The sequence below is a fragment of the Rhinopithecus roxellana genome, chromosome 3 (genome assembly GCF_007565055.1).
Source record: "Rhinopithecus roxellana isolate Shanxi Qingling chromosome 3, ASM756505v1, whole genome shotgun sequence".
Classification (NCBI taxonomy): Eukaryota; Metazoa; Chordata; class Mammalia; order Primates; family Cercopithecidae; genus Rhinopithecus; species Rhinopithecus roxellana.
Window position 1 is genome coordinate 128,856,246 of NC_044551.1, and position 288,358 is coordinate 129,144,603.

At 39.1% G+C, this 288,358-nt stretch overlaps 2 protein-coding genes and 1 long non-coding RNA gene across 16 annotated transcripts; 1 reads left to right on the plus strand and 2 right to left on the minus strand.

Annotated features, from left to right (window-relative positions):
• Positions 1–8,133: 8,133 nt before the first annotated feature.
• Positions 8,134–60,697, plus strand: ERAP1 (endoplasmic reticulum aminopeptidase 1). Of its 4 annotated transcripts, none has more exons than XM_010353760.2 (19): positions 8,134–8,500; positions 12,932–13,472; positions 15,900–16,038; positions 21,942–22,076; positions 24,095–24,215; positions 25,331–25,485; positions 25,838–25,951; positions 27,470–27,601; positions 29,005–29,136; positions 29,281–29,352; positions 30,967–31,121; positions 33,075–33,154; positions 33,654–33,837; positions 35,562–35,718; positions 36,392–36,576; positions 37,470–37,631; positions 38,115–38,255; positions 38,806–38,887; positions 60,456–60,697. In XM_010353760.2, the coding sequence occupies exons 2-19, from the start codon at positions 12,949–12,951 to the stop codon at positions 60,486–60,488; spliced, it is 2,703 nt and encodes a 900-aa protein (XP_010352062.1). In that variant the 5' UTR covers positions 8,134–8,500; positions 12,932–12,948; the 3' UTR covers positions 60,489–60,697. The 4 variants fall into 4 exon arrangements, with proteins under 4 accessions (XP_010352062.1, XP_010352060.1, XP_030783128.1 ...); XM_010353758.2 differs by lacking the exon at positions 60,456–60,697 and adding an exon at positions 42,735–44,771; XM_030927268.1 differs by lacking the exon at positions 60,456–60,697 and adding an exon at positions 42,280–42,699.
• On the minus strand, positions 44,574–156,542 carry CAST (calpastatin). Of its 11 annotated transcripts, XM_030927270.1 has the most exons (33): positions 156,393–156,542; positions 156,065–156,210; positions 143,055–143,117; positions 121,973–122,044; positions 95,556–95,615; positions 91,091–91,156; positions 90,423–90,464; positions 88,687–88,743; positions 88,176–88,289; positions 87,036–87,116; positions 83,036–83,104; positions 81,320–81,418; positions 79,144–79,224; positions 78,490–78,528; positions 77,885–77,977; positions 77,664–77,750; positions 76,480–76,581; positions 72,948–73,031; positions 71,980–72,027; positions 70,599–70,694; positions 68,550–68,645; positions 65,084–65,185; positions 64,506–64,589; positions 61,789–61,839; positions 61,629–61,700; positions 56,894–56,992; positions 53,924–54,028; positions 53,118–53,210; positions 51,791–51,835; positions 51,297–51,389; positions 48,711–48,782; positions 47,538–47,596; positions 46,001–46,607 (listed from the first exon to the last, which is right to left on the minus strand). In XM_030927270.1, exons 2-32 carry the CDS (start codon positions 156,137–156,139, stop codon positions 47,546–47,548), a joined length of 2,391 nt encoding a protein of 796 aa, XP_030783130.1. In that variant the 5' UTR covers positions 156,140–156,210; positions 156,393–156,542; the 3' UTR covers positions 46,001–46,607; positions 47,538–47,545. The 11 variants fall into 11 exon arrangements, with proteins under 11 accessions (XP_030783134.1, XP_030783133.1, XP_010352055.1 ...); XM_030927274.1 differs by lacking the exon at positions 91,091–91,156 and having other exon boundaries at positions 44,574–46,607; positions 156,393–156,541; XM_030927271.1 differs by having other exon boundaries at positions 53,924–54,025; positions 156,065–156,401.
• A 60,371-nt stretch (positions 156,543–216,913) lies between these two features.
• Positions 216,914–226,975, minus strand: LOC115896392. The gene is made up of 4 exons (XR_004056248.1): positions 226,934–226,975; positions 219,663–219,707; positions 217,939–218,061; positions 216,914–216,989 (listed from the first exon to the last, which is right to left on the minus strand). It is a non-coding gene; the product is annotated as an uncharacterized LOC115896392 (long non-coding RNA).
• Positions 226,976–288,358: the final 61,383 nt, after the last annotated feature.

Consider the following 288,358-nt stretch of genomic DNA (forward strand, 5'->3'; position numbering starts at 1 on the left):
AAATTCTCAATAAAAAACTGGCAAACCGGATTCAGCAGCACATCAAAAAGCTTATCCAACATGATCAAGTGGGCTTCATCCCTGGGATGCAAGGCTGGTTCAACATTCGCAAATCAATAAACGTAATCCAGCATATAAACAGAACCAAAGACAAGAACCACATGATTGTCTCAATAGATGCAGAAAAGGCTTTTGACAATATTCAACAGCCCTTCATGCTAAAAACGCTCAATAAATTCGGTATTGGTGGAACGTACCTCAAAATAATAAGAGCTATTTATGACAAACCCACAGCTAATATCATACTGAATGGGCAAAAACTGGAAAAATTCCCTTTGAAAACTGGCACAAGACAGGGATGCCCTCTCTCACCACTCCTATTCAACATAGTGTTGGAAGTTCTGGCTAGGGCAATCAGGCAAGAGAAAGAAATCAAGGGTATCCAGTTAGGAAAAGAAGAAGTCAAATTGTCCCTGTTTGCAGATGACATGATTGTATATTTAGAAAACCCCATCGTCTCAGCCCAAAATCTCCTTAAGCTGATAAGGAACTTCAGCAAAGTCTCAGGATACAAAATTAATGTGCAAAAATCACAAGCATTCTTATACACCAGTAACAGACAAGCAGAGAGCCAAATCAGGAATGAACTTCCATTCACAATTGCTTCAAAGAGAATAAAATACCTAGGAATCCAGCTTACAAGGGATGTAAAGGACCTCTTCAAGGAGAACTACAAACCACTGCTCAGTGAAATCAAAGAGGACACAAACAAATGGAAGAACATACCATGCTCATGGATAGGAAGAATCAATATCGTGAAAATGGCCATACTCCCCAAGGTTATTTATAGATTCAATGCCATCCCCATCAAGCTACCAATGAGTTTCTTCACAGAATTGGAAAAAACTGCTTTAAAGTTCATATGGAACCAAAAAAGAGCCCGCATTGCCAAGACAATCCTAAGTCAAAAGGACAAAGCTGGAGGTGTCACGCTACCTGACTTCAAACTATACTACAAGGCTACAGTAACCAAAACAGCATGGTACTGGTACCAAAACAGAGCTATAGACCAATGGAACAGAACAGAGTCCTCAGAAATAATACCGCACATCTACAGCCATCTGATCTTTGACAAACCTGAGAGAAACAAGAAATGGGGAAAGGATTCCCTATTTAATAAATGGTGCTGGGAAAATTGGCTAGCCATAAGTAGAAAGCTGAAACTGGATCCTTTCCTTACCCCTTATACGAAGATTAATTCAAGATGGATTAGAGACTTAAATGTTAGACCTAATACCATAAAAACCCTAGAAGAAAATCTAGGTAGTACCATTCAGGACATAGGCATGGGCAAGGACTTCATGTCTAAAACACCAAAAGCAATGGCAGCAAAAGCAAAAATTGACAAATGGGATCTAATTAAACTAAAGAGCTTTTGCACAGCAAAAGAAACTACCATCAGAGTGAACAGGCAACCTACAGAATGGGAGAAAATTTTTGCAACCTACTCATCTGACAAAGGGCTAATATCCAGAATCTACAAAGAACTCAAACAAATATACGAGAAAAAAACAAACAACCCCATCAAAAAGTGGGCAAAGGATATGAACAGACATTTCTCAAAAGAAGATATTCATACAGCCAACAGACACATGAAAAAATGCTCATCATCACTCGCCATCAGAGAAATGCAAATCAAAACCACAATGAGATACCATCTCACACCAGTTAGAATGGCAATCATTAAGAAGTCAGGAAACAACAGGTGTTGGAGAGGATGTGGAGAAATAGGAACACTTTTACACTGTTGGTGGGATTGTAAACTAGTTCAACCATTATGGAAAACAGTATGGCAATTCCTCAAGGATCTAGAACTAGATGTACCATATGACCCAGCCATCCCACTACTGGGTATATACCCAAAGGATTATAAATTAGTCTACTACAAAGACACATGTACACGTATGTTTATTGCGGCACTATTCACAATAGCAAAGACTTGGAATCAACCCAAATGTCCATCAGTGACAGACTGGATTAAGAAAATGTGGCACATATACACCATGGAATACTATGCAGCCATAAAAAAGGATGAGTTTGCATCCTTTGTAGGGACATGGATGCAGCTGGAAACCATCATTCTTAGCAAACTATCACAAGAACAGAAAACCAAACACCGCACGTTCTCACTCATAGGTGGGAACTGAACAATGAGATCACTTGGACTCGGGAAGGGGAACATCACGCACTGGGGCCTATCATGGGGAGGGGGGAGGGGGGAGGAGGGAGGGATTGCATTGGGGAGTTATACATGATATAAATGATGAATTGATGGGTGCTGACGAGTTGATGGGTGCAGCACACCAACATGGCATAAGTATACATATGTAACAAACCTGCACGTTATGCACATGTACCCTAGAACTTAAAGTATAAAAAAAAAAAAAAAAAAGGCTTTTCTGGATATTTCTATGAAGAAACTTCTACCTACATCTGAATGGGTAAGACAAAATAATAACGCAGTCACCTGAAATGGAGTATGTACGGGAGGCTGGGTATTTTATCTAGGTATTTTGCTGAGGTAAGCAGAAACAAATCAGGGTCTGTTAGTAAAGAAGAAAAGGTGAGAGGATTTTGGGTGGGCTACTAGGAGTGTCTGCCACCACAGTCATGTAGTTAAATGAGAGTCTCTGCTTGGAAAAACAAAACTTACAGAATAACCCTTGGAGCCAAACAAGTCCAGATGAGTGATCAAAACTTGTTTTTAGCATAGAGGTCTTTTTTTTTTTTTTTTTTTTTGAAATGGAGTCTTGCTCTGTAGCCAGGCTGGAGTGCAGTGGCACAATCTTGGTTCACTGCAACGTCTGCCTCCTGGGTTCAAGTGTTCCCCTGCTTCAGCCTCCCAAGCAGCTGGGACTACAGGCACGCACCACCACGCCAGGCTAATTTTCTGTATTTTAGTAGAGATGAGGTTTCACCATGTTGGCCAGGAAGGTCTCGATCTCCTGGACCTCATGATCTATCTGCCTTGGCCTCCCAAAGTGCTGGGATTACAGGTGTGAGCCACTGTTCCTGGGCTAGAGGTCTTTTTTATTAAGTTATTTCCCTAAACCTGCCTATAAGACTACTCTTAACATTTTACAAAGGCTTAGATTATCTTGCATTTTAAAATGTTTATGCCTAAACTGTTGCCCTTCTCTTCAATTTGATAACTAGTATTTCTTTATCTCAAAGGGCCTCTAAACACTTGATTTGTTCATCCTTTAGACAGCTTTGTAAATAAAACCAAGGGTTCCTCCTATGGTCCAGATAGCTTCTTAAGGACAGATAAAGTCAGCATTCCTAAGCACCACAGTAGCCAAGGGAGTGTTGTAGATTTATAGGGGTAAGATATTGTCTCTTTCTTCCACTTCCCACCACTTAGTTCAAATCCGTAATTTTAATTGAGATAAGGAGAACTGTCTCTTAGGAAGAGTTGGGAAAGGAAAAAAAGGAAAAGCTGTGGTGACCTGAAGACCACTTGAATCATTTCTTCCGTAATTACAATCTAATTTTCCAATAAATTAGCATTCCTAGAACCACAGACTTCACTTAAGCCAAACTCTGTCAATTTCACACTGCCATGTACGGATGAGCATAAATGAGTTTCTCTTTTCAGGCCCCAATTGTGTATACTTTACAGAACTTCATCGAGAAAGTTGTTCGTTTCTTTCCTTTTCTCCTTTGTATCATAGCTCATTTAATTTCAATATAATAAAATCCACTAACCGTCTAGAAACTAAGGTTTAAAAAAGTTATTTTTCCCATGTTTAATTATTGCAACAAATATTCATTATAGCTAAGGCAAGACAACTATTTAGTAGCATAACACCATGGTCCTTCAAAAAATAACAATAAACAAATCTGTCTATTTTTCATCCCAATATTTTTATCATTCCTTTAGGCATAAGCGAAGATCACGTTCACTCCTGGCTGGATAATTCATTCTTTCTTCATGAAATAGCTGTGGCAGAGGGAGCCATAAATAAAATAAAGCCTCCTAAACGAAGGTTTTCTTTAATGTGTTCAGATTGACACATCTAGTAAATTCTATCTAGTAAATTCTGATATTTCAAATGACTCACCATAACAGGTGTAGATCTGGATTTTTAAAAAATTGACATGATTTATCAACACATCTGTGGGTTTTCTTTGAAATAGTAGACTTTACTGACTGTGACACTTTGCATTTTAAAGAAATTTCATTGCTTTCTCTTGTGTTATAATTTTTATATAACTGAATCGTGATTCTCCAGTAAATGGACAAGAAACATAAACATATAATTCTCAAAAGAGAAAACACAAAGCAAAAACAACTAATTAATATATGTTCAGCGCATGTGTTCAGTGTCATTAGTGATGAAAGAAATACAAATTTAAGAAATATGTCATGGTGACTTACCTCCTTGTTGACACGAGCAAAGGAAAAAGCAACAGGAATAGAGAAGACTGGCTAGAGAGCAGTGAGATGGGCCCTGTCACCTACTGAGGAAGGACGGAGACGGTGGATTCCCTGGGTTCTGTAAGGCTACAAGAACTGGAAACATGCTCAGGTTACCTTAGGCAGCAGTATCTTGTGAAATAAATGTCTGAGGGAGGGAAAATTGAAAACATGTGATCAGTCCTCGTGGCACCTAGAATGTTCTTCGGGATCCACAGTTCTAGAAGTTCAAGGGCAGCTATGGTCATTCAATTTGCTTGAGTTGTTCCTACAGAATCTGGCACACATTTCTCCCTCCCATAGTCATCTGTCATATGGTAATACAGCACTCTCTCTGAAGACTGACTCCAACTGGCTAAATAAAAAAGGAAAGCATTGGTCCTCTTGAATGGAAAGTCTAAGGACAGGGTTTGCTCAGGACAGCTGGAGCTGAGGGCTTTAGCGGAGGTATTCTCTGTCTCCGTCAGCCCTGCTGTCCTTTGAACTGGCTTCACTTTAAATCAGGCTTTTTCCATGTGGCCCCTGGTAGGTCACTTCACATCTCTAATCCTGTTTCCTCATTCTAGAAAAATGAAGCTACTAGCCACCTGCATAAGTACAATGTGAGGATTCCATGAGATAGATAATATGTAAATGCTTTCAAGCTGCCACATTTCAGAGGACTTTATTATTTGATATGAGCTCAGTGGCATGCTTCGGAACAGTCTTTAACATGGCATCTATATCATCTTCCCTGCTTCTGATTAATAAGATGGTACTGCTGTTGTTAAGCAGGCCTGCCCTGCAACTTGGCACAGAAGGGGAAAAAAAGTCATCCTCTTTATCAAGAATATCAAGAATGAGGGGCATTATTATTCTTTTTTAAATTGGTATTTAAAAAAAATTAAGTTCTAAGGTCCTGGGAGCCTATGGAAGAGTCTCAAGGACCACAGTGTGTGTGGAGGGGCCGGGTAGCAGTGGGCAAGGCTGACTGGGTGGAGCTGCCCTGTTTAATAAGAGCAGGCCTGCTTTTGTCTGTTTTCTACACCATGATTCTGGATGAGATTTTACATCAAAAAGGAGAGTGGTAATATGATTAAAACAGGAGCACCTTTGGCAGCAAAACAGAAGAAATGAGCCAAATGCTGACATTAATTGACTAAAAGCTAATGAAAGTAGAACTGAATCAATCAATTACAGCAAAATTGAACATCACTTGACAATATCTAGAATTCAATATTTTTAAAGTAGATCAGTAATAGCTCAAAGTGGTATGTATTTCATTGGTCTAGGCCTGAGGAGGACCTCCCTCATTCCTCTGGCTCACCTCTGAGACTAAGGACACTGAGAAGCCTCTGCAATGGATGGGCTCAACTGGCCAACCAGCCCTCATACACTATATGGTACACAATATTATTAGTGTTTACCAACCCCTCCTTGTTCTGGCCAATGCAATGTGAGTAGAAGTAGTGTGTGTTTTCTCTTTGACTCTGAGGTTGCTGAAAAGATCAAATTATAAACACACACATGCACGCACAGCTAGCATTTAGCAGTATCTAACAGTTGGTAGGGAATCAATAAACCTAGGTAATCTTTCTCTCTGTTTCCTTCCTTCCAACCATTTTTAAGTTTGGTAATTTGCTGTTTTGATCTCACAGGTTCTAGAACTAGGACTCCTTAAAGTCCTTACTCCAAGGTCTGCCTCCTCTACATCCCTGCTAGGACTTTGAAACTATAAGTGAATGCTGCCAAATCCTCTGGCTTATCGTTCTTTGTAGTGCTCTTCAACTCTGAAGACACAATCATGGCCAGGGTGACAGGCTAAAGTCTGAGTCAGGGTGAGCTTTTGGGGAAACAGCGTGGAGCGGGTGGCGGTCTCAGCTCCCTTCTCGCCCACACTTTAACTGCTTTCTGCCCACATCCATTCAGGGCATTGTCCTGTTTGTCTCCTCAGCTGTCTTCTGTATTAACCTCCAGCCTGTTGGGTGCATTCACTTCTGCCAGCTGGACTTTCAATATGTATTTAAAAAGACACACAAACAAACATACAAAAAAAAAAAAAACTTTACTAGAAACAAAAGGAAAACCATCATATTCAAAAATATAAATACAAAAGCAAAGAAATGCATACATTTACTGGACAAAGAGGTCTCATCTTGAGTAAACTGGTAGCACTCAGAGATGTCTGGAGGTCTTGGAGGCTACACACTGTCCATTAATACCTCCTGTCAAATTCTGAACATGCAGAAATTACCAGATCTCAAAGTACTCATTTCTTGTTGAATTTTAGGGAAAAAACTTCCCTGGATCCCACCGTAGTTGAGTCTTGGAACAGGGTGTTAATCTTTATATTATAAAATGTGCTTGATTAGAGAGTATAGGCAGTACGAAACATTATATTTTTCAAACGGAAACATAATATCGGAAAAAAAAATAGAGAGAAATACTGTTCCAGTGACTTGGAATCCCAAGTTCTCAAAGGGAAGAAGGCCAATAAAGAAGTGGGAGGAGAAAGTCTGAGAACCGCATGAAAAGGGTCCTGTTCCCACTGGGACCATGGTCCACTCACCAAATTGTCAGAGACGTTTGAACCAGAGCAACTCCATCTTGAATAGGAGATGGGTAAAATAAGGCTGAGACCTACTGGGCTACACTCCTAGGAAGTTAGATATTCTAAGTCACAGAATGAGATAGAAGGTAGACACAAGGCACAGGTCATAAAGACCTTGCTGATAAAACAGGCTGCAATAAGGAAGCCGGCCAAAACCCACCAAAACCAGGATGGCAATGAGAGTGACCTCTGGTCCTCACTGCTACACTCTCACCAGCTCCATGACAGTTTACAAATGCCATTGCAACCCTCCATGGTCTAAAAAGGGGAGGCATGAATAATTCCCCCTGTTCAGCATACAATCAAGAAATAACTCTAAAAACGGACAACCAACCGCCCTTGGGGGTGCTCTGCCTATGAGTAGCCATTCTTTTATTCCTTTAGTTTCTTAATTACTTGCTTTCACTTTAATCCATGGACTCCCCTCAAATTCTTTATTGCTCAAAATCCAAGAATCCTCTCTTGGGGTCTGTATCGGGACCCCTTTTCAGTAATAAACTTGTAGCATTTGGTGTTTTAATGTTTGTGTTTTCTTGATTGTTACCTCATTTAGCCTCAACTGTTTAAAGATGGTCTTTTTGGCCACTTTATTCAGCTTTAATTGTTTTAAGGGGAGTGAAGAAATGGTCATTTACTTTGAAAAATCAGAGGGAACGTGTTGATGCGGGAAGCAGCTAATCCTTGGGGTACAGTGGCCCTTGGTAGTGCAGGAAAGTCCTGGGGGCCACCTATAACCCACCCTTCTCCTCTACAGCATCTCTCCCTGTAGTCATTCTCCACAGAAGCCCCAGAGAGTGCAGCACTTTGCCACAACAGAGTACTTCTGGGTTCCTGTTTCTTTCTGAGGCGGGCCAAGAACTCTCAGCCCATTGGCAGGGGCGAGATGACGGCCACCCAGCGAGTCCAATGGGCGTCAAGCGCGTCTAGACTTGGTGGACTTGTCAGCGCCTGCCTGGCCTAAATGCCCAACTTGAGCACCGGCCCTTTCCTGCATTCCCCTAACCCTGGCAACGCTGAACAATGGAAAAAAAAAAAAAAAGGCAAAAACAAAAAACATCTTAAAACACACACACACACACACACACACACACACACACACACACACACACACACGGATCCGCGTTCAGAAAGGCGTGCATTTCCCACGCCTGATACGCCGCATCGCAACCTCGCTGCTTTCCGGGCGTGCAGCGCTCATTTACCAATTCCCTTCCTGGGAGCTGCAGACTCCCTCGCTCGGCCCCACTCCGTTTTACCCTTTCCCCAGCTCCCGCCTTAGCCAGAGGCTTCCCCGCCTGCAGCTAGGGTTCGGGCCAAACCGCCTCTCCGAGCACGCCTGCCGCTCCCCGGGCTCCACTTTCACTTTCGGTCCCGGCGGCGGCGGCGGTGGTGGCGGCGGCGCAAGGGTGAGCGCGGCCACAGACCCCCAGGTACAACGCCCCCGAGCCGCGGGGAGGGGACTGCGGGCCGGGAGGAAAGCGCGGCACCGGTCCCTTCCCTGCGCCCGCCGGGAGGGCCTGAGGGCCTGGGGCACGGGTTGAGGGAGACGGGGGGCGGGAGGAGGGAGACGGGGTGCAAGACGCGACGCAAGACAGGGCGCAGGAAGGGCTGGGGAGTCGCTGGCTAGGCCCGAGCCCGCGGGGTACCTGGCGGGTCGGCGGCGGGTCCACCCCTGCCGGTCCCTGTCCCTGTCCCTCCGGGCGCGTGGCCGGCGCGCCTGCTCCGCGGGTCTCCCCGCTATTACGCAGGCGGGAGCCTGCCTCCGCGCTCCGCGTAGCGCCTGGATGCCTGCCAGTCCTCCAGGCCACCGATGCCTGCGCGAGGCCAAAAGGCGGGGTGGGGCGGGCGGCTGGCTCAGGCTTAGGAGGGCACCTGGCCATAGCTGCCAGAGAAACCCAGAGGCTTTGGGTTAAGGACTCTGGTGGGGTGGGAAGCGCGGGCCGTGTGTGTCCATAAGGTCACTTCCCTCTCTGCCTCTCCTGTTCTTCTGGTCGGCAATTCTCTCTCTCTCTTTGGCTCTGGCTCTGGCTGGGTTTTATTCAGATAAAGCACCTCTGTTGACGCAAATTAAAAGTTTTCTATCTGGGTGCGTCACTGGCCAGGTGGGCCTACAAAGTTAATTCCGTGAGGGGAAGGGGAAGAGCACACACTTCCTCACGCTTTTGGATTTGTGTAAGCTAGGTTCAGGAAGAAATTATCTGTTTCCTATTAAACACCCAGAGTATTCGCTTTGAACTCAGGACATGGTCAACAATTAACAAAACAAAACAAAACAAAAAAACTTGAAAATTGGGCACAGTTGTCTCTACCCTGAGGATTTGGAATTAGTATAAGTAGCACATTTTCAGGTGGTACCTGAATAGAAACATTCTAGTACTTTTTTTTTTTTTTTTCAAATTCAGCATTTTTATTATTTACCTACAGTGCTTGTTAATTTCATTGTTCAGGAAATTCTGGAAGAACCTCAATTACTTCTTGATGATCTATTTCATATAGTATAGTCCCCCAATAAAAGGAGGGGAGGCAGAGGTTGCAGTGAGTCAAGATCGCCCCACTGCACTCCAGCCTGGGACACAGAGCGAGACTCCGTCTCAAAAAAAAAAAAAAAAAAAAAAGGATCTTGGTGAAGCTAAAGAAGCAGGGAGTTTATACTTACTGCATTCCAACATTCCAACTTGTTGGATTGCCTTCCAACAAGTTGTGTGAACTTAGCAAAGTTACATGAATGTCTTTGCTTCAGTTACCCCACCTTGAATGAGAATAATAGGCTATTAGAGAGAGTAAGCATGTGTAAAGTGCCTGGCACTTTGGAGGAGCTTAGTAAATATTAGTTCTTTTTCCTCCTTGGCTTCTATTCCTTTAAGTGTTAGTGGAGTGTAACTTCAAAGAGAATTGTACTTCTCTTGGGAAGTGCTGCTTATATTGAGTAGACTACTGTTTTTGAGAGCTTTCTTTTTTTTTTAACTGCATCCCTTTCAGAAAATTGTTAGTAAAACCAGACCCTAGGAGACCAGCCAGAAACATGAAATGCCATGTTTCAAATTGGAACACTTACTATTGGAAGCAAAGCCAAACAAGAGCTAATTTTTCAGGGGAAGAGCCAAACACACGAACATGATCACAGAATCTTGGATGTAGTCTACTGTTTGGGATTAATAAAAGAATTTATCAGTGAAGCCCTTTATTCATTACATGGAGTTTTTACCAAGCCCCACTCATGCACTGCATCCTCCTTGAGACATAACTGTTTCTCTTTGGCCCCCTCATGGACCCAACCCTGCAAAGCCTCTGATACAAGGTTCCAGTACCAACCTCTTCCGCAGCCCATCAGCCTTTCTGTTAGCTCATAACCAGTTGGAATTTCTAGATCTCCTCTGGGGCGGTTGGAGAGGTCTCTGGGACTTCCAGAGTCCTTACATGCTTGAACCTGCCACCTTCACAGAGCCCTCTGGATCCCATCTTGGGGCAAGGGCAGTGCTCATTAAGCTGTTGCTGCCAGTAATTCCATATGGAAAGCAGAACACAAGTTCCATTTACTGTCTAGTTCCTCAACTTCAAGGGAAAAAAAAATGTTCTCCCTTTTCACACTTCCTGTCTCACCTGGGTGGTGCCTTTTGAACTGGGATTATGAGATTTCCAAGACTCTCTCTACTGTGTAGGTATCCTCTCTGGTTTAGCCTCCAGATTGCTCCAGAGGTGAGGAGAAGGGAATTCCCTTGAGCTGTGCATTTGGAAAGGGTGCAAGGAAGTGAGGGGTTAGCGGAGGCCCTCCCGTCATTGCCTTGAATGAGTATCCCATCACATAGAGTTGAAGGGGAAAAGCCAGGGTTTGGCAGGGATGAGCTTTTCAATCTTGGCTTCTCAGTAAAATCTCTGGACAGTTTTAAAAACAAAAAACAAAAAACAAAAAACAAAACCCAAAACAAGAAATCAAACAATCCATAAAACCATACCCTGATCCTATCACCATAGATTCTAGTTTAATTATTGTCAATAAGGACCCAGGCATTGAAAACTTTAAAAGCTTCCTAGGTTACATTAATATGCAGCCAGAGTTGAGAAACTTGACATCTCAGAGAGAGAGAATTCTGTGTACTGTAAACTCTCTAAGGGATCCACGTTGTAAGGTTGCTACTTTTCCCAACTGGAGCAAGAGGAGTTTGGGCCAATCACTTGCATTCACCTGGTATGGGCCCCTGTTGGCAAACACTCATTAGAAAGGTGTGTTTGTGTAAGAGAAATAAAAACTTATGTTTGATTCTTGGGGCATGGATTGCCAACTCCCTTAAAATTCACATTGCCTTTTTTTTTTAGACAGAGTCTTGCTCTGTTGCCAGGCTGGAGTGCAGTGGCGTGATCTCAGCTCACTGCAAGTCTGCCTCCTGGGTTCAAGTGATTCTCCTGCCTCAGCCTCCCAAGTAGCTGGGACTACAGGTGCACGCCACCACACCTAGCTAATTTTTGTATTTTTAGTAGAGATGGGATTTCACCATGTTGGCCAGGATGGTCTCGATCTCTTGACTTTGTGATCTGCCCACCTCGTCCTTCCAAAGTGTTGGGATTACAGGTGTGAGCCACCACGCCCAGCCTAATATTCACATTGCTTATATGTCTGATGGCCTTTAAAATTAAGTGCAATATAGGGTCTGCAGCGTGAATTCCACATGTTCTTGGCAGAATCTTGGAATTACTCCTCTCCCTGCCTTTCATATAACCATTCTCCATCAAGTCCTCTGGGAGTTCCCTTCTGTCCACACTGATTGCCTGAACTGCCTATATGTCCTCCCTTTGTGCCTTAGCTCCTGCCCTGGTTTGCTCTACCTGTGGTGCTGTTAATGCCCTCCTTCATTTCAAAATCTGACCTATGCTTTTACAGTCAAATGCTGCTTTTGTGTGAAGGCATCCCAAGGAGTCACTGCAGCCAGAGTCTCTCTCTCTCTTTGCAAATTTAATTCCATTCTTTCCAACACCTTTTATTATTATTTTAAAAATATTTCACACTTTCCACATTGTGTTTTATTATCTGTGCGTGTTTTCTGTCCTTCCATATTTTGAAATCCTTGAGGGTGGGGCCAGTGTCTTGTGTATTGTTTCGTCCCACTCAGGACTCAGCACACTGCTTGTGTGTTGCAGGCATTCAACATATACTTGGTGGATGATTGTAAGAGAGAATCTAGGTGATTGATAATGTTTGCCACAAACTACTGGGAAAATTAAACTCTTTAAGCTCTTCCTGGCTAAATAAATATGTAGTTAACTTTTGGCATGACAATTTGAGGAAGATACTGAAGTTATTAAAGGTTACTGCTACGTATACTCGCAGGGGCAGTGGAGACTTTGTTCTAGTGGTGGCTGCTGCAGTGTCAGCATTTGATTTCCAGGGCATTACAGTGGCTTTCTCCAATGTCCAGTGTCAGTGAGGAGTGGTAGCTTGATCAGATGTTCCTCTGATATGGTTCTGGTTTTGCTTGTTTCATGAACCTGGCTTCCCAAATGTCCTGCAACTCTGTGACCCATTTAGGGAGCCACTCGTGATCAACTAATGATTCCTTTTCTGCCTACATCAGCCAGAGCTTGTTCAGTTGCTTTCAACGAAGAACTCTGACAGGTTGAATTAATTTAAACTTTGAACATCAAATGATGCTTTCTAGTAGGTGTTAATGATTGTTGCTAACGATAAACATCTTTCTTATATGCAACCATAACATAGGGAAGGTCCTTTTGCTTTCAGGAAAAGAGCTAGTACTTTTGGAATTTTATGTCTATTTCTGTGAATGTTGAGTGGATACATTCTGAAATTATTCTATGTCAATAACAGTTTAATGACATATATTTTTGCTTTTGTACATTTGTGCCACTAGGTAGTTAGAGCAAGAAGATGGTGTTTCCGTCCCTCAAATGGTCCCTTCCAACCATGTCATTTCTACCTTCCTTACTGTTGGCTCTCTTAACTGTGTCCACTCCTTCATGGTGTCAGAGCAGTGAAGCATCTCCAAAAGGTAGTAATGGGATGCCATTTCCTTGGAATAAAATAAGACTTCCTGAGTATGTCATCCCAGTTCATTATGATCTCCTGATCCATGCAAACCTTACCACGCTGACCTTCTGGGGAACCACAGAAGTAGAAATAACAGCCAGTCAGCCCACCAGCACCATCATCCTGCATAGTCACCACCTGCAGATATCTAGGGCCACCCTCAGGAAAGGAGCTGGAGAGAGGCTATCGGAAGAACCGCTTCAGGTCCTGGAACACCCTCCTCAGGAGCAAATCGCGCTGCTGGCTCCTGAGCCCCTCCTTGTCGGGCTCCTGTACACAGTTGTCATTCACTATGCTGGCAATCTTTCGGAGACTTTCCACGGATTTTACAAAAGCACCTACAGAACCAAGGAAGGGGAACTGAGGTATTTTTTTTTTTCTCTTTTTCTTTTAAACTGCAAGTGCTGCCCACGCTAAATTCATTATTTCTGATTGATTATCTTTTAAAATTACCTTTGTTGTTGAACTTTTTCTTCAGTTTTGCTTTTGCATCTTCTTTATAGTGTTAAAAATGGCTTTTTCCCTTGCTTTTTGAATCTCATTTTAAAATTCTAACCAATTTTCTTTCCCCCAGCTCTATCAGAGTAAATATCTATTTGTTTATTTAGTTTGATTTCTGAGACATAATAAACATGGTTAATTTTCCTGACCTATGCATTAGTTTCCTAGGGCTGTTGTAACAAAGTACCACAGACTGGGTGGCTATAAACAACAAAATGTATTCTCTGTCAGGTCTGCAGGCTAGAAGTCTGAAATCAAGGTGTCAGCAGGCCCGTGCTCCCTCCAGACTCTGGTAGAATCCTTCCTTGTGTCTTCCTAGCATCCAGTGATGGCCGTGGATCCCTGGCACTCCATGCCTAGCACCTGCATCGTTCTAGTCTCTCCCTCTGTTAGTGACATGGCCATTCCGTTTCCCTATGTCCCAGTCTCCATCGTCTAATAATGAAACTGGTCATACCGGAGTGGGACCCAGCCTGGTGGCCTCTTCTTCACTCCATGATACCTGTAAAGACCCTATGTCCAAATAAGGTCTTGTGCACAGATACTGCAGGTTAGGACTTCAGCATATCCTATTAGCATCCTATTAGAGGAAATACTTTTAGCTCAGTTAAAAGTTTTTTATAGATCTCTACTCACCTTGCTTTGGTTCTGTTTTTAAGGAGGAGACTTATTTGAGGGAGATTTTATGCTAAGTTTTAAAATGGAATTTTATGTTAGTAGATTATACTAATTTATTTTTCAAATTCCATCTTATTCTATCAAGGTAAAAAAGTAAAATTTGTTTCACTCATAGCCCCCTGAACTAACTACTACTTCTATTTCAGTGGAATATTCTCCCAGACTTCTTTCTGGATATGCATATATGTTATTTTATATAAATGGAATTCTTATATTTTCTCTTTTATAAGGAAATTTTTTAACTTAGTATGTTGGGAAGATGTTTTATATAAATGACTATTACTAGGTATCATTTTAATGATTTTATTAAAATACATAGTTGTATGTTAATATCTTTAATCCCTTGGGAATGGAAATGAAATTATTTCCAGTTTTTCAGTATCAACAGTTACACTTCGATGAACATCTTTGTAAGTTATTTCTTTAGAATAATTGCCTAGAAGTAAAATTGGTAAGCCAAAGAACCTATAAATTTTTTATAAACCTTGTCATTTTTTCTTGCCTCTCACCAATACTGTATATTGGCAGTCTTTTTAGAGCAAAAAAGGCCCCCAAATGATATCTCTTTTTAATTTACATAACTTTGATTAAGGAAGTTGAGCAGCTTTTGATATGTTTGTTAATGATTTGTAGGTTCTTTTATGAATTGCCTGTTTATGATCTTTGACTTTGCCCGAGATTCCCTTGGTTGTTGGCGATTCTTTTTTATTTCATTTCCTTGGTTGTTGGGGATTCTTTTTTATTTTATTTTATTTTACCTTATTTTATTTTTTGAGGTGGAGTCTTGCTCTGTCACCCAGGCTGGAGTGCAATGGCGCAAACTTGGCTCACTGCAACCTCCGCCTCCTGGGTTCAAGCGATTCTCCTGCCTCAGCCTCATGAGTAGCTGCGATTACAGATGCGCACTACCATGCCTGGCTAATTTTTGTATTTTTAGTAGAGATGGGGTTTCACCATGTTGGCCAGGGTGGTCTCGAACTCCTGTCCTCGTGATCCGCCCACCTTGGCCTCTCAAAGTGCCGAGATTACAGGTGTGAGCCACCACTGGGTATTCTTTTACACATTTTTAGGATCTCACTATCTGTTAAGGCTATTAAGTCTTCATCACATACTTCTTACATGAATTTTCCCAGTTTTTTACTTTTTTTAAAACTTTCTTTTGGAGACAGGGTCTGGTTCTGTCGCCCAGGCTGGAGTGCAACAGCGCAATCTCAGGTCACTGAAACTTCTGCCTCATGGGCTCCAACCATCCTCTCACCTCTGCCTCCCGAGTAGCTGGGACTACAGGCATGCACCACCATGCCTGGCTAATTTTTGTAGTTTTGGTAGAGATGGGGTTTGTTGCCCAGGTTGGTCTCACACTCCTGGGCTCAAGTAATCCTCCCACCTCAGCCTCCCCAAAATGTGTTAGGACTACAGGCGTGGGCCACCATGACCATGCCCAGTCTAACTTGTCTTTTAACTTAGTTTATGATAGCTTTTGTGATGTAAAATATTTTTTAGTAGTAAAATCCATCAATCTTATAGTAACTTTAGGAATTATAAAGCCAACACCTGTTTTAGAGTTCCTGGTGCTTCATGCTCAATTTTAATTTCACTTGCCTTAATTTTAGGATACTTGCATCAACACAATTTGAACCCACTGCAGCTAGAATGGCCTTTCCATGTTTTGATGAACCTGCCTTCAAAGCAAGTTTCTCAATCAAAATTCGAAGAGAGCCAAGGCACCTAGCCATCTCCAATATGCCACTGGTGAGTATGCACTCCTGTGTATTTTCTACAGGAAAATCTACTGATTCTCTGTGACTTGCATTACCCCAGTGACAGTCAACATTGGGTCACCTGTTTTGTTTTATTGCCTGGCAGATCGTTACTAACTTTTCTTTTCTTTTTTTTTTTTTTTTTTTTTTTTTTTTTTTTTTGAGGCAGAGTCTCAGTCTGTCGCCGGGGCTGGAGTGCAATGGCCAGATCTCAGCTCACTGCAAGCTCCGCCTCCCGGGTTTACGCCATTCTCCTGCCTCAGCCTCCCGAGTAGCTGGGACTACAGGCGCCCGCCACTTCGCCCGGCTAGTTTTTGTATTTTTAGTAGAGACGGGGTTTCACCGTGTTAGCCAGGATGGTCTCGATCTCCTGACCTCGTGATCCGCCCATCTCGGCCTCCCAAAGTGCTGGGATTACAGGCTTGAGCCACCGCGCCCGGCCAACTTTTCTTTTCATTTACAACCTGTGCTTTTGTTTCAAGCCACAGTTATATGTAATCAAAGTAAAAATTGCCCCTAAAAATGCAAGATTTCAGTAACAGTACCATTCCAGGTTATACATGCTGATAGTAGGGAAGTGGTATAAGAAATTCAGGTGAGGTTTAAATAGTAGTGCCCTTCAAAAAGCACTTTCACCCTCATTTTCTCATATGATCCTTTAAAATGATTTTAAAGGTAATGCTTTGTCAGTAAGGCCGTATTTTTAGCATATAGTTATTTTCTATAATTTACATATACTATATAGTAATATTCACTATATAATTTGTAACTGAATGTACAAAATTGGGCGGACAGAAAAAGAGAATAAAAGTAATCTTTTCGGAATGTTATGGTGCTGAAGGTAAGTCATGATAGATAGCTTAGCTTCCCAAGAGAAACCATTATTCTCCAATCTCAATGCAGATGTGGACATCATTCCCTCTGATTTTTAAAAGTGGCTAGAAGATGATCTTGCCAAATGAATAAAACTGTTCAGTAAGTGCCATTGTCCTTTGATTCTGGTAGTTTAGAAAAGCATCAGCTGGGCCGTCCGTCATTCTGCAGCTGGTATATAACACCTCCTGGAAGCACATCCTTTGTTCAGAAAAACTCACTGGGGATGAGACTCAGGGTAGAGTAGGCTTTGCCTAGAGTCCTGAGGGATGAACAACTTTGTCCCTGTGCTGACTGGGGAAGCAGTGTCGTAGCATGGAGAGATACCAGGAGCCACAGACCGACCTCTAGTATGGTACTTCTCAACCTTAAAACTCTATACCTACCTGCCTTCATACCATAAGGATGCCTTCCTCAAACAAGATTCGGATCTCCCACCCCACACCAGAGGGCTATCCTCTGTGAAAACCACTCTTCTGCAAATTTTCCTACCAGCCAAGAACTTTTGTCCCCACTCCCACTCTTGTATATGAAAAGACAAGAAACAATTATGCTATATTTCTAATATAAATTTAAGATACAGGATGTGCTTTTTCAAAATATAGTCCTCTCCCCCAGTATTGTGGCATGACTCCCTGGTACAGAAGTGAGTTCTTTAATTGGTGAATCAAAGTTCTAGGAGAATAAAGGATCAGGGATGGGAAGGAGACAGGAGAGAGACTGAAGGACCAAACAGGATTAGTGGAGAAATTTGTAGGCTTTCAGAAGAAAGACCGGGAGCTTTGGAAGCTCCACGAAGATGCTACAGTCTAAATCCATGGATATCCAGGATCCACTTATTGAAGATAGGAAAACAACTTTTTTTTTGAGGATAGGAAAACCTCTAATGCAATGTTGTCCCTTTGGACAGAAACGTCTCTCACTAACAGAAATCTAGTATGAGCAGCCTGACCTCAGGCTGCAGATATTGAGCTCAGGGGAAAACAATGAGGTCTCAAAAGATCTTTTTGGAGACCAGAAAAACAAAATATATACCATTGGGACACTAAAGCTTTTGGGCATGGGGCAGAAATTAATCACATTTAAATTTGAATTAATTTAATCAGGTTATTTTCCTACTAATTAACACAACTCGAGAATGGACATTTTTGGCCAGGTGTGGTGGTTCATGACTGTAATCCAGCACTTTGGGAGGCTGAGGCAGGTGGATCACCTGAGGTCAGCCTGGCCAACATGGTAAAACCCTGTCTCTACTAAAAATACAAAATTAGTTGGGCTTGGTGGCACATGTCTGTAATCTTAGCTACTCGGGAAGCTGAGGCAGGAGAGTTGCTTGAACTCGGGAGGTGGAGGTTGCAGTGAACCGAGATAGCACCATTGCACTCCAGCCTGGGTGACAGAGTGAGATCCCATCTCAAAAAAAAAAAAAAAAAAAAAAGGAAATTTTTGTTGTGGGTAGGCAGAAGCAGAATGCATTTAAAAAGAAAAGATGATTTGGGATCCTTTATGAGTAATCCTAGGCTGGCTAACAGAGTTGGTTTGAATGACCAAATGGTGACCAGAAGTTGGTGGCTGATGGGTATTAAGAAGGATGAGGGCCAGGTAAGGTGGCTTGTGGTTGTAATCCTAACACTTTGGGAGGCAGAAGAAGAGGATTTCTTGAGGTCAGGAGTCCAAGACCAGCCGGGGCAGCATAGCAAGACCCTATCTCTCAAAACAAAACAAAAAAAAAGATGAGGGCAGAGCAACAGAAGTGAGTATAGGATTACAGGAAAAATGCCCGTGACCGTGGTTTCACTTGGCTAATTCTGGCTGGTTCTTTTTCCAAGGTCTCATCTCCGTGCTTTTTATTGCTAAGGTGTTAGACTTTTTTGTTTAGGGGCAGACCTCTAAGACTGTACCTCCATCAACCATACCCCACCTTTACTCTCTGATTGGACTTAAAAAGGTGATTCCAATGAAGCAAATCTAAGTTTGGAAGAAGCTTTGCAAGAGCATGCCCAGGAATAGGTTACTTTCAATTATACAGAAGAACAGAAGCTCTTTTAGGTACTACAGGGTTATATATTTTCCCCGTTGCGTATATGCGCAACAGCTCGACATTGCATTGCCAGATAATTCTCAAACGTGTATTTAAGGACAAATGAATCAGCCACATCTTCGAAAAACTCACAATCTCGGTTTTGCTTCATCTCATCCGGGTTATCAATCCACATATGCCAAATATTAGTCTGTTTGCAACCATCTGAATTATTTAAAAGAAACTGAGTATTGATAGTTGCACAACTTTATGATTACATTAAGAGCCACTGAATTGTTTTTATTTTTATTTTTTTATTATTTATTTATTTATTTATTTTTATTTTATTATTATTATACTTTAAGTTCTAGGGTACATGTGCATAATGTGCAGGTTTGTTATATATGTATACTTGTGCCATGTTGTGTGCTGCACCCATCAACTCATCAGCACCCATCAATTCATCATTTATATCAGGTATAACTCCCAATGCAATCCCTCCCCCCTCCCCTCTCCCCATGATAGGCCCCGGTGTGTGATGTTCCCCTTCCCGAGTCCAAGTGATCTCATTGTTCATTTCCCACCTATGAGTGAGAACATGCAGTGTTTGGTTTTCTGTTCTTGTGATAGTTTGCTAAGAATGATGGTTTCCAGCTGCATCCATGTCCCTACAAAGGACGCAAACTCATCCTTTTTTATGGCTGCATAGTATTCCATGGCGCATATGTGCCACATTTTCTTTTTTTTTTTTTTTTTTTTTTTGAGATGGAGTCTCACTCTGTCACCCAGGCTGGAGTGCTGTGGCCGGATCTCAGCTCACTGCAAGCTCCACCTCCCGGGTTCACGCCATTCTCCTGCCTCAGCCTCCCAGGTAGCTGGGACTACAGGCGCCGCCACCTCGCCCGGCTAGTTTTTTGTAGTTTTTAGTAGAGACGGGGTTTCACCGTGTTAGCCAGGATGGTCTCGATATCCTGACCTCGTGATCCGCCCATCTCGGCCTCCCAAAGTGCTGGGATTACAGGCTTGAGCCACCGCGCCCGGCCATGTGCCACATTTTCTTAATCCAGTCTGTCACAGATGGACATTTGGGTTGATTCCAAGTCTTTGCTATTGTGAATAGTGCCGCAGTAAACATACGTGTGCATGTGTCTTTATAGCAGCATGATTTATAATCCTTTGGGTATATAACCAGTAGTGGGATGGCTGGGTCATATGGTACCTCTAGTTCTAGATCCTTGAGGAATTGCCATACTGTTTTCCATAATGGTTGAACTAGTTTACAATCTCACCAACAGTGTAAAAGTGTTCCTATTTCTCCACATCCTCTCCAACACCTGTTGTTTCCTGACTTTTCAATGATTGCCATTCGAACTGGTGTGAGATGGTATCTCATTGTGGTTTTGATTTGCATTTCTCTGATGGCCAGTGATGATGAGCATTTTTTCATGTGTCTGTTGGCTGTATGAATGTCTTCTTTTCAGAAATGTCTGTTCATATCCTTTGCCCACTTTTTGATGGGGTTGTTTGTTTTTTTCTTGTAAATTTGTTTGAGTTCTTTGTAAGTTCTGGATATCAGCCCTTTGTCAGATGAGTAGTTTGCAAAAATCTTCTCCCATTCTGTGGGTTGCCTGTTCACTCTGATGGTAGTTTCTTTTGCTGTGCAGAAGCTCTTTAGTTTAATTAGATCCCATGTGTCAATTTTGGCTTTTGCTGCCGTTGCTTTTGGTGTTTTAGACATGAAGTCCTTGCCCGTGCCTATGTCCTGAATGGTACTACCTAGGTTTTCTTCTAGGGTTTTTATGGTTTTAGGTCTAACATTGAAGTCTCTAATCCATCTTAAATTAATTTTCGTATAAGGAGTAAGGAAAGGATCCAGTTTCAGCTTTCTACTTATGGCTAGCCAATTTTCCCAGCACCATTCATTAAATAGGGAATCCTTTCCCCATTTCTTGTTTCTCTCAGGTTTGTCAAAGATCAGATGGCTGTAGATGTGTGGTATTATTTCTGAGGACTCTGTTCTGTTCCATTGGTCTATATCTCTGTTTTGGTACCAGTACCATGCTGTTTTGGTTACTGTAGCCTTGTAGTATAGTTTGAAGTCAGGTAGCGTGATGCCTCCAGCTTTGTCCTTTTGACTTAAGATTGTCTTGGCAATGCAGGCTCTTTTTTGGTTCCGTATGAACTTTAAAGCAGTTTTTTCCAATTCTGTGAAGAAACTCATTGGTAGCTTGATGGGGATGGCATTGAATCTATAAATAACCTTGGGCAGTATGGCCATTTTCACGATATTGATTCTTCCTATCCATGAGCATGGTATGTTCTTCCATTTGTTTGTGTCCTCTTTGATTTCACTGAGCAGTGGTTTGTAGTTCTCCTTGAAGAGGTCCTTGACATCCCTTGTAAGTTGGATTCCTAGGTATTTTATTCTCTTTGAAGCAATTGGGAATGGAAGTTCATTCATGATTTGAGAGCCACTGAATTGTAAACTTTAAAATGGTAAGTTTTATGGTATATGAATTATATCTCAATAAAAAAAGAAATTGAGTAGAACTGTTTGACCTTAATATCTAAATTATAATTAGATATCGGGAAGATAACTTTTAAAGTAATTATAGAAGCGTCATTAGACAGGGTCTGCCTCTGTCACCCAGGCAGGAGTACAGTTGCTCAATCTTGGCTCATTGCAACCTCCACCTCCCAGGCTTAAGGCATCCTCCCACCTCAGCCTCCCCAGTAGCTGTGACCACAGGCACGCACCACTGGTAGGGCTAATTTTTGTTTTTTTTTTTGTTTTTTTTTTGTTTTTTTTTGTAGAGATAAGGTTTCATCATGTTGCTCAGGCTGGTGGCAAACTCCTGAGCTCAAGCAATCTGTCTACCTCGGACTCCACAAGTGCTGGGATTGATATAGTTTTAATATTATGTCTGATAATTAGGAAATTTCTCAAGTTCAGTGTATTGCATAATTGGATTACTTGATAATTTGAATTATTCTGATTTTAGGTGAAATCTGTGACTGTTGCTGAAGGACTCATAGAAGACCATTTTGATGTCACTGTGAAGATGAGTACCTATCTAGTGGCCTTCATTATTTCAGATTTTGAGTCTGTCAGCAAGATAACCAAGAGTGGAGTCAAGGTGAGTCTGTGATTGTAACATATGGTGACCAACTTGTTCTGGTTTGCCTGGAACTGGTTTTAAAACTGGAAGTCTGGCTGAGCACAGTGGTTTGTGCCTGTAAACCCAACATAAACCCAACACTTTGGGAGGCTGACATAGAAGAATCACTTGAGGCCAGGGGTTTGAGACCAGCCCGGACAACACAGTGAGAACCTGTCTCTGCAAAAAATAAAATAATTAGCCAGGCATGGTTCCTTGTGCCTGCTACTAGTCTTAGCTACTGGGGAGGCTGAGGTGGGAGGACCCCTTGAGCCCAGGAGTTTGAGGCTTCACTGAGATATGATTGTGCACTCCAGCCTGGGCAACAGAGCAAAACCGTGTCTCTAAACAAACAAAGACAAAACCAAATAACAAAATCCTGGAAGTCCTGCATCCTGGGAACCTCCTCAGTCTCAGGCAAACCGGGATGTTTGACCAGCCTGTTGTCATGGATGCTCATTTGTATAGTGAGGTTCTAATAACAACAACGTGGAGAGAGTGTGGCCTGGCCTGAGTCGTGATCCTGGCTTCACCGCAGCCACTTCACTGACTCTCTGACCTTGGCCTTATTCCCTCTGGAACTTAGTATTTACTTCTTTGGAAGGTATAACTTGGATTAGATCCTGCAATGGTCTATAAGGTTGTTTCTGGTTATGACTTTCTGCAGTTTGGAAGTAAATGTTACTATCTGGCAGGGGATTTCTGGCTATGGTAAGGAAGATAGAGCAACCTGCTTGGAATGGCCAGAGGTTTTGGGCCAGGTAACACTGGAATGCTGGAGAGAAAAATCTTGTTTCAAGGCACACTTGTTCCTCATTTGGGTACCATTGCATAGTGGTCAACCAATACAACTGTGTGCCATAGCTCGGAATGCAAACTGGTTTTTCTGAGGGGAGGAAGGGATGCTTTGTTTGAAGATACCTTATGTATTTGTGCTGGTTTTTACTGAGGCCTGGGTAGATGGGGATTCCCTGCTGAATTGCTTTGGGTTCCTCTAGTGCTGAGATTTCTTATTCTTGTGGAGGTATCTTTACTTACCTGGGGATTTGAAGATGACGCTTGAGACTCGGATGAAGGGAACATTTTTAATTCAGCAGTGAAACTAATCAGCAAAAACACCTGCCCCTTGTTTTGCCACTTATCTGAATCTCTTAGAAATGATTATTTTAATAATGTCTAATCTATACTAATATTTTTAATTCTTTCATTTCTGTAAACACATTAAGCATGCATATTATATATCTGTGTCTGGTAATTGTTTTATCTGAATTCTTTGTGTATTTGATTTTGTGGTTTGTTTTTTCTGCTGGCTCTTGCTTATGGTATCTTGTTTCCTTGCTTGTATTATGAATTATGTTTGTGAGCTTATGTTACCTGAGTCTAAAGTGGATTATTCCAGAGAGAAATTGTATTTGCTCTTGCAGAGTGTCTGGAAGTACTTACTGGTCCAGCGATCACTTTACTTGTAGTTTCCTTGACAAAGGGTAGTTATTTCTAGTTTACCTTTACATTAAGGGCCTGGCCTTTGGGTACTAGCTTTATGTAGGGGTTGTATGTCTTGTTAGACTTTCTACTTTGGGCAGGCCCTGGACTTGGTCTCTTAACTGCGGAGTCCTTCAATGCCATTAGAACCAAAGCTCAAGTCCAGCTGTGTTGGGCTACTGCCATCAGGGCTAAAGCTGGCTGCAGTGCTCTCCTGACATTAGAGGGTCCAGCTGTCATTTCACTTTTGCCTCTAAATCTTGCTTTCTCATTTGCCATCTTATAAACACATTTAAGAAGACTTTATATATGTTACCCAACATTTGCTGTTGTTTTCAGAAGGGGGATTAATCAGGAACAGTCTATATTAATGCAAGAAATGGAATTCCCAATTATTTTCCTTAATATTGACAACCATATCCCACAATATGAGGACATTAATGTCAGTCTTCTACACAATGTGGAGAGAAGCCACTTAAGATATTTGAATTCCTTTCTTGTGCCTTCCACTTTAGGTTTCTGTATATGCTGTGCCAGACAAGATAAATCAAGCAGATTATGCACTGGATGCTGCGGTGACTCTTCTAGATTTTTATGAGGATTATTTCAACATACCGTATCCCCTACCCAAACAAGGTAGAGATTTTGTACAGATACTACACATGACGTCATGACGTTTGATGAACACAGCCATAGATTTGTCATTATAATTGGCGCATCCCTGTGGTTACCTCAGCAGCCCCTCAAGCCACAAAAATCCCAGCAAGTGACAAACCTGCAGTTGATCTTTCTGAGCATCTTCTCACCTTTGATGTGTACAGTAACTTCTAGTGATAGTGAAGAAGGCAGATCTTCATAGAGTTCCTGAGGCACATGGCATGGGGACTCTTTTGCCTTCTGACTTTATTAGTGGGCAGACAGCACAGGGAAGAGGCTACGTTTTTCCTTACTGGCACCTGCTTGGCAGGAACACAGAGGATGCTCAACAAACTGTTTTGAATGAATAAATGTATATAGTATAAGACAATCTGCATTTTATTTCTTACACGAGCCCTTAAAACTATTGTATGTTTGATTTTTTAGGTATATGTGGGTCTTGGGCATTCAAAATAGAGTGGATTATTTTAATTGTTAAGTTTTTCAATTTCCAGTCTCCTCATCAGAAGGTTAGAAATGGAGTCAAGAGGCCTGAAGAGGCCGGGCACAGTGGCTTGTGTCTTGTAATCTCAGCACTTTGGCTCATGTCTTGTAATGTCAGCACTTTGGGAGGCCGGGCAGGTGGATTGCTTGAGCCCAGGAGTTTGAGACCAGCCTGGGCAACATGGCAAAACCCTGTTTCCACAAGAAATATAAAAATATTAGCTGAGTGTGGAGGTGCACTCCTGTAGTCCCAGCTACTTGGGAGGCTGAGTGGGAGGATCACCTGAGCTTGGGAGGTTGAGGCTGCAGTGAGGTGTAATTATGCCACTGCAAGTGCACTCCAGTATGAGTGACAGAGTGAGAGCCTGTTTCCAAAAAAAAAAAAAAAAAAAAAAGGCCTGGGATGCAAGTCTGACTTTGCCACATTTATAGCAAAGTGACACTGAGTCACTAAGCTTCTTTTTCTCCATTGTGAAAGATTCTTCCAGTCTAGAGCTCCATGATTATGCCCGGTTAACCGGTTGAAATACCTATCCGTTCTGAAGATTAGTGTGTTTGGGGGAATGTGTAGCTTTGAGACTGGTAATGTATTTTATTACTTCCTTCCCAAGATCTTGCTGCTATTCCCGACTTTCAATCTGGTGCTATGGAAAACTGGGGACTAACAACATATAGAGAATCTGCTCTATTGTTTGATGCGGAAAAGTCTCCTGCATCAAGTAAGCTTGGCATCACAATGATTGTGGCCCATGAACTGGCCCACCAGGTATAAGCTCACTCACACTTTTAAAAAAGTATGAACTACATTTATATTGCTTTTTTGGGACATATAAGGCTATTTATATATTATAATTTTTACTCTGTCTTTTTTTTTCATAGGAAAAACTGTTTCTCCAAAGCATTAGTTTTTATGTCTTATAATACATGTTGAAAGTCTTTTTATTTTTACCTTGATTAAATATTGGTCCTGAAAATATATGTTAACATTCATAAACTTATATTAGACATCTAAAATATACTTCTTTCTGAATGTCTTTGTTTATGGCTGCCAGTCTAGATAATAGGTATCCAGTCTCCATGGAAATGTGTGAATAAACTGAGTCATGTTGTGTTTTTAGTGGTTTGGGAACCTGGTCACTATGGAATGGTGGAGTGATCTTTGGCTAAATGAGGGATTTGCCAAATTTATGGAGTTTGTGTCTGTCAGTGTGACCCATCCTGAACTGAAAGTTGTAAGTAATTATTTATCCTTTACATTTTAGGTTAATTTGTTGTTTTGTTCAATATTGCTGGAAAATATTTACTAATCTTTGATTATAGAATTTATAAAAAGAATTCATTGATAACTTCCTTGACAGTTTAGATATGAATCGTGTTGCAGAAATGCTAGTGAACTTTCAAGATATATCACAAAGACTTATTTACAAACTCAGTTGTGAATCTATGATTGTTTGTGAATTGTCAAATTTTATCTTTCTTAATATCAAAGAAATAGAAATAATGGCAACCTAAATGTTCCATTTCATTTTCCTGACCTTCAGGTTGCTCATTGCAGAATTATTAGGTATAGATTGCTGATATCTCAATAGGACCCTACTTGCCAGATCAAATGAGTTATACTTAAGGTAATTGCACATTTGATTGTATAACAACCTAGGCTTCTGGGTCACAAATTTATTGCTTTGGAACTGCTATAGGGTTTATTTTTTAAATCACTATGTTTAACTTAAGAAAATCACATATAGCAAAATTAAACTTATTTTATGTAAAAATTTTTTTATCCTACTCCAATGATGCTTTTCATTTGTAAATATTTATTCCTATTTTCATCTGCCACATACATTATTTAAAATATACATTTGTGAATATTTATTACTGCCTATTTTCATCTGCCTGTGTACATAATTAGAAAGTACATATCAATATTGCATTATAATGGATCATAAATATTTTCTTACGTTTCTACATAATCTTTAGTAATAAAAATGATTATGGATACATATTATCCTATTGAGCTAATGTGCTCTAATAAAGCTGGTTAAAGTTCTCCATTTCTTTTCGTTACATGTGGTTTTTTTTTTTTTTTTTTTTTTTTTTGAGACGGAGTCTGGCTCTGTCGCCCCGGCTGGAGTGCGGTGGCCGGATCTCAGCGCAAGCTCCGCCTCCCGGGTTTACGCCATTCTCCTGCCTCCGCCTCCCAAGTAGCTGGGACTACAGGCGCCCGCCTAGTTTTTTGTATTCTTTAGTAGAGACGGGATTTCACCGTATTAGCCAGGATGGTCTCGATCTCCTGACCTTGTGATCCGCCCGTCTCGGCCTCCCAAAGTGCTGGGATTACAGGCTTGAGCCACCGCGCCCGGCCCGTTACATGTTTTTAAAGGTAAGTATCTTTGCTCTAAAACAGTACAGACAATGATTGGAAATGTTGAAATTACTATGCAGTTTAGTTTCTTGTTTTGTTACTGTTTGGCTATAGGCATCGTTTCGTTTTTAGATTAATACGAATTTTTCTTTATTCTAAAGTATTTAAGATGAACAAAATCTATAATGTTTACCTAAAATCATTGTTTCTTGGGTGGTTTTTAGAATATATTAATTCTATTTTGTTTCATAAATATTAGGAAATATGGAATAAGTTGCCCCCAAAATGTGAAGTATGGACTTCTTGCCTCAGATAAAACGTCCCACCTTTGACATTTTTTATCTAAATGTAAATCATAGGTGATGTTTTCTTTTTTCTGTCTCAATAGGAAGATTATTTCTTTGGCAAATGTTTTGATGCAATGGAGGTAGATGCTTTAAATTCCTCACACCCTGTGTCTACACCTGTGGAGAATCCTGCTCAGATCCGGGAGATGTTTGATGATGTTTCTTATGATAAGGTACAAGTAGATTGAGTAAAAGGATACAGTTTGGATACTAAAGTTATACATACTGGGGTGGAGAAGTTATAGGGAAGGTTGTGGGGTTAAACCCACATTGAATGCCTTCTCTCTTGACACGGCTGGCTGGAGTTAACTCTTTTAGGCCTAACTTGCAGTTTGCCTCATAACCCTAAAGACTATTTTATGGGAAATTCTTCATATATTCTTTCTTGGGTTGAAAATTCATGGCTTACAGAAACTCTGCTTTTATTTATCATTCAACAAATAGGTATTGATTGAGCATCAACTTTGTACTATACAAAAATTCCTGCCCTCGTGTAGCTTACTTTTCAAGGCCTTCAGCAATGGTTAATATTGTTGAGATGCAAATAATTGTCTTGCACAGTGTTTTTAGTAATAGAGTTGGGAATTGTTGCCAACAGTTTAATGATTGGGAGATTTTATGTAAAATCCAGATTTCTAGCTTCTCTTGGGGAAGAAAAAGGAGGATTTTGCCATGGTATTTCCTTTGCAGCATAAGCTGGAGCTAAGTTATTGTTCTCTCTTTGTAAGATCAAGGCTCTGCTTTTCCACTTCCCCTACCATTCCCAACTGTTCTGTTGTCTTCTCACCGAGGCTGAGAATGTGTTGCCAGTTACCATTGTGCTTGGCTGTTGTTTTACTGGTAGCAAATAGAAAAGTCTTTCTGCTTGCATGTTTCCATTGAAAGTCCAGGGGAAAAAGAATGTAAAAGAGCGTTCTTCTTATCATTGGACTATTTCCTTTATTTATATGCCCTGTCATATGCCACTGAAGGCATTTGAGTTTGTGACTTGGCATCCGTGGTAATGGGAGTAGAGGGGAAAAGAGCCCTTTACCCAAGAATACAGGGTGTCTGGGAAGACTCTTGTTCCCTTTCTCCAGCTCCATCAGCCCTCCATGCTCAAGGCTGCCTGGGCTCCCTGGACATACCCACTTTTCCTTCCCTGGCATCTACCTCTGCTTCCATCTCTAATGCTCCACCCCTTGTTGTACTGGCCTCTCCCTAGTCCTGCCCTGGAGTGGCAGTGGGAGAGCCAGGTAGTAGCTGAAGGTCCAATGTTTAATCTGTACCATTATCCACTCACATGTGAACAAAAGGAGTTGGCAGATGATGCCAATTTGCCCCATGAGGAGGTCTGGCTACTGATAGAAAATAAGGGCCCCAGTGGGCTCAGAGCATAAACAATCACATTAGACAAATCCCCTGCCTAAACAGGTCCAAGTTTAACCTGCTTATGCTGTTTCACAAATTGCCAGACATTAACAATGTTACTGCAGTTGCATTTTCAAAGAAATGTGTTTGATTGCAAAAGAATATGTGATTTCAGATGAGATTGCAACCAAACTATAGATAACAATTATTTCTATTATCTTTTCAGGGAGCTTGTATTCTGAATATGCTAAGGGAGTATCTTAGTGCTGATGCATTTAAAAGTGGTATTGTACAGTATCTCCAGAAGCATAGCTATAAAAATACAAAAAACGAGGACCTGTGGGATAGTATGGCAAGTGTGAGTATGTTTTTGAATATCTCTGCATTTGGGATTGACAGGCTTATCATTTTGTTTTGTTTCCCCAGAATCATCTTAATCCCTCTGAGGAGAATAATTGTTTTCTATAGAAATAAGAGTGATGTGTTTAGTTTTGGTTTTTAGATTTGCCCTACAGACGGTGTAAAAGGGATGGATGGCTTTTGCTCTGGAAGTCAACATTCATCTTCATTCTCAGTAAGTTTCTATATCTGTACATGTTCCCCCAAGCACATTCTTTTACTACATATTCTTTGAAAGATAGCTCTGTGCCAAACTTTCTGAGGTCCGTGATTATATCACCCTCTTTCCAGATAAGACTGCATTTAAACTATACCAGACTCATAATCTTTTTCAGTTTTTCTTAAAATGTGTCTATACAGGAGGGTTGCAGAGCTTTCCTTGGTAATGCTTCTCACTGATACTGATTTCTTCAGCTTCACTATGTAAAGCAGTGAATTTATGACATTTCTATAGCAGATTATGGCTGCATTGTAGCAGTCAAAATGATATGTCAGTCATTTCCAGAGTTCTGCATTTGTACAAAGATAGTGGCACTGAGCATTCTTGAACACTTGCCATGAATCAGGCACATGTTAAGCACTTATATGTATTATCTCCTTTACTCTTCATAATAAACCTGTGAGCCGGGTACTATTAGTATCCCTATTTTTAAAGTTGAGAACATGAAATACAAAGACATTTGGTTGGTAAATTGCAGAGCAGATATTTGAATTTAGATCTAACTCATGTTTTTAACTGCTAAGCTATAAAGTATTCATAACATCTAGTCACAAAACAGCCTGAGTCTCTGTTCATCTGGACTTGTGGGATGTTTTCAGAGGAAGCTGAGGGTGAGTCTGGGGATTCAACAGAATTTTGTCTTTCTTTTTTCTTTTAATATTTTTTACTTTCTTGGCTTTTTTTGTTCCTAGAGATTGCTTTGTTCAGTAGTTTCTAGATTTGTCCTGTGGCACATGTTATCTTTTTTAGTAATACTTTTTTTTTTTTTTTTGAGACAGAGTCTCAGTCTGTCGCCCAGGCTGGAGTGCAGTGGTGCGATCTCAGCTCACTATAGCCTCTGCCTCCCCGGTTCTAGCAATTCTCTTGCCTCAGCCTTCCAGGTAGCTGGGATTACAGGCATGCGCCACTATGCCTAGTTAATTTTTGTATTCTTAGTAGAGACTGGGTTTCGCCTTGTTCGCCAGACTGGTCTTGAACTCCTGACCTCCAGTGACCCACCCACCTCAGACTCCCAACGTGCTAGGATTACAGGCATGAGCCACCACACCCAGTCTTTACTACCTTTTAAATAATTTCTTAAAAGCTTTTTTAGTATCAAAAAACAGCTCCCTTTGAGTTCCCACTATTTGTTGAGTGTGGGTCATCTCTGTGTTCTTACTTTCGAAACACAGGCTCTTGACTGAACATTGTTTTCACCTTGCTTGTATGAAACCAGCATAGTTATGTAGGTATTGAAAACCTGGCACTTTCTCTCCCTTCTCCTCCTTCATTCATTCACATGCCTGCTTTGTGCCCAGTGTTATTGCCAGCCCCAAAGTGTGCCTGGCAGAACTAGGTATGCTACCTGTCCTTTAGACACGTATGTGTAGTGGAGGAAAATGACACGCAAACAGTTGGTGCTTTAATGGAGGTGTGATGGCTGGGAACATCACACTGAGAAAGGGATCAGAAAACACTCCAAAGAGGGGAGGTTGGCAACTGGTAGTGACTGAGCACAAGCTGGTGTTCTGTCTTTTCTTAGAATTGGGTTAAGTGGGTGATGTGTCTGCTTTTTTGTGTACACACCAGCATTGGCATCAGGAAGGACTGGATGTGAAAACCATGATGAACACTTGGACACTGCAGAAGGGTTTTCCCCTGATAACCATCACAGTGAGGGGGAGGAATGTACACATGAAGCAAGAGCACTACATGAAGGGCTCTGAAGGCGCCCCGGACACTGGGTAATGCTCATAGAGTAAAATTTGTTTTGTTGTCTAGGTAACATCTGCCTTGGAGGATGGAACCTTGTTTTTAAAATAATGCCCTTACCGCTATTGCTCAAATATTTCAACTGCATCTGTGTATCCTATGAAGGTGACTTATACTCCCTGCCCCCATCTTCCCAAAAGGATTAAGGAGGCTTTAAACCTTGGTTATTCTCAGTAAAGTTGATGATATAATTACTTTAACATTCTCATATTTTGTAATTTGATATGATGGTAATTTCTGGTTACTGGCTTGAAATCAGCTCCAACCTAAGCAACTGCTACTAGATTACAATAGCGCCTAGCATTTGGTTGGAGCTGAGGACAAAAATATTTAGGTGATTTCTGAGAATTATGAGAGACTCAGTTGTCTTCCGAGTTAGATTTGTTCGTCAGCTTAGTGCTATAGAAGAATATTATTAGAAACAAGATGCTGCAACTTGATTGACCCTGGATGGATACCATTAAAAAATTCTTTTATCTTGAAACAATTTCAGATATATGAAAAGTTACAAGAATAGCACAACAAATTCCTATATATCCTTTACCTAGATACATGTTAACTCTTTATTCCTTTACTTTCTTCACCTCTCTCTCTCTCTCCTTTCTCTCTCTCTCTCTGTGTGTGTGTATACACACACACACACACACACATATATATATGTTTGTGTGGATATATATGTGTGTGTGTGTGTGTATACCTCCCTCCCCTATCTTCCCAAAAGGATTAAGGAGGCTTTAAATCTTGATTAATCGATATCCATCTATCTACATAGACACCCATATACATATCTCTGTATGTATATACTTGGCATGTGTTTTTCTGAACTGTTTGACAGTAAGTTGGTGACATGATTCCCCTTCAAACCTAAGTGCTTCAGCATAGTATTTTCTAAAAAACAAGAACACTTATGGCCAGTCACGGTGGCTCACGCCTGTAATCCCAGCACTTTGGGAAGCCGAGGCAGGAGGATCATGTGAGGTCAGGAGTTCGAGACCAGCCTGGCCAACATGGTGAAATGCCATCTCTACTAAAAATACAAAAATTAGTCGGGCATGGTGGCGGGCGCCTGTAGGCCCAGCTACTCAGGAGGGTGAGGCAGGAGAATTGCTTGAACCCAGGAGGTGGAGGCTGCAGTGAGCCGAGATCCCACCACTGCACTCCAGCCTGGGCGACAGAGCAAAACTCCATCTCCAAACAAACAAACAAACAAAAACAAGAACATTCACTTATATAACCATAGCCACAGTACAATTATCCAAATTGGGAAATAAACTTGATACAATACTGTTATCTATAAATCCCATTCAACTTTTTCCAGTTGTCCTAAAAATATCTTTAGAGCAAAATAGAAAATAAATTCTGACTTAAGATTTAATATAGGATCACATATTTTATTTAGTTGTTGCATCCTTTTGGTCTCCATGTTTTTCTGAAATAGCTTTTTAGTCTTTTTTGGGCTTCTTGATATTGACATTTTTGAAGAGTACAGGTCAGTTATTTTATAGAATGTCTTTCAGTTTGGATTTTCTGCTGTTTCTCCATGATCAGATTCAGTTTATGTATCATTGACAGGAATCCCAAGGAGGTGATGTTGTGTCCTTCCTAGTATATGATTCAGGAGGCACATGACTCCTGAAGTTAGGCCTCTGAGATGCAATCAGCCAATCACTGTAAAAAGGCTTTCAAGGTTCACTTGAGTCCAAATTCTTAGCTCTGCTCAAGGAGTCCAAGAAAAAGAAATAGTGCCTGAGCTGACACTCCCTGCAAAGTTGGAAAACAGACTGGGGATGTTTTGAGAGCTTGGCTGTAGCAGTTTTGGTACTATCTTGTTCTAACTAACCAGTGCCTGGCACATGATAGGTGATTTAATAACTGCTTATTGAATTGAATCAACAAATGAACAATCCATCTCTCCTTTCTTTTAGGTACCTGTGGCATGTTCCATTGACGTTCATCACCAGCAAATCAGACATGGTCCATCGATTTTTGCTAAAAACAAAAATAGGTAATTTATTTTGGAAACAACCAGTTTAATTCAAGGAGGAATGTGAAAATGTGTAGGGTTAAAATGTTATTTCTTTTGTTGTTTATCTCGGTTAAAGCAAAAGGGATCAGACTGAAAATACTTTCTGGTTTCAAAGAAGAATGGCCAGTATCTTGCCAGATAGAGATTATAGTTGAATTATATAATGCTAAAAAGGAGGGATTACCAGTGAACATTCCCTATTACTTTTTTTAACATTACTGTTTTATATCGTATGTATGGCCAGATACGTAGTTGCATTCTTTTCATAGATCTATACATCTCACAAAATTGATGTCTAAAGCTAGTGTTAGCTTTTGTCTGTTGAGTTGCTGTTTTCTGGTTTCTGAAAGAAATAAGTGATGATTTCAGATTGTTCAGTATTAAACTCTTCTCTAATTTCCTTGCCCAGTCTCTGATCAGAAAAGCTTTCATCAGGCAAGGGAGCAAATGGAGCTTTGATTTATTTTATTTACTCTAGATGTGCTCATCCTCCCAGAAGAGGTGGAATGGATCAAATTTAATGTGGGCATGAATGGCTATTACATTGTGCATTACGAGGATGATGGATGGGACTCTTTGACTGGCCTTTTAAAAGGAACACACACAGCAGTCAGCAGTAATGATCGGGCGAGTCTCATTAACAATGCATTTCAGCTCGTCAGGTAATACACGCTGCACAAAGTCTCGGTTTATTTCTGAAAGCAGCTGTTATTGTTCAAATTCTTGATTTCTAAAGACAAAAATGATTGATAGATAACAAGAAGTTGAAAGGTGTTTTCCTCCAAGTTCTTCTAACAACCCAAGATTGCTTTTAGCCTTATAATTAACCTCCTGTCTGTGACTACTAAGGCACTTGAAGGAGGGAATCTGTATCTTAATCTTTCTCATTAACAGTTTAGATCATACTGAGGCAGAAGTGTACATAATCAGGAGATCAACATCCTGGCGAAACTCCTTGCCTTGTCCCTGTGGTGGCGTGGTGCCTTAGCTTCTTCTGGCTCTGCTATACCGGATCAGGTTTCTCCCATCACTGGGTCTTTAACAGCCTTGAAGGCTTTTTAGAAGACTAAGTGACACAGGCCCAAGTTGTTTGCATTACATTTCTTGGATTAAAGAAGGGATTTTTGTTTTCTTTCCTAAACCAGATACCTGAACTTTTCAGTATCTTTATGGAATATAGCTCATAAAATGTAGCCCAACCAAATGATCTCTGAGTGTGTGAGGACAGAATTAACACTACCCCCCTCCTTTTTTTTTAACCCCCATGACAACGGTTTTTAAGGAAATGCTCCCAAAGCCTAAAACTCAAACTTCTTCAACATGTAGGCAGATCTAAAGTCCCAAGAGGAAGCATGCAAGTGGGAAGGATTCTCTCTGTTTCTCCTCATACCTATATCCTTCTGGCCTAAATTTTGAGTGCCTTCTGGTTCTTCTCACCACCATATTGGGCCTCCTGAAGTGAGAAAAAGCAATGGGGGAGAAAGTTAAGGGTTGCTTACCTAGCTGTTTCTTTCTGCCTAAAAAAATTCCCCTCTGTAGAATATTTCTGCTTGAGCCGTAGAGGGCTTTTTCTTTTTTCTTTTTTTAACTTATAGAATATATACCCTACCACTGAGGTTTTTAACACTAACCCTCTGTAATGAAGGGTTTCTAATGATGTGCAGTGTCTTTTGAAATGGAGAAGAAAATGTGTTTCCTCCAGGGACTCATAGTTTTGACCAGATGATAGTCTGTTTGACCAGGCTTCCTAAAGGGTCTTTGATGGAAATCCCTTGCTTGCTTTAGAAGTTCAGCACACAATCCAGTGTTTCGCAGGGACAGACACTGATGTGCTTCCATTCTGACTTATCCACATGTTAGCCCTGGATGTTACTGTTTGAGAAACTTCCTCCCTAGTGTAAACATGCCAGATGTGTTACATGTGACAGAAAAGAGACTTATATAGTATTTATTTATTTATTTGGAAATGGAGTCTCACTCTGTCGCCCAGGCTGGAGTGTAGTGGTACCATCTCAGTTCACTGCCTCTGCCTCCCAGGTTCAAGCAATTCTTCTGCCTCAGCCTCCCAAGTACCAAGTACCTGAGATTACAGGCACATGCCACCATGCCTGACTGTTTTATGTATTTCTAGTAGAGACATGGTTTCACCATGTTGGCCAGGCTGGTCTCGAACTCCCAACCTTAGGTGATTCACCCGCCTTGGCCTCCTAAAGTGCTGGGATTATAGGCATGAGCCACCGTGCCTCGCCGTAGTTATCTATTTATAAGTAGTTATCTATTTATATCTGATTGCTTGTTTTGCTAGAAGACTAAAATATATTTTGAAGCAAAATGTTGACTTCCTGGATTTACTTTTAAACCACTAACCACAGTGTCTCTTGTTCAGCATTGGGAAGCTGTCCATTGAAAAGGCCTTGGATTTATCCCTGTACTTGAAACATGAAACTGAAATTATGCCCGTATTTCAAGGTTTGAATGAGCTGATTCCTATGTATAAGTTAATGGAGAAAAGAGATATGAATGAAGTGGAAACTCAATTCAAGGTAAAAGCCTGAAATAAAATAGTTATGTAATTATTATTTCTTTTGTGTTAAAAAGAATGTTAATCGTGTGTGTGTATGTTTGTGTATATCTTTATATACATATTAAGGTAAAGCAAATAAATATTAATTAGTATTTAGATGGATTAGCAAAAATTTTGGTTTTATTTGGCACTAAAAATAGGAATGGCATTCTTAGACTCTGCTTAATTTGCATGGATTTGTTTTTTCCTTCCTTTCACAAACCTTTTATTTCATTTTCCTTTCCTACTATGATGGCTGACATTCAGATTTTCTGGGACTCTTCATGGTACCTGAGGAAGAGGCACAAAATTGTTATTCTTGGCAAAATGTCATGAAGTCTTGTTGCATAATTTGCTCTCAAAATTTAGTCATATAAACTCTGAGTTTGTTTTAAAAGTGGCAATTCATCCTGACTTTAAGTAGATAGGATATCTTATAAAAGTTTGTTATGAAAATATGAAAGTCATTCATCATTCTTTATTGGTTTTGACCCTTTTATAATTAAATACAAACAGTACTGCATGATTTATACAGTAAAAGTTAGATTATGCTTTAAAAATTAGCCCCCATCATCTGAGACCATAATGGATTATATTAACATGAAATGACCTGTGACAATACTAGTCCCTGTTCCCCTGTGCAATGCCCTCAGGCCTTCCTCATCAGGCTACTAAGGGACCTCATTGATAAGCAGACGTGGACAGACGAAGGCTCGGTCTCAGAGCGAATGCTGCGGAGTCAGCTACTCCTCCTCGCCTGTGTGCGCAAGTATCAGCCGTGTGTACAGAGGGCAGAAGGCTATTTCAGGAAGTGGAAGGAATCCAATGGAAACTTGAGGTCAGTCCTTACTGAATAACCAATTTGTTGATGTGAAGGGTATCTTTTCTGTTTTCCATCACTGGTGCTAAACATTAGGGAAAACAAAAAGTATAAGTGTCTCCCCTGCTGCCCTGTTTTGGAAAATAAATTACTTTTTAAGATTTATCTATGTATCTCTCAACTTTAAGAAATGCTAGGAGGGAACTTCTGTGCATAAAAGTCAAATATCTGGGGAGTTAGGATGGTATTGGAATAATTCCCATTTTTGTATAGGCAATGCAAAATCGTTTCAAACTGTGACAGCCATGCCATAGAGAAACACAGGCATTGTATTTTATAGTAGCTTCTTTGGGCTTCTAAAGTCCCTGACAGGGATGCATAGTAATTGCTGATGCTGTCTAAGCAAGGTAGGATTTTACCATATCTGGAAATCCCTATTCAGCTACATTTCAGTCCTTTTACATTTGGAGCTTAAACCCCACCCAGGAAACATTTATGCCAACAATCTACATGCTTCAGCTTAAAGAAATCCAAACAGTGGTCCTACTGCAGTCCTGACTTGTGATCATGGTGTACATTTTGAATATAGTTTGAATTTCTTTCTTTTGGCTTGAAAGGTGATCCCCTATGGAGTCACCCAGCATCATTAAAGTATTTAAATATGTAGGTATTTATAAAAATGGCATTTCACATTACATTTTTGAGAGGGCTACTTAAAACCTAATTTTAGATAGTTTTCTCTTGCCTTTTTTTTTACAAGGTGTAACTGAAGGAAATCGGTAGTTTTTGTTTGTATTTCCAGTTATGCTTCTCTGATCATGGGGACAGTTTAGCAGTTCATAACGGTCACCATTATGCCTATAAACATACTTACTGCATCTCAGATTCTCATCGTGTGTTCCTTTCTATAGCCTGCCTATCGATGTGACCTTGGCAGTGTTTGCTGTGGGGGCCCAGAGCACAGAAGGCTGGGATTTTCTTTATAGTAAATATCAGTCTTCTTTGTCCAGTACTGAGAAAAAACAAATTGAATTTGCCCTCTGCACAACCCAAAATAAGGAAAAGCTTCAATGGTGAGTCAGTCATTCATTCATGTTCATGTGGCCAAGGAAAATTAGATTAGATTAGATCATTCTGGCATCTGTTTTTGTTTTCTTGGCCAGGAATTGTCTATTCTGCTGGGAACATACTGCAAGTCAGCATACATCTAATAAGAAAGGCAAATAATTAGGGAGAACCAGATGTCAGGAAAAATATTTAAAGGCATATACATTTGTGTATCTTTAAAAAGACAACATATTTAAAATATTTACTAGAGCTACTCTTCCTTAACTATTCTTTTGAGCAAATGAGAGGGTATATGAGAATACTATACAAATGTTAGTTTTTATTATATAGCTATAGTGGGTTTATCAGGATTCTGGTTACCCATTTATCTTTTTAACCTTTGTTACTGGCAGACTTTTTTTTTTCTTTTACAAGTAATTTTATTGCAGTGATTCATAACTGTTTCACCACCTATTCATTGCTAACATTTCTTTTCTTAATCCTTTCAGGCTACTAGATGAAAGCTTTAAGGGAGATAAAATAAAAACTCAGGAGTTTCCAGAAGTTCTTGTACTCATTGGCAGGAACCCAGTAGGATACCCACTGGCCTGGAAATTTCTGAGGAAAAACTGGAACAAACTTGTACAGAAGTAAGTGGTGCCAAAAATTGTGCTGTGACTGGATAAGTTCATAACCTTACTGTGTTTCAGCCTTGTTGTTTGTAGAAGAACAGTAACAGTCTAAAGGTACTTTTTTTATTAAAGATAGGCAGGCAGTAGAAGTACTTAAATATTTGTAGAAAATATAAAACTGGAATTCAGTGCTAATTTGTGAATATGTACAGGGGTGTTTTCCATTCCATCTGGCATAATCCCTTCCTGAGCCCATGGACTTATGAAGCCTTCCTCTTCAGAGTTCAGCCCAGGCCTTCCACGAGCACATTTGCTTGTTTGCATCTGTCATTGTCTAACTCTTATAGCACTTCCTGCCTCTGTCATGTTCTGTTGGATACTTAACTTTTTATTAAGCTGTTGGTGTGTATTATTCTTTAGAGCTAGATCTTAACACATTGGATAGACATCATATTTTATACTTTCACACCCATCAGTTTTTAGTTAAAAGGTATTATATATAGGAGGCCCTTAAACTATATGTTAAATGAATATTTCACAACCTATTTTTGAATATTTCCCTCTCTAGGTTTGAACTTGGCTCACGTTCCATAGCCCACATGGTAATGGGTACAACAAATCAATTCTCCACAAGAACATGGCTTGAAGAGGTAATATATATATATATATCTTTTTAATCATAAATGAAAATTAGCTAATTAATATGGGGTGGACAAAATACTTTGAGGGTGTGGTGAGTTAGAAATGGATTTTGTCATTTAGAAGTTATTTTTGGATGGTATGGTACTGACAGCAGCATAAATCAGTGGCAATTAAACTAGTGAAAAGTGTGCTCTTCTCAGACATGTTAAGAGGTCTTAGCTCTGCCATTTAAAACCTTAGGACTTGAAGAAAAATTACTTGAGACAATATGTCCCTGTTTAAGGATGTTAAAAGTGGGCATTGAGGTATAAATGACTGAAGTGGTCATCCAGCTACTGTTAAAGAGGCAGATCTGGAATCTAGGTTCTTTATAAACCATCCAAGTTCATGGTTCCCTGTCACTTATTATATAACCATCTACCTTCAGACAGAATTTCAGGTGCTTTAAGATCCATGTATAAAAGATATGTTAAAATGAAGGACAAAAAGATACATAATGGACAGGTGATAACCATGTGAGGGACTTATGGCTGAGGATAATTCTCGCAATTGTCCCCTGAATTTATCACAGAGATTCCTAGAAGTCAAGGAAAAATGAGGAATCAGTACGAGTTTTCTCACTGTCTGGTAAAAGACAACATGAAGCATACACGTTTTCTACAAAAGCAGACTTTTCTTCAGCCCTAAACTCAAGGACTTTGATGTGTGGGCCATTGAGTTCTGTGGTGTCCCTTCTATAATAAGGTTTCATATAGTAAAGTTGTGGAACAAATTTGACATGGCTCTTAAACTATGGTACATTTAGATAAAAGCTGAGAGGCTAATACTAACTTTTTAAGGAGTGGTTCCATTGTGTAGTCTGGTTATACTATTTTCTAGCTTGAGATAGGGAGAGAGCTTTGGAAATGCAAAAGAATGAAGGGTTGTTACAGTCTTGTAGCTTTTCCCAGTTTTCAGTAGCCTCATCCAGGCTTGTCAAATTAACTTGCATATAATAATTCAACCTTGAACTCCAGCGAGGTCTAGAACAGAGATATTCTGTGTGATGACTGAAGAGCTGTACAAAGGCTTGACCAGAAAGGTAGTCATCCATAGACAAGATCTATAGCAACAAAGCATTTCATTCATTCATTTGTATTCATTCAAGACATATATGCCACACATGGTTTTAGGTTATGTGGCTATAACAGTGAACAGACAGACAAAACCTTTGCTGTCATGGAGCTGAAATTTCTGCTGTGGGAATCAGACAATTACAGACAAATCAACTGATGTCAAGTAGTTACATGCTCTGAAGATGAGTAAGGCAAGGAGAGGGATTGGGGTAGAGGGTTGGTGCCATTTTATAGGATGATTAGGAGACATTTGAGAAGATATTGAAGGAAATGCTGATATCTAGAGGAGTATTGTGTGCAGAGGAAACATCAGGTGCAAAGACCCTGAAGCAGGGCATGAAAATTAAAGAGCCCGAGATGTTATTATAATGGAGAGCAAACTATGGACATATAAAATATAGGAGTCATCCTGAGTCCTTCCTTCCCCACACATCTAATTACGCAAGTCCTGCTGGTCCTCTCTCAGCACATGCACTAGATCTTGCGCACGTCTCTCTGCTCTTACCCCCATCCAGTCCTTTCTCATCTCTTGCCTTGCCTATTGCAATAGTGTCCTAACTGGCCTGCCCCTTGCCACTTTGCCAATAGCAAAACATTTTCCACATGTAAGACTGCAAGTCAGCCCATAACTGACCGTGGCTTCTTGAACCCTGTCTATTGTTCTTGCAGTAAATTCCAAATCCCTCCTTCCCATGTGTCCATGACCTTGGTGACCTGGCTTCTGAGGATCTCTCTGGTGCCAGTTCCCACAGGCTCTCCTGGTTTACTCTCTCAAAACACTGCAGCCACTCAGTCTCCTTCTGTTCCTGGGCTACCACTTGGTTCTCCTGTCTTTAAGCCTCTGCACTTTTTCTTCTCTCTGCCTGGCTTTTCACTAGAAAGTTTTCACCAACTTTTCACTAGAAAGGGGCATTTTATCTTTGAGAGGTCTCGGCTCAAATCACCTTCCCCAAAACCATGCAGTTCAATGCAGGCCACATCTCCCCAGTTACTAGCATACCCCTGGCATATTTTCTTCATAGCAGTTTATTTACAGTAATCATATTTACTGCGTGTATCCCCCAAAAGACTGTAAGCTCCATGAGGGGAGGATGCTTGCCTGATTCACTGCTGCATCCTCAGTGTCTAGCACGGTAATTACAGCAGATGGATGAATAAATATCAGAGTAAATATTGGTGAACAAATGGATGAGGTTAAGTCCCTCATACAGCTGGGTTTGGGGTTTTGCACTTTACCTGCATTATATAACTACATCCTTCACCACTGCTCTTCATTTTACAGATGAGGAGACTGGGTTCCATAGAAGTTAAATCATTAGCTCAAATCAAGTTAGTAGGATAAACCTGTTTTCCTATCCCTATATTGTGCTACTTATTGCACAGAAATTGTTCTTAAAGAGCCAAATCTGAATCAAATATTCAGTTGAGTTGTTGCATTTCCAAGACAGGTGAAGACAGAAGAGATGATTTTTGGGTCAGGACAAGGGTAAGAGTAATAGTTAGCAGCTGGCTTCGCTGTTGTAGAAGGTCTGTTTTCAGTGGAGCTATCATAATGAGCTCCTTCAGGATTAATGATTTGAGCAATTAGTAAGATTATTGATGTGCTTTGACTGTTGAATAGTGCTCAAAGTGATTTTTAATTGACTGAATTAATCTTGTGTTCTGAGCATGTATGAAGCAGTAGGTTGAGCTACAACTTAAGGTAGATAGTGGAGAAGTATTTTCCAGGTTGCTACAGCAGGAGGCCATGACTTCTGCTCATCGAAAAGTTGTACTGTATTGACATATAATTTTAAAACAACTCTGTATCATTTAAAATTGAAATCTTATCTTTCTAAAACCCATTCCTTCTCCCCTCTTTATTCCCAAACTAATAATATGGTATTATGACATGGATTTCTAAGGAACTGACTATCTGGAATCTATGCTGAATAAATAATACATCTTGGCCTACATTTGCTTCCTGGATACCAAATCAAAAATTGATGGATTAATGCTGTGAAAATTTATGGGAAAAGGGTAATAACCCTTTAAGGTGAAACAGAATCGCACAATGGCCAATCCTGTGGCAAAGCCAGCCTATCTGTCATGTGAGCTCAAGGGGTTAAGATACCCAGAAATGAAAAGAAGAACAAAGATATTTTCCAGGAGATAGACAAGAGTTTATCTCTTTAAAATCATGGGGAACTTTGAGACAACAATACATGAATTGTAGATTAGGTTAAAAAATTTGGCAAGGTTTGGGTTTTACCACCATAACTTGCTAAGAATCCCATTCCCCACAGTGTTTCTATAATAACATACAAGCCCAGGCCCATGGAGGAAGACGGCATTTATGTGGTGGAAACTGTTTTGCTTGGCAAAGAAGAGACTGCACATTCTGCTTTTTAGATATCATGTGTTTAAAAAACGAAGTTTGCATCTGTGAGTATAGAACAGAGTAACACATTAAATAGACACAATTAAACCTTAATTATAAAATGGTAAACAGTGAAGTCTTTTAAAGTCTGGCAGCTGGGAATAAACAAAAGAACTGCAGAGAAAAAACACAGAACTTGACATCATGGGGCATGAGCTCATTTCATACAGTTTATGTGTACATAATCCTATTCAGACAGCTGGGACTGCCTTCTATATAGAATTTTGACAAATGCTGGAATTTTGGCTTCAGTTTTAACTGAAGTTACATCTGGTTAATGTAATAAAATTAATTTTTAAAAACTCACTTTTTCCTCACAAGGTAAAAGGATTCTTCAGCTCTTTAAAAGAAAATGGTTCTCAGCTCCGTTGTGTCCAACAGACAATTGAAACCATTGAAGAAAACATCTGTTGGATGGATAAGAATTTTGATAAAATCAGAGTGTGGCTGCAAAGTGAAAAGTTTGAACTTCTGTAAAAATTCCTCCCTTTCCAGGTTCCTGTTATCTCTAATCACCAACATTTTGTTGAGTGTTATTTTCAAACTAGAGATGGCTGTTTTGGCTCCAGCTGAAGATACTTTTTTCTCCCTCACTCATTTTTTGACTGTCCCAGTGAAAAGATTGGCTGTTAGTTTTTCATGAGTGGGCTATCGCTACCATGCGTTTCATTCATCACAGGTGTTGCCCTGCAATGTAAACCCAAGTGTTGGGTTCCCTGCCACAGAGGAATAAAGTGTCTTATTCTTCTCATTTTATATTTTACGCTTAAGCCCCCCAGTGTCCAAAACCCTGTGCCCCACATTTGTCATTCATAAACTGTTTCATCAGTTTCCTCGAAAGACTCTGAATAGTCGACTACTGAACAATGAATACCTGGATCCGAGACTAAGCCAGACGATGGCTGGGTTAAAGCTCTGGCTCTCCCCGCTGACCCCTCCAGACCTGCTGCCCACCCCTCTCTTCCTTGCTCCATGTCCAGGGGCTGACTTGTAAAGGCCAAGTCATCAAGCTTCCTTGCCCTTTGGATGTTGGTCAATGGGGAGCCAGAGAGCAGGAGCTGGGGTCGGAGGAGGTAGTAGGTGGAGGTGTTCTTCCCTGATACCTTTACTGGATGCCTCAGGCTGGCATCCCCTGAGGGTCTTAGCTCCTGAGAGGGGACCCTCTTTTCCACACAGCCTTCTCCACCTCTGGATTTTGGTAACTGCTCCCTCCTCATCCCTTCAGGATTAGGGGCCTCAGTGGGAGGGCTTTTACTAGTCCTGGTGGGACTTGCGGTTTCCACATAATGTGCTTGCACTTTTGCAAAAAGTCTTTTTATAGAACCCACCTCAGATAATTCTGAGTGTCATCTATTTCCCTGACTGATACAGTATCTCTTCTGAAAAAGCAGAGTGCATTCAAGTCTGTAGGAAAACCCTTTTCTTAGGGAGGTGATTCTTTTCTCTCTCTGCTTCTTATTTGGCCTAGTTTACAATTTCTAAATAACTAGTTATTGGCATTTACTGACAGTAAATTATCGCCGGGTCACCAATAAATGATAGTACATTGTGAAACAAAATATTTGCTCATATTAGCAATAGGACATTCTTTGGCTTTGAAGTCTTTTGTGAAGACTTCACACACAGTTGCTTCAGCACACAGTTGTTGCTCGGGTTTTATGTATAGATAATAGAAAGCACAGTTTACTAACATGGTAAACCAACAGAGTTCAAGTCAGATAATACCCTAAGAATTAGATTTTATTTCTTATTCTGAAAACTTGCTACACAGGGACTTATCTAACCCACAGTGTGCTGTGTTGCTGACTTGATTAAAGTTGCAGCGTGTTTTGCGCCGACTCTAAGGTGCGGAAATCCTCACACCTGGCAAAGAAGAATTCAAACTGAACTTTTTTAATATAAGGCAGAAATTTCAAGACACGGGAATATGATTGATATGAAAAATGTCAAAATGTGTTCCTCTAATACACGACAGAATAGAGTGACTTCTGGACATAAATCTCCAATTTATTAAAGCATCCACCACAACAAATAGGTATAAAAGTGGAATTGGAATTTTTATACTTGTTTGTTGTAGTGAATGGTTTAATAAAAATAGAAATCACTGGTAATTTCCATCCTTTTAACGATTTCCCTTTTTAAAAAAATACACAACCAAGATTTTAATGTAAAATATTTTGCTTTAATTTTATTTTATGCCTTGATTAATGAAACATGGAAATACTGATTTTCAGTTTTGGTCACCTGAGGAACCTACCTTCATTTGCTTTTGGAAAAGCCCATTTTCTAAACGATACAATGTTGCTACAACAATGTGCAGAAAGCTTTTTGGTAATAAAAATTGTTCTTTGCCTCTAAGTGGGTATTTGCAATTATTTTCTCCTAACTAGATTGTAAAAAGGGCTGCTTTAGATCCTGTAGCTTACTCCAGTTATTAGTTATTAACAAACACCCAAGTTTTGAAGATATTTCTAATGAAAAAAGAAGGCATATTCAGAGTACCTTAAATAAATGTTTACTTTTATAGGTGTCTTTAAACTTCTGGATTTTGGTATGCCATTTAAAAATACTTCTAGATACGCATGGAAATTAGTAATACTGCAGCCATATCCTTGCAGACACATCTGTCAGTGTCAAAGGCTTCAAGATTTTTCTTAAAAAAAGAAAACAAAAAAGCAAACACCTCTACTACCCAAATGGGAGGATTACATACATAGAAATCCCTCAGGAAAAGTATTTTTTCTTTTCTTGTTGCGGCCTTAAAAATAGAATAATGACTATTTCTGATGGACAGAGATATAGCATTTTAAGCTGGTGGAGTGTGAAATCCCACAGGTATGTGCATGACTTTCAGAGAGTTATTTGGCGGGGAGGTTAACCAAGATGTGGTGCCATTTATAAGCAGTGTTTTATTGTTTTTGCTTGCCCCGCTGCCACAAGTCAGCTAAGTCATAACAAAAGCTTCAAATTGATGCTAAGGAAGGCCATGCCCTTTGGAAACAAGAAATTCCCAATCTGTTTTATGTTATGTACCTGACATCTTTTCCTGCATTCACTACCAGGAAATAAGGACGAAATTAAATATCAAAATTCTAATCGATATCAGTGCAATGTTCAGGAAATATTCATTCAGAAAGATCTGAGAAACCATTCAAAGTGGTAGGACATCAGAACCTACTTACACTGCTGTGGGGGAAATGCAGATTTAAAATTATATATATATATATAATTTTTTTTAAGCAGAAGTTTCTTCTTGTATTTGGTAAACGTAAGTTCCGTAAAGCCAGATGCTATACAGTGCAAAGACTAATGTGGCAATAGTTCTAAGGACAAGTTGCTGCTCAGGTTTTATGTATAGATAACAGAAAGCACAGTTTACTAACATGGTAAACCAATAGAGTTCAAGTCAGATTAATACCCTAAGGATTAGATTTTATTTGTTGTGCTCGAAATTTGCTACACAAGGACTTATCTAACCTATATTTTGCTCTGTTGTTGACTTGGTTCAAGTCTCAGTGTGTTCTGTGCTGACTGTAAGATGCACAAGTCCTCACACCTGGCAAAGAAGAGTTCAAGCTGGAAAGGGGTTTGGTGCTTCCTGGTTTGTCCAGGTTACCTGTTATTAATTTATTATTAGCAGCCCAAGAGGAGATATGTGCCCAATGTACAATATCTTATGTTTGACTTATAAACATTATCCCAAAGCAACATCAAATACAGTTCAAAAGCCCAAGAGGAAAGGGGGTAATAAGAAATCAGAACATTGAAGAATGTTTAAAGCATTGTTTTCCAAACACTAACAAAAAAAATTAAGTGCAAACTGAAAATACAAATGAGATTTACAGGCACTGTGTGTAGAATGTGCAAAAATTTGCTTAGCTTTTCTTTTGTTTTTTTGGTGTTGCTTTAAGAAACTTTATCAAATATATTTATTACAAATATAAAGCTTTCTTTCTCTCCCAATTGAAGGCAATTTAAAAAATTCGAAGTTTATCAATACCCAGTACAATAACACAGGTGAACCAGTCAAATTCATTTTCTTTCTGGAAAAGAATAACAAACCAATATTTAGGATGTTCAAAGGCTCAACAAAAACCAGTCTAGAAATCACCCAGAACAATTGTTTTCTGTTGCCAAAGACTTTTGTTCTTCAAAAGTCACCATCCACCAGCTGAAGATTTTATATGCAGATACCTTGAAAAATTCAAATAAAAAATGCAGTGAATCATTTAATATGTAATTTTCTTGTTACAGGCATAGTAAATACCACTTAGCAAAAGCACTGTATAACAGACAAGAAGGAATTTCCCATAAGTAAACATGAAAGTGGATTAATAGAATTTTTTTAATTTTGGGAAAAATGTTAGAGCAGTTCTAATAAAGCTCCTTTTTTTTAATAGGAAATACAGATAGATCATGGTGAGAGAGCTGAACTCGATTTAACCTATACTTATTTCTTTTACGCTTTGGTCAGTAAGTGCTTGTATGCTTTTAAGGCTTACATTAAGCCCTCTCCTTTCTGAAGATTAAGATAAGGGCCCAGCTCTGAAGATCTCAGAAATTCCTTCATCTGTCCAATTTCTTCAGTAACCATAAATTAGAGTCAGACACAGTACTTTACTTTCCAAAATAATGACAAATAAAAATGGCCAATCTTTTCCTTTGCCCTTGTTCACAAAACCCTGTAATTTCCACCAGACTCTAAAGGGTACTTCTCCCCACCCCACCATGTATTGGTATTTTGGGGAATACCAATATCTTCATGACATTTTGCTAAGTTGTAACATGCTAATTTTGCTTTGCCACAATAACCTGCAGTAATGAGCATTTGGATTTCAAAGATTCAACTAGCCTCAGCTGGTCATTTTAAGTGCCTGGCCTAATATTTTAAAAAGCTTTTAATTACAAGATTAAGGTTTTTAAACATTTCAATAGCACAGTCATCTCATTTAGTGCTTTCGAAGAATGACCGATTACTCTGTAGAGCTTGCAGTATGCATTTCATGCCAACAGTGTAAAGTGAGCATGAATTACTCAAGAGGTGGACTTCACTTCTCTCATCTATAACACACGAACTGGCAGAAGGTCCAGTTGTCTTCATTTACAAATAAACACCCAACTTACCAGATACTTTAACTTGTATTTCTTTCATCATCTTTAGGCTTGGAAGTTTCCTCTGTTGTCTAAAAGGGAAAGCAAAAACCATCCGTGAGCTCTTTCTTTTCTGTATTAAGTATGAGGAGACGGCCTTCTCAGAATTAAAGGACAAAAGGTGGCAGTCAGTGGGGAAAAATAAGATGGTCTTTTCAGTTTCTCTTCTTCATTTGGCCAAAACATTGTGAGTTCTTCCTCCTCAAGTTTATTAGCTAAAAATAACCTTAAGTGATCCTGATCCTCAATGTATCACTCTCAGCTTTATTGTTTTAAGGTTAGGGTAGGTTACAAAATATGCATAGATGTTCTTAAATGGCAATGTTGCATTCTATGGTGATCCTTCCTTTTCCTGTACATAGGGTCATGGTTGTCCAGCAAATCCACTCATCATATAGGGTTATTATGCTTTCTATTATTTGTTTCTACTATTTGTTAAAGGGCTGATTAAGTACTTCATATAACTGAAATTAAATAATAGGCAAATAAGTATTTAATCTGAGATATAATGGCATAATGGTCAATTATCAATGCTGTTTCCTATATCCCTTAAGGAAATCTACTACAGGAAGATTTTAATACATTTTTTAAAAGCTTTGGTGTAACTGGACTATTGTCTTTAAAGCTAGACCTTTAACTCCTCCTTATAGCCAGAGGATCATAGTAATAATCATTTAAATCATATGTTCCTGGAATTGGAAGGGACCTAGAAGTTGTCTTATCCCATTTTTATTTCTGATCACAGCTTGAGTAGTTTTAATCATAGGAAGTTTACAACTTCCATGTTCTAAAATCTATATAAACCACATACTATGGTGGTATTTTAATTAGGGCAAGAAACACAGGCAAAACACAGGCAAATTGAGTTGTGTCAAGAAACTTCATTTAGAATATTAAAGCACCAGTTACTTAAATATATATATATTTATTTATAATATATATATTTATATGTATATTATATATACACACACATACACACACAAAAAAAATTCAATTACTTTACCAAGGCATACTCTGGAATAGATAGTACTTTAAGAAATCTTTTATTCTAAATAGATTCCAGTAAGAAACTAAACAACTGAAGTGATAAACCCCACTCTGTGTAACTGCTAAACTAATTTGTAGTGTATTTACTGCTCCATTTACCTTTGCTGAATCCTTCGCTTTACCTCCATTCTTAGGTGCTTTGGAGCTGGAAGCGGTCTTCTTGCGCTTATCCTAAAGCAAAGGAAATGTAATGAGGCTATGGCTATCATCAATCCATCTAGCAATTAACTAGGCTGGTTAAAGTAATCCAGACTATTCTGAGATCTCCAATTTAATTAAATAATGGAAGACTTTGGGTGTTTTTTCATGATTTTTTGAACAATGGTGAGTGTTAGAGAATTGTTTAAAGCAGGAGGGAAAAAGGATAGAAATAAGGAGGGAAATGTGGGTGACGCTGATGCTCTGCCAATTCCCGTGATGCATGACTCACCCAGACCTTATTTTGCTAATCAAAACACATCTCGTCAATGAGATGTTAAATGTTGGCAAGGGTGTGGAGAAAAGGGAACCCTTGTACACCATTGGTGGAGATGTAGATTGGTACAGCTATGATGGAAAACAGTATGGAGGTTCCTAAAGAAATTAAAAGTAGAACTACTATATGACCCAGCAATCCCTCTTCTGGGTATATACCCAAAGGAGATGAAATTACCACCTTATAAAGGTATCTGCACTCCCATATTCACAACAGCATTACTCACAATAGCCAAGATATGGAACAACCTAGTTGTTGATGAATAGATAAAGAAAATGTCATGTATATATACATGATGGAATATTATTCAGCCTTAAAAAATTATATCCTGCCATTTGCCGCAACATGGATGGACTTGGAAGACCTTATGCTAGATGATATAAGCCAGACACAGAAAGAAAAGTGATTTCACTTATATGTAGAATATAGGTAAAAGAAAAAGCTCAAAAATACAGAGAATAAAACATGGCGACCATGGTAGGGAACAGGAGGAGGAAATAGAGATATAGGTCAAAGGATACAAAATAGCAGATAACACAGAATGAACAAATGTAGAGAGTTAATGTATAACATGAGGACTAAGGTTAATAAAATTGTATTAGGGATTTTTGTTAAATAAGTAGATTTTAGCTGCTTTTGTCACAAAAAAGTAATAGTGTGAGATGACAGATATGTAAATCTGCTTCCCTACAGTAACCATTTTATTATTTCTATGCATCCCAAAATACCATGTTGTAAACCTCAAATGTACACAATAAAATTTATTTAAAAAACAAAATAGAGCTTGTCTCTATCAGGACTGGCTTTTGTGTGCCAAAAGAGCAAAAACAAAACCCTGTTTTCAGTGTTATGGAGGAGAAATGAACAATGGAAGCAATCAAGGAAAGCTGGAGCAGGTTACATATAAAAATAAAGTCCATTCACCAAAAAAGGCATTACTTATGAGTTACCAGGGGTGACAGATAGAATGCTGAGGTGTTCTAAAAATTAAACTACCCAATATGGAAGCACTGACAATTCAGTGATCCAGAGCAGTGCCTTACAACAGCCAAAACAATAGCAACCTGAGATCTGCAGAATTCACTCTTCCGAAAATAAGGAGGTACTCATTTCACTTTTCCTTCTATTTGATTTACAAGAGGGTGTAGCTTAAGGGAAAATGCCTCACACTTGTTGAATTACACAGTCATTTCTCATTCACTGTTAATCACGTTTTGAGCACCTGCTAAGTACCAGGCATTTTGCTAATGACGAGCACAAAGGTAAAAGATACATCACTACTGTATAGAATGCACAGCTCAGTGGTGTGATACACAAGCACAGATAGGTAACCAGAGAGCAAGGAGGGCATGGAAGAGAGGCCTCTAACTTTGGCCTGGGAAGGGAGAAGAGGTAAGACAAGAAAGTCTTCCCTAAGGAGCTGATGCTTGAGCTGTGCCCTGAGGAATGAAGAGTCAACCAGTTGGGCTAAGCAGACAGAAAAGAGGAGGAAGCTCCAGAGAGCAAATGAGCACAAGAGCGCCTGCTGTAGTTAGGCCCCGCTCTCACTTTAAATGAACACAGACATAGCATTATAGTGGCACAACCATACAGTGCAGAGATAAAAAAAAATGGTGTCTATGGAAATAATAAAGTAGCAGTTAGGAAATAAGCAGTGTTTTATAAGTGCACTGTAAGTAAAATTATGTAAAACATACATATAGAAAAAAAGGAAATCCACAAAACAATACTGTTTTGGGGGCAGGAGAATTATAGGTTTGTTTTCTTTTCTTCATTTTCAGGTTCTCTATATCATCATTTGATTCATCCTACAGTTTAAAAATTATAAGAGCCAGGCACAGTGGTTCAAGCCTGTAACCCCAGCACTTTGGGGGGCAGAGGTTGGCAGATAACTTCAGCCCAAGAGCTCAAGACCAGCCTGGCAACATGGTGAAACCCCATCTCTACAAAAAAGTACAAAAATTAGCCGGGTGTGGTGGTGCACTCCTGTAGTCCCAGCTACTAAGGAAGCTAAGGCAGGAGGATTGCTTGAGCCCAGGAAGCAGAGATTGCAGTGAGCTGAGATCACACCACTGCACTCCAGCCTGGGCTACAGAGTAAGACCCTGTTACAAGATAGACAGATAGATAGATCAATCAATAAAACTTGTATGTATGCACACATAAACACACACACATTTCAAAGAAAGTCTATGTGAAAAAGCACAGTACCTTTGCTGTGTTCTGTGAGGTTTCTGTAGTGGAGGGACAGCTGTCCAGATCTCCTGAGAGAGCATCAATGGGGTCTTGGTCATCTGCAGGTTTCTGAGATATGAGTAGAAATAACCATCAGTGAAGAAGCAGAAGGCAAAATGCAATATGGGGTATTTTCCCACGTCACTTACAAATAAAAGATGTTTCTATAAGAAAAAAACTTACTAACATTGTAAAGAAAATAGAAAAACAAGAAAATCTTGATGGCTTTTTTTCCCTCTACTCTTTAATAAACGCTGCTTAGTATTCTCTGAGCCTGTTTTCTATCCTAAAGGGCTTTTGTGAAGACTAAATGAGAGGTAAACAATGGTCACACACATTTATATGCATGCTCTGGCAAAGTACCAAGCACAGAGTAGGCATTCAATATGTTTTAGTTTTCTAAAATGCCAAATAACCCTATGGCTAGAATAAAACAAAATTTAGTGGAAATATGTTCCTATGGTCTTTACCTTTGATTCCTCTGATTTCTTTGTAGGTGGCTTCACTGGTTTGTCCTTAAAAAGAAGGCAGACTATTGGTTAAGCATAGATATTTGTAAAGGTTTACTTAGGTTTAGGCAGTAGAGAATCTATTATCCAATGACTTGACTTGGATAAAATGGAGTGTAGACTTGCAATAACTAATAAACTTGGGTCCCCACAATTTCTTTAGCAGCTTTGCTTAATTACTATTCTTTATAATCATATCTATAGACTTGGGGAAAGCATATGAAAGAGTCCTGGAAGTGAAAGAAACACTATTTGTGAACCTTCTGCCATCATGTATTGTCACTTATAATTCTACTTAAAGTGTTATAAAAAGTTACTTGTGTTTTTATGTCTTATTTACTATAGTTTATTACACTTAGAAAGTCATCCGGTATTTTTCCCAGTTTCAAAGGCAAGGACCTTAAATAATAAATTTCCCAAAGAATGGAAGCGGGGTGAGTTGGTACTATTAAAGTGGGAAGGGCTCTAGCAGGATGTGGAATTGCTATCTTGTGGAATACTGAATGCAAGCAAGAAGAATTGGTTCCTGTAATAGGAGACCCTGAAGCCGACAGTGCTATTTAAACCAGGAATCATCTCACCAAAATGAATCAGTACAGAAAGAGAAGGGTGTAATTTGGTCTTCCTTGTTTTCTGTTTGTTGAACAGGCATGGAAAGGGTTATTTATCATCTAATTGACTCAAAAGTTAGAAACCAAATAGGAGAGAGATGGGGGACAGGCCTGGTTGACCTACGAAAGACTGGTTTCTATCATGTGGGAGACAAAAGGCCAGGGACTTTTTGGCAGAGAAACAGGATTTGTGATTGGGAATATTGCTTTGCCTGTCTTCACTGCAATAGTGCTGATGGTGATGTAGAAGAAGATAGGGAGACCCCAGGTCTTGGAGCTGCCTTATTAATTTGCCCTATTAATTATCCCAATACCAGCTCCTTTTCTACTGTCCTTAAACAGAGATTGCTTCCTTTGAAATCCTATCACCTTAGTGATTTTTATAGCCTTTTCTTGAACGAGAGAATCACATTTCTTGGATTACTCTTAAGTATCAGTGACTGACTGAACAGTATTCAACCCTGTTTATACCACAGAGCCTAGCATATGCATATATAATGATATTGGCTCAAATAAATATTTACCTGCTGGTCAGCTTTGGTGACACATTAAAAGCAGTCAGTTATGATATGTCTTTATGCTACTGTAAAAGAGTACAGCTACTATTTATTTCAAGGAGGTCTGAATTTAAAGATCTTTGTAGCATAAATCCGATCTAGCAATTTGCCTCAGTTTACCTGTCCATTATCATCCAGGAGATGTCTGTATTCAGGTGGGATAGTGTCATCTCTTTCTCCAAGCTTGTCTCTATGTTCAGCTTTTGCTTTTTCCTATATAAACAGTGAGCAGATAGAATTAATATTCATTTCCTCTTTCACTTAGAAAATACATTGTCAAATGTAGCATTCAGCATTTGTTGTGCTTTTATGAGGCAAAACATATGGTCTGTTTTTATTTTTTAAGCAACAGAACAACACAGATGACTTCAACAGACTGCTAGTTGGCTAAAATATATAATCCCATATGCTTCTGTATGTCAATTCGTATCTGTGAATTTTCTAGCTATATTTTAAATGCAAATAAATGATTAAATAATTATCCTCAGAAACCATGTTAGGAGATTAGAACCCAAAGGTATAAAATATCTTTTTTTTTTCTGTATGGTTTCACTTTTCTAATAAAAAAAATCAGGCCACTATACCCTGCTATTTAGAGAGGTCATATTTACAACTTTGCCTATTTATAAGCAACTCTGAAGAACAACAGCTCATTTGAATGGGTGTGCTGACTGCTTGTGTTGCATGGGAGGAAGCCATGCATACGCCACACCTACCTCCCAGAATCTCCTCAGGGAGGCTCTGCTGGTGTCTTTGTCACAGATTCAGTGACCTTCCCCTCCAGTGGAGTACAGATTGATTTTTCTACTTCATTATAATTTCATGTTTAAAATATAGGTTAAATTCACACCAATATTCCTATGACAATGACAGAGTCAAGACCCAAGGATTAAAATTTCACTTATTAGTGAATTTTTTTTTTTTACCTTTACTTTATCCTCCATTGGTTTGTTCTCATCTGGGTCAGGCTGCCTTTGTCCTAGACTATCGGAGAGTTTATCCAAGGCATCATCGAGGTCTTTGTCACTCTGCTAAAAAAGTAAATAATGCCGAATTAGTCACTCATTAGCCAAACTGTATCAGAGGCAGATTAGCCCAGGAACTCCATCTTTTCAGGAGGGAACCTGTTTCCTTGGAAGAAAAAGACATCTGGGGCTGGGGCAGGGGCGTAGACAGGGTCAGAGAAGAGAAGGCTAGGAATGGAAGATCAGGAGAAGAGCGGCAGCATCTGTCAACTTACTGGGGTTGGAGGGTCAGCACCTTCCACCCACCCTGCCCATCTCTTGGTGAAGATCCCACCAGGTTAAGAAGGTCTTAGTGGCAGCCTCAGGAGCCATATCCAGTGGGTGACCTGGAGGTCACATAAAGAGTCCAAAAGCAAATGAACCAACCATGTGTGCCTTTCATTTAGAAATTAAACACCATTAGAAAACTGGATATGAAAACAAATATCCACTAATGTTGTCAGATGGTTAGGAAGCAGGATTCTGCAACTATAGAGGTTGAGCATTTCTTTGGTTCTGTGGGTCCTCTCTAAGACTCTAAGATCTTGAGGGGTGCATTTCATAAAGTGCAGCATGACCCGCAGTTTGTGGGAAGCCATGGAGCTCGGCACTGCCATCCTAATACCTCCTAGAACGCAAAACCCCAGAGACAATCTGGGGTCAGGAGAGTGGAAGGGGCTTCTCTGCCACACTGGTATGAGTGGCCTGAAAGACTTCAGAGAATTTCTGAACTGGTGGGAAAACCTCTCTTTTCATCTTTAGGAAGCTCATGGAAGCTAAATTGCAGAAATGGGAGCTGGTATTCTAGAGGAAAAAAATTATGGAACAACAATGTCACTGTCACTAAGATAGCTTAATTCCTCTAACATTTATTTACTGTATGGTTCAGGCAGCTTATTTAACCTCTTTCAGCCTCAGCTTCCTTGGCCATGAAATGTGAATAACAGTAGTACCTATACTCCTAAGTTGCTGAGAAAAGTAAATGACTGAAAAGGCATTTAAAACAGTACTAGTTGTATGTTAGGACCCAACAAATGGTAAATTATTATTAGTATTATTATAGCAAAATCCTAAGTTTTGTTTCAAAATATTTTTCAACACATTGCATTCAAAATTCCACCTCTAAATGAATTCAATTAAAATGTTTAATATCTACATTGTATAAGACACCATGCTGAACTCTGTCCAATACTGTATAGAACTTTCCAGTTGATTTTCAAAGTGTTTTCACATACACTATCCAGTTTTATTGATGCCCACAATGGTTCTCAGTGAACTAAGCAGGCTTTTTGGAGGTAAAAAGCTCAGGGAAGCTAAGTCAGTTGTTTGAAAACAAATTGTTAAAAAGTGAATAGAACCTAGGTCTTGGGACTGATAAAGCTTTTCCCTGTCACGGCTTAGTCACACCCATGATCTTCTATTTTCTTTGAAGCAGTTTTCCTGTTGGAGTGATTTTATTACACAGATCTTTGAAAGCATGTCTTCAGATGCTTTCAGTGTATGTAACACTGCTAGTAACAATCTAATAATCTCAGCAAAGAAAGCTCCCGTGAATTATCATGGCTTGACTCTTTGATTTCCCAATATTTTTATCTAAATAAAGCTTTATACCTTGTTTAGTGACATCTTCAAATAAAATGTTAACTAAAAACAAGACTCTCTGATGGGAAATGTGATCAGAGAAGTGTCACTGGAAAACCTACTTCTTAAAGGCAAAAAAGTTTCTGATTGCAAATGTTTACTGATAGCCTCCATCAGGGCAGAATCTCTGGCCTGAATATTAAGAACTGAAGTGTAAATGGCAGCCTAGGCTATTAATGATTCTTCCTTTCTGTTGCATGGAGACTTTTTTCATTGTGGGTGTGTTTACACACACATGCACACACACACACACACATACACACACACGGGGCATTTTACTGGTTTTAAGTGCTTTATTATAATCCAGGATTATAGCTGCTAATGGTAGAGCTGCCCGGGGCCAGGTCTGGGCTTTGTCATTTGTGCCTCTGGATATTTTCAGATGATCCTGAAGCTGACCCAACAGGATGAAAATCCATCAGAATCTCAGACTGCAGCACTAAATATGCTTTGATGCTACATCAAAAGGAATGGAAGCATAGCTGACTTCACTAAAGTTACTTCATCTCCATCTAGCAAATGAGGCACTGTTCTCAAGCAAAGGAGATGGGGATCTGGTTTAGGGCAATCCCTTTATAATTTGATGTGCTGTGGTCTCCTCGGTAATGTATAATTTGGTATTGCACAGGTGATTAGTCAAGGAAGTCTGGAAAAGCTTTGGTCCCACAGCCTTGCCTCACAGCATGTAAATAATTAAAACAATATTGATGCTGAGGTTCTTCTATAGCTGGTATGAAACTGACAAATTTTTACTGGTGTGAATTGGGAAGAAAACAATGCTATTCCATGATATGTTGTAAAATGTTTGTAAAATGTTTGTAGAAGCTCAAACACAACAATTCCATAAAATACACTTGAGGTTAAATAATGGGTAGTAAATTATAGAATGTATAAGAAAAAATATAAAGGAGAAAATCAATTATCAGGAAAGCTAAAGAACTTTTCAAATCTAGTAATTCGAATATAGACACAATGCACTTTATTGCACTTTCAATTCTTATAAAGTGATAATATTAAGGTCCTTGACTATGTGTACAATGTTTTCACATATATTGTTTCATTTAATAATTTCAAAGTTAATCTCTGCCATCTCCCTAAATCATCATTCTCGGCTCTTCTGAACTAGAAGGTGCCTGATCTTCCTAATAATTCTGCCTATTTTCATTTGCTTTAAACAGGTGCCCTATTTTCTCTCTAGTTGTGGCTGCGCAAAAAGAAATATTTATCTCCCAAATAAGATGTGCTGCTTACCGAAGTATCACGGGGTGGGGCTCCAGTGTGGGTGGCTGAAGTTGGGGTTTGGGAAACCACTTCAGAGATGGCAGCAGCAAGTTTAGCATCTTCAAATTTCTTTTATGGAAAAAAATTTTATTAGTGACATGTATATAAAATTATGACCACAATGCCATCACTTAACTATAACTCTTAATGATAGCTTAATGACTGTTTATTCTCTTGATCCAAATAGACTCATAATATATAATTTTAGAAGAAATTTAAACTCTTTCTTCTCTATTGTATTATTTTATACAATTTCCTATTTCTATTTCCTTCTCATATTGATTATTGTAAATACTATGCAATAATATAATAACTTAGAGTTCCATGGTTTGTTTACACATTTCCTGTTGCACATTTAGGTTATTCAAAAGTTTTCAGCTCTTTTAAAATTGCTCTGAATAAGTTCTAGTGAATAAGTTATGGTGCTGGTTATATTTTGCCAAACTGCCCTCTCAGATGTTGCTAGGAATTCATACTGCGAAAAGCAATGAATAAGCATTCCTGTTTTCCCATGGCCTTGCTTGCCAGAATTTGACTTTTATTACGTATTTTTATTTCTGATAATCAATGTAAAATGATATACTACTATTGCTTGTATATTGTGGTATATGGTGTCTGTCAGGTTTCAGGGTTTTTTTTTTTCAATGTTAAATATTATTCTAGAAACTTTCTGAAATTTCTGTTTAAAAAATATTGAATATTTGCTTCATTTCAAATACTCCCTTTTGACAGAAACCTTAGGTATAACTGTTGATGAAAAACCAGAAAAAAGTCCAGAACTCTTTGGTGACTCCAGCTATGGATAGCTTATTTTGAAAAAAGAGAATTGCAAATTTTACCAAAAGATGGAGAAAAGCACATTACAAAGATACCAACATTCAGAAATGTATTGCAGTGTATTATTATTGGAGATTACTTAAACTAATGTAGATAACTATAAGATACTTATTGTCCATTTATACTCTGTAAAGCAGTTTTAGAATGTAATATTTTAGGTAATCTAAAATGTACTAAATTCATTTTCAGTTATGAGAAATCTTTGCTTATATGACAAATGAAAAGAATAACAAGTTGTCAAATGAAAAGAATGACATATTGAAACATTTGTATTGTCTCTTCTTAATCTATCTGATTGACTTATTATTTAAGCCTTTTAATACTAAGTATGAAACAACCTATGGTCTGGGAATTTGTTTTGCAAAGCTATATGTACATGTTATTTAATTCATCTAACACTACACAAAAGCATAAAATGATTTTTTCACTCTTTTTAAAAATACTAAATCATTTATGTCCATTTCTCAATTTTTCCATTGATCTATGCTTTGAGTTTGCCTTCTCAACAGTATTGTATTTTCTATTTATTATTACTGTATAACATATGCTAGTGTTTAGTTGGACTAATCTTACCTAAAAGTACTGAAAAACGCTTTTCAGTATCTTTTCATATTTTATACATTTATTTTTCAAATATATCATTGAATAATTTTATTGAGTTATAAAAAGTATCTTATTGCTATTTAATAAAAAATTAACATAAAAATGACTTGAATTGTCATCATTCTTTTTAAGATATTTAGTTAAACTGACTTAATGCATGGCCTTCAATTTTTTTGTGTCCTTATTTTTCTGATCATTTCTCCTTTTTTAGTTTACATAAGTCTGATCTCATATTAATTACATTTTCTCATCTGTTGTTACTAATAAATATGGCATAATGTTACTTACAAATGTATTATCTGCAAGTAGTGCTATCCACAAATATATTCAAATGTTCCCTTTTAAAGTTTGTCATTTCTTTTTCATGTGTTGTTAATGATTCTTCCATATGATAATAAGCAGAAATGACAATAAACTTTTCATAGTTTCTGCTTTTAAGGAAAATGCCTCCAGCATGATACTGAATATTTGATTCTGAAAACTAAAGACTCTTTAAACATTAGGGGATTGCCTACTTTTTAAAACGCTTTTATTTATAATATGAGTATATGTAAAATTTTAAATAGATCTTTTACATGGACATAAATAATTGCTTCTATTTGATATACCACTACAATATATTGACAATTTTCCCAATAATCAATCAATACTTATAATGGCAAACAATTTCTTAACTGTTTGTTATATTCTATGTATGTTGTATGTAATTTTTACATCTACATGTTTAAGTAACTTTAGCTGATACAGTTATATTCGTCACATTTTAAGATTAGCACCATAATTACTCACAGAAGCAACTATGTGACCCCATCTTTTTCATGACATATTTATCCACATAAGAACTTAGTGTTCAATAGCTGCAGGAGTCATCTTTAAACCTTCAGTAGAAGGAGAGTTTGAAAACCAATGCAATATTTTCTTCAGTCTTTTTTTTAGGTTTTGTGAATTATGCAGTTTTATATTTTTGTTTAATCTTAGAAAACTGTTGTACATAGTGTTTCCTAATAATGTCGTTGTACTCTTGTACTGATTATTGTATTTTCTCACATTTATGTTACATTTTATTAGTAAGATTATTTTCTCTATTATATTTACCAGTGTTTTGTAAAATGTTAAAAATTCATAAAAACCAACTGACTAATGGCGTTAAACTAGCAATAATTTAGTTGATCTCATACATTATTATATTACTCTGTTAAAATTTAATTGTATTTTTCGTAAGGTTTTTTTCCTTTTGCATTTGCTAGTATTTTATAAAGTATTTGTTATTTCAAAAGAAACAACTATTGGCCAGTTAACTTTCATGCTGCTAGTTTCATTTCCTGGTATGCTTATTGCTACTTTGTTTTGGGTGGTTACCTTATTAAAACTTTTAGAAATTTCAGTTGAAAATTCAATAGCATTTGGTTTATCAGGTTTCTCTTTTTCTCTATCTCTATTATTGATGAAGGCATTTATGACAATGTGACACAGGAATACTGCTTTGACTGCTTCTCAAAGATTTTTACTTGTAATATCTTTGATGTTTTAAAATAGTCTATTATCAATGTGATCTCAGTATTATTAGGGGAATAGTTTTAAGTGTTTCTTTTTATATAGCATTTCTGTTCTATTTTATTATTATCAAAGAGCATGGAGCTACTTTTTTATAGATGAACATTAATTATGAGCCATATGTGATACTTTCCCCCCAAAGTTCTTGAAACTTTCCCTTAAATAACTTCCTATTTTGATTATTTGGTTCTCATGATGATTAGTTATTTCTACTTTATTAACTATATTGTTGACACTAATGCTTCCTTTGCTAATTTTCTAAGATTTTTTTTTTTTTTTTAATGGTTGTTTCATCTCACCATTTCATTGCCATATATCTTTGAGGGGAGCATATAAATTCATTGTTACTTTTTCCAAATCTTTGAATTTCTAAAAGAAAAAATACCCCTAACTATTGTAATAATAATAATGATAGGAGGAGGAAGGGAATCGAGATCTTGTTCCCCACTGCTTGTTCATCTGTTCTGCATCAGTGTAATGCTATGACTCCACATTCCCGGGGTCCTCCTCACATTGTATTCTTCACCATGTCTTACAGTTTCTAAATCAAGGCTGGAGTGCTTTGCTGTGATGTGGTCTGTATGGAAGAGGATGAGAGGAAGGTCACAGGATGAGGTGACTGAGCAGCATGATGCTTTTACAGGGGTACAGAGAAGAACATGCTCTGGTTAGCAAGCTCTTCTTTGAGGGGCTTTATTGCCTCATTCAGCAAAAGCAACAACTTCAGGTAATTCCAAAGTATCATTATTTCTTCTAGTTGTCATTCTGTCTATTCTCCAACTGATATAAATATATTTTCTATGCCACTGTCATAGAAACTGTTATAATCCCTTTTCTAACTGACTGCTAATAATACATTCAGTGGTTTAAAAACTGAGTTCCCAATAAATAGGTAAACCAGACTTCACAAGAAAAGGTTCTGCAGTTATTAAGTTTGGGAACTCTAACAGACTCACTATATATTTGCATATAAAAAGCCATGAAAATCCTACAGTAGAGAAACCTGCTTAACATTACCCAATATTGTCCAAACTTTTCGAGTAACAGAGTTCCCTTTAAGGGACTCTATATTCCACACGGAGCTAAGTACCCTTAGGAGGCAATTTGGGAAGTAGAAATATCAATCGGTAAAGTTGTCTGAGGAGTAATTTTGGATAAACTTACATTTAAATTCTCTTTTCATAGGGGTACTGGTACTTGATATTAGTTACACTACTAAAAGCATCCACTGTGTTGGGACAATATTTCATGATGCAACACATTTTTAATGGCTACAGTGGGTTGAGGGCCACTAATTTTATGATTGTTCCTGAGTCCCCTAGTCAGATTCTAAGTTACCAGTTTCCATTTATTTCTGCCACTCTAAAACTAAAGAAATAGGCCAGGCACAGTGGCTCACGCCTGTAATCCAAGCACTTTGCGGGGCCAAGGTAGGTGGATCATGAGGTTAGGAGATCGAGACCAGCCTGGCCAACATGGTGAAACTCCATCTCTACTAAAAATAGAAAAATTAGCTGGGCATGGTGGCGCACGCCTGTAGTCCTAGATACTCAGGAGCCTGAGGCAGGACAATCGCTTGAAACTGGGAGGTGGAGGTTGCGGTGACTGAAGATTGCGCCACTGCACACTCCAGCCTGGATGACAGAGCAAGACTCTGTCTCAAAGGAAAAAAAAAAAACTAAAGAAATAAAACCAAGACTTTTGGACTTACAAGAGATGAAGCATTTTGTGGACCAGAGAAGTCCTCAGACAAAGCATCCAGAAGGAAGTCTTCACTCATGGGCTGCAAGAACCAGGAAATGTATCAACAAACACCATTGCAATCAGGGCCAAAAGGAAAAGATATCCTTAGAGAAAACTGGTTTGCTTACTGGAAGCTGTTCCTTAGACTCTTTCGGCAGGAGTGGCTTTCCATCTTTATCCTATCCGGGGGGAAAAACATGGCATGAAATCATTTTACATTTTATCCAAGGTATGAAATCTTGCAAACATTACAAAGGGCCTACAGGCTATACTTGCTGTTGTACATTTTAAATTAGATCCATCATGTCAGGAAATAGGTTCTCTCACCAGAGAATAAGCTCTAATTAGTTCATGTCAACAAACAGCTCACAAGCACCAGGCATTCCCGAGTCACGGGGGCTGCACAGTGGATGAGGTATGGCTTGTGACCTCAGAAGCCCAGAGACTATCACAGGAGGAAAATGTGCAAGTTAGCTTAGTGTGGTATGTGGTGCTATGATTGGAGTTTGCAGGACAGTGTGGGACAAGTCCTTTACCTACATGGGGGTGGGCTGGTTAACCTTGTAAGCCACACATCTAACTCATAGGCGAGGACTACATGCCAAACCCTAACCTAAGCATTGGCAATACAACAGAAAATCGCAAAGACAAAGGTCTTGCCCTCAGGGAGTTTAACCTGTCGGTGAAACGCTCTGCAACTTATGGTTCAGATTATGTCAAGCTATAAACGACTCCAGGTGTCACATTTGAGTAACAGGACAAAATGAAGAAAGCATGTGGGCTCTTTAGTAAAAGAAGATCTATATACTAATAGTAAATTCCATTTATCCACCTACACAAAAATAAGTAAATACAAAGATATACATATATATTTCACCTGAGAAACTGGTTAAGGCTGGTTTTTGTTTCATTGAAAATGTGAAGTGCAATGGTTTAGAGGTACAAGCTGAGTATCCCTAATCTGAAAATCTGAAAACAATTTAAATGCTCCAAAATTTGAAACTTTTGGAGTGCTGACCTGACAACTCAAAGGAAATGCTCACGGGGGCATTTTGGATTTTCAGATTAGGGCTCCTCAACAGATATAAGGCAAATATGCAAAAATCCAGAAAAGTCTGAAATCTGAAACAGTTCTGGTCCCCAGGCATGTCGGATGAGGGATATTCAACTTGTATCACCTGCTTCCCTCATGACTGACTTGTGCCTTCTGACCATTCTTCAGGTACAGGGGAAAGCTGAACCTGTGCTTGTTCTCTACCATCTCTTAGCTGTAAAGGCAGAAAATTTCCTAAGTGATGCCTGGGACTCTGGGGGCACTTTAGCTCCCTACTCAAACTGAAATCGATTTTCCATCACTGCGTCATTCTGTGTCTGGAAGGGGAGGTTGTGTCCTGCCCTTGGGGAGCCGAATCTCACTGAAGAGACCTGATGGGAGTATAGCTGGTGAATATCAACATAGGATTTAAATGAGATGAAGCTATTCCCTGAAAATATTAATAGGTAATTACTACTGTGTGAGGTAAGTCAGAGGAGGATGAAATGACTACAGAATAAAGTGATCAGGGACAGTGAATCAACTGCTTCCTTAAACACTGCCACTAAATTCAGTAAAGGGAGACAGCAAATCACCAACCAATCACTTATCATGAAGAGAGTTTACCTGCACTTGACTAGCCGCTACTGAATGGGCACTCAGTGGAGACAGAACGTGTGGCTCTTAGCATGCTCTCTAGGAACTTTGCAAAGCAACGTACAAATGAGCCCAAATTAATAGAAACACTGTGGCTGCAACTGAATTGTAAAACACAGGAAGCAAATATAAAGGTATCCAGAATAATAAAGTTTCAATCATGGAGAGCTCAGTCTAATTTCTGTGTCTGCTAAATAAATGGGCTAGTGCACATGGATGAGTGAGGAGCAAGAATCTGATTTTCTAGAATTGTTAATGAAGTTTAGTTGAATACTCTTTTAAATCTTGGCCTGCTACAAAGATGACTGACATTTCTTCAACTGTCCATGAATCTGCCTTATTTAAGTGACTGCCCTTAAACCACAAGACTCATAATGGGGTCTTCCCCTTTGTTCTCTATAATCTGTACTTTCAAAATAGAGGAAATGGGGCAACTTAACACTATACTCAATGTTAGATAGGTTCTCTTATTTTTCCAACTTACATCTGAAAGTTGCTAATTTTTCTTATATAAAATAATAGTTCCTTATTTTCGTTTTTTTCATTTCTTCTTTTGAGTCAGGGTCTCGCTCTGTCATCCTGGCTGGAGTGCAGTGGTATGATCATGGCTCACTGCAGCCTCTACCTCCTGGGCTCAAGTGATCCTCCCACTTTAGCCTCCCAAGTACCTGGGACTACAGGCACTTGCCACCATGTCTGACTAATTTTTTTGATTTTTTGTACAGACTGGGTCTCATTATGTTGCCTAGGCTAGTCCTGAACTCCCGGGCTCAAGAGATGCTCCTGCCTTGGCCTCCCAAAGTGCTGGGATTATAGGCATGAGCCACCATGCCTGGCCTATTCCTCATTTTAGTTCTCCTATCTACATAAGGTTTTTTAATATTTCTGGTATTGTAACAAGCTGCGGGTTAGAAAGAAAAACATTAGGCAACCTAGACATTAGATTTCTTTCACTTGAGAATCAAGTCTAATTAGGAATATTTTAGCTTTGTATCTGGTGTTCTAACACTATTAGGAGTAGACTAATACTATTTGGTGTTTGAAATACAAAGAAACAACATCTTTGTATTCCAGGTCTGTTCCCAAGTCTCTGTGTTCTGTGTATGAATTCAGTATGAATTAAAATAAAATAGAAAAAAACTCCAGCCTGTTTACCTTGACTTCTTCTAATCTATAGTCAGGGGGAATTGTTTCTTCTTTTTCACCAAGTTTTTCACGGTCTTCTTCTTTGGCCTTCTCCTGAATAAAAATTATACCATTTTCATTGTTAGCATGTTTTTTCTCCCCATAAAATTAATGCCTGAGTGAGTAGATTTGAGGTAAACAAATCTGTCATTAGGTTAGGAAATACATATAGCCATATGCTTAGTGTTCCTACAGCAACTTAATCTGGCGGGTTCAGGCACCAGCAGAAAGCCTGCTGGGCTGCAAGGCAGCTGTGAGGAGCAGCAGGCATCTGTTGCTTCCTTCCCAAGTCCCAGCAATGTCAATGCAGGTGGGCAAAGATGAGACTCAGGCCTCTGGTCTGTGCATGTCGTCCATCCATGGTGGGGGTTCAACAATGCGGCTTATTCAGGTTTAGCTTATTAAACAGGATATGCACAATAATAGAAAAAGCCAGCTGGTCATGTTTTACGGGAAATATAAAAAACAAAACAAATGACTAACTTATTTGCAGGGGGAGGAGGTGATCGATGATAGTTATTTTCCAGAAGCATCTCAGTTGCCATTACCTTGACTTTATCCATCACAGGTTTTCCATCTTCTGGATCTGCTTCCTTTTTCCCCAGGCTATCAGCCAAGGCTTCTACAGCATCATCTGGCACCGTGCCCTTCTGAAAGTGCATTAGTGGATATATTAAGTAGGTGGTTAATCACTCCCTTTAAAACATATGCTAGCAAACAATTCAGAAAGGCATATCATTATTTCAGACAAAAGGCACATGTTATCTTTTAATAACTTATCAACTGAATTAGAATCTATGTTTAAAAAACAAAATGTTTAGCATTTGAGCAAATTTCTTATATTAAACATTGTGTACAAATTATATGTTGATACTGTGAAACTTATAAGACCTGACCCACAGTTGGTTTAGAAATAAGAAAGACAATGGATTGAGGTGTACCACAGAGAAGCTGAATACCAGGAAAGAAGAAAGACGTGGTCTTTATGGAGATCATTCCATAGATGGCACAGGAAAGACTTTCAGAGCCCACAAGAGGCCATTCCTCTCCATTTCCTGTGGGACAGCCTGGCTCGTCTCAGAAGAGGAGGCTCGGATGCCTGTTTTCTCCACGGGGCTTCTACTGACCAAAGGGGATTCAGGGCTGGTTCTGGTGACTCTGCCTGTGACCAACTAACCTGAATGGCACAGTGAGAACTGTCTACTTGTGGTCTGATTGTTCAAAATGAAATGTGCTACCTCAAAATGCAATGAACTCTGGCCATGCTGGTATTTAAAATGACATTGGATGAACACAGAGGATAAATAGTGTAAAGGGAAAATAAAGCCAATGATCTGTACATTAGTGGCTCATAAAAATCAACTTAATGATTCATGACCAGGACTTTTCTTTTTTAATGAAGAGAACAGGACCAGGCACAGTAGCTCACACCTGTAATCAATCACAGCATTTTGGGAGGCCAAGGCGGGAAGATTGCTTGAGCCCAGGAGTTTGAGACCAGTCAGGGCAACACAGTGAGATCCCACTTCTACAAAAAGTTTTTAAAAATTAGCCAGGCATGATGGTGCATGTCTGTCATCTCATCTCCTCAAGAGGCTGAGGTGGGAGGATAGATTTGACCCCAGGAGGCTGAGGCTGCAGTGAGCCAAGATCATGCCATTGCAGTCCAACCTGGATGACAGAATGAGACTCTGCCTCAAAAAAAAAAAAAAAAGAAAAAAGTGTAAAAGAGTGTGTGTATGTGTGTGTGTGTGTGTGTGTGTATTTATAGTGCATCATGCACAGAAGGGATAAATACTATTCTTTAAACTGTTGCTTCCAGTGTATGGGGATGGGATTGCAGTATCAATGAATTTCCCACTGTTTTCTTGGTCAAACAAAAGTGTAAAAGTCCTTGGGTTAAACAATCTCAGAGTTTAATCTTATTATTAAAATCTCTGACCTCACAATGAGCACCTATTAAAATTTTAGGGTAAAAGTATGTTTCTGTTTTATATTTTAGCCATCATTTCAAGCAAGAAAAGCTTTTTTTCTGATAAACTGCGCTGCAAAAGGAAAGATCGCCAAAGAGAGGGAGCCTAGGAAAGTGATTTAGCACCACCTAGTGGCTGAACACTGTATGCGTTTTATTCCCAAGAGCTACCAAAAAAAAAAAAAAAAAAATCCCTGAGGTTTCTAACCTGTTTGGGATTATACCTAAATTAAGCATTAAGTAGTAACAGCTGCAATAATCTAATCAAGGACATCAAGAGTTGCACTGGTACCTAAGTCTTATCCAAGCAATGTGAGTTGCTACATGATTTAAGACACCTGCTCACACTACAATTCTGTTTTCTCATACTCTATGCTACAAAATCCTTGGAAACCACTGCTTCCCCAGACCTGTGCCCTTTGCCAACCTCTTGCTTGCTTAAGAAATTACTGAAACAGTTAAAGAAAACCTAGGAGAAGACGCAGACTTAAGAACGAAGGAATCTGGAAACAGGAGTAAGGACTAAAATTTCTATTTCTGTAATATTTGATATTATCAAATTCAACAACTACAACTCAGGTCTCTGGGTTTCCTTAACAAATTTTCTTTTTATACACACAAGAACCACCCAGGGAACGCATTCATCTCCTTCCTCTGGTCTGTCTTCCTTCAGCTCTCTAATCTGCATGCCTTTCTTGAGTCCTCTGACCTTTATTACACCCTACAGCTATTCTTTCTGGCTTTCAAGGGTGTCACAATCCCAGAAATGCCAACTGCCTCAGTGACAGTAACCTTGGCAACCATGGCCAGAGTTGGTGGAGTTGAGGCCCTGGAAAGGAGGATGAGGAAGGGGAAAACAAGAGCTTTTTTTGTTTTGTTTTGTTTGCTATCTAACAATCCAATGCTCAGCTCTACAGTCAGGGTAAAGTTGAGAAGGAATTGAGCCCTCTAAGGCCCTGGCGGTCACACTTGGCAGATGAGGTAGGTGGTGCAGGTGCAGGTTTTGGTTACAAGAGTTCTGCTGGGGAATGCTGGCTATTGTTGTTTTGACTCCAATCACGGCCTCTGTGCCTGCTTTCTTCACCAGAGTCCTTCTAGAGCCCCCCTCCTCTCCTGTTCTTTACCACTGTGGCCTGGCACCCATGTTGTAAAAACTACCTGAAGAGTACCCTGAAACCCCCCAAAATTGGGGAGGTCTCATATCCACACTAGGCTTGAAGACAGCTGAGAGCAGGGGCCATATCTTTCATCTCAGCTGAGGTTCTGAAACATCAAGTGGATCAAGGTCAACTCAAAGCCTCATTTCTCTCATCTATTATAGGAGGATGATCAGGACAGACTTCATAGTGTCCTTGTGAAAATTTGATGGGAAGACACTGCAAAGCATTTAGAACAATGGCACAGTAGATGATGAAAGTTAGGTGTTCAGAGGGAAGAGGCACTAATTCTGCAGTAATGAAACATAATTCCCTCAGATGTTATTCCCTGAGTCAAATTCTATCATTAACTAATGGGGGAAAAAAAACCTCTAACATCAAAAGAAAACAAAGATTCAGCTTGTTAAATATTATACTTCACATGAAAATTACAAAGAGAGAGACGCACGAAAAGAAGAAGGAAAGAGAAAGAAATTGAGTCAGTCTCACCTCCGGTAGTGGGGAGAGTGGGGAGGAATCATAATGATTTTAGTGCATGCTTTTCTACCAGGAAAGTCAGTAAAAAGTAACTTTGGGCTTTCGGTGGAAATCCAAATAGGCTTAAAAGATGCAGAAAAGTGAAAAAGCAGGATTATCCACAATAGCTGAGGAACTAGAATTTCAGAAGAGTAGAGAAAAATATAGTTGGGAGTAATTTAATTAAAAATTTAAATCTTAATCTGAATTTCTACAACATTTCTGAAGCCCAAAGAAACAACAGATACTATAATTATATCAGATTTTATTTTTAATTTGTCAGAATGAGATAAAATCATGGTAGAGAGTGACGGGAGGAGGAAGAGCACTTTCTCAAGCCACTGCTCAAATGCCCAGGGAGTCACTCACCAAGGTAGCCGGCTCAGGTGGTGCTGACTGTATACTACACATGGAGGTCCGAGACACAGCCTCCGCCACGGGAGCTGGAGCAGCGGCCTTAAATTCCTGAGGAGAGACGCAGGTACTCTCAACAACATTAGAAACATTTGGTTAATAAGACTGAGCAATGGTAGACCAACAAGACACTCTGCTACATTATATGGTGTGAACATGATTCTCTTGAATACCTATGGATTGCTGAATAGTAAATAAGTCAAAGCATGCTAAAACTCTTCAGCTGCCATTTTTTCCAACTTGGTTTTACTTCTCACCTTAGGCAGGTTACTGAAACTCGTGAAACTGAGTTTCCACATATGTAAAATGAGAACAATGACAGTATCCACAGCTGAAGGCTTGGTAAGGGGCCTATATGAGACAATGCAGGCAAAGTGCTATGCATAGTACCTGGGAATACAGTAAGCTCAATACATTTGAGCAATTATTGCTATTATTTCTATTATTTAGTTGTCATTATGTATAACACATATGCCTATTATGTAACATAGCATTATGTAAAATACTGTATTTATATAAATCTAAGAGCACTTTATATACCGCTATGTAGGAATGGAAGGTAGTAATAATAAACCACAAGTTCTCGAAGTGTAATCCCTGAACAGCCTCAGCACCATAAGAGAACCTAGAAATGCGGATTCTTAGACCCCCACCCCATGTACTAAGTCAGAAACTTTGGGGGTAGAGTCTAGCAGTCTGTGCATAAAAAAACTCTCCAGATGATCCTGATGCATGCTAAGGTTTGAGAACCACTGTCCCATCTTATTTTATCACAAGAATAAAGTTTCAAGGCTGGGTGCGGTGGCTCATGCCTGTAATGCCTGTAATCCTCCCTTTGGGAGGCCGAGGAGGGTGGATCACTTGAGTCCAGGAGTTTGAATCAGCCTGGGCAACATGGCCAAACCCCAGCTGTGCAGAAAATACAAAAATTAGCCAGGCATGGTGACATGCACCTGTAGTCTCAGCTACTCAGGAGGCTGAGGTTGGAGAATTGCTTGGGCCTGGAGACTGAGGCTGGAGTGAGCCAAGACTGTGCCACTACACACCCAGCTGGGAGACAGAGTGAGACCCTGTCTCAAGAAAAAAACAAAACAAAACAAACAAAAAACAGAAGCAAACCTTTAAACAAATTGTTTTAAATCTAGACATTTATGGAAGCCTATCCTATATGCAAGGTGCTCAGCAGATGGTCATCAATAGGATATGATCTCTTTGTTCAAGGAGCTTACTACCCATTTAAACTTGGCATAAATGTTAGCGTTAAAGAGGGACTAAAACAGCTAAACTCTTCTTTGTAACAAAGGCTTTAATAGTGATATATAAAAAAAGAACTACAGATCCTCTGCCATGTTGTGTTCTGCTTAATAAAGGTTGGATGGATACAGTTTAGGGAGGGAAAAGCAGGAGATAAAGAAAGCCATATCTTAGCAGAGGCTTGAAAGGATGAGTAAGACTTTAGTTGATCTAGAATTAGAAAGAAAGGTCAATCAAGACAGAGGAACCAAGTGAGAAAAGCCAGGGATGCACACATACTTATTGTTCAGTTTATTGACACAGGGACACAGGTTGGTATGAAAGAAAACTGGGTCAAGAATATGGCAATAGGAACTTTTTTTTGTAGGGATGGGAAAGACATGACTACAGACATGCTTGAGAAAGAATGAGTCCGATGGACACGAAGGAGACTGCAGAAAGGCCACTGCAACCCAGAGGGGAGGGGTGATGACAGCCCAACCAGGTCAGTTACAGAAGCTGGGACAAGAAGGAAGCCATGGCTTCCAGAGCTTTCCTGAAGGAGTCATTGCAGGACTTCAGTTGCAAGAATATCAGGGTTAGGTTGGGGCAGAAAGCACATCCAAAAAGGAAGACAAAAATGACATGGAAAAAACGATGGCATATTAGGCTTTCTAATAGACTGCTTCATGCTAAAACAGTTTGTCTCACATTTTTTTTTTTTAAGATCACAAACCTCAAAACTAGAGATTTATATGTTTAGAAACGTACTTCTGTCTTTTCAGTTGGCTTAGATGGTTTTTCTTTACATTTAGACAGGTCAAAATCTTCTGAAAGTTCATCAATGAGCTCTGATTCACTCCGAGCCTGTAATATAAGAAGTTCTGTATATTACAAGGAGACTCTTTTTTATTTTGTAAAAAAAAGTTTTCATGGAGCAATTTTTTTCCCTGATTAACACAATGAGGCCATACTTAACACCCAAAGCTAATTTATAAAGGGCGTATTTTTTCATTTATCAACGTTAAGATAAAATTTTCATGTAACAAATAAGAAATACTTACAAAACACCTCAGTACCGCAAAAGTATTAATGGTTTATTTGGTCAAATGTTTCCTTGATAGTTTAGTTTCAGAAGAATTTTGTTCGAATAAAATTGCCTGTTCTCTACAATGAAGATCTGTATAATTTTTTAAAATGTGATTATTTTCCTATTTCCTCATGACTTCTCTTCTGAATAAGTGAAAACATGGATCATATACTCTGTTCATATGATTATGTGGGATTTTGGCAGGAAAGTTCTGCTACCCCTTGTTCTTTCAGGAGAGTGGTATTAGTTTAGGGCATGTGGAGACTGTCACTAACAACAGTAACATGATAGAAGGGCATGTGATTTAGACGCTGAGACTCAGACTGGACAGCCTGAGTTCTGAGTCCTGGGCTTGGCTTGCTATTTTCTAGCACCTTGACCTTGGGCTATTTACATAGGCCCTCTGTGTCTCAATTTCCTCACTGTAAAATGGGAATAATAACAGTACCATCCTCATTCACTGAGGACTCACAAAGATAATATCCAAAAAGCATTTGGTGCAGTGCCAGGTACATAACAAGTGATTAATAAATGTTGCTGATTATATGTGACAGGTTACTACCAACTTAAGGCAAAACAGAATCATCAGAGAATTTGATCAGGATGGACAGTGAGAGTTACACACACAGCCAGAGCTTTTCTTTTCCTCTTTGATCTTTATATTCTTGAAATGCCTGCACTGTGGTTTGTATACAGTAGGCATCAAAAAAAAGTGCTAGCTTAATCTGACTTAAGGGCCCTCTTGACATCAGTTTCTAGTGTGTAACAAATTTTACTAGAAATTTATAGTCCAGTAATGATTTATGAGGAAGATCATCTTTTTTTTAGCGAATTTATTTTATTTTATTAAAAAAAGAAAGTACATAATGAAAAAATAAAATAAAATAAGATCATCTTTAAAATATAAGGAAAGGAGCCACATTATCAGCCAAGTGTTACCATCTCCTCTGTACTAGGTGGGCATGCAAGTCTGCACAGTGAACTCGGGACTGTCAAAATTATCTTAATTCATACTTTACACATGTCTATTGTTAAGTATCAGAAAAAAATGTATTTCCTAACCTTGGGTTTTTCTTCAGGCTCTGGCAATAGTGGTTTTCCATCTTTATCCTGTAAATAAAATTAAAACTCATTGGAGATGAAATAGAAAATTTTGCTTTCATGTCCCATCAAGTTTGTTTCTGGGAATTCCAGGATATGAGATGTCAGCTCATTTTTTTTCTTAGAAGATTTACATGAGTTTGTGTTTCAAATTTACTTTTTATAAAGTATAAAAATAGCAGCTGAGCTTCAAGATGTTACCAAATAGAATGCACATTTACTTTAAGTTATTAAAAAATGTTTTTCATCTGTTGGATAGATAGAGTAATAGGAAAAAAATTCTTTGGCAATAAAGATGTAGCTATGTTTATGAAAGCTTTTAAAAAATCCCAGTTCTCCAACCTCGAGTGAAGAGGTGGATATCATTCCTATAACACTGTTTAGTTTTTTTGGATACGAGGTTTCATAATTTAGAATTGTAACCATTTTCCAACATGTGTTTATATGCATGATTTAAAAAGTAAATGACAAAAATGTAATGACAGGAGTTAGTCTACCATCCTCACCATAATCAAAAACAATAGCAACAAAACCACCTTAACTTAGCATACTGGTAAAGCCTTGTACATTCATATCTACCCCTCAGAAGACCTATGGTGCTTTTATCCATATAGCATTAGGAAAAAAATTATCCCCAAATTGTTCCTTCTGAGTTTAAGGATCTTTTGTAAGAATTGTTAATAAATAAAACATTTAAATTTGTGGGAATTTTAATGACCACATGGTCACTACTTAGGAAGCCAGGCAGGGACAAACCATCCCTCAAGGGGTCTAACTGTAGGGAGCAGAGAAAAAAAGGTTCAGGGTTTTCAGAGTTAATATCTGAATGGGGGACAGGTATGTCTTTTGACAGTGTCAAGGGTACAGATGCAATAAAACAAGATGCAAAGGCAAGATGCTGTTGTCATGCACTGTGGCTAAAAATTTACCGTGGCTGGTTTTAATCTGTACTCAGATGGGATTGTTTCATCATCCTCACCACACTTCTCCAGTTTTTCTTCTTTAGCTTTTGCCTGATGAAAATGGAGGGGAAAAAAAGTAGTTGGATAATGCACATAATGAGATGATATCACTTCCTCTGTGTACTTCCTGAGTGTTACAGAGAAGACCAAATCTGGTAAACGCATCTGGAAGAACTTTGTAAACTACAAAGCACAAGACCATGGTGGGCAGCTGTGAGAAAGGTAGCAGTGGGTGACTGAGCAAAAGCAGCCCAGCCAGGGATCCCAGGGAGCTACCCTGTTCTGCTTCCAGCTGCTGTGACCTTGAGAAGCCACTTAGCCTTTCTTTGGTCCAGTCTCTTCAGCTGTGAAATGTGGCTACTAATAACCCTTATCTAGCTCACTAACTTGTGAAGATCACCAGAGAAAAGCAAATAAAAAGATTCTTTGAAGACAGTAAGCACAGTGCAGCAGTTAGTTGCAATTATTTTAATGGCTTTCATCTGTCTTACTCAACGAGGCAGCTGTCTAAGGAAGGGAGAGGAAATATGACTAATTTTCACATTAAACCCAGTTCAGAAATGGCAGAAGCAGCCCATCACAAATCTTGGCTGATCCATGTATAGCTTGTTTTACCTCTTTTAAAAGGGCTCCCTTCAATAATGCCAGGACTTCTCTAGCTTACTAAACCATGAACAACTAGCTGCATTACCAATAAAAGTATAGTTCTATAGTAGATCACTGACTGCTACGACACAACACTTGCAATTTTACCTGCTGGTGGGTAGTGTGAGTCCCATAATACGTAAGGAGTACCTATATCAAGGCGTGGTTTAATTTACAAATCAAGGTAGGAGGTTCACTTGGCATATTCCAACCCAACCCCCAGCCCCCATCTGCATCTTAGCCTAAGAGTGTGGTTCTTTACTGATTGGTTAGTTGATTAATTACTACTTATTGAGCACTTTTAATGGATCAGGCACTGTGCTATGCTTGCGTTTAGTTTTACTGTTTTAGAGAAACTCTCATTAAAGGATGAAGTCATGGTTTTCTTTTAAACATTTCCAGTCATGCTCTATTTGGGCATCTGGAGAAATCCTATCATGGAGCAGCACTCCCCAGGTCAGGGTACAGCAGCCTTCAGGAACATCCAGGGTCACCTGTATTAAGACGGTCCTCTTAATAGTCTAATCTCAGGCTGTGGACAGTGAGAATGACACATGCAGCCAGAGCTTTTATGTTCCTCTTTGATCTTTATATTCTTGAAATGCCTGCTCTGTGGTTTGCATACAGTAGGCATAAAAAAAAAAGAGTCTACTGAATTGAAATGGCACTAGACTAGGCAGCCACACCTAAAAATGTGGGAGACTTATAATGGGGTATCATTATAGAATAAAAAACTTTTATTTTATGTTATGGTAGATGACAGGAATACTAAGTAGGCATGGGTTTCCTCTCTGGAGTATTATGTGGTTTTCCACAGACAGCTCTCTATTCTGGGGTGTGCTGGGGTGTGCTGGGGTGGCAATGGACACTCCTACAGGCTGATAGTGACGTTCCTGAGCCTTCTCATCACATCAGACTATCTAGGATGTAAAGGACCCACTAAGTCTGGTACTAAGAATTCAGGTTAAGAATCTGGAGGACTGACAGATCCTCTTTAGAAACATTTATACTTTGTATATGATTAAAAAGGAAAACTAGTGATATGGTTTGGCTGTGTCCCCACCCAAATCTCATCTTGAATTGTAGCTCCCATAATTCCCACGTGTCGTGGGAGGGACCCGGTAGGAGGTAATTGAATCATGGGGGCAGAGCTCTCCTGTGCTGTTCTCATGATAGTGAATAATTCTCACTAGGTCTGACGGTTTTATAAAGGGGAGTTCCCCTGCACATGCTCTTTTGCCTTCCACCATGTAAGTCGTGACTTTGCTCCTCATTCACTTTCCACCATAATTATGAGGACTCCCTAGCCATGTGGAACTGTGAGTCAATTAAACTTCTTTCCTTTATACATTACCCAGTCTCCGATATGCCTTTATTAGCAGCATAACAGAATAATACAACTATTATGTCATAAGAATGGAAAAGAAGAGTCCTTTTTGCTGGAATATTAGTTTGCTGCTACTCTGAAGTTTTCTAGAGGAAACAATACATTCATATGCATTCCCAAACTAGTTACCCACATGCTTATTTTATGTCACTTTTTTTTAAACATCTGCTTATCTGCTTTTAGTCACTCTTAAGACTCCTTTGATCCTGGGGTTTATAACATGTTTACATCCTCCCTTCCCACATTTATTATCTCTCCTTAAGGGTCTGCAAAAAGCCTGAGACAAAAGTGCAATATGCTTGTGGCCCTGTCGCCCTCAGGTGGTAAAGCCACAACTCAGCTTGGCCTCCTGACTCCCCCCAGGGTTCTGCCAACACCACCCTTTCCTCAAGATGACACTGCTTCTATTGGCTACTCTAAGTAATGTATATCTCACATTGTGGTGTAATTAAGTTTCCCTTCTTCCCAGTACATTACTTGGTCCTGGAAGATAGGAACTGCTTCTCTTGCTCCCCTGCGTTCACCATCACAAAGCTTATCATGCCACACTGTGACCGGTGAGCCCTCCAAGAAAGTCGAAGATAGAAACTGGCCCATCTTAGGCCAGGGTAGTCCTAGACTCAAGGATAGTTGCTGGAAGTCAGGGAGACTCCCCTTCCCTGATGACTCAGAACAGGAAGTGACAGCAGAGATGGGGCATTGTGACAGCAATGCCTACCAGCTCCCCCAGCCCGAGCTGATGGAGGCAGGGCGAGCTCCTGTGGATCCCAGGCTGCCTTTCCATCTCCCCACAACACTGCCTTGTCAGGAATGGGCAACTCTCTCTTTTCCTTCCTCTTTCCCCCAAAAGGACCAAGTTGAAAAATTCTACAAAAATTATAATTTAATATTAAGACTTTCCTACACCAGATATAAGCTTCTTTTGGTTCAGAGGCTTGTTAAGATCTTGGAGTGTGGTGGGATGAACACTTATCAGCATTATTCTCTAAATATGCAGGAGCTCTAGTTACAGAGTAATCGTTGCTTGATTTTAATTTGAGACAAAATTTTCAACATCTTTCCCCATAGTGATAAATGAAGGATCTTCCCACTCCTTGTATAGACGTCTCCCTCTCTTATAAAGAGAAGCACCCAGAAACCTTCTGAAAATACAAATTCCCAATTGCCAAACTTCACTATTTCCCACCAGGCACTGCCTCCTTGTTATCTTGTTTAGTCAGGTGTCACTTAAGCTCTAGCAAGGGAGATTCATGCTCATTTCAAATGTTAAAATTCTAGCTGTTTCACAAGCAATCACTTAACTATCCGTCTTAGTTGCTAATGACTCAGCAATAAATAAGGCACAATGAAGAATGTTCACTTTTACTCTCCAGCAAAAGTTGTGCAAGAATTCTAAACATGCAGAATGTATTCAGTTTTGTAATGTGCAGACTAACACGCTTTGTAAATCAACTCTAAGGTCAGTACCTCATCGACTTCCTTAATCGAGCTGAGGTCGAGCTCAGGTTCTGCTTGCCGGGTGCCCAGTGAAGCCGACAGAGCCTCCAGTGCTTGATCGCTCATTGTATCCTGTTAAAAGTAAAAAATTCTGTGCATGAAAAAAGACATCTCTGGAGCCTGAACAATCCATTTACTTCTTTGTGAAATACATTTTAGATTATAAACTGAATGTGGATTGGGGAAGTGCTCTAGAAAGGCAAGTTTATTTGAAACCTTGCAAAAGAGAGAAAGGAAAAAGAACTTACCAATGAGTGGAAATTGGGGCTAAGACACGTTTCTATAGTAACAGCGTTCTCTGGGGCACACTTCACCCCTTATTTGGTAAGCTAGACATAAAGCTATAGTAATATTATTATAAAATACTCTTAACAACAACAAAAAAGAAGCAAGTAGTAAACTGTTACCACCCTGTTTTTCTTTTTCTAAAACTGTGTCTCTAAAAGGCTTCTGACAACCTTTAGCAAACCTGCTAAGCTGAAAGCAGGGAAGCTTGAAGTGGCCCCCGCTGCCTTCTTCTCTGAAGGCACAATGGCTGATCGTTATAGGAACTCCCACTCTCAGGGGTGTGGTGCTCACCACTGTTCCCCAGCCTGCCAGATAAAAATAAACTGTCCACTCCAGGAGGGGAGAGGCACAAGCAGCTCTGATAGAAACTGTTCCTGAGCATTATCTTGACTGTTTGCAGAGGAGAAATGTGTTCCCTGGCTCCAGCACAGAGCCGCAGGATTGCCTTTGCGATTTGTGAGAATTACGTCATAGTGAAATACAGCTGAGTGGTGGGCAGTACCAGCTACATGGTGTCCCTCTAGTGATCCTCAGTGCTCAAAGTCCTTTAGAAAATCAAACTTGAAGGTTTTATGTTCCAAGAGTGCAATTTCTCTGGTTTCTGCCCTTCTGTGTATCATAATGGTGAGATGGTCTTAGGTGACAACCAAGACAACCGTGCTAAAATCATTCCCAGGCAGTTACAGAAACACACAAGGCTTGCCTGGAGATGATTAATATAACCCTCATTGGCTTCCCTATTCCGGATAGACTGACAGGGAAAAAATCATGGCTTCTCCTCATGGGTAATGCACTACTGGCAGCTTCCTGAATGAGCTAGATCAGGCTCTGGAAAGCAACTGCTGTCAGGTAGACTGTGATTATACCTTCTCCACCTTTCTTTTCTTCTCTTGGGGTGGAGCAGCACTTCTGACTGTCCCTGCTGACTGAGCTTTTAAAACTTCTGTAGATTCCTGAAAATAAAATACTAAAGATCAGATTTACAGATGAGGAAACTTTAACTGTAATAGCCTGAACTAAAAAGTTATTCTTTTGAAGTTCAAAATAGTTCCTAACAAGTTTCCCTTAACAACACTAAAAACAATACCTCTTTTTCAGTTTTCTTTCCGGCAGCTGTAGGTGACCCACAAGTGAAGTCAGATGACAAGGCATCTATAGCATCATCTGGCCCCATGGGTTTCTAAAGAAACAGGCACAATGATGGGTAACTTATGGGAACCGCTGAAGTGGAAGAATGGATCATAAACCTAGCAAATGAAGAACGCATTTTTCTAATTTCTTTGCAACCAAATGAGATGTGTTAATAAAACAACTTAGATCAAAATGTATGTTTTGAAGCGAGTGGCTACTCACTAAGTAGGTTTAGTGAATACTCACTAAGTATTATTTTCCATTTCCCCCTTTCTAAAGGAGTTACATGTTAGAATATTCTCATTCTATTATTATGAACATGAATTCTATCCTAATACTTTCTTGCCTTCATTCTCCTTCCCCTCAAAAACCCTACTTATGGGACTCAGGAGCACTGAGACAACCCTCACACCAAGCCCTTTCTCTGAACACACAGAAACTCCATTTGATTTGGAGATGAGTTAAATCATAATCCTCAAATATAGAATTGATAGCCCTGTTCCCCCAACCAAAAATATAAAACATATTAATTTAGATCAGAAGACATGTATGTAAACTCACCAAAGAGTCTGGAGGAGGCCCTGTGATCCCTTCCATTTTCTGAAACAAATATTAATTTGATGATGTTGAGAAGGCAGAATTAATCCTTAAGATGGGCAAAATGTATGGCCCATTGTGGGTTGAATTGTGCCTCCCACCCCAGATCTATAACGAGTACCTCAAAACGAGACCTGATTTTGAGATAGGTTCCTTATAGAAGTAATCAAGTAAAGGTGAGGTCATTAGGGTGGGCCCTACTCCAATTATGATGCGTGTCCTTACAAAACAGGGAAATTTGGGCCCAGAGATACGCATAGAAGCACAGAAGGAAGATGGTGTCATGAGATGTGGGGAGAAGACGGCCATCTATAAGCCAAGAATAGGCTTCAAAGATACCTTTCCCTCACAGCCTCAGCAGGAACCAGCCCTGCTGACACCTTGATTCTAGACTTCCAGCCTCCAGAACTGTGAGACAATCAATCTCTTGTTTATGCCCCTGATCTGTGGTACTTTCTTACAGCAGCCCCATCCAACCAATGCAGTGAGCTTCAGAGTAATGACAATTTCACATGCACCATTATGTTTTCTAACTTTTAAACATTGTAAAAATAATGACATGAAATTATATTCTAAAGAGGAAACAGTGAAATAAAAGTAAATGATTATTTAACTTACAGCCAATAGTTCCCTATATTTTGGAGGAATTGTGACTTCTCTTTTACCCAATTCCTCTATGTAGGTGGAACTCATTGGATCCTGGAACAAAATCATACACATAGGGATATTATATAATTAATTAGCTGAGAACGCTATATGCATATTCTGAAATTAAGCATGATTCCATTATTAATTTATGGAAGTACTGAGATGAATGATAAATCATTAAGAAGCCAACAATTTATACAACTACATTTCTAAGTTTACACAAATACCCATATTTAATTGGCTTAACTCATATGTAATGCTAGAAAATATTCAAAATACTAAAGTTGACTTCTAAATACATTTTGTTTTCAAAAGTTTTTATTATCTAAGGTTTCTAACCAATATAAAAGAACAGTTAGTAAGATAATGAGTTTCTGTATAACCCAATACCCAACTCTATTAGCTTTGTCATTTCTAAGAAAACAAAATCATAGAGTGGATGTCTCCTGTTTAGCATTCTCAAACCGAATTCCCTTTCCCTGTTAATCAGAAACAGCCACCATTCCTAACTTTAGCATATCAATTTAAAGTTATTTTAGAACATTTTTTACATATGTAGGTATCCATAAACAATGTCCAGCATTACTTTGCTTATTTTCCAATGTTACATAAATGGTATCATATTCTACATATCATTCTGCATTTTTTATTCAAAATTATGTTTTTGTAATGTACCCATGCTGATACATGAATGATCCATTTTAACCACTATAAAGCACTGAATTTTATTATCCTGTCCTCTATTGAACAAAATTGTTTCCAAACATTTCACCAGTTTTTATAACTCCTTGCACACATGGGCAAGGCTCCCTCCTGGGAATCTCTCTAGAGGTGGACTTCCTGGTTGAAGGGAATGTTCATCATGAACACCCACCAACTATAGGAATACTATAGGAATTGTCAGACTTTCACGCTTTTGCTAATCAGATAAATGCAAAGCAGTGTTTCTTCTGTGTTTTAATATCATTCTCCTAACTACTAAGGAGAGTTTCATTTTACTTGCTTATTAGTCAGTCAAGTTTTCTCTCAATTTTCCATTGGGTTGTCTTTTTCTGTTTTTTACTCTTTATAAATTCTAGAAACAAATCCTTTGTTATGTCTGTTGCAAATATTTTTGTCTAGTCTATGGCTTTTTTTTTTTTTTTTTTTTGAGATGGAGTCTCCTTCTTGTTGCCTAGGCTGGAGTGCAATGGCACGATCCCAGCTCACTGCAATCCCCACCTCCCAGGTTCAAGCAGTTCTCCTGCCTCAGCCTCCTGAGTAGCTGGGATTACAGCCATGCAACAACATGCCTGGCTAATTTTTTTTGTATTTTTAGTAGAGACGGGGTTTCACCATGTTGGTCAGGCTGGTCTCGAACTCCCGACTTCAGGTGATCTGCCCGCCTTGGCCTCCCAAAGTGCTGGGATTACAGGTGTGAGCCACCATGCCTGGCCAGCATGTCTTTCTTATAATACCAAGGAAAATACAATTTTAGGAATTAGGAATAGGGATAAACTGAGGGTGGAAAATATTGAGAAATCAAAACAAGTTCTAGTCCATTATACTTAAATCTTGAGGATGGAAAATAAGTGTGTGACCCAGTGGACCGTGTCCCAGTGTCAATCTTAGCACAACAACAAATGTTTGCTAACTCAATGTTATAATGCAGCTGCTAAAAGACAAACCATTTCCATCCCCAACACTGATTTCTAGTTGCTGTCTTGATACTGACATCATCCTGTTTCTATGCAAATGACAGAACACTAGACATTCTTTTTTTTTTTTTTTTTTTGAGATGGAGTCTCTCTCTGTCACCCAAACTGGAGTACAGTGGTGCGATTTCAGCTCGCTGCAAACTCTGCCTCCTGGGTTCAAGTGATTCTCCTGCCTCAGCTTCCCAAATAGCTGGGATTACAGGCGTGTACTACCATGCCCAGCTAATTTTTGTATTTTTAGTAGGGAAAGGGTTTCACCATGCTGGCCAAGCTGGTCTTGAATGCCTGACCTCAAGTAATGTGCCTGCCTCAGTCTCCCAAAGTGCTGGGATTACAGGGGTGAGCCACCGCGCTGGCCTCACTAGGTATTCTTTTGTATTTCATGACCATGGCCTTCTTTGCTCTCCTCCTACTGAGTATGAATTTTTACAGATATCAAGATCACATACTGAAACTTCTGGTCCAGTATACGTTGTATTTTCTTCTTCAGTTTCTTCAGGTCCTCCTAAAGTATCTATTAAGTCATCCAAAGCAGCATCCATGCCTGACTGGAAAAGGAAGAACAGATATTTAAATGTTATTTGTTACACATATTTCACTTTTAGTTTAACTACAAAAAAGCCATTCCGTGTAGAAAAACCACCAAACACCAAAAGTTCTTCAACTAGTTCCCCAAAATAGTTAAAATCTGGTCTCTAACAGACTTTACTATTTAAGTCTCAAAGTACAAATTCTGGGTGGGAAAGATAAAAAGCCGCATTCAGGCAAGAAGCACAGTTTCAACAAGTCTACATGCATTACATACATGAACAAATATATAAGTTCATTAAAGCTGCCAGTCCAATCCACTGACAGTTAAAAAAGGAAAAGCAAAACAAAACAAAACAAAATACAGGGAATTATAACCATGTTGCTCTAAGCGATAAGGGAAATGCTTGGTATTTATTGCTTATCAGTATTTTTCCAGAGTTTCAAAGAAAGAACCCCTAAAAATCTCTACATGGTACCTCTTCCAAATATAATCTATTTCATGAGTGAAATCACTCTGTATTATTTCATTCACCTTTTTTTTGTTGTTGTTGTTCACTTGCTTGCCTGAAGAGGTTTACAAAACAGAAATTACCTGAGACATTAAACTTGTAAGAACTCACAAGTCTACTCTGTCAATATGGGCTTAAATCAGTATAACTGATGTGGTTTGACTCGTGTCTCCACCCAAGTCTCATCTCGAATTGTAATCCCCATGTGTCGAGGGAGGAACCTATAATCTCCATGTGTCGAGGAAGGGAGGTGACTGGATCATGGGGTGATTTTCATGCTGTTCTGATGATAGTGAGTGAGTTCTGATGAGATCTGATGTTTTTATAAGTGTTTGACAGTTCCTCCTTCACACACTCTCTCTCCTGCTACCTTGTGAAGAAGGTGCCTGCTTCCCCTTCCAGCATGACTGTAAGTTTCCTGAGACCTCCGCAGCCACACAGAACTATGAGTCAATGAAACCTCTTTTCTTTATAATTACCCAGTTCTTTATAATAGTGTCAAAACGGACTAATACAATAATAAATAAGAGTGCCTCTGTTTTTTATGTTAAGGATGATTCGTTATGAACAATAACCTGCATTGAAAGGAGAAAACAACAGTCTAGGAAAGGACTTTGTATTATTTGATTTAGATGAAAAATAATTATTTAAATTGTCTTTTTTTTTTTTTTTTTTTTTTTTTTTTTTTTTTTTTTTTTTTTTTTGCAACTACCCTATTCCCCTGACAATTTTAGGACCCTCCTGATCATGGATATGTGGAATACAATTTGAAGGTTTAGACTGATTCTTTTAGGAATTTCAGAATAAAGAAGTACCTGACTTCTTTAATAATATCTCTGGTTAAATAAAGTGTATGTGTAGGAGAGAAACTGGAATGTAAACTGCATGGGATGAAACTGGAGTTTTTTGGTTTTTTTTTAAAGGATTATAATATCAAGTGTTACAAATATGAGTGTGAAAACCGTACTTCCAACCCACACTTTCAATATTAGCTTGAAACAATAATTCATTAAAACGGTCCTTTAAATTACCCCCTCATATTATTTGCCCACAAGAAATCATAGTTGTTAAATAGAAAGCATATGAGTAACTATCTCATGTAGAAGGACACTGCTGTCTTCGTACCTTTCCCGATGGTTTATCCGGTTTAGATTCAACTGGCACAGCTGGGGTTAACGATTTCTTTTCTTTTTTCTGGTGAGAATTGAGAAATTAAAAACTCCTTCTTACATACCTTAATAAAACTCAATACTATTACAAATTTTAAAATAAATTCATTATATCAATAGCATTGATCATACACCGAACATCTGCTCTACAGCAGACACTGTGCTTGTATGTTTTATATCCTTTTTCAGAAGGGCTTCAATTATATTAGTCTCATTTAGTGATGGGCAAAGCAAAGCTCAGATTAGGACACTTTCCTCAGGTTACACAGTAAGGGACAGAATGCACATTTGAATCCAAGGCTGTTTCTTTCTTTGCTGTTCTTCTCCAGGACCCACAGCCAGTCTTTGCAACATCCATGAATTCTTGCTGTAGGCTGCCACTTTTGGCTTTCCTCTCTGGGTCTTTGCCCCTACACATCAAGACCTCCATATTCCTCACTTTGGCATCTCATTACCTTCTCTTTCCTTAAAATGAGTTGATCGCTCATCGTTGCTTCCAATGCTCTATCAAAGATTGCAAATAACTTTTCCATCTGCAGTTTCTATGCTTTTATCCAGATATAATCTCTGAAATGTGGCCCTTGGAGCATCTCTCCCTCCCGGCTGCCACCTTTCAGCACCATTCTGATCCTATTGTGGCATCTATGCCCTTTGTTCTCCATTACCTCTGGCATCTCTTTTACTTTGGTCTCCACTGTATACACTGCACATTTCTGCCCTGTGCTGGAGGTCTTACCCAAAATCATTCTCTATGGCCGGGGCAAATGCTTTCAGAGACTGGCAGAAACTAAATGGGTGAAGTTGTTGGGTTTAAGATAAAAGGGGACCATATCCCATTTGAAGGTATCCAAATTCAGGCAATAAAGCACAGGAAGAGCACAGGCTCTGACTGCCAAGGTTTGCATGATGGTTGAGACACACATGACTGCCTGAGGCTTTAGCAAGTCACTTCTCCTTGGAGATATTAGATAAGTGAATCTATATGAAGTATGAAAACTATTGTTTGGCACATGCTCGCCACTATGTAAGTACTTGCTATGTAATTGTAAGTGCTAAATAAGTGACTGTTAATGATCGCAATGCTAGAAACACTGTGGGTGCCACTAGGGTGTGAGCCTGAGTCTGGATAATTGAAACCACTTCCATGATTCAGCCACTACCTCATGCAGATATTCACTCATGTTCTCTCCCGCACCTTCCTCTTCCTTCTCAATGTCTCTCTTCCCCTCCCTCTCTCCCCACTATCTGTCTATTCCATCTACTCTTTCTCTTCCTCCCCCTTTCCTCCTATTTCATTCTTTTCTATTAGAAAACAGTATTTTAATTGTCTTGCTACACATATTTCTTTGGACATTTCAAACACTTAAATTCAGCCTGTCCAAAATCAGATACATCCCTTTCCTCCTCAATTCCTCTGACATCTGTACTCCTGTCAATGGTACCCAGGGAACTTAGGGACTGGACTGCAAGGTGCCCAGCTCACAATTTAAAAAGGCACTCATTCTCAGGTACCAACTCTGCACTTGCACAAACCTGACAAAGAGCTCCTAGGGGCCTCCTTTCCCTTACCGTGTGGCTACCAACCTAGTGCAATCAGACTCAGAAGCACCAGGTTATCTTAAATTTTACTTTGTCTTTGCCCACTTTAGTCAATAATTTCCTAAAACCTGAAGACTTTTGCTCTGCAATTCATCTTGGATAACTCCCCACTTTCTTATTCTATCACAGCTGTAATTTAGGCTAAAATATGACTCATCAGGACTACTGAAACAGTCCCTGACCAACCTTCCATCTTCCTATCTCTATGATATCCACCTACTGCAGTCCCTTAATCCTTCTGCAGCTCGGATTCAATTGCATCACCCCATCTGTTCTCTTGGGTTCTCAATGGCTACCTGCTGTCAGCTGAATCACTACAGGTACAAACTCACCTTAGCATTCACCACTGCAGTGCTCAACCTGTCTTTCTAGTCTTACAGCCCCACCACTCACTTCCTCTGTGCTTCACCCACGTTGGAATGTACTTTGTGACCAGAACACATCTTACACTTTTCAACACCTTGATGCATTTGCAAGCCTGCAATCCCAGCTATCCTTCCATGCCTAACTGAACTTGGATCTACTCTCTCAAAGCCCTTGTGGATTCCCTGAATTAGATAGAATCCCTTCATTCCCCACCAAATAACACCCTGTGGGGGCCTTTCTTAATCTGATTGAAATACAGTCCCAGGTATATTGTCTTTTCCCCACCCCCTAGACAGGCCAGCCTGCAGCTAATGCATCCTATAGAACCAACCATGATACTTTATTTAGCTATTTTATTTTATTTTTTTTGAGACAGTGTTTTGCTCTTGTTGGCTAGGCTGGAGTGCAATGGTGCAATCTTGGCTCACCACAACCTCTGCTTCCCGGGTTCAAGCAATTCTCCTGCCTCAGCTTCCCAAGTAGCTGGGATTACAGGCCTGTGCCACCACACCTGGCTAATTTTGTATTTTTAGTAGAGACAGGGTTTCTCCATGTTGGTCAGGCTGGTCTTGAGCTCCCAACCTCAGGTGATCCGCCTGCCTTATGGTACTTTAAACATGCTATGTACTAAAATAAGAAGGCAAGTCATTAAATCCTATTTAATGGGAGAAGAATCAGAGGCAAGGTAAAGTAAAATGAATTGCCTCAAGTTCCAGCACAAGTCAATGCACAGAATTCCACATAAGCCTCTCCTAATTTCATTGTTTAGTTTTCACTTATAACACTGGTTAATCTACATCTAGCTCAAAACTGAAAATTTTGATTACATTTAAAAATCTATTTTAGTGGGCCTAACCCTCTGCCTTAAATCTATCCATTTTCAAACTGAAAACATTGATAACATTTAAAAATCTATTTTAACGTATCTAATCTTCTGCCTGAAATGTATCCATTTTCAAATGATTTCATCTAAGCATTCCTCACTGGCACAAGAGAGTGCTGTGTCTTCCTGGGGTGAGGCTATGAGTCTCAAGGTAGTATACAAGTGATCTATTGCAAGAAAAAACAATTTTAAGTTTGATATTTTCATTTAATAGTTTTTGTAAATGTTGCCTTTGCTCCATAGGAGACCTGTATTAATTTGGATAAAATAATGTGCCTTTTTTCCCAAAATCCCAGGGGAAAAAATGATGTTTCAGGGAGATGTGCCATATTTTTACCCTAAAAATCATTTACCCTATGACTTTCTTTACCATTTAACCTGTAGCAGGATATCTGTCCCATTTACAGAAGCAAAAGTATAGATAAATCTATATTAGTTTTAAATTTTTCATTCCCATCTTCTCATTGTTGCTTCACTTGATTACTTGTGGCTTCAAATTGATTACATGCTCTCCAAACTGATTACTAATTCTATATTGCTATGGGTAGAAAAGGTAGATAACTTCTCATCTTATATTCCTGGGCAGGGATCGGAAGCAGCTCTTCAAAAAATCTAAGAAAGGTATGCCCACAATCACCCAGCTCAAAACATCTGCTTCATCCTGAGAGGGCTTGAAATATTTCCTTTGGAAACTTCTCATATCCATTCATGTTGATGTCATGGTTGTGATACACTAGTATCAAGACAGCTGGCATCAACATTGAAAGTTGAAAAAGTCTCTTCAAATGCTCATGGAAATTTTATTTGCTTTATTTCATACCTATAAATTTGGAAGGCAGAGTCTGAGTCAACTCACATTTTAATGTCCTTGGTATTGATATCAGTATCTTATACATGGCATGTACTCAGTAAGCATTTATTGAATATATAAATTTAAAAATTATTCTTGGTATCTTGTTCACTCTCTATCCCTTAAATGCATGCTCTTCACAAAATTTTACATATAACCAATGTTCATTTTGCCAAATGATAGGTTATTTGAGCATATGTTTCTTAGAAACTTGAGAAGCAAAGAGGCCCACGTTTCTGTCTGCTTGTGTGTGCTCACCTTGTCATCCGGCTTGCCAGATGTTGCAGCGACACCAGCAACACTCTCTCCACCAGCAGAAATCGTGTCTTGTGGTTTAGTCTAAGACAGTGAGGATAAAAGGTTGACAGAGCTAGGTATCTCTGTATGGCTATTATCAAGATCATGAGTTTCAAATGTCACTAACATCTGCCAGTTCACCCACATGGACACCATGATAAGGAAATGTTTACTCACTTCTGTTGTACATGGTGCAGTGCTAGGCACCAAGTAAAGCTGGACTCAAGAGCCTAAAACGTTCATGCAGGTAACATGAGTAGGTCAATCAGGCTAGGTAGTGACTGTGGTAAACTGGAGTACACATACCTGGGGTAATGGCTCTAGTCAATTGTTGCCAATGTGAGCTCACTGTTGCTAGACAGTCCGATTTTTCAAGAGAAGTTACAATTTAGGATGTTATGTGAAATACCCTGACTTTGATTGCTGGCAATTAATTAAAAATAATTTTTTAACAACATTGTAAGCCAAACAAAATACACATGTGCCTTTTAAGTGGTAGATCACAAATCTGTGATCTCTGATATAAAACATATTGTGAAGCAAGCCCCGTTATTATCTTCCAAGTGCCCTCCATGAAAAAGTATTTCTTGTAGATGTTAATTCTTCTAAAAGCTGGCTGCTATTAACCACATAATTATGGAAGCAATTTCTAATTTTTGGCTCTGTAAGTTCAACTCTTCTACAGCACGACCCTAAAAATGCTTTAGGATTTCCATTTAAAGAACCAGATAATTCAGGGCACATATGTTCCCCAGTCCAGGTGTGGGGGGGTCCAGGAGGCAGCCTCAATCCAAAGCTGCTTGTCTGGGAGACAGCAGTGCCTGCTGCCCTGCAGTCACAGCTGGTTATTGCTGGGCAGTGGGAGAAGGATGGAGAGAGCATCCCCTAGGCCAATCTGATGCCCTTCTCAGGCCATCCATACATCCAAGTTTCTATAAGTCTATTTGAAAAACCAACAAAATAAGAATACCAAATCACTACAATACAAAATATATTCAGCACAGCCCCACAGATTTAACTACACACATCAGTGTTAACAGGGGAACCGTATCTTATTACCCAGTTGATGTTAAGGTTTTCCTATCAATCTGCTTCATTTACCTTTGGTTCTGTTGATTTCTCTGATGGCTGCTGTTCAGCTGATCTGAAAACTGCTTTTTTATTGTGAGCATCCTTACTTCCTGTATCTGATGCCTGCTTGGGTAGGCCTTTTTGCTGAAAGTACATACACAGGTGCCCACACACATATAAAGACATCGTTAACAAGATGGTAGTCTTAAACATAATACTGATACATTATAGAATAAAAATTGTTCATAACAGTTGTGCCGTCTGTGGTTCTAAAGTATGTGAATTTGAATTAGTGTGATGTACATGTGACAATTTCACTTTAGGTACAAAATCTGAAATAGTGCAAATCCTTCCCCCAAAATTCAGCAAGAATCACACAAATTGTAAACACTGCTATTGCCACATGACGGCACCATTTTAGCTGAAGAAACTAATATCCAACTATTCATTGTAGGGATTAGTTTTGAATTGATGAAAGATTTTAATTATATCCCACCAAAAGATGTTGCCTTATAATTAAGTCCTGATAATAATCATTTACCTCTGTGTGTCCTTTTGGCTTTCCTTCTTGGGATTTTTTCTCATGAACCACAGACAGCTGTCAATTTCAAAAGATTAAACTTGATTACACTGGAATCCAACTTGTAATACTTTCAGACAAGAACAAGAACAAAATTCTAACTAAAACATTCTGCCTTTTTTCAGGAAAAGAACACTTAGGCCCACTCTTTAGGGTCACAGAAGTAGACATGTGCTATCAGGTTAATAGTAACCCTGTCAGCAGTCTCTGAGAATGGTGATTATCAGAATAATGAAAAATTTAGTATTTCATCTGAATAATATTTTCAAATACATGTATATCTCTAAATTACTGGTTGTTTTTCACAAATATACACAGATAACACATGAGCCATGTGACTACTGAGTTTGTTGAGAGCTGATCCCACTCTAGAAAATATATTTTAGGCCGGGCATGGTGGCTCACACCTGTTGGGAGGCCGAGGCAGGCGGATCCCAAGGTCAGGAGATCGAGACCATCCTGACTAACATGGTGAAACCCCGTCTCTACTAAAAATACAAAAAAAAAAATGAGCTGGGTGTGGTGGCGGGTGCCTGTAGTCCCAGCTACTCAGGAGGCTGAGGCAGGAGAATGGCGTGAACCCAGGAGGTGGAGCTTGCAGTGAGCCGAGATCGCGTCACTGCACTCCAGCCTGGGCGACAGAGCAAGACTCCATCTCAAAAAAAAAAAGAAAAAACCAAACCAAAACAAAACAAAAAAACAAACAACAACAACAACAAAATACATATTTTTTTAAATCTCCTTTCATAGGATTTACAGAGTTTTTTTTTTTTTTCTTTGTTAGTAGAGAAGATCTTATCACCAGAAATCCAATTTTCTTGAGATTCAGTAGATAATCAAAAGTATTTAAAGTGGAATAGAAGACAACTTCTACTTAGCTACGAATTCTTCACTCTGGAGTACCCTGTGTTCTACCATCCCCAGGGCCACCAGGAGGCCTTCCACAAAATCAGACAAGCCTCACCTTTCACCCTCACCTGTGCTTGAAGTACCTGGGCTCAAATATCTATGCTTTTCCACAGGAAATCTTGTGGTCTTATCTTAGCACTTGCTTTAAGTGCTTGACAAAATAAAACGCAGCACCTCATTGAAGAGAAACATTTGTGTTGCCGTACACACCCTGGTGTTCACCTCTACACAGAGGCCGAATGGCATTCATTCTGGACAGTCATGGGTAAGGAAAGCAACAGAAGCTAGCCTCCTGTGTAACTGTTAACTAGTTCCACCAACTGAGATAAGATTGTCACGATAAACCCAGCCAGCCTCTTAGGAAAGATTCTCATCTGTAAGGCATCTAGGTGCTGAGTTCAGCAGACGCCTTATTCTTGATGTCTCACTGGAATTGGAATTGGATATTCACTACTCTTTGCCTTTTTTCCTTTGTTCCTCTTGCTTTTTTCTTTTTTAAAACAATCACTATACATATAACAAAAAAACTAGATTTGAACAAAATACTTATGAAATAGCGTTTTCATCTATAAATTATTATATATTCTTTTTAACAATATATGGACTTAATGTTATGAATATTTTATATATCTTACATGTACATAGTCATTCAAAAGGGTAGCCCAAAAATTAATTAAATTAGCCAGCAACCCCCTTTACCATTCACAGCAGTGCCAACGTAGGAAGTTGATTATTCATTATTATTAAAAAGAATCCAAATATCTCACTAGCAGACTTAAACTGTTTACCTTGGTTGATTGTGACTTCTTCTCAGGTTCTGTTTTTACAGCCTAAATTCAGAAAAAGAAAAAAAATGGAAGAAAGAAAAGAAAGATAGACATAGTTTACAAAGATTATCATAGATTTTCTTCAACTGAGGAAACTCAAAAGAGATAATTTTTAATGTAATTATAAACATTATCAGTTAAGTTTATCACACTTTGCTTGAAATTGCAACTCTTTAGATAAACAATTATGTATACTAGTTAATATTCTGCTCTTACTATTCAGGGAGCAATTTATATCTTCTTGCTAGGTATATCAAAGATACGTAAAGATTTATTATTATTTACATTGTAACAAATACATGTGGAACAGAAAATAAAAACCCTCATCACAAAGCCAAGGGCACTGTGTTTCCATGCCACTAACAAGGTGTTTTTATCAGTGAAATACTCATCACAGGTTTTGGCTGACAGTGTAAAACAATGGGTTGGTGACAGAATTGAGGGCACAGAAAGCAGTGAAAATTATTTTTAGTGCCAGAATGTGGCTGATGGGCAGCTAAGCCTACAGAAAGTCCATGATGGGATCTCAGTGTTAACAGAAGACTGTGAATTGCAGCTATTAGCACATGCTGAGCGGGTGATGTAACCATTAGTAAACAGAGATGCCCTAGTACAATGAACAACATCACCTGTTTTTTGTGTTTTTTCTTGTTAGGAAGATGTGGTCCTTCCATCTGTTGGCTGACTGGAATGGCCTAATATAAGAGCACAGCCCCAGGTATAATTTTATTTTATCTGTCAGTCAAATAAGTAACATGTACAAAAAGGGTTAAAATGATTATATCAAGATTCATTCTATTCATCTATTGCATCTACTCGATGCATATATGTATGACTCCAAGAAGTTGTAGGCATATTTACATTCTAAGGTCCTACGCAAATGTTTCAGTTTGTGTTTACATTTTTTCAGTGAAGGTTTTTTTAGCGAAGGTTTCCATTAATAAAATTAATTTCTTATTCCTTTCCTTTCCCTGTGTAGAGACTACATGAATAGTATTTTTTCCTATGTATCCAATGTTTAGTTATGATCAAATAGTCACAGATGTTACTGAAAGTTTTATGAAATTCTGTCAACATAATCCCCCCAAAATTGTAAATATTTAGTGCATGGATTTTTATTGGGCACATCATAGTCCTGTATGTAGGGATTAATTTAAAGTTCTAGAAATGCTTCTAAATAACTGGTTGTAATTTAGCATCTTTGGTATGATATTTTACAGTTTTATCCAACTAAACATTACTTGTGTAAACACAAGTAAGTACATGCATGCATTCTCAATATAGGCAAGATATAAAATCATGAATAAAACTTGATTAAACATTTCATGAACTTTTCAGTCAGAGATTACAAACTAGGGTCCAATGCTTCCTGCCGTTTCTTTCCTTTTTATCTGCTTGGTGGTATCAGCACAAACTAGTGGTTTTTATTTACTTTTTTTTAATTTGAAGAGGCTAAAGTCAAATGTCCTCTTAATTTATCATGTCTTCTACTTCAGTAATGAAGACACACACTTTCCTCAAATAATGGCCCCTTGCTATGACAACACACTATTTTGGGAAGGAAACAAAGCTTATGATTGAAATGTTTTTAAAGAAATTTTAAATTTTGGATCCTTTCACACTACATTCTCATTAATGAGTTTCTATTTATGGTACTATTCTTTCAGTTTATGCAAATATAATTTATTAAATGATCAACAAAGAAAATAAGCCAGCTGGTAGTATAGTGGTTTGAATCTATTAATATCTTGCAATTTGGCAATCAAGATTTTGCATGGGAGAACTCTACACTGCAATTAAGAATGTATGTTCACAGACACAAGCAGCTTATAACGCAATGTATATTTAAATCAGTAACTGCTAAATTTATTTTTGTAGTGGTTGTGCTGAATATAATAATGATGACCGTAATAACTAATGTGTATCAATCACCCCTCATGTGTCAACTCACTTTATCTTCATAATAATCCTATGAGATAAGTATTATTATACCCATTTCACAGATGAGAAACTGAGTTTAGAGCAGTTAAATAACTCCCTAAAGACATCCATGGTGGACCTGAGGTTGTGTGTGTTCTAGTTACTGCACTGCACTCTTTCCCCAGTATTGGCCAACAGACAATCCAATCTGGACACTTGCTTAGGACAGGAATTGTCCAATATACATTATGTTTCCTTACACAGTCTTGTGAGGCAGGTACTATTATCACCTTCCTCCAAACTGTACCGATAAGGAAACCAAAGCAAAAAGGGATTGTCCAATATCACAGCTGATGTGGAACCAAGTTCCAGGGAAAGACACTTGAGGCCAAAAATGGTCCCTACTCAGCCACTGGGGACACTTCATCACGTGCATCTTATTTTTGTTTCTCCCTCTCTTCTCTCTCCTACTTTCCTCCAGTTTCATAGGACTGCCAAGAATCCTCATGATTAGTGCTTAGAGAAGGGTGAAGAGTTTGCTGACATTTGTTCTAGGTAACAGGCCACGCTTGAAATAAACATTGGTCCTTGAGCTGAGGCACAGGGGATTAGAATCAGGCAACAAGATGAAAAAGAATCAAAAGAATAAAAAGGAAATCCTATATTTCTGGCTCTCCTTCCTATCTCTTTTCTACGGTTTTCATGATCTCTAAATTCAATGAGATTATTTATTTATTTATTTTTGAGACAGGGTCTTGCTCTGTCATCTGGGCTGGAGAGCAGTGGTGCAATCACAGCTTGCTGCAGCCTTGATCTCCTGGGCTCAAGCCATCCTCCTGCTTCAGCTTCCTGAGTAGCTGAGACTACAGGAGTACACCACCACACCTGGCTAATTTTTTGTAGACACGGGATCTTGCTATGTTGGCCAGGCTGGTCCCCAACTCCTGGGCTCAAGCCATCCTCCTGCCTTGACCTCTCAAAATGCTGGGATTATAGGTGTGAGCCACTGAGCCTGGCCTTAATGAGAACTTTTATTTTGTAGATGCTTCTGGAATATTTTTTAAAATTAGGACTTTTTAATTTTAGGCTGCATACAGTGGCTCATGCCTGTAATATCAGCACTTTGGGAGGCTGAGATGGGAGGACTGCTTGAGCCCAGGAGTTTGAGACCAGCCTGGGTAACAAAGCAAGATCATGTCTCTACAGAAAAACAAAAATAATAACCAGGCATGGTGGTGTGCCCCTATAGTTCTAGCTACTCAGGAGACTGAGGTGGGAGGATCACTTGCACCCACAAGGTTAAGGTTGCAGCAAGCTGTGGTCATGCCACTACACTCCAGCCTGGAAGACAGAGCGAGACCCTGCCTCAAGAGAAAAAAAAATAAAAGATTTTTAATTTTTTAAGATTAAGCTTGACACAATAGAGACAGCTAACATTAATTATAGATTATGTAATGTATATTTTGAAAGCAATTTATAAATCAATGTAAATTTAAATACTAAATTTAAAAAATGATAATTTTAGATTAAAATTTTAAATGAATGCTAAATGACATTTGTAAGAACTTAGATGTGGATAGTGTATTTCTAGATATTTGTAATGTTCTCTGAAGATGATTCAAGATGAAGTCATATAATCCTTTGATAGTACTAAGTTATAGTGCCACATCACCTGGGATAGGAAACTACAGGGATAGCACAGTAATATGAAAGACAGAAAACAAAAGTAGGTTGGTAATTTTAAACAAGGGCAATTTAATAATAATGGAGTTGGGGTAGCTCTTAAAGGTATTAAAAAATATTGGCGGCTGGGTGCAGTGGCTCACGCCTGTAATCCCAGCACTTTGGGAGGCCGAGGTGGGTGGATCACAAGGTCAGGAGATCGAGACCATCCTGGCTAACACGGTGAAACCCCGTCTCTACTAAAAATACAAAAAATTAGCTGAGTGTGGTGGCGGGCACCTGTAGTCCCAGCTAATCGGGAGGCTAAGGCAGGAGAATGGCATGAACCTGGGAGGCGGAGCTTGCAGTGAGCCGAGATCGCCCCATTATACTCCAGCCTCGGCAACAGTGAGACTCTGTCTCAAGAAAAAAAAAAAAGAATATTGGCACACAAACATTAGTGGCGAGAATTTTGAAAATGTTCCCTTTTTAATTCCCTCCCCTGAAATATTCTCAAGAGACAGAGCTTGAGATAGAGTAACTTTAGGGAGAGGGTTTAAAAGGCAGCTGCAGCCAGCTCTTCGGAACAAAGTGGACAATCCCACTAGAGGAAATTATTTTATTTTTAATTCTGAAATTCAAAAAAATAATTTTAAGAATAAATCCCAAGTAGAGCTCAAGAAAGGTTTGTCAATAAAATGGTACCCCACAAGACTCAAATTTCAGAAAAAAAAAAAAAACAAAACTTGAGAAAGCATCTGAAATAACCAGTATGTTTTTATGTTCATTTATTATAATCTTTCATTTTTATATTTATTTTTAAATGACCAGAACAGTAAGACCATTTTAGCAAGAAATTAATAATTTATATTCTCATTTCAATGTAGAAAAATGTACTTAGAGAAATATTTTCAACTAAAAAACTCAATCAATATAGGATCAAAAACAAAAACAAAACTGGCCACGGGCATGGTGGCACATTCCTATAATCCCAGCACTTTGGGAGGCCCAGGTGGAAGGATTGCTTCAGCCCAGGAATTTGAAACCAGCTTGGGCAACACAGTGAGACCCTGTCTCTACAAAATCAAAACAAAACAACAATTAGCTGGGCATGGTGGTGTGCCTCTGTAGTCCCAGCTACTCAAGAGGCCGAGATGGGAGTATCGCTTGAGTCCAGGAGGTTGAGGCTGCAGTGAGTGTAATCACATCACTATACTCCAGCCTGGGTGACAGAGCAAAATCCTGTCTCAAAACAAAGCAAAACAAAACAAAACAACTCTAGGTGACTCCACTTTTCTAGATAATCTAAAACCATGTAGATGATGTGTAAGGTAAATATTGGAAGGAAGGCTGAGTTTTCAAAGACCCCCATAAATTAGGAAGAAAATGTTTACTTCCATAATTAAAACTTCTTAGCATATATAACTTATCGTCAACAATTAGTCTACATTTGTTTTGCTTTGCAGCACAATCAACTTAAATTAGCACTCACTCAATTAGCATTCTTCATACCTTGGTTTCTGTGGGATTCATACTGGAAGACTTGCTGGTGGCACCAGAGGAAGCTGACACCTAGAAAGGAAAGAAAGAAATAGAAAGTTTGATTCTATTTAACCTACAATCTACATGGTCCTTCAGTGCCTCTTAACCATACTGCCTTGGCCCTTTACCTTTGTTTTACCCAGTTTAGAGCACAAAAATCTAGTAGGAGGTGGTGTCCAGTAGTGAAAGCCTTTGTAACCAGATCAAATAGGTTCAAAATTTGGATCTGCTATTTACTAAACAATCTCGGATAAGATACTTAAATTTTATAATCTCCAGTTTCCCAATCTCAATTTTTCTTTAGTAGTTAACAACTACCTTGTAAGTTTATTGTAAGAATGACTCCCTGGCACATAATGACTGCTCAGTAAATATTATAATTACTGTTTATGTTATTTTCAGAAAAAACATGGACTTTGCAACTCAACAAAATTTTGTTCAAGCCCCAGCTCTGTCAATTATAAGCTCTGTGACTCTTGAGCTTTAGTTTTCCAGGTCCATTTACATATGAAGGCCAATAACATCTATTTGCAGGGTTGTATTTGAGATAATGTAGCAAAACGTCTGGCAAATTGTAGGTGCTCATTAAATTGCCAGTGTGTTATTCCTAATACATAAGATAGAAGGACAAAACTCCCGGAAACAGACTTGGGTGGATGCGAACTGTCCTTTCAGTGTCACGTAAGGAAGAGAAGGTGGAGACAAGGTTGCAGGGGGAATTCTGCTACTTTATCTGTCTCATCTAGGCTCTTCCTTAGAAGGCAAGAGGTGATGAATAGTAACTATTCAAGAAACACCCTTCCTCGAGATGCTTACAGTGGTGCAATCGGCCTCTGTGATCCAGTCATCTAAGTACTGGGATGTGCGTGTGGATACTTGTATGGCTTGGAGTACTATTCTAGTACTTAACTTGTATTATACTGGCTAATATTAAACAGATCATTATCATCTTTGCAAACTCCTACCCAGACTCATTTAAACCTCCTTAACATTTAAGTCCGTTAGGTTTTAGAACCCAGGGATTCCATCTGGCATGAGCTGCCTTCTTAAGTAACTGACTGTCAGTAAACAGCTGCTACACTGCCAACAACACCCAGGGAAGCCTATAAGATGAACCTTACTCTGTCTCTAATGCCTGGCCCAAAGCCACTTCAGAGGCTGAGTCACAGGGCAGCATGACCCCATCCCTGCTTCTCCCTCACCTTCCTCCACCCCCAATACACTACCATTGAAGGTGATTGTATGAAACCCACTATAGCCTATGGCCCATTAATAAAATCACCTTCCCCACAAACCTCAGTTAATGTAGAACATGTTGATGCTTGTAGTTAAACTATAATAATTTATAGATGGAAATACAAAGCTTTAGTATACTTATTTTTCAAAAATAATCATATAAACATAACTATTTCTGAGAAACCTTAGGTACCAACTGGACACCCCCTTCCACCAAAATACACACACACACACACACACACACACACACACACACACACACACACACACACATAAACAAGCCCCAGTCATTGTAGCAGGGCATGGAAGGGCCTCTCTCACATTGTTTTTGGTATTGAAAACTGGAAGATGTACCAAGGTAGATTTTCCCTCTATCAAATTAATGGATAAATATATGAATATCTGTATTTTTCCTTGAAAATATCTTTAAAATGTTATGGAGATTAATGTCCCTGTATTTATATAATTCTATCCTTCCACAATTGGAATTGGTTGTACAAACTTCTATTCAAACTCAAGAAATTCCATTTAGCTGCATTCCATTCCTTTAATGATTCCCCTCAACCATGCAACACCAACACAGAAACCAAATACTCTACGTGAAAGTGCTTCTGAAGCTGAAAATCTTTAGGTAGACATAAACTTATTTTCCACACAGCCAAATGTATTAAATCATTCCTAAAATCACATTGCCCTGAATTGTCCAGCCTGCCTTGTTACTTTATTAAACAGTAAAGTGATCCTCAAATTCCAGAAAGGAGAAAACTTTCAGAGGGCCCCCATGAACAGAAAATCTCTATACAGAATAGCTGAAAATCAACAATGGCACAGGGTATAGTGGGAATTCAGCTGAGGGCCTTGGCCCCTGTTGGCAGCACAGATTCCTGCATGAAAGTTTTCTTCCCTCACTAAGGCACTAACCATTTTAAAACTGAAATATGAAAGCTGCTTCATGGGAGCTGGAAGTAGGGAATATGCCCTTTTCGATTATTAACCCATTCGATTCTGGCTACAGCTTGTTCAATTTTTATTCTCTCTGTAAAGACAAGCAACTTTCAATATTTGTAATCTCTGGTGAAGGACTGAATACACTTTCATTGTATATTCTTCTGCATTGTTTGAATTTCATATCATTGATGTGGATAACGTTTAAAATAAAAATTGTGAAGAGTTAATCCACAGCTCTTCAAAGAGAAAGCACCTTAGTGATAAGGCTTAATACAAGCTTTAATATACAGGCTTTAAACAGATGAGAAAAATGGAATCTCATGTCCAAGATTTTACCAGAGTTCATTGGCTCCCCAAGTGTTTACCCAGAATATAGTCTGTGCCAGGTGCTGTGTCAGGTGCTGGGGACACAGAGGTAAAACCAGTAGGCATGTCCCTGCCCTTAGGAAAGCTATAGCCTAGTCAAAGATGGCATTAGTAAAATAATCATATATTATTTGTAGCAATAATTATTTGCTACAAAGGAAAGTCACAGGGTTCCATGAGAATATAGATGAAGGAACCATAGCTAGTTCAGGGGAGAGTTGAGACAGGCAGTTCTGAGAACGTGACCAGTTATGCGGTGACAGGAGGATAAGGAGGGATCGCTCAGGCTGGAAAGGAGCACTCTCTGCACAAGGACCCTCCAAACTGTGTACGCCAGGCCTGGGAGCTTGGCCATCTGACTTCTAACCCAGGGTCCCTCTACTGCAGTGCCTGCCTCTTGGCTGGTCCTCCTAATATCAATGGGCTGCCAATTTTAAAGCACAACCATCAGTGCTCATAGACACCAAAATGCCTCTAAAGAATTAATACTGTAAATCAGAGTATAAGGTGCTGCTATCAAAACACTACCTCTCCCAAATGACCCATGTACCTATCTTAATATCCTGAATATTAGTAATCATTTATAAACTTGAATTAAGGCACAAATCAGAGTGACAAGAAGCAGAGAAAAGTTCCTTAATAGAAATCACTCTCCACTTACCCACCTATTCAACAATTGTTATTTAAAAAGCAATGTAGAGATGGGTGCAATCGCTCACACCTGTAATCCCAGCACTTTGGGAGGCTGAGATGGGAGGACTGCTTGAGTCCAGAAGTTGGAGACCAGCCTGGGCAATATTGTGAGACTGTGTCTCTACAAAATATTTAAAAATTAGCTGAGGGTGGTGGCAGGCACCTGTAGCCCCAGCTACTTGGGAGGCTGAGGTGGGAGGCTCACTTAACTGTCTTATGAGATTGGATGGGAGTAGAGAGGGTTTTGAGCTTCCCAGCAGGTCCTGGCAAGTGGGTCAGGATGGAGGGTAAGGGCTTCTGTAGAAGCTGGAGGAGGGGGGACTCCTAGAATGTGGGCTTGTCCATTGTGCCACTACATGTAGCTGATGGAACAATCATTCCCTCAACTCCTTACTTCTTTGTCTACCACACATTAGAGTCCCTTGACGTCTTCCTGGCCTCCTGCCAGGCACCTCCCACTGGATTACAGGAATCCTCTCTGCCTCCCCTCCAGCCATTCAGCCTCCCTGTGATCTCTCCCCTTGACCCCAGCTGGCTTGGCTCAGAACTTGCACAGAGTGGGGCATCAGATGTGTCAGAATTCTTTCTCCTCATGCCAGACCTTCCTTCCCTTCTCCACCCCATCACTGGCAGCACTCCCATATCCTCCCACCTGCAACACTACTTGCCCTTCACACCTGAATCTGTCTTTGTTTGTGGAGGGTTACTAAGAACATCATGCTGCGTGCATGTTCCCTCCTTCTCCACTTGACAATTCATCGGCAGTTTCACTTGGAGTCACTAACTGTTCTCTCCTTGTTGGCTGCTGTGGCCTCAGGGGCCCTAGGTTCCCTCCCTATACCTCTGACTTGTTTTCTTCTGGAAGCCTCTTCCACGTGCTCCATTCTTCTCTGTATTCTTGTTTTTAACTTTCAGGTTCAGGGGTGTATGTGTAAGCTTGTTAAACAGGTAAACCGCGTGTCATGGGGGTTCGGTGGACAGATGATTTCATCACCCAGGAGATAAGCACAGTACCTGATAGGCAGTTTTTCAATCCTTACCCTCCTCCCTCCCTCTAGTGTTCTTTAATATTCAGTCTCTGCCTTTTCTCTGATGTTACTGCTCCCCCTGAATGTTGATTTCTCCCCATGACTTTAAGTATCTCTTATTTTGAGAGCAATTCTTCAAACCTTATCAGCAACTTTACAACCAGACTGCATTATTTTACCTTAAAGAGAGGAAGCCAAGAAAGATAGATATAGGCTCAAATCCCTGCTCCAATGCTTATTAGCACAATTAACTAACCTCTTGGAGCCTCCGTATTTCCTCATCTGTAAAATGGGGGTAAAACCATGAAGCTGCTCTCAGGAAATCACCTGGCCTTGACTCACCCATTAATTCAGTGCAGTTCCAGTCCTTATCACCAGTACATCCTTTCTACTGCTAACCTACTCCAGGTCTAATCACCTATCACCCATACCTGGATAGAAACTCCCTTCTAATAGTTTCCATCTAATAGTTGCCATTCGTACCCTTACTTGTCTCTCAATCCTTTCTGTCTATGGCTGACTAATCTTTCTAAAATAAATGTCTAACATGTTTCCACACTGATGAAATATCAATAAGTCCAGACAAAGTCTAACGCCTTCTGCCTGGTTTTTAGATTCTCCATTATTTGACCTCTCTCATCATGGCCGCACATCGAGTCTCCCCTCTAGCCATGAAGGTGTCCTTACCATTTCACCAGCTCACATCAGGCAGCATAACACACAGGTTAAAAGAGTTAGAGTGTATTCTAGTCTCAAGACCATGGTGGAATCCAGCTGATATTTAATGCACATGCAGCCTTGAGCAAGCTGCTTAACCTCTCTGTGACTCAGTTTCCTCATATGTAAAACTGAAATAGTAACAATTCTTATCTGGTTCAATTGTTTGGATAACTGTTTTAAGGATAAGTTAATGCATGTGAACCAATAACTGCTTGGCAAGTGATAAGTGCTGGGCAAATGGCAGTTATTGTTATCATCATCACCATCACATTCCCTTCCACTTCTGAGCCTTGCAACTTGCCATTCCCCCTGCCTAGAAGCCTCTTCTCTGCCCAAGTCCTGTCTTCCCTACCCTTGAAGATTTAGCTCAAGATACACTATTTGCATCTGCTTTAGCTCTTCTTATCTTCTCAACTCTTGTGTTGGTATTTCTCACTTTAACACTGAACCATGTATTCTGAGTTGGAGGGTTACTGAGTTCCTTTCTAAGTGTACATTATGTCTTATCAACGAAGCTATAAACTTATCAAGAGGCAGAGGTCATTTCTACTCCCCATAGTGCCTATACAGTAGCAGAGAGGGGCTCAAAAATCACCGCTGATTCACATTTTTGTTTCCATTTTCCAGCTGTCAATTAAAGTCTAATTTAAACGAGAATAAAATACATTTTTAATACTTTAAGTTTTTTTTTTTAAGCTGGAATCAAGAACATACTTAATAAATCAGAAGACTTAAGTTTCCATCTGGATGGCTACTAAGTGGCCGGGACTCCATGGGAGGTCAATTAGGCCTGCTGAGCATCTAGTTTCTTATCATGAGAATACCATGCACCCTACAGGGTTATTGTGAGAGTGCACCCTACAGGGTTATTGTGAGAGTCAAATTAGATATCAAATGTTAGAGCAATTTAGGCAAACCACAAAACAATACAAAACATTTTCTAAATTAAAAAATCTGACAAATCAATAACTAATTTTTAACTTTTACAAATAGCTCTTCTAGATGTACAAGAGAAAAACAAATAATTTGTCCTGAGCCATGATCAGATTCTTATTTAATAACATATCTCAAATACTGAAATAAAGGCAATCATGGATGAAAAAAATCCTTTCCTCACAACATTTATAAAACAGCCAAATGTGAACTCCATGAGGGCAGGGTCCAGGCCTGTTTGAGTTACCACCCATCCCCATCCCCATCCCCAGAGCCTCAACATAGTAGTTGCTTAACAAGTATCTGAGATAAATGTATGAATTTGTGCATGAATAAACACAAAAGTATTATTTGATGGCACAAAACCAACATTGTCTGAGTTTTATTATTTGATCATCAGAAATTCTGTTGACAGCACAGGTCAGAAAACTGATTAGAATAACACAATTTAAACTTTAGGTCATTTAGATTATTATTGTCATCAACCAGGAGTTGTACAAGTTAAAAAAAAAAAAAAAAAAACACATATACGCAAAACCCTGAGCTGCTTCCTGTAAGACACCTGCAACAAAACAAGGCTGCTCATGAGAGGTTTCCTAAGGAAGACATGGACATTCTTTAAACACCTTTTATAGGTCTATTAAATACAGGCTCCCATTTTTCTTTCTGTAATGATGGATTATTCACTTCAGGAAATGAATATTCAGATGTCTGTTGCTTGCCATGCTGTCACACCATGACATACATTCTTACAATCCCTTTAATTATGAAGTATAATAATGGCGCTTTTAAAGAGACCTGCAATAGAGTCACCTAACAAGGTATAGTGTTTATGATAACAGAAAGTGTGATTCTGATTAGAGATAAACAATGGATCATCTATGAATGAAGTTTAGCTGTCTCTTTTGGGGAGAATATGGCATTGTGCTAGCAGATCCAGTTACAGTGCCAACTTATATCTCAGAACATAGTATTTGACAAGTTTGATTGTGGTAAGATCTTAGGTACAATACAATGCTACAGGTGGTCAGAAGAGGGAGACTATTTCTGAGGTGCCGGTTTGGAAGATGGTTAGGAAAGGCTTCATAGACAAGGCAGGGACTATTTATTGGATGCTTATTGCAGTGTCATCTACAGGGAGGTGGGGACTTATAGAATCTTCCAAATACCAGGAACTGTGACAGGTGCTCTATGTATCTGATTTCAATATATCTTCATAAAATCTTGATAGGTAAACATTATTATCTGCATTTTATCAATGAGAAAACTGATGCTTAGAAAAGTTAAATAACTTATCTAAGATTACACAGTTAAGAAGGGGCAGAGCCTGAATTTGAACACAGATATGACAACAATGCCTATGAACAAGTTGACTGCCCTCATTTCAAATATTAAAACAAAATATTTTGATTTTACAAAATGTGTAGATAGAGGCTGGATCAGGCAGGCATTCCAGGTGAGCAAAACAGCTTGCGCAAGATTTAGGGATAGGAAAGTAACAGAGATATTCAGTCTAGAATGCAACCGGTTAGATGAAGTTGAATGCAAAAAAACTAGAGAATTTGGACTATTAGGGAGAAACTGAAGATAACTATAGCTTGGCAGAGCAGGCTGTACATTCATAAAACATATTACAAGGAAACAGTTTAGTTAAAAATAAAGAGCTCTACTTGTTCTAGGGAGTGGAGAGCACTCTAATGCAACGTGTGCGCAGACCTCAAAATAAACATACAAACGTTCCCTAGCAACTGCGATAATAGTCACAGCTGATCTGTGATCTAAATCCAAGCTAAAAGGACACCTGGCCATATTCTCTGAGTGTCTGATTATGAGCTCTGATACCAGACCACCCCAAGATCTTAGAAAAAAAATCCACATAAGGCATGAAGTTGAGCTTCCAGTTCTACAAGGCAACTGCCTCATTTTCATTGCTTTCTAAACTCTAGTTTTCCAGTGCTTTTTTATGGGATAATAATTTTGTAAGTAAGTAGAAGAGCAAGCCACACAGCCTAGGTCAGTCATCAAAGAATAGAAAAGCAGATTTTTTTCCTGAAGTTGTATTCCTGTCTCTAGGGGTTCCAGTTGCTTCTCTTGATGCATGAAATAATTCCATCTATGTCTAATCTCTGGCTGCCCAAGATAAAGCAAAACAGGGGAGTCAGGTCCAGAAAATGCAGCCTACTTTCTGCTTCTTGTCCCTCCCCTAGAGAAGGTTTGACAGGTGAGGATTTACATAAGCCTGTGAATCAAGCAATTTCTGTTAACAGGCACTATAGGATCCATGAGGAAGACTGTACTTGACTAGCCATGTGACTTGGAGCTCTTAACCTTTCTTGCACTCCTTTTCTTTATTTGTAAAATCTGTTGGCCTTGAGAATCCTTTAGTTCTGCAATTCTAATATTATATGCTATTCTTTAGTGAAGGGTATTAAATAATGTGCTTAAGGACAGATGTTCAATTGGGAAATACAGGGGTTAAGAGCATGGGCTCTGAAGTCCCATAGACCTGAGACCTAATTCTGGTTGCACATCTACAGGCAGGCTGCTTAATCCTTCCAAATGTGACATTTTTAGATTCGTTTAACGGATATAAAAAAATGATACCAACTTCGTAAGATAGCAGTGAGGATTAAATGAAGGTATGTGTATAGGTGCATGGTTTGGTGCCTGGCACATGGTACATCAACAGGAGGCAGTGATTTGTATTATTTTATGAATGCCAACAGCTTCGAAAGAATCTTTGCTTGGACTCAGAATGATAGAGTAATTCTGAATTCTGTGCTGACCACTGTGTGTGTTTTTTGTTTGTTTGTTTTTTGTTTTTTTTTTGCAGAGAATCTTGCTGTGTTATCCAGCTGGAGTGCAGTGGCATGATCTCGGTTCACTGCAACCTCCACCACCTGGGTTCACACAATTCTTCTGTCTCAGCCTCCCGAGTAGCTGGGACTACAGGTGCACCCCACCACACCCAGCTAATTTTTATATTTTTAGTAGAGATGGGGTTTTATCATATTGGTCAGGCTGGTCTCAAACTCCTGACCTCAGGTGATCCACCTGCCTCAGCCTCCCATAGTGCTTGGATTTACAGGTGTGAGCCACCATGCCCAGCCTGAGCACTAGTTTGAGAAGTTACACATATCATATTAATCTTGCTTATCTTCCTCAAAGAAAAGAACCTGCAACATTATTTTACACTGTGGCATTTTCTTTGGACTCAAATGCATGGTTGGTTTAGGTCCATGTTCCAGTCAAATAAAGAGGAATCTTGATAGCAAGAGCACATACTTGTAACAACCCTGACAGATTAAGAGCTTATCTAAAGCATATATGGTTATTGATGATATGATTATGGTATAAGAACGAGAAATTCTGGCCAGTCACAGTGGCTCACACCTGTAATCCCAGCACTCTGGGAGGCCGAGGCGGGTGGATCATCAGGTCAGGAGATGGTGACCTTCCTGGCTAACACAGTGAAACCCCGTCTCTACTAAAAATACAAAATGCACCTGTAGTCCCAGTTACTCGGGAGGCTGAGGCAGGAGAATCAGTTGAACCCAGGAGGCAGAGGTTGCAATGAGCCAAGATCACGCCACTGCACTCCAGCTGGGTGACAGAGTGAGACTCCTTCTCAAAAAAAAAATGAGGAATTCTGAGCTCTGCTGAACAATCATCCCAGAAGCCTTTCTACTTCCTTCCATAGGGCATTCATTCCTTAGGTGTAAACCAAACAGACAGCAGTTTTTGCAGTGGCTCTGTGAAAGGACCACCATTTTCTACAGTCTATTGTTGTACATTAGTGCTTTACTCCTGGTGACAATCTGTCTCTTCACACTTACATTTGGTTAAAAGAAAGGATCACATAAGATATGAGGATAAATTTGCAAAATGACTCTTCAAAATTACCTTCCAGCCTGCTTAAAATAAGATATTTGATGCTAATATTGCTATCCCAGGTTACTGAAGAACCTAAATGTTCCCTAAAAAGACTGGGACAAAGGCATACCTGCTTATCCTGAAGTACCTCAAGAATACTTGTCCTCTTTAGTCTTATGTCCCTAAACCCCAGGAACACTGATACTTGTGACTTTCTGTTTCTCTGTAGCCGCGTCCTTTCTTGCACCACAAGGAAATAGTAGTATGTTGTAGACATTATCAATCCCAATATTGCTATCATTTTATAGGCAGATATTCTGGAACTAATATTAGGGGAACCCCTAATGTTGCACACATTATACACCCAGTATACAGCTCGGCTGCCAGGGTATTTTTAAAAACAGGATGCCATTTTCAAATGGTCAAGTAATTAAATTTTCAGAAAATAATATATGTCTATTTCTGTAGATCAGGAGTCTAAAAAGCAAATGAAAACATGTATAGGGTGATGTGAATATCATCAGACCATTATGAAGGTCAGGCCAGTATGAATATCATAAGGCCAGTATGACGATAAGATAAGCATGTGACAAGCTAGTACATGTATTCCCCAACCTAAAGGCTTTCAAACATTTTAAACACGTAGTTCAGGTCTAACAAAATTAGTCTGTGTTCTAATAAAAGAACCCCCTTTTGTTCTAGGCATGAAAATACTGAATAAAATTTAACATAAAAAATAAAATACATAGGTAAGCTTTAAAGAAGAGAAATTCCCAAGTAACCTAAAGGGGAGGGAACTCTTAAGTCCTCTGGTGAGCAAGGCTGAGAGAGAATGACTCACGGGGATATCAGAAACAGATATAACAGCTAGGAACTAGGAATTGAATTCTCTAAATGAGAAAGGAATCCTGGCTACAGGCCCTGTGCTGAGTTACTAGTTTAAAGCCAGGAGCTACTCAGAACTGATCATCCACAAACATAAGCCTTGACAACTGCCCACCTGTCCAGAACAATAGCAAGGAAGCTTTCTTTCTGGCTGGAGCCATGAGTGTAAAAATGCACAACGCATGAGAAAAATAAATTCCAAACTTGTGACACTGGGCACTCAAGGACCAAATTTATTCCTGTAGAGTGGAAGCACCAAGCCAAGATATTAATGCCGTTGCAATCTGAATGACCGCAGGCAGCGACATACTAAAAACCACTTGGTAGAGGCAGATCTACAACATTGGGGAAAAGGACCCTCATGGAAAACAATCTTCATTGAAGATGAATTTCAAGCCACATTTTTAAAACCTAATCAGGAAGTAAAATAGCATGTGGGAGAGTCAGTGTTACAAATATGGGAGAAATTTTACTTCAAGAATTAAAGACAGGCTGGGTGCAGTGGCTCACACCTGTAATTTGTCTATCCTCTTTTGCACCTTGGGTTGAGTAGTGAAGAAAGAAACAGAGGTGAAGAAGGAGGCCAAGGCAGGTGAATCAGTTGAGCCCAGGAATTCAAGACCAGCCTGGGAAACATGATGAAACCCGGTCTCCACCAGAAATACAAAAATGAGCCAGGCATGGTGGCTCTCACCTGTGATCCTAGCTACTTGGGAGGCTGAGAGGTAGGAGGATCACCTGATCCCAGGAGATCAAGGCTTCAGTGAGCTGTGATCATGCCACTGCACTCCAGCCTGAGTGACAGGCCAAGATCCTGTCTCAAAGAAAAAAATAACTGAAACAATAGAAAAGTGGGAAGGAGACTTTTAAAAAATTTAAAAAATAAAAGACACAAAAGAAAAAATAAAAAACCCAAATCAAAAATAGGCGAAAATACAAACTACACGTAACTGCATACAGACTTAAGTGACTAGAAGATAGATCTGAGGCCTTTACTCAGAATACAGCACAGAAAAATACAGAGATGGGACACATGAAAGATAAGAATCCTGAGAAACAAAAATGCTAGTTACTGTTTCAGTTCCCTGATGCAGACTCAGCTCTCTAAACCTGACATATCTTTTAAAATAAAATACTATAAAATGATGCACGTCTACAAGCATGAGGCACTGTTTTAAACATATTGTTAGCATGAGAATACTCACACTCAGGGACTCTGATAATTATTAGCCATAGTAATGGAGTCCTGTAAAAGGGTTTCATTTTCCCTACTGGATACAAACACAATTTTCTACATTCACAATAAGGAAAAAGTATACGTAACTGAAAAATGTGTAAGTGATTCTATTCCCTGCTACCTTCCCTGGCCACTCTGTTAGTGTAGTTAATAAGGAGACAGTAGGTACAGGAGGCTGAGCTCCTGATTTCTTCGTGGGAACAGCACTCACAGCTCACACTTTCCCCAACAACTCTATCCTAGGCAACTCTGGAGGCCCTGAGGTGTGGCCTAGGTCTTTGACTCTTACGTCACTTGTGTGGGGAACCTCAGTCCATTATAGAGTTCAGGGAGTATGCTTGCATACTGAGCACTTTAATCTGTTATGGCAACTTTGAGTGAAATGTGAGTGGTCTATGACCTTGCTCAGGCTCCAAACGTGGACCATGAACATCAGTTGGTTTAGTTCATAAAAGACCTTCCCTGTGAAGGTTGATGGGATCATGAGGTCAAGAGATCGAGACCATCTTGACCAACATGGTGAAACCTCGTCTCTACTAAAAATACAAAATTTAGCCAGAAGTGGTGGTGCATGCCTGTAGTCCTGGCTATTCAGGAAGCTCAGGCAGGAGAATTGCTTGAACCCAGGAGGTGGAGGCTGCAGTGAGCTGAGATTGTGCCACTGCACTCCAGCCCAGGTGACACAGCGAGACTCTGTCTCAAAAAAAAAAAAAAAAAAAAAAAAAAAAAAAAAGTTAACCAAAGTTAACACACTCAATAAAAGCAGACCCAAAATCCTTTTTTCTAACATATAAAATATCTTCCCCAAATAAAGTTAAATGTTATTTTTTTTAAAAAAACAGAGTGTTGTAAAGGCATCTGTAGGAAAACGAATGGCAACAAAACAGACCAAACAACAACTTTGAAACCAAGGTGTGCTAACCATTCCTGTGAGAGGAACCAGGGAAAATGACAAAAGGTGAATAAACTGTGTGTGAAGTTTTCCTTCTCTAGCTAAGGGGATGTATTTACCAGGCTGCAGCTGCCAAATAGGAAATTAGAAACTAGATTGAGAAAAATGAGTCATTAGAAAGAATTCAGGGGCAGGTTATTCTGATTGTTGATGAACCTGTCTTTGTACTTTTGCACCTCGGGGTGAGTGGTGAAGAAAGAAACAGAAATGTGAGCAGCAGAAACGCATAATCCTCAGAGCTTGCCTGGAGGACTGACAACCAACACCCAATCAGTTGTGGCAGCTCCAGTTAAACTGTGTAGAGCCCCAGGACAAAATGAAAATCGCAGGTGTTACTGACACCTGATGGAAATCCAGTCTGTTTACAAGGGAAGAGTAGCAAAAACATCTCATCAGAATGTCCTAGAATTAACTAGAACTCTCAATCCCACAAAAAAGCACATGCAAAGGTGTGCAACAGAAACGGGAGTGTCTCAGGGGAAAGCACGGGAAGAAGAGACTGACTGGGAGCTGGAAGTATTTCACACTTATGAGCAGTCCTGCCTTAACTGACTGTGCCCCACCAGAATAACATCTCAGTCACTAGGATCTGCAGCTGTTGGCATTTTCTGCTTTAGCCTTGCCTCCTGGTTGCAGGTTTCCTTTAAGGAAATCATATTTCTACTGTATATTCCCAGAAAAACAGGCTCCCAAGCTTAACCTCAACCCTCTTCCTTTAACCTTTCACTCTGCTTTTACAGCATCGTGATAGCAGTGCCATTTAACACTTTTCACATTGCCCTTTATATTTGTTATGTGGGCCATACCTCTGTATGCCTAGCATCATGTACGGCCGATTGCAGAAACTCCAGAAAAAAAAAAAAAAAAAAAGAAAAAAGAAAGAAAGAAAGAAAAAAGGGTTCCTTGCTCATATTTTTTTTTGATTATCCACTCTATAGTCTTTAGCCAAAGCACAAATAGATATTAAGCTTCAAAAACTCTACTTGTAAATCCTAGAGAATAAAAATGAATATTATTTTATCATTTCTACCTAACCAGGAATAATCTACATTAACATAACAGCATCTTAGGGCTCTACTCATATTAAGATAAAACTAATCTTTTTTTCAATCCAATAAATATTGAGCAATTACTACGTGGAAGACACGAAGTAGATGCTATAGGGGAGTCTGTCTTTAAGGGACTCATGGTATAGTAAAAGTTTGCATTCTGAGAGACGAAATCACTGTAGCAAAATGAGAATTTAGTGTGATAACTTTTCATGCACTGAAGCTCATTCTTTGAAAAGTGTACATGGCAAGCTGTTCAATATGTCCTGAAAAACAATATAGTGTGGTAGTTCTTATTTTCTTAATCTGTAAAATGAGCATAATAGGAGCATCTACCTCATAGTTACATTATCATCACAGCACATAAGGGCTCCATATGTGCTTAGAATATAGTGTTTTCAGTAAACGTAGCTGTTACTATTAATGTGTTATAGCCACATTAGAACTATTATTAGAACTATTGATACAAATATTAATAATAGAGCTATTAATACTCTTTTCTAATACAGATTATACTAATCTATTCTTTTACTAGAACCTATTACAGTCACCTTTTAATAATCTATTAGTATTGCTTAGGGTAGACAATAGAGTACTATAGCACATGGGTCCAACAATATCACCTTGCTAATGGTATGATTACACAGTTTCTGCCCACATCGCAATGTTCAAATAAACAGATTTACTCAGAAGCCATCAAGTCTTAGGAGATGTAAAGTGGCCTTAAAAATTGGAAATCATGTGACTGGGTAATTATTTTTATGGTTTTCCATCAAAATGGTATGGCTCAATTCTTTTCTTTCTTTCTTTTCTTTTTTTTTGACACAGGGTCTCATCGCTGTTTCAGGCTGGAGTGCGGCAGCACAATCACAGCTCACTATAATTTCAACCTCCCAGGCTCAACTGATCCTCCCACCTTAGCCTTCCAAGTAGCTGGGGCCACATAGGTGCATGCCACCATGCCTGTCTAATTTTTAAATTTTTTGTAGAGACAGGGTCTTGCTATGTTGCTCAGGCTGGTCTCAAACTCCTGGCCTCAAGTGATCCTCCCTCCTCAGCCTTCCAAAGTGCTGGGATTACAGGCATTAGCCACCATGCCTAGCCATTTTTAATATCTTTTATCCAATTAAAAAAAATTGGAGGTAGTACCCAACCAAAGTTCATTTAAATGCATGAAAGTGCTTTCGGTCACACTCTGACATTCACTGGGAGCAAAAAGCTCTATCTAATTCAGAATTGTCACCCAAAATGCCAACAGTATGCCTTTTGAGAAACATTAAGATGACATTTTTAAGTCAAGAGCGTCCACAGAGAAAAAATAAAATGCAATGGTTGTGAAAACCTCCTGTAATTTTCTAGTATGCAGATTGCTAATTCAATGTATCAGAAACACTATGCAGTATGTTCTTATGAGGTTAGACACACCTGTACTAAAACAGGTATCTCAGATTCGTATGATCTCCAAATTGAGGGAATTATAAAGTATAATGAAAGAGGAGATACAAAGATACATATGGACACAGGAGAACATGGGTTGGGTTATGGAGTTTTTATTTGAATAGGACTGATTAAGATAGTTCATATTTTGAGAAAAAGTAGTATGTTTCCACCTAAGAGGCAGTGATCACTTAAAGTCAACTGTGATTATAAACAATGAATAGAAACATAAATACTCAGCTGATTTTAAGAAGTTATTCAAATGAAAAGAAAATGTTTTCTTTTTCTTTTTAGTTTCACTCTTTCAAATTGTTAGTTTACGTACTATCTTTTATGTTTTCATTGCAGGAGAGATGTTATACTCAGTCAATTCTACCAGAGAATAATCAAGGAACCAAAACTCCCCACTAATTCTATGTAATCAACTATTCTCATGCATTGGGACTCTTCTTTCAAAGCATCTGAACTGAACCACAGCCAATATGTATACTTGAATGTGCTGCTTCATAAACACTGTTTCACAGTCTACAAGGCATGCTGATTCGTAATAGACACCAGGAGTCCTTGCTACACACACACGGGATCCCTAGTCAGCCCCATTGCTATAGGTGGCTTATTCCTTCTCCATCAGTCTACAGATGTGGCCTTTCCTTGTTCAGCAAGATTTTGCTAAATTTCACTACTTCATTTTAATCCTGTACTGCCTCCTAGAACCCAAGCAGCACACCCTCCCCACCATATTCCCAGCAACTCAATATTCCTTTTAGATACTGAAAAACCAGTGCGCAAAAGTTGAATTCATTCATCAGAAAGAAGCAACCTATATTAATATAAGCTCTATTACTGATTAGGAAATAAGACTTTCCCCTTTTGAACAGTAGATGCCACTCCTTGTTGAGCTTCCCTGCAATGCAGAGGTTTTTCCCCTGAAAAACATGTGAAACAGCAGGAACTTTCCAGAGCTGCTGATTAAGCAGTTAAAGAGGCCCCAAAGTCCCGATCCTTAGGAAAGCTGCCTAATCTCTGCCTCATTTTCTGAAGCTGTGCAATGGGAATGAAGAACTTGCCCCCTGTCTGTGTATAAGTGGAGAATGCCGGGTCCCTAACCATATAGAAGAGATAGTTAAATCTCTGTGAAAACACTTCGTATTCTTAAAAGATAGACACAAAGTAACCCTCAGTGATGTTATTCTACAACAGTCTCCGGTTGTGTAAAGGAAATGGAACGAAACAGGTTACAACACTTGCCACGCCACACCCAGCATATATCAGGTACACAGAAAGGTCAGAGTGAGCTCACGCTCTAAAACGGAGGTCATCACAGGGTGGCGGCAGGGCTGGGGAGGAGGAGGGCTAGCTCCAATCCTACAGATAAAGGTGCCAAACCAAACTGACACAGCTACTGCTTTCCTTCTTTCGGCACTTGTCCCAGGCCACACAAATCCCGTTTTGTAACCCTACGCGTCCGGTCACCAGATACATTCCCGGGGGAAGGGGCAGTAACAGTGTTACCGACAGGGAGGAGGAGTCGCCAAGAAACACAGTTAAACTCAGAACGCACAGTATTGCCTGGGTCGCGATAGTAGGAAGAGCGCACGTCCAGAGCCTGGGGAGTCCGCGGCAGGGTCCAGGCCCCGGAAACGCAGGGCCGGACGCTGGGGGACACAAACCGCTCGACCCAGGAGCACGCGCGGCCTGGAGCAAAGCGGCGAAAGACAGTACTCACTCTGCGTGGACTCAAGACCCTGGAAACCTCGGCTTGGTTTTCAGGAGGTCTGCATTCCTGGCTGGGCACGGCTCCCACGGTTTCCGCTTGGAGCCACAGCCCAGCTCTCTGAGTGCGACGGGGCGGGGCGGTCCCGGGAAGGCGACGCAGGATGCTCCCCGCCCCTCTGCCCGGCAGCCCCGCCCCAGGAGCCCGGGATGCGTGGGGAGGGAGGTGCCGTTCCGTGGACTCGTCATGAGCCTGGCATCTGGAGACTGGCTCACTCAATAACGCAGCCTGTGATGTGGACCACGTGCTGTGTGGGCTGCGCACCGCCGGCTGATGACAGGTTACCGCTCCCTCGGCTGTCACCCTGTGACTACCAGAATAAGGGAACGACGGTGGGTGCTCTTCGCAAATACGCTCCCCCCAAGACTTCTTTTGAAACTATAAAGTGGATTAATAATGACTACAACCAGGGATTTGCAAATGCAGTTAAAACTATGTAATGGATTTCTTTAAAGAGTAGTTTAACAGTGAGAATTCTACCGGATTACTTTATATTATATTACAAACTTCAAAATTAATAAGAATAGATTTGAAGCCACTGAATACAATATAAATTCATGAGTCTATACTGATGTAAATAAATGAATGAATAAATAAATAGAGGAGTTAAGCCACTCTTTCATATAGAAGAAGGTCAACTAATAAATATTGAATGAATGACGGAGTCGGAGAAAATAATTATAAAAATTTAAAAAATAAATGAAAAGCCGTACACCAACCACATTATAGGTTCTGAACCCTAAACTTGGGGTGTGAATGAAGGAGATGGTGATGGTCACTGTTTGAGGAACAGAGACCTCAGGACAGGCTGGACAGTGCTGTGTTGAGTCATGACAAGTGATGGCCAGTGGCATGAAAAAGGTGAACTCATCCACACAACTTTTTACCCCACCAGGCAGCCAAGGCAAGTAGGGCCCTCTGATGTCCCCTTCAGGGTACTCCTCACAGCCACCTTATTTTTTTTCTTTTATTTCTGTCAAAAATGTAGTGAAATAACAGCCCTTCCAACTTTAAGATTCTAACATTTCCAGAGCAGAACACCCCATCCTTTATATATATATATATATATATATATATATATATATATATATATATTTTTTTTTTTTTTTTTTTTTTTGAGATGGGAGTCTTGCTCTGTGGCCCAGACTGGAGTGCAGTCACGTGATAGCTCACTGCAACCTCCGCCTCCTGGGTTCAAGCAATACTCCTGCCTCAGCCTCCTGAGTAGCTGGGATTACAGAGGCGCACCACCACACCTGGCTAATTTTTGTATTTTTAGTAGAGACAGGGTTTCACCATGTTGGCCAGGCTGGTCTCGAACTCCTGACCTGAAGTGATCTGCCCACCTCAGCCTCCCAAAGTGCTGGGATTACAGGCGTGAGCCACCATGCCCGGACTTAGAATTCTTCTTAATGGAAGTATAGCTTATATATCCCTTTTTGTTGTTGTTGTTGATCGTTAGTATTGTTATTCCTTTTTAAAAATAAACTAAAACTCAGCTCATCTAGGTTTCACTGACATTAATTTCTCCTGTGACAAAAACAGCACAGGGTGACTAATTTGGGCCACACCCCGTAGGGATGGGCCCTGGGCCCCACAGCTTCCAGAGTTAGGCAGCTTAATGATGCCTATCTCTGAATGTATTTCTGTGCTCCTGAAGAGTACAGATGAGTAATCACATGGTTATAAAACAAATTTTCTGGCAGGGCATGGTAGCTCACTCCTGTAATCCCAGCACTTTGGGAGGTCGAGGTGGGTGGATCACTTGAGCTCAGGAGTTGGAGAGCAGCCTGGGCAACATGGTGAAACCCTGTCTCTACTAAAAATACTAAAATTAGCTGTGTGTGATGGTGTGCACCTGTAATTCCAGCTACTCGGGTGGCTTCAGGCAGGATTATCGCTTGAACCCAGAAGGTGGAGGCTGCAGTGAGCTGAGATCACGCCACTGCACTCCTGCCTGGGCAACAGTGAGACCCTGTCTCAAAAAAAAAAAAGAAAAGAAAAAAGAAATTCGGAACATTCTTCCACTGTAAGTCAGGTGGAAAGGGGCTCCTTTCCTTAGAGTGAAGGGAAACAATGTTGTTCCACTGCTGTGCTGTGGCCATCACAATCCCTGAGGGTGTCCTTCCTGCCAGTGTGGTTCTCAAATCATCTGCATCTGAAACTCCTGGGAATGCCTATTAAATATATGAAATCCTGGGCTCTTCCCCACCCTGGTGAATCAGAATTTCTTGGCTTGGAATCTGAGAATCTGCATTTTAACCAGATTCTCCAATTGATGTTTAGGTTATGGGTAACCTAAACTACCCACATTCAGCACTATTCAGTCTCCTGGCTACTCAATGTGGCTGCCAAAGCAGTGGCAGCACATCAACTGGAAGCTTGTTAGAAAAGCAGAATCTCATCCTCATCCCGGACTTCCTAAATCAGAATCTTCAATTTTTTTTTTTTTGAGACGGAGTCTCGCTCTGTTGCCCAGACTGGAATGCAGTGGCCGGATCTCAGCTCACTGCAAGCTCCGCCTAGCGGGCTCACGCCGTTCTCCTGCCTCAGCCTCCCGAGTAGCTGGGACTACAGGTGCCCACCACCTCGCCCGGCTAGTTTTCTGTATTGTTTTAGTAGAGACGGGGTTTCACCATGTTAGCCAGGATGGTCTCGATCTCCTGACCTCGTGATCCGCCCGTCCGGCCTCCCAAAGTGCTGGGACCACAGAGAATCTTCATTTTAATAAAACCCATACTGACTCATTATGTACATTAAAAGGTGAAAATTACTGCTCTGGATCTTATTTCTCAAGTTATTATTTGTACATTACTTACATAGTATTTTTTAACCTGCCATAGCTATATAATGTTTACTTAATTTAAAAGAAATAGATTTACTTTAACCTTAACTTCAGCCTCACCATAAATGAAAATAGCCATGGGATTAGGAATTGATATGCTAGTTTACTTTTTATAGCACATTAAAATATAAGCATAATTATTAAAATAAAAATGCTTTCTTGTCTAATACACAGTCATCTCAAAAACCACACATAGTAGGAGAGTACTGTGGGCTGATGCTGGCCCTGAATGTCAGTATACCCTCCACAGTACCTGAAGAGTTAACCCAAACCCTCACTCCTATTATGGATGAGAAAGTAAGAACCTGGGAAGAGAGCTGTGTTGCCAAAGTTAGCACAGCTATTTATGGCAGACCCAGGACCCAAATCACAAAAGTATTTATCTGATAGGTGCTTATTCCTTCATAGATCTCCTCCTGTCTAGGCTGGGAGGAAAGTTGTTTGACTTTATTCTGTTTGAAAGGCCTAATGTTGCTGAATAGTCTATCATCTATAGTTTTCCTCCTATTCTATTAGGTAATTCTCTTGTTTTCCTTTCTGTCATGGATAGCTGTCTTTCAGCAGAAGGCCACACATTTGAAAATCCTCACCACATATTGATAATTTCCCACCTCATCAGTCCATGCCTTCCCAAAGCAAGATCCAGAAAACTCACACCCCTAGATTCTCTTGGAGCAGGGTGAAGGCATGTGATTTACACTGGCCAATCAGATGTGCCAAACAAGAATGAGCTTGGAGGTGAGCAACGTATGCAGGCTGTTGCCCACCAGGAAATCCACGTTATAATAGGGAGTTTGAGTCTTCTGCATTGTTAGTGGCAGATTTCTGGCACCCAGTCCTACATGTGACAGGAGCTGAGCTGTGGTGGTAGCAGGAGAAAGCCTGATAGTGTTACTGTGCATTGTTCCCGCTGTAAAGCTTTAGATTTCTTCTGCTGTACTCTCCTGGATTTCTCTACCAGCTAGCCCCTGTTCCTTAAGAAATTCCTTTTTGGCTTAGTCAGAGTGGGTTCTAATTGGAACTAACAACTTTAACCAGTACATCTGCTTAATAGCATGGTCTTCTACAGAGACATTCCTAATGCAATTTGAACCTCGGTTTCCTCACCTGCACAGTCAGGTTGGTGAAATAGAAGTTGTCTGACAAGTCTTCCAGAAATAAAATTGCATGACTGGTTATGGATCACAACTATTTTCATATAGGCTTTAGTAAGGGTCTGTATAATTTCTGCAGCCTCATCTTCACTACTGATTTACCAAAAACTAAATTTTATGAACTATTTTATAATAATTATTTTGAATTAGAAATATTTACATCACTTAAGAGCATTAGATCTTTGAAACCCAAAACTGCATAGCACAAGGGATATCATTTGAGGGCACAAATCCTCATTCTGTAAGAATTCTCATAAAACAGTTCTACAATATATAGAAACCATTCTCTAATGCATAGCTTACACATATGCTTCAAATTAAGTACTAACTTTTTAAGACTTTAAAGTTTTATTAATAATTGTAAAATTATCACTTATTTTAAATTTCAAATTAACTATTTCCAGAATCAAGAAAACTAGCACTAGTTCTCACTCCCAATTCTATCTATTCTGTCACGCCTTTACAGAATATGTTGGGAGAATATTATTCTGCTTATGTGTGACATGACAACTGTGCAATAAAAGGCTTCAAGTTATGCTATTACCCCCAGCTTTTCTAAATGATCTGTGGGTATGTAATTTTTTAAGGGATAATGCTATGAGTTACAACCATTCCAATCTGGCATCAAAAGAAGAAATAAGCAATTACATTTCTTCAAAACTTTGTAAAATTCAAAAATATGAGAATGAAAGGGGTGAAGAATCAAACCCTGGAGAACTCACATTCAGGAAACTGGCAAAGGAAAGTGAGTCAGAAAAGCATGGTGAGAAAGAGAAACAGGAGACATAAGAATGGAAATGGGAGAGGATGGTGTTTTTAAAGCAAAGCAAAGAATATCAAGTTTGCTGTTAAATACTAAAGCAATAAACATGTGGCTAAATTATCTCTACTTCCAGTTATGCTCTGCCCCTCCCAGCTCTTAAGATAGAACAGGGTTTGTGGAGAGATGTTCAAATTCTTTATAACTATCCCATCTCAGAAAAATAGGGTAACTTCCACATTAAAAAAAAAAAAAAAAATTGAAAGGGTCTGATTCTTATGATTATGGTCAAGAAAAAACTGGGTGTGGTTTTCCACAGTGTACTAAACCTTCAGAAGTTTAGATAACAGCAAGTCTGGGAACATTTACAAATAACTCACTAAATCTCATTGGGTGAGTGTTTTGTTAATGAGGTGTATCATTTTTAGAGGCATAATTTAAGTGTATGCTAAATACAAGTCCTAATAACAATAAAAGTTAATCTTTTTTAGTTAGAGAATCTCTTATTTGGAGACCTGGAAACAACAGAATATGAAGACTAACAAGATCAGTCATAGGAGAGGTCCATTTCCCCAGCAACTACTAAATGCCAGGGCCAGGTCTAAGTGTTAGTATTTATTTTCTTTCATTTAAGCCTCTCAACAGCTCTGACAAGAGAAGTCCAACCCTCATTTTACAGATGAAGAAACTGAAGCTCAGTGGGGCTGGACAAATAAGAGTGGCAAAGAGGAAATCCAAACTCGTATTTGTTTGTGTAAGCAACTGTCTGTCACCCAGTGACCATCAATGAATGCTGTGGTGTCTCCAGCAGCAGTAAAGAATGGCTAATTAATTTTCGTATAAGGAGTAAGGAAAGGATCCAGTTTCAGCTTTCTACTTATGGCTAGCCAATTTTCCCAGCACCATTTATTAAATAGGGAATCCTTACCCCATTTCTTGTTTCTCTCAGGTTTGTCAAAGATCAGATGGCTGTAGATGTGTGGTATTATTTCTGAGGGCTCTGTTCTGTTCCATTAGTCTACATCTATGTTTTGGTACCACTACCATGCTGTTTTGGTTACTGTAGCCTTGTAGTATAGTTTGAAGTCAGGTAGCGTGATGTCTCCAGCTTTGTTCTTTTGACTTAGGACTGTCTTGGCAATGCGGGGTCTTTTTTGGTTCCATATGAACTTTAAAGCAGTTTTTTCCAATTCTGTGAAGAAAGTCATTGGTAGCTTAATGGGGATGGCATTGAATCTATAGATTACTTTGGGCAGTATGGCCATTTTCCCGATATTGATTCTTCCTATCCATGAGCATGGAATGTTCTTCCATTTGTTTGTGTCCTCTTTTATTTCACTGAGCAGTGGTTTGTAGTTCTCCTTGAAGAGGTCCTTTACATCCCTTGTAAGTTAGATTCCTAGGTATTTTATTCTCTTTGAAGCAATTGTGAATGGAAGTTCATTCATGATTTGGCTCTCTGTTTGTTTGTTACTGGTGTATAAGAATGCTTGTGATTTTTGCACATTGATTTTGTATCCGGAGACTTTGCTGAATGGATTAGAGACTTAAATGTTAGACCTAAAACTATAAAAACCCTAGAAGAAAACCTAGGTAATACCATTCAGGACATAGGCATGGGCAAGGACTTCAAGTCTAAAACACCAAAAGCAATGGCAACAAAAGCCATAATTGACAAATGGGATCTAATTAAACTAAAGAGCTTCTGCACAGCAAAAGAAACTACCATCAGAGTGAACAGGCAACCTATAGAATGGGAGAAAATTTTTGCAATCTACTCATCTGACAAAGGGCTAATATCCAGAACCTACAAAGAACTCAAACAAATATACAAGAAAAAAACAAACAACCCCATCAAAAAGTGGGCAAAGGATATGAACAGACATTTCTCAAAAGAAGACATGCATACAGCCAACAGGCACATGAAAAAATGCTCGTCATCACTGGCCATCAGAGAAATGCAAATCAAAACCACAATGAGATACCATCTCACACCAGTTAGAATGGCAATCATTAAAAAGTCAGGAAACAACAAGTGCTGGAGAGGATGTGGAGAAATAGGAACACTTTAACACTGTTGGTGGGATTGTAAACTGGTTCAACCATTGTGGAAAACAGTATGGCGATTCCTCGAGGATCTAGAACTAGAAATACCATATGACCCAGCCATCCCATTACTGGGTATATACCCAAAGGATTATAAATCATGCTGCTATAAAGACACATGCACACGTATGTTTATTGCGGCACTATTCACAATAGCAAAGACTTGGAATCAACCCACATGTCCATCAGTGACAGACTGGATTAAGAAAATGTGGCACATATACACCATGGAATACTATGCAGCCATAAAAAAGGATGAGTTTCTGTGCTTTGTAGGGACGTGGATGCAGCTGGAAACCATCATTCTCAGCAAACTATCGCAAGAACAGAAAACTGAACACCACATGTTCTCACTTATAGGTGGGAATTGAACAATGAGCTCACTTGGACTCTGGAAGGGGAACATCACACACTGGGGCCTATTATGGGGAGGGGGAGGGGGAAGGATGGCACTGGGAGTTATACCTGATGTAAATGACGAGTTGATGGGTGCAGCACAGCAACATAGCACAAGTATACATATGTAACAAACCTGCACGTTGTGCACATGTACCCTAGAACTTAAAGTATAAAAAAAAAAAAAAGAATGGCTAAAAAAGAGCAGACCTCAGTTTTGAATTTATGTTGGTTCCAAATGTTAATTAACTCCTGGTATTTACAATTCATGGTCTTTCAATGATTTTTTATATTTTTATTGACTGGTAGAAGAGAGCTTTGAAAAGGTCGTTAAAAGGCACGGGTCTTAAAGTGACATGGTATTTAGCATTAGAGGGACTGGCCTCTTCTCACTTCTCAGCTGATTATTGGTTTGGGCACCATCAGGGACTTGGAGAACAGTCAGAACTCTGAGTGACACTAAAATACTAACTCTTCATTGAGCAAGTGACATCTATGAGAAAGTCTTACTTTCTTAAGATAGCCACCAGTTTTAAAGAAAAAAAAAAAAACCTTATGTTAAATAGTTGTATAGATAGTCCTGAAACATAGGTTGAGGTTTTAGATAATCTTGGACATACTAAAAGACCACAAAGTTGAAATGGGCTGAATATAACAACTTTTTTTTTCTTTTTTTTTTTTTTGAGACAGAGTCTTGCTTTGTTACAAGGTTGGAGTGCAGTGGTGTGATCTCAGCTCACTGCAACCTCCGCCTCCCGGGTTCAAGCCATTCTCCTGCCTCAGCCTCCCAAGTAGCTGGGACTAAAGGTGCATGCCACCACTTACCACACCCAGCTAACTTTTGTATTTTTAGTAGAGATGGGGTTTCACCATCTTGGCCAGGCTGGTCTTAAACTTCTGACCTTGTGATCTGCCCTCCTTGGCCTCCCAAAATAATTTTATTTATCAAAAACTACTAGCTAATATTATAAAATTATACTTTCTTTTTATTTTTGAGACAAAGTCTTGTTCTGTTGCCCAGGCTGGAGTGCAGTGGCACTATCACAGTTCACTGCAGCCTTGACCTCCCAGACTCAAGTGATCCTCCCACTTCTGCCATCTGAGTAGCTGGGACTACAGGCACGCACCACCAAGCCTGGCTAATTTTTAATATTTTATTATTTTATTTTATTTTATTTTATTTTATTTTATTTTATTTTATTTTATTTTATTTTATGAGACAGGGTCTTACTATGCTGCTCAAGCTGGTCACGAACTCCTGGGCTCAAGTGATCCTCCTGGTGATCCTCCTGCCTCAGCCTCCCAAAGTGCTGGGATTACAGGCATGAGCCACTGTGCCTGGCCATTTTCTTGTGTTGAAAGGTGAGGTTTCAGTGATTTTTATAAGTTGCAAAACTTTGAAAGGTTGTATTACCAAAAATTGCTCAGATGGAGCTTATAAGACCCAGCACTGTCAAAGACCTCTTGACAGGAAACCTGGGTTCAAGCCCTATCTCCATCTTACTGGTGTTGTGAGCTTGTCAAGGTTATTTAACCTCGTTGAGCTCTGGTTTCCTCAGTTATAGAGGAATAAGAAGAAGATTGTGAGGGGATTACGTGATATAATTACATAAAGCACTTAGCAGCGCGCCTGCTGTGGTTAATGCCCATGAGAAGGATTTGAATTATTTTCTAAAGTGGGAGGACTATGTTTTCACTCACAGTATGCGCAAAAGTTTAATATTATCTACAGATAGTCATGATAATAATTAATATTTATTTAATGCTTATTATTATATGCCAAGAAGATTTATACAATAAATGGTTTTACTAGGTTTTAAATCATTCACATCATTATTAAGAAATTATATTCTCTCTTCCAGCACAGAAATGATACTTTGTTCAAAAACCTTCAGTGGTATCTGGACACTGTTTGCCATTCCTACAGGCCACACCCACTAACGATATCCCTGTAGAACACAGTAGGGGACTTTTCGTGTTCAGGAAATCACTGACCTTGGTGGCCGAGGCTGTTCCACCAGCATAGGTTCTGGAAGATTGACTGCTGCCGAGGCTTGCTGCTTTTTTCTTGAAAATAGAAAATGTTAGTTTCAATGGAGGAAAACACCTTACCAACATAGTCAAATGCAAACTTACACATCAATACAAATATTTTCTCAAGTAACAATCAGATTAATATTTGAAACATACCCAAAATAAACATATGCTTTGAATTTTTCATAACTTTGCCTGGAGATGATATAAATATTGAAATGAAGAGTAAGTTGAATAAGTCTCAATTGTTCAATATTCTTTTTGGAGCACTGCAAAACTCACTGAGGCAGTTCTCATGTACTTCCAAAAACATCACTCACCCTTACAGTGCCATAGAGAGTATACAAGGTTACAATGTCTATGCAGGGTGGTTTAGAAATATGTATCAAAGATGCTATTCTACTTGCAAAAATGTGTCTTAGGGAAATAAGAGAAAAAGTATTTTTCTACAAAGATATTCATCACAGTACTATAACCTAAAAAAGATGAAAACAATATAATAATGTTTATTGAGTACTATGGTTTGCCAGGTAATTATTCTATTAGAATAATAAAATAATAGATAATAATAGGATAAAATGCTCCAAGAATAAAGCCTCTTAGAAAATTATTCTAAGTAGTCTAAGTGTTTTAAATACCATGCATAACAACATAAACCAATATAGACCCAATACTATTGTTATCTCCATTTTATGGGTGAGGGGACTGAGGAACAGAAGGAATAAATTACTTGGCCATGGTCACAGTTAGTAAAAGGCAGGGTATCTGCTTCAGACCCTAATCTCTTACCTACCTATACTGCCTCCCATAATAGGGGGTTATGTTATGGGACAGCCATAGGATGAAATATCATCTGGTTATTAAAAATCATGTCTTAGAAGAACACTTCATTAAAAACAAATTATTCATATTTTATACTAAGAAAAGTCAAATTATAAAATAGTATGTATCGTATGATCCTTTAAGGTCATATGAGGTTATTTTCTGATGGTGTGAAGAGTAATTTTTAAAAAATCCTTCCTGGGCTTTTCTGTGTTTTCTTACGTAACTATTTTAATTGAGAAAAAGAAAATAAATGGGGGAAAAAGGAAAAGGAAAATACACAGTTGCTTTCTCAACAAGACCTTCATATCCTGTATCTCTTTTTTATGAATATCTATATTCCAAAGAAGCAAGCATATAGTTTTTTTTTGTTTGTTTGTTTGTTTTTTTTTTTTTGAGACAGAGTCTTGCTCTGTCGCCCAGGCTAGAGTGCAGTGGTGCGATCTTGGCTCACTGCAACCTCTGCCTCCTGGGTTCAAGCGATTCTCCTGCCTCAGCTTCCTGAGTAGCTGGGATTACAGGCACGTGCCACCACGCCCACCTAATTTTTTGTATATTTAGTACAGACAGGGTTTCACCGTGTTAGCCAGAATGGTCTCGATCTCCCGATCTTGTGATCCGCCTGCCTCAACCTCCCAAAGTGCTGGGATTACAGGCATGAGCCCTGCGCCCGGCCAAGTATAAAGCTTTATAATGTAAAATGGGGATACGCTCCAAGGTCTATAAAGTGTGAATAATGTACTGTAAATATTGAATACACAAGGTAAGATAATACATAAATTAGCCAGCATATAACACGTTAAAGTGTTCTATATCTATGCAATAAATATCTTATATGCATAATTGAGAATAATTCGGTTTCATTCTTTAATATTTAGAAGAAATATTGAGCCAAATTTATATTTTCTAATTTATTGGAAATGCATGCCATGGAAGTTTGAACTGAAGTCTTCTTTCCCTTCTTGGTAAATTTTGCCTTAGCATGCCCCAAACTCAAAACTTAGCTTGCTGTCCTCAAAGCACCATCTCTATGTGTCCACTCACCAGCCACTCAAGGGGCCTCACAGGCATTTGCAGGAGTTCAGGCTCCCAGGCATCATCTGTAGAATAAATAAATAGTCTCTCCCAAGCATACACTTACTGCCATCAACCAAGGAAAGAAAAAACCTAGACATATGTGATAAAAACACAAGAGGCTACTAAGAAGCTAGTGATGCAGGTGTGATATGTGAGATGGTAAAAGGAGGGGATAACCTACATTTTATCCAGATTGCAAGTCTTTTTAAAATTATCACAAATAATAACAAATAGCTTCTGACAACCTTAATGTACAAATGGATTCTGTATAAAAGACTGGACATAAGAAATAAAGACAAGAATACAGCAGTAGCATTATCCATTTCAACTTCATTACCTATCTCAATCTCTCATTTTCCAATGAGGAAACTGAAGGAGGCTAGGTCAGTTTTCAATGTGACATAGCTGTCCCAAACTCCAGCTATTAGCTTTTGATCTTAGCTACAATTGAGGAAGGCTATGTTTCAATCCTGGGCTAATTACAGATTCCATTCGCTACATCAAAGCCCACATACTGGACCTCAGTAAAGTAAAGCTCACCTGTAAAGTCTATAAATTGATTCCACTAGTTACAATATGCCAATTAGGATCTGCCAATGAGAATTTAAAAGCTCATATTTTGGCTGTGATGAAACTATTAAGTTAAAAATAATAACTGTTTAAACTTAATATACATGCTGAAAATGACTTACTAATAAATGAAATGGTTTTTAACTTAACGGAGGGTCCCTCAACTTTCTTGTGGGTATGATCTGTTCCCCTAAAGACTGGCTTGCTCTCAGAGCTGCCTGGATTACTTAGTCCACAAAGGACCAATGTAGTTCAGCTGAAGTGAGAGTGGAATATGTAAAATGATCTTTCATTAAATTTTTATCTAACAAGTATTTATTAAGCCCTTTGTTGACATCTGGCACTGAAAATACAACACAAAAGCCTAGAAATGCACCCATATACAGAGCAGACTCCTTACGTTCAGATTGGTAATCAGAGTTTAATTACATGTTGTTTTGGCTGATGTACAAGACCTGGCCCCCTTTCTTCATTTGCATCTGACTTCACATATTCATTTGTTCATTTATTCATTGGGAAAACTGTGAGCCTGGTCCTATTCTACGCAATGGGGATATAATGACCAATTAAACAGAAAAAGCTCCTGCTCTCATGGCACTTACATTCCAGTAGAAAGACTCAGCCTTTAAATAAGTCAACAAAAAAACAAGATGACTTCAGAGAGTGGTGAGTCCTGAACAGACTGTGAAACAGGATGAGGTAACAGAGAGTGATTGGCTCAGGGTTGCTTCAGACAGGATGGATGAAGAAGTCACATTTGACTAACACCTGACTGCTGTGTGGAAACCAACCATGTAAGTATGGGATGAGGGAGAGAGGCATTCTAGGTAGACAGGGCAGCACGTGCAAGGACCCTGAGGTAAGAATGGGCTTGGTAAGCAGGAGGAGCAGAAAGAAGCCAGTGCAGCCAAAGCATGCTGGGTACAGGCATGTATGGTATGAGATGAAACAAAATGCAGGATCAGGATATTTATTCTGAAGTGACGCAGATCCAGAATAGCCCTATAGTCACATGAGTTTGGGATCATCAGTTTCTTCCAGGATCTGGTTTGTTTCCTGGTCTTCTCAGGTTACTGTCTGACCCCCATGAGTCCTCCCTTGCTTCCAGGTGCAAGGTTCTCCACGTCCTCTGGCTTCATATCACCTTGTGCTTAGTTTTCCTTGTGCTTAGTTTTTCTTCACACTCATACTCCTTAACATTAGCATCAGTCCTTAGAAATTCTACCCTGCCATGGACAGATCTCTTAGCTTGCTAGATCTGCATATTCACTAACTAGTGATAGGGCTGGATCCACCCTCAGGACAGAATTCATCTACTCACAGTAAGTTGAAACCCTCAAAACAAGCTCATTTATATATGATATTGCATCATTTCTTGCAAGAAGGCATGAAAAGAATTAGTTGCCTACTTTTTGGTATATCTATTGTAGTTCAGAGAAAAAAATTTTTTACTGAATCAATCAGAACTCGGGTCTTTAAATTTTTCAAAATAACAATGAAGTTCCAAGAGCCAGGCAAAGAGTTGCTGTGTCACTGTCACCTTAAGTATCAGAAAGGGCTCCCTGAGTGAAGCCACATGTTTTACCTTGAGACTTCATGACTCTGTGAAGAAAGGCATCACATTCTCTAGGACAATGGTCCTACCTTATGATTTATATAGCAAGAGTCCTGTTCTACCAAATGCCAGCTATGAGATCTTAGGCAAGTTTCTGAACATTTCTCAACACCAGTTTTCTGAGTAGGGTGAATAACTCTACTCATACCACAGAAGGTGATTTTGAGGGTTAAATGAGTTACAACATATCCTGAGGTCTGTGACCCACAGGTTGAAAATCCTGGCTCTAAAGAGAGAGACCCAAAGTCCTGGCCCAGGTAGCAATGGAACAGACTGACCTCTGCAGGACAACTCCAGTGGGTCTGATTTTTACGCATAAGAAGACTTAGTGGCTGCTGAAAATTTTCTATGAGTTTTACTATATTTTCAGTTATAAAAATAATAACTTCTTATGGGATAGAAAAATATAATTTTTTGCTTAGAACTAGTTCATGATTCTAATAATGGGATACTGTTAAATTACTTGGAAACAGTTTGATTTTTTTGAGATTTGCTTTTAAGCTTTGTTAGCTTGGACCAGATCAGCCTTTAGAGTATGTGATATTGTGATATAATAAGAAACATATATAGTCATGTGCTGAACAAGGGCATTTCACTCAACAACAGACTGCATTTTCTGTATATGGAACAGTGGTCCCATAAGCTTATAATGGAGCATATACAGAAACTCGATATATGGCACATGATATTGGCATTGCAGGTCAAGTAGGAGAAATGACTAATATTCGGTCATGATGCTGAGACATTTCGTTTTCCATATGAAAAACTATATCTAAATAAAGCTGTATCTACCATCTAGGTTTGTGTAAGTACACTCTGGCATTTCCACAATGATAAAATTGTATAATGACACATTTCTTAGACTTCATGAAATGTATTTTTCAGGATAAAAACTCTCATTAAAATATGTAAGTTTTGACATATTTGTTAAGAATCTACTCCATAACTTAGTAGTTGTCCTATAAAACGGCAAGAAGTATTGTGTTTCTACATGAAAATACATGCTTTATTTGAAAATAGTGTCTAGAGGCCGGGCGCGGTGGCTCAAGCCTGTAATCCCAGCACTTTGGGAGGCCGAGACGGGCAGATCACGAGGTCAGGAGATCGAGACCATCCTGGCTAACACGGTGAAACCCCGTCTCTACTAAAAAATACAAAAAACTAGCCGGGCGAGGTGGCAGGCGCCTGTACTCCCAGCTACTCCGGAGGCTGAGGCAGGAGAATGGCGTGAACCCGGGAGGCGGAGCTTGCAGTGAGCTGAGATCCAGCCACAGTACTCCAGCCCGGGCGACAGAGCGAGACTCCGCCTCAAAAAAAAAAAAAAAAAGAAAAAGAAAAAAAAGAAAATAGTGTCTAGAAAAAGATTGTCTTTCAAAAGTGTAGGCAGATTCTCCAACACTAGCAACTATAAAACTGTGACTCATATTTACAAATGTTCTTTTAATACCATAGCTTAAGTGGCAACCAAATCAGTACAAATCACTTTTATTATCAAAAGAAGTATAAATGTGTGCTACTGCAAGTGCAAAGCAGTAAATATGATATGCTGGCTCCAAAAAATACTAAGTCATAATGAATAAGCCTTATCATTAACTCTTAACATTACACAGAAATTCACATACTGAGGCCAGGTGCAGTGGCTTATGCCTGTAATTCTAGCACTTTGGGAGGCCGAGGCAGGTGGATCACCTGAGGTCAGGAGTTTGAGACCAGCCTGGCCAACATGGTGAAACCCCATCTCTACTAAAAATAAAAATTAGCTGGGCATGGTGCGTGCCTGTAATCCCAGCTATTCGGGAGGCTGAGGTAGGAGAATCACTTGAACCTGGGAGATGGAGGTTGCAGTAAGCCAACATCGCGCCATTGTATTCCAGCCCAGGTGACAGAGCAAGACTCCATCTCAAATAAATAAATAAATAAATAAATTCAGATACTGAATGAAATGTCCCATGTTCTAGGGCCATAATAACACCCACTTTGGTGAGCACACTCCAGTGAGTTTTTCATTGTTGTTGTTGTTGTTTTCTGATTACTCAGTTTCCGTGTGTCATCTCAAGTGGAACCCCTCAAGGTAGTCCAGCTCAAGTCTTTTTAGTCCTGAGGTTGCTGCACTGACCAGGAGTCAGGAAAATACTACTCTTCTAGGGCTCTGCCTCTGCCTTGCCTCTGCTTCCCTCAGAGCCTCATCTCCTACCTACAAAGGGCAAATAGCTATATCTACATCATGGGAATTGGAAATGACTGAACTTGCTATAGAATCTTCCTGAATGAAAAGAGGGCATCACACAAGGAAGAAAGAGGGAAATGAAGAAGTAGAGAAAGGAATAACAAAAAAAAAAAAAAAAATGACAACAGAAGTAAGAAAGTCTATGGAGTTGGCCTCCATCTTATAAGACAGACTTCATAATATAGGTAATTTTATGAGTATCAGATACTAGTTAAAAGCACAGACTCTGGAAAGTGATTTCAATTCTGAGTTCTATTATTAAAAAACTGTGTGGCCTTAGATGGGTTATTTAATCAAGCTGTGCCTCAATTTCCTTATCAGGAGAATGAGGTTGCCATAAGGGGCATGTGTGTGCCCATGTGTGCACACAGGTATTTGCATGTGTATATAATGCCAATGTAAGTGTTAGCTATTTTCATCAAATGATCTCTAGTTCTCTACTACCTTTACAGAAAATCTACAAAAAAAAAAAAAAAATGCTTACATTATTCTCTTCCTTTCCTGCCAAACTAGTTCTCTCAAGGACATTAATAATGAATATATTAACTAGAAATACCTACAGTTTAAAACAAGATGTAGAAAAAGGCAATGAAAGATTAAGGATATTGTTAATGGTAGAATTTCAGACATCAACAAGCCTTCTAGGAAAATACTATTACATAGTGTCTCCTAAATATACCTACTTGGTAAGATTGTCCCTGCAAGTGTGGGGATGGCGTGTGCATATAAACCTCTTTAAATTGTATGTAACATTTTGGAGGATATTTTTTGTATTCGTACATGTGTGTAGCTTTCAGAGAAAAGATCACAGTTTCATCAGATTCCAAAAAGAACATGAACTAAAAATATTTCAGTATTCTTGCCCTCCAAGTTGTCTTTGTTCTTAAGCCCTTATTTTCTGTCTATATTTAAGAGGTGCTTTTCTACTCAAACACATCTGTGTGTGCTCCCACCCTCACACATAAGCACACAAAACATACACACATATACACACACACACATAGCAGCAGCAGCCTTGCTCTGAAAGTATCTCTTAGGGGCCCCAAAGTAAAAAAACTCAAATACACAACACTTCTGTCTTTAAGGTCTAAGCAGACACATGCATGGGTACTTTTCTGGTCATTGCTAAAACACTCTTCTCTTACTCTTTTATTATCATGCTGCTTATTGTTCTTTTTCATCTGGTTTAAAAAATACATTTAAGATAAAGAAAAAGTAGTAAGAAGAAATAATAATTACTTAAAATCCTGTCATCCAAGACAACTAACTTCAGTTTTTTCCTATTTTTATACAAATACAAAAATATGCACAAGATAACATATTATAAGTATATGAATGGAATTGTAATCTTACATTTAGAAAGATTTTTACCTAACGTAAGCATTTCGCCTGTCATTAAATGTTTTTCAAAACATAGTATTAAAAATGCCGTTGTTAGTACATCAGTGCCATGATTTTACTTTACTTCCGTACAGGTGTTTCCTTCTTAGTTTGTTATTATAAATAAAGCGATGATAAATATCCGTGAATATAAGCAAGTCAGTCATCATGTACACCTCTGATTATATATTTTGAATACATTCCTAGAATTGGAATTTCTGGGTCAAAAAGGCTTTTATTTATGATGCAGTCACTTGTTCCACATTTCTAAATATAATTTGTTTTAACTAAAGGAAAAGTGTAATCATATTTCTAACATTTTCAAAATTATTGGTGTTTTATTATTCAAAGAAAATTTATATATAAAGTCAAGACCATTTTATCAAAACACACAAACACCTTAACATATACTCATTGAGAAAGAAAACGTCAACAATGTGTGATCACTGCTGAGCCAAGAAATATATTTTACAATAATTTTTTAACACTGTACCACAGCAAGGAATTACCTACTTTTAACCACTGGGTGTCTCCTGAACTATAAGGTTAACACTCAGGCAGATAGCACCGTATCACATCTTAACAAATGTCTAAACTTTCTTACTGGAAGCTGGTAGTAAGAATCCTCACTATCTTAATTCACTAGTCATTCAGCTTTCAATTTCACTAGTGAAATAAGTATATTGTATCAGACTTAGTACTGAGTCTACTTGCTGTAGTAAGAAAGTAAACAGGAAAAAAAGTGACAAAATTATATTCAGAGAATCAATTTTTATCCCAAGTACTAAGTGAAACCAAAAATGGAATGTGATTATAAGATTGTCTTAGCTTTCAGTTTCCTATAAATAGTTTTCTTCAAAATTGTAGATTTCAGATTTTAGAGTGATATATTTCTAGAATGGTACTAAAGTCCAAAAATTCTGGTGCTTAAGCTTGAATTAGATCCTTTAGGAATGAGAGGCTTGATGTGCAAAAGAGACAGCCCAGAAATGCCTACTTTAATGTGAATAAGAAACTAGGAGGTCTAGAATCATAATGATTAAGATAAATAAATTTTTAGAATTCACTTGTTAGTTCTTTCCAAACAACATCTTTCTTATTTGATGTTTCTTAATTAATAAATGAATTCATTTACCAATAAACAATTAGCAGAGAACAGTACCAATCTGAGACATCTATAGCATGTGAAGTGTCTCAGTCACACTGACAAAGATTCTCTCCTTGACTAAACTCTAATCAGGCGCCTCTGAGCTTTTTTTCAATTAGGCCTCATTGTTGGACTTCCATGTTCATCTCTGCACTATCCACTCTTACCAAGAATACTGCTATGTTACTTTAGTTAGAATCCTCCATTCTTGATATCCAATAAAGTCCCCTCACCCTCCACCATCCGCCAGGTGAGGTCTGATCACCCACTTGCCTTAAGCAAGAATCCTATAGGTCACTTTTCCCAGAATCCGCCTTATCCCTGATGTTTCCTCTTAATTTTCCATCCACCAATCCCCAACCCTACTTCTGGCTATAAATCCCTACTTTTCTTCATTATATTTGGAGTTAAATATGACCAAAACTTTGAATAACTATAATAGAATGCACTATTTGAGAATGATATGCATAGAATTAGATTTTTAAAATTAAGGGTGGCTATGGAGTCAATTTTTACAAAAACCCTCTTGGAAAAACCAGCCACTCCTATAATCTCTCCTCCCTTAATGCAAAATTCCCTTGCAGTGGTCCCTGCACCTATAGCAATGGTCTGGAATGAAGTCTGCCTTACTATTGTTTAACAAGTATTATGAATATTGCAAAACTTATATCTTTTTGTGTAAGTAAACACTGACTTCAACTTCATTTTTCATTGATTTATCTGCTGTTCTTTACATAAATCTACATACATTGGAAGAAGAGTCTTCTATGCAGAATCTCCACATACTCAGCACCCTCTCCATCATAATCATAGTACAATGGAAACCTTCTGTTACTCCATAAAAACAGCTTGGGAGAGAACTGATATTATCCCAGTCACCAATCAGGACCTTGCCTCAGCCCCCATCCCTCTGGAAATATCAGCATTTCAGCCCTGCTGACCCTCCACTTCTTCTTGCACCCCCCACACTGACACAGGGAGCACCCAGCTTCCTCTACCCCTTTGCTTGCTGCTTCAACTTGAGTTATCCTTCCCACTCCCTACATGTAGGCATTTATCAACACTTGATTTTAGTTTCTCCCTCTTCTCTCTCTACACTCTTTTCTTCAATAATTTCAACCAGGAATTTTGGTAGTGAGGTTCAGAGACAGAGATGGAACGGGAGCTTGAGCAATTTCAAAGGAATTGCTTTAAAACAGTTTATGACGAAGATTGAGCTAATATGTAGTCTAAAGAGGAGCCGTGAAATAAAGAGTAAAAAAATAAAAAGAATAATCAATAGCTCTAAAGGACAAGGTCCTGGGAGAAGTGGGAAGAAATAGGATCAATAACTGGTCCCTCCAACCAAAGCCTCCCACACGGTCCACCAACTCTGAGACTGCAACTCTCTTAGTGTGCTCTACTCCCACAACATGGCTTAGTGAGTTGGTCGGGGGAAAAAGAGGGGTCATTTTAAAAAGAAAAAAAAAAATGAAAGAAAAAAAGAAATAAAGAAAGAAATGTTTATGTGTGCTAGGCACCATGCTATGCACTCCACAAGAATTATTTCAGTGTTACTCAAAATGTGCTCGAAACATCACTGGCATAAGAGAAGAATCACGTGGAGTGATTGGCAAAAATATTGATTCCTTGGTCCCATCTTGGATCTAAATCAGTCTCTGGAGATGGAGCCTAGGAGTCCGAATTTCTCATACCATCCCCAGGTGATTCTTAGGCACATAAAAAGTTTATAATCACTGCATTATCTCATGTCATATCCTGAAAAATTAGAAACAGAGAGTTTTAAATTTGTTTTGGTACTAATACAATGTTCTACACATTTACTAAGCATTCTGTAATGATGATACTTGAAAATAAAAGACTTTGTGAGGTCAATTTGCCATGAGGTTTTGCTTTCACAAATGAACTGTTTTTATAATGTACAAGCCATTATGTATTGTGTTATATGGAAAAATATTGATATTACAATAAGAATCATACATATTCAGGCCTTAGATAAGCCAGGTATAATTTCAGGTTATTGTACCTTTTGAAACAGTCATCCCAATATTTTTGAGAAGCTAAGAAAGTGTAAAGAATAAAAAAATTAACTGTAAACATGATATTTCTGGAATAATATTTAATCCATCTGTCCATGAGATTTCTAGTGCTTATGATGTGCTGAAGTGAACTGAATATCCATTCCATTCCGTCAATATTTTGTTAGTATTTTATTCTGATTCCACATGCAATAAAGTATAATCTTTTCAGAGACAATTTGATGGGACCTAAGATCTTAGATAGGTTCAGCTCATAAATCTAAAATAAGATAATGAAGGGTATATTATTGTTGTGTGCTATAATGTTGATATATTTATATATTCTCTCATAGAGGCAAAGTGCTCAGTTTTTTTTTAATACCATTTACTATCCAATGATACATTTTGTATATCACAGATTCTTAATTTAAAGGCACATTATTTTCATATTCTTTTTAAAAAGTACATCCTTAGGTTCTGATAAAACAGCTCATTGAATAGTGATGCATAGGGTGTGGCATGGTGGCTCACGCCTGTAATCCCAGCACTTTGGGAGTCCAAGGCGGACAGATCACCTGAGGTCAGGAGTTCGAGACTATCCTGGGTAACATGGCGAAACCCTGTCTCTACTAAAAATATTTTTAAAAAATTAGCTGGGCATGGTGGCATGCACCTGTAGTCCCAGCTACTTGGGAGGGTAAGGAAGGAAAATTGCTTGAACCCAGGAGGCAGAGTTTGCAGTGAGCCAAGATTGCATCACTGCACTCCAGCCTGGGCTATAAAGTGAGACTCTATCTGAAAAAAAAAAAAAGGTAGTGATGCAGAGGTCTTTAGTTCTAGCTATTGGCATATGTTTCTGCCTGTTGCATGTTGGTTTTATAACAAAAGTGCTACTGAAGTTAATAAACTATCAAACTTCCCTCATTTTTCAATGGGAAGGTGCTGTGATATATAATCAACCAAAGAATTTGAGCCCCGCCCCATCCCCTAGGTAGACATCAATACGAGACTCACCTTTATTGCCAAACAAGTTCTCTTGACTGACCTAATAATAATAATAAAGTAACGCCAATAATAATAATAACAATAACAGGAGCTAAGATTTAAAGAGCACCTCCTATGTCCCAGGAACTGTTCTAGACACTACATATGGATGGTCTCATTGTTCTTCACATTGACTCTTATGTAAGAACTATTATTATCCTCATTTTACAGATAAGGAATGTGCCCTTAGTGAGGCAAAGTAACCTGCCTAAAGACACAGGGCTAGGAATTAGCAGAGCTGGGAATTAAATCCAGGCATTGGACTCTAAACCCTACACTCAGAAAGTATCATATGCTGCTTCCACAGAAACCACAGATCAATAGCAGGTTAACTGAGCTGTGAGTGTGGCTCTTCAAAGCTTTCACAGCAGATGAGAAAGAAGATGCTCTCACTGTGGTCTCAGAATGGCATAGAGTTTTTGTCCTGAATTTTGTAAATTTTCTAAATTTCTCTCAGAATTCAAAATGAGTTTGTATCTTAGTATGAACAGATTGCTTTAATGTCTATATAATGCCTGGAGTTTTAATTGTAGCTTTGAACTTAAATTCACGCAGTGCTCATGAAAACCTATCTGACACATTCCACATAGGAAAATAATTCTAATATCTATGTAAGTAAGTTTTGCTCATAGAAAAACAAGCAGTGACAAACATTATTTCATGATGACTTACAGAGAAAGACAAATGTACCGGGACCACACAGAGAAATCCCACAAAAGAGGTGATGCAAATGCCCTGTGATGATTAATCGTCTCCTACTAATAATCTTCCTGCCCTTCTGTTAAAACCCCGAGTGGCTGAATGATACACAGAACAGAGTTTAAAGTGAAAAGTCATTTCATAGGTTGCACTCAAAGCAAACTAGAATAGAGGAGCTTGATTCAAAAAGCTGAACACTGTCATTATGAGCCAATTTCAAGAATTCCTGGTATAAAATATTCTCTCTAGAAGTTTCTATTTTTTCATTTTCTCATAGAAGAGAGCAGAACTTAACTAAACACTAAAGGAAGCCCACCAAATGCCAAAAATCTAGGCAGAATCTCCATCCTAATCGAAGCCAATGGAACTATATTGAAAAGCACAATGAGTGAACCACTTGTGTCATGCATCTGAAACAAGCAAGCTTACATCCCTGAAAGACCCCCCTCTCTCCTGAATGCTCAGACTTCACACAGAAATGTAGACATCTAGAAAACCTAGCAGTCAAACCTCGTTGATAGGAGTCCTCATGAGGCAACCTATCTTTATTCCCCATTAGTGCCTCTCTTTCTAACCCAAGTCAAAGGTTCCAAATCCTGGAAACCAACTAACTAGAAATCTGGTGGGTTCAGTAGAGTGGGCAGGGCGTGGGAGGATGGGTTGTGCGCAGGGTGTGGCAGTAGGAATGCTGTACCTGGGGGAGTAGTTGTCCTAAGTACAAAGTGGCCTTCTTGGGGATGGAGGTAAAAAGAGCCCCATTAGCAGCCCATGCTAAAAAATGTAGTTCTTCCCTGCATCTCATTTCATACAGTGGATGTTCTGTAATGAATGGAAGTCCACTAGGTAGTGGGGATTTTACCAGCATTGTGCATATTCACCTGCCCAACAGCTATAGATCTGAGGAGATTTAGTTAGCATGGACATGAACAGAAAGCAGGGCTAAGAACGATGTGCTCATCACACCTGACAAACTCTAGGAGTAGGTCAAGCTCTCCTTAAAAATTAGTAAAAAAAAATGAGTCACCAGAAATAAATTTTGCCTCTCAAAACCATCAGAGAGAAAGGCAGAGGGCACCATTACCCTGAAGACTGAAAGAGACAGATCTCATAAGATGATACACATTAAGAAGAAAATTCAGACAAAAGTGTGCATCCTTGACAGGAAACAAGATGGTATTACCTTCATGAAATGGAGTAAAAAGCTACAGATTGAGATGGAAAGATAATGGAGTGAGACAAAGAGAAAAGAGAGGATAAGAAGGGGGCACAAAGAAACCAAAAACCAAAATCAAAATTTAAACCTGTATTAGAAGTTTCAAAGAGCAGAATTTAGAAATAAAATATGTGGCGGGCAAACTTCAGAACTCTTCCAGAGTTCAAAGGTAAATGTCAACAAAAGAAAATTGTGAGGCAGATGATTAGCGAATGTCTAATGTCAGAATTACAGCAGTCTCTCTTATCTGCAGGGGATATATTTGAAGATTCCCCAGTGGATGCCTGAAACTGCAAATAGTGCTGAGCCCTGTACTCACTATGGTTTTTCCTACACATACATACCTATAATAAAGTTTAATTTCTAAAATAGGCACAGTAAGAGATTAATAACAATAACTAACACTAAAATATAACAATTATAGCAATATACTGTAATAAAAGTTACATGGATGGGGTCTCTCTCTCTCTCTCAAAATATCTCATTGTATTGTACCGTGGATAACTGAAATCATGAAAAGTGAAACAGTTGATAAAGAGGAACTATTGAATATGTATGTTTAAGAAGAAACAAGGGAAACTGAAATAAGAGCAACAATTAAAGAAATAACTAGGCCGGGCGCGGTGGCTCAAGCCTGTAATCCCAGCGCTTTGGGAGGCCGAGACGGGCGGATCACGAGGTCAGAAGATCGAGACCATCCTGGCTAACATGGTGAAACCCCATCTCTACTAAAAAATACAAAAAAACTAGCCGGGCGAGGTGGTGGGCGCCTGTAGTCCCAGCTACTCGGGAGGCTGAGGCAGGAGAATGGCGTAAACCCGGGAGGCGGAGCTTGCAGTGAGCTGAGATCCGGTCACTGCACTCCAGCCCGGGCGACAGAGCGAGACTCTGTCTCAAAAAAAAAAAAAAAAAAGAAATAACTAAATAACAGACATTCCAAGACAAATTCATAGAGAAAAACACATATTAATATATAGGCACATCCTGGCAGTATTTTTAAATTGTAAAAACAAAAGAAAAAAATCTTGCACCAAGGCGAGAAAAATAAGCTTCCTAAAAAGTAAGTCAAAAGTAGGCTGCCTCAGACATCTCTGTAGCACAAAAAGCCAGAAAACCATGAAGCAATTGATACAGAATTTTGAGGAACAAAACTGTGACCCGAGAATGTTGTACAATTTTGTATTGATTGACTTCCTTGTGTGTCACTGAGAAAACATGTTTACATTCACACACACTCAGAAAATCATCATTGTGCTCCCTCCCTGAAAAAATTATCTTAGAAAATAATCAATGAAACAATAAATGAAAATTTCAAATGAAAAAATGGAGAAACCAGAGTTGAAAAGAAACTTGTAACTTCCCAGAGTCAGTTTAGCCTCCCAAGTCAGACACCCAGTGCGAGCCTCTGGTGGCCACTTGGGGCTGGATCTCCCGGTGAGCCAGGCATGACTGCCTCCGTGCAGCTTTTCAGCTTAGCTTTTCTTGGCACTAAGACATGAGCTTGTGCAGCCACAATCAACTCCCCGCAATTAATATGAACTCTCTTGTCGTGACACATAAAATGATGTTAAAATAATGTTTGCTGCAGTACTCTTCTAGAACTTGCTAATGACAGCTAAATCACTTGTGGAAACACTGTCACAAATTACTTCTTGAATAAGAAGTAAATTTCTCTCCCCTTCAAAAACAGAGCACAAAATAATGACCATTAAATGCCATATTGAATGCCAAGGTACCTGAATAACAGTTTTCTACATACTTGAATGCCACACACACTGGTGGGTCCTTTTTTAATTGGAAAAGATTTATCTATCACAAAGCACATGATTTATCATTTTCAGACTATAATGATGTTCCTTTGCTATTTCTGCTTAAAAATCAAGATATGCAGCGTTTCACTAAACAAAATATGCATACACAGAAAAAAGATGCAGGAAAATACACCAAGATGCATATCATGCCCATCTCTTTAGGTGCTGGAATCCTAGATGAGGGTGTTTATTTTCTATTTTTCTTTTTTCTTTTTTTTTTTTTTTTTTTTTTTTTTTTTTTTTTTTTTTTTTTGACACAGAGTCTCACTCTGTTGCCCAGGCTGGAGTGCAGTGATGCAATCTCAGCTCACTGCAACCTCTGCTCCCAGGTTCAAGCAATTCTCCTGCCTCAGCCTCCCAAATAGCTGGGACTACAGGCGCCCACCACTATGCCCGGCTAATTTTTGCATTTTTGGTAGAGTCAGAGTTTCACCATATTGGCCAGGCTGGTTTAGAACTCCTGACCTGATGATCTGCCTGCCTCAGCCTCCCAAAGTGCTGGGATTACAGGCGTGAGCCACCACACCTGGCCAAGGGTGTTTATTTTCTTTAAATTCTCTGGTACTTTCTAAATGTTTTTCAATAATTATATTTTGGCTGCACAATCATTAAAAAGTACTAAAATTGGCATATATAATATTTATAAATACATGACATCATGATAATTTAAGAATATACACGCCGGGCGCGGTGGCTCAAGCCTGTAATCCCAGCACTTTGGGAGGCCGAGACGGGCGGATCACGAGGTCAGAAGATCGAGGCCATCCTGGCTAACATGGTGAAACCCCGTCTCTACTAAAAAATACAAAAAAACTAGCCGGGCGAGGTGGCGGGCGCCTGTAGTCCCAGCTACTCGGGAGACTGAGGCAAGAGAATGGCGTGAACCCGGGAGGCGGAGCTTGCAGTGAGCCGAGACCCGGCCACTGCACTCCAGCCTGGGCGACAGCGCGAGACTCTGTCTCAAAAAAAAAAAAAAAAAAAAAAAAAAAAAAAAAAAGAATATACACACAATTTTAGAGCAGTAGTTAGTTAATTAAGTGGTAAGACTCGGGGTAATATTGTTTTTCACAAGTATGTATTACTTTTGTGATTTAAAAAAGTCTAACTTTATTAAAAGAAAAAAGTTTAAAAAACGTTTGAGTCATTCAACATTGAATTCCTGCATTTTAGAAGGAAGAAAGGTAAATACTGAGGAAAAGCATGCCACCAATGCCATTAGAGTAAGGAGAATGTAACAAACATCTTTTCCTTCAAGGCAGAATTTGCATTCTCTTTCGTGTCTTCTTTCCTTTACTCATAAAAATAAATCCATTGTTAAATTTGAAGCTTTTAAAATTGGCTCTCTGAGATCATGCCCGTTTTATACTTTAAATTCCATTCCCCAGGACTTTACTGAAATATGTTGCCAAAAGATTCACACTCCCCCAGTGTGGCCAGATGTGTCAGTTACATCCTTTAAATAGATTTGATTGCAGGTTTGGAAAGACTTATTTGTTCTACTGTATTTAAAGTTGCTGATGTTAAGTGTTTTCATTTTCCTTTTTCCTCCTCTCTGGTTACTTTATCTTTGGTTTGTTAGTCCATGAAACTTTTGGCCCTATAATTCATCTCCATCTGAGAAAAAATTGAAAACTTCATAACAATTGGTATATACAAGCAAACATAAATAAATTCTCACAGACACTTACCTTACCCTGTCCTCAAGTATTTGTACTTCAAATGAAGCATGACAAATGATATACTAGTTTCAACATTCTATTAAAATTGTTGTAGGTAGCTGGGCGTGGTGGCTCACACCTGTAATCCTAGCACTTTGGGAGGTGGGAAAATTACTTGAGCCTGGGGAGGTCGAAGCTGCAGGGAGCCATGATCACGCTACTGCACTCCAGCATGGGCAACAGAGTAAGACCCCATCTCAAAAAAATAAAAATAAAAATAAAATTGCTGCAGGTATCTTAGGATCACTTAAAGGTTGTGTCGGGGTAATATTCCGAAGAAAAATAACTATTGACAAATAGCAAGGGAGAAAGAGCTCTGAAATTCACATGGCTACATTCATCTCCATGTCTGTTCTGTTTTGTTTGCTTGTTTGAGACAGGGTCTTGCTCTGTCGCCCAGGCTGGAGTGCAGTGACACAATCTCAGCTCACTGTAACCTCAACATCCTGGGTTCAGGTGATTCTCCTGCCTCAGCCTCCCAAGTAGCTGGGACTATGGGTGCATGCCACCATGCCTGGCAAATTTTTTTTTTTTGGGTATTTTTAGTAGAGACAAGGTTTCATCATGTTAGCAAGGATGGTCTCGATCCCCTGACCTTGTGATCCGCCCGCCTCAGCATCCCAAAGTGCTGGGATTACAGGCGTGAGCCACCGCACCTGGCCTTCCATGTATTTTTACATATGGCAATATAGTGGTGGTTCTCACCTAACCCTCACCAATTTTTTCTTCTGGTTATATCCTCCCAAAGTCCTCCTCTGTGCCCTTTTCTGGCATCTCTAATTGAAATGCAGCAGAATAATAAAAAGAGAAGAAAAAACTGTGAAGAAGTACCCCTAACATAGAAAGCAAATTTTCAAACTGATTTTGTTTTAAAGGCCCTGATTTGTCCTCAGAGGACTAACCAGTATATTTGCATATGCTTGGGGACGGTAAGTTATTTAACATGTCGGGTACATGCCAGTTTGAAAATGGATTACCAAAATCCAGACTAAGCTTCTTAATCTCACGTTTTCGTCAACAGAGCAGTAGGTAAGAAAATATTTGGGAGAAATAATCAGTTTCAGGAAGTCTTTCTTGGGTAATTTTGAGAAGAAAAGGGGATGGCAATAAACTGTGGATGGTAGGCAGGACAGATAACAAATTCAGATTGTTCATGGTTTTATAGTCGTGAACATCAAGGCTAACATAATGCCTAAAGTGGGACAGTTTCCGCAAACTGTCTCCAGGACACAATATCTCATCAATGACTTATTTGCGCATAACATAAAGAATGAGGCCCTTTGAGGCAGACCATTTTGGAAACATACCCTGACTACCAAGTATACCCATCCCCATGCTTGGCCACCTTAACAAATACATACGGGTAGAATTTAAGGAGAGAGAAGAGCTCTAGGAACCTCTTCTAGTTTTGAGCGCTGCCCAATTCACAAATCATTCTTTGCTCTAACAAATTCTGTTAAATTTATTTTGTCTAAAGCCATGATTTAAGCTATGGGGACAGAGCAAAGTCTCTATCTCCTTTTTGCTTCTGCTGGTTGGGACAGAGTCGAAACACTGATTATGTCCAGGCTCTGGCACAAGGGCAGGAGTCATGAATGTGAATTTACCAGAAATATAATAAAACAACGTCAGCACTGCTATGCCAATAAGGAGAAGAAAAATCCCGTTCCTTCATTAAAGTAGAAATTCAGCCTTTCAATGTTTTAAATCAAAGTAAAGTCTACCTCTTATAACTGGGCTTCTTAAGAGTGTTTTCCTTTCTAAACCTTTTATAAATACGGAGATGACAGACATTATAATCCAGACATTAAAGAGTTAACTATGTGTCATCACTTGTTACATACCAATAATGCCAGTACATCCTGTATATTCAAGCTGTAATATTAAGTTTCCAAGTTATAATTGGCAAGAATGACCAAATTAGTATTGGCTTTGTATCCACTTGACCATATTGGAAAAGAAAACTTCCTTTTTAGGCAAATAACCTTGATTAACATTAATAGAGAGTAACATCCAAAAACATTATTTACTGGTCTGGAGAATAAAGGAACACTATGGTTTTCAATCAGGAAGTGTTCAATATTTGCTTAATATTAATTTGATAGATAACCTATCTGGAAATATATTTAAAGGGTAGGGTTGATAAATGAGTTAAATGATACTAGGTAGATTTTCTTTTCTTTTCTTTTCCTTTTTTTTTTTTTTTTTTTTTAGATGGAGTCTCGTTCTATCACCCAGCTGGAGTGCAGTGGCGCGATCTCGACTCACTGCAACCTTTGCCTCCCGGGTTCACGCGATTCTCCTGCCTCAGCCTCCCGAGTAGCTGGAATTACAGGCGCACACCACCATGCCCAGCTAATTTTGTGTATTTTTAGTAAAGACGGGGTTTCACTATGTTGGCCAGACTGGTCTTGAACTCCTGACTTCATGATCCGCCCACCTCGGCCTCCCAAAGTGCTGGGATTACAGGCGTGAGCCATCGCGCCCGGCTGACACTAGGTGGTAGATTTACATGCTGGGAAAAGGAAAAAATTGTGTGTGTGTGTGTGTGTGTGTGTGTGTGTGTGTGTGTTTTTAAATGGAAATGTATCTTTTATTAATTTAACCAGGAAACAGGATGAAATCTTAATATGTTTACTTCTACTTTCTATTTTTAAAGAATCATTTGCCTTTTATGGCTATAAAAATTCACTGAAAACTTGTTTGGTAAGAAACAATCTAAATTACATTTTCATGGGTACTGGTAAACAATGGTAGAAAATGGAGGTATAAACTTTAGTACAGAATGCATAGCAGGTTCTAGACATAGCAGCCTCCTTACATATTGACTACTTTGAAACTGCAGAAAATAAGCAGAAAGAAGAACTAAATTTCAGAAAAACACCTGATTAATGTTGATAATATAGAGAAAAATCAAATGATCACTTGATGTTTTCTAAATTTCCATATATCTTTTAGAACCTGGCTATATGACGTTTACAAGTTAGAAACGACTCAATTTCTACTGGATAAAGATGAATATATTATCCAGTTATATTGAGATTTAACACATAAAGAGCAGGTAAAGGAAGGCAAATCTTGTACCCTTTGGAAGGGCAGAAATTTCACATGACTCTTCCATAGAGAAGTAGGTCATTCTTAACAGTGCAAAGAATGGTATGTCATTCAGTGAAAGAAGATACAGCCTCAAAGAAAACCCATCTCAAAGTGGGGAGATTTGGTTTTACTAGTTTTCCATAGAATCTACGCAAATTAAATAGTTATCTCTTCCTTTTGTTTATGAATCTGAAGGACTGGTTAATCTGGTTTTCCCTGTCCTCCTTGCATGGCTTATGTCATAAAAAAAAAGATTTTTCTTTCTACTGCAGCATGTGTTTTCCCTTCTACACTTGACATGTTCACCAACAAAACAATTTGGATTCACCACTTCCTATAGGGAAAACACCCTAAGCAATAGTACCTTTAGTAATAGTTCTATTACTAAAGGGAAAGTATTCATACAAGCTCTATTTCCAGGAACAACTTTTTAAATTGATTTTTAGTGATTTCCCTCTCTATTCTTGAATCAAAACTTGGTTAAATCAAAATTTCCCAATATTAAGCAAAGTAGAAGCTCTTCGCTACATCATTATTTAATATTTCAAGGCATATTTCACAGTTTAAAAGCAAGAGAAAATGAAAGCCCAGTATTGTGGAAATTACCTCATCTGATTCTTTCTTTTCTCCTGGTTTGGAAGGCGATTCCCTGGTTTTTTCACTGACATGCTATAAAAAAGTAAAAAATAATGCTTAATAAAAGAAGATGACACAGATGATAGTAACTTTAATCCCCAAAGCCTAAATGCATACCCTTTTAAAAAAAAAAAAAAGGACCACTTTAATCTTCCTCCTGAGAACGCTGGTAATTCACACCAATGTAGGTGGCTTTCAAAAATCAAGGGATGCTACAGACATTCATTTGGGATCCAGAAGATCAGTCTGTAATTAACTAGATGCAGAGCTGATGGTGATGCCAAGGCGGCAGCTTATCTCCTAAAAAATGCCTCACGAATTTTAAGCTCAAGTTTTTAGCATGGTAGACATCTCATTCATCAAGATGAGATCTCTAAAAACCATGTTTCATCTGAAGCCATACTTAAAGCTCAGTTCAGCAGGGACTCAAGAGTCCTCCAAGGGAATTCCCTAGAGTTCTTCCGCATATTCACCAATGCAGAAAGATAAAACCTGAAGGACAAAGACCATACCTGCAACTTCTTCTATGTATTACGGCTTTAAGATTTCGTTATGTCTATAAACAGAATTATTTTTCTTACTAGGACACCGAGGATAAATGCAATTTTTAAAAGTGTTATTTTATTTTTAATAAACACATAACAATGGTACATATTTATGGGGTACAAGGTGATGTTTTGAATGTACATTGGGTAATGATCAAATCAGGGTAATTACTAAATCTATCGCCTCAAACAGTCATCATTTCTTTGTGGTAAGGTCATTCAAAATCCTAGTTATTTTGAAGCATATAATATATTGCTGTTAACTATAGTCACCTACTGTACAATAGAACAACAGATCTTATTCCTCGTAACTAACTATCTTTACACCTATTGATCAAACTCTCCCTAATGCAAATATTTTTACGTGGGGCATAAAAGCTTCAAGTAGCTTACATATTCATTTGTTTTGGCAATAAGGTAAAATAAGCCAAACTTCACTGAAATTGTCTGAGAAATGAAAAAATAGTTATATGTTCCTGAATAGGGGGTACAAAGAATTATTTCATTTCTGTCACATTGTGAGATGTTCAAGAAAGTGAGAAAAGGGAGCAAAATATGAAAAAACAAAAGCTGACCATTGAATTCAATCCTAATCACCCTCAATTGGATCAACATATAAAATGCTATTATGTTCCCTAAAGCAGAATAATAACCTGGATATGTAGGTCAGTGAAATTACTTGAATTAAGAAGAATGATAATAACAATAATTTATATTATTATATACAAGGCACTTCCATATAGTCCTATTTGATACAAAAAAAAGAAGCTCATGTTGTTTCATAAATGAGAAAACTAAGAATAATAGTGATTTGATGGTGTTTACAAGGAAACATTACTGGTAAATGGGAAAAGATCACAAAACAGCCTTTCTGACTAAAATCTGTTGTTTGCCATTAGAGCATGCTAAATGGAATTAGATAATGTTTTCTGTAATCATATCAACAGATATGCTACTAAAAATTGCCAAGGAATACCAGAACCTGTGGCTGAACTCCTTTCTTAATAGTGTTTTGTATGAACAACTAGCCATAAGGCACATTCATGAATGTACAATTCTTACCCAGAAGAAACACTCTCATAGATCAGTGATTGGAATCCCACTGAAAAGCAGCCAGGGTGCAATAGCTTGGTGAACCCTCTACAGGGCTTCTTTTTCCTATACATCCTAGTCAAGGGTTTGTTTATACAGAGCTGAGGGCAATCAGTCTCGAATAATTAAATGAATCTTTTTAAAATGAACCATTTTAAAGCCCACTTAGATATCATGGCTATATGGCAATTGATAAATATTAGAATAATTGGTGAGCAAAAAATTTGTAAAAGCCAGACTTGAAGGGGAAATATTACTTATCTCTGTTAAAGTAAATAAGGGGGCCATTAGCCTGAGGTAGTCTCTGTCCTCAGATACCTTACTAAGGACACTGAAACTTAACTTGAAGGCATTTCTTGTAAATGGCTTAAAACAAAACAAAACAAAAAAATGAGCCTCAGCCAATCATAACCAGCCAACCAGCTGACTGGTTATATAACTACAAACCTCTCATCAGACCATAGCTAAATAAGGCAAATGCCTAGTTGTAGCCAATCAAGTAATTTCTTCGCTTTGCTTCCACATGCAGCTATGAAAGCTTGCTGCTCATGCTGCTGGAGTGTACTGAGCTCTCTGAACCACTTTTCATTTTCAGTACTGCCCAATTCATAAATCATCCTTTGCTCAGATAAGCTCTGTTAAATTTGCCTAAAAGTTTTCTTTAAACATCTCTAGAAAACTCGTTCTACAAAGACAGAGATTACTAAATCTGTCTCCCTCCAGAACTGGCAATTTTAGAACCATGATATCACATTCATAATCTGTAATTCATATTTTTTCAGATTACATAATATAAGTAATAACAATAATAGCCACTGTTTTATTGGGTGTTTACTATTTTGAGTGCCTCATTTACTTGTCAAGAGGTGCAATTATTCCATTTTACAAATGAAAAAACTTTACAAGGTGACTTGCTCTTGTCTGGTACAAGGTTCCATGCTCTCTACAGGGTCTCACTCTGCTTTCTGCTCATGTGGCAAATATGTATCATAATTTATTACCCCACAGTAAATGCATGTACAGCCTTTTCTCCCTTAAAATAGCAACTTAAAGTAACAACTTTAAAATTATGTACTATAAGCATTGTTATTTTCCGACTTCAAAAGAAAAAGTTGCTCACAATAGAAAGCTATTTTAAAATACACAAAAGTATAATGACATAAATAAAAATCACTTATAATAAAAGGCCAACTTTTTTAGAACTTCATGAATTATATTTTTCTAGTTCTTTTTTTTTTTTTCTCTTTTCTTTTTTGAGACTGAGTCTCACTCTGTCACCCAGGCTGGAGAGCAGTGGTGCGATCTCGGCTTACTGCAACATCCACCTTCTGAGCTCGAGCTATTCTCGTGTCTCAACCTCCCAAGTAGCTGGGATTACAGGCATGTACCACCATATCCGGCTAATTTTTATATTTTTAGTAGAGATAGGGTTTTGCCCATCTCTGTTGGTCAGGCTGGTCTTGAACTCCTGACGTCAGGTGATTCACCTGCCTCGGCCTCCCAAAGTGTTGGGATTACAGGTGTCAGCCACTGCTCCCGGCCCAGTTCCTATTTTAAGCCCAGCTTTTCATCATGAAAAATTTCCAACAGACAGAAAAGTTGAAAGAATAATACAATGAATGCACATATTCCCCCCACTCAGATTTCAACAACGATTAACATTGTTGCCAAATTTTGCCGTTTGCATACACAAACAGGCATACATAGAGACACACACACAGACAGAGAGAGAGAGAGAGAGAGAGAGAGAGAGAGAGAGAGAGAGAGAGGGAGAGAGGGAGAGAGAACAAGAGGGCACTACATGTCTTTATATACCTGTATTGGAAAGTAAATTACAGACATCCTGAACTTTTAACCCTAAATTTTCACCAAGCATCTCCTTAAATTTGAGAACATTTTCCCAAATGGTATTGGTATATACCCAATACTATTATCACCCTAAGACAATTAACAAGAATTTCCAGTAAATAACAAGTTTATCAATTAACCATTGCCCTGATCATTTCTTGAATATTATTCAATATTCAGCAGTCTGTTAATGATGTAAAGTCAATTGTATCTTTTCTCTGAGAGAGATTCATGAAATAATTGAGCACTTTTCACATAACTGAGAAGACGGAATGAAATACTTGGGAATGACATATGTCAAATTTGATCCGGCTCAGGAATCTGCAGGAGTCTAAAGAGCGAAGAGAGAAAACTCTGCTGACCACTACTACGTGTAACTGCTGGGTTGAGGAGAGTGAGATGAGCAGGGAACAGGGAAGGAGTGACAGCTAGGGAAAGAGAACTGAACCACAAAACTAATTAGAGAATAGAAACTAACACCTCCTAAGCATCTACTCTGTGCTAGGCCCAGTGCCAGGCATCTCCTATGTGGTCTTCTTTGCTCCCCACAGCAGCTCTAGGGAGCACCCACTGTCACCTTGGTTCATGAATAAAGAAACTGAAGATCCGGACAGCAATGTTCTCCATGGTGATACCACTCAGGATTACGTGGGCCAGAGACTAGGCTACTTTGGATCTAGTTGAAAGCTAACTGGGATCTTAGGATTTTCATCAAAAAAGTCTTTAGAGCATGCCAGTGATCTGAAATGAGAATAAAACAAAAGTCACGAAAAATAACAAAACACAAAACCTTCCTACTCTAAAATTTGTTTTATAAATGAGTAGAACACACAATACTTATGAATTCTGTCCTGTATTGGCAGCTAGAGAGGAGGCCAAAGACAGGAAGAGCAGGACAGGATGCCATAGAAAAGAATTTCATTTGAAGGACAAGGCCATAGAAGACAGGAGACTAGATGGGGGCTAAGATGGGGTATGTGCTCCAGAAGCTCAGAGCCAGGGAAAAAACTCAGATCAAGGGCTTTGCTGTCTTAACTCAAGAAGGAATAATTTTCCAAACTGTTTTCATCCCCATTTTTATCACATAGTTGGTAAGTACAACTGTCCTTTGTCCTCATTCTAGGTGACAGCCTCTGTATGTTTAAAATCTGCCATAACAAACCCATAAATCTGAAAAAAGTCAGTAAGAGCTAACTGCAATAAGGCTCAGAGCCTGAGCTCTCACCCAGCTAAGGGCTTCTGCCAGGGCGAGGTTCAACTCTGCTGCATTTGGGCACCTGCCCTGTTATTACCCAGATACACACAGAGACATAGACAGCCAAGGGAACATGTCACACAAAATAAGATAAAAATCAAAGAAACTAGGCCAGGCACAGTGAGTTACGCCTGTAATCCCAACACTTTGGAAGGCCGAGGTGGGCAGATCAGGAAATCAGGAGTCCGAGACCAGCCTGGCCAATATGGTGAAATCCCATCTCTACTAAAAAAACAAAAATTAAATTAGCTGGCCATGGTGGTGCGCACCTGTAGTCTCAGCTACTCGAGAGACTGAGGCAGGAGAATTACTTGAACCCAGGAGGTGGAGGTTGCAGTGAGCTGAGATTGCACCATTGCGCTCCAGCCTGGGTAACAAGAGTGAAACTCCATCACAAAAAAAGAAAAAAAAAAAAAATCAAAGAAACTTCTTCACATATAAAAGAAGCAAGAAGACAGAAAAGCAGCCCTTGCCAGTGTTAAGTCCAGCTGTGAAAAGACTATGAAATGCTAGTGTGCTTCTGAAATGCCTTTGCTTTATTATTAGTTTTTTTTTTTAAGTATGAGGCTTCTTTTAGGAGGAAAGGAAAACATTCTAAAGTAAAATTGTGCTGATGGTTGTGACCACCCTGTGAATATACTAAAATATATTGTATCATATGCCTTGGTGGGTGACTTAAAAATTTTCCTTCTTCAATTTGGTGAGAATTTCATTGTGATAGTATTTGCATGTCCAGGGACAGCTGTGGAAAACTGATGGAGCAATAAAAGGTTATCTTGGTGCCTCTGGACTCTCCAAGCTCATGGAACTCAGCTGTCTACCATCATACACACCGAGAAAGGCTTGTACCAGGGGCTCCCCAGGATCACAAAGCCTTCAGGTTCGCAGTAGGTCCCATCCTTCAGTGCCTGTCACAAGCACCTGGGAAGCTTTTAGAAACATTTGTGTCAGGGCATAGGGATTTAGATTTAGTTCGAATAGAATGGGGCCTGGCCATGGGTACATTTTTCTAAAGTTCCCTAGCTGATTCCAATATACAACCAGGATTGAGAACCACTGGTCTTAGGGGAAGATTTGTGGGCACCATGATAGGAAGTGGAAGTTTCTGCTCCTCACACCATCCCACTGAGTCGGCACCCATGGGGAGGTTCCCAGGGTCAGGCAGACTGGGGCGGCTCTGGGCTCCTCCTGGGTAAACTCGGATTGCTCAGTGAAGTCACACAGTGCCCTATGTTCACACCAGTATTTCCTGTCTAATTCTGAGCTTTGCCCTACTAATGGAGCGTCATGTTTTCACATTTGCATATTAATCTCTCTTTTCTCAGTAAAGCAAACAAAGTAGCACTCTAATGTACACTCTATTGCTTACTGATTACTTTATAAACCCATACATCTTGCCTTCCTAATCACAGGGTAAATTACATCCTTTTGTTCCTAGATGTGTGGTAGGACCATAACAAATAATTCTTGATTGAAAGACCATGTTTCCACAAGCCCATAAACATTCCTTGAGAAGTACTTTTGCTCTTTTCAGATCAGTAAACTAGACAAAAGAGAAAGAGGCCAAGAAGGTAGTTTGAAAAATTAAGAGACAATGTGCAAATTGGTATTTCCCACAAAAATACCTTACGATATATTTGTATATGTACTCTACTTGCTAAAGCAAAATTATTCAGCAAACAAGCAGAAGGACCAAAGCTTCTGTAAAGCTGGTTTTGCTTCAGAACAGTCTCCCTGTGTGCAGATCCTAGGAATGTCCCCCTTCAGGTGGATTCCTTGTTCTATTTCTGCTGTGTTCAAATTGCAGTGGAACTTTGCTGGCTGCAATTCTCCTGATGGATGGCCTCAAGTTGGGTTTAGCCAAGAGCAGGCACTGCCAGGAGACTAGAGGTGGTGGGTGGGTGGTATTCCCTTTTCTCCACCCCCTCTTCCAGTAGCACCTCCTGCAGGATGGGTCGGCTGTGGTTCCAGCTTCCACAAGGTGACCCTTGTCCTCCCTGTGTCCCTCTAGACTAGGGATGGTAGCAGCTTCCTGCAGTTTCTAATCTCTGGGTTGCCTCACCCTCCCTTGATGGCTTCCCAGCCTTTTTTGTTGCCTGGATAAGCAATTCCCCTATGTTACATTCCCTTTGTTTTAAATACTCAGAGTCATTGCCCTCTGTTAGTTGACTGCAATAGACTCTAATAGGGCAGAAAGAGCACCGATTTGTAAGGCTATGTGACCGTGACCTTGGGCAGACAATTTAATTTTTCAGTTTCTTCTTGTAAAATAGGGCTAATGGTATCTATCCCAGGGGCTGGCAAATTTATGAAAAGAGTTGACATTAGTGAGGAGCCTGCTCATTGCCTTGTTAATTTTAAGAATACAATTAAAATTATTCCATTTCCTTCTTTTTCCCTGGCAGCAATCTGACTGTGGTGAATTAGAAGCCAGTGAGTAAAGGTTTGAGGGTTTCATTTCCTAAGGCTGTAAACATTAGAACAGAAGAATTTAGTATTTTAGTTTCCCTAAAGTACAAAGGATACTTATCAGGTTCATCTGATAAAGCTTTTGTTTAGTACTTTGTCTATCTCATGACTGTGTATTATATATTATTCTCACATCTTCACATTACACTCAAGGAGATAAACTACATGGGGGTTAAAGAATTCACTTTCCCAACAAACTACAGCAATTTGGTTACAAGGATGAAACTTGTGTTTGCAATTCCCATACTTTAAAATATGTTGAAAGGGTGTGTGTGTGTGTGTGTTTGTGCTGGCAGCTGTGATAGTTAACAGATAAAACAAGACTGGCATAATGTTGACAATTATTGACACCAATGATTGGTATACGAAGAGGTCATTATACTCTTGTATTTATTTATTTATTTATTTATTTATTTATTTATTTATTTATTTATTTATTGAGATGAAGTCTTGCTGTCACCCAGGCTGGAGTGCAGTGGCACGATCTGGGCTCACGGAAAACTCCGCCTCCCAGGTTCACGCCATTTTTCTGCCTCAGCCTCCCGAGTCGCTGGGATTACAGGTGCCTGCCACCACACCCGGCTAATTTTTTATATTTTTAGTAGAGATGGGGGTTTCATCATCTTGGTCAGGCTGGTCTTGAACTCCTGACCTTGTGATCCACCCGCCTCAGCCTCCCAAAGTGCTGGGATTACAGGCGTGAGCCACCATGCCCGGCCTCATTATACTCTTCTCTTATTTTGTGTACTAATGCTTAATATGTATCAAGGATTAACTGCATAGCTATAATTCTGAAATCCCTATGTTTCATTGAACCCCAAGTGTTCGTTTTTTTCTAACATTTTAAGATTTTAGCGGACGTGACAAGATGCCACCATAAAGGTACAGGCCCTATGTGTCCAGTTTTCAGAGGTGGCATCTACTACCTGTCATAGATTAGCTCCTGGGATTCACCTGAAGTAAGGCTTGATGAGTTTTCCCTAAGTCAAAGGGAGTATCGTGAGAACTTAAATAGTTACTTTGTTGCCACAGCAGTCAGTCATGAGAATGAACTTGTAGTTTTATCTATGAGACATGCAAGAGGAGGCCAGGCACATACCACTGCACGATTTTTTTTGTGTGTCCACTGCACTCTGCACAAAACTGACACACAGCAGGTGGACAATAAACAACTGTGAACATCTTGAGCTTTACCAAATTTATTCTTATGTTCTATGAGTTTTTTACAATAAAAACAAATGCCATACATTTTTGGAAACTATAACTTTATACCTTTTTCTTCTTGAGTTAACTGACTTGTCCATTTGAGGAGATAACTTACATAAACAGTGTTTATTGGATGGAGCTGTTCTTGCCTTTTTCTTAACTGGAAGACATCTGATATACTTTTTCCCCCTTTATGGTGGCTGTAAAGCTTTCTGGGTATGTTTTCACGAAAGGAAAATGAGACAACTTAAAGAACAGAACTTTAGTATCTGTTAATATGATTTTCATCTTTAAAATACCTCAAGGGGGAAAAATGATGGACTACTTAGAGTAGTCTTGTATCTGCTGAGACAATCTGGTCAGAACTAATTACCCACCTATCCACATGGAATCTCACATAACCAGCGACTGTTCCCACCCCCAGAAGGCTATAGCATTCTTTAAAAAGCACTTGTAGAATATAATTAACTTTCTGGGAAGTGCCAAAACTGATTTTAAAGAAAAATATTATCAGATGCTACTCTTAGTTTTAAAGGCGTATACAAAATGGGGAGCAAACTAATTCAAAGACTGTCAGCTGAAAGAGAAAGGCTGTATTTGACCTCTCTGTTTCCATTACCCTAAAGTCTGTGCCCTTTTTGCAGGCCCTGTTGTTTGCCTTCCTTAGTTCTAAAATTCACTGTGAGCAAGTGATCTGTCCTGCCATGGGAGGCTTGCAACACTCTTCCCAGGCTGGTTGCAATGATGGGGCCTCCCAAATGACTGGGCTCCTTGATCATGCTGTCACTAGGTCTATGGATCTAATTGGGCTAAGAAACACCTTTAATTAACATAGCCTAATAGAATCAACTTATGATTCAGGAATGTGATTACTGGTGTGGGCCAAATTAACCTTCGTCCATGCTTGATCGTTACATGGCTCATAAGATGTTCTTCAAATTTAGCTTTTCAAAGTTGTGTGTGTGTGGGTGTGTGTGTATGTTTACTACAACCACATAATTCTTCAGAAGATAAAGTAAATAGGATTGATGGTATTCAGTGTGGAAATATACATTGTAATGTTTCACTGACTAGTTTTATAGGTGGCATGCTGTTAAACAAATGCATCTTAGACATTCTTTTAATTATTTCATTTTATTCTGCCAAAATATTGAAAGTTAGATCATTTACAATCTTTTCAGTATTTAAGGATTCCACAAAGATATTTTAATTATAGGATTTATCTGAAGTATTCTGAGATGTCTGTGTATATACAGACATCTGTGTTTATATCTGTAGATATATACACATATAAATCTGTGTCTATATATGTATTATACATGCATGTGTATATACAGACATCTGTAGTTATATCTGTAGATATATACACACGTAAATCTAGTTATCTGTATATGTATTATACATGCATGTGTGTATTATATATAAGTATGCACATATATGTACATTGGATTGCATATGTTTGTGTGTATGTGTGTATGCATATATGTGTGTGTATATATAAATATATGTTATAAACTGGCTCCATGGACCGTTGGGGGATTTATGGGTGGTCTTTTGGAAATCTCTGAACTCCCTGAAGCTATACTGGAAACTGCATTTTGTGTACGTTTGTATGTATTTTGTTGCAAAGGAAAGCAGTTCATAAATCCCATTTGATTCTCAAAATTGTCTGTGACCACACACCTATCACCAAAGGAAAAAAAGAAAGTTTAGGAGTCCATGTTCTAGCGCTATACTGTCCATTACTATAGCCCCTGGCCACTTGTGGCTACTGAACACTCTTGAAATGTGGCAAGTGTGAATTGAGATATGCTATTAGTGTATAGTGTGTAACATAAAAAAGAATGTAACATATCTCAATGGCTTATACACTGATTACATGATGAAATAATAATCTGTGGGATATAGTAGGTTAAGTAAAATATATCAATTAGCACAAATGTCACCTGCTTTTTGTTGTGATGTTGTTGTTGTTAAAGTGGCTCCTTGGAAATCTAAAATTGCAGATGTGGCTCAAATTATATTTCTATTGAATAGCATTGGTTTGGGAAAAGTTATAGCTTGATCACAGGCATGTAGCTGGTTCTAGAAGGACCAGCAAAAGGTTTTCATGATAGTACCAAAATTGAATTCTAAGAGAAGTTTTAGCAGAAACATCAGACCATGACTAAACAAAACAGGGTTAAAAACATAGATTTAAACTACTTTCATCCAAGTAATCCAGCAGAGTTTCCTTTAGAGAATCATGAGTCTGGAAGGAGAAGTCTGATGTCAACTCTGAACTATCCCTATCCATATTTGCAGATAATGTACATGGTGCATTTTGATAAGAACCTTAGGCCAATAATGACTCAAAGCAAACGTTTGCTCTTACCACATCAATAAAATGCTACAAGTCCAGGAAATGTACTGGAAAACACTCAAGAAGAAATATCTCAAGGGAAATTGGAATTCCCAATTCTTAAAAGTATATGTATATTGTATCTTGATTTTTGAATCTAATTAGTCCTCACCAATACTTATGTAGTGCATATGATTTCTATTTTACAGATGTGAAAGCAGATGGAAAAGGTTGACTTATTTCCATTTAAGAAAAACTCTTTGTTCTCCACAGTGTACATGGAGGCTTTAAAAAGAACTTGTAGGCCTGGTGCAGTGGCTCATGTCTGTAATCCCAACATTTTGGGATGCTGAGATGGGAGGATCGCTTGAGACCAGGAGTTTTAGACCAGCCTGGGAAACATAGTGAGAGAGACCCTGTACAGTATATGTGTGTGTGTGCATATATATATATATATCCTATAAATATACACACATACACACACTATACATACATACATACTATATATATAGAAAGGGAGAGTAAAAAATAATCTAAAAAAAACCCACTACTTGTGGGATATAATTCTGCCTGGCACATAGTAGATGATCAATAAATGTCCATTGTCTGATAAGTAACAGTTTCTTTCTTGATTCTTATACAGGGTTTCTAGCTCTAAAGTGTGTCTGTTTCCAACATCTTTGCTTTTTCCAATATCACATGCTAAGAAAGAGACATACCTAACTAATTTTTTAATTCTCACCATAAATCAATGAGACATAAACATTTTGGCTCTCACTGTCAACAAAACTTTGTGTGTGTGGTCTTGTTTTTTTTTTTTTTTTTTTTGGAATACAGTCTAATGTTAAATCATGCTTCCTGGTTCCAAAACACTAGAAGTGCCAGCTAGACTGGATATCACACCTAATTGGTAAGACAGACATTCAATGCACCAAACAAATGGAACATTCTTGTCCCTCATCCAAAGTAATACAGTGCAGAGCAGTTAGCTTTTGTGCGCGCGCTCTCTCCCTCCCTCCCTCTCTCTTTCTCGCTTTCTCTCCCCAACCCCTCCACCGCCCTCTCCAAGGGTCTTGGTCTCAGATCTCAGTTGCTTCTAATCCTTGGTGTTTGGGATTTTCTCCCTGCCTCACATTGCATCTGCCTGTCCTTTGCTTAGGGATTAAAAACGAACCCTGGATCTAAGCTCTTGCGGGCTGCGTCCGAATTCATTCAGGAATCCACCTTCTAGACAGAATTCCTCCAGCAACAATTCCAGTTCCATCCCACTTGTGAGCGCCAGCAGAGCATAGTGCTTGGCACAGGGGCGAGAAAGGTGCATGCGCTGCTCACGCTAGAGCGCGCTCACACATACCACAAGAGGGTGAGTCCCCAGCCTCTCCCGGAGCCTAACCTGAAGGTCTGCGAGGAGGTCGCACCCGTTTCGCACCCGGGCCGCACCCCTTCCACGCCAAACTCCGGACAACGCTTCATTCGCACGCCCAGAAGGGCAAAGCAAACATATTCCCTTCCAACACACTCCCTTCCCAGTCTTGCCCAGGCACAACCGCTCCTATTTACCGTCTTGTACCACCAGCTGGCGAATGCCATAGCAACAACCGGCTAACTCCGATCCGCACGGCAGGGGACCCAGAGAGGGCGCGGGATGCTGTGTTGGGGACGCCGGGCTCGCACTCTGCCTGGCCGGGACCTGGCTGGCACGGAACTCGGCACAACCCGCGGCTGCCAGGTGGGCAGAACCCTGGGGGTGGAGCCCGGCGCAGACCCCGCCCCTCCCCGCCCGCCCGATTTGGCTCCAGGCTGGTTAGGGAAGAGGCCCTGCGTCTCCAGGCAGCCACGCCCTGCGGCCCGGCCTTACCGCGGAAAACTAGATCCCGCTGTCCAGTGAAACCACTGCACTCACTGGGGGTCCTGAGTGAATCCCATTCCCCGTTCACCCTCATCCTCATTCACCCACGTCTCACCAGCCAACTTTTCTCCGCGCGCCCCCACTCCACTCTACCCGGCCAACGCCACGCCTAGCGCACTGGACCCAGCCGGGGAACCGCAGACACCTCCAGCCACCTGCCGGGCAGCGGCCGAGCCCCGAGCCTTCTCCCTGCCCCGCAGGGGCGCCGGGGGCGGCAGACCGGCCAGGCTGGCAACGCCCAGGGAGGGCGGCCACAGCTCCGGGACCCGGTCCCCCGTCGCCCAGCCCCGCGGCTCCGACAGGAGCGCCACTCACCTCCTGGGTGCGGCGGGCGGCGGCTGCGCGCCGGGGACGCGGGGAGGCGGCGGGCTTCTGGCCGGGCTGGGACATGGCGAGGCCGTTGCGGGCGCTGCCTCCGGGAATGCGCCGAGGAGAGTGGCGGGGAGGCCGGGCGGGGAGTCCTGCCAGGGAGGGAGGGAGGGAGGAAGCGGAGGGCCCGGGAGCGCGCGGTGAGGCAGCTTTTCCGACCCCACCCCAGGTCTGCGCCGGGGTTCCCCCAGCCCCGATGGGCCCTCCCCTTCCTGCCCGTGGAGGGACCCAGGCTCCTGCCCTGTAACTTAACACCCACCGCCCGGGTCCTCACCCGGTGACCCTCCCCGGTCCCAGCACTGCTCGGGTTCCGGTTGGTCAGAAAGAAGGGGTTGGAGGTTACATCGTTCCTCCTTCGATGCCCAGATCTATCTAGCAGTTACCCGGGCGTGGCCAGTCTACGCTTCGACCCTCCTCCCAATAATCCGGAGAAGTAGATACTCTTTCTACATTCTTCTCTGCTTTAGCTATGAGAGTTTACCAACTCGAATCTGGCCCAAGCCTGGACAGTCTAGATAAGGAAGCGGATCATAAAAACAAATTGGTCTGTGTGTGTGCGTGTGTGTGTGTGTGTCTAAGTGCGTGCACGCGCCTGTATATGTCGTATATGATTTTACTTTGTTTTTTGGCAGTTTCGAATTTAAATAAACTTTTATGGGGAGGAGACCATAGGTTCCAATGCCAACCGGAGAACAGTCCCAAATTTAAACCCTTATTAAACTCTTATACTCTTTCTAGAGTCTGGCGAGTTTTGTTTCTGAAGCTAGATTGCTTTTGTCTTGGGCTCATCTTAAACAGCACTTCCTGGTTTGGGGCTGGAAGTGAAATGTAACAAGCCCTACTAGGACATGCTTATGTGAGAGACTGTCAGCCTGCAGTCGCTGCTGGTTCACCATCAGGCCTGACAGAAAACCTGTTTGTTATCCTGCAATAGCATCGTCATTTTGGGACTTGGGGTCACCGCTGTCTGCAGTGTTGGGGTTTAGACAGTTGAAGAGAGAGAAGGCAGATTTTTTTTTTTTTTTTTTTTTTTTTTTTTTTTTTTTTTTTTTTTTTTTTTTTTTTTGAGACCCAGTCTGGCTCTGTCGCCCAGTTTGGAGTGCAGTGGCGCGATCTCTGCTCACTGCAATCTCCGCCTCCCGGGTTCAAGTGATTCTCCTGCCTCAGCCTCCTAAGTAGTTGGGACTACAGGCGCGTCGCCACACTCAGCTAATTTTTTATTTTTATTTATTTATTCATTTATTTATTTTTTTGTAGAGACGAGGTTTCACCATGTTGGTCAGAGTGGTCTCGAACACCTGACCTCAAGTTATCCGCCCACTGCGGCCTCCTAAAGTGCTGGGATTACAGGTGTGACTCACTGCACCCGGCCAGAAGGCAAATTTTAAGGAGAGATTTGTCATGCTATATGGAGCCTGGCAGAACAGAATTCTGGTTTCCTTTCTACCTCCTCATTTTAGGAATTCTGACTTCTTCCTTAAAGGATAGGCTAGCAGCATTCTTAATTTTGAGGGAGGGGATGGGGGGAGAAGAGGATTTAAATGCATTTCCTCTTAAAGGATTCTACTTACTGTCTGTGTATCTAGCATTTCAACAAACAGGTAGCACTGCAGGAATTTATACATAAAAATGAAGCAACTTAGATATTGGGACTATGTTCACTCAGGAAAAACATGTTTGTTGGCATCGGTTACATTCAGAAAGGAGGGAAAGTATGCCATAAGTCTGAAAACAAGATCTTCTTATGATTGTGACCACACCACTACAGTAATTTAAAAAAACACAAAAGCTGTAGGGGTGAGGTGACAGGCAGCTCCTTCTTCCTGGCCTCCACCCCAGGAACAAGAATGATTTTCTTACTGGGGAGCCTACATGTCCCAGATTCAAGGTTTTAGATCCCTGAAGTACTTTATTCAAACTCTGGAATGGTTTCCACTGACTTGGTGGCATTAAAGTTTGAGGTTATTTTCCAACAGAGTATTTAAAAATTGAGTTTAAACCGGTTATATATTTCTTGAGAGTATTCTACGTAAAGCATTGTGAAAGGACTAGTAGAAGGAGAGATACAGAGATTAAAAAGATACATTGCCTGCCCTCCAGGGACTGACAGTTTAGCTGAAGTCATATGGCATTTGTAACACATGATTGTTTAGGGATATTGAAAGACATAACAGTGTGTGAATAAGTACAAAGGTGCTTTGGGAGTTTGGGGTTCCACAGGGATTGTATCAACAATAGGAGGGAAAGGAGGAAGAAGGCATGAGCAGGCCGGCTGGCTGGTGAGGTGTGAACAGAAGGAGAAGGGGTGGGGGCACCTGAGGAGATAAAGAGGAACCCACTCTCCTGGATGGAGCTGAGGGTCTATATTCAGGAGTAAGTAATCGATCTATTCACCAACTCATTGTTCTGCTTATGTGTAGCTACACTGTAATACATGATATGTTAGATATCAAGATCTATAAGAGATAATAACCTTAACCTTCAGGTTTAGCTTAAAAGTCAGAACTCACATAAGCAGAACAATTACTAAACAATGCATTCATGACTATGAGTAAAGAAGAATTTCAAAGAAGTTGAAGACCCTGATGTTTCACTTTCCCTTGTAGCCAGTGAAAAATTATTGGAACTTTGATATCATGGACCAGCGTTTACTAATTTGGGGAAGCTCCTTTTAAATATAGATGGCTTTGGGGCCAGGTGCGGTGGCTCATGCCTGTAATCCTAGCACTTTGGGAGGCTGAGGTGGGCAGAGTACCTGAGTTCAGGAGTTCGCAACTAGCCTGGGCAACATGATGAAACTCTGTCTCTACTAAAAATACAAAAAACTTAGTTGGGTGTGATGGCGTGCGCCTGTAATCCCAGCTACTCCGGAGGCTGAGGCACTAGAATCGCTTGAACCTGGGAGGCGGAGGTTGCAGTGAGCCAAGATCCTCTGACTGCACTCCAGCCTGGGTGACAGAGTGAGACTCTGTTTCAAGAAAAAAAATAATAATTAAATATAAATAAATATTTGGCTTTTGCTACATTAGTGTCTGCACATAGGTAATTATGTAATTATTTATTCCTTTATTTGCTCAGTATCGGATGCCTGCTATCGGGAGGTACTGTAGACCTCTTACACTAAAGGACTTTACAATTAGAAGAGACAGACAAGTAAATACAGGCATACCTCATTTTATTGCTCTTTGCTTTATTGCACTTCACAGATACTGTGTTTTTTACAAAATGAAGGCTTGTGGCAGCCGAGCCACAAGCATGTCTATCGGCACCATTTTTCCAACAGCATATGTTCACTTCATGTCTCTGTGCCACATTTTAGTGATTCTCGCAACACCTTAACCTTTTTCATTACATCTGTTATGTGATCTGTGATTGGAGATCTTTGATGTTGTTACTGTAATTATTTTGGGGTGCCACATACTGCACCGGTAGAAGACAGAGAATTTAATCAATAAATGTTGTGTGTGTTCTGACTGCTCCACCAACTGGCTGTTCTACCTAGGAATCGATTTGCATATACATATATACCTGAAACTGTATTCCTATAAAGAAATAAAGAACAGAGCCAAATAAACACCCAGGTAGATATCACATCGCATTTGCTGGAGACAGCCATATTTTGGCAATACATCATAGTGGGTAAAGCGTAAGAATTTTAGATCCACACAACTATGTTTAAATCCCAGCTCTGCCTCTTATGGACTGCATAGCTCAAGCAAATTACTTAATCGCTTTGAATGTCAGTTCCCTAACCTGTTACCTGTGGATGATAAAGCTGAATACCTGCATCCTAGGGTTATTCTAATGACGGAATAAGGCAGTGTATTGAAGCCCTTGGCACAGTGCCTCATGTGTGATAATTGTGCAATACATGCTGGTTGCAGTTATTAAATTGCATTTATTATTAATAGTTAAAATTTCAAAACCCCTGAATGTTCTTTGGACAGGGGCAAAGCATTTTTGGTTGGATCCCCAATTAGAAGCAACCTCCTGTCCAATCAATGAATGTTATAGATCTGTTTCCATTCAACCAGCATTCCAGACATTCTCTGGACCATAAAATGAGCCATAGCTGAGCAGTACCCTAGGAAAGCTCTAATCCAGGCCCACATACCTGAGCTGGCAGCCAGAATTCACGGTGATGGGCTCATTCCCAATAATGGGTGCTTTTTCCATTTTTCCATTTCCTTTTCTTTTTCTTTTTTTCTTTTTGGTTTGTTTCTTTTGTGTATGTGCTGATAGACTGGCTGATTATTTGAAACAACTTTAACATTTGTTAGGCCACAAGAAACCAAACTTGGGATGATGTGTGCATGGGAATGAACCCAAAGTACTGCCATGCTCCTGTCCTGGGATAGGTGCAAGTTCATCATGGCCCCTCAGACCTGGAGGCAACACAGAAAACAGAGTCACAAAATTACATTTTTTTTTTGAGATGGAGTCTCGCTCTATTGTCCAGGCTGGAGTGCAGTGGCACAATCTTGGCTCACCACAACCTCCGCCTCCCTGGTTCAAGTGATTCTCCTGCCTCGGCCTCCTGAGTAGCTGGGATTACAGGTGCATGCCACCATGCCCGGCTAATTTTTGTATTTTTAGTAGAGATGAGGTTTTATCATGTTGGCCAGGCTGATCTTGAACTCCTGACCTCATGTGATCCACCCACCTCGGCCTCCCAAAGTGCTGGGATTACAAGTGCGAACCACCGTGCCAAATCTACAAAATTACATTTTCAGACTAGCAAGTATTTCTCTGGAAATCAAATTATATTTTTGAAATATTGCCACTTTCCACTAACTTTCATTTTCCTCCCAGTCACAAACACCATCTTATGGAATTAATTTTCTATATAGAAATTTTAGCAGCCCAAATATCTCTACAGACAACTGCTTGCTTCAAATACTTACCAAAGCTAGATTAATTTTTTAATGTGCTATTTCTGTCTGGAATGTATCTAGACATAGTCACTCATAGGAATCAATTTTTATTATAAGAATTCTCATATTCCTGTCATAGAGAAGATTTTGAATCAATTATCTTATCCTTTCTATATATCCTAACCTATTCACTCCCACTTAAAAAATTGTCACCTAAATTTTCCCAGGCCTAGTCTTCATTTCCTCCCTCAGCCTGTCTTTTGTCCATTAATAGGTATTTCTTGTAGTCTATCCAGAAGGCATGTAGACTGGGATGATATGCTGAGCAAGCCACATTTCGTTACTATAGAGAAAAAGAAACCACAATTGGTCATCATGGTGACTCACCCTGGGCTTCTACCACCACACCCAAACCACACAATACTGCAAACTCTTTGGTTAGATTTAATGCAGAAAATAAAGCCATCCTGCAAAGCAAGACTTTTCTGTTCCAAGGTATGCCTAAGGTCACCTCTCTGGTGTTTGATTATAAAATAGTATTGATCCTTCTTGTTGCAGATCACTTCACATTACATATTTATTGGTGTCAGGTTTGTTTCCACTTTTGTTTCTTTCCCTGCATTTCTGTTTCCAGCTCAGATTATTGTATAAAGAAATGTGCCGTTTCTAAGAGGTTCTTCAATTGCCTGCAAGCCACAGTGTTTTCCTAATTGAGAAAAAATGTCTCTGGATTTAATACTCAAAGTCATTTGGGACACATGCAGAATCTTGATTTGTTTGACTCGATATATAAGAATTCACTAGTTTCTAGAAAGAAGAGTTAAGAGTATGCACCAGGGGCCATTTGGAATATCTGCCCAGCTCACCCCCGTTCCTCCTTGTTTGGAGTAGAATTCCAGATCCCATCAGGGCTCCCCATTGCTCTATCCCTGTCCTCCACAGCCCACAGTTGACTGGACCAGCAGTAGACCTGACTTGAACTGACCCAAATATGCAGGTTTTCTTTCCTCATTGGGAGGTGGGGACTGAGTAATGAAATTAAGATGAAGACAGAGGAAAAAAACTTTCTGGGTGCTAAAAACCATAACATGAAGCATGTAGACCTGGGCTTCACTGTGAAAACTGAGCACCCAGAAAGCCAGCCTGCACAGGAAGAAAGAACAGGCCTGCCAGGGAAGCAGAGATGGGAGGAGACAGAAAAGGGCTGAGCTTCCTTACAACCTTCCACTTATGAGCTCCACTCTCCAGTGAGGCCCAGTTGCATGCAAAAGGCTTTGGTTCTGGGAGGTAAGCTATAGCCTTCAAAGTAATCTCCCCTTATTTTTGTTTTAACAGTACAAGTTGTTTTTTTCTATTATTTATTAACCAAAAGAGTCTCAACCAATTCAGAAAATAAGCAGAATATTCATGGAGTATACAAATTGTTTTTAAGTAAAGTTCTCAGTGATTTTTCTAAACTTTTTTCCCCATGGTCCTCAGTAAGAAATACATTTTACGTTGCAACTAGTACATATAAATGCACATAATTAGAACATGAAGTTTCATGAAACAATTCTGATCTTTATTACCTATGATCAGGTAAAAACAATGAATAATGTGAACTATGTTTTATTAATCTGTAAATACCAAGTGGAAACAAATCCAAAACAAACAATAAAAATTAAAAATTAGGAAATATTTTATTTAATGCTGCAGCTGTGTTTGCCTGTTCGTGTTTATTATAGTATGGGACACATGAAGATGATACCTGCATTTCTGGTGCACTGTTGAGCCAGGTTTTTTTGTTGTTGTTGTTTTAATTGGCTCAAGATTGAAAATCCCAGTTTACACAAATAGGCTCTTGACAATGTTAACAGTGGCAGCATATTCTGATATTTAACTTCTGTTCTACCTTATTCAAATTGATTTTTTAAACTGTTGATGATGACTCACTAAATGTCATAATCGACCATTGTGCCCACAGTTTGAATAACAGTAAGCCAGAATATATTGTTAAATTGCCTGCTACTAAGATGATCTAAGATAAGACAAATGCATTGCAAGTATCTACGTAGATCCTTACTTGAGCTCAGACAGCTGTCTTTTTTAAAGCTCTCTAGAGGGGAATCCCAGTTTTTCATTCACTACTGCAGATTATTTGTAACAGTTCTCTTTATGTGGAGAGTCACCTGTACTTGACCACGGACTGCCATTCAAATCCATTTCTTCTTGTTCAGTTTTCAGAGAAGATAAAGAATAGGTACTCTAAAGGTTCTCTTTGCCTGGGTCTACCCTTCTCCCTGCCTTCCCCTGCTTATCCACAGGAAGCCAGCTTCCCAGCCACACTGGCCTCCCTACTGGACCATGCATGATCCATGCATGCACTTTCCCTTTCCTGCAGTTTTCCATGTTGCTGTTCTTCCGAGAGACATCTCCTATCTGGTTATTTAAATCCTGCACATTCTTCTAGTAGCAGGATGTGTTTACCCACCATCAGGTCTTGCTCCTCACTCTGCTCCACATCTTTTTTGTCCTTTTCTGATCACCTATATGTCTTGAAAGGTTTCTATTGCATATTTATTGATCCAGAAAACTATTCATTATCCTGTTACAAGAACAATGTATTTATAAAATGGCATGAACATTATAGAGCTAAAGATAAAGCTAGAGCTATACATCAAGAAATTAACTAGATGTGAGCATTTGGGTAATTCTATTTTGGTTTTATTTTCCCAGTTTATGTTTTCTTAATGTTTCTTATATTTCTTAATGGTTCTTGCAATAAGCACATAGTATACAATAAAAATAATAAAAGGAAAGTCTTAACTTTTGAGCTAGCTATGAAGGTCTTTTATCATTTGAGCCCTCCTCAAATTTAACACAAATATACATGGTCTTTATTTGTTCTCTTCTCATGTGCTCAGCTTCCACTTCCAAATGTATTGCAATATTCTTGAAAATCCAGATGCCCCTTTTTTGGTTTTTCTTACTTTTCATTTTCCAATTTTGATTAACAGCAAGTTATTAATGAACTTACTCTTGATAACATCTGAGTGTAGTCAAGTAAAAGCTTATACTATGTATGTCTAGAAGATACTTGTGTTATATTTTACTTCCTTCAAACCACTGAAAACTCTGCAGATATTGCTTCTCAGGTTAAAACACAACATCAGAGAAAAAGAGAGTGCCTTATTTTTGAAACTGGTAATATACAGTAGCTATGCACACTATACATGTGAGGTTTTTTTGCTTACATTATGTACTCTACAGTTTGGTTTTCTTAAGAAAAAGATATAGGAAGGAAAATGAGGAAAGCAGTGAAAGTGAAAGAAAGATAAGAAAGAGAATGAAAAAAGAAAATGGGTCAGGTGCGGTGGCTCACATCTGTAATCCCAGCACTTTGGGAGGCCGAGGCAGGCAGATGAAAAAGTCAGGAGTTCGAGACCAGCCTGGTCAGTATGGTGAAATCCTGTCTCTACTAAAAGTACAACAAAATTAGCCGAGCGTGGTGGCCCATGCCTGTAATCCCAGCTACTGGGGAGGCTGAAGCAGGAGAATTACTTGAACCCGGGAGGCGCAGGTTGCAGTGAGCTGAGATCGCACCACTGCACTCCAGCTGGGCAAGAGAGTGAGACTCTGTCTTGAAAAAAAGAAAAAAAAAAGATAAAGAGAAAGGAGAGATACAAGGGAAGAGAAAAGGGAGAGAGGAAGAAGAAGAAAAAGGAAAAAACGATAATTAAGCAACAGGAATGAAAAAGGGGATATGAAGTAGTATTTTTAAGGGGAAACTACAAATCTTAGACTAAAACTACCATTAGAAAAATACAAAATAAGACTCATAGTTATTTACTTGTTTATTTATTTATTTGTTTATTGCTTTTCAGTCTTTCAAATATTTGAAGATAATTATTTTGGCCCCCAAATTCTTTTTTCTTTTCTTCCTAAAGAAGTCAAAATGAAATATTCCTTAGTTTTCTCAATACTGGGTTAAGATACAAGATAAAGATCTGAGAGAAAAGAAGAAAAAGAAAAGAGCTTTTAAATAAATTTTATTTCATCTATGATTTACCTTTTGCTTACTGTAATCTAGGACTATGTATGCATTTTGTAAAAACTCACAGCAATGTTATGAGGTTTTATTTGTACACTTATTTTACAGAGAAGGAGATGGGTGTTTTAAGAAGGTAAGACTTCATCCACAGCCGGGAGGTGGCAGAGCCAGATTCCAAAGCCAGGTCTATTAACTACAGCTCCTCTCCAAATTGTTGCCCTTTCTGGAGCAACAACTCAATTGTTCTCTTTTAATCATCTGTTTTTCTAGGTCTCCCAGAACTCTTTAGATGAGACAACGTTTGTTTATTATGAATTTATTATGCGGTTGACTTTGAGGAAAAAAATGTGATTAAAAACACCTGTCTGGCATAACTTCAATACCAGGTTGGGCCTAGCCCTACCCCAAAGCAATGAATCTGGACTGGTTTGCCTACTCAGACCCAGAGAATCCCTGTGAGGTCTGACCCCACCCTGGAGATATAGGATAACTGTGGCACAGAGTAGATATGTCCCTGGAGCCTGTGAGAATATATCAAGGCAATCACTAAACTGTGGAAACACTGCCATTAATTTGGGAGATAATGGCTGTGGGAAACTCAGGCTCAACAGGGACCCTGATGGGTCTCAAGGATTAGGAGACATCCTTCAAGCACTGTGCTCAAACCAAACCAGCTCCTCACAGCAGGTGGATAAGAGGGTGTGGTCTCAGCTGGTGTCTAGCTACCTCTCCCAAACCTGTTGTCCTGCTGAAAGGGATTATGGTTCCCATGCAGTCTGTGCCCCTTCTGAAATGTGCAGTAGTCAACCTCTGACTGTTGGAGTCCCTGTGACAACCATTTCTGTTATGAGCTCTGTTTTTCCTGGGATACATCAGATATCACATCTTATATTTTGCATTGTGTCACTTTAACATAGGCAAGATGATCTCATGTGTAAATAACACATCCAAGGGAAATCTTAAAATGAACAAATGGCACATACCTTACTCTCTGAGTGGGTTAGGCCAAATGCTGTGTGTCAGGAGGCTCTGTGACACAAAGCATTTCAGTGGAGGTTTCACAGAGGAGTCACCTAAACATAGGGTTTCCTCTTTGTGGGTGTGCCGTGAGCTGATTGGATGAGTGGCTAAATGTATAATTAGGTACTGTGGGTTACTCAGCTAGTTTTTCTGTTTATGTCCCTCCTCTAGAGTTTTAATTGAGCACTATTTAGTACTTAGGCTAAAATGGTATTACACCAATTATCTTTGTTTTAAAAAAATCCCTGTGACCCATCAATTCTCCATTTTTCCCTAATGTGTGTTATTTTTACACCATGGATATTCTAATTATAGACTCCAAGTAGGAAATCATTTGTAATTATCAAACAAAGCAAAGCCAATTATTACAACCTGGGTTGGAAGAGACCTAAGGGTTGGTCTGGACCTCGTTTGCCATGAACTATCTTCTTAGAACCATCCCCAGGAGGTCCTCTGACGCTGCCCTAGTGGCCACTGGCCACTGCATCTGGTGAAGAGCAGGGGTTTTGGATTCAACTGCATATGGATTTGAATCCTAGCTCTGGTCCTTAACAGTGAACTCTTAGGAAGTTTACCGAAGCTCTCTGAGACTCAGTATCTTTGTAAGATGAGCCTACTAATATATACCTTGTAGGGCTGTTACTTTTAAAAACATGTCACAGGGAGATTCTGATTTAATACACAGATTAAGTATGTGTGTCTTTATTCCTTCTCTCCCTTGAAACTTCACAGAGAGTAAATGAAATTAAAACAAATAGGAAAGCTCTAAACCCACAGGATAAAGGGCATAGAATAGGAGACAATTACAAACATGATATATCAACACATTTTTGTAAAATGCGTAGTAGAAACCAAATTTTACAGAATGGAGAAAGCTACAGCCTGAGAGTCTGCTGGGGAGATACGGACAGAAATGAGCAAGGTCTAATGCCAGTTTGAAAGCTCGGGGTTTGGAGGTGGGGCATGGGCTGAAAAGAGAGAGATGGGTGAAAATCTTTATAGATTGCAGTTAGAACCTGAGTCCCTTTCTCCCATTTCACACATCAAGGCAACTACCCCTTCCCAACCTCAGGTGAGATGGGAAGCTTACAAAGAAAAGAACAGTAGAGACAGGATAAGAAAATTATACATCAACTTAAGACATACAACATCTATCCAGTAGGATTTCCGAAAGAACAGCAGAGAAAGCAGAGAAAATACAACCAAGTAATGATGTCTTTAAAAATCAGCATTGACTGATATTAGTACACACACACACACACACACACACACACACACACACACTTCCCTAGGCATATCACTTGTGCTCTGTCCCACTTTAGAATGTCTCAGAGGCTGAAGGGACATCCTCTGCAGTGTTGTGGAGAAACCAAAATTCTTGTCCCACTACAAGTTTCTGTTCTGCTTCCTAACTAGACAGTGCTTTGTTGCCGAGGAGCCCAGGACACAGTAGATTTTTGTCTGATTTAGATAATTGAGATGGGGAGGCTGGCATCAGCAGCATCATTTCTAGTACTGCTTGGGTCTATTGTTTTATTAGTTCAATTTTTTCTTCAGAATGTCCTTGGAAAGAAAATATCTATCCACACTATTATCCAAGTTCAATTGTGAGACAGCACGGCAGAAAGACGAATCACAATACATCAGCCAATGAATGCTTCAGTGTCAAGATTGGAAAACAAATTTCCAAACACAATTCTAAATATCTGTTTTGCGCTAGTCTGTTGAAAAAAATCTTTCCTAAACCTTCCCTATCTCCATCTTTAAAAGGATGGTATACATCTGGAAAGCAGTAAAGACTGTTTTAAGTAATCTTTTCTTCTTTTCTCCCACCTATCCTCCCACAGATGCACACACATGCTACACACACAATTAAGTGGGTAAGAGGTAGGGAGACAAATTATATATATGGAAAGTACATCTTAGGATGATGGATAGAGAAAGTGAAGCGGAGAGCTGCAAATTACATAAAATAATTCTGAAAGGAAGATTTTTAGGAGGAAGCATGTTAGAGGACAATTGTCTGATTGTTAATATTGGATTTCAAATTCCAAGTTACAATGTATAATTTCTAGATTCAGAAATGAATATATTTACTTCAACAAGTAGGATAATCATCAGGATAAAATAGGCTATACTTCAATAACCAAAAAACCTGAAACCCTAAGTGGTTGGTCACGTGAAAGCACATTCCTTTTTCATGCAAGGTCCGCTGCTGGCCCAGCAGCTCCCCAAAGCAGCTTGCTTCCAGGTGACCCACGCTTTCATCTTAAACATCATCATTTCAACCTGAGGCCTCTAACAGGGAAAAGGAAAATGTGTGAAGAATCCTAATTGTTCTTCTATGCTTCAAACTGGAAGGGGCCCTCATCCCCAGTACTTCCAGTCCATTGGTCAGAACTAGTTCCAAGGCCCCAGTTTAATTACAAGGGAGTCCAGGAAATTAAAGGGAACACATGGGTATTTGGTGAGCATTAAATATCTCTACCACAGGCTGAAAACTTGGCTACAAAGGGCTGGTTCTGCCACTTCTTCACTGTGTAATTTATTCAATCTCTCTGACTCAGATTCTTCAACTGTGTAAAATAGAGATAGAATAATATCTAACGTATAAGGTTGCTATAAGGATTATGTGAGAATATCCAAGTAAAACTTTTAGAATAGTGTCTGTCAGAGAGAAAATTTTATGACTGTTAGCTGTCGTATTACCATCATTACAGTGTTACCTAACTCACTATATGCACCAAGGATTGACTAATCTTTACTGCCTCTGTGACTTGAAATTTAAATGCAGTTCTAAGAGGAACATGTTACATTTAAGTGGTATTTTACAGTTTGAATGCCAACAATAAACCTGTGATGATGCAAGATGAACATAATTGTCATTTTATTAATTAGGAAACAGTTCAGAGACTGCTCAATTGGGTCAAAGTTACATCACTAGTTCTGGTGGAAAACCAGAATCCAGTTCTACGACTCTTTCAACAGACTTATCCATTAGCCCCAGAATGACAGATCAATGGGGAAACCAAGGTGGCAAAGGTGGCTTGATCCAAGGTGGCAGAGGGCCAGAGAGTAGATCAATGAAAGAGAGTTAGAAATCAGGCCCGCTGACTTCAAATATTTACGAGAAGATGATAAACAATGGATACTGGGAGAGGTTACATTCCCAATGCTTTCTCATTATTTGACTTATGTGAATAACAAAATTCTTTCATGGGAGAAGAACTTTAACCCTGCTTATTAAAAGAAAACATCGGCAATGTCAGACAGATGCCAGTGTCAGGAACACATGTTTGTGTTGACTGTATAATGACAGAAACACAGTAACTTATTGTCCCTGTCAGAAACCAAGGGCTGCAATGGAAGACAGAGGCTCACTGACGTGAAAAAAGTTTTTTTAAAACCAATCTAATAGCAAAAGACTGAACCTTTTATTAATTTTAAATTCTTTTGGCAATTGTATAAGACTGAACAGTATGAAACTGCCGTCTCTGTAGGTTAAACACTTTGAATATAGGCAATTTTATATGGCTTGAGCTAACATTTTAAAAAAGACATGTCTTGCCCTATGAGTACCTCTAAAATAGCCATACGTCTACAGAGCTGCAGACTGTTTATGCAACAAAAACATGAATCCTGTATCCACCATGTGCCAGACAGTATTCCAGGCCCTGGGGGTAGGTCAGTGAGCAAGATGAAGTCCTTGACCTATTAGTTGGAGTCAGGTAAATGGACCATCTTTACTGAGTAGGCATCTCAGAGCTAGGGCTTCAGAATCAATTCAGCCTGGAATGAATTCCTGGCTCTGCCACTACCTAGCTGTGTGACTATGAACAAGCATCTTACTACAACACACACACAGACACACACACACGCGCACGTGTGCGTGCGCGCATATATATATATATAACTTCTCCCAGTTTCACAATGCTGAGGTACTAAGTACTCATAAATGCAGCAGTTGTAACTATTACATTTATTATTACTTGCTGGCTGAAAAAACTTTTCCTTCAAAGATGTTGCCACTTAAAGAAAAATAATACACAGATATACTAATTCCAGTGGTGAATCTTAAATATAAACAAGTATGAAATATACAGAGAGAAACAAATAGTCTATGAGAAGAGGAGTGTAAACTTGGCAATATGAAGCATTCACAGTCTTGCTGAGTGACTGTATACTGAAAGACTTAATCTAGAAAGACCAATAAGGAAGTGAATCTGCAGACAAGTTCTGAAAGCGGGTTTTGAAAGAGGGGAAGGCACACAGTTTAACAAAAAGAGGGTGGTAAGTCATTCTAGGCAGAAGAAACAGCTTGAGTAAAAACATCCAAAACCTAGTGGAAAATATAACCTAAAGGATAGATGAGTTCACAAAGAGAGAAGTGATGTTGTAATGTTTCTTCCTAGAAATACTGGGGAAACACAACCTGAGTCGAAAACACAGTTACTCTTTCCAGACTAAATTACCAAAAACAGAATTCAGATTCACAAGGGATATTTGCTAGTAAAGAATTGGAGAAAGTCACAGCTCATTTTGAACTGGGGTCTTTTTTACTTTTATCCAGTTATTTCCCATCCTGAGTCCTTAGGCTGATATAACAAAGAGCTGCAAACTAGGTGGCTTAGAACAACAGGAATATATTATCTCACAGCTCTGGAGGTTACGAGTCCAAAATCAGGGTGCACGCAGGGCCATGCTCTTTCTGAAGGGGCTCGGGAAGGATGTATCCTAGCTTCCTGCAGGCTTGTGGCAGCATAATTCCACTCTCACACGGTGTTCTCCCGGTGTGTGCTCCAGTTTATTTTATGTATTTACTTATTATTTATTTTTAACAAGGAAACCTGTCATATTGGATTACAAACCACCTTAATGACCTCATTTTAACTTGATTACCTCTATAAAAACCCTATCTTCAAATAAGGTCATATGGGGTTAAGACTTCAACTTATTCATTTTGCGGGGACACATTTTTTCAACTCATAACACTTAGAAAAAGGAAAATGATCTAATCACAAAAAGTGATACTGGCTAAAACAGCACAAGGTGGTATAATCCAAGGTTCATATAAGTAAAAATCCTATTAAATCTAAAACAGTTTTACAAAGCAAAGAAACTTCTTTGCAAGAAGGCTATTTTTACTACAGAACTGTACTATGTGTTAATTTGAATAGCAAGTCATCCTCAGTGTATGATCTTGTACAACCAATGCCTTCCGAGCCTGGATGGGATGTAATTAACAAAAACAATATACTGAAACCTAAGGACTCCTGTTGAGATTGCAGGTGTGGAAAATGGAGCTGTGGGAGAGTTGGGGTTTTTTTTCCTCCAGTCTGTGTATGGCACTAAGCAGCAACAAACCACCCAACAAGCCAGTGCCCCCAACTCCATCACAAACATGCCAGTGGTTCCCAGCGGAAAAGTCTAGCCACTTAGAGAAACAAAAATAATCCAAGTCTCAATATGATTCAAGAAGATGGTGAAATGGGAGGTGGTATAACCGTTACAACTTTTCATTTGGGAGTCCGCAACAGAGAGGTTGGGCATCATTGCTGTTTCACCTTCACCTCCTATCGTTTGGCTAAGTGATTTCTAGAAGTACAAGTTACTTCAGCAAAACAGAGTTGGAGATCCTGGAGATTACAACTGATAAGCTTTAACCTACACATTATACATGCATTTGATTTATAATATTTATTTTTTATTGGATATCTAAATTTATGATAGACAAAGAAATGCTATGTGTGGTTTAAAACAAATAAGTTGAATAATAAAAACCAGCGGATGATGAAAGGCAAATATTCCCTGTTTACATGTGCAACCCCATAACACCTCCCCAGAGGCAACCACTATTTATAAATTTTTAAAATTTTAATTTCAGAAACAGTCAATAGAGCAATTTATATGTAGTTATGAAGAAAATTTATATAAAGTATGTTTCTGTTTTTACAGACATACTAGAATACTATCTACACCGTTTTTCACACTGCCTTTTTCATTTAACAATACATCTTGCAAGACAGTCCACATCCCCTTATAGAAATCTACCTTTTAAACGACTGCATAACATCTTATGTAATTGCTTTATACTACATTTAACTGTTTCCTAGTGGTAGTCACTTAGCTGGTTTCAGTTTTTCACTATTATAAAAAATGCTGTAATGAACAGTTTTGCAGGTATCTTTGTGCCTGTGCATACGCAAGTATATTTGCTAGAAAAATTTCTAAAAGTGGAATCTCTAGTCAAAAGATGCATAATTATAATGTTTTGGACAGATGTTTGCCAAATTACCAACCAAAATTTTTGCACCAGTTCAACGATGTGGGATAGTACCTCCTTCTCTGCAGTATTGACAGTGGGGTGTTTTATCAAACTTTTTAAAATCTTTGTAATGTAATAGGACAGAAACGTTATCTCCTTGTGGTTTTGATATGTATTTGTCTTATTTTGAATCAGGTTAGAGCATCTTTTTGCATGTTCATAAAGTATATTTCTTTTTCTGTGAATTCTGTATTTGTGACCTTTGCCATGTTTCTATCGAATGGTTGGTTGTATTATTGGCTTATAGTTATTTTTTGTCTTTATAGATTTTTAAATTTTTATTTTAAAATATTATGCAGAATTTTAAAATTTTAATTTAGTCAATTTTATTCATCTCTTCCTTTCAAGTTTCTATATTTTGTGTCTAGACCTTTGGAGATCTTTCCACTCCAAGAATATAAGAAATACTCTCCTTTATTTTCCTTTGGTATTAGTAAAGTTTGATATACTTTCACAGTATTTTCCCACTAATTGATATTTTTAAATAAAAAAGGTAATTGTTTAAATTTACATTTTACCTCTTGAAAAGCAGCAGTCACGTTATAATTTAAAATGTATATTTTCCCAAGGCATTAGAATCCAAACATTTTAAGTATTACAGACTAAAGGAAAAGAGAACCCTAATTAATTTTAATAATCTTAGAAAATCTTACAAATGGATATTATGTTTGAAACAAAATAGGAATAATTTTCACATTTAAAACTTATTTGAGCATGAACTGGACTTAGTGACTTGCTTCCAAATAATATAGAAAGGGCAAAATAATAACATTGAAGTGGAGAAACCTGAAAGACACCACCTTAACCGAGTGATGAATGTTGACGGCACCAGTGGTGAGTCATGTGGATCTCATGTAGACTGGTAGAACGTGACAAGAGGGCCGCTTTAGCATATGATAATCTTCCCCAAACTCATACCTCCAGCCTACTCATGAGAAATACATCAGATAAGCTCAAATGGAGAGATATTCTACAGAATACTAGATGTACTCAAACTGTCAAGGACATGAAAAACAAGAAAGTCTTAAAAACTGTCACAGACTACACAGAGTCGAAGGGGACATGATGACTCAATATAGTGAGTATGTAATATTGGATTGGGACCTCCAACAATAAAAGGGAAATTAGTGGAATAACACATCCAAATGAAGTCTGGAATTTGGTTTTTTATTTGTTTTGTTTTGTTTTTGAGACAAGGTCTCACTCTGTCGCCTAGGCTAGGGTGCAGTGGCCCGATCTCGGCTCACTATAACCTCCGTCTCCCAGGCCCAAGCGATTCTCCTGCCTCAGCCACCTGAGTAGCTGGAATTACAGGCATGCGCCACTACTGCCTTGTTAATTTTTGTTTTAGTAGAGATGGGGTTTCACCATGTTGGCCAGGGTGGTCTCGAACTCCTGACCTCAAATGATTCACCTGCCTCAGCCTCCCAAAGTGCTGGGATTACAGGCCTGAGCCACCGCGCCTGGCCTGGAGTTTTGTTAATAGTAATATACTGATGTTGGTTTCCTGATTTTGACAAATGTCTCACCATAATGTAAGATAATAACATCAGGGGACATTGAAACTGAGTGAGGGGGATAGGTGGATTCTCCATACTACCTGCACAACTTTTACGTCAATCTAAAATTATTCCAAAATAAAATGTTATGAGAAAAACAATTTTATGTTTAACAAGAATTTTCTGGGAATAGACACCCCCAACATGTTTGTATTTGTAATAATAATTTTTAAAGGTTAAAGATAATTTTCCAGCAGTTGCTGGCTGTAGCTAACCAACACACCATGTGAAGTCACCAAGTAACAAAACTGCTTCTGCTGTGAATGCCTTATCCTTGGAGAAGCAGAAAATATAAAATCAGTAAAGAGAAATTTAAGTGACAGACTTTCACTGTACAAGAATTGTGGGGAAAAGAAAGAGAGATCCGACAGTTGCTGTGCCTATGTAGAAGGGAAGACATAAGAAATTCCATTTTGACCTATACCTTGAAAAATTGCTTTGCTGAGATGCTGTTAAATTGTAACTTTGCCCCAGCCACTTTGCCCCAACCTTGTGCTCACACAAACGTGTGTTGTATGGAATTAAGGTTGAAGGGATTTAGGGCTGTGCAGGAAGTGCCTTGTTAACAAAATGTTTATAAGCAGTATGCTTGGTAAAAGTCATCGCCATTCTCTAGTCTCAATAAGCCGGGGGCACAATGCACTGCGAAAAGCCGCAGGGACCTCTGACTTGGAGAGCCAGGTATTGTCCAAGGTTTCTCCCCATGTGACAGTCTGAAATATGGCCTTGTGGGATGAGAAAGACCTGACTGTCCCCCAGCCCAATACCCGTAAAGGGTCCGTGTTGAGGTGGATTAGTAAAAGAGGAAAGCCTCTTGCAGTTGAGATAGAGGAAGGCCACTGTCTCCTGCCTGCCCCTGGGAACTGAATGCCTCGGTATAAAAGCTGATTGTACATTTGTTCAATTCTGAGATATGAGAAAAACCGCCATATGGCGGGAGGCGAGACATGTTGGCAGCAATGCTGCCTTGTTATTCTTTACTCCACTGAGATGTTTGGGCAGAGAGAAACATAAATCTGGCCTACGTACACATCCAGGCATAGTACCTCCCCTTGAACTTAATTATGACATAGATTCTTTTGCTCACATGTTTTCTTGCTGACCTTCTCCCTATCATCACCCTGCTCTCCTACCGCATTCCTCTTGCTGAGATAATGAAAATAATAATCAATAAAAACTGAGGGAACTCAGAGACCTGTGCGGGTGCGGGTCCTTGGTATGCTGAGTGCCAGTCTCCTGGGCCCACTGTTATTTCTCTATACTTTGTCTTTGTGTCTTATTTCTTTTCTCAGTCTCTCGTCCCACCCGACAAGATATACCCACAGGTGCAGAAGGGCAGGCCACCCCTTCAAGAATCTTAAAGCATTTTCTTGAAATTAATAGTCATCAGTTAAAGACAAATTTGTAGTGAAGTATCTTTTTAAATAACGGTTTTATTCAAATATAATCACCATACCATACAATTCACCCATGTGAAGTATACAATTCCATGGTTTTTAGTGTATTCACAGACATGTGAATGATCAATCAATTTTAGAGCATTTTCATCATCTCAAAAAGAAACCCCCAATTTTTTTTTCTTTTGAGACAAAACTTCACTCTGTCGCCCAGGCTGGAATGCAGTGGCGTGATCTTCCCTTACTGCAAACTTCGTGGCCCGGGTTCAAGCAATTCTGCCTCAGTCTTCTGAGTAGCTGGGATTACAGGTGCACACTACCATACCCAGCTAATTTTTTGTATTATTGTTATTTTTTTTTTTAGATGGAGTATCGCTCTGTCACCAGGCTGGAGTACAGTGGCACGATCTCGGCTCACTGGAATCTATGCCTCCCAGGTTCAAGCGATTCTCTTGCTTCAGCCTCCTGAGAAGCTGGGATTACAGGTGTGCACCACCACACTCAGCTAATTTTTATATTTTTAGTAGAGATGGTGCTTCACCACGTTGGCCAGGGTGGTCTCCATCTCCTGACCTCATGATCCACCCGCTTTGGCCTCCCAAAGTGTTGGGATTACAGGTGTGAGCCACCGCGCCTGGCCAGAAGCTCCAGACTCTTTAGCTATCACCTTCCTATCCTCACATCTGTCCCCCCACCAGTCATAAAAAACTACTAACTTTTCTGCCTCTATAGATTTAACTATTCTCATAAATGGAATTGTATAATAAGTGATCTTTTGTGATTTGTTTGAATATTATTTTGTATTCTCCAGACAGACTTTGAAGAACAGATAGCAAAAGTAACTTAGAAAAATGCACTTTTAGGGATACAGATATTATATCATTTTGAAATATAATCTCAATGCCCTACTCCCAAGGTGCCTTGCATCCCATCTGCATGCAAACATGCCACTCCACATTCTATTATAAACCTTGGTTTGTATGTAGCAAAAGAATAAATACAAAGTAGTGGTTAAGAGCACAGCCAAGAGAGCAGACCACTTGATTTAAATGCTAATGCTGTCCCTTAGCAGCTGTGTAACCTGGGGCAAATTACTCAACCTCTTTGGCCTCCGGTCCTTAATTTCCTTACCTGAAACATTGGGAAAATAATGGTTCCCACCTCAGAAGGGTGTTAGAAGGATAAAATGAGCAAATAGATGCAAGGCCTTTGAAACAGTCCGTAGTACATATTAAGAACTATATGTGCTTGGCTGGGAGTGGTGGCGCACACCTGTAATCCCAGCACTTTGGAAGGCCTAGGTGGGTGGATCGCTTGAAGTTAGGAGTTTGAGACCAGCCTGGCCAACATGGTGAAACCCTGTCTCCTGTCTCTAATACAAATACAAAAATTAGCCGGGTGGGTGCCGTGTGCCTGTAATCCCAGCTACCTGGGAGGCTGACGCATGAGAATTGCTTGAGCCCAGGAGGCAGAGGTTGCACTGAGCATAGATCAGGCTACTGCACTCCAGCCTGGGCAACAGGAATGAAATCTTGTCTCAAAAAAAAAAAAAAAAAAAAAAGAACTATATGTGTTTTATTTACTATCATTATCAACTATGAGAGCCATTCAATGTGAATAATGGCACAAAGTGTTTAAACTGTTCTCCTCATGACCCCCTGGTCCTGTTCCGTAGTAAACCATTTCAACTAGAAGTGCCTTTCTAAATTCCCCAGTCTATTCTTCTCATCCTTGGAAGAAGAAAGTTTAGCCTGGAAAGACCCAATAATGTGTCCTTATCCATTTAACAAATATTTATTGAGAACATATTATGTACCACACATTACCTCAAGTTCTGTGAATAAGATTGTAATGATCCTTTTCATCATGGAGTCTAGTGGTAGATACAGGTAAACAGTTATGACAGGGATCAAAGAATGTAGTAAAGAGAAGAATTGTATCATTGCATAAGGGAACAAAGAGAAATCAGGCAAGATAACATCTAGTTGGTTTTTGGAGAGCTTATAGAAGTTTCAGTGCATGGGGAGATAATGGAAGTAAGATAAAGAGAGGAAGCATTTCTGAGATGTTTTGCTGAGAGTTTAGACAGTGCACCCTCTCAGGCATTTTCCATTTCAGTAAAGAGACTTCAGTAAATATTAAAACACTTAATTACTTTGTGAACATTTGACCACTGTTTCTTTAAATGTAGACTGCATTTAGGATGGAGCTATGAGGATCCTGGGCTTTATATAGATTCTAGCCTGTTATAGTATTATGCAGTGCTGGGGAAAGTTAGACGGAGCTTTGTGAGCATGCAGAAAAGTGGACTTGAGCTTAGAAGATCCTAAAAGAAGCAAGAGACACCTAAACTGGCACTTGGAGGATGAAGGTGTTGCAATAGGGAAGGGTATTCCAGGAGAGGGTAAATGAGCAGAGGCAGGAACTGGGGAGAGCCAGGCATGTTCCAGAATCTGAAAGTAGGAGGGCATGCCTGGAACACATTAGCCAGAAGGCAGAAGGCTGTAGATGAGGTTGCAGATGAGGCTGCGAGGTCGTAAGGGTCTAAATAAACTCCATCCTCTTGGTATTGGGAAACCATCAAGGACTGTAAACAACGAAAAGGGATGATTCACATGGTGCTAGTTAGTTGTTGCCCCAGCAAAGAGCCTGACTCTTGAGAGTGGAGTGAGTTTTTTTCATTACCCCATACTGATCCCACATCCCACCCTCAAGAATGGAAAGCTGCAAACTTCAAGAAAATTAACAAGGAACCAGAAGATGGCTGGAAAGTTTCCATAGCCTTCTAGCAAGCAGGGGGTATTTTATACCTTCTTGCCTAGTGCCAGACCTAGAGAGGTAATTTTTATTGTTATCACTAGACAAAATTATAAAAGAAAATTTTATTTTCCCTTTATTTCTACAATTCTCAGCAATTCACAGTTGCAAAGTTGTTTCTATATCTCTGAACAGTAGTATTAATCGCATGACTGCTCTGTGAAACAAATTATTCTTTGGTGACCCCTTTAAAGGCAAACATCATTGTAAAATGAGGAGAAATTTAATTAAATGGGTAATATTTTCAAACCTAATATTCTGTTATGTAGCAATTTGACAGTATGCTTTTGCAATATTTATTTTCTCCTTCATTCTATTCACAAAGTTTTATAGTATTATATAGCATTGTGGAGTGTAATGGACATGATAAGCCATCCAGGTCCCCCTCAGGAATAACGGAGACTTTACTTTAGTTTCTGGGAGTGCTGCCAGAAGAAAGCCCTCATCTGCAAAGGTCTGCCCCCTTTGAGAATTGCTACATCTTCAGAGAGTCACCTCCCTCTCCTAAAGTCATGATTCTTCCCCATCAAACATATCCAGTGACTAGGTGATGCAGGCATAAAAAGGCCTCCCCTGTCTCCTGAACCCTGGACAATTCTAAAGGGCATTTGGTCTCCATAACTCCCTGCAGGGTTGTCTGAGGCATCTAGCAGATCTGCATCCCAGCTCAGCTCCCCTTTTGTCCATTCCTCCCTTCCCTTCCATAGGTGTTGATCCCAGGGGCTCTTGTGGAAAGGAGATACAATCTCAGTCCCCCTTGTTCACAGAGGCAAGAAGCAGGACACTTTGTCATGCTGAAGAACAAGGCCGGAAGGTATTTTGTAGGTGTTTTACTGTCTGGAGGAGAGTAAAACATAAAGGTTGAGAAATATTTCCTGAGGGCCTAGCTCTGGGTATGTGTGTGACTTAAGTTTGTGCTTGCTAGCAGTGCAAATTCAACATATTTCACATGCTATTTTTTCTCTCTTTCTTCGCTTCTTCCTTTGTCCATCCATCCTTCCATCTCTGGAGTTTTTCGTCCCCTGGCCCCATCTGCTGTCCATGTATAAATCCCAGTGTAATCCAAGAAGCACCATAAAGTCCCTGTGGCCTAAATGTATTCCCCACTGGCTAACAGGCCTTCTTTTCCTTTATGCACAAAATTCATCACTAAAGCCATCCTTCTGGATAATTCAGCAGCCAGAAGCAAGAAGTTCCTATTCAGATCCATGCACGTTACATGGCAAAAATGGCTCTGAGAGCCTTTGCCTGTTTTACTAATTAATCTTCACCTATTTATAAGGATTCTTTTTTTTTTCTGGTTTACCCAAGAAAACATCATTATGGAATGAACTTGATTGAGAGGAGATAGCAAATGGACAGGTAAGATTTAGTGGCGTTGTAGGCAACTGGATGTCAATTAGAAGGTCCAGGCTTCCTGGAGTGGCTTCTCTTCCAGGAGTGTGCAATGATGTAGAAATAAATGCCATTCAAAGTGGAGGGAACTGCCCAAACTGTGCATACCTCACACAAAACAAAACAAAACAAAACAAAACAAAACAAAACAAAACAAAACAAAACTCTTTCTCAGTTTTACCCACTGAGTTACCAAAAAACTCTCAGCTGTCAGATCAAATGGATACTCATTACAAATTGTCTGACAACCTTTGGGTGACTTTTTATGTTGATACGGTCCCTGCATGGCCCATGCTTGCCTTTGAGAGCGCCCTCCTCCCGGGGCTCGGTGCCACTTGTCTATAATCTCCCTTGTGCCTCGGCAGATCCTGCTCAGGCGCCATTGGCTTCTCCCTCTCTGGACTTCATTCTGCCTTTCTTTTTCTCAGTTTATACATTTCCTGGGGAGAAGTGATGAGTTTCTGAACAAGTGCAGGAGCAGTGGGGATGAAGAAGAGGAGAGAAAACGTGCAGATTACTTAGGATGGGGTTTCAGCTCACTCAGGCCAAACATGGGAGGAAGGAGCCCCTAAGCTCTCCTATCTCTCCAGCCAGCCCACCCCGCAGTCAGGCTCAATGAGAAGCCTGTCTTGGAATCCTTCAGCGCTCTCCAAATACCTCTGCCTGCCTCTGCCCTCTTCCTAGGATCACGTGGCTGTGATTATACACTGTACATTGGTCACAGTATGGGGGGGCCCTGTAGTTCAGACTTCAAGGTGGATCCTTCTCTGTTTGCATGACCTCAGTGGATTAGGGTGATTTTCATCTTTTTTGGATGAACGGGATGAATAAGTCTAGAAATAGGAGTTATACAATGTTGGTATATGATCTATTGACATATACAATAGATCAACAGGAACAAGAAACAGGACCAAAGGCCAAGACATGGGCTGAATATCAAAAGATGGAAAAGATCCCAAGAAGATAGGAGACCACCTCTGAGGACTCGTGTGTCTAGAGAAGGGATGAAGTCCTCTGAGGCAGGCTGTCCCTCTTTGAAAACAATGTCCCCAGATGCTGTGGTAGAGAGAAGGAGATGACACTCAGAAAGGATAGGGAAGTTGTGCAGTGGTGAAAGATTGTTCAGTAACTTATTTATGCTTGATTTAGAAAGGAATCCTTGGAATTAGATGGAACTGATACAAAATATTGAGACCCATGAACTTAAGAGGCCCACGGGAGAAGAAAGTTTCCTTAGTGTTGACAACAGGCATGAATATGTTCGCTGAGAGGGACTTTGAGGGTTGAACTGCTCATGGTGTTCTTACTGGTGTATCAGAACGAAGTCGTTCAAGCCCATGGACCAGAAGATAAGGGAAGGAGAAAACTTCAGCTGCCTTGTGTAACCCTAATCTCGCATGCACTGGCACAAAAATCACCAAGGTGTTTGGGGGAGGTATAGAGGATCCTCAGAAGAATGTCAAAGGCTTTTCCAATGGAAGAGAAGCAATTTGGATGAAGGGCCCAGTAAGGCCATTGCTTACAGATGTGCATTTTGTTTTTTTTTGTTTTGTTTTGTTTTCTTTGAGATGGAGTCTTGCTCTGTTGCCCAGGCTGGAGTGCAGTGGTGTGATCTTGGCTCACTGCAACCTCCACCTCCCGGGTTCAAGAGGTTCTCCTGCCTCAGCCTCCCTAGTAGCTAGGATTACAGGTGTGTGCCACCACAGCTGGCTAAATTTTGTATTATTATTAATTTTTTTTAATAGAGATGGGGTTTTACCATGTTGGCCAGGCTGGCCTTGAACTCCTGACCTCGAGTGATCTGCCCACCTTGGCCTCCCAAAGTACTGGGGTTACAGGCATGAGCCACCGCATCAGGCCCAAATGAGCATTTTGTTTAGTGCATGAAAACACCCAGATGAAGGGCACAACCTCCTACTTGCCAAGCTGCATGCCCTGCCTGAGACTTCACTCAGTCAGAGAAAGTGACTTTTCCCAGAGAGTCTACTCAGGGGAGAAGTTTCTTCAAAATTTGCACTCAGGCTTTCCAAAAGATAATGGTAGCCCAGAGATCCAGCCATCTCTTTCCAAAGCCCAGTCACACTTCTTCTCGCACTATAAACACTGTATCTAAGGCCACCCTTTAAATCTTTGAATTTATTTAGATAGACAAAATATTGTATGTTTCTTACATTACCGTATTTTTCTTAAATAGTAAAATTTACTTATTTGGTAAGATATTGTTTGGTCCAAAAATGCAACTAGTGATTAATAAAAAAGAAAAATCAGTATTTAGAAGCAAAAATAAGCTATTTAGCTTTTATGGATTTTAGTTTTATGTTATTGTTCTGGGAAGGTATCTTTACCCTAACTCTCAAGAGTTGGTAACATGACAGCAATGTAATTTCTAAAGGAAAGGACATCTGTTTAATGTCACTTTTAGGGGCTTGAATTTCCTTGATTACTGGCCATACAACAGTTCATCATGGGAAGTTATTTGCAAAATGTGTCCTAAGAAGCTGAATTCATTTATTCACTCACAGACTAGAATTATTGAAAATGGAACACTGGAATGTTGGAAAGCCACATTCCAGAAAGGTAGTATAAATCTGTGGTTACATAGGGTGCTCTGGGGCTAAACCTCTGAGTTGCCTTGTGAACATACTAGCTGAGTCAACTTGGGCAAGCTACCTGGCCTCCCTGTGCTTTAGTTTCTCATTTGTGAAATGGAACTACCCCTTATTTGGTTGCTACAAAAATTAGCTGAGAAAATAAATGTAAAGTGTTTGGGCTTGTATCTGACACATAGTAAATATAGTAACAAAATTACATTAACAACAGAACAACTAATATTGAGCTGACCTAAGACGTAATTGGCCAAGTCTCAAAGCACCATATTCTGCCCTGACGCTGCTCCTAATGCTGAGCCTGCAACTCTTTCATAGTCACAATAATGGTCTTGAACACATGGAGAGGCAGATAGTTAGGAAACCCCAGAGGGGGACTGTGATCTATTTCAGCTCTGACCCTCTGCCAGGATCTGCTGAAGCTGTACCTCCACCTCCCCCCACACCACATCTCGACCCCCAACCCTTATCCCTCTGCTCCCCAGAAGTGACAGGATGTTAGATGTGGCTGCTCAGGTTCAGCAGCTCCAGAGTGGAGCAGAAGAACTTGTCATCCCTCCCACACTTGTGCAGATGTCTTAAGGGAATTCCAGCAGCCATATTTGAGCCCTTTCCCTGACCAACCACAATCACCACTGACCACTTTTCCTTCTGAATGTACATTTGAAAGTGATTCCAAATGTTACTCAACCTTTCATTCATTTAGCATTTCAACATTTGTTTTTTACTTTTTTGTGTTGTTTTTATTTTTCCCAAATACAACAAAGTATTTTAATATTAGGGGATCAGGAGCACAAATCTTCAGGTATCTGAAGAATTTTATCTTTTATTTTTTGCAAATAAAATGGTAGTCCTGTAATCCTAAGCCATCAGCGCCACTACGACAGCTACAGAACATTTATGGGACATCTTAAGGAATCAGAGAAAGCTCTGGACATAGATGGGAAATGCCTGTATTTAAATAGATGTTTGACCCTAAAATTGGAGTCATTTCCTTTAGTATAAAGTAAGGGTGGACATGCCATTGTGAATACCAAATTTTTCTCACTAGTAATGAGTCCATCCCTTGAGTGCTGCTATGTGTCAGGAGCTTAACAATGTATTAGACAGACCTTATTATACTCATCATCAGATGAGGAAACCGGCTCACAAAGGTCAAGCCACAGCTAGCATTTAATGGCATGAGGCTTTAAAAAGTGAACATTAACTTCTATAGAGTGCTCACTATGGAGCAAACTCAGTGGGGAGTACTTTTTATAATTCCCACACAGCAAACTTATGAGGTTGGTACTATTATTATTAATTTTTGCAGATAAGGAAGTAGAGTCATAGAGGGATCAAGTTGGAATTCTAAGCTTGTTTAGCTCCCAACTCTTGCTTCTTCCACATGGCTATATACCTGGATGAAAAGGAAATTGACATTTCCAAGATTAAACACTAGTGATTGAGAGAAGCTGGGGTTCTAGGAAGCAGTAGGGAAGAAGAATTGATGATAGGGAAAAATAGAAAGAAGCCTTCTAAATTTATCTATTGTGAGCCACATTGAAGAATCTCTAACCTGAAGCAGAAGCAATTTTCTAACTAAGTATAGATGAGAGTCATTTAATATTTCAAAAAGGCAACTGAATGGCAATAGCTCAGTTTTGGAGGAGCTAGTGGAATTGACTATGAACATTGACTGTTTCTGATTTCCACTAGGACAGAACAAATGCACAGGGCTTAGGTAGGTCACAATGAGAGATACTTCAGTACACTAGTAGCAAGATTTTCTGATGTGAAGGTTGCTGTGGAATTGAAAAGTTACCAGAGAGATTACATCTATATATCTAGAAACTTTAAAATACAGCTTTAAACCAGTATTGAATGGCTTGCATCTTATCCTGCCTCAAACCAGAGAGATGGAGTCCAGCCATTCAAGATCTCATCCAACCTCTTGATTATATGAAACATCCCAAATTCCCAATCAATTAGGAGAGGAGTATCTAGACTTCCCTTCAATGTGTGCATAACAACACTTGTTCTTTGTAGGCTTTCTTATCCTCTCCCCTTAAAAAGAGAGAAGTTGAATCTAGAAGCAAAGAAAACAGCAAAGTCTATGTAATTTGGTCCCATTTCCTACTATCTCCTTGTAATACCCCAGCAAAAATGCCTCTCTCAGGTAAAGAAGTTTCAAATCTCCTCATCCTGTAGAACATCAAAACCCTTACCTAGGTGCAATGTCTCTGCTCACATTGCTCTCCCTTGCCTGGGATACTCTTTCTCTTAGGAAATCCACCCACCTACTGTGTCATGTTCTACTCAGTGTTCAAGGTCTCACTCTAATCATAGAGACTTTAGTCATACTCTTCTCAGAATTTCTCTGATACTGTAAGTCTATATCACAGTTTATTGCCGAATTACATTATTTGTGATTCTTTGGCATTATACAATATCCATCTTTCCAACCAGATTGTGAGTTCTTTAAGAAAGCTTATCCAATGCTCTTCTGAATCCCCCAAATTGCACAGTCAGAATGTAAGGATTTTGTGGTTGTTGTTTTCAGTCACAAATAGTTTTGAGAACTTACTTTCAGTCTTGAGTTTTCATTAGCTTAAAAATAAAAAACAAAGTTAAAAATGCACAGGGATTAGGTAGGGATTATTATATCCTTGTAGAATATATTAGGAATTAGTCAAACTGCAAACTATATTGGGCACAACATTATCTCATTGCAGAGGGAACACTATCTCATGATTTTTACTGAAAGGATTTGGAATGCAGATGCCCTTGACATTTTCATGTAGGCATCCAGGAAAGATTCGGGAAATGAGGCTGCTCCTGTCCTCTGAAGCTCCAATTCTCTGGTCCCCTATGTCAAGGTAAGAGTCCATTCCACTGAAATCAGTTTATCTGAAGTTTAAGTGTAGAAAGAATGTTGTACACTGAAAAAGAAGGAAGAGAAGAAAAACTAACATGTGTGAATATGTATTTGCCAGGAGCTTTATATACATAATTTCATAGAATCTTACAACAATCTTGCATTGTAGAACCCTGAATGTCATGAAGATTAGATGATGTGCACAATCAATGAGTAGAACAAGGAGTTGAAGCCCTTTTACTCTTGTGATCCCTATGATAAAGGTTGAGCCAACTGATAAACATACTGAAAACAAAATGAAATATACACACTCTGTGAAAGAAATCTGTACATTCTTCTGAAATCAAAGCACTGTTTTGTATACTTACAGAAGATTAGTAAATACGTTATGTTGTTAGTCAGCACAACCATAATAGACACAGTTCAAAATTCGATTTTTCTCAAAGAATTTATACTAGGCTAGACTGAACCCAGAAACATATTGAGGAAATAAAAAAATCATTTCTCTCCATTTGCAAAACAGTTTTGGGGAGTCAGGATGAGTCACGAGTTGTTCTAATTGGTTGGAAAATTAGAGAAGAGATATACACTGGCTGTGAGTGTATAGATTTTAACAGGGGAAGACCTGAAACACCATCTCTCAGAATGACTGATGTAGAGTGTGTTTCTGGGTGAACCTGAGCCTTCACTAGGATTATCAAGAAAACACCTAAACTCGTATTTTCTCTCTAGCAAGCTTCATTCCTAGGCTTTGCTATTTCTGTTCACACTTTGTCCTGGGTGAAAAAGGGGAACAGAACATGATGGTCTTTACCCACAACCAAGGAAAATTGGCATAAATAAATTGGGCCTTAATAAATTGGCCTTTGGAATATTGTAATAGGTTATAATACAGGTATATGCTAGGTAGAAACATGACATTGAATGGAGTTATCAATTCTCACTTAGGGGAACTAAAGGTCTCTCAGGTTTTACCTGAGAGAAGATACTAATCTGAAAGTCCAATTAAGAAAACATTCAACTTAAATGGCATCAAAAGAATTAAAAAATAACCTTAGAAAAAATATTTAACCAAAGAACTGCAAGGCTTATACACTGAAAACTACAAAACATTATTGAAAGAAATTAAAGAAGACCTAAAAGAACGGAAAAACATACTGTATTCATGGATTGGAAGAGTTGCTATTGTTAATATGGCAATGCTATTTAAATTGATCTATAGAATGGCCAGGAGCAGTGGCTCATGCCTGTAATCCCTGCACTTTGGGAGGCTGAGGCAGGTGGATAACCTGAGGTCAGTCAGGAGTTCGAGACCAGCCAGACCAACATGATGAAACCCCATCTCTATTAAAAATACAAAAAGTTAGCTGGGCATGATGGTGGGCATCTGTAATCCCAGCTACTTGGGAGGTTGAGGCAGGAGAATAGCTTGAACCCTCCTGGGGTTTCAGTGGAGGTTTCAGTGAGCTGAGATTGGGCCACTGCACTCCAGCCTAGCCAACAAGAGCAAAATTTTGTCTCAAAAACAGAACAAAACAAAACAAAAACATAACAAAAATGGAATAAATGCGATCCCTATCAAATTTCCAATGGCAAGGGACACAGAATAGCAAAAACAATTTTGAAAATAAGAGCGAAGTTGGAGAACTCACACTCTCCAATTTAAAACTTACTATCAATACAGCGTGTTACTATCATACAGATAGAAATATAGACCAATGGAATAGAATTGAAAGTCCACACATAAACCACATGTTTGTGGTCAATTGATTTTGACAAGGTGCCGAAACAATTTAATGAGGGGAAAGAAATAGTCTTTTCGACAAATAGCGCTGAGACCACTGAATATTCACATGCAAAAAAATAAATTAGCACTTCTTTCTCACCTTGTATATAAAACTCAAAAATCAAAGACTCATAAGAGCAGAAGCTATAAATCTCTTAGAAGAAATATAGATGGAAATCTTTAAGACCTGGGATTAGCAAATGGTTTTTTAGATAAGACACCCAACGCACAAGCAATTAAAAATATGTGTGTATAAAATATATTTCTTTATATTTATTTATTTTAGTATATTTGTGTATAAAAATTTATGTATAAAAATTGGGCTTCATCAAAATTAAAAAATTTTGTGTGTCAAAGGACACTGTCAAGAAAGAAGACAACTCATAGAATGGGAAAAAGTATTTGCAAATTATACATCTCATAAGAGTACAGTATCCAGAATACATAAACAACTCTTCCAACTCGAAAACAAAGACAACCCAATTAAAATCAGCAAAGGACTTAAATGGACATTTCTCCAAAGAATATATACTATACAAATGGCCGACAAGTACATGAAAGGTGATCAACATAATTAGTCGTTAGGGAAATGCAAATCAAAATTATGATGCTACATCACTTCATACCCACTAGGATAGCTATAATAATAATAATAATAATAATAATAATAATAATAATAATAATTTTTAAAAGGACAATAACAAGTGTTGGCGAGGATGTGGACAAATTGGAATATTCATACATTGCAGGTAGGACCATAAAATGATACAGCCCGTGTGAAAAACAGCTTGTCAGTTCCTCAAAAAGTTAAACATAATTACCATATGACCTGGCAATTCCACTCCTAAATATATACCCCAGAGAATTAAGAACAAGCGGCCAGGCGCGGTGGCTCACGCCTGTAATCCCAGCACTTTGGGAGGTGGAGGTGGGCAGATCACGAGGTCAGGAGGTCGAGACCATCCTGGCTAACAGGGTGAAACCCCGTCTCTACTAAAAATACAAAAAATTAGCCGGGCATGGTGGTGGTCACCTGTAGTCCAGCTATTCAGGGAGTCGAGATCACGCCACTGCACTCCAGCCTACGCCACTGCACTCTAGCCTGGGAGACAGAGCAAGACTCCTTGTCAAAAACAACAACAACATCAACAACAAAACAACAACAACAAAAAAAGAAGCATTCACAGAAAAACTTTTACACAAACGTTCATAGCAGCATGATTCACAATAGCCCAAAGTGAAAGTAACCTAAATGTCCATCAGCTAATGAAATCCATGCAATGGGATGTTATTTAATCATAAAAGGAGTGAAGTACTGATACATGCTACGACATGAATCAAACTCGAAAACATTACACTGAATGAAAGAAGTCAGACAAAAAAGGACACATATTTTATGATTACATTTATATTAAATGTTCAAAATAGCCAAATTTATAGAGATAGAAAGTAGATTAGTGGTTGCCAGGGCATGGGAATATTAGAGACGAAGTTTCACCATATTGGCTTGGCTTGTCTCGAACTCCTGACCTCGGGAGATCCACCCGCCTCAGACTGGGATTACAGGTATGAGCCACTGCACCTGGCCTCAAGGGAGTATGATACTTTATTCTCTTGTTTAGAAGTTAGTTTTCTTCCCTCCTGTATTTTAATGCTTAGCTCAGAAGTAACTTATTTGTTCAATAAACAAAGGATGATTTTATGTAGTCTCTCTGCCTTGAATGCTCTTTCCTGACTCTCCCATGGCTTATGTCTTCTTTTTTTTTTTTTTTTTCTTTTTTTTTTTTTTATTATACTTTAAGTTCTAGGGTACAGGTGCATAACGTGCAGGTTTGTTACATATGTATACTTATGCCATGTTGGTGTGCTGCACCCATCAACTCGTCAGCACCCATCAATTCATCATTTATATCATGTATAACTCCCCAATGCAATCCCTCCCTCCTCCCCCCTCCCCCCTCCCCATGATAGACCCCAGTGTGTGATGTTCCCCTTCCCGAGTCCAACTGATCTCATTGTTCAGTTCCCACCTATGAGTGAGAACATGCGGTGTTTGGTTTTCTCTTCTTGTGATAGTTTGCTAAGAATGATGGATTCCAGCTGCATCCATGTCCCTACAAAGGACGCAAACTCATCCTTTTTTATGGCTGCATAGTATTCCATGGTGTATATGTGCCACATTTTCTTAATCCAGTCTGTCACAGATGGACATTTGGGTTGATTCCAAGTCTTTGCTATTGTGAATAGTGCCGCAATAAACATACGTGTACATGTGTCTTTGTAGTAGACTAATTTATAATCCTTTGGGTATATACCCAGTAGTGGGATGGCTGGGTCATATGGTACATCTAGTTCTAGATCCTTGAGGAATTGCCATACTGTTTTCCATAATGGTTGAACTAGTTTACAATCCCACCAACAGTGTAAAAGTGTTCCTATTTCTCCACATCCTCTCCAACACCTGTTGTTTCCTGACTTCTTAATGATTGCCATTCTAACTGGTGTGAGATGGTATCTCATTGTGGTTTTGATTTGCATTTCTCTGATGGCCAGTGATGATGAGCATTTTTTCATGTGTCTGTTGGCTGTATGAATATCTTCTTTTGAGAAATGTCTGTTCATATCCTTTCCCCACTTTTTGATGGGGTTGTTTGTTTTTTTCTCGTATATTTGTTTGAGTTCTTTGTAGATTCTGGATATTAGCCCTTTGTCAGATGAGTAGGTTGCAAAAATTTTCTCCCATTCTGTAGGTTGCCTGTTCACTCTGATGGTAGTTTCTTTTGCTGTGCAAAAGCTCTTTAGTTTAATTAGATCCCATTTGTCAATTTTGGCTTTTGCTGCCGTTGCTTTTGGTGTTTTAGACATGAAGTCCTTGCCCATGCCTATGTCCTGAATGGTACTACCTAGATTTTCTTCTAGGGTTTTTATGGTATTAGGTCTAACATTTAAGTCTCTAATCCATCTTGAATTAATCTTCGTATAAGGGGTAAGGAAAGGATCCAGTTTCAGCTTTCTACTTATGGCTAGCCAATTTTCCCAGCACCATTTATTAAATAGGGAATCCTTTCCCCATTTCTTGTTTCTCTCAGGTTTGTCAAAGATCAGATGGCTGTAGATGTGCGGTATTATTTCTGAGGACTCTGTTCTGTTCCATTGGTCTATATCTCTGTTTTGGTACCAGTACCATGCTGTTTTGGTTACTGTAGCCTTGTAGTATAGTTTGAAGTCAGGTAGCGTGACGCCTCCAGCTTTGTCCTTTTGACTTAGGATTGTCTTGGCAATGCGGGCTCTTTTTTGGTTCCATATGAACTTTAAAGCAGTTTTTTCCAATTCTGTGAAGAAAGTCATTGGTAGCTTGATGGGGATGGCATTGAATCTATAAATAACCTTGGGCAGTATGGCCATTTTCACGATATTGATTCTTCCTATCCATGAGCATGGTATGTTCTTCCATTTGTTTGTGTCCTCTTTGATTTCACTGAGCAGTGGTTTGTAGTTCTCCTTGAAGAGGTCCTTTACATCCCTTGTAAGCTGGATTCCTAGGTATTTTATTCTCTTTGAAGCAATTGTGAATGGAAGTTCATTCCTGATTTGGCTCTCTGCTTGTCTGTTACTGGTGTATAAGAATGCTTGTGATTTTTGCACATTAATTTTGTATCCTGAGACTTTGCTGAAGTTGCTTATCAGCTTAAGGAGATTTTGGGCTGAGACGATGGGGTTTTCTAAATATACAATCATGTCATCTGCAAACAGGGACAATTTGACTTCTTCTTTTCCTAACTGGATACCCTTGATTTCTTTCTCTTGCCTGATTGCCCTAGCCAGAACTTCCAACACTATGTTGAATAGGAGTGGTGAGAGAGGGCATCCCTGTCTTGTGCCAGTTTTCAAAGGGAATTTTTCCAGTTTTTGCCCATTCAGTATGATATTAGCTGTGGGTTTGTCATAAATAGCTCTTATTATTTTGAGGTATGTTCCATCAATACCGAATTTATTGAGCGTTTTTAGCATGAAGGGCTGTTGAATTTTGTCAAAAGCCTTTTCTGCATCTATTGAGACAATCATGTGGTTCTTGTCTTTGGTTCTCTTTATATGCTGGATTACGTTTATTGATTTGCGAATGTTGAACCAGCCTTGCATCCCAGGGATGAAGCCCACTTGATCATGGTGGATAAGCTTTTTGATGTGCTGCTGAATCCGGTTTGCCAGTATTTTATTGAGGATTTTTGCATCAATGTTCATCAGGGATATTGGTCTAAAATTCTCTTTTTTTGTTGTGTCTCTGCCAGGCTTTGGTATCAGGATGATGTTGGCCTCATAAAATGAGTTAGGGAGGATTCCCTCTTTTTCTATTGATTGGAATAGTTTCAGAAGGAATGGTACCAGCTCCTCCTTGTACCTCTGGTAGAATTCAGCTGTGAATCCATCTGGTCCTGGACTTTTTTTGGTGGGTAGGCTATTAATTGTTGCCTCAATTTCAGAGCCTGCTATTGGTCTATTCAGGGATTCAACTTCTTCCTGGTTTAGCCTTGGGAGAGTGTAAGTGTCCAGGAAATTATCCATTTCTTCTAGATTTTCTAGTTGATTTGCGTAGAGGCGTTTATAGTATTCTCTGATGGTAGTTTGTATTTCTGTGGGGTCAGTGGTGATATCCCCTTTATCATTTTTTATTGCATCTATTTGATTCCTCTCTCTTTTTTTCTTTATTAGCCTTGCTAGTGGTCTGTCAATTTTGTTGATCTTTTCAAAAAACCAACTCCTGGATTCATTGATTTTTTGGAGGGTTTTTTGTGTCTCTATCTCCTTCAGTTCTGCTCTGATCTTAGTTATTTCTTGCCTTCTGCTAGCTTTTGAATGTGATTGCTCTTGCCTCTCTAGTTCTTTTAATTGTGATGTTAGAGTGTCAATTTTAGATCTTTCCTGCTTTCTCTTGTGGGCATTTAGTGCTATAAATTTCCCTCTACACACTGCTTTAAATGTGTCCCAGAGATTCTGGTATGTTGTATCTTTGTTCTCATTGGTTTCAAAGAACATCTTTATTTCCGCTTTCATTTCGTTATGTACCCAGTAGTCATTCAGGAGCAGGTTGTTCAGTTTCCATGTAGTTGAGCGGTTTTGATTGAGTTTCTTAGTCCTGAGTTCTAGTTTGATTGCACTGTGGTCTGAGAGACAGTTTGTTATAATTTCTGTTCTTTTACATTTGCTGAGGAGTGCTTTACTTCCAATTATGTGGTCAATTTTGGAATAAGTGCGATGTGGTGCTGAGAAGAATGTATATTCTGTTGATTTGGGGTGGAGAGTTCTATAGATGTCTATTAGGTCCGCTTGGTGCAGAGATGAGTTCAATTCCTGGATATCCTTGTTAACTTTCTGTCTCGTTGATCTGTCTAATGTTGACAGCGGAGTGTTGAAGTCACCCATTATTATTGTATGGGAGTCTAAGTCTCTTTGTAAGTCTCTAAGGACTTGCTTTATGAATCTGGGTGCTCCTGTATTGGGTGCATATATATTTAGGAGAGTTAGCTCTTCCTGTTGAATTGATCCCTTTACCATTATGTAATGGCCTTCTTTGTCTCTTTTGATCTTTGATGGTTTAAAGTCTGTTTTATCAGAGACTAGGATTGCAACCCCTGCTTTTTTTTGTTCTCCATTTGCTTGGTAGATCTTCCTCCATCCCTTTATTTTGAGCCTATGTATGTCTCTGCATGTGAGATGGGTCTCCTGAATACAGCAGACTGATGGGTCTTGACTCTTTATCCAGTTTGCCAGTCTGTGTCTTTTAATTGGAGCATTTAGTCCATTTACATTTAAGGTTAATATTGTTATGTGTGAACTTGATCCTGTCATTACTGGTTATTTTGCTCGTTAGTTGATGCAGTTTCTTCCTAGCCTCGATGGTCTTTACATTTTGCCAAGTTTTTGCGATGGCTGGTATCGGTTGTTCCTTTCCATGTTTAGGGCTTCCTTCAGGGTCTCTTGTAAGGCAGGCCTGGTGGTGACAAAATCTCTAAGCATTTGCTTATCTGTAAAGGATTTTATTTCTCCTTCACTTATGAAACTTAGTTTGGCTGGATATGAAATTCTGGGTTTAAAATTCTTTTCTTTAAGAACGTTGAATATTGGCCCCCACTCTCTTCTGGCTTGTAGAGTTTCTGCCGAGAGATCTGCTGTTAGTCTGATGGGCTTCCCTTTGTGGGTGACCCGACCTTTCTCTCTGGCTGCCCTTAAGATTTTTTCCTTCATTTCAACTTTGGTGAATCTGGCAATTATGTGTCTTGGAGTTGCTCTTCTGGAGGAGTATCTTTGTGGCGTTCTCTGTATTTCCTGAATTTGAATGTTGGCCTGCCCTACTAGGTTGGGGAAGTTCTCCTGGATGATATCCTGAAGAGTGTTTTCCAACTTGGTTCCATTTTCCCCCTCACTTTCAGGCACCCCAATCAGACGTAGATTTGGTCTTTTTACGTAATCCCATACTTCTTGCAGGCTTTGCTCATTTCTTTTTCTTCTTTTTTCTTTTGGTTTCTCTTCTCGCTTCATTTCATTCATTTGATCTTCAATCGCTGATACTCTTTCTTCCAGTTGATCGAGTCGGTTACTGAAGCTTGTGCATTTGTCACGTATTTCTCGTGTCATGGTTTTCATCTCTGTCATTTCGTTTATGATCTTCTCTGCATTAATGAGTCTAGCTGTCAATTCTTCCACTCTTTTTTCAAGATTTTTAGTTTCTTTGCGCTGGGTACGTAATTCCTCCTTTAGCTCTGATAAGTTTGATGGACTGAAGCCTTCTTCTCTCCTCTCGTCCAAGTCATTCTCTGACCAGCTTTGATCCGTTGCTGGTGATGGGCTGCGCTCCTTTGCAGGGGGAGATGCGCTCTTATTTTTTGAATTTCCAGCTTTTCTGCCCTGCTTCTTCCCCATCTTTGTGGTTTTATCTGTCTCTGGTCTTTGATGGTGGTGACGAACTGATGGGGTTTTGGTATAGGTGTCCTTCCTGTTTGATAGTTTTCCTTCTGACAGTCAGAAGGACTCTCTGTTGGTCTGTTGGAGATTGCTTGAGGTCCACTCCAGACCCTGTTTGCCTGGGTATCAGCAGCAGAGGTTGCCGAAGATAGAATATTGCTGAACAGCGAGTGTACCTGTCTGATTCTTCCTTTGGAAGTGTCCTCTCAGGGGTGTACTCCACCCTGTGAGGTGTGGGGTGTCAGACTGCCCCTAGTGGGGGATTTCTCCCAGCTAGGCTACTCAGGGGTCAGGGACACACCTGAGCAGGCAGTCTGTCCGTTCTCAGATCTCAACCTCCGCGTTGGGAGATCCGCGGCTCTCCCCAAAGCTGTCAGACAGAGTCGTTCGCGTCTGCACCGGCTCCCGCTACTTCCCCTGTTGGTCTTCAGCTGTGCGCTGTCCCCAGAGGTGGAGACTACAGAGACAGGCAGGTTTCCTTGAGCTGCTGTGAGCTCCACCCAGTTCGAGCTTCCCAGCGGCTTTGTTTACCTACTTAAGCCTCAGCAATGGCGGGCGCCCCTCCCCCAGCCTCGCTGCTGCCTTGCGGATAGATCGCGGCAGACTGCTGTGTTAGCAGTGAGGGAGGCTTCGTGGGCGTGGGACCCTCCCGGCCAGGTGTGGGATATATTCTCCTGGAATGCCTGTATGCTTACAGCGCAGTATTGGGGTGGGAGTTACCCGATTTTCCAGGTGTTGTGTGTCTCAGTTCCCCTGGCTAGGAAAACGGATCCCCTTCCCCCTTGCGCTTCCAGGTGAGGCGATGCCTCGCCCTGCTTCAGCTCTCGCTGGTCAGGCTGCAGCAGCTGACCAGCACCGATTGTCCGGCACTCCCTAGTGAGATGACCCCAGTACCTCAGTTGAAAATGCAGAAATCACTGGTCTTCTGTGTCGCTCGCGCTGGGAGTTGGAGACTGGAGTTGTTCCTATTCGGCCATCTTGCTCCGCCCCCCCGGCTTATGTCTTCTTATCTTTCAGGCCTAACTTAGTCTTTTTCTAGAGAAGCCTTCCCTGATAGCTAAGTATTAATATATTCCCGCTTATCACTTTTATTTTTCCGTCACTGCATTCTGTTAGTATCCTGCAGGGGCAATTATGGTTAATTGCTTCTTTGTTGGATTTTTGTCTCTTATCATAGACTGTAAGCTCAGAGGACAGAGAACATGATTGTTTTGTTCAATGATACATCCCCAGTGCTTAGGACAGTGCTCCATAAATATTATTTGAATGAATGACTAATTGAGAAGGCAGGAAGCTGTGACAGACATCTCAAGCCTTCTCAGGTTACAGGCAGGTTCAGAAGTGGCCTGGAATTGCCTTGTTCTGTAATCCTGTTGAGTCTAGTCCACAGTACTCCAGGCTTAGCTGGTTTAGGGCTTGGCTGTGGTTTAAATCTATGTTTGCAAATTCATAGTACTTCATAGAAGAAGAAATTGATCTCTGCCAAAATCAACAGTAAGTAAGTGCTGTGGTATGATGCTTAGCCTGATTAATCAAGTTTAGGCAGAGAGTGATGAAGAGAACATTTCTCCCAGACAGCAGAACAGTGGGTTTTAAAGATGGTAAGTGAACAAACCCACATTGCTTGAGTCAGAGGCTGACAGGGAGGGTTAAAGAATGAGAATGGAAGGAAAGATTCCGATATAAGTTACAGTTTGAATTCAGGTTGGTTGGCCTAAGACCCTCCTGTTTAGCACTATGTTCACTGTCTGAAAGAAACTGAGGCAAAGTGCCAACCCACACTTTTTAGCAAGAAGATGCTGAGACAGAGTTTGTGGTACAAGATATTTATAAGGAATTAATACCTGTGAATGGAAGCAGGATTCAGTTGTGGGAGAAACTGAACTGAAATGGAGGCTTGGCAAAGTCTTGGCCCACCCAGAGGGGAGCGCTGGAAAGAATACTGTCTTAGGCTATTTTCTGTGGCTATAACAGAAGAACACCGGCTGGGGAATTTATATAGAAGAGAAGTTTATTCAGCTCATGGTTCTGGAGAATGGGAAGCCCAAGAGCGAGGCACTAGCATCTGGTGAGCCATCTCATGGCTAAAAGGTGGAAGCTAGAAGTGAACACTCACAATAGAGAGAGGTACCAGAGGCTGGACTTGCTTTATATCAACCCACTCCCAGGATATCAACTTTGATCCATTCATGCAAGCTCTGCCCTCGTGACCCGATTATCTTTTATTAGGCTCCACCTCCAAACACTGTTGTATTGGGTTTAAGGCATTTACAAGGAATTAATTCTTGTGAATGGAAGCAGGATTCAGCTGTGGGAGAAACTGAACCAAAATGGAGGCTTGGCAAAGCCTTGGCCCACCCAGAGGGGAGCTGTTTCCATCACATGAACCTTTGGGGGATACCTTCAAATCGTAGCAAGTATGTGCATCAGAGTTGCCACACATCCTGCAAAATGGCTGGGCCTTTATGAGCCCCCCAACCCTCATGCCCTCTATTCAGTAGCCATATGCACAAGATATTTGCTCATTGATTATGTGCTAATTGTGCAGGGAAACAACATCCATACTTGCTTCCTAATTTGGGCTCTGAAGGTTAAACTACTTGGGTAACTTTGCAAAAGCCACATGTCTGTGACTTAGATGGTCTCGGACTATTATTATCCTAGCTTCACTGATAAGGAGGTAGGGGTGGGTGGTGGTAAGTGATGAATGTCACTTAAGGACCTTATATAGCTGGCAAATGGCAGAGACAACTTGGGGCAGATCTGGCTGGCTGGCTCTAAGCCCAGATATTTTAACTACATCACTCAGTCTCTCAGATTCTTAAAACAAGGAGGTTGGTTAGATATTTTTTACATTTCCTCCGATTTTTAATGTTGCGTGTGTTATTAGGGCATGTTTCAAGGACCTTAGGTTTATTGTCATGTATTTATTATAAAAGTAAACTTTGCTCAGTTCATCTACATAATGTGAATGCTGTGTATTTATAGAAGAGTTGAACTCATTATTGCCATTCTTGCTTAGAAGTCTGAGTAGCAAGATGCTGGCATTTTCTTTTGAATACCAAACATTTTAGCCATAGGGCAGTGTCTGACCTGCTAAAGTTATAAACTTATTAACCTTTTTTCCTCCATAGGACATTTTTAATAAGTTATCCGACGTTTTCATGCATACCATTACAAAAGAGGCCTTTGTGTGGTGAATGATAAGCAGATGATTAAGTAAAGTTTTCCTTCACTGAAACAGCACTTTAAAAGGATGCTTAAAAAACAATATTTAAAAGGATTTACTGTATTTCCTTTCTAAATGTTTGTATAAGAAAGGGTGGCATTTATTTCCACATTCAACAAACATTCTATTTCCACAACAGAATCATAAATGTCAGTCAATGGAGCAACAAATATTCTCTCTTCAGTTTCTAGGGTAAGGCACATGACTAGTGAAATGAAAATGAAAGCATGGCAAATAAAGGCAGGTTTCACCTGGAGGGTTTACTTTGTGACTATGAAACTCCGGGCTTCCAAGGGATGGGACTTGAAAATTTTCCAATGCCTTCCAGTGCTTTCCAAAGGATGTGAAGAATAAATTACCTACCTAGATCCCTCTCCTTCTCTCATATTCCTCCTCATAAATCACACAAGTCCAGGAGAGTGTAAAGACATTTATATTTCTGTGCACTGAGCAAACCTTTCTTTCCGTAAACAGGAGTTTGTTAAGGAAGTATTCTCCTCTTAAGAAAATTGGAACAACACATTTTTTTACATTTTTATAGCTTTCTAAGATTTTTCACAAGGTGGATCCCAAATTTTTAGGTTTCACAGACTAGTAAAATTATCAAAAAATGTCTGACTTTGTATTTTGCCAAATAATGGTATTTGAGAGAGAAAAAGTTATATGTAACATCACCATTATTTACGAAAAAAAAAAAAAAGGTCATGATCATGGTCAAGGGGGTCATTTTACATAAAAGGTCTTTTAAATAGCCCAAAATTGACTCGGAAAACTCTACTGTCCTAAATTTTGGCCTTCTACAGAATTGTAAAAACTTCCGCAAAAACTTTCATAATCACCCTCTAGAGTAGGCAAGGCATGTATTGTTCTCATCTTGCCTGTTAAGAAATGTGTGCTAAGAAGTACAAAGTAACTAGTTTAAAATCACAACTATGTTGTGGTGGACCTCAAATTTGAATGGGGCCATTGGACTCCTATCTTCCTCATTCTGCAGTACTGCCTCCTGGCATGCTATTTCAATTGTTTCCCCATTTCTCATGCATGTTTAACCTTGATTTGTAGCTGTTCCCACATATTCTTTATTTCCCTGTGAGCTGACTTTAGAATGACATCTGTATAGTTATTTGTATTCTCCCAAACAAAATATTCATGGTAAAAATATTAGAAAGCAATGTAGAATTTACTGAAAATTGTGTAGCAAAGATAAAGGATAGAGCTTATATCATAAACCTGCTGTCAAACCCTGCCAGACACTCATTTATTTAACAAATGTTGATGGAGTTCTCATTGTGCACGGGTACTGTCCCAGGCCTCAGCAATGGAAGGACAGGGCTCCTGATAACATACAGCTTCTGTTTTGTTTAATTTTAGCGGAGAACAGCAATCTAGATAGCATTGGAGAAAAACTGTCATGAAGAAAATTAAATGGTAACATGGTAAGAGTGGCTGGAAGCAAGGGGCTTTGTAGAAAATGGTTAGGGAGACCCTCCCTCGCAGGGATGTTGGATCTGGGCTCTGAGTCCTGAGAAGATGGGAGGAGGTGGGGCTTCATCACAGAAATCAGAAAACAGGATGCTGACACTGCCAGGAGGGAGTGCATCCATGCATTTGAAGGCAAAGCAGACCCAAGTGAGGAAGAGGGAGGGCAGGAGGAATGAGGATGGAGGGTGGAGCAGCATCCAGACCAAGAGGCCTGTGTCAGTTATGGTGCATTCATATTATGTTTCAAGAGTAAAGGGAAACTGTAGATGAGAGAGGACCTTACCTAATTTAATGCTTTGTTTTAATCACCCTAGGGAGTAAGATAGGCAGCAGAGGAATCAGGTCATCATGGTGGACAATGATGGTGCCTTGGCCATTGGTGGTAGCACAGGAAAGAGGACAGCTCGATCTCTGATCTGGCCTCCAGAGGCTACAGGCCCCTCGCACTAGTGTGAGCTCAGGTTCTCATGTAGGTTCTCTTCCTCAGTCCATCAATCCTTATTGGAGAAGCAGATGCCAGGATGGGATTAGATATGCCAGAGATTTAGTAGGGGAAAGTGTCTGTGGAGGATAAAGGGGAAGGGGGAGGAGGAGGTGGACAGGGTCTTCAGACTACAATGCAGGCATGACTCCTGAGGGGAATGGGAGGAAGACTGGGCAGGGGTCTCAGACTACAGGCAGTTCTGGACATCTCAGCTGGGTCGATGGGGAGTCCAGGAGGAGTGAGTTCCATTGGAAGTGTCTTGCAAGTGGCAGGAATAGGCCTGCACTGCTGCCTTCACCATGCTCAGCCAGTGACAGGCAGCAGACAGGAAAAGTATGACAAGTATGACCTCAGCATGAAAACTGCAGTGCATCCAAAGAAGCTGCAGCTGAGACTGTCAACCATCTGCCCTTCCCAAGACACATTCTCAATTATGCACCCAAAAGGGACTAAAAAGAAATAAAAACAAAATGCAATTTTGGATTATGTCACTTTTATTTCTAGTACATTTTCCATACAATAGCGACCTTTGCTTAGGAATGTTACAGTTTTTCACTCTTCTTTAAAACTGGTTTCCCTTTTATTACCTTAGGTCATTTCACTGATGAGAAATTGGAAGCACAGAGAGGATAGGGGAAATGCCCAAGACTCAAGATATGGTGGCAAAATTGGGAACAGAATTCTGCCTCCTAGCTTTCTATATAATTTCGCTGCTAGTTTCAAGTATTTATCTGGAAAACATTACAAGAAAACATTTTGGACACAATTTTTGTGTATCCCAGTTCAGTAAAGACAAAGAGGAAATTCACATTCTACTTTGTAAGTGTGCGTATGAGAGAGAGAGAGAGAGAGAGAGAGAGAGAGAGAGAGAGAGAGAGCGAGAGAGAGAAAGAGAGAGAGAGAGAGACAGAGTGAGGGAGAAAGAGAATAAAATTTGACAAAAAACATAATTATTGTCACACTCTATACTAACTAGTAGTCCTAAAAAGATGTTTGTTTTGTGACCCTTTGAGAGAAAATTGTCATGAAGAAAGATGATACTTGCAGTGTACTGTCACTCTTTATTGCTGCCCACAGAATTACAGATATTAATGTGAGTTCAAAGAGCCAAAAGTGCACCTCGCTTCTGCCTCAAATGTTTACACCAAAAAAGGGCATCATCACAGGGAATTAACCTTTCTTACTTAGAAGAGTCATATGCCTGTAAAAATTGCACACAACAAATAGCAACAATGCCAAAGACACTTGCTCAAATCCATGTGTTGCCATGGAAATAGATAACCAAAATTATGCCATGATTTCTTATCTCTAGTAACAATCCTTGCACAAAGGAAACACAAACACAAAGCTACACAAAGAGAATGAGAATATTTGCTGGTTCATAGTAATACCCTGTGGGAAATCTGTTGGCCTTCTTATTTTATTGAGACCAGTTTATCTTTCCAGCTAATAAAAATTGGCAAAGAGATACCTCTTTATTATTGATGACCACATTCATAAACAAGGGATGGATGCAATGCTAAGAAGCCTCATGACACATGACATTGCCTCCAGCCACCCATTCTTTATTTTGAGAATTTTCATGCCCATTAAAAATACTATTTTTGTGGGGCATTATATTAGCAGTACTCATTTATTTTAGCACATTTAGAAGGAAGCCAATAGGAGAAAGAAAAATATTCCTATCATTCAGTGGTAACCATTGTTATAATTCTGCTATAATTCCTTCTCAGCTACTTGGGAGGCTGAGGCAGAAGAATAGCTTGAACCTGGGAAGTGGAGGTTGTAGTGAGCTGAGATCGTGCCATTGCACTCCAGCCTGGGTGACAGAGCAAGACTCTGTCTCAAAAAAAAAAAAAAAGTTATTGAGGTACATTGGATCTAATGCAATTTATGAAATGCAAGACATACAATCGATTTGTGGAGGGAAAATTATTTCTGTTCCTCATATCATGAGGCATTCCGCTAAATGACACAAGTGGACATGACTGCTTTGAGCCAGAAGGCAGCCAGCACTAAGCACTCCTTCTCCATCAACATAATGTATTGTAACCACTATTGTTGATGCTGCCCACATACTGTCTCCTTCTAGAGGACTTCACAAAGGATGGGCCAAGAAATGGCAACTGCTTGTATATTTCAAAATTCTCTTTTCTCCCTTGAGAAAAAGGCCTGTCCATTCCTGTTTTTCAGTCTAAAATGACCATACCCAATGGTTTGTTTTGTTTTCAATGTTTTCCTTTAATAAGTAGACGCTTTTGAGGGCACTTAAGGTTTCCTACTCTCTTTCCGGTCAATCAGACTGAAATATCTAGTGGTGCTTTAATCATGGGTCAGAGCTGTTATACTTGTGGAGCCAACTCTGGCACTTACTTCTCATTGCTATTTTTAGCTATAAGGATGTTTTAGTTTGCTGCCTGTACTTCTAGATGAAACCTCGATGTTAGAGAGAATCATGTATCCATGGAAGAAGAATCAGAAGATCATATTTGGGGCCAGGTTCAGTACTGTATGGACTGTACCCACACCATGCAAAGTTAGCTGAGAAATTCTAGCTCCTGTTCGTACCTCGCAACTAAGCTGAAATGATTTACTCTTTGTTGGACATGCTAGAAATGGTCCCATAAGGTTTATTTTTCACTCAGCATTCAGCCACCACTATATTACTAATTCTAAATCATGAGCTGAAGGTTTATTGGTCATTTCATATTTCTCATGTGAGTCATGATCAATAAATGTTGGAACGGAAATAACCTCTGTTGTTAAGAGTCCCATAAGTCCTTAACTTCTTAAGAAGTTAATTTCATTATGCAGTCGAATAGCATGTAAGAAACTGTAAATAGAATCTTAAGAAAATATACAAATTCTTAAACCCTCTGATATGTAAAAAGACTACATAAAGTTTTTAAATCTTGAGACAAAACATCCTTTGGAAATCAGACCCATTGGCTAATAACTGAACCCAAACTTCTCCAATATTAGAATAACTCTCTTCACTATTTTATTAGTCCTTGAGGAGTGCTTCAATTTGGGGCTGCTCACCAGCATTGAGGGACAGAAAGATCTTCAGCTATAGTGATCCTGGCCTCATGTCACTTATCAACCAAAATCCAGGGAAACAGAAGATTTCACCAGTGACAGCTAACCATTTGGTGTATTTTCTATATTCATTCTGTCTTTCTTCCTTAGTGTCTGGAGCCAGATTTTATGTAAGACTGAAATTCACCCAGAGAAGAGCATATTTCTCAAAAGCATTGGCAGCTAGTGGTGACCATGTCATTAAGCTCTGGCCAATGAGACACAAACCTAAGTGTTTCATGGGTTTTGGGAAAGGCTACTTAAAGAATGCTAACTCAGGCCAGGCACAGTGGCTCACACCTGTAATCCCAATACTTTGGGAGGCCGAGGTGGGTGGACCATGAGGTCAGGAGTTCAAGACCATCCTGGCCAACATGGTGAAATCTTGTCTCTACTAAAAATACAAAAATTAGCCAGGTGTGGTGGTAGACAACTGTAATCCCAGCTACTCAGGAGGCTGAGGCAGAAGAATTGCTAGAACCCGGGAGGCAGAGGTTGCAGTGAGCTGAGATTGCACCACTGCACTCCAGCCTGGGCAAAAGAGTGAGACTCCGTCTCAAAAAAAAAAAAAAAAAAAAAAAGGAATGCTAACTCTAACTCAGCAGGTATTCCTCTGCCCCCTTTCAGTTTCCCTTTCTTATGGTCTTAAATGACCTATCATGATTGCAGCTTCAGCAGTCTTCTCAGAACAGGAAGTGACCTTCCAGAAGGATGCCAACATTAAGATAGAAGGAGAGAGAGACCAAAGATGCAATGGTCCATATCAGTGGTGAAGGCTGTGAAACTGTCACACCTGCTGATATGGTTTGGCTCTGTGTCCCCACCCAAATCTCATCTTGAATTGTAATCCTCATAATCCCCATGTGTGAAGGGAGAGATCAGGTGGGAGGTGGTTGGCTCATGGGAGCAGTTTCTTTCATACTCTTCTCATGATACTGAGTGAGTTTTCATAAAATCTGATGATTTTGTAAGTATTTGACAGTTTCTCCTTCACACACACTCTCTGTCCTGCTGCCATATAAGATGTGCCTGCTTCCCCTTCCACCATGATTGTAAGTTTCCTGAGGCCTCCTCAGTCATGCAGAACTGCGAGTCAATTAAACCTCTCTCCTTTATAAATTACCCAGTCTTGAGTATTTCTTTATAGCAGCGTGAGAATGGACTAATATACCTGCCTTTATATGAGACAGAAAGAAACCTCTATCTTGATTAAATTGCTAGGATTTTATGTTTTCTCACATGGGCAGCTGAACCTAGCTGAAGTGAAACAGCCATCAAAGGGTCAACCTCTGTGGTGTGTGAATTTCCTTTAATGAAAGACAAAACCTTTCTTCTACAAGACAAGAGACTTAAAATGCAGACACTTATAGGAGTCTCTTTTAAATTACTTTAAGTACAAAGGACGCTTAACCCCTTTCCTCAGGACAAATTTTGAGGTGGAAGACTGGTGAGGTATCTGTGGGGAGGCTGAAGGAGGGGTAGGAGAAAGAAGAAAGATTCAGAAGAGGAGAGTTAAGAACTGGCTTTGCCTTGCACTTTTTACAAAACAAGGGTACTAATTTACTAGAAATGTTAAGTTTATACTTAGATGGACTCAAACCACATATGGTAACTGAAATCACCTAATTTCTTTGAGGAAGGAGCTTTACTGAATGGCAACATGCTTTATAAACACTGTTTTTTCTTTTTCTTTGAAGAAAGAAGAGCATTTAAAATAATTGCAATGCAATCCCCCCAAAAGTTATGCCAATACATTTAAGCATTTGGGCTTAAAATTTTTCCTAAGTAGTAGCTCTCTTGTTTACTGCCCAAGATAGTAAAATGGTGAATTTTTTTTCTTTTTTTTTATGCTGCTCAACTTACAATGGGGTTATGTCTTGATAAATATCGGAAGTCAAAAATGTATTTAATATACCTAAAGTACCAAACATCCTAGTTTAACCTAGCATAACTTAATGGTGTTCAGAACTTACATTAGCCTACAGCTGGACAAATCATCTGGCACAGAGTACACTGTAGAGTACTGGTTATTTACCCTTGTGATATCATGGCTGACTCGGAGCTGCAACTCACTGCTGCTGCCCAGCATCACAAGAAAGAAGATCTTGAAGCATACTGCTAGCCCCAGAAAAGATCAAAATTCAAAATTTTAACTACAGTTTTGACTGAATGTGTATCACTTTTATACCTTCACAAAGCCAATAAATTGTAAGTCAATTGACACACACACACACACACACACACATACACAAAAGAACCGGCTTTGCCTGCGTCACCTTTTTACCACGAGACTGTTCTCCTATTCCTGATGACTAATTTTGGATTTGGGGCATATGATTGTTGCCCTAGAGGCTCTAGAGGACAAGGGAGGAGAGAATTGCAGGAATTTCAGTAGCACTGAACAACTGCCAGAGCTGGCCATCGGGTCATAAGAACAGCAGTAACAGATTGCCATTCTCCTTACTGCCTGCCTGCCAAATTAACATGCATTGTCATTTAACATGCATTGTCTCTAATGTAATCTTCATGAAAGCCCTGAAACATATGGGTATTGTCTTTATTTTACAGAAGTGGAAACCGAAGCTCTGAGAGATTTAACATCTTGCCTAATGTCACATGGTTATTGAGGTACAGAACCCAGTTCAACCACTGTACTGGTTTGCCCAGGACTGAGGAGTTTCTTCAGATGCAGGAGTTCTAGTGCTAAGACCAGGAGAATACCAGGCAAATCAGGATGACTATTCACCCTAGCCTGACTGCAATGCTCTGTTACATTATCTTTAAACCAAGAAGCACAGAACTCAGATCTCCCAGGAGGGCAAAGGACTCTTAAGAATATCCTAAGATGCTCAACATTTACCTTCTGCCTGAAAATCTGTTCTCCTCTCTACAGGTGGGCCCTGGAGTTAGCCCTGTAGTGGATGGAACTAAAGTCTCTGCTCTGTCTTCCCATTCTAAGCCAAGCTCCTGCCGCTGGCACCCCTCAGTTAACACACCTAGAAGATCCTTGTCCTGGGTGGGGAGCAGAGCCTTGTCCTGTGTGGGGAGGAGAGCCTTGTCCTATGTGGGGCAGACCTCTGGTTCCTGTCCAGCTGTGCAAACGCTATTCCTTCCAGCTGAAGTGATCTCCAAATCCTCCTCCCTCCTTAAGACACCAGATAGAACTGCTTAAACAATTAGAATAACCTCTACATGTTCCTAGTAAAATCCTTTTTCCTAAGAGTGTTTTTTGTTTGTTTGTTTGTTTTGTTTTTTTTGAGACAGAGTCTCGCTCAGTAGCCCAGGCTGGAGTGTAGTGGCGCAATCTCTGCTCACTGCACGCTCCGCCTCCCGGGTTCAGGTCATTCTCCTGCCTCAGTCTCCCGAGTAGCTGGGACTACAGGCTCCCGCCACCACGCCTGGCTAATTTTTTTGTATTTTTAGTAGAGACGGGGTTTCACGGTGTTAGCCAGGATAGTCTCTATCTCCTGACCTCGTGATCCACCCTCCTCGGCCTCCCAAAGTGCTGGGATTACAGGCGTGAGCCATCGCACTTGGCCTCCTGAGAGTTTTAAAAGCAGTATTATTGATGCCTGCATAAAGATTAAAAGGTACAAACTTCAGATGAATAATGTCCAAGCTCTGTCCCTGTCTTTTTTTAGCTTGTCCTTTAGTAAATGATGATAATGGCATTTTGTAGGTGTTTTGCAATTTGAATATACCCAAATAATCGCCATTTCTGTTGGGAGTTCCCAGACTGAGGTTTCTAGATAGCACTCTGGGGGATAAATGAACCCTACCTAAAGTTGTGTGCCCTGTTGTGTATGTGTGTGCTTCTTTATAGGGCAAGAGTCTGTAGCTTTTACTACATTCTCAGAGCAGTCAGTGATTTACAGACACTTGAAAATCACTGGAGTAGAATTAACAAAAAATCAACTTGGGAATTTTTTTTTAATAAAAGGTGTCTTTGTTTTATAAAGTGATTCACAGTAGCAACCTGTCCTAGTGTGTTAGCCTGTGATTCAAGCCATGGCCTTGATGTGTCAACGGATTAAGACAGAGCCATAAGAAAGGTGTGGTCAAGGCAGCGATAGGGAAGTGCGGCTCAAAGCTCCAGGGCACCATGCCCTGCCCTGCCATGAGAGAACCAGAGGCTTCAGACTCAGAGAACTAAGACTTCTGGGGTCCAAAACTCACTGCCAAAAATTTTTTTGATAATTTTGGCCAGTGGCCAAGGTGCTTGGTTTCTTATTTCTGGTGTACGTGTATATGTATATGTGTGTGCATGTGTGTGTGTATCTATATCTGTATGTGTGTGTGTATATATATGTATGTGTGTGTGTGTGTGTATATATATATATATATATATATATATATATATATATATATATATATATATAGCTTGGTGTCTAAGAGCCCACACATTGGACCCTGGACCTCAGTTTTAAGTTCATGCCCCAACTCCACATCCTGTAGCCACATGATTTTGGAGAAGTAGCCTGATCTGCTAAGCTGCTGTTCTCTTCCCTGTAACATGAAGGTGGTACCAGTGCCTACCTCAGAGAATCCTGGCGAGGATGGAATGTGATGATACATGCAAGTTAATTAGCAACACAGTCTGTGCTGCATCAATGTCCCAGGCACTAAAGTGGATGGTGGCCATATATGAGGCTGGAATTCCTGACTTCTAGAAGCTTCCTGTCAGGAGGAACCTACTTGGTTGCTTTCTGTCTCTGACTCTTCAGTAGGACCTCACAGGCTGGAGAAGGGTTAAGGGAGGGGCTCCCTTAAGACACTGCCCTACAGAGCATCACTTCCATGCTTAGATGAATATCTTCTAGAGCTGTGGTTGAAGATTTAACATTTGGAGCCTGAGATGTAAACTGTGATGGTTAATACTGAGTGTCAACTTGATTGGATTGAAGGAAGCAAAGTATTGATCCTGGGTGTATCTGTGAGGGTGTTGCCAAAGAAGATTAACATTTGAGTCAGTGGGCTGGGAAAAACAGACCTACCCTTAATCTGGGTGAACACCATCTAATCAGCTGCCAGCATGACCAGAATATAAAACAGGTATAAAAACGTTAAAAGACTAGACTGGCCTAGCCTCCTAGCCTACATCTTTCTCCTGTGCTGGATGCTTCTTGCCCTCGAACATCAGACTCCCAGTTCTTCAGTTTGGGGACTCAGACTGGCTTCCTTACTCTTCAGCTTGTAGATGGCCTATTGTAGGACCTTGTGATCATATGAGTTAATACTCCTTAATAAACTCTAATACATATTTATCCTATTAGTTCTGGCTCTCAAGAGAACCCTAATACAAGAGCATTTACACTTGCCCTAGTATGAGTCACTGAGTCTCAGTGGCGTGGACCTGTTCTCAGGCCCCCTCTTTCCCAGCAAACGCTTGAAGCAAGAGCCATTAAATAATAGAACCGCTGATAATCTCCTGATTCCCTACTCACTACCACATTCCTCCACCTGACCCTTCTTAGTCTCCTTGGCCTGCTTGCCTGGGACCTGGAGTGGTGGAGCAGGTTAAATTCTCCATCAATGTGAGTCTCAGCCACGGACAGCCCACACGATCCTTGTCTGTGTCATTCTCCCTGTTGCCATTGGTACATTAGCAAAGCAATCTGATAGACTGGACTATGTTAGCACACTCTGGGAGACAGCCCTGTGCAGCAGCACAGACAGTGCTGACTGAGTCAATGGGAGAGATGGTTATGGCACAGTAAGGAGAGAGGAGGAAGAGAGACCTGTCCAGGGACTGCCAAATGCCATCCTGTACAATGGGATTATATTCTGATAAACTTACTGGATATAGAAAATATTGTAAGTCAAAAATGCACTTAATACACTAAAGCTGCTGAACATCATAGTTTAGCCTAGTCTACCTTAAATATGCTTAAACAGTTACATTAGCCTATGGCTGGGCAAATCATCTAACACAAAGCCTGTTTTATAATAAAGTGCTGAATATTTCATGTAATTTACTGAATATTGTAGTGAAATTGAAAAACAGAATTGAATTGCTGTATGGGTACTCCAACTACAGCTTCTACTGAATGCATATCAGTTCTGCACCATCGTAAAGTTCAAAAATCTAAGTCAAACTATTGACAGTTGGGGGCTGCCTATACTTTAGCCTACTCACAGCTCACTGAAGGCAATGCTAAGGCCTCCCCAATGCCCAAGTTATTGCTTTTAAGTAACTAAAAGGCAAGAGAATATAACGAACTCATTAGCCTTCTTAGAGACGGGTGCCCCACTTTACCAAGCTTAGGGTGGGAGCAGTAAGAGATGATGGATTCCTTTTCATAATTCAAAAAGAAATATGTATATATATTCAGTTTTTAAAAAGAAACACAAAAGCACTGAGGAAGAGGGGTAATCTGGCACCCCTGGGGACAGGGTGGGCCTAGGCTTTGGATGAGGTGGATCCCCGGCATTATTCTTGGATTTCCCCCGAATCTGTGGACTCTGTTTCAGCTTTATCTGCCTGAATAGCTTCCCGTTCCCCACAGTGAATGATTCCTTTCCTCTTCTAATCCCCTGCCAAACATTTCAAATCATGTCTCCTTTTCTTGGTTAAGTGCCTAAATTGAACTCACTATGATGAAAAAGCAACCCGTGGAAAACAGTTCTCATTCTCGTTTATAAGCCTCCTGCCATAAGGTTTTTGGGAGAAGCTCGTGGGCATGTCTCGGCTGGACACTTCTGCTGAAAATCCCTTGTCATCACTGAGGCGCTGTAGTAGCTAAGATTGCACACAGCAGCAGGAGTGAAAGGCCCTGATTCTGATTCACTTCCCCTCAATAACCTAACAAGTCAGGCATTTACCAAGTCAGGCTAACACTCCAGAGGGAGACAGAATCATTTGAGACAAAATGATGAGCTTCTGCTGCCATCTGGTGGAGTTCTCACCTTTAATCATGTGAATTAAAGGGTTGCTGGCCAGGAAATACTGTAGAGTAGTGGTGGTTCTGAACGGGAGGTCCTTGGACCAGCAGAATTGGTATTATCTGGTCACTTACTGCTGATGATATGTTGTTAGTTACTTTATACCTTAGATTCCTTCATTACAAAATAGACATAAGATATCTAACTCATAGGGCTGTGAGGATACCCAACCTCACAATGTAGATAAATAAACAACAATTTAAAAAACAGTTATAGGCATCCAGTATTAAATCTAACAAAAGGCGTGCAATTATTTTAAAAAGTATAAAATTTCATTGAAAGACATTTGGGAATACCTAAATATTTGCAGGCTCCACCCCAGACCTACAGGATTAAGATATACATTGTAATGGAAGTCCCAGGTTATTTGTATAGAGAATAAAGTTTGAGGTACTTAACATTTTCTCCAGGGAGACAGGTAGTTACTATTGTTGTTTTTTTGTGCCTTTGAATACCCTTAAGTTTTTTCATTTACAAATGCTGTTATTAAAGACAATCATCACAAGACAGAGTATGGATTGGCGGTTAAGAATACAGAATCTGGGGTCAGATAGAACTTGTTTTGCATCCTGTCCCCATGACTTACTATTGATAATGTGGTGAGTTACTTCATCTTTCTGGACCTTAGTTTCCTTAGCTAGAAAATGAACACGAAAATATCTAACTCATAGGGTTGTGAAGACTTAAACAGAAAATATAGATAGCATAAATAGTAGTATTACAAAATCTAAAGTACCTAGTATTAAATCTAACAAAGGATGTGCAAATATGAAAAAAGTATGAAATTTCATTGAAAGACATTTGAGAATACCTAAATGAAAGGAGAGATGAAACCATGTTCAAGGATAGGAAGAAAACTGTCAATCATCTTCAAATCCATCTATTCTAATGCAATTCAAATTATAACCTCAACCGGGTTTTTACTGCTGAACTTAACAAGCTTGTTTCAAAATTTGAATGGAAGAAAAGAGCTAAGAATAGACAATTCTGAAAGAGAAGAAGATGGGGAGGGTCACTCTATCAGATATCAAGACTTACTATAAAACTATAGCAGTTCAGGCAGTGTGCTATTGGCACAGCGATGGATGACTTACCAGTGGAACAGAATGGAGAGTTCAGAAAGAGACGCATATATATCTGGAAATTTGATACATGAAGCAGTGGCATTACAAATCAATAGAAAAATGCATGGGCTAACTGATAAGCATTAATTGGTTACCCATAGAGAAAAATTACATGTACTGTGTATTTACATATGTATATATGTGTGTATGTATGTATATATGTGCATTATATATATTTAGACCTCTTATTTATATCATACACAAAGATAAATTGTTACCAGGTTGATAATAGATCTAAACGTCTAAAGCAAAACTAAAAGAATTTTGAAGAAAATGCAGAAGAATTTTTGCATAATCTCAGAGTAAGGAAGAGCTTATTAACAAAATCCAGTAAACCAAAATTATAAAGTAAAACATTTTGATATATTTGATTAGATTAAAACTTATTTATTTCTTTAAACTTGTATTTTTAATATTTGAGGGGTATAAGTGCAGATTTCTCTGTTTTTTTTTTTTGTTTTTTTTTTTTTTTTTTTTTTTTCAAATTTTAGATTCAGGGGGTATGTGTGCAGGTTTGTTATGTGGATATATTGCAAAATGCTGAGGTTTGGGCTTCTTTGAACCCATCACCCAAATAGTGAACATAGTACCCACTAAGTAGTTTTTCAACTCTTGCTGTCTTCCCTCCCTCCCCATTTTGGAGTCCCCAGTGTTATTGTTCCCATCTTATGCCCACATGCATGCAATGTTTAGCTGTCACTTATAATTGAGAATATGTGGTATCTTACTTTCTGTTTCTGTGTTAATTCAGTTGGGATAATGTCCTCCTGCTGCATCCATGTTGCTGCAAATGACATGATTTCACTCCTTTTTAAGGCTGAATGGTATTCCATGGTGTCTAAGTATCTCATATTCTTTATCTAAGCCACCTTTAGTGGGCACCATGACTTTGCTATTGTGAATACTGCTGCCGTGAACATGTAAGTACAGGTATAGTTTTAGTAGAACTATTTCTTTTCCTTTGGATAGATACATGGCAATGGAATTCCTGGGTCAAACTGTAGTGCTATTTTTAGTTCTTTGAGGAAACTCAACTGCTCTTCACAGTGGCTGAACAAATTTACATTTCCATCCACAGTGTATAGGTGTTCCCTTTTCTCCGCATCCTCACCAACATGTTATTTTTTGACTTTTTAATAATAGCTATGTGATTGGTGTGAGATGGTATCTCATGTGGTGTTGATTTGCATTTCCCTGATTATTAGTGTTGTCAAGCATCTTTCCATATGCTTGTTGGTTGCTTGCATGTCTTTTCTTGAGAAGTGTCTGTTCATATCCCACGCTCAATTTTTAATGGGTTTGTTCTTGTTGATTAATTATAGATCCTGAATATTAGTCCTTTGTCGGATGTATAGTTTGTAAATATCTTCTCCCATTTCATAGGCTGTCTCCTTACTCTGTTGATAATTTCTTTTGCTGTGCAGAGAGTATTTGGTCTAATTAGGTTTCAATTTTTAATTTTATTACATTTGCTTTTGAGGTCTTAAGCATAAATTCTTTCCCTAGGCCAATGTCCAGAAGAGTTTTTTCCTAGGGTTTCTTGTACTATTTTAACAGTTTGAGGTCTTACATTTAAGCCTTTAATCCATCTTGAGTTAATTTTTGTATATGGTGAGAGGTAGGGGTTCAGTTTTATTCTTCTGCACGTGGCTAACCATTTTTCCCAGCACCATTTGTTGAACAGGGTGTCCTTTCTCCATTGTTTATTTTTGTCACCTTTGTTAAAGATCAGGTTTTGTAGATGAGTGGCTCTGTTTCTGGGTTCTCCATTCTGTTACGTGGGTCTATGTGTCTAGTTTTGCAACAGTACCATGCTGTTTTGGTTACTGTAGTCTTGCAGTACTGTTTGAAGTTGGATAATGTGATGGCTCCATCTTTGTTCTTTTTGTTTAGGATTACCTTGGTTATTATGGCTCTTTTTTGGTTCTATATGAATTTTAAGATTGTTTTTTCTAACTCCGTAAAAAAATAATGTTGGTAATTTGATAGGAATTGTGTTAAATCTGTTAATTGCTTTGGGCAGTATGGACATTTACAGCATGGAATGTTTTCCCATGTTTGTGTCATCTATGATTTCTTTCATCACTGTTTGGTAGTGCTCTTTGTAAAGATCTTTCCCCTCCATGGTTAGATGCATTCCTAACCGTGTGTGTGTGTGTGTGGCTCTTGTAAATGGGATTATGTTCTTAATTTGGTTCTCAGCTTGAATATCCTGGAATATATAAATGCTACTGATTTTTGTACATTGATTTGGTTCCCTGAAACTTTACTGAAGTTTTCTGCCAGGTCTAGGATTCTTTTGTAGGATTTTTTAGGGTTTTCTAGGTGTAGAATCATATTGTCAATTAACATAAATAATTTGACTTCCTCTTTTACTGTTTGGGTGCCTTTTCTTTCTTTCTTTTGCCTGATTGCTCTGGCTAGGACTTCCAATGCTGTGTTGAATAGGAGTGGTAAGAGTGGATATCCTTATCTTGTTCTAGCTCTTGAGGGAAATATTTTCAACTTTGGTTCATTCAGTATGATGTTCAATGTGGGTTTGTTGAAGATGACTGTTGTTATTTTGAGGTATATTCCTTTGATGCCTACTTTCTTGAGGATTTTTGTCATGAAAGGGTGTTGGATTTTATTGAATGCCTTTTCGTATCAATTAAGTTAATCATATGGTTATTGTTTTTAATTCTGTTTGTGTGGTGAACCACATTTATTGATTTGCATATTGTATTAGTCTGTTCTTGCACTGCTATGAAGACATACCTGACATTGGGTACTTTATAAAGAAAAGAGGTTTAATTGGCTTACGATTCCACTGGCTGTACAGGAAGCATGATGACTTCTGGAGAGGCCTCAGGAAACTTACAGTCATGGCAGAAGGTGAAAAAGAAGCAGGCACATCCTACATGGCCAGATCAGGAGGAAGAGAGGGAGGGAGAAGGTGCCACACACTTTTTAACAACCAGATCTTGTCAGAACTCACTCACTATCATGAGAACAGCACCAAAGGGATGGTACTAAACTGTTCATGAGAAACATGCCCGCATAATCCAATCATCTCCCACCAGGCCCCACCTCCAATACTGGGGATTACAATTCCACATGAAATTTGGGTGGGGGCACAGATCCAAACTATATTACATATGTGGAACCATCACTGAATCCCAGGAATCAAGCCCACTTGATTGATTGTGGTGAATTATCTTTTTGATGTATTGCTGTATTTGATTTGCTAGTATTTTGTTGAGAATTTTTTGCATCTATGTTCATCAAGGATACTGGCATCTGTGTGTGTGTGTGTGTGTGTGTGTGTGTGTGTGTGTGTGTGTGTGTGTATCCTTGCCAGATTTTCATGTCAGGATGATACTTGTTTCATAGAATGAGTTAGGACTTTTTGATTTTTTGGGATAGTTTCAGTAGGATTGGTGCTCCTTGATTTTTTTGGGATAGTTTCAGTAGGATTGGTACCAGCTCTTCTTTGTATGTCTGGTAGAATTTGGCTGTGAATTGTCTGATCCAGGGCTATTTTTGGTTGGCAAGTTTCAAAATACTGATTCAATAATATTTCCTTTCCTTTTATTTTATTTTAAAACAGAATCTCACTCTCACTAAACTAAAGAGAAAAATAAGCTAGGAACTGCTTAGGGCAAGCCTGCCTCCCATTCTATTCAAAGTTATCCTTCTGCTCACTGAGGTAAATACATATCTGATTTTCTCCTTTGAAAAGGCTAATACTCAAAAGAATGCAATCATTTCTCTCTCACCCAGGCTGCAGTGCGGTGGTATGATCACAGCTCACTGTAGCCTTGAACCTCCTGGCCCAAGCAATTCTCCCACCTCAGCCTCCCAAGTAGCTGGGACTACAGATGTGTGCCACCACACCTGGCTAATTTATAAAAATTTTTAGAGATCTTTCCTGCTTTCTCCTGTGGGCATTTACTGCTACACATTTCCCTCTAAACACTGCTTTGGCTGTGTCCCAGAGATTCTGGTACATTGTGTCTTTGTTCTCATTGGTTTCAAATAACTTATTTATTTCTGCCTTAATTTTGTTATTTACCAAGTAGTCATTCAGGAGCAGGTTGTTCAGTTTCCATGTAGCTGTGCAGTTTTGAGTGAGTTTCTTAATCCTGAGTTCTAATTTAATTGCACTGTGGTCTGAGAGACTGTTTGTTATTATTTCAGTTCTTTTGCATTTGCTGAGGAGTGTTTTACTTCCAATTATGTGGTCAATTTTAGAAGAAGTGTGATGTGGTGCTGAGAATAATGCATATTCTGTTGATTTAGGGTGGAGAGTTCTGTAGATGTCTATTAGGTCCACTTGGTCCAGAGCTGAGTTCAAGTCCTGAATACCCTTGTTCATTTTCTGTCTTGTTGATCTGTCTAATATTGACAGTGGGGTGTTAAAGTCTCCCACTATTATTGTCTGGGAGTCTAAGTCTCTTTCTAGGTCTCTAAGAACTTGCTTTATGAATCTGGGTGCTCCTGTATCAGGTGCATATATATTTAGGTTAGTTAGCTCTTCATGTTGCATTGATCCCTTTACCATTACGTAATATTCTTTTTTGTCTTTTTCAATCTTTGTTGGTTTAAAGTATGTTTTATCAGAGACTAGGATTGCAACCCCTGCTTTTTTGTTGCATTCCATTTGCTTGGTAAATGTTCCTCCATCCCTTTATTTTAAGCCCATGTGTGTCTTTGCACATGAGATAGGTTTCCTGAATACAGCACACTGATGGGTCTTGACTCTTTATCCAATTTGCCAGTCTGTGTCCTTTAATTGGGGCATTTAGCCCATTTACATTTAAGGTTAATATTGTTATGTGTGAATTTGATTCTATCATTATGATGGTAGCTGGTTATTTTGCCCATTAGTTGATGCAGCTCTTATCCAAAGACAGGCAATAGTAATGCTGGAGAGAAAGTGGAGAAAAGGAAACCTATGCACACCGTTGGTAGGATTGTAAATTAGTACAACTACTATGGAGAGCAGTATGGAGGTTTCTAAAAAATTAAAAATAGAACTAGCATATGATTCTGCAGTCCCATTGCCATGCGTATACCTAAAAGAAAAATTGGTGTCAAAGAAATATCTGCATCCATGTTTATTGCAGCACTATTTACAGTAGTTGAGATTTGGAAGTCACCTATGTGTCCACCAACAGACAAATGGATAAAGAAAATATGGTACATAAATACAATGGTATACTACTCAGCCATGGAAAAGAATGAGATCCTGTCATTTGCAACAACATATATGGAACGGGAAGACTTTATGTTAAGTGAAATAAGCCAGCCAGGCACAGAAAGACGAACTTTGCATGTTCCTACTCATTTATGGGCACTTCAAACAGTTGAAGTCATGAAGATAGAGAGTAGAATGATGGTTACCAGAGGCTGGGAAGCGTAGTATGGAGGTGAGAGAAAGGTAAGTATGCTTAATGGTTAAAAAAATGTAGTTAGATAGAATAAGAGTATTGGATAGCACAATAGCATGACCACAGTCAGCAATAATTTAGTGTACACTTAAAAATAACTAAAAGGGTTTAACTGGAATCTTTCTAACACAAAGAAATGATAAATGCTTGAGGTGATGAATACCCCACTAACCCTGATGTGATGATTATGCACTGTATGCCTGTATCAAAATATCTCCTATACTCCATAAATACATATACCTACTGTACACCCATAAAAATTAAAAAAATATAAATAGTACTAAAGATGGTATGGTGTGGATCTGTGTTCCCACCAAAATCTCATGTCAAAATTGTAATTCCCAATGTTGGAGGTGGTGCTAGATGAGAGGTGATTGGATCATGGAGGTGGTCCTTTGTAAATGGTATAGCACCATCTCCTGGTGCTGTTCTTGTAATACTGAGTGAGTGAGTTTCCATGAGATCTGGTCATTTAGAAGTATAGCACCTCCCCACCTCTCTTCTCCTCCTACTCTGGCCATGTAAGACATGCCTGCTTCCCCTTTGACTTCTGCCACGACTGTAAGTTTCCTGAGGCACCCCCACAGAAGCTGAGCAAAAATCATTATGCTTCCTGTACAGCCTGCAGAATCACGAGTCAATTAAACCTCTTTTCTTTATAAATTACCCAGTCTCAGGTAGTTCTTTATAGCAGTCTGATATGATGGACTAATACACAAAATTAGTACTGAGGAGTAGGACATTGCTATAAAGATACCTGAAAATGCAGAAGCAATGTTGGAGCTGGGTAATGGGCAGAGGTTGGAAGAGTGTAGAGGGCTCAGAAGAAGACAGGAAGATGAGGGAAAGTTTGGAATGTCTGTGAACTCCAAATACCTGAGATAGGTCTCACTTAACTTAGAAAGTTTATTTTTCCAAGATTAGGATGTGCACCCATGACACAGCCTCAGAGGGTCCTCACAGCATGTTCCCAAGGTGGTTGGGGCACAGCTTGGTTTTATATATTTTAGGGAGACATGAGACATCAATCAATATATGTAAGATGTACATTGGTTCCATCCAAAAAGGTGGGACAACTCGAGCAGGGAGGGGGCTTCCAGGTCACAGGTAGGTGAGAGAGAAATGATTGCATTCTTTTGAGTATTAGCCTTTCCAAAGGAGAAAATCAGATGTGTATTTAACTCAGTGAGCAGAAGGATAACTTTGAATAGAATGGGAGGCAAGTTTGCCGTAAGCAGTTCCCAGCTTGATTCTTCCCTTTAGCTTAGTGATTTTGGGGCCCCAATATTTATTTTCCTTTCACATTTCCCACCTTTTCTTTTTTAAAGTCTTTTGGAGAAAGCATTTTAGAAGAAAATGAATCTCTGGTCTCAGGTTTCATCTGATCTCTCATAGTTAGGATGGTTTATTCTTAGATGGGTAGATCCTGAGTTATTAGGAAAGCTCATTTTAGCAGGTTGTGAAGTCTCATATCCTATGAAGGGAAAATAGTGGGATGAAGGGAGAAAAACAATAACAAACAAAAGAACAATCCTGGAAAATCGATATAGACCACATTACTCTGAAGTCTATACATACGTTAAGCAGGTATGAAAGTGGATTATGTATATAAATAGGTTGCTATTATTTTCTTCTGAAGTTTAAATTGTCTAGCTTCAGTTTGCAGGGCTTTAAGAAAGCACAGGTCAGTTTTCAGTGATTTCAAATTAGGGAAAGTGAGGGAGAAAAAGGAAAAGAAAGAAGAAAAATTTGAAAACTTTATTTTGGAGACATATAGCCAGGAAAAATTAGAATTCAGTCCAAACTGTAGAAAATAATAAAAATTGAAAAATATTAGGCAAGACTAGAATCTAACAACAGGTGTTCTGGTGTTTTTGAAACATAATTTTACTCTCTCCAGTTTCCCATTTTTACTAAAGACAAATCATGGTAGGACCAATTTGCTTTACCATACTTGCCTAGATTATTTGTATAAAGTGCAGCAAGAATAATTATTTTTCACATAGGTTTTTAAATTGGCTTTGATGGAACTTTGTTCCAGAGACAGAATTTCATATAAGACTTTTTAAAAGCCCAGCCCAGCCATGGATTTGTACCATCAAATACCTATGAGTTGGGTGAATTCCTCTCCTCTTGAAGTCCCAAGATAACTTGGGGTTCCTGGGCCTCTCAGAAAGTGACATTCTTTACCTACCACAGGTCAGGAACCCTGTACAGGGACTGTGTAGACAAGGTATGAGGTCAATTTTCCCAAGGGCCTTTTATTGGCTCTAAAAGTCAAGTTTGATTCTTAAAAGAAAGCACACTATTCCAAAGCCTTGGTAAAATAACCAGTTTCTCCAATTGTGTCCTGTTACAAATAAAAACAGACTCTTATTGCACTTATGCAAATAACTATATAGCAATAAGTTAAGAATACTCACAAATAGTTTTCATATTCTGGAGAAATCAGGTAGAGAGAAACAAATATATTCCAGATTTTGTTCACAGAAACAATACTTATTGTTAGAAGCTGTCAATAGCCCAAAAGAAAAGTTTCCTTGACTCTGAAAAACAAAACAAAGGATCAGCACTGTTTTAAGCAAAGAGTCAAAAAGATTACTTCTGTCTTCTTCTAGTTTAGCCTATGCAGTTAATTCCTGTTCTGCTTGATATTCATGAACATTTCAGCTCTCCAGGAGTCCTAAAAGTTTTTCCTCAATTCTGATGTGACAATCTCCAGAGTTATCAGAAACCTGCACTTAAGAGCACTTGTTAGAGTTTTATAGCTGATTACAAAACCACCTTCTAAAGAGGACCAAAACAAGACAACAGTTGTCCATGGATGACAAAAAGTTTTAGAGCAGCCATAGTCAAAGACACTATGGACAAGAAAATTTGTTACCTATGTGACACACAATAATTTAACATAATAATTATACACAATTATACACTTAGTGCATGATAACATACACTAAGTCATATCAGAATTATAGGAGTTTCCTATAGTTTTGGAACACACACCAGTAATGTATTTATACAAATACAGCCCAAAGAAAGCCAGACACCATTTCATATTTGACAATGCTTCCTGTATAATTTTTATACCAAATAAGCCAAATATGTCATTTTTGGACTTTAGGGAATTTAATATCTTACAAATTAATTAGGTTAGAAAAAGACCTAATTTATTATTTGATTTTTGAAAGTTTGTCAAATATCAAAGGTTTAAAACACTTGATATCACAAAATAAAATCACAGATCATTGTCAAATATGTAATTCATTTAACCAAAATGATAACTCAAGGATTTCAATAAAAGGCAAAACCTTTCATTCTTTGAGAGAGATGACTTATTTTTCTGAACAATAAGCCCTAATGAAAACAGCATGAAGCCAATTAAATTTGTTTTACAAAATTTTATAATCTATAAAATTTTAATCTTGATCATAGGATGTAATTTCCATAAGCCTTATATAACCTTTATTTATTTAATATAACCTTTATTAAATAAAACTTTATTAAGGAGTTAGTTAATGTTTTAAGAAAACCTTGTTAATCTGACATAGGAGCCCATATACTGATCTTTCATCAGGGTGTCTTTGACATTAATGGTTAATTTATAGAGAAACTGAACTTATTTTATCTTTCAAAATTGGCCATTACAATCTCATAATCCCGTCTCTTTCATCATTGTCCCTGGGACTTGAGGAGTTGAATAGCTTTAATTTCAGCCCTGTGTCTCCGGAACACAGTTTATTTCGATTGGCATATTCTACTAGATCTGAAGATGAGGCTTTAATTGCTGTTAGCATTTAAGATTTAGCAGGACTTGGTCTCCTTTTTAGACCCAGGATTTAAAGCCCTGTAACTCAATGTCATAAGGACTTTAAAAGCACATACAGAAAGATACACAGATGTAATAACTTTAATTAAAAAATATTTTCATCTCAATTTTTTTCTAAGCAAACCAAAACTTAATAATAATGGCATAGGACTTATTTTGATAAAATGTAAAATCTGTTAGGCCAGTTGCCAAAAGGCAAAAGAAAAGGCCTTCTGCAGTGCAGAGAATATTATGTTGAAAGAAAACATTTCCTTTAGACCTTTAAGAAAACATTGTTAGCATCAGACCACAACAAACAGAACCTGAGGAAAAAAAACTTACATGAGCTGAAAATGAGTTGAAGAAGAGTGTAACATATTTCATGTCCTTTAAAAGGGGGAGAGAAAACCAAAAAAAGGTGAGATGCAATAAAAGTTGAACTTTGGATTTAAAAAATTAAAATCTCTTATAATTTATTAAGAGTGAATCAACCCCTTAAGAAAACTTCATTGTTCTAACCAATTCTTTAGTGTATAAGTGGTTTTTTTTCACCAAACCCAATCTCTGGAAAGACCATTACAATTACCCTTTAATTATAGGCAACTCGATCATATAAAAGTTTTTGGTTTTTTAAATACTATTATTGGGACTTACAGAGACCATTCATCACATGCTTGTACTTTCTGGTTTGCCCTGAACACTCCTCTTTCTTAAATAACCAGTCATTTTATTCTAGGACTAAATTTACCATACAAGATTCTTTCTCATATAAAATTATTTCTGTTTAAGATTTCTTATCAAAAAATACTCCTTTATTTCTATAACTTCCTTTATGTCTCTCTTATTTCCTGGTTCCTTTTACCTTGTGTATTAGTCTGTTTTCATACTGCTGATAAAGACATAGCAGAGACTGGGCAATTTACAAAAGAAAGAGGTTTAATTGGACTTACAGCTCCACCTGTCTGGGGAAGCTTCACTATCATGACAGAAGGCAAGGAGGAGCAAGTCACATCTTACACAGACGGCAGCAGGCAAAGAGAGAGCTTGTGCAGGAAAACTCCCCCTTGTAATAACCATCAGATCTCATGAGACTTTCTTACTATCATGAGAACAGCACAGGAAAGACCTGCCCCCACAATTCAATTACCTCCCACCAGGTCTCTCCCACAACACCTGGGAATTCAAGATGAGATTTGGGTGAGGACACAGACAAACCATATCACCTCATTATATACATAACCTTTAAATAAGCTCTGAATTAGGGCCAGGCGTGGTGGCTCACACCTGTAATCCCAGCACTTTGGGAGGCTGAGGCAGGTGGATCACCTGAGGTCAGGAGTTTGAGACCAGCCTGGCCAACATGGTGAAACTTGTCTCTACTGAAAACACAAAAATTAGCCAGGCATGGCAGTGGGTGCCTGTAATCCCAGCTACTCAGAAGGCTAAGGCAGGAGAATTGCTTGAACCCAGAAGGCGGAGATTGTAGTGAACCATGATCATGCCACTGCACTCCATCCTGGGTGACAGAGTGAGACTGCATCTCAAAAAAAAGAAAAAAGAAAGCTTTGAATTAGACAAAACTTGTTCATCTTTCTTTTAAAAAGGACATACTTTTTTTTTTTTTTTGGAAGAATGTTTTCCTACAATATAGTTTTATTGGAAAATACTCAAGAAATGAAGAAATGTAATATTTATTATTTAATTTAATATAACTTTAGATTCCAAATTACGCCAAGTTTGTCTACAAGTATTTATCTCATTACATTTACCTAAAATGTTTTATTTTAATCACTTACCTAGATTAGTTATGAAAACTATGATAATCATTATTTAAAGTTATAAAACTGCCATTGCAAAATTATAACTGAGACAGTGAAAAAGATCTGACCTAACTGACTCCACCTTGCTTCTAAGCTCCAAGTTGTCCTTGTTCATTCCTGGGTGTAGGCTCAACTAACTTTTGGAACTTAGTTTATGATTTAGCTTTGAAACAAAGACAATAATAGCCCTTTCCCAAAACAAACCTCTTTCCTGCCTGTGGACTAGACTGCTTACTGCCACAGGTTAGAAGTTATGGTAATTTTACTAAATAATTCAAGATGTAGCTATTTTCATTAAACCAATATCAATGACTTATTTATTAAAAATTACAGAAATAAGACCATTTTGTTTGGGGTTGGGTTTAGAGTTTTGTGACCCCTATGCCAAATTTTGACGCCTTATAGGGCTTGGCAGTATTTGTATGAAATTGTTTGATTAATAAATGCAAACAAAAATGTATGCTGGCAATTCTTAAGACATTTCTAATATTACTTTACCAATAATTTTAAAGCTAGCTTATTTATTAAAGATTTTACTTAAGTCACATAAAGGTGAAAAAACATTTGACTAGTCTTTTCTTTTTTTCTGATAAAGTATTTGATTTAAGTGCTTTTATTTTTCTTTAAGGCAATTAATTAGAGCTCTTTTATATATTTTTCAGTAGTGAACACATAAATACATAGATGTATTAGGCATCCTAATAGAAGTATATCTTATAGATTCATAAGACCTCCTTTTTTTTCCCCTGTCTTAGACTTGCAAACTTTTGATAGCCTGTTTCATTGCCCTGGCAGTTGTCAGACAATCTGCATATTGAAGGAAACAACTCTTAGGTGAAAAATCAGAGAGCAAAATTTACCTTTCAAGGGACAGAGAGAAAAAGTCTGGTGGTGCTAGAGGAAGATTAAAGATGGATGCCAAATCAAACATAAAATTATAGCAATCTAACATAGGATTGTATGAGACCAGTTTTATTTAGATAGGGACTACGTATTTTTTAACTGGGTCTCTGAGCTCTTGGCAGAGCCCACACTGAATGAATCCTGGGTCTCCAGAAAAGGAGAGTTATTATGAGGCTAGGAACACAATGCTTTTGCAGTGCATTTACTTTTTTTTCTTTAAACAAAGACATTTCTAAGTGTCTAAACCACACTCTTCCTTAAAACCTAGAGTAGCCTCTGTTGTGATAACTATTTTAGTTAAAAATCGGGTAACACAATACAAAAGCAAGCAGTTTAAGAGCCGAGATGAACTTGTCTGCTTATATTCTTAGGGTTCTATAAAGAAAAACAGAGATTTCTCCCCAAAAGGGAGTCTGATGCCTCCTCCATTTTCTTTAAGGAACACAAGGCTATTATAAACTATTTTAGCTCCCCCATGCAGCAGAGGGTGCAAGAGAAAGGAGAGACAGCAGAAGTAAATGAAGAAAACAGAATTTAGTCAACTGACAAGAAAAAAAACCTTTTACTCAAACACACACACACACACACACACACACACAACAAAGTCCTAGGAGAGAAAAAAACAAAAACAAAAACATAAAAGCCTTTTAAATACAAACACACATATACATTCACACACACATCTTGGATGTTAGCTTTTAATTAAGAAGACTTTTATTTATTTATTTATTTTTCGGGGGTATTTTTTTATTTTTTTATTATTTATTTATTATTATTATTATTATACTTTAAGTTCTAGGATACATGTGCATAACATGCAGGTTTGTTACATATGTATACTTGTGCCATGTTGGTGTGCTGCACTCATCAACTCGTCATTTAAATCAGGTATAACTCCCAGTGCAATCCCTCCCCCCTCCCCACTCCCCATGATAGGCCTCGGTGTGTGATGTTCCCCTTCCCGAGTCCAAGTGATCTCATTGTTCAGTTCCCACCTGTGAGTGAGAACATGCGGTGTTTGGTTTTCTGTTCTTGCGATAGTTTGCTGAGAATGATGGTTTCCAGCTACATCCATGTCCCTACAAAGGACACAAACTCATCCTTTTTTATGGCTGCATAGTATTCCATGGTGTATATGTGCCACATTTTCTTAATCCAGTCTGTCACTGATGGACATTTGGGTTGATTCCAAGTCTTTGCTATTGTGAATAGTGCCGCAATAAACATACGTGTCCATGTGTCTTTATAGCAGCATGATTTATAATCCTTTGGGTATATACCCGGTAATGGGATGGCTGGGTCATATGGTACTTCTAGTTCTAGATCCTTGAGGAATCGCCATACTGTTTTCCATAATGGTTGAACTAGTTTATAATCCCACCAACAGTGTAAAAGTGTTCCTATTTCTCCACATCCTCTCCAGCACCTGTTGTTTCCTGACTTTTTAATTAAGAAGACTTTTAACTATTGAGCTCCTTTAAAAAATCTTTTTAAATCTCAATATCATATTTCAGCTAGGGAAAATTGCTGCTATTTCAGAAGTACTGCATATCAAAGCAGAAAGGGCTTGATTTAGGAACCAAACCCAGGCAGGCTGTCATGGTGAAAAAAAGAAGGCAGAACCTTAGCTATGGAATGGCAGTGTGGAGAAATGGCCATTGCTTTCAGTTTGGCCTAGTTAGCCAAAAGGTGGAATTGCTATGTAAATAAAGCCCTTTAAGTAGTGAAAATAAAAAAACTTTCTTTTTTTCCCTTTTGCTGGCCAATTTTCTCCCCCTACCACACCATGTGTGTGTGTATGTGTGTGTGTGTGTGTGTGTGTGTGTATGTGTGTGTGAATTTAGTTACTTCAAAGACGTTGTTCCCCACAGTTTGGAACTTTCCTTTGGATATGATCAAGTCAGATAGAGTTGGTCAAACCCAATGGGAAAAAGACAGAAACAATAACAAAAACACAAACAAACAACAACAAAAAAACAATTAAATGAAACAAACAAATGATCGAACAACTTATATGATTACTTAGCGCTCTAATGGTAAGGAGAAATTAAGACCAGCTGGTTGTTAATTTTAACCTAGCCAATACAAACCCCAGTTCAGTTACTTACCTAGGGATAGGTCTCAGGCTGAAGACTGCTCCCTACTATTTTCGAAGCAGGAAAAAATTCAAACTCATTTTCTTTGTTGGGAGAAAGTTGAAACTCCATAAAGGAGTTACCTGCCTTCTGTCATCATGGAAGCAGGAAAACTTGCCTTCCTTGTGTTGGAAGCAAGTAAAACTCCAAAAACAGGAGTTGTACAACAAAATAAACTTTAGATTTAGACTGTATTAGTTCATTCTTATGCTGCTAATAAAGACATACCTGAGACTGGGTAATTTATAAAGGAAAGAGGTTTAATTGACTCACAGTTCAGCAGTCTGTGGAGGACCCACAATCATGGTAGAAGGTAAAGGAAGAGCAAAGGCACATCTTACATGGTGGCAGGCAAGAGCATGTGCATGGGAATGGCCCTTTTTCAAACCATCAGATCTTGTGAGACTTATTCACTGTCATGATAACAACATGGGAAAAACCTGCCCCCAATGATTAAATTACCTCCCACTGTGTCCCTCCCAGGACACGTGGGGATTTGGGAGCCACAATTCAAGAAGAGATTTGGGTGGGGACACAGCCAAACCATATCATTTCACCTCTGGACCCTCCCAAATCTCACGTCCTCACATTTCAAAACTGATCGTGCCTTCCGCACAGTCCCCCAAAGTCTTAGCTCATTCCAACATTGACTTGGACTTTTGAATTAAGGCATGTAAAAAATACACCCCCGCCCCGAGTAAGACAGGAAAAAGCAGCTTATTAAAAGGATAGAAATAAAAGACACTCCTTCCTCCTTTTTATACCAAAACAAAGTAATTAAGAATAGTTACATCTTATAATCATCCTCTGGTTTTGAAAGATCCACTTAATGTCACCTACTTCAAAAAGCTAAAAATATTTAAAATTTTACTTAAAATCAAAGAGGTTTCTGGAAGTCACAGTACCAATAGCTAATGTTTACTGGGTAATTCACATATTCCAGGACATGAGCTCAGTGATTTCAACCCAGGACAAGCAGCATTGGCACTGATGGAGCCTGTTGGAAATGCAGAATCTCGGACCCCACCTCAGACATACTGGATCAATATTTGGATTTTAACAAGATTGTTAGTGATTTGTGTACATGTTAAGGTTTGGAAAGCACTGCTTCAAATGGTTTATCTCAAAGTCCACAAAAATCCTATGTTTCTACTCATATCTTCTTCAAAAATTTGCAAGTATTTTATATCTTCATTAAAAGCAAAGATGCTTCTGGAAGTTGTCAACCTATATAACAGAGAGAGGCTCTCTAAAAGAAAATGATATTTATTCAGAATAGGGTATTGCAATGGGAATACATGTACCATAGGAAACTATGTGACTACTCAAGGAGGTAAAGGCTTTTAAAGGAAAAATGATGAAGATTACATAATTGGTTTGAGATAATTATTTTTGTTTACAAGGATCAGTAAAAAGGGTGACATCTGTCTGAGGTTGGACAGGCTGTTTCTGGGTAGATGTCCTTGCAGAAGTATTTTTGTGTAAGGTGTGTAATATGGTTTGGATTTGTGTCCCTGCTCAAATCTCATGTTGAATTGTAATCGCCAGTGTTGGAGGAGAGACTTGGTGGGAGGTGATTAGATCATGGGGAGTGGATTTTCCCTTTCCTGTTCTCATGATAGTAAGTTCTCATGAGATCTGGTTGTTTAAAATGTGTAGCACCTCCTCCCGCTCTTTCTTCTGCCTGCTCTGGCCTTGGAAGACATGCCTCCTTCCTCTTCACAGTCCACCATAATTGTAAGTTTCCTGAGGCCTCCCCAGTCATGCTTCCTGTACAGCCTGGAGAACCCTGAGCCAATTAAACCTCTTTTCTTTATTAATTACCCAGTCTCAGATAGTTCTTTATAACAGTGCAAGAATGGACTAATATCCTTTAATGGTCTTTATATGAGATTGCAGTTTTTGCAATCTTTCGTGACAGCTTTTGTTATCATATATCCATGCATGAGAACTTTCTCTTCATAGCCTTCCCTGGCTGGATTTGTCAAGGTTTGTTTATTTTATTTTATTTTTTTTTAATGTAAGCAATTCAATTTTAATTTTGACAACTTTCACAAAGTCATAATACCAACAGGTAGTATTTACTGAGTACTAAACATAGTCCACAAAAACCTTATGAGGCATGGGGTGGTACTACTGTTAACCTCATTTCCATAGATAAGGAAACAAGCTCTCAGAGATTAAGCCATTTGCCATTTGCCTAAGGACACAGCTAGTTAGTAGCAGGGATGAGATTAAGCCTAGGACATTCTATCATTTGGAACAACATTGATGAACCTGGAGGACATTATGTTAAGTGAAATAAACCAGGCACAGAGTGATAAATATTGTATGATCTCACTCATATGTGGAATCTAAAAAATTGAACTTGTAGATGTAGCAACTAGACTAGACTGGGGAAGGGTGTGAACACGGAAAGGGGAGATGCTGATCGAAGGGTGCACAATTTCAGACAGACGGGAGCAATAAGTTCTGGTGTCCTATTACACAGTAGAGGGACTACAGTTAATAGCAATGTATTATATATTTCAAAATAGCTGGAAGAGAGGATTTTGTATGTTCTCACCACAAAGAAATGATAAATGTTTGAGGTGATGAATATGATAATTACTCTGGTTTGATCATTACAGAATGTATACTGAGCCATCACATTGCACCCCATATGTTCAATCATTATTTGTCAATTACAAACAAATAAAACTTATTAAAAAAGAAAAAAAGACCCACCTATGCTGGGCTGGTACCAGACCCTTACCTTCTGTACTGGCAGTCTCTCCTTGTGCTGTGAAGAGCATCGTGGCCAGACCAACTGACTTAAAGAACAAACTTAATTGTAAAGAGCAGCTGAGTAAACTGAGACATCTGGAAAAGTGATGATGAAAGGACACCCTCGAAAAGCACAAATACATGTTTAAACATATGAAAGAACATACATTCATGTACAGGTAGATACATTAATCTATAAAAAAGGTAATTTTAAATGTCTTGGAGCTTTATCAAGTGAAGTCTAAGGGATGATATTTGATTTCCTTCTGAAGAATAATTCAATTATTTTGATATTCCCTCCTTTATTAAATATATTGAGGCAAGAATACAAGAATTAGGAATTTAACATGACACAGCAGTGAATGAAGTGAAAAGTGCTGTGGCTTTTACTTATTGCTAACCATTTTTATTGCTGAGAGAACTTACTATAACACCTTAATACAGTGATTCTTTTTTTTTTTTTTTTTTTTTTTTTTTTTTTTTTTTTTTTTTGAGACGGAGTCTCGCTCTGTCGCCCAGGCTGGAGTGCAGTGGCCTGATCTCGGCTCACTGCAAGCTCCGCCTCCCGGGTTCACGCCATTGTCCTGCCTCAGCCTCCCGAGTAGCTGGGACTACAGGCGCCCGCCACCAGGCCCGGCTAATTTTTTTGTATTATTTTTAGTAGAGACTGGATTTCACCGTGTTAGCCAGGAAGGTCTCGGTCTCCTGACCTCGTGATCCGCCCGCCTCAGCCTCCCAAAGTGCTGGGATTACAGGCATGAGCCACCGCGCCCAGCCTCATACTCTTCTCTTATTTTGTGTACTAATGCTTAATATGTATTAAGGATTAACTGCATAGCTGTAATTCTGAAATCCAAACCTCTTTCCCATTTCTCTGTTCTGGCCACCTTGGGGCAGTGGTTGTTGCCTGGGCCCCACCCTGCCCTGATGCCTGGCATTAGCTGGTGCCTGGACCCCACCCTGCCTTGGGCAGTGTTTTTGTTGTTGTTGTTCTTCAGGCGATTTAAATGTGCTGTCAGGGTTGAGAGCCACCACTTTGTGGGTAACCTGTGTGACTCCATCACAGATTTAAGAAAATTTGTAGCAATGGCAATCCATCAAAGGATGTGTGATGTGTGAAATTCCTTTGTCAGCAGCTCAGAAGAATGGGATCAGTAGGCAAAAGGCAGAGAAGACTAGAGGAAGGATTATCCCTTTCTCTCTGAGATTGACCCAAAGGAATGGGAGAGTGAACTCCATATTTGATATTTGAGGGAAAAATTTAAATCTTACCACCAGCAGTAGCTTTGTCTGAGACTTCTAAAAGCTTCTTGAAAATACAGTTGTCACAGCTATGTTAACAGGTGGGGAAATCTTGAAATACTGAATTTTCACAACACAGTAACTAGATTTACTTTAGCAAAAGTAGAGCCCAAACTCTCTCTATATAGTCCACTGTTTAACAAAGAATTGGTGGTGGTAACTTATTAATAATGTTTTATAAATAATGATTTCTTATTAATGAAATATACACTTTACCTTATGAAATAAGATAGTTATGTTTCTAGGGCTCAACTCACAAAACTCTCATTTGTTTGCCTGGACTTACCACACTCCAGAAGAATTCAGCCATATGCCTCAGAGCAAGTATTTTTATTATTTCTTCTTCTACCCTGGCTAAGAATGAAGTGAGTAATCCATTTTTTTTCAGGCTAAGAATGATTTTGTACATCTAATTAAAACAGGTAGGCTGAATTGTCTCTTAGGGTAAAAGGGGAAAATGTTACAAGATCAAGAGAAGGCAAAATATGTTGGAAGACATAAAGGCTTTAGAATTAGGCAAAACTGGATTCAAATCTGGCTTTGCACATTATCAGCTCTGTGATCTTGCACAAATTTAACATCTCTGAGTGCTCATTTTTCTTCTCTGCAATGTGTAGCTGTTGACATCTGCCTAGATCACTTGTCATGAAGCTTAGCAGGCAGTATACAGTATGCAGTCTGTGAAAAGCAGCTATAAGTATATGAAATAAAGTGATGGGGTTGGGGAAGGGGCTAAGGCTTTCAATTAAAGGTGGGACAGCTCTACCTGAATGTTCCCCTAGAGTTTCATACTCAATGTATTGGAAACCTAAATGTGTCCTTCGCCTCAGTTTTCTATCTCAGTATGTGGCATCATCACCATTTGACCCCCTAGGTAGTGAGAGACCTTGGAGTCAACCTCAATGTCCCATCTCCTTCCCTCTCCCTATCACAGGGTGGTGTTGGTTCTCTATGTCCCGGGTCTCTTAAAACCACCTCTTCTCCTCTGCTTCTACAGACCAACATGAATCAAGTTTTCATCTTCTTCTGACTCGGCAAGTGGCAAGGCAGCACTGAAGGGATACTCCTACCTCTATTCTTTTCTGCCTTTTGCCTACTGAGCCCATTTTTCTGAGCTGCTGACACAGGAATTTGACATATCACACATCCTTTGACGAACTGCCGTTGCTACAAAGCAAAACCTAAATCCCATGCCTGGACATTAAGCAGTCTACATTCTGGCTTCTATGACTTTTGGCCTAATTTTTGCATCAGCCCCAAATTTCTGTTGTACCACCATCCCAGTGGATTCTAGAATTTAGTCTTACAAAATCATTCCACATTCCTTTAATGAATCCTTTAGCATTTTGTTCACTCCTTTCATGTGCCCTATCCCCATACCTGTAATTACTTTTCCTCTTTCACTTACTCAAGTCCTGCAAAAGTCAGTTCCATTATGATGTTCTCGCTGACCTCTTCCTACATATTTCTAGTAAGAATGAATTACTTTCTCCTGACATACCTCTGCCATATTGTTTAAAAATTGCCATACAGTGCTGGACATGATTATGTGTTCACATGTTTATTATCTACTCTAATCTCAAATTTCTAAGGTCTTGAATATAGGAACCAATTTATTCATCACCCTTATTCCAGACATGATGGAACCCAGATATTATTGAGAATCAAGTGATTATGGTAGATAGTGACCATCCTGAGTATGTTCATGTGTTACATAACGATGTTTTGGTCAACCAAGGACTGCATATAGGAAGGTGGGCTCATAAGATTATAATGGAGCTGAAAAATTCCTAATGCTTAGCCATATTGTAGCCATGATAACATTGTAGCACAGTGCATTACCCACGTGGTGATGCTACTGTACAAGCTGCCTTACCAGTAGTAGTATAAATGTATAGTACAAGGGGCTGGGTGGGGTGGCTCACGCCTGTAATCCCAGCACTTTGGGAAGCTGAGCGGGGAAGACTGCTTGAGCACAGGAGTTCGAGTCCAGCCTGGGTAATGTAGGGAGACCACATTTCTACAAAAACTAAATAAAATTAGCCTGGCATGGTGGCACACACCTGTAGTCCTGGCTACTCTGGACGCCAAGGCAGAAGGATTGTTTGAGCCCTGGAAGTTGAGCTGCAGTGAGCCATGATCATGCCACTGCACTCCAGTCTGGGTGACAGAGCAATCCCCCATCTCAAAAAAAAAAAAAAAAAAAAAAAGTACAGCACATACAATGATGTACAGTACATAATACTTGATAATGAACTGTGTAACAGGTTTATGTATTTGCTATATTATAGTTTTAATTGTTATTTTAGAGTGTACCCTTTCTAGTTATTAAAAAAATGTTAACTGTAAAACAGCCCTAGTCAGGTCCTTCAAGATATATTCCTGAAGAAGGCATTGCTATCAGAGGAGATGACAACTCCATGGGTGTTATTGCCCCTGAAGAGCTTCCAGTGGGACAAGATGTGGAGGTAGAAGACAATGATACTGATGATCCTGGCCCTGTGTAGGCCTAGGCTAATGTGTGTGTTGGTGTCTTAGTTTTTAACAAAAAAGGTTTTAAAAGGTTAAAAAAAATTAAAATTTAAAAATAGAAAAAAGCTTATGATACTATTATAAAGAAATAAAACATTTTTGTACAGCTGAACAATCCTTTTGCTTTTTAAGCTAAGTGTTATTACAAAAGAATCTTTAGAAACCTTAGTCCTCTTTTACCTCCCTGAATATACACGTAGTTTACTATGGCATGGATATTCCCATATTCCCATTCCAATGCCCTATTCTTAAATAAATATCATTTTCTTTTAGAGATCCTCTGTTCCTCATTTAGGTTGACAAACCAAAAGGCGTTTCAATAAATATATGATCCATTATGCATTGATTTCAAAATTTAAACCTTGGAAGGCAATTCTTTTTTTCACATCCTATTTCAGCAATGCTTAGAAAACAAACACCATTCTATCTGCCACTTATCACACTTCAGCTGTATTTTCCTTCTTCCTGGTCCTTGAACACAGAGGCCCCTTTCTCCTTCCAGGCCTTTGCATTTGCTGATCCCTCTTCCTGGAATGACTTATTCTAGCTATGTTTATATTTGGAATATTCTCCGTATTTGAGTCTCACCCAAATGCCTCTTTCTCAGAAAGACTGTCCTTCACCACCTTAAACAAAATGGCCTTCTCCCATAAGTTTATCATGACCCTGTTATTTATTTATTTTTGAGACAGTGTTTCACTCTTGTTGCCCAGGATAGAGTGCAATGGCGTGATCTTGGCTCACTACAACCTCCACCTCCCAGGTTCAAGCGATTCTCCTGCCTCAGCCTCCAGAGTAGCTGGGATTACAGGCATGCACCACCATGCCTAGATAATTTTGTACTTTTAGTAGAGATCGGGTTTCACCATGTGACCAGGCTGGTCTCAAACTCCTGACCTCAGGTGATCTGCCTGCCTCAGCATCCCAAAATACTGGGATTACAGGTGTGAGCCACCGTGCCTGGCCTCATGACCCTGTTTAGTTCCTTTATAATATTTATCGTAATACAGATTCATCATGTTTATTTGCTGTGTTCCTCCATAGAACGTAAGCTTCATGAGGGCAGGACTCTTATCTGACGCTGCTTCATTCCAGGGCCTGGGACAGTGACCAGCACATAGTAGAAACAGAAAAGTTTGTGAAATGTTAAATTGAAATGTCATTGCAATCACTGCATGGAATTATTGTTGAGATAGCAGTATAACATTAGTTATGTACACTTGTCATGTCATATTACTGTTTCAGCCATCCTTGACCATCCTTTGCTCTCCCATGGTGTCTTGAATCAGAGCACTCCTTTGAGTATTCTCATATATAGACCAGAGGGACCCTACTCCACTATGACAGGCAGGATTCTGCTGTTCAGAGTGGGTGAGTCAGGTCTAGTCACCTCTCACAGAGAGAGCTGCCTGCCACTCAAGAGAGTCTAAAGCTAAACCCCAAGAGTCCAACGAGGAGGGCCAGAGGGAGCCCGAAGACCTTAGCTGAGTGGATCCTTTGCTGCAGTTTTTGGTTAAGACACTAGGTGGCAGGTGACTATGCTCTTGGATACACCAGGAGTAATTAGCATTACAGTGCTTGTCAAATGCCGGATAACTTTCCCTGCTGACATTAAATGTACAAAAAATGTAACCATTTGACAGGATGAAAAGAATTATGATAAAGGTGTTAGCTTTAGTTTTGGTCTATGGAGGGTAAGATGTATTCTGAAACTTTATTTTCAGATTCACAAAGGAAATGTACAAAGTGGGAACATTAAAAAACCAATCTAGTAGAAAGATTAATGTCAGCTCCAGAGTATCACCAGGAGAGATATCTTTATATAATAAAACTGAAGTCGGTACTTTCACTGCAATAACAGCTTTGTACCTTTTGGATTAATAATCTAATTTAGTAAATAATTTATTGCATCTTTCTCTTTTCAACTTGAATCTCCCAAAGGATTTTAAAAATCCTTTCAAATATAAATGGATCAAAGAATCCATTGTTTCCCTAGTAACCCTCTATGTAGAGTCCTGGGTGAGCCTTTATTTTCTGCCAAGGTCACAGATCCTGGGGGAAATAGTCAATCAGGCAGCACATGCAAAAACAGATTGTTTAAGTATTTCCTTCTGTTAGGCGAAAAATGAAATGCTCAAGTCACCTGCTATTCAATAAAGAAAATAGGACACAAAATGTGATAGACACAGTAAATTCTAATAAAGAGATTTCCTTTCCATTTTGTGGTCTTTAAAGGGTGATAATAAGGAAAGTAATAGGAGGTAAATTGTTGTAGAGTCACCTAGCAAAGGAAGAGAGTGTGAAAGGAAGAGTAAGGGAAGGAGATGTTGAAGGAGAGAGGGAGAGAGACAGTCACACAACAAGGAGACCAAAGGGAAACAAAAGGAGTCACATCAGAGAAAGATAGATCATAGAGGGGAAGTTGGGAGGTAGGTTCGTAAACCAGAAGAAAAGCAGAAGGAGAACAGAGGGAGACCAAAATCCAGAGAAGGAGGAGCAGGGGCAGAGGTTAATACATTTTGAGACATTTTCATTGGTGGCTATTTCTCTAGGACCTCTTAATCTTCAAACTTTAGAATAAAATAATCTGTAATTTGAATCTTAAATAATCAGTAAATTATTTATTGCTCTTTACTCTAACACTTAAGCCTTATAAGCTTTTCTTGAAATAAATGTGAGTGAGCTTCCTTCAGGTTGCCAGAAATACAGAGAGGCTCAGGTTTGTGCAGAGGATTAGGATATGCAGGAATAATATGCAGGTAAGGAAGGACAACAGGGACACATAGAGCTGGGCTTTTCAGAAAAAGAGGAGTTGGAGGACCTCTTAGGTGAGAACATAGTTCTAATCACTAGGTGTCTTGTCACTAGGTTAGCACCAGGGGACTGTTTTTCTTTCTTTGGTTCTTCATTCCCATCACTTCTCTTTCTCTGTGTCTGTGACTTCTCCTGTTATCAATGATTTTTTGTCTCCGAATTCAAACTTCCTAATATGAAAGGTCCATACTTGGTCCATCATCATCCATATAATGTGCACTTACTGGGCAGAGCGCTTACTTGAGGCTGTGTCAGAGACTGGCTACTCTTGGGTTAGGTGCCCACCATAGTTCAAACAAATCTGATTAAACAAGGAGGACCATGTGGTGCAATGCATATATGAAACCTTTCTATATTAGACTGTGTGTTTGCCAGGAATCTAGAAAGGGAGAGAATAAAATTAAAAGCCATCTTGGTTGGTCTTGGTTGGCAAGAACAATATACTCTACCTCATGCCCATTAAAGGAAAACTGTACCTTTTCTTCTTAGACACAAGGGTTTAATAATGCCCATACAACCGAATCAAACCACTACCAGTACACTTCCCTCCTGAAAGCTGTCTAGCCACTACCTTCAGAAGAAATGATATAAAACACCTCAAACTTGCAGTCTGAAATCAACAGAGCTTGAGTTTTTTTGTCTGCTTTTTGTTTTATTTATTTATTTATTTATTTGCCTAATGAGGCAATAATACAGGACATTTTGGATAAATGGGAAGGGGAAATGTGGTAATTAAATAAACTCTTTGAGGAAAAGGAGAGAAGGGAAAAAGACTTCCCTCTTGTGAGGAGAAAAGTATATGGGCTGTGGGTATACCTAGACCCAATTACTAATTGAAAGAAAATAACTTATCTTCAAATTTGCTGCAGCTTAATTCTGTGCCCCAAATGTTTGGCGACACATCAGAGTTGGTAGTAGGGCGCCTATGGAAGGGGGTGGATTTCCATTCTCTGCAAACATTTTCATATCTGCCATAAGATGACCTGACTTACAGTTACCAGAGTGTGAGGGACCTGGTACTTAGGCAATGTAGATGTAGTGGCATTCATGATGGCCTGAAGAATGAAGACCCCCAAAGCAATTGAAGGATAGTGGTATTTTCTAAGCACAATTAAGACTTCCAGGATCTTATTAGATTTGAATAGGAAGTCAGCCCGATATTACATTAGATGAATTTCTAACATTACAGCTTGCTTAGATAGATAAATTTACATTCCATTTGATTTAGAGAAAATAAAGAAAAGGATGTTTTCTAATTCCTGAATTTAGAGACTAGAAATTATAGCACCTGCACTGATTTCAGCACTGGGGACCAACAGTAAATGAAATCAGTCTGAGGACAGATTGGAACACTAACCACCAGTTTCCCCTTCTCTTTCACCCCCTGAATTAAGATAGGCCTTGGTCAAATTGTAGCTTTTACATTGTGCATTTGTCTGACATTGTGCATTTTTGTAAACATAACCACACTCTACAAGTCTCACGAAAGTTGTCTATCAGTGATTGTATTAGTCAGGGTTCTTCAGCGACACAGAATGAGTACATATCCATGCTAAGGAATTGGTTCATGTGATTATGGAGTCTGAGAGATCGGTGGTGAGAAGCTGGAGACCTCCAGTCTGGGTCTGAAGATGTAGGAACCAGAAGAGCCCATGGTGTAGTGTCAGGCTGAAAGCTGGCAGAGTCAAGATCCAGGAAGAGCCAGTGTTTCAGTCTGAGTCCAAAGGCAGGCAAAACAACAACAAACAATGTCCCAGGCCAAAGCAGTCAGACAGGAGGAGTCCTCTTGTACTAGAGGGAGGGTCAGTGTTTTTGTTCTATTCAGGCCTACATCTGATTGGGCCACCCACACTGGGGAGGGAATGTGCTTTAGTCAGTCTACTGATTCAAATGTTAATCTTACCCAGAAACACCCTCACAAACACACCCAGAATAATGTGTGACCAAATACCTGGGCACCCCATGGCCCAGTCAAGTTGACATATAAAATTAACCACCTCAGTGATTATTTTCAATTTTCCTCATAGAAAAACAGAGGTAGGACAATGTTTATTGATTTGTCCTGTGGGATCCAGCCCATGTCACCCAACTCAGAGGGCACAGAGAGAAAGAAGAAAAGTAGAACCAGGCCATTGCAAATCTTCCCAAAGAAAGAAAAGCTGTAGCCCTAGAGACAGCGCAGCTGAGAGGGGAGCCAGTTTTCCCCAGTGCTTGGATGCATAGGATATGTCAGGACTGGCTCTATTTGGCTCTGGTCATATCTGAGGCCGACCCAGGGAACTAGCTGGCCTTTGGGCAGATTTGGGGATCATGTTCTAACTTGGCTGGAGAGAAATCTATGAAAGAAAGGCAAAAAAAAAAAAAAAAAAAGTTATTTTCATGCACTGGGCATGAAAGGAAATTGATGGCAAAGACAGAGCATGTTTTCCTGTAGGCTGAGTGTAAGCTCTCATTAGGCAGAAGAGCCAGAGCTTATTGATAGAGAAGCACTACCATTTTTTTATATATGGGCAGCAAGTCCAGTGAATTCTCATCAAGCAGGTTGTACGAGCTCTGATTACAATGAATTTTCATGAAATTAGTCTCTGAGCACAGGACCTTCGGGAGTGTGTAGAGTCATCTTGACCCCGTAGGGAGGTAGAGATAGAGCCTTGCAGACTTCACTACTGCCAGCCCCCTAGTAGTGTTGGCCTCTCCCCCTCTCCCCTTCTTTTTCCATTTTTCTCTCCCTGTTCTTTTCTCCTTCCATCCCTCCAGATCCTCACTGGGGTGACTCAATGCTGTTGTCAAGCCACAAAACCACCCTGACCCCCACTTTGCCCATCTAGAGGGATGATATTTACTTAACGGGATTATAATGAGGCCTGAATAAAATAGCATATATGAATGTCCTTGCATAGAGGGGACATAATAATTATTTGTTAAGAAAGAAAGAAGGTGAAAAGAAGGCAGTGGCTCAGTATATGGAAAAATAAATCACTCAATGGAAAGTTCATTACGGGTAGGGTGATAGGAGGGTGAGTCAGAGCAAACTAATGAAAAGAGTGTGATGTTGGAAGGTGCAGGCTGTCTCTGCTGCTGCTGACGTTATTTGAAAGACATATAAGACTAAATCTCTAGTTAGTGGTAATTAGAGGAGCTCCCTAGGCACTTCATGTAGCTGAAATGGTAGCCTTCATGTCCTGCCTGAAATCAATTCCAGTTTGTATAATTACATCCAGACAGCAGGGTCCCAGCTGCAAGGTTTTACACAAAATATTTTCTCCGTTGTACTTTCTATAATTAGTATTTCACATAGGTGAGTGGGGGAAAAGTCCACAGTATCCCCCTTGGTATCCTTTTCTTTTTTAGGGCACATAGATGAATTCCTTGACAGACTGTGACATTAGGAAAGGCTTGAGAATGCATGAAAATTAAAAGGTGGTCTGGAAGTATTTTTCATTTTGCTTTCTGATATGGTCTTCCCAACAATGATATACATGAGGTCGTGGATCCTAAAAGTACAGGATGATGCCATCTTGATCATTATCACCTGTTATGGACTAAATTGTTTCCCCCACAAAATTCACATGTTAAAGCCCTAATGACCAATATGACTGTATTAGGGATTAGAGCCTTTAACGAGGTAATAAGGTTAAATGAGGTCATAGAGGTTGGACTGTAATCCAATAGACCTAGTGTCCATATAAAAAGAGGAAGAGACAACAGAGATCTCTCTCTCCTCACATGCTTGGGGAAAAGGCCATGTGAGGACACAGTGAGAAAATGGCCATCTACAAGTTGGAAAGAGAGCCCTTATTAGAAACTAACCTGCTGGCACCTTCGTCTCAGACTTCCAGCCTCCAGACTGTGAGAAAAAAACCTGTTGGAAGTTGAAGATTCTCAACATGGTGCTGTAGGTTGAGTTCACTGGAGCCTCCACTGTCCAGGGCTTATCTCGGGGTGGGCTGCTGTGATCCATCATGAACACAGAAGAAAACATCTCACCACAAGTTCTCTCATATGCTTGGCTATGTTTGTTTTTCATAAGCATGGCTGTAGTGACCACAAAGAGCTCTATAGCTTAGTCCATGTTTCCTATTGCTCATTTTAGTTTCCTATTGTTGCTGAAACAAATTACAACACACTTAGTGGCTCAAACAACACAAATGTATTCTCTTACCATTTTGGAGGCAAAAGCAAAAAATCAGTTTGAGCAAATATCAAGAGGTTGGTGGGGTCGTTCTTTCTGGAGGTTCTGAGGGGAGAATCTGCCTCCTTGCTTTTTTCAGCTTTTAGTGGCTGACTTTGTTCTTTGGCTTGTAGTTACTTCCTCCTTCTCCAAAGTACGTAACTCCAGTCTCTGGTTCCATCATCAAGAGTCAGTCTTCTTCTCTGACTCTGACTCCTCTTGTGTCTCTCTCATAAGGACCACTGTGATTGTGTTGGGCCTACCTGGCTAATCCAGGACAATCTACTCATCTCAATCCCTTGATCTCATCTGCACAGTTCCTTTTGCCATATTAGGCAATATTCACAGGCTCTGGGGGATGAGGACATGGATTTCTTTGGAAGAGGCATGATTCAGCCTACCATACTATTCTTCCCTACACCTCACACTCCTAAGCACAAACCCCTTATAGAGACCACCCCCATATGCAGCTCTCTGCAGGCTCAGAATATCCCTCCTGAGTGGACTGAATATTTTTTCCTTAAACCGTATCTTATGCCACCTTCTCCAGGAAGTCTTCTCTCCCTTCTCCAACTCACTTTGACTTCTCATAGCACTTAAATAAGAACTCCATTATTTGGGTCTAATATGTTATGCTAAATTTCAACTCTATTTTGTTTCACATATATATGTCTTTTTTCTCTAACCAAGCTATATGTTTTTTATCTAAGTTCTGCATATTTTCTCTGTGTTCTTCTTCCTCGTTCCCCTGAAATACTTTCTTTGGCCTCTAGGTGGCCTTCTCCTTTATTCTCCCTATCCATTTCAGGTTCTTTGTCATTACCCAACTGAGTGCCTTAGCTCATCACTGTCTCTGCTTCTTTGCTCCCTATCCCACCCTTGGCGTTGATTATGGGTCAGGCTCCTGCTCTGGTCCTTTCAAGATCTTGTTCTGGGAACCTTCCCTGACTCCACTGCCCTCCATGACTGGGGCCCTGTCTTCCCCTCCGGTTGTACTTCCCTGAGGCCTGGAGTTCTGCTGCTGATTCCCAGCTTCCCTAGTGACCAACTCCCAGGTTGTTTCACATAAATTCTCCACATAATGCCTGTTTGATAACAATCTGGGGACCCAGGCCACTGACCACACTTGCGGCTGGTCCTTGTCCATATGTTGGAGCCCTTTTACCTCACCTTGAGCCACTGGAGTTGCCAATGGAGGAATCATGCTTCTATCTACCTAGATAAACATCCAGTTTAGTATCTGAGGCAAATTTCCCAGCCCATTTTATGCCTGCATGTGCATGTCCATTGCCAGCTCCGATCCTCTGCACTTGTTATCCCATGTTTCTGTGAGTAAGCAGACAGGCTTCATGAATGATTCCAAGATACAATGTGAATCTCCTACAGTGCCTAACATAGACCTAGCCAGTGTTCAAATCCAGGGCCAATTGACCAGGGAATTGATTTTACTCTGTAGATTCCATATTTGACACACTCAGGACAAAATATACTTGAGATGCCTCTGGAAAAAGAACTGCTTCCTTGGTCTTGCCTTTCTTGAAACATTAAACTTAACTGCAATTTCCATTTGAAATCCATTTTTTGAGAGTTTGCTATATGTAAACACCAGGAATAATAAGAGGAAATAAAAACTTACCACAATCCTCCCACCTTTATGCAACTCCTAAGTTATTGTGGTACATTGAAAACAAAAACAGAATTTACTGTCATATCATAGCCACCGATAAAATTTGTAGGATTTACCGCAAAATAAAAATGTGAAACCTCTTGTTGAAAAAGCAGATAAAAGGTGACATAAGCAGTACTAAAATTTGAAAATTCTTTTTTTTTTTTTTTCTGTAGGTTATCTTGACTTGGCATGGTACTTTTTAATGTGATATTTAATATCATTCTAAGTAAGGAAAAAATTAAAATTTAAATTATTAGCATGAATTTTGTCATTCATCTTTATATTGTACAATGCTGGTTTTAAATTCAAATATGACAACATTAAACTCATGCAGAATCATTGAAATTACATAATTGTAGCATTTTGTTTTTGGCAGAACAGTAGAAATGCTCCACAAGGCTAACTCGACTGTTTTTTCTGTTTACATCTTGACATTCATGCATTCTACCAACACTCTACTTTTAGTTTGCTAATGAGTAATGAACTGCAAGCAAAGGAACTATGGGTTGCCCTATCTTTCCCTTTCTTCTATATTATTTTCTGCAGGAGTGGTTGGCTAATATAGGGAAGTAATAAGAGGTGGAAAAAATGATAGAGTTCCCTGCTCATTCATGTTTCTTACAACATCATTGTTTTCTTTAATGCATTCAAAGAAAGTTCTATTTGGAAGGTAAGGCATGGCCTCTTGGAATTGCAAGTGCCACTGCTTCCTCAGTAGTACATGTAACATGCTTATCTTGTACTATAATTTTGAGTCTTGCTGAACTCTCTCATGTATTGCGGGTGCACTGGAATTCTATGGTCTTTGGCATTGCAAATGGTTTATGCGAATGGGGCAGTAAGGAATGGCTGACATGCATTGGCTTAGTTCAGCTGCTATAATAAAATGCCATAGACAGTGTGGCTTAAAAACAACAGAAATATATTTCTCACACTTCTGGAGGCTGGAAGTCCAAGATCAGGGTGCCAGTGTGGTCAGGTTCTGATGCAGGCCTGCTCCTGGGTGGCAAATGGCTGTCTTCCTGGATTCCCACATGGCAGAAAGAGGGCAAGAGAGCGCTCTCTGGGGTCCCTTTAATAAGGCACTAATCCTATTCATGAAGCATTCACTCTCATGACTAATTTCCTAATATCTCCTAATATCATCACATTGAGGGCTAGGATTTCATATATACATTTTACATGCATATCACACATATCTCTTCTGCTCATTCAGTCCATTGCACACATATTGCATATATCTCTTCTTTCATGTGCATACTTAATTGTCCCATTGGACTTCACCTACAAAACACAAATCAAAGCTAAAATTATTAAGAATTTCAAGATGATGACAACAGAGCATTAAATAAAGTGCGGGGCCCTTCAGAGTGCAAGGCTCAATGATACTGCATAGGTCACACTGCCATGAAACAGGTCCTGATGGCAATACCCTGTAAAAATTTCCATGATCAAGACATGCTCAGGGTTAGAGAACACGTCACCAGATGGAGAGAAGAGAGAAGGACTTTCTACAGGAGGTAACACTGGAGCTGAAGCTTCAAGGATGAGAAAGATTTTGCAAGTGCACAAAGGAGAAGAGCATGTTCGTAGGGTGACAGCAGGTGCAAAGGCACAAAGCACACTAAAGCATTGTGTGTTTGGGGAATGACAGCAGTTTGATGGAATTGGATACAGATGGGTATGGGGCAGCAAAAGAAGTTGAGATTTAAGAAATCCTAAAGAAATGTAAGTGCCAAATGAAAGAATTTAAACAATCCAGGAAGCTATGAAATGTCATTGGAACAACAGAAGCAGGAAGGTGACATAAAATAATTTGTTCTCAAAGAGTTTCTTTAATAATTATGTGGAAGAAAGATTTAGAAAAAAAAACTATAGTAAGAGAAACCAACTTAAAGTCATTGCTATGCTATTAGAGAGAAGCTAAAACCGAGATTCTTTAGTTTTTTTCTCTTTAAAAAAAGTTAATTGAGAAAGAACCATATTACTGAATGAAATAAAATTTAGCTGAAAAATTAACTAAAGCATAATGCCACATACAGCAATGACAATTGCTATAGCTGGGTTCTCCCTCCCCCCCCCATTTTTTTTTTTTTTTTTTTTTTTTTTTTTGAGACAAAGTGTAGCTCTGTCACGTAGGCTGGAGTGCAGTGGCGTGATCTCGGCTCACAGCAACCTCTGTCTCCCGGGCTCAAACCGTTGTGCCTCAGCCTCCCAAGCAGCTAGGACCAAAGATGCACACCACCACACCTGGCCAATCCCTCTGTATTTCTAGCAGAGACAGGGTGAACTCTGCTAGAGATCAGGCTGGTCTCGAACCCCTGACTCCAAATTATCCATCCCCCTCGGTCCCCCAAAGTGCCAGGACCACAGGCGTGAGCCACTGCACCTGGCTGTAGTTGGGTTCTTATATCAACTTCTAAGCCATTCCTTCAAAGCAATGGTCAAACACTTTGACAAATATGGCTAAGAGAAATGTCTATTTTAATTTGCTCTATATTCTATTATTCTCTTGATATTTGGGCTTGCTGATCCTCTTCTAAATTTTCTACTGTTTTTCTCATATACCCACCTGTACTGAACTATTGACTTCTTTATTATGACCTACAATACAAACTAAAGTGACCACCCATTCTTGTTAGATAATTTTTTCAAAGTTCAGTCTTTGGTAAGCACAGAATCCTTATAAACAGTACTGCTTTTCTCCAATGTGCTTTGCTAAATGTCTTCCACCAATGACTTATTTATTACTTCAAGGCTTTTCTGTGTAAAAGAAAATAAAATTGCAGGACCCTCTAAATTTATTATACTAAGGAAGAATTTAAGCCCTGGAGACTAGGTCACGTAGCGTATTTGCACCTTCTGCTTCTTAGATTATAAATTAGCTCTCTTCCTCATTGTTCTTGTTTTGTAAACAACCAGAGGCCAGACCTATTTGCCTTCCAGTCACTGATCTCTGTTATAGATTTATTGCCTCCCTGTACCTAACTCAGACCAGATGACAAAAAAGACCCCATGACTGTTACATCTGTAATGTTGAATGTTAAATATGCCTTCTCGAAAGAAAAAGATAACCTCGACCAATCATTTCATTGTAACTATACATCAAGCCTTGTATAGAAAGATGTGGAAATTCTGTTCAGCTTCCCTAAGCTTTATCTAAAATAACCCCAAACTTCTACACTTCAGAGCACTGATTTCCATTCATCGGAATCTGTATTTTTCAGGCAGCCATCCTCAAACTTTGTGCTGGAAAAAAACTCTCTTTAAACTAGATTCTGACTCTTTTGGTTATTTAGGCTGACATCTGTTTCATAAGTGCTACTTGCTCTGCTTCTCTTCTCTTCTTTTCCTGTTCTCCGAGAACTATGGGATTGGTGTCAATGTATGCACCAGTACTTTTAGTAGGGGAAGAGAGGAGCACTTTATGCTTCTGTTTTTCTGTGAAAGGGACCTGCCCATACTGAGGGAAAACTGAAAGTTTTCTCACTATGCAGAACAGGGATTGTGCAATATTCATGTAACACTATAAGCAATCCTTCTGTTGCCATTGCTAAAGGTTTAACTGTTGAACAATTCTATGCATGTTGCTGGCTATGCTGGTTTATCTTTTTAATTAATTAACTGGTTAATATTTATTAATATTATTTTTAATTGACAAACCTTTTTTAAAGCAAGAGCTTAACTCTGCCAGCCAAGAACTATTCTTCCAACATCGTTTAGTTGTTGTGCAGATCTTACTTATTTAACTTTGCAAGGAGTTGGAGAATAGGAACCAATTTCCAGTCTCATCCTGACTTCCTCACTGTTGATTTGTCTGTGCCCAAGAACTTTGACTTCCCACTTCTATTTACTTTTCCCCTCTAGTTCGTCCCATCAAATTATTCCCTGATTAAACATAATTTATCAGAGCAGTGCTTTGCTACCTTTTCCATGTAGTGGCACATTTAGGACATGGTGTCTGTATGGCACACTGGGGTTAAGGGACAAGGCCACTTGCAGGTGGCAGGAGATGCTTTTGGGGGTTCTGGGTGAGTCAGTTCCACCCATCTGCTCCAAGGGTTGAGGGAGTCCTTAGGTGCGTCTTTACCTGCAAACCATTTGCAGCATAACAGCCTGTCCTAGCACATAGATTGGAAAATTCTGTAATAAAGAATCTTTAGCCCTTCCAAGTATCAATGCTAACTAGATCAATGTTTCTTAATTTTTTATATCCTTATGTATCATCTGGGTATCTCACTAAAAATGCATATTCTGATTCAGTAGGTCTGAGATGCTGCATTTCTAACAAGTTCCCAGATGATGCCAGTGTGGTTCATGGACTGCACTTTTTGTAATAAGAACTAGATGATTCATTAATACAACTTGCTCTCGAAAAATTATAGAAGAATTCAAGTCATAGGAAATTTCCTTACTTTTAAAATTAGTTAGCAGAGCATCAGAAACAGTATAAAATGGCCTGTTTCAAATTGTAAGTGCTCTAATACTCTCATTTGACTAAATCTGCCTTGGGTTCAGTTTCATATATTGAATATCTGAGAAACTTCACAAGTGTTCTTGATTACCCTCTAATGCCTATTTTAAAGTGATTTTAATGGGCAGTTCCTTGTATAAGGAACAGTTGCCTGGAGAGCAGAGAATGACTGCTAAATTTGTTTTTCTTATAATCAAAGAAAGACCCTTAAGAATGAGAGGTGATAGTTGATTATTTGGCAAGGCTTTTGTGCTAGATTGAACATACTGAAAGAAAAGCATAATTATGTTAAAAGTTATTATATTCTCCTAGTCCTTGATATAGAGAAGTTATACTATTAAAGGAATCACTCAACTTTAACAAAATATCCTTTTTCCTCAAATTGTAACCAAAACTTTTTGCTCTAGGAATTATTGTTTCTCTGTCAATGAATGCAGATTCAGAGATGATAGGTGATATGTTCCATCTCCGAATGGAAATCAATTTAAAAGCAAGTGTAAAAATGACTTTAAGATAAGTGAAAAGTGTTATTATAATGTCTTTAAAAGAGGGACAGAGTTCCCAAGATTCAAAACATTTTGAAAATAAAAATATAAACTTTCCATTTTTAATACACACCAGTTTTTAAAGAAGAGAAAGGATTGACATACTGTGATATTGAAAATGAAAGATACCTCTATTCATATTCAAATTTTAGAAATTTTGGGAATTTTTGCCAAAATACATGTTTACAAAAGATCCAAGCGTCTTTCTTGAATGTCCTTGAAAAGTTTACTGAACATTTGACAATTTACTCTATCAATCTTTGTAATATGAGCATCAGTTGGACCTTTGAACATAAATTGAATAGTGGGGAATAAGTTTGACATTACTTAGAAATCTGTTATCTTCAAAGTAATGTAAATTAAATCATCTTATTTTCTGAATGAAAATGTTTTGGGAAGGAAGGGTAGTTGCCATAGTAAATTTGAAAAGCTGGAAAAGAAAATATTGTCTAACTTTATAACCTGGGGAAGAAAAAAAGTATGTGGGAAGACAAATGAATAATTCTTGCTGGGTAAGGTAGCTCACACCTGCAATCCCAGCACTTTGGAAGGCTGAGGTGGGTGGATCACGAGGTCAGGAGATCAAGAGCATCCTGGCTAACATGGTGAAACCCCATCTCTACTAAAAATACAAAAAAAAAAATTAGCCAGGCGTGGTGGCGGGCACCTGTAGTCCCAGCTACTCAGGAGGCTGAGACAGGAGAATGGCTTGAACCTGGGAGGTGGAGCTTGCAGTGAGCCGAGATTGCGCCACTGCACTCCAGCCTGGGCAACAAAGCGAGACTCCGTCTCAAAATAAATAAAATAAAATAAAATAAATAATAATAATAAAAATTCTTGAGGCCTAAACATTAATAGTCAATTGAATAAAATATATTGTGAACGTTAACTGCAGAATTCCATTACCAATGTATGGCAGTCTTCTTCCTAAGCAGAACTAAAAAACATAGGTGGAGCTTTTTCTATATGAAATAAATAGTTAACCAATTTCACATCAATCCTTTCTTTGAAGATTGCATGGAGAAATCATGGGACAAAGTGAATGACTACGAATGAGTAGTTTTATGGTCAATAAATTGTGGTACATGGTGTGTTACATTAGAGAAAAGGGCAGTCAGATTTCATGCTTCAAAGTGTAAATTGATTACTCTCTTGGGGTCTGATCATAAATCGTTTTTCTGGCCATCTTACTGTAATTTCATCCAATTGGTAAAAAGCAGCTTTAAAAAAAAGTGTATTTGGGGCCGGGCGCGGTGGCTCAAGCCTGTAATCCCAGCACTTTGGGAGGCCGAGAGGGGCGGATCACGAGGTCCGGAGATCAAGACCATCCTGGCGAATACGGTGAAACCCTGTCTCTACTTAAAAATACAAAAAACTAGCCGGGCGAGGTGGCGGGCGCCTGTAGTCCCAGCTACTCGGGAGGCTGAGGCAGGAGAATGGCGTGAACCCGGGAGGCGGAGCTTGCAGTGAGCTGAGATCCGGCCACTGCACTCCAGCCTGGGTGGCAGAGCAAGACTCCGTCTCAAAAAAAATAAATAAATAAAAAATAAAAAAAAATAAAAATAAAATAAAATTAAAAAAGTGTATTTGAAGAATTAGATTTAGACCACTATAGTTATCAGATAAAAAAGCCCAGTAAACTTATATTTGTATGGAGAAAATATGAATTTAGGCTGGGCGTGGTAGCTCACACCTGTAATCCCAGCACTTTGGGAGGTGGAAGCAGGCAGATCATGAGGTCAAGAGATCAAGGCCATCCTGGCCAACATGGTGAAACTCCATCTCTACTAAAAATACAAAAATTAGCTGGGCATGGTGGCGCGTGCCTGTAGTCCCAGCGACTCAGGAGGCTGAGGCAGAAGAATTGCTTGAACCTGGGAGGAGGAGGTCGCAGTGAGCTGAGATTGCGCCATTGCATTCCAGCCTGGCAACAGAGTGAGACTCTATCTCAAAATAAATAAATAAATAAATAAATAAATAAATAAATTAAATTAAATATGAATTTAACATGGCTTATAACATCCACATTAATTGAATAGGTTTTGTTTATGAAAAAAAGAATACCCTAGAAACTATTTTTCCTTTTGAAGTGACTACAGTTGAGCTAATTACATCCAGGTGATGACTGGATCATCGAACAGAACTCTGTACAGCTAGAGTTCCAGTAAGGAAAAGAAAGCTGAGCTACATGAGCTGCCTCAGCGAGCTGGCACTAGTATAGGCACTTTGCACATGTGATCTCATAGAGATAATTATTTTTAAGAAGGACCACAGTTAATAAAAAGAGAAGTTCTCTGAAACAGTTAAGCAGAGCTTCCAGAATATTCCTTATTTAATATCATGCATAATTGGAACAAAAATAAAGAATACTATTGCCTAAATAGTATGAGGAATTTGTTGATCTTCAATGTTTCTCAATCAGCATTTCCTCCTGATTTGAATATAACTAAGCATTTCTTGCAGTTAAAACCTCCTAGAATGTGTCCACAGAGCTGAAATTGACAATAGCTTCACCGTTTTTCATGATTAAGTATGTTCAGTATTCTGATTAGTTACCCATTTCCTACTGGTCTTTCTGCTTAGAAAACAAATAGCTTTTACAAATTAAAGAAACAATCATTTACCTTCTGTGTCCCAACAACCCTCTCATCACAAAGATGATATTCAAAATATTTGCCTACTTAAGTAGCAACCAACCAAAACACCATACCAGTCCTCTCTGTATATTTACCAGCATGACTATCCTGAATTAGTCAGGAAATCATCCATTCTCCCCAACTAACCACCTTCAGTCCTAGCATGTTACTCTTGAATGATGGAGTGCATTATTCTATTGGTGTGTAGGATTTGCAAACTCTAGGCACATGCTATAGAACTTCTGAGCCAGAAGGACAATGGCCTGAGCGGCTGTAATGGGTTGCTCTTTTCATAGTAAAAAAAAGTGCTGTACAAATCTTTCTAGCTGATGTGGTGAATTGAAAATGAGGGGTTCTATTTTCTGAATACAAAATTCTATTGCTTAAATAATCAGAGCTATTACAGAAATAAACAAGACTCTGTGTTCAATAATAGCTGAGGCAGTGTGAGGCAGTAGAAAGAGCAGAGGTTTAAACTTGAATAAATCTAGGTGTGAAGGTGATTTTCCTACCTCAATGATCCCGAGTATGTTACTTATTCTAATTTACTTCTATTTCCTCATTTGTAATACGGAGATAAAAATGCTCCATGTGGTTTATCTGAAGTTAAAATGGGATAACATATATAGAGGGCTTAACAGAATGACTGCCTAACACCTAGTATATGCCTGATAAACAGTAAGATTATGAGTTGTCTTCTCAACTCTTTCTGAATTAATCTGTGGTTAACTCATGATAGGTATGTAATTTATACTGGAGCTTTTACTTTGTATCAGCAGTTCTTTACTTTGGTGTTGGTCATAGGGTCAAATCTATCACTGATGTGGCTACCTTCGGAAATAGTTGCTTTTATGAATTGCAGTCTTCTGCCAAATAGTTACTAGATTTCCAACTTATTTTGATGAGCTAACTTTCTCATCATATTGTTGCTTCAGCAAGATCTGTCTCTGATTCAGCTAAGCCTCTGGATTCTAACCTACATTGAACTCCCAGGATAGGAAATGTGGCTTCTCTTCTGTCTTGTGATTGTAACTAGTCTTTAATCAAGGCACAATTGAGCTTATTTATATAATAGTATCTATCAACCACTAAATTAAAAAGTCATCTGCCAGTGTTAAATTATGATATGATATAGCCCATTGAAAAAATTATTTCCCTGGACCTTTAAAACCCCATTTAAACAAAATGAAGTTTTAAACCAAATACAAAAATTTATTTCTAGCCACAGGGGGGCAAAAAAGCTATTCACAAGTAGTTACTAACTTTTCACCTTATTGACCCTCAAAGAGCTAGTGGTACCACCACCTAGTAGCAGTGTGACCTTGGGCAAGACAATTAACTTCATAGAGCCTCAGCTTCCTTATCTGTAAAATGGGATAATAAAAGTATCTACTTTATAGGGAGCTGGTGAAAAATAAATGAGACAATATATGTAGTACCTAGAATAGTGCCTGATACATATAAGTTTTCAGTATATCTTAGCTATTAGTTTTTACTTTTGAAAAGACATTTCATTATTGGTAAGATATTACAATAGTTTTAAAACTGGTTTGTTAATAGAAACGCCACCTGTTTCTCCAACTCATGTCTAAGAAAGTTGTTAACAACACAATCCTCTGACAACAAGATGAAAAAATTTGTCCTTCACGTCTCTATATTTTTTAAAAAACCATTGCTTGGCTATTATTTATATTTTTGAAATATTAAACATCCAAAAGTTTTAAAGTATGTGTGTGTTTTTTTTTATATGGTTTCTAGTCCTTGGCGGATTTTTATGAGTCGTTGGGTGACTGGGCAACTCTCTCAACATCCTTCTTTCTGTTAGCTTCTAATGCTTTTGCCAGCAAAAAAATGCTGGGTGGAGTTAATCATAGATGTGCTCGATTGTGATAATTCTTTCATTCTAAGCACATATTGCTTTTCCTTCGCTCCTCAGCCTACCTCTCAACTTTACTATGGTGTAATATTAAAGCAAAGGTTTTGAGCAGTTTTAGTACAGATGAGATCTGAGGTAGGAGGTGGGCAGGTTGGAAGAAGAGGCAGTCTGTATTCTATGAACAAGTTTAGATATTATTCTGTAGGTTACAGAAGGTTAATTAAGGGCCTTAAGAGTGGAGTAATAGGAATTGTTTTGTTGGCAGGTGGGATGGGCTGGAGGCAGTAAAACTGGAGGTGGGGAAATCAACTGGAATAAGCCCACTAAGACATGATACGGGTTTAGTCTGGAGCATTGTGAGTGAGAATGGAGAAGGGCTGAAAAAGTTGAGATAATATATAAGATAAACAGTAAATTAGGACATAAAGTCCAATTAGATATAATGGAATCTAGGAGTTTCCTAGTAAAAAAAAAAATAGTTTCTTCCTCTGTAGCACAACTTACATATTAATATAAATTAACCACAACAGTATGTGCGTATATCTGCTGGTTGTTAATCTATTGTCTCAGTTCTAAACTCACCTATGATGCTGGGGCTGGCTCTCTGCAAACCACGTTTCAGCTTGGCCTGACGGTGCCATGCTAGACTCTGCCAAAGGGCGCTAGAGGGAGACACGGAACTCGAGAAAATGGAAGTGATCGAGTCCTTCCTGTTTGCTTCCTGTTCCTGCAGCATCACCCGCGGTGCATTTTCGCCCTGGCAGCCTGCGTTGTTCCAGTTTCCAGTTGTTTTTCTCCCTGCAGAAGCCTCCTCCTCATACACTCACAGAAAACACCGGCACCAGCCAATCAACCGCCTTCTCCTGGGAAGTTTGAGTTCAGCTTGAAAAGACTCCTACTCTAAACTTCTGGATGCTAATGACCCCAGTTTCTTCCCTGTGTTTCTCCCATCCCTAGAGATGAAGCCTGCACTCACTTTCTCCATATTATGTCCATGTTCCTATTTGCCTTTTCAGTCCTCTAACACCAATTTCCTATATGACGTTTTGTCTGTTAAAATAACTGGAGTGATTTTGTTTCGTTTTCCTGATGCAACATCTTTACCAAATTCTTTCCTACTTTATTCCACCCAGTTTAGGTGTTGCCCATTGTCATATGTATTTACACAAAACAAATATTAGAGGAGTGAATGAATGAGTGGTTACCATCTAGGGTGGTGGTCCCCACCCCCTGGCCACGGACCGATACTGATCCCTGGCCTGTTAGGACCAGGGCCCTGCAGCAGGAGGTGAGTGGGGAGGGAGCATTACTGCCTGAGCTCCGTCTCCTGTCAGATCAGCATTGGCATTAGCTTCTCATAGGAGCACCAGTCCTATTGGGAATGGTGCATGCCAAGGATCTAGGTTGTGGACTCATTATGAGAACTTAACTAATGCCTGATCATCCAAGGCAGAACAGTTTCATCTCCAAACCATCTCCTCCCACGTCTTGTCTGTGGAAAAATTGTCTTCCACAAAACTGGTCCCTGATCCCAAAAAGGTTGGAGACTACTGACCTAGGGGCCATCGGAATTACATACCTATCAAAAATAATGAAGAGAATAAAAATTTGGCCACCCATGGTTAACATTAATAAATCTTGGCATCTATAACAGAAGGAACACCATGAAAGAAAGGGTACTGGACTTGGAGTCAAAAGCCCTTGTTTCTGTCTACCCCCTCTACTACTACCACTTGCTGTTTGGTGTCTTAACTTCTCAGTACCTTGGTTCTTGTTACTGGATAGCTCACAGCATTTATTGAAAAATCAAGAAATAATACAAATTTCTTTTTGATGAGTATATGACATAAATGGATGCACACGATGTCTCCTTTTTCTTTTAGTCTCCCTCTTTATTTTTCTGTTTGATACTTACAGCTCTCATAGTAAATTTGGGCAAAAAGTTGTATAAAAATAATAATGGTATTAACATTTGTGGAACGCTTATGTGCTAGACACCATGCTAAACATTTTACATATATTGAGTCCATTGGTCCTTACCAGAACCTGATAGTGTCAATATTATTATTATCTCCATCGTATAAAAAGGGAAACTGAGCCAGAACTTTGAAATTGTGCCCATGTTAAGCTTTACTTTAAAGACAGTGGACCTAGAATTTGAACCTATGTGCTTAAACTCCAGACCTTGTCCTGGAAAGTTTCTTAGTTCATTTAATGTCTCAAAATATGTTTATAATAGAAAAAGAATTGAGTGTGTTGATAAGAGCCCCCTCCTTTGAACAGAAATTATCAAGCAAGTAATTATATTAAAACGTATCACCAAAAATTCAGTTCAAATGCAACTCCTAACATCAACCCCCTCCCAGCCAAAAAAATACAGTAAAAAGATAAGAATGAGAGAAGAAAATTATGCTACTCTGAAAAGAATAAAATACACTTAAATGCTATAAATTTAATAAAGAGCTTTTTTAAGGTGGAGCGTTCGGAAGGACAGCCATAAAAACCATTAAAGGTTTGGGCAATATATGCATGAATCATTCTAACAGTGATTTCTCAGGCTCTATTCATTTCACCCTTACTTTTCTGTCTTTCCCTAACTTGTGATTTTGGGAAGGGTCTATAAAAATTCTAACATAATTCCCTTTTTCAAAATGAAATCACAAATTATGAAATCATGAATCACAAAATAGGTAGAACAGTATTTTCTATACAAAGTTATGCATTGACATTCATAATCTTTTCTAAACAGCCTATCAATAAGAATATATATTAATATTCTGATGGTTTCTAGTGTGTTAAAATTTGGCATATATTCCATTGAATGTGTTTTCTGGTTTTTAATTCATTTTTAAAAAATAATTATTTAAACATATTTTAAAAACTTGTAATAAATCTTGCTGAGCCCCAGAAACAGCTCTGAGGGAGTGTTACAGTTTGCAAACCGCTAATGAAGGGAAATGCAGGCGTCCAGCCGCTCACTTCTCACTCCATCCCAGTACATAATGAGATGCCATTCTCCCCTTCCTGAGTACATTTATGCTGGCCCACGCTCCTGGCAAGGGAGCAGGCGTCAGGCTCCATCGATCTTAGACACACAGAGAGTCACTTATCCATATGCTCAGGGTGTTTGATGCTGTGTTCCTGCCCAGTCATAAATTAGTCACTTTCAACTAGTGACTGTGAATATGAAGGAGGCATTTTCTGAAATATGGATCTTGTTTGAACAATTAGAGATAGAGAAACTAATAACCATTTTTTCCAAATTTATTATGTAGCTAAATGAAATAGCTTCAGTCTGTGGCCTCTATACATACTAATGAAAATATTCTACCTCTTAAACCTACTCCCAAAGTCTCAATTCTAAAATGAGGAGAGCAGATGTAAATAAACTGAAAAATTTGCCTCTCTTCTTTTTCTTTTCCTTTACCATAAGAGGGTCATTCTGCCTAATTTGTAGACTTATACATTAGAGTCAGAAGAAAACTTAGAAATAATGCAGGCTAGTGTCTTGCAAGACTTCCCGTGCGAGAATTTCCCAAACAGTATTTCTTATGACCTCAGATTGAACATTCTAGTGCAAAGAGTTTCCTAATTCTTCATCCCACCCTTGGAAGACAGGAATTTATTAGAAAGTTCTCACGTATTGCATGTGCTACAGTTTAGTCAATTATTAGTTGATGAGTATTCAGGTTGTTTTTAAGCTTTTGCAGTAAACATATTTGTATGTACATATGTAATTCTAAGTTTATTTCATTAAAGAAGACTCCTGTAAGTAGAATTGACAAACCAAAGTATATGTGAGCATTTAAGATTTTTTAAAAATAGATAATGCTATATGACTTTTCAAAAAGGTTATGGCAATTCATATCCCAACAATGTATGATGGTGACTATTTTTCCACTGGATTTTATCAAACTTTTGCCTATGCACTGACTGGAAAAATATCCCATTGTTATTTTAATTTGCATGCCATGATCACCGCTGAGGTCAAACATCTCTTCATATGTTCGTTTGTTATCTGTGTTTGGTCTTCTGTGATTTTTTTTTCTTTCTGGTTAACTTGTTGGCCTCTTTTACTTTGGATGGTTATATTATAAATTTGAAAGAATTCTTAGTTAATTAAGGGTTGACCTTCCTACTGTTACTGTTAAAACTTAGTTTCTGTCTTAGCCCTTCAGGCTGCTATAAAAAATATAAACTGGGTAGCTTATAAACAACATGAACTTATTTCTCACAGTACTAGAGGCTGGGAAATCCAAGACCAAGGCACCAGTAGATTCGGGGTCTGGTGAGGGCCTGCTTTCTCATAGATGGTGCCTTCTCACTGTGTCCTCACATGGAGGAAGGGACAATTGAGCTCTGTTGCGCCTCTTAATAGAAGCACTCATCCCGTTCCTGAGGGCTCCATCTTCATAACTCTCCCAATATCATTACCTTAGGGTCTAGGATTTCAACATGATTTTTGAGGAGACACAAACATTCATACCATAGCAATTTCTAGCTTCTTACTACCTTGCCTTACCTTTTCTGAACAAATTCATTTTTCAGTGATTCTCTTGAGATGTGATGCTTTCTCATAAATAAATATCTTACCCTAGTGATTCGTATAAGGCAGGACCTTGCTACTCAAAATGTAATCCATTGACCAACAGAACCAACATCTCCCGAAGTCTATTAGACTGCAGAATTCCAAGCCCTACTCCAGACATGCTAAATCAGAATCTTAAGTTTTACAAGATACCCAGCTAATCTGTATGCACATTAAAACTTGAGAAACACAATAGTAGAGCATGAAGGGCCCGTAAATCCTGCGGCTGACTTCAGTATTTATATTAAGATTACTAAAGTTTTGTAGATCATGGTAACGAAGTTCTCTATCTGGTTTTCAAATAAACTGTTGCTAAACTGTTTCTTTAGTTTATTCAAGGACATCTTGTCCCTAAATGCAATATTTTGTCATTATCTTCATTAAATTTCATCACATTTATTTCAATTCGTAATTCTGATTTATGATACTTTTTCTACATTTTCGTGTAGAAGCTCTCATTATCTAGTTTTTGGGGAAATTAATATAAAATTTTGATAAAGAGGTGTGGTAGGGCCCCAGATTAGTCCCATTATACTCACTTTCCTTTGTCTTATGGACATGTTAAATTCAGTTAAGATGAATTTTAAGACTAGCCTTATGGGAAAAGAGAAGGAAGAAAATATCATGTACAACATTTAACTGAAGATATCTACGTAAGTGGAAGTACTACAGTGACTTTGATCCTGTTTACAAAATAATCAACTATTGACCCCTTGCTCTCACCAGCTGCTTGTATGATAGATCCAGGCATCAACTTAGGGCTGTGTTGCTGCCCCAAGGCAGCGGTGCCTGGAAATCATTACTGCAATGATGACTCGGCCCATAATATTTCAAAGTTCCTAAATGCAGTAGAAGGCATCTGAGAGCCAAAGACAATTTGTTTTTCAAAAGTATACTGAACCTCTGGTCTGGACAAGATGTTGTAAATCTGTTTCTTCCTGTTTCGCCCCATTAACTACAACTAACTGTGAGCCCTTGAAATTACTCAAGAGATGGCTGAAAGAGAACTCTGAAAGGTGGTAAGAACAAGGAAACTGGTGTGGGATGCTAGTCTGGAGGAATAGCACAGTGGAAGGGCATCTGATGGGCCCTATCCACCACAAGAAGGCAACCTAGAGTTGGTATTTTCTGACCCCCAACCTACAATAGAAGATAGCCCAAGTTGGCTCATGTCTCTCCCACATCAAAAGAGAGTCTCTCTGAAAATATCTCTATGAAACCAGCGTGACACCAGGGCAAGAGGAATAGACCTAGAATCCCTGCTAACAATAGGTGTCTGGGAAGCACTCCCCTTTTCTGCCAGGTGGTGACTATTCTCCTGTGTTGAAATATACCAAAGCTAGAGGGAGAAACTGGCAAGAGGGATGCAGCCATAATAATTGGCCAGGCCTCTGGAAGCCTCTTTGGCCACAGGACCCTGCCCAGGAACTCCAGGGCAATACTGGGGCATATTATGTAAGAGGATTATGCCACAATAAGTACCTGGCCTAGGAAGCTCCCCACCTCCACCTCCAAGTGCCTGAGGCTCCTTCCCCACTGGGACACATGGGAACAGGCAGGTAGAACCAGCAGAAAGGACCCAGCCACACAAATGGTTTGTAGAGAGACAGAAACAGCCTAGTCTAGGGAAACCCCTTCCACTTTCTTCAAGCAATACAAACAGGAACCAGTGGAAGCCCCAATGGCACCAGATAAACCAAGCAAGTCAAATAACAGCCCAAAGCTCTGAAAATTAAACTGCTATTGGAATCATAGCCTGCAAAAGTAGGCCAGGACCTGTGTGCTAAACCTAAATAGGGTAACTGCCTGTTAAAATAGATTTAAATAAGACCTAGCATCTCCTAATAAAATAGACAAAATGTCCAACACACAATTTAAAAACACTGGCTACACCAAGAACTAAAACATCCACAACTTCAGTAGGAAAAGACAATCAACTAATGCTAACACTGAGATGAGTCAGATGTTGGAATTGTTTGACACGTATTTTAGAGCAACTGTCATGAAAATGTTTCAACAATAAATTGCAAATTCACTTCAAACAAATGAAAAAATAGAAAAATCTCAGTAAAGAAATGCATACATCGAGATGAAATTTTAATTTTTTTTCTGAAGTAGCCCATAGGAAGACAATAAAAGATAAACAGAGGAAACAAAACTAGGAGAAATGAACAGAAAACAAATAATAAAATGGAAGCCCTAAGTGCCCTAAATGTACATTGTCTAAATATACCAATCAATGCTCAACTATATACAGTCCATAAGAAACTCACACCAAATTTAGTGACATAGGTATGTTGAAAATAAAAAAAAGGAAAAATGGAAAAAGATTATCAAGCAAACATTAACAAAGAAGGCAGAATTGGCTATATTTATCTGATAAATTAGACACCAGAGCCAAGAAAATTGCTAACAACGAAGAGAGACATTACATAATGATAAAGGAATTAGTTCACTAGAAAATCGTATGCTTACATACCAAGCAACAAAACTTCAAAACACACATGGCAAGAACCAATAGAACTGAAAGGAGAAATAGATACACACACAACTATAGTTGAAGACTGCCATACCCTTCTCTCAGCAACTGACAGAATGACTAGAAAGAAAATCAGCAAGGATATAGAAGATCTGAACAACACAATACACAAACAGGATCTAATGACATATATATAAATGTCAAAATAAATATATATGGCAAAAACTGCAATTACTTTTGCATTAACATAAACGAAGTTTCCATCTCAAAACAGTAAACTATGTACCCTTTTCAAGTGAACACAGAACATATATGAAGATAAACTGTATGCTGGACCATAAAACAGACACGAACAAATTTGAAAGAATTAAAACCATACAGAGTATGTTGATAATAGAATCACACTGGAAACCAATAACAGAAGACAGGAAAATTTCTAAAAATAAGGAAACTTAACAACATGCTTCTAAATATTTCATGGGTCAAACAGGGAGTCTCAAAGGAAATTAAAAATATGAAAATGAAAATACAACACATCAGAATATGTGGGAACTATCTGAAGTAGTGCTGAGAGGGAAATTTATAGCACTAAATGCTTACATTAAAAACAAGGAAAATTTTAAAATCAATAATTTAAGCTCTTACTTCAAGAAACTAGAAAAGTAAGAGAAAAATGAGCCCCTGATAAGCAGAAGGAAGAAAATAATAAAGATCAGAGTGGAATTAAATAAAATTTAAAGCAGCAAAATGACAAAGAAAATCAATGAAAATAACTAATTCTTTAAAAAGTTAGCAAAATTGGTAAACCTCCACCAAGACTAACAAAAATGAAAAGGCAGAAAGTAAAGTTATATCATTACAAATCCTACAAGATAATAATGGAATTCTGTGACCAACTTTATGATCATATATTTAACAGTTTAGAATAAATCAATCAATTTCATGAAAAACCACAAACTGGGACATGGATGAAGCTGGAAGCCATTATCCTCAGCAAACTAATGCAGAAACAGAAAACCAAACCCACATGTTCTCACTTATAAGTGGGAGCTGAGCAATGAGAACACATGGACACAGGAAGGGGAATGACACACACTGGGTGGGGCCTGTTGTGGGAGGGCAAAGGGTGGGAAGAGCATTAGAGAAAAGAGCTAAGGCATGCTGGGCTTAATACCTAGGTGATGGGTTGTTAGGTGCAGCAAACCATGATGGCACATATTTACCTATGTAACGAACCTGCACATCCTGTACTTGTACCCTGGAACTAAAAAAATAAAGTTGAAAAAAGGTCAGTTAGGGTCACTTACAAGCTATATAACTAGAAAAAACAAAAGCAAAAACAACAAAAAACAAACGCCACAAACAACCAAAATTCAATCTAGATAAAATAGGTAATACAAATAGCCCTACAACATTTAAAAAAATCGAATTCATAATAAAACATATGAAAAAAAATCTTAGGTCTATGTCAGATGTGGTGGCTCACACCTGTAATCCCAGCACTTTGGGAAGCCGAGGCTGGTGGATCACTTGAGGCCAGAAGTTCAAGATCAGCCTGGTCAACATGGTTAAACCCCATCTCTACGAAGAATATAAAAATTAACTGGGCGTGCAGATGTGTGCTTGTAACCCATTACTCTGGAGGCTGAGGAACGAGAATCGCTTGAACCCCAAGGAGGAGATTGCAGTGAGCCAAGATTGTGCCACTGCACTCCAGCCTGGGTGACAGAGTCTGACTCTGTTACCCAAACAAAGCAAAACAAAACTTTAGATCTAGATGATTTAACTGGAGAATGCTACCAAATACTTAAGGAAAAATTAACTCCAATTTTATAAGCACTTCCTCAAGAAAATAGAAGAAGGAACAATTTTCAACTCATTTTATCTGGCTGATGTTGCCCTGATACCAAAATCAGACAAAGATAGTAAAAAAAAGAAAACAACAGATCAATATCCATTATGATATTAGACAAATATTTCCTCAACAAAACACTAGCAAATTAAATCTAAAAATGATTTGAAAGAATTGTACACCATGACCATGTGGGACTTATTCTGGGTATGCAAGTCTGGTTCCTCATTCTCAAATCAGTCAGTATAATCAACCATATCAACAAGGTTGATAACACTCAAGAAAAATTGTATGATCATATCAATCGAAGCAGAAAATGTATTTGAAGGCCTGGTGCAGTATCCCTAGCACTTTGGGAGACCGAGGTGGGAAGATCCCTTGAGCCCAGGAGTGCAAGATCAACCTGGGCAACACAGTGTGACCCCATCACTACAAAATATTAAAAAATTAGCTGGGTATCAAGGCACGTGCCTGTAGCCCCAAGTACTCAAGGGTCTGAGGTAAGAGGATTGCTTGAGCCCAGAAGATTGAGGCTAAAATGAGCAATGATCATGCCACTGCACTCCAGCCTGAGTGACAGAGTGAGACTCTGTCTTAAAAACAAACAGACAAACAAACAAAAGTAAAAGAATTTGAAAAAATCCAATGCTCATTCATAATAAAAAATTCTAGTTAGTTAGGATAGAGGAGAACTACCTCACTTTGATAGGTAGCATCTACAAAAATCTTACAACTGACATCATACTATGCTTTTCCCTCAAGATCAGTAACAAGGCAAGGATGTCCATTCTCATCATTCTTACTCAACATAGTACTAGAGCTCCTAGTCATTGCAATAAGTTGAGAAAAAGAAATAAAATTCTACAGATTGAAAAAGAATAAAACTATTTCTGTATGCAGAGGATATGGTTGTTTATGTAGAAAACTTCAAGAAATGTACCAAAACGTCCTTCTAGAATTAATGTGAATTCAGCAATGACTCCATACAAGATCAATATACACAAATAAATCCCATTTTTATATACTAACAATAACATGTGAAATTGAAATGAAAAAATACAATACAGTTGCAATTCCTCCAAAAATTAAAATATTTACATATACATTTGACAAAATATTTTACAGAATCTATGTCTTGAAAATCACAAAATGCAGATTAAATTTTTAAAAACGAAATAAATGGAGAGACATACCACATAGCTAGATTAGAAGACCCAATAAAGATTTCAATTCTTTCCAAATTGATCTGTAGGTTTAATGCAATTTCTTTCACTATTAATTAATTATTTAATTATTTAATTAAATATACAAACCTATTCTATGGTTTATTTGGAATGGCATGGGCAGAGGGATAGACACATATAACAATGAAGCATAATACAGAACCCAGAAATAAACCCATACAAATGTGCTGTTTTGTATGGTGCACAGTTACAAAAACAATTCAATGGTGGGAGGGTAGCTGTCTTTTTCACAAATGATCCTGGAGCAATTGGACATCCATAGGCAAAAAGATGAACATAAGCAAGAAAACTTCATGCCTCAAAGAAAAATTAACCAAAAATGGATTGTAAACGTAAATGTAAAATGTAAAATTACAAAACTTTTAGGAAAACACAAAGAAAATTTGAGAATTTAGGGCTAGGCAAAGAGTTCTTAGACTCCATGTATGCAATACAGTCCATAAAAGGAAAGATTGATATATTGAACTTTATCAAAATAAAAACGATTGCTATGTGAAAGCCCGTGTTGGAAAAAGATAAAAGACGAAAGATGAAAGACAAACTACGCAACGGAGAAAAGATTAGCAGACCGTATGTTCAATAAATGACTAGTACCTAAGATGCACAAAAAACTATCAAAACCCAACAGAACAAAATCAATCAGTCCAATTAGAAAGTGGCCAAATGTGTGATGTTTGGATAACAAAGCTGGTATATTTACAATGGAATACTACGTAGCAATAAAAATGAATCAAATACTGAAGACAAATCATAGAAGATCTCGAAAACATTACAATAATCAAAAGAGGCCAGAAAAAAAGAATATATGATTCCATTTATATGATGTTCTAAAACAGGCAAAAGTCATCCCTCATGATGGAAATCAGAAAAGTGGTTGTTTGAGAAAGTTGGATTGTCTGGGAAGGGGCACAAGGGAACTGTTTAAATTTATGTAAATATTCTCTATCTTGTTTGCAGTGTGGGTTATGTGGTATGCCTTTGTCAGCATTCACCAAACTGTACATTTATGATCTGTGCATCTCATTTTTTTTTTTTTTTTTTTTGGAGACAGGGTCTTACTCTGCCACCCAGGCTAGAGTGCAATGGCATGATCATGGCTCACTGTAGCCTCAACCTCCTTGGGCTCAAGTCATTCTTCCACTTTAGCCTCCTAAGTGTCTGGGACTACGGGCATGCACTATCACACCTGCTATTTATTTATTTATTTATTTATTTATTTATTTATTTATTTATTTATTTTGTAGAGACGAGGTCTCACTATGTTGCTCAGGCTGGTCTCAAACTCCTGAACTCAAGCGATCCTCCTGCCTCAGCCTCCCAAAATGTTGGGATTACAAGTGTGAGCCACCACGTCTGGCTTGTGGATGTCATTTAATGTAAATTATGCCTCAATAACAAAGCATAAAAAATAAAACAAAAAGCAAGAAAAAATTATATTTCAAGGTAACTGAAGATGCCTTAAAGCTCAAATTTCTATCTTCTGGAGACAAAAGATGTTAGAAAACCATCTGGCCGTCACCCGGTTGAGTCATCAAATCCAGTGCACAATCCAAGAACATAAACCATAAAAGGTAAACAATTACCTTATGGGGTAGACTCAGCAACCACACATGCATTGCTCCTTCTCATCCTTCAGTACCACAGCTTTGTCCTTCTCTCCAATTAGTCATCGAGTAACTTGTTCCTGTCAACACTGGACTCCCTGCCTGGTTTACTTTTATCTTGTCCTGAGCACACTTGTTACTCACTTAAACTTCCTTCCTTTTTCCTTACTGAGTCCCACCAGGTTGTGCATGATGCTGTGTGTCCATACCTCCCAGGACTGCCAACACTTGGTAGACAAACACAGAGCTACCTCCCTCAGCTCTGATAGATTCGTGGCTGTTCTGCTTTTCTCACACGCCTGAGGAAAGAGAAAGCCTGCCCAAGCTGTAGAAACCAGCACAAGCAAGCTTTATTTTTCAACCCAGGGACTCAGGCAAGTCTTGTTTTGATGCCCAAGACAGATGTAATTGGGAGGAGGTAGGAGATGGAAGAAAAGACCAGGAGATACCAAGCCCAATACCAAAGCATCATTAAATTATTTCCTTTAAGAACTCTCTTCAGGATTATAGTTTTGAAGGATATTAAACTAGCCTGACCTATAGCTTTTGCACAAAGTGAAGTGTTACAAAAATAGCACAAGCTGGGACAGGGTGCAGTGGCTCACGCCTGTAATCTCAGTACTTTGGGAGGCAGAGGCGGGCAGATCACCTGAGGTCAGGAGTTCAAGACCAGCCTGGCCAGCATGGCGAAACCCCGTTTCTACCAAAAATACAAAAATTAGCTGGGTGTGGTGGCGTGCGCCTGTAATCCCAGCTACTCAGGAGGCTGAGGTAGGAGAATTGCTTGAACCCAGGAGGCAGAGGTTGCAGTCAGCCAAGATCGTGCCACTGCACTCCAGCCTGGGAGACAGAGTGAGACTCCATCTCAAGAAATAAATAAATAAATAAATAAATAAAAATAGCACACGTTGTGTCATCGTAGAGAGCCAGGTTCAAATCCTAGTTCTGCAAACTATTGTGTGTATATCTTTCAGGCAAAGTATTTTACCTCTCTGAGTCTTATTTTCTACATCTGTCAATCAGATGAAAGCAACACTTCCCTGACACGATTGAACTTGATTTAAATGTTTATTATTTGTAAACCATTTATCCACCATTGCTGGCACATTACATGTGTCCATTCATTCATTCTATTAATTTCATTTGACAATTTATTTATTAACTCAACATGAGCATATTTAATGATATACATTGAGTGCTTTGTATATGTTAGAAACTGTTTTCAGATGCATCAGTAAAATCCCAACCCTAATGTAACTTACATTCCATATGGAGAGGCAGGCAATAAGTAAGTGGATAAGCATGCGTTATAATGACAGAGTTATAAGAGCTACAAAGGAAAGTAAAGCATGGTAGGGATATGGAAGGTGGCACAAGGTGCTATTTTTGGTCAAAAACCCCCTCTGGGAAGATCACAATTGAATGGAAACCTGACAGATGTGAGAGAGCAATCTACTGGAAATTTGTGATTCCTTTCCCCTTTGCTTCCTGGAATGATTGTTAATAACAGAAAACTTATCAAGCATGCTGACTCCATTCAATGGTCTGTTCAGTTAACTATGTAACTATGATCATCTTTAGATAAATGGACCTAGATCAGAACAGATGTGTTTCTTTATAACTCAATTCTGCCACAAGCCCCATCAATAACTATGAAATATTTTGAAAATTAATAGTATTGCTATACTAAATAAATTTTTTAACAAAGGATGCCCAGAGAATGTTTGCATGAGGAAGGGTGGAGCAGTTTCTACTGGTCAAAGTGGAGAGGTATTAATGAGCAATCAGACTAAGACTCTGTGGTGTTTTTTAAAAGCACCAGTGACTAGGCTACTGCTTTATGAGACCCTGTAGCCCTCCCTGCACTGCCTATCTCTGCTGAAGTGATAGAACCCTGCAAGGCATGGAGCCGGAATAAGGTCCAGATTTGAATATGTTAGAGATGGCTTTGAGCTCAGACACATTGCAGATGACAGGTCTGGATTCTTGGACCATTCCTCAATGCTTGACATTCAATGTCAGAGGTCAAGAAAATTCCAACAGCCACCAGTATGAAGCTCTGCTGGCTACATCCTGCTCCTCTGAATATATAGTTGTTTTCACCCTGTGTAATATCATCATGCAGAAATGCCCCAAATTCATAACAGTATTCAAACTTATGAGAGAGCACCAGACACTGCCAATAAAAAGTCAGGGGGATTCACATTGGATTTTTGGTCTGTGACAGCATTCATCTAAAGGGTCAGGTAGGTTTACCTGTCCACTTACCCAGGAAATTATTCCATCTATAACTCAAACAAACTTGGGTTTGAGTTGAAGGTGACTCAAACTTTGGTTACCTTATGATGTTCAGCATTGCATTCATTCAAAAAAAATACCAGTTTAATGTTTTTCCTAAAGTAGTAAAAAGTAATTTAAATCTTTACAGAAGTTGCTTGGGAAAATGCTATGGGGAGAAACTCGCTATAGGGCACACTCTACATGTGTTAAGCATCCTCTTTGCCTTCATTATTTTTTTCATTGTATCCATTACAGAAAGGAATCCCCTCAAATGTCTCTTTTCTCATCCATCCCTTCTTCTCTATTTTTCTTGGCTTTTCTCCCTCACTCCCTCTCTCTCCTTAATTTCACCTTTATTATCAATTGCTCTTCTTTGAGTTCTAGGCTATTCTAATGTAAACTAATTTAGCCTTTCCCTAATCCTTTCATTTCAACCTCTCTTTCCATTACCTTGATGTCTACAACAGTAATCCAGGCCATGGCTCCATGATTACTAAAGAGTATTTCCTTCTTCACCAGCTGACATGGTTGGGGGAAGCTGTGAATATGTAAATGCTATTATTTTATTGGAAACTCATTTTATACATCTTTTTGAGTGCCTGCTTTGCCCAGCATCATGGCATACAGGCAGTGGTGAAAAAGACAAGTCCTCTTCCTAAGGATATTAAGGATCTTACTGCCGTGGTAGGCAGACAGACAGACAAGTTTATAAACTTGTGGTTCTCAACCACAGTGCTGTGAAACATTCACAAGTGAGCAACTGATTTTAGATCAGGATACAATTTTCTTTGTTGTTCTGTCTGAGGATACAGCCTGTCACTATGATGTCAGTCAGATGGAATTAAACTGAGAAGTTCTTAGACTGGGAAATGTGATTGAGCGCCAGGTGCCACCTTCTCTGTGGGAATGAAACAGGTGAAGCACAGTGTTAAACCCTGGCCGAATCAGATGTCTAGTTTACTGACTCACAGGAGAAATGTGCTTTGTACACATATAAGAGGGAAGGCAGGCAGTAAACAGTAAAACAATGCTGAGGAGAATGTCATAGCTGTGGGTGTTTTTCTAGGCACCATAAGATATTATACTGGAGCAGTGACTGTGTTGTCACTATGGATACTTGTTTAGTGCTATGTTGAGACTTTTAGTCCCTTCAAGTGAGACTTTTCTAAATTCTAGTACTTCTAAGTTAGCAGTAAGACAAAAGAAATTGAGAATCACAAACCAGGAAATTGCAGATGGATGTGGAAATTGACAGGGTGTCAGAGGAGGGGAGCCTGGAGAGTCTGCTATGTTTGGGATGAAGGAAGCAAAGGGCAACAGGTACAAAGAGAAGTGGCTTATAAGAACAGTGGCATAGGATTGGCATCTGGGTCTTAGAAATATTGCATTCAGTGGGTTTCCCAGTAGACTTCCCTTTTAAAAAGTATGTAAATTACTCCTGTTTATTATTCAGCTATCTTCAAGTAGCTGAGCCAGAATTTGAACCCAGGTCAGTTTGACTTTTCATCGTGAATGCTTCCCACTCTGACATGATACTTCTTGATTGTCACACGCATTATACCTTTGTGGCAGAAACAGAGCCATGAGTGAGTCTCTCATTGCATCTGTTTCTTCCAAGAGCTGGGACATTAGGAATGTTTTTTGAATGTCTACTTCAGCAGGGAAGAATTCTGTAAAATGAAGTTTGTTTGTATTGATTTGGTACCTAGAAATGCTCAGAGAGTTCCTTCCACTCATGATCTTAAAATGTGTCACAGCAGCAGCTGAGGAGGTGGCCGCCATGGTTTTGTGTTCCTGGAGTGGCAGTGTCCAGAGGAGAGTTGGTCTGAGTAGAGTGTAGCTGCTGCCTTGTGCCAGCCCACTCTTCTATTTTCCACTCTGACCCAGCAAAAGGGTCAACAATGTAGTCAACAGAAAAAAAAAAGAGTAGGTTAGGAAAATGGTAAGTACAAACAGAATGGAAGTCCCTCTTCACAGCACTGTGCTTCACTGCTGACTTCTCATCCATGCTATTACCTTTCCATGCAACTTCCATTGTCCCTTCTGCTTGGTTTTCTCTCACAAGATTTTGCATAGGCATAGATTTAGTTATTATAGCCATTGGTGGAGAGCCGGTCCTTTTAGTTTTCTCTGACCATTCCTTTAAATAACTCCCTTGTCCAACAAGGCAAAGAAAGTAAATATTTCCATGAAAACAAAAGAAATACGCACAGGAAGAAGGAAGCACCTTTATTTCTTAGTAATTGAAGGCAAAATATAATGCCAGAATATTCTTAAACTCCCTCAGTATTAAAGATATAAATCAACTACGCTCATCTTCTGACTCTTTTTTTTTTTTGAGATGGAGTCTCACTCTGTTGCCCAGGCTGGAATGCAGTGGTGTAAACTCAGCTCACTACAACATCTGCCTCCTGGGTTCAAGTGATTCTCCTGCCTTAGCCTCCCAAGTAACTGGGATTACAGGCACCCACTGCTACAGCCAGGTAATTTTTGTATTTTTAGTAGAGATAAGTTTTCACCATGTTGGCCAGGCTGGTCTTGAACTCCTGACCTCAAGTGATCTGCCTGCCTCGGCCTCTCAAAGTGCTAGGATTACAGGAGTGAGCCACTATGCCCAGCCTTCTGACTCTTAATAGCAAACAAATAGATGAAAGAACATCTGTCAACAACGTATGATAGTTTGAGAGTCATGGGGGTTTAAGCAATCCACCGACTTTCTGGTATGGATTAAGTCTCAACCCAGCATCAGACACACGCTTGCTCTTACACACCTAAAAATGTGAAAGGATTTTCACTACCCAGAAAAGAGATTTTAAGCCTTTGTTCAGTCAAAAAGTACCCTTTTAGATGAAGTTTTAATCCAAAGTCTAAGAAATCTAAACTCCTGAAGCAGATAAAAACGAAGCAGCTCTGAGCAGCAAAAAGAAGGCATCCTGACTCCCCTGCCACCCTCTCCTCCTCCTTGGAGCTCTGAAGCTCTGACAAAGCAGATTAAAAGGCCCAAATCCTGAGGGGGCTTTAAAATGTCTACATTGTCTGGTTCTGAACTACCCTGTCCCTATCATCCCCTGTCTACATTCCCAACTACAAGCTCTAAACGTCCAGGTGAAGCCTCCTTATGGGTTTTTATATCTCTCCTGGCAGAATGTTCCATAGACACTTACTGAATTAATGGGTGACTGGCTGTAAATGTACTATGGGCATCTATACATGAAAAGAAGAAAAGAATGGGAAGCCTGCTCTCAAGGGGTCAAAAATTTAGTCAACAGAAAAATAAGAGTAGGTTAGGAAAATGGTTAAGTACAAACAGAATGGAAGTCCCTGCTTATACAAGCAGCAGCCACTCAGAGAACACCTTTACGGAGGAAGTGGCATTTGCACTTTCTCCAAGGATGAATTAGTACTGATTAGGTAGTAAGAAGGCAACTCCTGCTAGTGGAATGCAATGAAGCTGAGAATTAGTAATAATGCCTTTTTGTGGTCAGGAAAGAGACTGTCTGGCAGGAAGGAAGGACTAGCATTGGGGAGGCATAGGAGATATGCGTGGATAGATATGCTGAGGCGAAGCTGTTGGGGGTGTTATAAATCAGGCAGCAGAGTTGGGTGTGGTTTGATTTGTAATGTGGAACCATCATCTCTTCTTAACTAGGAGAGTGCCATGATGAAAGCGGTAAGTTAAGATCCTGAGGAGAGATAAAACATGATTCAAGTCTTAGACTAAGAAAATTAGTCTGGCAGTGTTGTGCTGAGGAAAGAGAGTAGCTAGAAGGCTGTTTTAATAATGAATGAGCTCTCTTCTTTTCTGCTGATAAGGAGATGCAGATGCCTACACTCAAATGCAGAAACTCCCATATAATTTGCAGCAAATGCTGCCACCAGCCCTCGTGGCCCTTCTTGTGCAGATGAAAGGAACCCACTGCTGGGCTTAAAACAAGTTGATGTGTTTGCAAACAAGTACATTTGAAAAAAAACAAAGCAAAACGAAACTAAAACATAAGTAAAGCACTCTCAGTATTTTACAAACTCAATGACCATCTTGATGATTTAAAAACTCCATTTCTATGCTTAAAGTTGTGGCAACTTTTTATTTTACTAATTTCAATTTTTTTGTATCGTCAGTGTGCTGGTTTCTGTACATGTTTCTTGTCAGCAGAAGGGGTCATGTGTAGTTTGTGTGCATTTTAAAATTGTGAATCTATCTCACCCCCTCCTTTAGTTTTAGACTTTAAATGACTTGAGGTATTCTGCTTTGCAACACCTGTAGTGCCTAACTCAGTGCTCTGAATATGGTGACTAGTAAGTGAATATAGTGGGTCATGGAACTGTCAGACCTTGTCTTCAGGAGGTCTCCATCTTTGTAGAGCTTCCTAGCTTTCTTGCTTTATAACGTGTGGTTCATCCTGTTTGAAGAAGGGAGAGAACCACTTCTGGTTGTTTTCTTCAATTTTGCGTCATCAGTGATAGATCAGCATCACCTTGTCACGTCTCTTCACTAATGTTTTCCCTTCCTGTTTTGCTTTTGGGACTCATCTGTTTCGTTGCCATCTTAATTTGGAAAAGAAGGGACTACATTAAAGGAACAATGGAATCAACAAGTCTAATATATGATTCAGACAAATTCCTAAAGTGCTTTTCTCCAAGGCAGAATTTGCACACAGAAATTCATGTTCATTAGGCTAAAGGCAGAGCGTGTCAAGTCAGCTACAGGTTTAATTGAGAGGTCAGAACCTTTTCTCTCTGTCATTCCTACTGAAGACATCATTAGAGCTACAGTAAAATAAGAGAATGTCACAGAATGTCAGCCTAGTCATAGTGCAACTGTTCTTTTTCATTAGTGACTCAGCTGGTTGCTATGGAAACCTCACTCTAGTATCAGGGATACTAGGGCTGGTGCTTCTCCGCCTCTATTTTCAGTTAGGATAAATTGTGCTCCCACCTCATGGGCTTCTGCCATGGTATTTATATCTGGGTCACGATAATAAAGCCAGTTGGAAATATGCCTGTTGAAATTCTAGCCAGGCAGAGAGGCTTTCTACTAAAAGGAAGAGAGAATATAGGATTTCTAGGTTGATTTGAGCACCAATTACCCTGTAGGAGAGCAGGTATTCCCTTCTGCCTGATACATCCCATGGGGAGATGGCCGTTCCCTCACGGGCTTCTCCTATACGTTCTCTAGCCTGGCAGGCTGGCTTAGGAAAAATTAGATTGTCTAGTTTCAGTGTCCCCTTCCCAGCTTACCCAGGGGACCACTGATTTAAATGCTTACACTGAGTGGGCTCAGTATCACTTCATTTATTCACTCATTCATTTAATTGCAGAATAATTATAGTGGGCCAAGGATCATGTTAAATAGCATGAGTAGTTTCTGATTTGTACCCTAGTCATTCACAGTGTAATTTAGGGATGGGTCCAATAAGGAGGGAAAAAAGGCGTATAAATAAATGCTTAATAATATACAAATAAATACCATGTGATGTATTACTTGTTTTATCTTGATTTTTATTGGAAAATATTAGTTGTGTGTGTATATATATGGGTACAATGTGATGTTTTGAGACACGTGTACCTTGTAGAATGATCAAATCAGGCTAAGTAGCATATTTACCACCTCAAATATTTATTTCTTTGTATTTATCATATCATTTAAAATCCTCTCTATATGATATGTATTTTAATTGAGGCATGGTCATGTTTTGAAAGTTCAGAGTAAGGAGAGGCTAATTTTTTTTTAGTGTGGGAAAAATTTTATTAATGGCTTCTAAATTTTCCATTACACTTAAAAAGACTTGTCCACTCTGATACTTTACACGCACACACACACTTCTTTCCTATGTGTTTTTACAGTTTAATTTTTTAAATATTTATTTTGATCTACCTAGAAGTTTGGTTAAAAAAGTAAACTAAGGGCATAGCTTAATTCACTTTTTACTGATTCCACTCTGCCTGGGTGAGCTGATACTTCACAGAATAGATGATTTTTTTTTTTTTTTTTTTTTTTGAGACAGGGTCTCACTCAGTCACCCAGGCTAGAGTGCAGTGGCCCAATCACAGCTCACTGCAGCCTCAACCTCAGGCTCAAGTGATCCTCCCACCTCAGCCTCCTGAGTAGCTGAGACTACAGGCACATGCCACCATACCTGGCTAATTTTTTGTAGTAATGGGGTTTCACCACATTGTCCAGGCTGGTCTGGAACATCTGAGCTCAAGTGATCTGCCCACCTCGGCCTCCCAAAGTGCTGGAATTACGGGCGTGAACTACTGAACCCCACTGAATTGGTGACATTTAAGTTGGAGCTTTAACAGATGTGTTATCCAGTGGAATGTCTCAGCAATTCAGAGCTGTGGTTAACATAAAGGACTTCAGTTACAGCAAGGTATGATCTGGATGAAAGTCTGATTGCACTTTGAATGTGTATTAATCCTCTTTAATGCAAAACATTTTCTGGTAAGTAGAATGGGATTCTGTTTTAAAAAGGAAAAATATCTGGAAAACAAAATACACTTCAGAAAACTTTCTGGAATCAGAGCCAGCCCAAGTGAAAAAGTCAACTTGAATACCTTGTTGTCAGTTAACCTTTTTTGCTGGAATTGATATATTGAGAGATGCATCTGTTGTAATTCCAAAGGAACAAAAAGATACTGAACATAAGTTCTCTGTGATCCTTACAGTTGGTCTGGCATAAAAGGATTCCTCACTGTACCTATTTCCTATAAAACGAAGGTAATTGGTGACTGTGGGTTAATAAAAGTGGATCTCTTTCCTGCATATCAACCATCGTTCAGAAGTAGAGGCAAAGCCATTATGTAGCGGTCAGGGTTCTTTATGAAATATTTCCTGAAACAGGACCTCGTCATGGAGCCAAAATGATATTTATAATGGCCTGGGAATGTCCTTTCCTACTGAGCCTGTGTCACCGCATAGCTCATAACTTAAAGCAGCACCTTCTAAGATGAACGCTTTTCATAGCCTGCTGACAGCCGAGTTTTGCTAACATGGTAAGAAAAAGACAAGAAACACTTGCGATTTTGTATCTGCAGATCAGATCAGATGCTGAGGTCTGTTTAGGCTCAGAATACCTCACCAATGTCCTCTGCCAGACCGGGCTTCGTTGGAGGAGGCTCTTTGCAAAACTGTGCTCCTTAAAATCCAATTAGCAATGGAATTCATTAAGTGCAGCAGTGAACATCACCAGTATATCGCAATCTTATATTTTTTAAAATAAAGAATACTTATATTTGTATAGGTGATATATGTAATATGGTACAAAATTCGAAAAGTATCTGCAGATAGACACAATGATAAGTATGTTTCATTCCCACTTCCATGCCCCAGTCAACAGCTCACCTCCTTGGAGAAAACTACCATTGCCAATTTCTTGTGTCTCTGTTCAGGGAATCTGAAGCGTATAGACACATATAAGCACTTATGGAAATAGTGGAATACTATGCAAACTTTATGCACTTTGTTTTTTCACTTGAAATTATTTTGTACATGTGTAGGAGAAGAAAAATATTTTTCCTCCTACTCATCCTGGGTCCATGACTGAGAACCATATGACAAAAGACAGATTAACAAGAGAAAATAGTAGAAATGCATTTAACATAAACTTCATGTGATATTGGAGACTTCACAAGGAAATGGTGACCCAAAGAATCAGTTAAACCTGACAATTTTTTATGGTAGGTTTGTTGAAGAGTGAATAGTCATGAAGAACTATAATGGGGCAAAAAGAGTATGATCTAATGGCAGCAAACTGGGGTAAACTTAACAGGCCTCTTTGTTCAGATTATTTTTTTATTATTATACTTCAAGTTCTAGGGTACATGTGCATAATGTGCAGGTTTGTTACATATGTATACTTGTGCCATGTTGGTGTGCTGCACCCATCAACTCGTCAGCACCCATCAACTCGTCATTTACATCAGGTATAACTCCCAATGCAATCCCTCCCACCTCCCCCCCCCCATAATAGGCCCCAGTGTGTGATGTTCCCCTTTCCCAGTCCAAGTGATCTCATTGTTCCGTTCCCACCTATGAGTGAGAACATGCGGTGTTTGGTTTTCTGTTCTTGCGATAGTTTGCTGAGAATGATGGTTTCCAGCTGCATCCTTTTTTTTTTTTTTTTTTTTTTTTTTTTTTTTTTTTTTTTTTTGCCATCTCTGTGTCTTCAGAGTTAAGGATGTTTCTTTCCTCCAGGTATAGGGAGGGCACCTCTCATTTGAGGGTCTTATAACCTGCTTTGGGGGGTTATAATAGAAAATCCTTCCTAGGTTTTATGACCTTCTTCAGGAGAGAAGGGCAGGAAAAGTTCAGAGAAAACTTCCTGCTTCTGCTGTTTTCTCAAATTCCTTCAGCTTAAAATATTTTGGGGTAGTATATCCTGAGTCCTGTCAGACATCCTTCCATACTCCAAATGAGCTGCCTCATTTTATTTTTTTTATAAGCCACATAGTATTCCATTGAATGAAAATATCATAAGCATTTAACCAATCCCATCTTCCTGGAAATTGGAAGCAGTTTCAATGTTTTGCTATCACAAACAACAGTGCAATGAGTATCCTTGCCCATATGTCATTTCATACCTGTGCAAATACATGCAGAGTAAAATTTGTTGATGTGCAAGTGCTGAGTAAAATAGTGTGTGTACATGTAATTTTGATAATTTTGCAAAATAATTGCTTATGATTAAAGTTGTATCACTTTGTACTCCCTCCCAATATGTATGACAGCTCTTGTTTCCCCACACCCTTACTATCACAATGTGTTATCAAGTTTTTTGCTCGGTACTCAGTTTGAGAGGCAAAGATGTGTATTTCATTGTAGTTTTAATTAGCATTTCCCTTATCAGGGAAATTGAGCATTTTTTTCATACATTAAAGAGGCATTTGTATTGTTTTTTTCTATGAAATATTCATGTAATTTCCATAATTTATTAGTTTATTAATTTCTTACTGATTTGTCTGTGATATAAGTTGCATATATTTTTCTCAGTTGTCATTTCTCTTGAGTTTTTACAATATTTTACCCTATGGATGTGTGTGTGTGTGTGTGTGTGTGTGTGTAAAAAGTTTTATTAATGGCTTCTAAATTTTCCATTATATTTAAAAGGACTTGTCCACACTGATATTTTATATACATATGTAAAAACATATATATATGTACACACATATATACATATATATGGACATATATATCCTTCTCATGTTTTTATGCTTTAATTTTTTTTATTATACTTTAAGTTCTGGGTTACATGTACAGAACACGTAGTTTTGTTACATAGGTATACACGTGCCACAGTGGTTTGATGCACCCATCAACCCATCACCTACATTAGGTATTTCTCCTAGTGTTATCCCTCCCCTAGCTCCCCATCCCCAACAGGCCCCGGTGTGTGATATTCCCCTTCTTGTGTCCATGTGTTCTCATTGTTCAACTCTCATTATGAGTGAGAACATGCAGTGTTTGGTTTTCTGATCTTGTGATAGTTTACTGAGAATGAAGGTTTCCAGCTTCATCCACATCCCTGCAAAGGACATGAACTCATCCTTTTTTATGGCTGCATAGTATTCCATGCTGTTTATGTGCTACCTTTTCTTAATCCAGTCTATCATTGATGGACATTTGGGTTGGTTCCAAGTCTTTGCTATTATGAATAGTGCTGCAATAAATATACGTGTGCATGTGTCTTTATCATAGAATGATTTATAAGCCTTTGGGTATACGCCCAGTAATAGGATTGCTGGGTCAAATGGTATTTCTAGTTCTAGATCCTTGAGGAATCACCACACTGTCTTCCACAGTGGTTGAGCTAATTTACACTCCCACCAACAGTGTAAAAGCGTTCCTATTTCTCCACAATCTCTCCAGTATCTTTTGTTTCCTGACTTTTTAATGATCGTCATTCTAACTGGTGTGAGATGGTATCTCATTGTGGTTTTGATTTGCATTTCTCTGATGACCAGTGATGATGAGCATTTTTTCGTATACCTGTTGGCTGCATAAATGTCTTCTTTTGAGAAGTGCCTGCTCATATCCTTTGCCCATTTTTTGATGGGGTTGTTTGTTTTTTTCTTGTAAATTTGTTTAAGTTCTTTGTAGATTCTGGATATTAACCCTTTATCAAATGGGCTAATTTTTTAAAATAAGCCACATAGTATTCCATTGAATGAAAATATCATAAGTATTTAACCAATCTCAGATTGCAAAACAATTCTCCCATTCTGTAGGTTGCCTGTTCATGCTGATGATAGTTTCTTTTGCTGTGCAGAAGCTTTTTAGTTTAATTAGATCCAATTTGTCAATTTTGGCCTTTGTTGCAATTGTTTTTGGTGTTTTGGACATGAAGTCTTTGCCCATGCCTGCATCCTGAATGTTATTGCCCAGGTTTTCTTCTAGGAATTTTATGGTCCTAGGTCTTACATTTAAGTGTTTGATCCATCTTGAGTTGATTTTTGTATAAAGCATAAGGAAGGGGTCCGGTTTCAGTTTTCTGCATATGGCTAGCCAGTTTTACCAACACCATTTATTAAATAGAGAATCTTTTCCCCATTGCTTGTGTGTGTCAGGTTTGTGAAAGATCAGATGGTGGTAGATGTGTGGTGTTATTTCTGAGGCCTCTGTACTGTTCCATTGGTCTATATATCTGTTTTGGTACCAGTACCATGCTGTTTTGTTTACTGCAGGCTTGTAGTGAAGTTTGAAGTCAGGTAGCATGATGCCTCCAGCTTTGTTCTTCTTGCCCAGGATTGTCTTGGCAATGCGGGCTCTTTTTTGGTTCCATACGAAGTTTAAAGTAGTTTTTTTTTCCAATTCTGTGAAGAAAGTGAGTGGTAGCTTGAAGGGGAATCTGTAAATTACTTTGGGCAGTAAGGTCATTTTCACGATATTGATTCTTCCTATCCATGAGCATGAAGTGTTCTTCCATTTGTTTGTGTTCTCTCTTATTTCCTTGAGCAGTGGTTTGTAGTTCTCCTTGAAGAGGTCCTTCACATCCCTTGTAAGTTGGATTCCTAGGTATTTTATTCTCTTTGTAGCAATTGCGAATGGGAGTTCATTCATGATTTGGCTCTCTGTTCGTCTGTTATTGTTGTATAGGAATGCTTGTGATTTTTGCACATTAATTTTGTATCCTGAGACTTTGCTGAAGTTGCTTATTAGCTTAAGGAGATTTTGGGCTGAGACGATGGGGTTTTCTAAATATACAATCATGTCATCTGCAAACAGAGATGATTTGACTTCCTCTCTTCCTATTTGAATACCTTTATTGCTTTCTCTTGCCTGATTGCCTTGGCCAGAACTTCCAATACTATGTTGAATGGGAGTGGTGAGAGAGGGCATCCTTTTCTTGTGCTGGTTTTCAAAGGGAATGCTTTCAGTTTTTACACATTCAGTATGATATTGGTTGTGGGTTTGTCATAAATAGCTCTTATTATGTTGAGATACATCCCACTGATACCTAGTTTGAGAGTTTTTAGCATGAAAGGCTGTTGAATTTTGTTGAAGGCCTTTTCTGCATCTATTGATATAATCATGTGGTTTTCGTCATTGGTTCTGTTTATGTGATGGATTACGTTTATTGATTTGCATATGTTGAAGCAGCCTTGCATACCAGGAATGAAGCTGACTTGATCATGGTGGATAAGCTTTTTGATGTGCTGCTAGATTTGGCTTGCCAATATTTTATTCAGGATTTTCCCATCGATGTTCAGGGATATTGGCCTAAAATTCTTTTTTTGTTGTGTCTCTGCCAAGGTTTGTTATCAGATGATTCTGGCCTCATAAAATTAATTAGGGAGGATTCACTCTATTTCTATTGATCAGAATATTTTCAGAAGGAATGGTATCAGCTCCTCTTTGTACCTCTGGTAGAATTCGGCTGTGAATCCGTCTGGTCCTGTACCTTTTTTGGTTGACAGGCTATTAATTACTGCCTCAATTTCAGAACCTGTTATTAGTCTATTCAGAGATTCAACTTCTTCCTGGTTTAGTCTTAGGAGGGTGTATGTGTCCAGGAATTTATCCATTTCTGCCAGATTTTATAATTTCTTTGCGTAGAGGTGTTTACAGTATTCTCTGATCGTAGTTTGTATTTCTGTGGGATCGGTGGTGATATCCACTTTATCATTTTTCATTGAGTCTATTTGATTCTTCTCTCTTTTCTTGTTAGTCTTGGTAGCAGTCTATTTTGTTGATCTTTTCAAAAACCAGCTCCTGGATTCACCGATTTTTTTGAAGGGCTTTTTGTGTCTCTTATCTCCTTCAGTTCTTCTCTGATCTTAATTATTTCTTGTCTTCTGCTAGCTTTGAATTTGTTTGCTCTTGCTTCTCTAGTTCTTTTAATTGTGATGTTAGAGTATCAATTTTAGATCTCTCCTGCTTTCTCTTATGGGCATTCAGTGCTATAAATTTCCCTCTACACATTGCTTTAAATGTGTCCCACAGATTCTGGTACGTTGTATCTTCATTCTCATAGGTTTCAAATAACATCTTTATTTCTGCCTTCATTTCGATATTTACCCAGTAGTCATTCAGGAGCAGGTTGTTCAGTAGCTGTGCGGTTTTGAGTGAGATTCTTAATCCTGAGTTCTAATTTGATTGAACTGTGGTCTGAGAGGCAGCTTGTTGTGATTTCTGTTCTTTTACATTTGCTGAGGAGTGTTTTACTTCCAATTATGTGGTCAATTTTAGAATAAGTGCAATGTGGTGCTGAGAAGAATGTATATTCTGTTGATTTGGCATGGAGAGTTCTGTAGTTATCTATTAGGTCCACTTGGTCCAGAGCTGAGTTCAAGTCCTGGATATCCCTGTTAATTTTCTGTCTTGTTGGTCTGTGTAATGTTGACAGTGGGGTGTTAAAGTCTCCCATTATTTTTGTGTGGGAGTCTAAGTTTTGTTGTAGGTCTCTAAGAACTTGCTTTATGAATCTAGGTGCTCCTGTATTGGGTGCATATATGTTTAGGATAGTTAGCTCTTCTTGTTGAATTGATCCCTTTGCCATTATTTAATGGACTTCTTTGTCTCTTTTAATCTTTGTTGGTTTAAAGTCTGTTTTATCAGAGACCAGAATTGCAACCTGTGCTTTTTTTTTTTTTTTTTTTTTTTTTTTTTTTTTTTGCTTTCCATTTGCTTGGTAGATCTTTCTCCATCCCTTTATTTTGAGCCCATGTGTGTCTTTGCACATGAGATGGGTCTCCTGAATACAACACACAGATGGGTCTGGACTATCCAATTTGCCAGTCTGTGTCTCTTAATTGGGGCATTTAGTCCATTTACATTTAAGGTTAATATTGTTATGTGTGAACTTGATCCTGCCATTATGATGCTAGCTGGTGATTTCACCCATTAATTGATGTAGTTTCTTCATAGTGTTGATGGTCTTTCAGTTTGGCATGTTTTTGCAGTGGCTGGTACCAGTCGTTCCTTTCCATGTTTAGTGCTTCCTTCAGGAGCTCTTGTCAGGCAGGCCTGGTGGTGACAAAATCTCTCAGCATTTGCTTGTCTGTAAAGGATTTTATTTTTCCTTCACTTATGAAGCTTAGTTTGGCTGGATATGAAATTCTGGGTTGAAAATTCTTTTCTTTAAGAATGGTGAATATTGGCCACCACTCTCTTCTGGCTTGTAGGGTTTCTGCAGAGAGATCTGCTGTTAGTCTGATGGGCTTCCCTTTGTGTGTAACCTGACCTTCTCTCTGACTGCCCTTAACATTTTTTTCTTCATTTCAACATTGGTGAATCTGACAATTACGTGTCTTGGGGTTGCTTTTCTCGAGTAGTATCTTAGGGTGTTCTTTGTATTTTTTGAATTTGAATGTTGGCCTGCCTTGCTAGGTTGGGGAAGTTCTCCTGGATAATATCCTGAAGAGTGTTTTCTAACTTGGTTCCATTTTCCCCATCACTATCAGGTACACCAATCAAACATAGATTTGATCTTTTCACATAGTCCCATATCTCTTGGAGGCTTTGTTCATTTCTTTGCACTCTTTTTTCTCTAATCCAGTCTTCTTGCTTAATTTCGTTAATTTGATCTTCAGTTACTGATATCCTTTCTTCCACTTGATCGAATAGACTATTGAAGCTTGTGTATGCTTCATGAAGTTCTCCTACTGTGGTTTTCAGCTCCATCAGGTCATTTAAGCTCTTGTCTACTCTGGTTATTCTATTTAGCCATTTGTCTAACATTTTTTCAAGATTTTTAGCTTCCTTGAGATGGTTTAGGACATGCTCCTTTAGCTCAGAGAAGTTTGTTATTACGGACCTTCTGAAGACTACTTCTGTCAACTCGTCAAACTCATTCTCTGTCCAGTTTTGTTCCCTTGCTGGCGAGGAGTTGTGTTCCTTTGGAATAGAAGAGGCATTCTGGTTTTTGGAATTTTCAGCCTTTCTACTCTGGTTTCTCCACATTTTGTGGTTTTATCTACCTTTGGTCTTCGATGTTGGTGACCTACAGAAGAGGTTTTGGTGTGGATGTCCTTTGTGTTGATGTTGATGCTATTCTTTTCTGTTTGTTAGTTTTCCTTCTAACAGACAGGCCCCTCAGTTGCAGGTCTCTTGGAGTTTTCTGGTGGTCCACTCCAGACCATGTTTGTCTGGGTATCACCAGCAGAGGTTGCAAAACAGGAAATATTTCTGCCTGATCCTTTCTCTGGAAGCTTCATCCCAGAGGGGCACCCCTGTATGAGGTGTCTGTCGGTCCCCACTGGGAGGTGTCTCCCAGTCAGGCTACACGGGGGTTAGGGACCCACTTGAGGAGGCAGTCCGTCCGTTATCGTAGCTCAAACGCTGTGCTGGGAGAACCACTGCTCTGTTCAGAACTGTCGGGCAAGGGCATTTAAGTCTGGAGAAGTTGTCTGCTGCCTTTTGTTCATATATGCCCTGTACCCAGAAGTGGAATCTAAAGAGGCAGTAGGCCTTGTTAAGCTACAGTGGGCTCTGCCCAGTTCAAGCTTCCCTGCAGCTTTGTTTACATTGTGAGGATAGAACCACCCACTGAAACCTTAGCAATGGCAGACGCCCCTCCCCCCACCAAACTCCCCCATCTCAGGTCGATCTCAGACTGCCGAGCTATCAGTGAGCAAGACTCCATGAGTGTGGGACCCGCCAAGCCAGGCACAGGAGGGGATCTTTTGGTCTGCCAATTGTGAAGACCATGGGAAAAGTGCAGTATTTGGGCAAGAGTGCACTGTTCCTCCAGGTTCAGTCACTCATGGCTTCCCTTGGCTAGGAGAGGGAAATCCCACGACCCCTTGCACCTCCCGGGTGAGGCAACGTCCTGCCCTGCTTTGGCTTGCCTTCCATGGGCTGCACCCACTGTCCAACCAGTCCCAGTGAGATGAACCAGGTACCTCAGTTGGAAATGCAGAAATCACCCGTCTTCTGTGTTGATCTCACTGGGAGCTATAGACTGGAGCTGTTCCTATTCGGCCATCTTCAGTTTAATTTTTTTAACATTTATTTATTTTTATCTACCTATAATTTTAGTAAAAGAAATGAAGTAAGGGCCTAGTTTGCTTCATTTTTTGATGACTCCAATTTTGGAATAATCACTTTTCCTCCATTTATTTAAAATGCCTAATTCATCATATGCCAAATGCCAGCATGCCTTTGAGTCTATTTTAGAATTTTGGTCCATGCCATTGACTTGTGCATTCATGTGCTTGTATCACAGAAATTTATCATTTGTACTTGTACCAGTTAATTAAAACCAGCTGACTTGTAGCTTCAAATCTACACTTTATTGCCCTGTTGGAGATACTGGAGCTGGCTCCTGTAAGCTAGTAGATTTTCCCTTGCCAGTAGAGAGTGCTGGAAGGTCACCACAGTAAGGATGCTTCTCTTCCTGGTTCCTTGTAATTTTCTTGCAGTGACCAGTAGCATGTGGGTCACCCATCGATGCTCACCTTCAGGTTTGCCAAGCCTAGTCCTTGCTTCCTTGCCCTGCTGTGCATACTCTGCTTGACAGCTATGAACGAACTCTGGCCTGGAGAAAACTCAGGGCTAGAGCAGGAACATACTTATAATGAATTTTTGTACTTATCTGATGTTCAAATTTAACTGGGAGCCTTTTTTTTTTTTTTTTTTTTTTTTTTTGGCTAAATCTGGCAGCCCTACCAAGAAGATGCTCCCTTTATTGAGGCACTGAGAAATAAATTAGGGGGAAGAGTACCAGCATCCTTGAAAATTCTTGGGTTGTTTCCCCTTTGTAGGCAGAGCATTGTCATAGGGGGTTTTGATTTGAAATAGTTTTCTGATTTCAGTGAGGAAAATGACGTCCAGAGTAGCAGAGGCTGGCAGCAGCACTTAACAGCCAAACAGGAGGCTTGGTGGGGGGTGTGCATCTACCACAAAGGACAGCAGAAAAGTCCTGGTAATCAAAATGTGTTTTCCTGCAGGATCCTTGGTGGTAGCTAATTGATCACAGTGTCCCTAAGAACAAAATAGATGGGCAATTTACTGTAGTATTGGTTGATCTATATCACATTAAAAAGTCTCTAGCTATGGTTGTCAAAAACCTGATTGAGTTACCACAGTGGAGAATCATAGCCTCCACTCAGTTTTCAGATCTAAGTCAATTCACAAACCCCAAATCCTTTTTGATTAAAAAGGGGTCTGATTCTTGTTGCCTCATTGAGAATTGAAAGTACATAAATGTAAATCTTTCTCCAAGCTTTTCTTAGAGGCCCTATGGTGATTTTGTACTGGAGGAAAAGAAATACCCAGATCTTTGAGGGAATTACTTGGATACTCACTTTGAATTGTCTACTTTCTGGGGGCCTAAAATGTCACTGTGGCCTGTCTGTCAAAGTGAGAGCTTATGATTGCAGGTAATAGATGGAGTCTTAGCTCAAGTCTGGCTCAAGTTGGCTCAAAGACTTACGTTGTGTTTATTTGCCCAGCTTTTGAATGTAGATTGGAATAGACATACTTTGTTATTGGCAGAATTCCCATATTGGATCTCAGACCTTGGAACTTTCTTCCACTTCCTACCAAGATTGTGAACCAAAAGCAATACTGCACCACACCCCCACAAATAGTTGAGATTAACGCCACCATTAAAGACTTGAAAGAAGTAAGGATAGTAGTCTATCACGACCCCATTTGACTCACCTGTTTGTCCTGAGTCAAAGGATCTCAGAGAATGACTGTGGACTATCACAAACTTAATCAGGGAGTGACTCTAATTGCAGTTTAAGATGGTTAATTTTATATGTCAACTAGTCCGAGTTAAAAGTTGACAAGGCAGCTGGTGAAACATTGCTTCTGGGTATGTCTGTGAGGGTGTTTCCAAAAACTAGCATTTGAATCAATAGAATGAGTAAAGAAGATCGTCCACACCAGTGTTAGTGAACATCATCCAATCTGTTGAGGGCCAAATAGAACAAAAAGGCAGAAGAAGGGTGAGTTCTTTCTCTCCTTGAGCTGGGACATCTGTCTCCTGCCCTTGGACTGGTCCTTGGACCTTCAGAGTCAAGGACTTATACAAGTGGCACCCTCCTTCATTCTGGTTCTTATGCCTTCAGCCTTGAACTGGGAGTTATACCATGTTACACTTGTCCTCAGGCCTTTCAGATTCATACTGAATTGCATCACTGGCTTTCCTGGTTCTCCAGCTTGCATATGACATATTATGGGACTTTTTGGGACCCATAATTAAATCTCATGAGCCAATTTCCTTAACCAATCCTATTGGTTCTGTTTCTCTGGAGAACCCTAGGGAATACTCAAGTGCTATCCCAAGTATAATAGTTTTACTGCATAAAGCATCTCTAGTACTTGTTTTCCAGCCTTAGCATGGAAAGTATATTTTCCTCCATATCAATTTGCAAGAATCACCCAAAGCAGTTTGCTTTAACCTGGTGTGGTATGGTTCACATTCAGAGCCTTGCTTTAGGGCTATGCCAGTTTTCCTGCTCTCTGCAATACTACAGTCTGGAGACCTTGATCATTTTCACATTTCAGAAACCATCACATTAGTTCACTATTTTGATGACACTATGCTAATTGAATATGATACACAACAAATAGCAATCACTTAGGAAGACATGTGAGAACTATAGAGTGGAAAAAATGTGCAATACTTGATGTGCCTTTTTGTATTTTGGAGGCATATGCTGGATTTGAGTGTGCTTCTTTGATCCATATAGAGTCACATAAAAAACCTTATGATTCACCAGATCCAATGATACTTGAAGTGTATGTGACAAATAGAGATACTGTATAGATCTTCTGGCAGGCATTAATGGGAAAGTCATAGTGAATACCTGTAGGATTTTGGAGAAAAATTTTTATTTTGTAGATAACTATTTCCATTTTGAGAAACAACTTCTGTCTTTATACTAAGTCTAGAAAAGAGATACAATCTCTAACCATGGGACATCAGGTAACTATGTGTTCTGAGCTTTCCATTATGAACTGGGTGTTTCTTGACACGCCTAGCTATAAGGTTGGCTGGGCAAGAAGCAATATATAATCAAGTGGAAATAAAATATAAAAGACAAAACTTGGGCAGAGCCAATAAGTAAACCGAGCAGGTGATTCAGAACCCTTTAACCCGGGTTAGTGTTGCATCATCTCTCCCTCAAGTTATGACTTTGGCCTTCTAGGATGTTCCAAACCACCACCTATCTGAAGAAGAAAAAGAAATCTAACTTATGGATGGGTCTGCACATTATGTTGACACTATCCAATAGTGGACAGCTATAATACTATAGTCACAGTCAGAGGTAACCCTACAGGATTATAATAAAGGAAAATCCAGTTTTCCTTTATTATAATTAATAATTATAATTATTTATTATAAGAAATAAAATTACAGGATTATAATAAAGGAAATCTGCCCAGTGGGCAGAACTTTAAGCAGTAAATTTGATTATCCACTTTTCCAGTAGTAAGAGATGGCCAGAAATAAAAAATTAATGTATTCACAGGCAATGGCTAACTGCTTGAATAATGGTCAGTGACTTCAAAGGAACAAGGTTGAGACATTGGTGACAAATAAGTCTAGGGAAGAGATGTGGTTAGACTAAAGATAGTGAATGGGCACAGATGGTGAAGGTATTTGTATGCCATGTAAATGGTTATCAAAGGGCATTCACTTCAAAGGAGGTCTTAACAATCAAGTGAAGAAAAACGACACACTCCATGCATGGCAGTCAGCCTCATTCCTTGGCCATTTCAGTTGCTGCTTAATGGGCCTATGAAATAAGTGATCATGGTGATATGGATAGAGGCTATGCATGGGCTTAACAGTATAGACTTCTTACTAAGGCTGACCTGTCTAACATTACTATTGAATGCTTAATCTGTCAACAGCAGAGACCAACACAGCCCTGATATGGCATCATTACCTGGAGAAACTGGCAAATCACTTGGTGGCACATTGATTAGACCTCTTCCATCACGGAGAGGCAGAGATTTATTTCTATTGGAAAGGAAACAATTCAGTATATGGATTTGCCTTCCTTGCACATAATGATTCTGGCAGCCAGACCATCTGTAAACTCACAGAAAGAATGCCTTTGTCAAACAAAGCATTCCCCATATCATTGCTTCATTTCATATCTAGGAAAGTCCAGCAATGAGGCCATGTCCATAGGACTAACATACCCATCATGTGGAAATGCAGATTCTTATTAAAAGTTTGCTTGTTTTGCTGAATACTTATGAGATTCTTGCTTCCAACCAAAATAGAGTAACAGTGATTGGATTTACCTTCCTACATGAAATAATTAAGAGATCAGATAAAATATATAAAACAATGGTTTTCTAGACATTGGACATCAGAAAACAAAAGACAGTGATCTTTGAGAGATGAGAAAGAAAGTCAGCTCTACAGTTGCCCCAGCTTACTTCCTAAAGACAATTTCCAAGGTGTATTTTCTTGGAGAATTGACCTCTTTATCATTAGATAATGCCCCGTTTTGTCATTAATACTCTTAATTGTTCTGAAGTCTGTTTTCTTTTAAATTAATATAGCAATTCCTAGTTAATTTTGTTTAGTGTTAGTACAATATATCTCTCTTCATAACTTTACTTTTAGTCTGTGTCTTTATATTTAAAGTGAGTTTCCTGTGGATAACATCGTTGTGTTTTTTTTTTATCCACTCTTAAACTCTCTGTTTTTTAATTGCTGTACTTAGACCATTCACATTTAAGGTGATTATTGATATGTTGGGTTAATATCTACCATGTTTTTAACTCTTTTCTATTCATTGCACTTATTTTTTTTAAATCTCCTTTTCTCTTTTCGGTTTTGATTAGAATTTTTATTATTATTCAATTTTTATCTCTCAGCTTATCAATTATACTTCTTTTTTTATTAATGTTTTAATGGTTTCCTTAAAATTATAATATAAATTTACAACTAATCTAATCCAGTTTTACATAACACTATACCACTTCACAGATAGTACAGGAACTGAATTTGTTCACAGATAACATGATCATCTATGTAAAAGATCCCAAAAAGTCATCATCAACAAGTTATTCTAGTCCTTCTAGAACCAATAAGTGGTTATAACAATGTGGCTGGATACAAGGTTAATATATAAATGTAATTACTTTTCTTTATACCAGCAATGAACAATTGGAATTTGAAATTTAAAATACAATAACATTTACATTAGCATAAAATGAAATATGTATAAATCTAGCAAAATATGTGCAGGATCTATATGCCTACAACTAAAAAATAATAGAAAACAACAAAGAATATTTAAATAAATGGAGAGATAGTCCATGTTCACGGATTGGAAGACCCGATATTGTCAAGGTATCAATTTTTCCCCATTTGCTCTACAGACTCAATGCAATCACAATAAAATCTCAGCAAGCTGTTTTCAGTTATTGACACATTAATTCTAAAGTTTATATGGAAAGGCAAATACCCAGAACAGCCAACACAACATTGAAGAAGCAAGTGGAGGACTGACATTACCTCACTTCAAGACTCACTGTAAAGCTACAGTGACCAAGAGAGTATGGTATTGGGTACTGGCAAAATAATAGACAGATAGATTGATAGAACAGAATAGAGAGCCCAGAAACAGATTCATACAAATATAACCAACTGATCCTGACGTAGGAGCAAAGGTAATTTAATAGAGAAAGAATAATCTTTTCAACAAGTGGTATTGAAACAACTGGATGTCCAAATGCAAACAAAAACAAATTCAAATGGGTCATAGGCATACATACAAAATTAAAACCATTAAACTTCTAGAAGATAATGTAGGGAAAATTCTGGGTGATTTTGGGTTTGTCAATAAATTTTTACATACACCAAAAGCACAGACTATGAAAAAAATTGATTAGTTGGACTTATTAAAATTAAAATTTCTGTTCTGTAAAAGACATTTTTATTTATTTATTTATTTATTATAATTTAAGTTCTGCGGTACATGTTCAGAATGTGCAGGTTTGTTACATAGGTATACATGTGCCATGGTGGTTTGCTGCACCCATCAACCCGTCATCTAGGTTTAAGCCCCACATGTATTAGGTATTTCTCCTAATGCTATTCCTCTCATAGCCCCCCACCTCCAACAGGCCCCAGTGGGTGATGTTCCCCTCCTTGTGTCCATGTGTTCTCATTGTTCAGCTCCCACTTATGAATGAGAACATGTGGTGCTTGGTTTTCTGTTCCTGTGTTAGTTTGCTGAGAATGGTGGTTTCCAGCTTCATTCATGTCCTTGCAAAGGACATGAACTCATCCTTTTTTATGGCTGCATAGTATTCCATGGTGTATATGTGCCACATTTTCTTTATCCAGTCTATGAATGATGGGCATTTGGGTTGGTTCCATGTCTTTGTTATTGTAAATAGTGCTGCAATAAACATACATATGCATGTGTCTTTATAGTACAATGATTGTTAATCCTTTGGGTATATATCCAGTAATGGCATTGCTGGGTCAAATATTATTTCTGGTTCTAGATCCTTAAGGAATTGCCACATTGTCTTCCACAATGGTTGAACTAATTTACACTCCCACCAAAAGTGTAAAAGTGTTCCTATTTCTCCACATCCTCTCCAGCATCTGTTTCCTGACTTTTTAATGATCGTCATTCTAACTGGTGTGAGATGGCATCTCATCATGGTTTTGATTTGCAATATTTTAATGACCAGTGATAATCAGCTTTTTTTCATATGTTTGTTGGAAAAGACACTGTTAATTGAATGGAATGACAAGCCATAGACTAGTTGTAAAACATATATCTTATAAATAACTTGTATCTAAAATATATAAATAACTTAAAATTAAACAATAGGAAAACAAAACAGAACAAAAGTTTAAATGGGCAAAATATAAGAACAGATATCTCATGAAAGAAAATACACACATCTTTGGTGCCTTAGCAAATAATCATATGAAAAGATGTTCAACATCATTTGTCATTAAAAGATTGCAATTAAAACAGCCATTAGATACCACTACACATCCATTAGAATAGCTAAAATAAAAAATCCGACAATACCAAATTCTGGTGAGGAAGTGGAACTATATGAACTCTCATTCATTGGTAGTGGAATGCAAAATGGTAAAGCCACTTTGGAAGGCAGTTTGATAGTTTCTTACAAAACTGTTTTTTCTTAACACATGATCCAGCAATTGCACTGCTAGGTATTTAGCCAATTGAATTTAAAGCTATCTACACAAAAACATGCACATGAATCTTCATAGACGCTTTACTAATAATTGCCAAAAACTGAAAGCAACCAAGATGTCCTTCCATAGATGAGCAGATAAACTCTGGTATATGCATACAAAGGAATATTATTCAGCATTATAATTCAGAAAAGAGATATCAAGTCTAAAACAATGTGGAGAAAGCTTAAATAATATTGCTAATTGAAAGAAATCAGTCTGAAATGGCTTTATACTATGTAATTTCAATTATGTGACATTCTGGAAAAGGAAAACACTATACAAACAGTAAAAACTCACTAGTTGCCAGAGGTTTAGGGGAAGAGACAGGAATGAATAGGTGAAACACAGTGGATTTTTGGGGCAGTGAAACTGTTCTGTATAATACTATAACGGTGAATACTTGATATGTTTGTCAAAACCTGTGGAGTTTTACAACATAAAGAACAAACCGTCATGTGTGCAAATTAAAAACATCATTTAGGAGGTCAGGGGATTGATTCTAGAAAAGAAATGGCTGTTTCTAGGACTGGGGAAGACAATATGCAATATGAGCCTGAGGAGCCTAGCAACTTGTAGTGTCAAAAATAAAGAAGTGCTCAAAAAATTTTTTTTTAAAAAAACAACAAACACTTTGATATATGTTTAAAGGACGCAAGAGTCAACTGAAAGAACTCTCAGTAGCCAAAGCTGGAACAATTTGAGCAAAAAATAAAGTAGTATTGGATTCTAATCTAAAATATAAAATCGATATTCATGCGACCATAATGATATACATAAATGATTTCATAAATTAATTAATGAGAGAGGAGACAAGCTTCTCATACGAAAGAATTTCAAGTACGTTATGTAGATATTCCACTCTACAGGGAAGGAAACATGACTCTACACTCTAGGGATGTTCCGTGCATTGTGACTTCTTGCCAAAGAGCACATGGGAAAGGGGGAAAAGAGTAACCTCACAGTGGACAAACCTGACAAAAACTGCTTCAGCCAGGAGCTCAAGGTCAACATCATCAGTGATAAATCTTGTTGATAGTATATACAATGAAAATGGCACTTTACTTCTGTAATTTTTCTCCTCCAAACCCATACCTCTATAGCTTACATGAGAAAAATATCAGGCAGTTTCCAATAGGGGAGCATCCTACATCGTAGTTGACCAATATCCTCATAACTGCCAAGGTCATCAGAAACAACAAAAGTCTGAGAAACTACCAGAGCTTAGAGGAACTTGTAGAAACCTGAGAACTACAAGTTATGTGGTATCCTGATGAGATCCAGAAACAGAAGAAGAACATTAAGTAAAAACTAAAGCAATCTAAATAAACTATGAATTTTAGTTAATAGTAGTGTATCAACATTGGTTTGATCATTTTAACAAACGTACTATGCTAAAGTAAGATGTTATTAGTAGAGAAACTGTATATATGGGGATATGTGAAAGCTTTCTGTACTATTTGCTTATTTTTTCTGTGAATCTAAAACTGCTCTAAAAATAGTCATTAATAAAAAGTTACTGCAATAATAAAAATAAAGGTAAAATAAATACTGTTTCAGACATACAAAATCTAAAAGAATTCATAAACAGCAGAAATGTGCGACAAGAAAAGAAATGTTTTAAAGAGTCCTTTAGGCAGAAGGAGAATGGTAACAGGTGGAGATAGGGATTATATGAAGAAATGAAAAGCAATACGACCAGTAACTACATGGGCTGATTTTTTCCTTATGATTTAAATATTTTAAAAATATAATTAACTGTTTAAAACAAAAAAATAGAAACAACACATTGTGGTGCTTATATTTAATAAACAGTCTTATGCCAACAATCGCATAAGACTAGGAGGGGAGAAATGGAAATATACCATTTTAAGATTCTTATACTACACATATTTGAAGATAAAGATGTATACTATAAATACTAAAACAGCCATTAAACAAAACTATGTTTAATAAGCCAACAAAGAAGAAAAAATAAAATCATGTAAATAATTAATTCACGATAAGGCAGAAAAAAATAAACTAAGGACAAATTGGCCAAATAGAAAACAAGGTGGTAGACTTAAACCCAATCATCTCAGTAGTCACATTAAGTGTAAATACACCAATTAAAGGCAGCAATTGCAGAATTAGGTTTAAAAAGGAAGATCAAATTATGTACTGTCTATGAGAAATCGATTCTTTTGGATTTACTTTTTATTTATTTACTATTGATACAAGGAAACTCACTTTTAATATAAGTGGTTTAGGGGAGGAGACAGGGATGAAGACGTGAAACACAGGGAATTTTTAGGGCAGTGCAACTGTTCTGTATGATACTATTATGGTGGATACATGACAAGACATGTTTGTCAAAACCTATAGAACTTAACAAGACAGAGCAAAACCAAAAGGATGAAAAGTGATGGTTAAAAGTAAAAGGATAGAAATGTGATGACACAGAAACATGAATCAAAAAAAGTTTGAATGGCTATATTAATATCAAAGTAAATTTCACAAAAACCAAAATTATTTAGAATAAAAATTGTCACTTCACAAAAGAATAAAATGTCAATTAAGAAGATATGCAATTCTAAACATTTATACACCTAATAACAGAATAAAAGCTGCCACTTCAAACAATTGGCATAATATAAAGTTTGCATTGCCCATTAGAACAGGCTCTAAGTGTGTTGTTCCAAGACTTTGGCTCTTAAGTTTTTCTG

Excerpts from the sequence above, each read along its gene's own strand:
- ERAP1 (XM_030927268.1), top strand. The coding sequence starts at position 12,949 with ATGGTGTTTCCGTCCCTCAAATGGTCCCTTCCAACCATGTCATTTCTA. Across the intron at positions 24,216-25,330 it reads GTATCCCCTACCCAAACAAG|ATCTTGCTGCTATTCCCGAC; the intron begins GTAGAGATTTTG and ends TTCCTTCCCAAG. Across the intron at positions 29,353-30,966 it reads AACATTCATCTTCATTCTCA|CATTGGCATCAGGAAGGACT; the intron begins GTAAGTTTCTAT and ends TGTACACACCAG.
- CAST (XM_030927270.1), bottom strand. The coding sequence starts at position 156,139 with ATGTCCCAGCCCGGCCAGAAGCCCGCCGCCTCCCCGCGTCCCCGGCGC. Across the intron at positions 78,529-79,143 it reads AATATAGGGAACTATTGGCT|AAAATGGAAGGGATCACAGG; the intron begins GTAAGTTAAATA and ends TATTTGTTTCAG. Across the intron at positions 51,836-53,117 it reads TCCTGGATGATAATGGACAG|GACAAACCAGTGAAGCCACC; the intron begins GTAAACTGAGGC and ends CTTCTTTTTAAG.